The sequence below is a fragment of the Parambassis ranga genome, chromosome 10 (genome assembly GCF_900634625.1).
Source record: "Parambassis ranga chromosome 10, fParRan2.1, whole genome shotgun sequence".
NCBI lineage: Eukaryota > Metazoa > Chordata > Actinopteri > Ambassidae > Parambassis > Parambassis ranga.
Window position 1 is genome coordinate 6,760,412 of NC_041031.1, and position 288,358 is coordinate 7,048,769.

The following is a 288,358-nucleotide window of genomic DNA, read 5'->3' on the forward strand; positions in this document are numbered from 1 at the left end:
TATCAAACGTCACATTTCAGATCGCTTTTTTTGGAGCCCGCCAGTTTGTTTTTCTACATCACGGATATAAATACAAAATGTGCCTATAATAACCTGCCAGCGCCTTTGGTTTGTGTCACCATTTCTCATCAGCTCTATAATAACGATAAGATGGGACTGATGCTGTGTTTTGACTTTTCCACACACACGCTGTGCTTCTGTTTGTACTATGATCAGTGGCGTGAAACAAATAATATCACTTTTCTTAATTGATTTTGTTGCAGCACCAGAGGCCATTTTACAGTGCGGCTCACGCTTCCATCGGGCTTATACAATGCTTTAGCACTCAGCATATTTACATTCATTATTTTTGTAACATACACGTAGCAAACCTGACATTATTATGATTTGTTTTTTTTTTGCATATGCAAATATAGACCCTCATTCCAGTTGTAGAGCCACCAACAGCACTTGGAGGATTTTTTGTTTATTAAGTTCCTCCCACATGGCTTGTAGCCACACACACACACACACGCAGCTATTTATTAATCCATTTATTTGATTTCGATCATCTTCGACCATATAAACTGTGTGGACTCTGAAACAGAGCCGAGAATAGAAAGAGGGGTTGACGACGCTATACACCTGCCTATAATTTTAAATGTACGTCCAGTATCACAGATTTTATAATCTTAAATACTCCTGTTATTTGGTTTATTTCATAAGTATTTTTTCGAATATTGTACAGTTTTATATATTACCCTTTTGAAGTCATTAATTTAAACAAAAAATGCTCTTAGTTATTCATGCACTTAATTAGCAATGTTTGAGGAAAAAAAAGCAAACAAAAATATTTTCAGTAAGATTGAACTGTTTCGGCGGTTTTATTCCAAATTTCGATGACAGCTCAAGTAATTATTTATTTTCAGTATAAAGCTTGTATTATGTTTTGAAATAAACTATGTATGTTGTAATAAACAATTTCTTGCTACAACTGTTCACTGTCTAAAACAGAAGGAACCTGAAACCTAGAATCAAAATTATTATTATTATTATTATTATTATTATTATTATTATTATTATTATTATTATTATGTACAATATATAATAATTTTCAAATATTTTTCCTTATGCAATTTGCCAATTTAAATTTTTCACACAAGTTTAAGATTCATCTTAAGTCAGATTACCAATAATGCAACATCTACACGTTCATGTAGAAGTACAATATATTATTAATAATTTCCCCTAGGCTTCAATGTTAAATCAAAAGGCTACTTTTTTTGCAAAGTGTTCCATGTCACTTCTAACAGCTGTAAAATATCCTGTGGTTCAACAGGACCTTGGCTGCAGGTCTGCAGGCTCTTTATGGATCACAGCAAACTGAGACACTTTCTCTAGCAGTTCCACTGAAATGTTATTGTCCGGGCCCTCTGCCCTCCTCAATCAGACATGCGTGATTTATCGCCCGGGCCGCTGGGCCTGACAGCAAAACACAATGACACACACACACACACACTCAAGACACACACAATCAGAAGCAGATGAATCTCATTTCAAAGACTACAGCTGTGTATAATTGGCCAAGCAAGGACGAAATAGATCTGTATTCCTGTAAAAAATGCCTAAAAATAATTTAGTTTTTTGGAAATAAGTGAGCCTATAGATGCGGCTGTGCTTAAATGATTCAGAAATAGATCTAGAAAGGGAGAGTGAATGAAGGAAGGAGAGAGGAGGAGAGGAGAGGAGGAGAGGCGGAAGGGTGCTAGGCCTTGCCTTGAAATGGAGAGCCTGACTGGAATACTAATGTGTCTGAATTTATGCATCTCCTCAGTCTGCAGCCCTGAGAGAGGGGGGTGGGGGAGACACAGAGAGAGAGAGAGAGAGAGAGAGAGAGGGAGAGGGAGAGGGAGAGGGAGAGAAGGGTGTGAGGGTGGAGGTGAAAGGGGGCAGTTATGTAGAAGAAGAAAAAAGTAAAACCATGGCTGATTGATTCCATCCATCTATTTTAGTTCAAAATAATCCCTGATTTCTGGGGAGAAGAAAAAAAAATGACCCTGGAAGGAAGAAGAGCCAGAAGCCAAGCAAACAAGGAAAGCAAGCCAACGTCCAGAGCAGCTCTGCAGTATCCCTGAGTCTCTTCCACCTCACAGTCTGTGTCCAAAACAAAAACCTTCAAATCTGTCTTTAAAGAGTAACTGAAATAACTCACCAGTGGAAAAATGATTGACTTGGGGAAATGTGCAGAGGACAGTGTGAGAAACATAACAGGTGTGGGATGAAAGCGCACTTCAGAGGTATTAAATGATAAAGTTCACATAATTATTTTCCCAAAATGCTTCATGTTGGAGGACTGAGCAGATAATTGAGCCTCTGAATCAGATCCTTAGTGAGTGCAGCCTGATGATCAGACAGGACACTGACAATGGAGGAGCAGAAATAGTGACTGGTGTAGTGGCTGCAGTTTGGAGGATGAGCAGAGCTGTTTACTGGCAGGGAGATAATGGCAGCAGCTGACTCACACCTCTTTCTCAATTACATCTCATCCCAAACCTTCTGTCCTCTTTGAATCTATTCTGTTTGCTGGAAAATTGTTGCCAAATTCTCCAAAATAAATTGTTTTTCAAAGTTTTTCAAAGAACAAACTAAGGGTCAATAAGGTGAATCAAACATGGCTGGACTTTAAAAGCAGGGTGGCACAACATTTCTGAGAAGGCAGAAGGAAACGTCTCTGAGGCATTGATGTACTGTTTGCAGTAAAATGAGTGAGGTAGGGGGTCAAAGAAAGGACAATCAGCATCACATTTCTCTTTAATTAGACAGGGAGAAAGCACAGTCTATTTACTGAGAACACTGACGAGACGGAAACTGCATGAGAGGATGGGAATAATATGTGCTGCTAGTTGACCCAGTGCTGGTATATATATTCACTTAAAGTGGATCAAATGTTTCTGCCTCGCATGACTCCTTTATTTTTTTACCAACTCTTATCTTTGCTAAAGCAACAGACACGTCTTCTGACAAAGCTCTGTTTGATTATTTTTGTATAGATTCAGACTATTTTTGCCAACCACATGACACAAGTGGTACAAAATAATATTTTTTTTCTGACCTAATTTTTAGTAATTTTGAAATGGTTTGAAACACCTAAGGGGTCCTAGTCATTTGCAGAAATAACTACTCTTTACTATTGATACATTTGGAAGACTATTTTGATAAACATACAGACATATGACTGCATTATAAACCTTTGTGAGACATTAAAAGTATATAAAAAATACGATATTTACAAAAACATTTTTCTCTGCAGATTTCCAACCAAAGCTGTTTTAAAAAAGAGAACAAAAGTCATTTTTTAAATCCAGAGTTGCCATGTGGTGGAGGAACAAAATGTCATGTTCTGTGAGTAAACCTTGACTGTGCCTCAGAGGCCTCGGCTAAAACTGGAACAACAGCCCACTCTCTATAAACATGTCCTAAAATCAGAGCAAGGCAAAAAAAACCTCCAACTCGCTGTTAGAAACTGATTCAGAGCTGTTAAGAAACGGTTAAAACATGTTTCTCCACAAATTGCCAAAACATTTCACACTTGTTGCAGGCTGTTGTACCACACTTCAAACTGAATAAAAACCAAACCTGACGAGCCTTCACTGGATGACAGAGGAACACTTTAGGTATTGATAATATATTAGAGGACACTCGGCTCTGAATCAATTCCAACTGTAGCTGGAAACGAAAGCTATATGTGGAAAGGATAAGGGTGGGGAAGGTGGTGTCAAAGAAGAAGGAGAGAGAAAAAAAAATGTGCAATAGGATTAATCGTGTAACCTAAAATCAATTTCACATCCTCACTTCTGGCATCCACTGACTTGACAAGGCTGGGCAAGCTTTTAGACTGGTGGTGGTGGTGGTTGGGGGAGGTGGGGGCGCTGTGAGACATCCTTGAAAGCAGTATGAATCACCACAAAGAGAAAAAATGAAGAGCAATTCGTCATTGCTGCTGGCAAAAGAAGGCATATTGTTGTTTAAAATCTGAGCTTTCTTCTTCAGATGAGTGTTTTTTTTTATTATACATTGAAAAGAATTAATAGTAAAAATGGTGTCAGTGGAACAGCTGCCTCTGTGATCTCTGCTGTGTTAGAGGCTGTGGAAGTCATGTCTGCAATCACTGTGACAATTAAAGCTGTGCAGTTTGATAGCTCCATTAAGGGGCATACAAACACACTGACGTCTACAGTTTGTTGTTTTTGAGGCTGCACATCTTGAAATGTTGTGAGTTGGTCACACACAGCTGCACACCTGCAATGAAGAGGTCTCAAACCTAACTAGGAAATGGAGTTGTTCCCACTAACCTTGCCAGCGTGTTAAACCAACAAACACATGAAGGAGAGGTGCATGAGAGAGAAGAGAAGGAGGCCTGTTTATGGCACAGAGCGAGTAAATCACTGTGTCTGATATCTTCATTTGAGACAGAGGGCTGATCACTGCTCGTCCTGCTTGTTCCACATTAACTCATTATCACACACACACTCACTCCATTAATTCTCTTGCTTTTATTAGCAGCAAGAGGGGATGCACACGCACACACACACATATACACCGATGACAAGCACTGCCTCTACCTCATCTGACAGCTAATGGCTTCATTAGGAGCAGCGTGTTAATTGGCTGACTTTGGGGAGACGCTCGTTAATGAGGATAAATAGATTCACACCTGAGCGGGGTGCTACCCAACCACAGCAGCACTGTGGGAACTCTCAGTGACGAGCAAAATGTGGGCCTGCAACACTTTGTCATGGAGCAGAAGTCAACTGAGAAGTGCCCTGCCTCCTGTTCTTCTTCCTCCTCTTCCTCCCAGCCCAAACACAGTGTATTTTCTTTGCCAGGCAGACTTATTAGCTGAGTGGTTGATTAGCACCAGGAGGCCAAAACAAAGAGCAGTATGTCAAAGCAATTAGCCCCACTGTTTACCTCTCAGCTCTCAGGCTGACTGCAAAATGCATCTAATCCAGAGAGAGGGAGAGGAGTGCATGGAGTCTGCTCAGACAGTCGCAGGAAAAGGACAACAGCTGGTCCCTAGGCCAGAGTGTGTGTGTGTGTGTGTGCATTGATGGGAGCAGTTCTTGTGCCTCAATCCATCTGCTTTCCTGCCTAGATCTCCATCCTCTATACTGTCTGGTCATGACAGCTCTGACACACACAAACACACACACTTCTCCTTTACACACCACTGGTTTGAGGCGCTCATATTCTCATGGGAGGAGAGGGGGGGTTGGACAGACAAAATGGAAGCAGGCGAGACTGATCATTTACATAAGGGTAGGACACAGACCCTCTGTGGGACGCTGTGTGTTCAACACTTCCCAACAACTTACCCTGAACTGGACAGCAATGCCACCTAGTGGTGGCTAAGATCCATTGCATCTCATTTATGTTTATTCAATGAGGAAACAAAGGGAAAAGTGGGATGTTCATTTTAAAGGGTTATTACACCCAAACTGTAAACTATTAGCCATTACAGCCCACACAGCTGTGCAAAAATTGTCCCAACACCTCACAGCTCACCAACAATTAGCGGGAACATTTAGCCTGATCACTGTTAAAGGTGAACTAATTAAAATACATGTGCTTCAACATTTTGTTGAATTAGTCGTTATTGTTTGTTGTAACTGTAGCTAATACTGCACACTGTTTTGTTTTCAAATATTTGCATGTCTGCTGTCTTTAGCATGCTGCAGGAAGTTTTTGAATTTCATTTTGTAGTGGCGAGTTGAGACTCCTGCGTGGCTGCTTCTTTAATTTGCCATTATAAGAGCACAGGCAACAGTGGATGCATGTCAATAATGATCTTTAATGTCAATATATACATAACTTGAAAGAAAAATAGAATCTTAAAAATCAAATGAAATAAATACAGTATCATACAATTTCCACAATGTCTTTTTGAAGAGATATCCATGGAAATATATATATTTTTTTTTAAATTCAGCCTCTCTGGTTCGATGGGGTACGTCCCATCCCCCCCAGAGAAATCCCTACAGCTCCTCCACATGCTCTTCATCTTCATTTTATATATATATAATATATATATATTTATATATTTTTTGCAAATAAAAGTTTTTGTTATCGTTACCACATTGCTGTTACCCTTCTAGACTTTTGTCTGTCTGCAGCTTATTTAGCCTCTTTTGATACATTGTTAGCATCACAAAGTAACATGAGCCAGGGGGGGAAAAATTAATACAGGTTCTGTCCATACATGCATTTATGTAACCAAAAGTGCAGATAAATGATTTTGATCCTGAGGAACTTTTTTAATTTCCTCGGTCCTGCACTGTGCCTTAGTCAATGTCATCTACCCAGCACTCTTACACATAAACCATTACTTCACTTTGAAGGAAACAAGGTAAAGAGAGCAATGCAAACAAAGTAAGGAGAGAGAACTGAGGAGGAGAAGGATGGCAGAGTGAAGATGAAGAGCAGTGGGGGGGTGGGCACAGTTTACCAAAGCAGCTTAGATTTAGCCAATCACAGTGAAGGAGAACATCAGCTGGTGCGTTTCTTCCCCACATGTGGAAGAAAGAATGAAAGGCGAGGAGGGCAAGTGCATATGAAAGCTGTGGAAATAAATACAAGTCTGTCTCCCCAGCAGTAACAGATATGTGAGTTTCCCCTCCTCGGCCGACTTCTTCGCAATGCAACCTCGTCCAGTGTGTATGTGTGTATGTGTGGGGTGTGATTGCAGATATTGGTTGTGTTAAATAAATAGATAAAAAAGAGAGGGAGACAGTAGTTCTGACTGGCCAAGACTTGGGTCTGTGTGTGTGTGTGCGCACTTTGTGTTTGAGAGTCTGACAGACTGGAGGGGCGAGCTATGTGTGTGTGTTTCTACATGTCTGTTGAGGTGAGTTTCTTCATGCTGCGTCTCTGGGCCAGACTGGACGCTGCCACAGGCTCCAACACAGGCTGACTCGTTTTCTGGCTCAGTGCTGAATAGGTGGCAGCCATGGCTCCCTGAGAGACAAATGGATGTAACACAGTGTGACAACATTACATCATTGCTGTTGAACCCGTTCTGCAGGCTGCAAACCTCAAAGCAGAAGATTCAATTTCTTGTTTAAAAGCTTTGTGATACATAATGTGTCCCAGCTTAGCTTTCAGTCATTACTTTGTAATGCCTATTTGCCTACAGATTACACTGCTGATTAGGAGAGAAACAAAGGTTTGACTGTAATGCCCACACTCAACACAAAGAACCAAACAGCAGATCCATTAATTTGACAGCTTTGGAACAATTATTCTTCTTATTACTGAATAGTGCTTTTGTCTTTAAATGTCAGATTTCCCAGATCTGTCAAAACTTAGAGATGTATACTGAAATATATTGAGCATGGCCATTAAAGGCAAAAATCTAGGAACTGTCAGATGTTTGTCATTTACTTGTGTATCTAACCTAATAAATCAATTATTTAAATAGTGTCCGAGTTGTTTTCAGCAGGTTTGTCAGATTCTGGGCGAGCTGCCTTCACTTCCAACTCATTCAACACTGTAGCACACAAGGTTTGTTTATGCCTGAACCACCCACTTATCCAGATATGAATCAGAAGCAAGTCATGCACTAAACTAGACTTACTGCTGTGTGATTCTATGCCCACACCAACTGTTGCTGTTTATATTCAGATCTGCCCAGACTTTTATTAAAATATGTAGACAAGACTCTGTCCCTTACGTTAAAGCCAAACATTAGCAGGTCATACTGAAAATTAATGTAAAATGTTATTAAAAACAGTCGTCACAACTGAAGAGAAATACTATCAGGCTGATGCCTCGGCGCGAGTACAGAACACTGCAGATAACCAGGTCCCTCCATCAACAGTGATACTGTGCATTGGCTCTGTTGTGTCATTTCCCCTGTAACACTTTCAAATAGACTCACATTTTAAAAGTCATTCCCTTTGCAAGTGGAAGGATTCTGGTTTGATTCTGGTTGCTTATGGGTCAAACACTCACTGCTGCTTACAGTTGATGGTTGATGTTTAGTTCGATTTTTGATGCTTACCTCTATACTTAATGTGTGTGAGTAACTATTCGCTATTTCAGAAAAGCGAGAGGACAACATTCTCCTTTTGTTGTCAGTAACCTAGCAACAGTATTCAACACCCACCAAAATAAACTACACAACATGCAACAGATCTGAGTAAATGTCAAGATGAGAGATAAGAATGGACAGGAGCTAGTATTAGCAACAGATAATAGTACAAGTGCATGAGTCACCAAGGACCTCTTTTATTGTGAAGAAGCACAGAGAGTGCAGGAGTATGATGTCAGCAAGAACAGAGCATAACCTCTTAGTGTTGTGGCATGATGTAAACCTGCATTTTGCCAACAAATGCTAAGTTAAGGCCATTACCCGTAAGACCAGCATGTGCTAATAATGGGTTACTAACATAGTGTAGTGTATGTACTTACCTTGACGAGGTGTGGGGCATCATGGCGCGTCAGCTGGAAGTGTGGTAGCGTATCTCTGCATGTGATCCAGGAATGCTTTAGAACCTGTTCTGCTGTGTAACGCTGGTGAGGGTCTACATGTAGCATATGAGACAGAAGGTCCTGGAACACATACACACATGGTCACAGACATGTATGAGAAAACAACACAACCAGAATGAATTTATAGCATCACAACCGTACAATTCCCCTATTTTCATGTATATTAAACATTTAAATACATTGGCTGGTCAACTTTTGTTCAGTCATCTCCTATGATAAGTTATGTCTGATCACTAAAACAAGTCAAAACATTAAGTCTTTGAACCAGTGTCAGTGTGCATCTGTGTATACCTTTGAGCTGTCTGATACAGTGTCCCAGTTGCCACCTGTCAAAGAGAACTTTCCAGATCCTATCCGGAGAAGAATCTCCTCTGGTGTGTCATTTGGCCCATTAGCAAACGGCGTGTATCTAACAAAGAGAATACATAAAAAGGTAAAGAGAGGATGCAATTATCAATTTTACATGTAGAGACATAATCCAGGCTTCAAACTCGGTTTAAAGGCTACGCTAGTGACACAAGCATGGTTGTACTGCCATGTTTAATAGACTGCTTTATAAATGTGGATGCTCAGTTTATTATTAAACAACCCCTGCTGCTCCTTGAAGTTGTTCCTGAGAGCAGTCTTACCCTGCCAACATGGTATACAGTAGAACTCCAAGACTCCATATATCACAGGCTGCGTCATAACCTTGTCGCATTAGTACCTTGCAACACACACAAACAACAGGCGGCAGACTATTAGACACTTGTATTAACAATGTGAATAATAGATGACATTTTGTCTACCTCTTGTTTCTAACCCCTGTGTTTCAGGTTCTCCTTACCTCTGGTGCCACAAAGTTAGCGGTGTAACAGGGCGTTAGGAGCAGGCCGTTGCCCCCCCGAAGCTGCTTGGCGAATCCAAAGTCACAGATCCTGATGGAGTCAGGATTCCCAGAGTCATCCATGTACAGGATGTTGCTGGGTTTCAGGTCTCGGTGTACCACCTGGAGAAGAAGAGGGGGAGCAAATATTAACAGAATATAATTATGAATTGAAGTCTGGTGTGTGAGCAGCATTGTTCCCTCACCCCTTGGCAATGGAGGTAGTCAACAGTCTTGGTGATGGTGTAGAGCACAGCACTGGCCTCTCTCTCAGAGAAAAACTTCTGCCTGAGGATTTTATCCAGCAGCTCCCCTCCCTTCATCAGCTCCGTTACCAGGTATACATACCTGCCATCATCATACACCTGGAATAAGTACACACACAGACATTGACCTCATCAGTATAAACCCTCTAAAACTTCACCAGCGTTGGAGCTCTCACACATAAATGTTACCTACATCTTTTAGAGTGATGATGTTGGGGTGCTGTCCATATCGCATCAAAATTTCGATCTCTTCAGAGGGGTCCCTCTTACTTTTGTCTATAATCTGAAAACAGACAACAGTCGTTATAAAACAATTAGATGTTCAACAACAACAACACTGTAACAACATTTAGAGCACTTTAAACATAAACATAATGTTTAAACAGAAGTCTGTGAAGCTGTGCTGCCCTCTGCTGGGACTGCAGAGGGCAGCAACATCCAACATGACTGCTTCAGTTACAGCAGTTTCACACCTACTGCACTAAGTGTGCAATTTAAAAAATATGGTGCTTCCTGGGCTTATCACATGGTGTGTGTATATATGTAAGACAACAGGATATAAGCTCAGGTATTGATGCTTTAATAGAGGTTGTAGAGAAGTCACAAATTACCTTCACAGCATAGTCCATGGCAGAGACTCGGTGTACACAGCGTTTACAAATAGAGTAGGAGCCGACCCCTATGTCCTCCTGCAGCTCATACAGATCAGAGAACTTGGCTGAGCCCCCGTGCATCTGCAAAGGACAGAGATCATTACAATCGATTCTGTCAAATTAACTGTATAAACCAGTTTAATCAAAAAGCCTGTCACCTTCTCCTGCCAGAGTGGAACTAAAGCAGCCGTGTTGTAAACTACACATTCAGTCCAACTGTCTACAGATTTACTGGCATTTTTTTTAAAAATTTGGCTTCACATCCTGTGGCACAGCGACAAAACGCTGTCAAATTTACAGCTGAATGGTGTGAAAACACCTAAGCAGAGTAAATGTTTCCAGAGGACACTGTGTGTAGTAAAGTGTGTCAGTAAAACACTACAGCTGTTCCAGGATCATTCATAGTGGCCCTAAAACTTCGGCCATGATGCCAAACTTTTCAAATTGCAAAAAAAAAAAAAAAAATCACTTCAGTGTAAGCAATGGATCTGTGATCTTCACAACACTGCCAGAGCACTTCAGAAGGAGGAATTGTTTTCACACTAGTAGGAAAGCACTAAATGGATCATCACAAAGAGACTGTTGTGATAATTGTTCTTTCACATTTACAGATGTGTTAACTTGAAGTGTTGCCTACTTTTCAACTCTGCTTGAAATGTGTCTAAGCCTCTGTAGTAAAGTAGCTTCTAATTAACATCATGTTGCAAAATGACAAAACCTTCTCAGTGCACTGTTAGGGCCAAATACAATACATTACTTACTGTTCACTACTTCAATCAAGCTCCAAACGTGCAGAAACACATAGTTTGACCTCCGATACAGGCAAGACAGTACTATGATCAATAACGTTTATGTCGAGGTCACATACAAAGAGATAATGCATGTTCACCTGAACTATAGGAAGTATGCTGAGCAGCGGCGAGCTCTTGTTCTCGTCCATAGGTGTTGGAGCAACAAAACTGAAGCCTTTGAAGAGCTGGTGGGCGTTTGCACTGGGCGGGATACCTGGGGAGTCTATATATACAAAGGATAATTCATAATATTGACAGACTGTACGTACAAACACCTGCTCATTTTGAGTCATAGTTGTAGTCGGAGCTCAAATGCAGTTTCCATGGCTGCAGGAGTAAGCATGTGAGGAGAACACGTGATGTGTGTAGGTGTACCTTTAGGCGTTTTAGCGGTGAACTCTGGGTCGAAGCAGAATGTGTCATCTGGTTTACCTGCTGCAGGCTTGAATGGGGGCTGGAGCTCTCTCCTGAACAGTTTCTGAAGAAAGCGCAGGTACAATCAAGCGTGCACGTTAGAAATCAAACCCTACCACAGGCTGTTGGAAATGTGTGTGAACATATGTGCAAGAGAGGCCAAGACCCCTCCCAGATTAACCCCCTCCAAACCCTCCACAGTACAGTTCGGCCAATAGCATCCTGCAGGCTCTTAAACACTCATGCAGGGCTATTAGTGCACACACAGTGAGAACTGGACATCTGCCCAGACCCACACACACACAAACAGAGTTACTGTAGCCAAGACTGATGGCCAGTAGTCATCAAGCCAAACGTTTGTTAGGTGTGAATCCTCAACAGAAGCTGTGGCGTTACATATGTGTGCATGTGTGTGGGTATGTGAGAAATGAGAGGGAAGCGTGTGCGCGCTTACATTCCAGTCGATGGTGGAAAAGAAAGCGTGGCGTTTTATCTCCTCCACTCCATCGGGTCCAGCACCTACAGACACACAACACTTTGGTTCACTTAACCTGGCACATTTGTTTCAAATGTTTTCAGAGAATCACCACTTTCACATCTTTTCCTCTCTGTGGTTTTCACAGTGGGCGTTATAATGTTAGCTTTGCCTAAGTGGATGGCAGATGTGAGGATCATCTCCTTACCTAGTCTGTTAGCAGGGTTACGTTTAAACAGCATTCTCAGCAAACTCTGGGCTTCCAAACTCAGGAACTGGGGCATTCCCAATTTTGCTCTGTCAGAATGAAGCACAGCGCAAACAGGTGAAAATGAGCAACAAGAAAAATTAGGACTGATCATTATTTATATATCATAGCATGCTGTAATCATTCCATAATGACTCACTTAAGAATCATGTTCATGGTCTCATTGCGGTCTTTTCCTTGGAACGGTAATGTCCCAGTTAGCATCTCAAACTACAAACGCACAAAATGAAGAATAAAAAAAAAAAATCAGATAAATTATGTGAAAGAAATAAGTTGTCAAAACAGTGCGTGTATAAGTTTGTGTACCATAAGTACTCCTAGAGACCACCAGTCCGCACTCTGCGTATGTCCTCTCCTGTTGACCACCTCAGGGGCCATATACTCCACCGTACCACAGAAGGAATAAGCCTTCTTATCAGCATCTACTGACTCTTTACTCAAGCCAAAGTCTGTGCAACATCACAAAGTTAAATGTAAAAATGTCAATGTGGAAAAAAGGTGAATGCTGAATGAAATCTGTGGATAATTCAGGCATCAAATCAAAACCATACCTGTCAACTTTATGTGTCCAGCTTCATCAAGTAAGATGCTGAAAGACAAAAGCACACAAGTGAGATCATAGATTATACTGGCATAATTCCTTCCATGCCTTTATTTAAATGTCAAATTGATTGAAGATGAAAGACATCTTGACTGAAACGTTTTCTGCATGTCCTACAGCACAGAGTAACAGCCTTGACATTACATTTTCATACAAGGAGAAGACCCATATAAGCATCATGTAGATACAAAAATACCAAGTAAAAAAACATTAGTGGCTTGGTACTGCTGAGAACACTAGATGTTGTGTATGTGTTTTTGGTGTGGGGTCAGTGAGACTGTGACGTACTTCTCTGGCTTGAGATCTCTGTAAACTATGCCCAGGTTGTGCAGATGGTCGAGGGCCAGGGCCAGCTCTGCAAGGTAGAATTTCACATCTTCCTCTGTAAACATAACCTGATAAGAACTGGACAAATTTACTCTCTGAACTCTGAAAAGAAATTCAGCAGCAAAGAAAAAAAAACATACACACAACTTCAGTTCTAACAAGGAGAGAAAACAGAGTATTATTATTGTCACAATATCAACACATCAAAAAAAAAAAGGTTACACAACTCAGCAAGCTGTTGATTTGACATTGCTGGCAGCGATTGCTTTGGTGGTTCTGAGAGATGCTTTCAACACAAGGTCTATCTAGAGAACAATCACACATTGTCTGAGTACCCAGAAAGCATTTGAAACGCGCTGATCTGGGCCTCTAACTGACAAGCAACTGATGATGTAAAAAGCGATAACAATTCCAAGAAAGGCACCATTTCCACAAGGAATTCAAGTCATAATTTGAATAAAAAGACAAGAACAGGTTATGTTCTAAGAAAATAAACACTAAAACATCTGTTCAAAAACACGTTTAAAACACCTGATGTTAAAAACTCGTGACTGTAAATGACATGTTGTCATTTACAGAATAGGCATAAGCAGGCTTAAGGCAACAAAACGTCATCTTACCTCTTTGGATAAGCGAGTGAATACATCCCCTCCCCTGAGAAAGTCCAGTATTAAATACAGTTTCCCTTCTGTCTGAAAGGCTAGGGGAAAAAACAAATCATTTATCAACAGGGTAATAAGACTTATCACAACAGAGAAAACAAGCTTGTGTTAATGGTGTCTACATTCCACATTGAGGTCTTGCTGTAGTCCGGTTCACTGTCTTAACTTATTAGGACACTTAGAGGAACTGATCTGACAGAAATAATCAAGTGCAGCAGTAATCAAGTGTCAAGTCTTTTAGTTGAATAACTGTACTAACAATTAAAAATGAAAAAATAAACAACCATAACACATTTTATTGGACCTTGAAGATGCACATAAGCAGCTTGACTCATGCACAACCTTCAAAGGTGGAGTAAGCCTTTCCAAATGTTTTGTGAATCTCCTCACAATCTGCAAGCTGTTCGTGCTGTGTGTGAAGAGCAAGAAGAAAAGTGAGAGCAAAAATGAGAAAGAGGTTAGAAGAGAAGAAGAAAAAGGGAAGGTAAGCCTTGTTGAACCTAGCAAAGGATCAGACAGCAGCTAGGTGATGCTTTGACATCTGCAACATTTTCCTATGGGGGAGTTAAATACTGATGTGGAGGTTGTTTTTGCTCATGAGTTAAAAAAGGCTGTCTGTGTTACACAGAACCAAGATGCACTGTTGTTGTGATGTTTTCTGTAGTAGCAGGAGAAGTGTGAGTGGTTAGTCTTGCTGCCTTTGTGATAGATGTTCAGCACTTTAGGGAAGACGAGCAATGAAAGGAGAGGTTTGTTTGTTTGGCTACAGAGTTCAAATCTCTTTTTCAGGAATGGCTTATTCCACTCATTAAGTAGTAATCTCTGTTACAATCCTGTTTCTATTCATCTGTAAACATTCTATGTTTCTAAGTTTCTCTTACCGTAGTGCAATTTCACTATGAAGGGATGATTGACTTCCACTAAAATGTCTCTTTCCATTTTAGTGCGAACTCTGTCCCTGACTGCAGAGACAAAGCAGAAAGGGGCAGTGAGACACTGTGGACAGAACATTCTGAAGATTTTAGTGCTGAGCTAAATCAAACACAGCAGTGCACTACCTTTCAAAGATGCCTTTTTTAGAACTTTCATTGCATATAACTGACCAGCATCTGGACCCACTATCTTCCTGACAAGAAACACCTGAGAGAACAAGACAGCAAATTCAGACAAATGCCCACACAGAAGGAAGGTGTTATCGGTCTGCTTAGTGTCCTCACCTTGCCAAAAGAGCCCTGGCCGAGGACTTTGAGCAGTTCAAACTGAGATGGATCAGCTTTCTCACAGCCCTCTTTCACATGGTGGGTGATAGGAATTTCCTTATATGTCTCATCATCCTACACATACAGGGTCAGCATGAGACAGACACACGAGGCAGCTGGTATGTCATCCTACATGTGTACTCACACACACACACACGCACAAAGACCTAAGTATTACTTACACAGTGTGAGAAAGACTCCCCCTCCTCCATGGGCTCATCCATGATCTGATGTCCATTGACCTGCAGCCAAACAAACAAATTTTGATCAGAGGATTCATCAACAGTAAACACTTTCGCAAAGCTTGTTCATCCTCGTTTTCAGCTGAGCAGGACCATGACTGCAACTGCTGCACGCCCACATGTATGATGGAAGAATCAACAGATGAAGTCGATGAGTCACATGCAATAACACTGCGCTGTCACTTTTCCAAGTGAAGCTTTTATTTGTTGTCAAACAGTATGGAGTACATACTTTAAGCCTGTCCAGCTGTCCGGCTCTCATCCTGTCATTATAAAGCCCCTCATTATTAGTATTCTAGCTTAATCCCCAGCCAGAGCAAAAACAACATGTCTGACTAGCTCTGAGTCTGATGTTTGCTACAGCTATAGTCAGCATTCAGCCTCTTGAGGACAAAACATAGCCCGGTGGTGATGAGGGTTTTTTTTAAAGACTGCAGATAGACATGCCTCTTTATTTATTCAAGCAACCACAGACAATCATAATGCTGCAGAAAAGTAAAATTAGATATGTCAGCATCTGCAAGCAAATCATACAATAAACTGACCGCTGTATTATCCAGGTCTGAATATTTCAGTTCTGTGCTGAAGCTGAGCCTGCATTATGTATTCAGTCCAGTGTGTTTGTCTGTGTTGAATTCCATCAAGCCTCTGAAGAGGGGGGATGAGTCATAGCGCTACGCATGCCCACTCAGTGGGTGGAGCCACCAACATACACTCACGGACATCCACAGAACAGAGGCCAGCAAACCACTTTCCAATGTCTTAGTGATACTGAATCACACTAGCGGCATTAAACATTAAAAATCAGTCAAGATACACACTTCAAAGTGTCTGATTTAACACAGAATAAAGTCCAAAATGAAAGCCTGTATCTGTGAGCCAAGCCAGGGCAGTGCTTGTGTCATAATTCACACATACATTTTCACTCCCACCTTTGCTGTGGCTCATCATGGCTTGTAACAGCCTACACTTGCAGGACAACGAGGCAAGCCTTTTTCAGCCGTTTGAAAATATGTCTGACAGTCATACAGAGACATAAAGGGTTTGATCTTTAAACATCACCTTCAAAAAAAACAACAACAACAAAACAGATACAATGTGGATTAGACAGCCAGCATCCACACAAACCCAGTTTAGGAGGCTAAGCTGATGTTTACTTCTGTGCTCTCTGTAATCTTGGCAGCCTTCAACGGTGCAGTATTAGGTAAAACAGCAGATTAAAGTGTTTATTTGTAGCAACAGATGAAACAATTTTTGAAACTTAGTAATATTTCAATGCAGGACAGTTTAAAAGTGACTTTTCATTCTTTCTGTCTCAGCCAAATCAACTTCCAGATTCTTCAACAGACTAGTAGACAATTAAACAAACAATTTAATGGCAGAAATATCCTGGAAGAAGGTTTAGTTCATACAAAGGATGGACAAGTGGAAGTGGCAGTAACTTTTTGCTGCTCTTAAAACAGTCAGACAGACAGTTTGGACTGTAGGTGTGAAATACTGCAAAGAATCCCAGGGAAGGATCAGATCAGGATGTCAGGTCAACTTTAGCTGCACATGGAAAAAACCTCTGGCTGGTGTAAAAGTAAACGGGGCATTTTCACAGTTGTCACAAGACAGCATTTCAGGAGGTTGTCATTGGATTCACTTAAGGTCTGAGGATCACAGCTCAAGTAACTAATACCAGCTCATCCTGGTCAAATAACTTCGCAATCAATCTACAGACCTACGTGTAGCTTCAAACCATAATTTATACCGTAGGTTACTAATATAAGTTACGGCTATTGGCAGCATCACTGATTTACATTTAAGCTGACAAACCAGAACACAATTGTGTAGACATCTGACCCAAATTATCCCAGTTAGCTATAGTTTGAACAATTTTTAAACGTTACCGAAATGTGTCATTATCGTACTGTAGCCTAGTACAAACACTTTCACAGCTATTTATTACAAAGACGTTTAGGGTTGGATACAAACTTGTCTCTAACTTGTAATCCTGAAAGCTGTCAGTTTGCGAGGGCTAACTACATGCTAACGCTACATGTGCTAAGCTAGCTACGAGGTAAACTCCTCTTGAGAAGTGTAAATAACAACAAAAGCTAAGAGCAGGTCGTGTGTCAGTGGACAGAAAGTCTGACATCTCTGCCGGTTAATGGGTAGTGGCGAAAGCCCAAACATGCAGCTATTAAACTAATAAACTTGGGCAGTGCAACAAAAATAAACATCTTAACCAGCTGTTAGCATTAGCTAGCATGTTAGCATGCATCACGGTGCTCTGCAGGGTCGTGACGCGAATTTAAGCTGAACCCAGCCTCACAGATAAAGCTAACCTAACGGAACAGCTCACAGCAAAACAATGAAAGGCCGATTAATATGCACAACACGCATTTATCAACTCACCTCACTACTAACGCTGTTTACCTCCATCTTGTGCCAGGATTTCTCTCCAAGTCTAAGGCATCATAGTCCACCTAGACCCCCGCTCCACGTTGCATGCCTTCCCCTCTGTGGAAGTCCGGCTGTTCCGCTTTGATGTTCAGATGCAAGCTGTGTGGCTGCGGACCGCTATCGGGATGGGATCGGGGGGTCGGTGCGGGGAATACTTGATGTTGATGACTGGATCATACGCTCGCCGAGAGCACCGCTACCCTGCCATAGATGCGAATATGGCGGCTACCGTGGTACCTGACCGTCAGTGAATGAGTTTATTGACGTATTTATGACGCAATTCAGTTAAGGATTTCCCCCGTCCAAACCAAAGCAGCCGATCTAGATAGAGAGGAGGGAGAGTGGTCGTGGTGGCGTGGGGACTTTAATGTTGTGTGACACACAGTGTGTGACACACACGCATCCGGTTGAGGGGCCGTTTGCTTGAAATAGTCATTGTCACTGTGACAGCCGGGCAGTTTAACTTATTGTTGACGCAGGGTGGAATTAAAGAGTCAAACAGACTTTTTTTCTGTGGAGAACCACTGATCTGAGTCTCTGATGTTCAGGGTGTAAGTTGAATGTTTTTAAAGCCACTGTTTCATAAGCCTGTCCATCCACAGTTCAAGTGGAAATAAGAGGCTTAAAGCTCATCCACTTTCTCTCCCACACAAACATACAGTCTTTGTGTGGTGAGCCACTGTATGTGTACACTACATTTTTATTTAGGCATGCACATTTCTTACCTGCAATTTAATCAATTTTCTAGTGACATAACAAATACTGATTAATGCAAACTAGACTCTTATTGCATCTAACTAATCTAATGGTGCCAAAGTAGTATGCAAACTACAATAATCTCTTCACGTTTGGTGCTGTGATTATATGAAACCTTAGAAGTTCAGTAAAACATGAGAAAAACACACAGACAGATAAGTTAGAGGTCATTTATTGTTCTCTCTGGAATGGACCAGAGCAAGGCGAATGATATGCACTAAAAAGGCATCTGACAGCCCAACAGTCATAGTGAAGCATCAATCCACAGGCACTGGGCGTGGAGTACGAGTGTGTGCGTGTAAATGTCAGACCGAACAGTCTGTTGTGTGGAAACATCTTTATTATGAGAGTGTAAGTGTATCTGAGGTGATGTAAATGAGACAGTCACTCTCGTTCTGTTACTGCTTCCTGCAGTAGCTCCTCTGATGCAGAGGGCTCAATAACTTCGCTTGTTGTGTCGTCTTCGTTTATAGTAACCAGTGGGACTTCTTCGATTGCTTGGCCCAGTAGCGGTTGTATGCTGCTTTCGGGGTAGTCGTGGTTAGAGGATGCGTCTGCCTGGTCTCCTCTTTCCACAGTCATGTCCCAGTCCTGGTCTGAAGGCTGAGGTAGACGGGCCATGAGTTCCTGAACACAATTAGCACACTTCAGGTTAGACATCTACAAATGAACTCTTCCTACTTCAGGATGGCACTCAAACAGACCTTTGTTGTGGTATAAACGTGACTTTGAATATACCTGCTGTGTTTCCAGATCATTATTCCTCACAGCGATGAGCAGGCTCCTTGTAAAGTTTGCAAGCTCCTGGTATTTTTGTTTTTGGTTCTCTAGCTCATTCTCTAAGAACTGCACTTCTTCATGCTGCAACACAAAAATACAAAAAGTTAGTGGTTTTCATCATCGGCACCTCTGGCCAGCGTGGGTTTGGGTAATCTGTGTGTCATGTCTGACTGCCTTTACCTTGAATTCCAGCAGGTTCTGCATCTGTTCCAGGTCTGATGCCATTAATTCACCATCATCATCATCATCGTCATCATCAACACATTCTTCATCCTCATCAATTACTTCGATCTTCTGTTATAAACACATAGAATTTGTATGTGTAAGAATGTTCCTGTTTTGTGATTACACTTATTTACCATGTACATTTAATGAGCGACTGTTAATCAGAACAGGCTTGGAATAAATGACTAAAAGTGACTGGTTATAAATTTGGGAAGATTTTCAGTCATTCAGCTCAAGGTACGTCTGAAATGAAGGCCACTGTGTCCTAAGCCTGTTTCACTTGTCATCTGACAGGCATATTCAGTTCTAAGTGACTGACAGGTTGTTTAAGGTTTTATTTACAGCTGGGAATATAACCCACCTAACATTCACACAGGGTGTCTTCCATCCATCCGTCATCTATTAACCTGCCTTGTCCTGCAGTGCAGGGTCACAGGGGGCTGGAGCCTATCCCAGCTAACTTTGGGTGAGAGGCGGGGTACACCCTGGACAGGTCACACAGGCCGTCTTTAATGGCGCAAATGATTCCCAAGAATCAAGGTGTGCGTGGATGTGAGGCTTCAAGGTTTTTTCTTGTAAGGAAGAGGACCAAGGGCGGGTTTGCGCTGTACCGTACTGTCTAGTCCAGCTGTGAGGTACGACCCCTGCTCCTGCACTAATCCCACCTTCCCCTAGGGATAAAGTGCCCTTTTTTACTGCAGTGTAGACTAAAGGCCCTGAGGCAGATGTGAGAGACGGGAGATTCTGAGAGAGTGATACTAGCTTGGAGTGGACGGGTGTAGAGGTGGAGTTGTTTCTGCTCTGCAACACCTGGCTGATCACAGACAAGGATGTGTGTGCAGAGACCTCAGAGTCTGACTGAGATGAGGGGGCAGTAGGTCTTGGTCGGGAGCGAGGGACGGAGTTTAAAGAGTAGATGCCAGTCAGTATTACATCATTATTGTTGTTGTTGTTGTTGCTACCGCTGCTGAGAGGAGAGGAAGATGAGGGGGAGGAGGAGGTCGATGAGAAAGAAGGGAACGAGAATCAAGGTGTGCGTGGATGTGAGGCTTCAAGGTTTTAGTTTGTAGAGGTTTGAACAGTGCCACGTACTTAACTTTTTGACACCCCATTTCTGCTGTGGACAAAATGTCCCCAAATGTCTTTCATAATGTAGATGGACTGTAATACTTTGAACCTGAAGAGCTGGCTCTCCTGTGTTGTGCACTGTGTTTCTGAGGCAGCAGTTGTGGTTAAACAACTGGGGACAAACAGCAAAACAAAGCAGGGCTTTTGAATTTGATTCACCCCAGCTATAAATTTAACTATAGAATTTTATTATATTAGTCCGATGATGTGTTAAAATGTCAATGCTCATATTACATTTAAGTGCACTAGAATGCAGAAGAATGTTGAATGGGATTTTATACATTTCATTACATCTGAAAATGAACACTCACTAGTGTCCACTCCTAAGTGATTGAATTTAATAAGCTTTACTGTGATATTGGAGAAATAGGCAGTACCACATTGTTGGCCAGTGGAGCAGCAGTAGACACATCTGTTCCATCATCTCCATCTCTGTGTTGCGAATCAATGGTGCCATCTAGATTACAGAAGAGCGTTGTGAATGCTGACAGTTTGCACAGAGGGATGTGCTCATCCATTTACACAGTATCAACAGACTCACCCTCAGAGAGGCACACAGATCCCTCGTCATTTAAGTCATCTCCGAGGTCAGGGGTCCTGAGCCGCTGCTCGTCGGGACTGAGAGCCCCTGGAGATTCGTTTCCTGGGGATGAGGATGAGAATACAGCAGGCCCACCTTTAGGAGGTGGGATTTCAATACCCATCAGACGGTACTTCCTCCGTCTGTTACTGATCCACGTCTGCAAATCAAAAAACACAAGAAATATTGTTGGTAAAGTTTAAAATGCCAATTTTGTTGACTGTCAAACATGTATGCTTAAAACATGTATATGCAAACCTGCTGGTAGTAAATAATGCGGTGCTCCATCTTTTACCATCTTTATCCACTTAAACCCTCACACCACACCAGTGAGTGTGTAGGCAAAGACATTTTCTTCCTTGCAATAAATATCCTTGTAAGTGAGATGGCAGAGGGTCATATGTGTGTGCGTGTGTGCGTGTGTGTGTGTGTGTGTCAGGACTGGGCTACTATATTTAGTCCATCAACATTCCTACCCTGGCCCTGATATATAACTGCATGACTTTTACACAACTTTGTGTAAGATAGTTAGAAAACTTCTGTGACCTAGAAAAGTTCTTTCTCTGGTTTCTCACCACTCTCAAGAGTCCACACAAGTCAAACAGTTGTGCTTACAGTCAAATGCCATAAACAAGTAGCCTGACATAACGAGGCTCAAAGCTTTCTCAAGACATTTCTCTAGTTTGACTTGTTTCTCTAGTCAAATGCCAGGATGGACACCTGATTTAGACTAAACATATCCCCTATCCCTGTGGAGTAAGTTACCTTGACTATTTCAGTGTCTACATTGAGTTGGTTTGCCGCAGCAGTGATCTTCTCCCTGCACACTGAGCCCAGGCTGGTCATGCCTCGGTCCCAGTAGCGCTTCAGTTGGATGAGATCCCCATCACTGAACTGGGTCCGATCTTGAAGCTGTAAAGATAAACCTGTCTGAGTACACAGATAGAGTTCACCACATATCTAGCGTATACATGTTTATGTATACTGTGCTTCTGGATGTTTGTTCTTTCATTAAGTTGATAAAAAAGTACTTACTGTTCTCTTTCTGGAATTGCTGATAACCCAGGGGGCAGCTGATACGCCAACTGAAGTCTGCACACAAAGTATTTGAGTTACTTCTTTAAAATGACACTGAGAGACAATGTTACACACACTCAAACCTCCCCTACCTGTGGGCTGGATTCCCCTGTAAGTGAGGTCTGTGCTGTGAGGGAGTAGCTGCCCTGAAGTGTTTCGGTGTTGTGAAGCAATGTAGGTCTGGAGCTAGTCATTGGAGGTGTGTGGGTTCCTCTAACAACAGAAACTTCAGTCCCAGTTGGGCTGGTTAGCATCTGCTCTCTGTGGATGTGTGTTTGAGCCGCCATATTTGCCATTTCCTCCTCCCTTTGCCACTCGTTTTCTTCATCACCAGTTTCCATGGCAATTGAAAAGTTGTGACTGGTGTCCAGAGGGTGGGGCACTGGCCTTTGGGTCTCCTGGCTTTTCCGAAAAGATGCTGGACCAGGTCTAAGTCGGTCCTTATCACCCCTTTCTGACAGGGTGAAGACCTGCTGAATGCGAGGTGTTTGTTCAGAAGAGGGGCTGGAGTTATGGACTGGGAGGGAGGTCCGAGTTTTCTGTGGAGCAGGGGGTTGAGGTTCAGGATTGGAGTGAGGTCTGGGTTGAAGCTGAGTCTGGGATTGTAAGGAAGAGGACCAAGGGCGGGTTTGCGCTGTACCGTACTGTCTAGTCCAGCTGTGAGGTACGACCCCTGCTCCTGCACTAATCCCACCTTCCCCTAGGGATAAAGTGCCCTTTTTTACTGCAGTGTAGACTAAAGGCCCTGAGGCAGATGTGAGAGACGGGAGATTCTGAGAGAGTGATAGTAGCTTGGAGTGGACGGGTGTAGAGGTGGAGTTGTTTCTGCTCTGCAACACCTGGCTGATCACAGACAAGGATGTGTGTGCAGAGACCTCAGAGTCTGACTGAGATGAGGGGGCAGTAGGTCTTGGTTGGGAGCGAGGGACGGAGTTTAAAGAGTAGATGCCAGTCAGTATTACATCATTATTGTTGTTGTTGTTGTTGCTACCGCTGCTGAGAGGAGAGGAAGATGAGGGGGAGGAGGAGGTCGATGAGAAAGAAGGGAACGATGAGGATGGAGGAAGCAGGTGAACGCGATTCTGAATGTTTCGTGCTGCAGCCATATCAGCAGGAAGCAGTGCCCCTGCTGCTAGGCTATGATTGGACAGAGCACCTCCAGCTATTGTGTGATTGGAGAGTAGCCCTCCAGCTATTCCATGACTAGATAAGGAGTGAGACAAGCCTCCATTCTGGTCAACCTTGGAGGCAAGCTTGCGTCTTTTGTTGCCAACCCAAGTCTGTGGAGAGAAAAGCAATCAGCTCAGTAACATTACTTATAAAAACATTATGTGCAGCATTAGAGGAAGTAATTCGGCCAAGTGAGGATAATAATTTATGACTGCACTAGATGAATAACTCACAGGGTACAGACTACACTCGCTGCCTAAATTACATTTCCCAGTACTACATAAGCAGTCCTTATTAAATGGTGCAAAACAAATCATAGCAAACACTTCCGCTTCCTTCTCGCTCATTCACACTCACTCACACACACACACACATTTTATTGGCCTACCCGGACAACACTGAAGTCCAGTTTGGCCTCCTGAGCACATTGCAATATTAGCTGGAAGCAAGCCTTGCTCTGATTGGTCATCCCATTGTCATAGTAACGTTCCAGTATCCTCTGTTGTTCAGCCGTAAAAACAGACCTTAGGTTCATCTGAGAGATAATCATAAAGATTATTATTGTTATTACACAGTAATTCTTTACTAATTAGATTATAAAAGATCACTTTTTGCTGACAAATTTGGTCAAAAAAGTGGCCTAATTAAATAAAAAGTCCAGTACACCATTAAACAGTGCAGTGCAACTGTTAAATAATCATACAGATCCTTAGTTTATGGGACTGCCTTAACTTAGCAGCATCCATAGAAAAGCTGCTGAACACATACATCTACAGATATAAAGACTGCAGAAATACAGCCACCAGATAGCTACATGAATTTGTATCTATGATGACCTCTTCTGAGTGTTTCCTACTTTGCGGCCTGTCTCTCCTGTTTGGTTTGTCAGATCAGTGTAAAAGTGTAACAGAAAACAATTATTATCCACCTAATTGACTTCAATCTCAACACCGCACCACCACAAATCCTGCAAAGTGTAAAGATCAGCTGTCAAAAAAAGTGAGGAAGACACACATACACAGATGCCTTATTTTATATAGAGAGATACTCACAGTCTGCGGGCCACGCCTTTGTGGCCACGCATCCATTCTGCTGCTGGAAGGGAACGGGGATGCCATAGATCACAGCAAAAGCTCCATATTTCTAGGTTACAGGTGTTTTGATGGCACTCATCTTATCTCAGTGTACCTGACACATTGCTGGGTAATGTGACTGAGGAGAAAGCATAGGAGACAATACGTTTTTTACAAAATAATTAAAATCTCTCACTCAAAACTACAGATTACAACTGAGATTGAAAAAAAGATTCATCACGGTGTACACAACTAGTGAACATTTAGTCATATAATTTGTATGTATATGCACCAGGCACTGTAGAGCATTGTGGAGTTTAAATGTTATGCTTACCAAAACACTGAAGTGAAACATGTAAGGGCTATTTTATTTACCTAGGTGTAAAACTGACACACAACGCTGCCCTGAGTATTAAACTGACCCCTGGTCAAAAACAAAGCAACATAATGTATGCTGTAAAGAATCTCACAGTAAAATAACTCAATTGTTTAAAGACACAATTTAATCATTAACGACAACAAACACTGGCGATCAGGGCTAAAACCACTTGGTGTTTTTTGACATGTATTCTGTAAAACGTGATCTAATTCTTATTAGTTCCAGCATCAGAAACGGTAAAAAGAGGAAAAGGCAGCGGTGATAATCTGCCCCGGTTAAACACTTACTTACACACTTAGACACGCAGAGAACTGAAAAACAGCAGTGATACACTTTTAAATACAGCTGCTAAAGATTGTGATGAGCCGAAAGTCACAGACGGGAATTTTGTGCGACCAATAAGCAACCAGCAGGTTTATTTTGGCAGGCTGACTGCGCATGGCTACAGTCAATACGGAAACATTACGGGGAGAATTAGCAAACAAATAGTGGGCACGTCGGATTAGCACGCCGCCAAGGCAACGGCCAGCGGATTCAGAAACACAATTACCACACAGGAAGCACATGCCATAACTTTACGACCGACAGTCGTACCGTAAACAAGCCGGGTAAGAGCAGCGTTGCCACAGTGGCCATGCAGACAGCCTGCGTTAGCCTGCAGGCCCAAGCGGCCATATCCAAGCCAGCCAGCGTTAGCTAGCATTAGCATAGCTTTCCCAGTGGATAGCTGCAGCTAAACTTTTCCTTCAAATCTGTGATTTCCCGACCCTGCGGGATCCTTCTCACTGACCCTGGCTCCGAGCGGATACGAACAACACACATGATGAGATACCCCTATGCGAAAAGTGAAATCACTTTCCTACGTACCATTTTGATGTCAAAATCAGACGAACGTTCAAATTCAGCAGATTTCTTCACCAGTCCCCTTTGCTAGACAATGAAATCAGAACGTCCGATCATCAATTCTAATCATGATTGTGACGTGTATGGAGACAGGAGCCAATGAGAGCTCGAGATCATCGCTGTGACATTCGGAGAGGGCTGAAAACTGAGCACCGTGGACCCGCCCACCATTGACTTTGTTCAGTGGGTTGCAGGAGGGGGAGGTCACAAACATGGAAGCAGTCGGAACTTTGGGTGGGAAGTGGCTTTCATCCTCATCACCTTAACGTGCATATATTATGTTTAAGTGACATTAATTCAGTTTTCTCCTGAGCTGGATGCGGTTATGTACAAAGACATAGCTGTTGCAGATGTTTAATTAGACTCCACACTGTCTTATGACTTATATTCAAAACATGTTTTTATAAACATCCCAGGATCCTGACATTTGGGCCACTGAATAAACTGCAACTTAAGCCATTAAGACTGTTTTTTATATTGTATGGTAATTTCTGCTCTGTGTTGCTATACTATCCCCAAATCATTACTCAAATAGAAGTACCATTAGACAAATCATTAATTAAGGAGTCTTAAGACTTTTCATTGTTGCTGCAATATGATGGCCTTCACCGTTGTTTATATATTGCACTGTGTAAACTTTTTCGAAACAAATTAAAACATTTTTCATTACTCAGTCACTTCTTTGTTCCTACTATCTATCTATCTATCTATCTATCTATCTATCTATCTATCTATCTATCTATCTATCTATCTATCTATCTATCTATCTATCTATCTATCTATCTATCTATCTATCTCCTGTACTTCCCCCCTCTTCCTTCTTTAAAGTGGGCATTATTCAGGTCGTGGTGGTGGTGTGCATGTGGCGGGTGCTTCTTTAATCCATGACGTCACCTGTGTTCCAGGTGCGCAGCAGGGGGCGCTGTTCCTCACAGCTAGATCCATGCAGCGCCAGGAAGCAGCAGCGCCTGACAAGTGATGCTGAATCCCTCCATCCATAGATGGTGAACTTTAAAACAGAAAAAAACAGCTGACACCTCGCCGTGTGGTGTTGCATTGCCAACACGCACATATTCTGGTACAGGTACAGGATCAGACGAATGGAAATACAAAGGCTAATTAACAATAATCACATTTATCCATGGAGCGCATCTGGTATAAACAATAAACTGCAATATATATATAATTGATTGTGGTGTTGTTGCTGCAGCCCGTATGTATGAAAGTTATTTTGCATACTGCCCTCCTGTATGTAGGCTATATGCATATACGTGTAAGGCAGGGAGGGCGACTGAGAGAGATCCTCCCTGTATGGTGTGCGTTGCACCATTCCCTGGTCTGTATTATGAGTGGTGGCCCCAGTGATGCTGCAGCGAGGCGGGCGGGAGGAAAAGAGGAGAGGGGAGGGGTCGATCCATCCCCTCGCGCCCACAGAATCCTCTTCTCACAGCGCGCGGGCTGCTGGCGGGAAGGCACGAGAATAGGAGAGAGTGAGAAAGAGAGAGAGAGAGAGAGGGAACGACAGGAGGGAGGGAGAGAGAGGATAGAGCGTGTGTGTGCGTGTCTGTATGTGCGCGTGGATTGCACCACCGCATCCCGTTCACCGTTTCTGCAGGCGGCCATGCTCTGATGGAGAGAATAAACCTGTCAACCCTTTTTCTTTTTCCTCAGACTTGTCCACCGCTCTGTCATTCCAGATGTGACTGACAAGTCGTTTTATGTCGCCCGCATTGAGTCCCGTGCTGTTCATCTCGGAGAGACTGTGACACCATGGCTTTGGTTATGGAACCTATAAGTAAATGGACACCAAAGCAAGTGCTGGACTGGATGAAAGGTAACATTGGATTCTCTTGTTGCATCAGTCTCTAATTATATTTCCCCTGCTGCTTGTGGTTGGAATGACGATGGTGGTTGTGGTGGATGTGAGGGCCACGCTCTCTGCATGTGTGTTCTTTCTTTATCCAAACCTGCACACTGACGTGGGATTTTGGCTGATTCTACTGGGACTGATTAAAGTCGCCTAAAGTCATTTGAGCAGGTGCAGGGAAATGGATGTCCCCAAGAAGCAGAGGCTGGAGGCTCAGCATTCTGTCATCTCGCTTGCTTGAGAGCTCACCTCTCACAAGCCAAACCTATAGGCTGCTGCTGCTGTTGCTGCTGCTGATGGCAACAGCAGCAACAGCAGCAGAGAAGCAGTTCTCATCAATGAATGTACAAGATATGTCATCCTCACACACTGCCTCATGCCCTCGTTGCCCGTATCACCATTAGTTGTGTATGTGTGCGTGTGCCAGCGTGCGCGTGCATGCATGATTAATGTAGTTAGCTGCATGCACCCCACTCCAACACCAACCCCCCCCCCCTCGTCCTCGATGCCAGCCAGCCGTACAGTCAGTTTCAGCACCGTGGACAGCGCAGTGTGCCTTATAAGGCAAAGGCAGCGCTCACACTCGCTTTTTTGGTTGCTTGCTTTGCTGGCACGAGATACGTGTCCCTTTCAAAGAGACAGTGTGAATGAGTAATCATTAATCGTGTGTGTGTGTGTGTGTGTGTGTGTGTGTGTGTGTGTGTGGTAGGTGCTATTCTCACAAACTCTGGTTATCTACAGAGCTGTGAGAGAAACTGTGGTAGGCCTGGTGACAGACAATGGAAATGGGAAGGGAGGGTGTCCGCAATCCCTTACTTAAGAAGATGACTTAATTACTTGTTTGATGACTCAGACTATTACAGAAGTGTAATAGATATAGTCTACTGCATTATTCAATTCTGTATTTTCTGTATGAAATCTGCAGTACTGCATGTGTTCCAGGAGCATTGCTTCATTATGAAGCAATGACAGATCCACATGACGTTTTTTTTGTTGGGCTGCTTATCCTTAAGTGATTGCTATGATGTTCCAGGTTTTATAATTGCTCTCTTCTGCCATAGTATAAGCAGCCAGCAGAGTTAAGGCTTCACCTTCTGATCCGTGAAGTGCTCACTTGGAAAGCTTGACTCCTGCATCGGTTTTTTAAGTGAAGCCGAGCTGAAATTTGATCGGAGATAACACGAGTAACAGGCCAAATGTGGTTAGTGTGCAACATGGAAAAAAAACACATAACTATGATAGGTGACGTCCTTTTATGTCTTACACTAACAGACGGGGAAAGACAGCAAGTGAGACACCAGTGATTAAAAATCATAGATCACAAATAAAAGCTTAGGAGTGGAATATTGATCTTTAACGCATGTATCTTAGTGTACGAATTACACCAGATTATTTAAGCCAGATATTTTGCCTCTTCTTCTTCTCTTCCTCCTTAGCCTGACGTTGTTCACATTAAGGGCCAAGCCTATGACCATTTTCATAGATGTTCTCAAACATCTTGCTGCCTCACTTGTGTCCTTGTGAAGCTCCCTCTTTTTTCCAGTGGGACTTCAAACACAGGCCCTCAGTGGCAGGCCTATTCTCTGATCTTATTTTACTGTGAGTAAAGTAAAGGCAAGAAAAGGCTAGTATTAATCTGTGCACTTACACTGGCTTCACTTTGGCCTCTTTGCTGGAAGCGCTTCATCTCTCTCATGCTGATCCAAATAGTCCTGTACCATTTTTTTACAGAGAGATGACACTGAGACCTTCTTTAGTAGTACTTTGGTGGTTTCTCTTGCTCTCTTGTGGTTATGTAGTTGTTTTTAACTGATTATTTCACAGTGGTATATTTCCTATGTGCAGTTGTATTTTTTGTACAATTGTATTTTTTTATAGAATTACATCAGATTCATTGTTGCATTTTTCACAAGAGAGAAAATAAGGAAGAAACACACATTTCTCAAAATGTCATAAATTATATGTAAGATATTCAAACATCATGATAAAAAGATGTATGTTTGTTTATAAACTACGCAAAGCGGCCAGTAACTGTGCATATCATACCAAATAAATCATGCCAGTCTTTTGAGATCATCAGCTGGACTGATATCAGACAGACTAAAAGACTAAGACAGCCAGCTACTGGACATTCATCACAGGATTTACAGCTGCATTTTTCAGGAATCCATCCTTCACAGGCACAACACAAAAAATGGCAGAATCTCAAGCTCTGGTGGACAGCGGCTCCTTTTTCCTCGACAGCCCATTCTTGTCATGAAAGAATATAGAACAGAGATGTGATGCTCTGCAGTCCCATCCAGAAAACCTGACACAGCTATAGCTACCAGGCAGGCAAAGCAGACTATACCGTATCCCCCACTGCTTTAGAAGGGACTACTCTAGCAGCAGAACACCGGTGAGGCTCACAGAAAGATGACTCATCAGCATTTGTTTTGATTTTAACACCCACACTGGGGGAGTTTCCCCTATATATGTGTGTGTGTGAGAGAGCCAGAGTATGTATCTGTGAGGGTGTGAGCAGCAGACGCAATGGTGCGCGTGTTAAGAATCTATGCTTTAATGTGTGTGGCATCAAAGAAAAATGGACTTCACTCGGTGCTATACCTCATAAGATCAGCCTGCGCTCTCAGGCGCTCGCTATCGGCAGCCTGCTGATGCATACATTGACAGGAAAATGACTAAAGCAGTTCACTGTCTGCAGTAATCTCTCCTTGTTTTCATGTGTGCTAATGTATCGGAACAATCTAAAAATAATGGTGATATGTCACATTTCAGTCAGTGCAGGGGACTGTGAATGACAGAGCTTGCTTATATTCAGATGAAATTCTACTCCTTCGAAAAGTGGCTTCATATGGACTGTAAGAGAAGGAACCTCTGAAAGAAGACTTGTGTCATTTGGTTGTTTGAGATCCCTGACAGTCTTGAGGACCACATTTACTATTCCACACTGTGTCCCCTGATTTAGTCTCCTGCTGACATAGTATGGACATCTGTGGAAAACACAATTCCCCTGGCTCTGACTGTGTGCTTGTTGCAGTTTTGCTGCGTTAAAGAGTGTGCCTTTCTCATGGGGAAACACACATACAGACGCATAAAGGAACTCTGATTGTTCTCCATTTTTTTCCCTCATGCACAAAGGAAATACATGGCCACTACATGGCTACGTGCACTCAGAGGCACATGCTTACTGAAATATGTGGCATGTATGTACACTGACACACACATGCACAGACACAGAAACTCTGGAGCAGCAGCTTTAAGTGGGGCATTGGTAGTCATGGAAACCAGATCTGATCATGTTGGAGTCACAGCACATGTCATAAGATGGGGAAGCAGAAACACACACAGATGCCCAATGCACACAGAAACATTTAGACACATAGACGCACATATGCGCGCACACACACACACACACACACACGCTTAACAGCCTTCCCTCCTGTTTTATGGCCTTGAGCGGAGAAAGGGAGAGTGAAAGTGGAGAGCAGGGACATGGATTCAGGAATGGGGAGGTGCAAAGCAAAATGAAAGAAAGAAAGGCTGAAGAGCCTAAGATGGGGGAGGAAATGAGAGAGCATGCAAAAGGGAAGGGTGGGCATGACGAAGAAAGAAGGGGCAAGCACAGAGGCGAAGGCAGAGCAGTGCGGAGAATGGGAGATGCAGTGGGCATCATATCAAAGCACCCGCTCTATCCGGCTGCTCGGACAAAGGGGCCTGTGTGAGTGTGTGTGTATGTGTAGATGTTCACATGTGCTTTAATGGGTTGATTTTGCACCTGTTGTTCCGGGGCTGCAGTTTTACAACCACATATGTAAGGAGAAAACAAAGTTTCTCAAGGGATAAGGAACCCACTTAAAGTCTTAACATTGATGGACACTGGAGATCTGTATGTACAGAAAAATGATTATAACATCTTGTGATTATTTTGTAACTAAAATATTGCAACAATGCAAAGATGTTCTGAAAAAACTTGTATCCATTTATAGTACGGTGAGTTTATTTTAGCATAGATTTCAAGATTATGTCACTGCTATTATTTGCTTAAAAGTTGAGATGTTGTTTATAACAGTAGAAAGCATTGAGGCCCTCAGTGAATCTCAGTCAAGTAGTTGAGTCCTTAGCACACCAGCTTGGTGTGCCAATAGCAGAAGTCTTCCGCTATCACACATGGAAACTTTGCACGCTGAGTCTGTAAAAATATATTATTGTATTCCTTGTGAAAGTTCACAATACTAGAAAACATTGAGTTGTTAAGCAGCAAGCATGATTCTGTTGTGTTCTCACCTTTCCTCATATTTGTGCTCTGCACCAAATCTTTTATAGCTGTTAAACGCTCCAGTGTACTTCACCAGCTAATGACTTACTTTGTATGAGCTGCTGTGGGCATTTAGTGGTACATTTTGTGTTGCAACAAGGTAATGTGATAATGAACAAAATCTTCTTAAAGACAGCAGACATTGTGTAAAACTGAGAGGAACTGCATTTATTAGTTTGGTTGCCCAGCAACCAAACTATTGTTCTTCTATGTTTATTCTGTTGTTAAAAAAATGGAGCAAACATGCTAGAATACGGATAGAAAAGGCTTGTAAGGTAAAGCCAAAGTTCATGTTAACACATTATTATACTTCCAGTACGACTGTAGTCACGTTAGATTCATTCAAGTTGGTTGGATCCTCAGAGTTGCACTCTGAACTCTTTGCACTTCTCTGGGTGACCCTGATTTCCTTCCTCCTGTTCCTCGGATTGCCTCTTGACACCTCTCATGCTAACTGAATCTCAGAACGGAAGCCATGGTGCACTTGAAAGCTCATATACCGAGGAGCTAAAACACATTGGTACTAAGAATATTCTGTCATGATGTGATGAATATTTCACAGTAGGAATATTTTTAGTGTGAGTTGTGTCTTTTCCTGATGCACACTGAAGCACTTGCTCCAGCCGGAATCTGATCCAATGGGACAGAAGTCTTAGCTTAGGCTACACTCTGACCCAAATGAGAATGTAGCACTGATGCTAATAGTCCAAGAGCAAAGCACTTTCTCTTCAAGTTTTAGCCTTATTGAGTCTTTTTTTTGTGGCCCTCAGCAAGCTTCCAGTCAGTGTGTGGAAGACATACATAGGTATGTGTGTCTTTTACAGTGTGAATATGAGCTCCTTAGCCTAGCATCAGTGCAGGGTCCTCAGGGGCTGCAACTGCTGATCCTTCACTTCTGCTCCAAGGCCTTCTTCTCTAACTCTCTCTCTCTTTTTCTTTTTCTCTCCGGTTGCCTGGCAACCTCTGTGTTTCTGAAGGGGAGGGGTTTATTTTTGTCCAGGAAAGAGGAGAAGATCGGATGGAGTGGCATGAAATGTGGATGAAGCTGTCAACATGAGATGCTTGCTCAGAGCTTAGCACGCTGGGATTCAGTGATGGTCGGGTTGAAGAGATCCTTCAGTATTTACTTAGGTTGGGCTATGACAACCTTTTATTGAAGTCAAGCAACAAAATAATTGATTTAAAGAGTTTAAGGCAATACATAATCGATGCAATGCACTGACAGATATGTTTCAAAAGAAGCGACCAAATCTTGTTGAAATAAATTCACAGGAGAATCTCAGAATTTGTCAATACTTGATGTCATCTGATGCCATGCTGCAGGCAGTAGCCTACGAGATAGATATGTTACTACCAGCCAGTATCAGTATATCAAAACTGTCTGAGAAATCAGACTGTTGACAGCTGACACATTTGTGACACAAAGGCGCTTTGGAGTGCAGAAACATGAGAGATATGTGCAGCAAGCTGAAGCTCAGTCAACATACTGTACGGTTCAATAATAAGTTCCTGAATTGTAGCAGGAAAAACAATATTTACAGGAAATACACTAGAGTGGCCTGTCACACATGAGGGCAGCATTTTGCAGTGTCTGTTTCAAATGGTTACGCTATGATTAAATATCTCTTCCCCTTGTCTGTGTATATTTCCCAGAGGAAACTAAAATGACAGTGAGAGACATTTCTTAGACTATTCATGCAAAATTACTTTTTGTTTACCACACACATGCTGGGATGTGTTTGTTTACTTCTTACACTGCTCAGAAGAGTGAGGTCAGTCTTCATATTTCCTGCAGTCCCCTGCAGTTGTGAACACTGTAAACAGATTTTGGACCGATGCAGTCATCAATTCTGCTCAACTTGATAATATACAGTTTAACCGTGTGTTGAGGGAGTTGCAGTGCTGCAGGAACATGACCCTTATGTGTTATACAGTAGTTTGTGCATTCTTGTGTTCACCATGTGCTTTTTCCAGCTGTCACATGAACTCAGCAGATGAACCCACATCAGCTGTTTATTCTAGAGGAAGTGTTCTGACTCATCTGATTGGCTAGCAGCTGTGTGTCACACTGTGGGTGTGCATGTGTGGAACTGTGCTTGTGTATGTCTGCATTCCATTGCACATACACCTTGAGAAGAGAGAATGACCACTACATTACTACAGCCAATGCTGAATCCCTTTCATCCAATGTATGTTGCAGAAGTAGGACAGCTATAGAAGGCTTTCCCAGAGGAGGCAGTGGTAGTCGGCCCGAACCTCTTTCTTTTCATCCCTAACCCTTTGATATAGTATACAGTACTGTGCAAAATCAGAGCGAGGATGCGTACTAATGTCACAAATAGAAAAAGATAGAAAAACCAAATCTGTATTGAGCATGTGCACGCTTTGCCTTTTAAGCAGCATCTGTTTCTTCTGAGAATAGAGGCTGTCTACTCCTGTCTCTTCATGTAATCCCACACTCTCTCCATGGTGTTGAGACCACAGCCCTCTGGAGACCCTTCCAGCTGCAGGACATATAGTCCACCTCAGATAGTTAGATGGAGACTCTGGTTGCATGTTTGTGGTCGTTGGCGTGTTGCTGCAGAGGTCTCTCTCCATGGTTTGGTGTGATGGATACGTCTTAAGTGCCTTAAACCTTTCTAGACCATTTACAGAGAATCATGGCTGCTAAATGAAGGTATTATACTGTCATCATTTCTTAATATCATCAGATCATGATGCCATAATGGACCAGGGTGTATGGCATGGCTACTATTAAAAAAGTATTTCCATGCTCCACGAAAAGAAGCAGGGGTATAAATGGGGATGAAGGGGGTGTAAGAGCGAATGAGAAGGACCTATGGGTTTGGAACAAGATGTTCACCTCCCTTAAGTAAGGACATAACGACTTCCATCTGAGAAATAGCCATCTCATTTTTTCGACTTCTCCTGTCTCTCATAGTGAGGGTCAGGAGTCACATATTCAGACACCCTCGTTATTAGCTGCAGGGCTTTCTTTCTGCTCCGTCTCCATGTTCTCTGCTCCTATGGCCAGCTGAGGGAAGCTGCATGCTCGGTACACTTGTGCACTGCCAACACTGATAATTTATTAGAATACACTATGCTTCTTTACTAATGTACTAAACCTGTTATATAAAGAATAAAGCAGCTAATTTAAATACACTGTTAAAATGTTGCTGCACAGTTATTCTTACTGAAAAATCTGTCAATGATATTGTTTTTCCAAAGATCTATAACTATATTACAATTACATTTTTTACATATTGAAAATAAAAATTTGAGCAACTTAAATCCCAAAATTTATTTTTTATTTATAAAGTCTTTATATCATTGTCAGGCTATATGTAATATACAAAGAAATGTCAAAATATTTATTACTAAAACATTAAGAAAGTAAGTAAAAGGAAAAACATGCATTTGAAGTAAAAATGAATATAAAAGCAAATAAAACCTTGATGATTTCCCGTTAATTTAAAGTGGTGTCTTAAAAAAGCAGAAATTGAACGAGTGCCTTTGCATATTTATGCTATTAGCTTTATACTAACTGCTTCAATGCAGCCAGCAGCTTTACCTAAATTTGTACCAAATTACTGATGACGTGAAAAACCTTCACCTGTGCTGCCTTTATTTCCAGGTGTTACAAACTTCTATGGAAAAACTGGTGCACATTATACCAGCCTGCTATCAGCCTATTACTACATGTCTCATGAATGCCAATGTTTAGGACATAAAGGTTTTTTCCATAAGGAATTAAACAATTTCCACCCGTTGTTACTGTTCGGAGCCTCTTTCTGTGGTGTTAGATTTAAAATTGCCCTGCTGTGCTGTATGTAACAAGATTGTTCCTGCATGTCGCTCAGAGCAACAGTGGGTTTATATTTTATCTCTTATGTCCCATGGCATACCAAGAGCAAGATGCCTCCTGCTCTTGGTATGCTGATTGCTTGTAGTGAACGTGTGTGCGGGTGTGTGGTGACTGTGTTAAGGTGCTACCACACTGTCTGCTCTCTGTCAACGTTGCTTCCCTTGGGCATCAGTGTTTTCCTCACAGTTCCACTCGGCTTTAACAACATGCCTCTGCAGAGGCGTTAAGACCCCGACTAACAACAGCAGTTGTAATTGTATTTGTATGTGTGGTTGTGTTTGAAGTGCATGTTCATGGAGGGACAGAGTGCTGCTTGTGTTCCTATGTGGCTCTATGTGTGTGTGCATTTTTGCTCTGTATCCCATTTTCAAGCAGGCTTGTTCATTAGGTCTGTGGGGAGATGTGCTTTTTGCTGACTTTGTTTGGTTCAAAGCCAGAGGCCCTTACTGATCAATAATGTCCCAGACCCGCCAGGCCTATGCTGATTGCCTCACTGCATAGCAGGCGCCCATTGTAACAACCGAAAAATCACACGTCAATATATCACAATTTCCCTTATTATTACCCAATCTTAATACTGTACAAGATGCTCAGCACCAGATCCAGAAGACGTGCTTTCCTAGGTGATAGCCCTTGCTGCTGACATGGGGATGGAGGTTAGAGTTGGTCAGCCCTGATCTTACTGGCCACTATGCAGCTGATAGCTGGTCTATAACTCTGACGTCCAAATTCCAGACAATGGATGTAGTACATTGTCTCACTACAAGTGAAAGCAGCATCCTATGATGTAACATACTCTGTGAGTAGCAGCAGCGTGAGTCGGCTGTTAGCGGTGCACAGTTCACTGCCAGATGTCAGTCTGCCTCGTGGACAGCAGCAGCTGAGCCCAGCCTTGTGTCACATCAAAACAGGAGTGTGTGGAACTCAGAATGTTAAATGTACCAGTGCTATGCAGATCAGATCAGCAACGTTAACTCCATAAGAGTGAAACAAAGTACATCGGCATACTTTAGGTTGGTTCTTTAAAGTGGAATTGTATGAAGAACTTATCCACAGTCAGTCTTTTATCTAGAGTAGCTGGTGGTCAGCAGACTTGGCACGTACAACAGATTAGACAGCAACGCCAAAGAAATCTTTTAACCTTGCTGCCAGACAGCGTTTCATAGCTACCTGAGTCCATTGACAAAGTTGCTTGTCTCCTTTCATGTGACGTTGGTGCTTTAACATATTACTAATGTGGAAAAAGGTCACACAATAAACTAAAGAAATATGTTATAATCTGAAATGATTGTTTTGTGAACAGTCTGCTGGTCTTGATGATCAAGTAGCTTGTCCAGAATCTAATATGACTCCACCAGGCGCAATAATTCTGGGGGCACCTCTGTCGACAGTAAGTTGCAGTTACAGTAACAGTAAGTTGTTGTTAAAAAGGCTCTGGAGTTTTTCTTTAGTGTCTGTTTTGCAGAAATAGCACAGGTTGTGTGTTTCTGTGTGGGTGTGTGCGTGTGTGCGTGCATGATTGAATCCTGTGTCGCATCTCATGGACCACAATTCACTGTACGACAGGAGGCTGGAACTTCTGATTCTATTACAGTCAGTGATGATACTTCCTAATCGTGTTTTCTCCTTTGTCACTAGGCATAAAGCTTTCTAAAACACCAATTATGCCCATAACAATATTTTGTTACGGCCTCGCTCACAGTGATAGAAGTCAGATACATCAGCACATCCTAATCTGTATCTATCTGCTCTCTCCGTAGGTCTGGACGACTGTCTCCAGCAGTACGTGAAGAGTTTCGAGCGGGAGCAGATGGGGGGAGAGCAGCTGCTGCACATCACCCATCAGGAGCTGGAGGAGCTGGGTGTCACCAGAATAGGACATCAGGAGCTCATCCTGGAAGCTGTCGACCTCCTCTGTGCCCTGGTTAGCGTCCCTTACTGATTTTAACTCTTTCAGTGGATAATGCTTTGGAAGCAGTGATATTTATGGAGGTCCTGGATGTGTTTGTAAGCCTTTGTGTCGCTCAGATATAGAATAGTAATCACATATAATAGTACAAAAAACTTTAAGGCATATTTGTCCCGTGCTAGATAGTATGGTAAACATTAACTCGAAAATATAATAGTTCATTGATTAGCTTCACAGGTAGTCACTATGTCTTCCTGTTTAAGCAAAGATGGGTTTCACTGTGCTTACTGAAGAGTGGCCTTCAGTCTGGTGACAAGTAGATATGTGAAAGTCTGAAACTTTGTTTATATTTACAGGTGTACTTTTGTTATATATAGAATAGTTATAATAACTAACTAGCAATCGACTGGCCTAAAGGCTTCGCAAAGAGCATTGCTTGTGGGTTGCCAGATGGGAGCCAGGTTACAGTGACTGAAGAATTTAAATTATTTTAAATAACAGAAGGCCACTGAGGGATGGCCTTAATTACTACAGAGACCCTGGAATATATGCTTTTGGACAGTTTTCTTCAAGCACAATGTTTCACATCTTCTTCTTTAGACAACACATCATTTGACCATTTCTACTGGTATCTGTTTTGTATTATGAGAACAAAGCTTTCTTTGACACGTCAGTGCTGTTTTGGTATTTGTGACAAAAATATTATTTATAGCAACGTGTATCTAGATTTTGATTGTTGTTATTGACTTTGGTTTGAAAAATGTCAAGAGAAAAACCTTCAATTTTTTTGGCCCTGTATGCTTCCTCAGTCACTGTTGACTATATGTGCAGTGGCCCTGCTCAGGATTAGAGAATTAGTGGGAATTAGGTGCTACTCTCCCAGAGAGAGAAAGAGAGGGAGGGGAAGTAAGGGTGAGAGGGAAAGAGAGAGCGAGAGAGAGAGAGAGTATGTAGCAAGAGTATGCAGGATGCACCTTATCTCTCAGGCACACATGGCTGGATTAGTTAGGGCTGTTTGAGTGTGTGCGTGTGTGTGTGTGTGCATGTGCGCACGCGCGTGTGCATGCTAATCAGCACCTCTTCTCATTCAAATGTTCCAGCATGGGAATGAGTGTCCCAGAGTAACAATCACCATATGTCCTGGAACTGGACACACACATTCGTAAACACACACAAATTTAAGGATGCCAAGTAGACAATAGGAAGGCAAGAAAAACTAAAACTACTGCTGCGGCCATGTTTACTTTTATGTTCATTTGTGTAGTATCATTCCTATCAAATATGAATACTATACATACATGTATCTATAAGGGAAAAAATAGGCAGTCAGACAGGGTTAAATATTAACATCCAGGGCTAACTATGAAAATATTCCACCATTGGTGAATCACTGATGTGCTTCATTGTTTATCTTTGTGTGTACAGACAGATTAGCTGTAACATGTTGGATAAAGATAATCTGTTTAAACTGCTGGCTGGTCTACAAGTTGTCTCATCATGCCACTGCTCATTCCTTGTAGACTCTGTTATTGAGTCCATCACTTATCTTGGTGAATGCAATGCTATTGATAAACTGCATTGCCAACACCATAATAATAATAATAGTTTCAGAACCATGCAATAAACTCCTTAGGTAAAGGAGCTCTACAGTATCTGTCGAGTCTGAATATTGGGTTAGTAAAGGTGGAGTCGGTGTCCTCTGCATCACACAGGAACAGCTATATGCAAGATTTGAGCGTTGACTGAGTTTAGGGTCTTGCTATAAGTGTGAAAAAGACCCTTCTTTTTTGCCTAAAGCATTTGTGCTAAATAGGTTTCTTGTGCTTTTTCAGCCAGATGTGTCAAGAAATTAGGCCAAAGAACAAAATGAATGCTCGTGCCACAATCTAAACTGAAACACAAAGAGTGATTTTTGCAACAGAAAGTTACTTATTTTATTTTTTTCATGTTCAGAACAAAAGATCGTTCAGGGTGAACTTCAAGCCTCGATTTGTGGATTCGTTTTTTTTTATCTTTTAATTTATAATAAAATTTATAGGGAATCAAAGCACCAGGAAGAAAAGCAACACAACATGGATATTGACAAGTTTAACAACTCTGAAACCTTTAAATATCTTGGCATCATTTCTAATAATAATGATGTTGTGTTATCACACAGATGAGTCACTTGATGAACCAGTGTTGGTTCCTCGAGTCGTCAGTGCTACCCCGTGACTCCCAAATTGATTTTTCTTATCTTCTAAGTTACTTGAAAATAAATTCGCCATGATTTCTATTTCTTTTCATCACTCCCTTCTCTCCTCTGTCTTTGGTTAATGGTCTTTAAAATGTTATCTGTTTCAAGGTGGTTTGGAACACTCTAATAGAAGAAACCATTACAAACAAATCAAACCACACGCAGTTTTGTAAATCGTATTCTGTTTTTAAGCATAATTTCTGCCCCTGAGCTGTAAATGGATGTTTATAAATCAAAGAAAACAGCAGTGGTTTCAGTTCAGATCTGGCAGTAGAAAATGGAGGTACTTTGGATAAATAAGAAAAAAAACTGCAGTACACTTTTAAATGTAATCATTATACAAAACTCATCTGCCCATAATGAGCACTTGGATCATCCAAGCAGAAAGCAACATATATGCACAATCAATACTCTTCTGATTAATTGATGCTCAGCATTTTGTTATGAGTAATGTACAAAATAATTAGACAATGGAAGACACGTGTCATAAAGGATGCTTGTGTGTGTGTGTTGTGTGTGTGTGTGTGTGTGTGTGTGTGTGTGTGTGTGTGTGTGTGAACAATTGCAGAAATATCAGCAAAGAGGGGAGGCTACTCCACACATTGCTGCTATGGCAACCGCATTGATATCGGGGTGGGGGGATACTCTAATGGCATCACCCTCTTACTGTATTGATTTGACACACACAAGCACAATTATGCATGCACTGCTACAACGATACACACACACACAAATGTCATTCAGACAGTCGACATAGGGCTTCATTCCCCCACTACATCTCAGCGCTTTGTCCCCTGGAAGGAGCTGCACACTCCTTTAGTTCAAATCGTATGACAGTCTAATTACTGCTATGCAAATATGTGCACTCTAAGTACATGTATACATCTACATTCACACGGAAAACATAAGATTATGGAGAACACAGTGTATGCATGACCCAGTTTCAGTGAGATACATAGTCGGGTGCTCTCTCTCCCTCTCTCTCCCTCTCTCTCCCTCATGTCTTCTGCCTCTTTAGTTCCTCAGTTGCCTCATTTCTCCCTCTCTCTCTGCTGCCATTGTGAAACCCTCTCTCTCTCCTTTGTAGTCACAGTGGTCGTGACTGTGTAGAATAGATCTAGAGGCAGAGGAGGAATAGATACGTCTAGCTCAGCCTGTGCATCTGACTAGATGTGTGTGTGTGTCTCTGTGTGTAGCCTTTGTGTCAGCAGGAATCAGGCTCTGTCAGGCAGGACATGACTGGAGGTGCCTTGGGACGCTGAGCGCAATGTGGCTCAGTGGATCTGTATGTGTGTGTTTATTTTAAACAGTCACAGAGCTGTAATGGGCTAGTCTAACAGCACAGTTTTCTAATATGATGGGAAAAGTTAATGGTTATTCTCAGATCAGTTCAAATTAGTTCATGCCATTAATTTCTGTTTAAATCATAAGAAATAAGGTCTGTACTTTGGCGATAAAAGGAATGTATAATATAGGTAATTATTCCATATTCATATCATCTGGAAGTGGTTTTATTTGCTGACCGAATCACTGCACCTTATCCGATGTAATCGGTGATTCTACACAAAATATTGACTTGGCAAGCAACATGGTGGTATGAGAAATATGTATATCACACATAGGACATTTATAAATCCCTCTTTTTGTATTTTTGTTACAATAATAATAACTACCTTATGTCTCTGCATGGAGATGGCTCAACCCAAGTCTTTAGTGAGACTGTTATTGTTACTTTTTCATTAATGCCTGTTTGTTCAAATAATATCCTGTGGTTTGTTTAACATCGATAAACTATGGAGACAAACAAGTTAGCTCAGCCTATTCAGGGAGAAACGGCTTGCCATAAGTTAAACATGCAAAATACAACATATTTAAACACAATTCCAGTCTTTAGGGTGGTATCTAGTATTGTTTCCATATTGCTGAATTACAAGGGGATTTATACTGTTTATCCTCCTGTACATCTAGGCTGATTAGGCTCTTTTCCTGTTTGTCTTTCAGAACTACGGCCTAGAGACAGAGAACCTCCGGACTCTGTCCCACAAGCTAAACGCTTCAGCGAAAAACCTCCAGAACTTCATTCTGGGCCGGCGGAGGGGTGGACACTACGATGGACGAGCTTCTCGGAGGCTACCCAATGATTTCCTCACTTCAGTGGTGGATCTAATTGGTGCAGCCAAGAACCTGCTTGCCTGGCTCGACAGGTACAGCTGACACCTCAGAGAGAAATACAGTAGATATTAGAAATTTACTACCTAACCCCCTAAACATTTTTCCGTGCTTCATATCCATGCATGTACACATCCAGACTTCAGACACCTGGTGGAAACAGTGGGTTAAATATCTAAACAAAAGGACACATCAGTAGGAATAAGCCGCGTTTTGAATGGTCTTATTTCTTAACAGTTATCTTATAACTAGTGGACCAGTTGTGCTTGGACTATACATATATAATTAGACATTGCTTTTAGGTTTTTCAATTCTTTTCAAATTTGTACTTATCAGTATGAGAGGAAAAGGACCTTTCTTCCTCTTGTGTCGGTTTTAAGAACTTAAATAACCATTTTAAGTCAGACATGTACTTTTATATATTATTTAGTCACATCAAAATTGCAGATGTAGAGATACAGGATGATTTTTTTTATTTTTTTTTACGCATCTGAATCATTTAATCAGTTTAATCTTTCTTTTTAATGTTTCTCTTTTGTTCCAGGTCTCCATTTTCCAGTGTGACCGAGTATTCATTACTGAAGAACAACATTGTACAGCTCTGCTTAGAATTAACCACCATTGTACAACAGGTACTTTCATTCAAAAACACACACGATTGCACACATCATGCGTCCAGTTTCTGTATTCATTACACTAAAGGTCATGCTCTGAATTGAAAGGGTACATTTAAAGTGGGTTTTTGATTGAGTCAATCAATATGGATGTGGTGCTATTTCTGGCTAACAGCTCATTCCTATAGATTTGTGTGGAACATATGTCTGTTGCCACAGGCTGTTTGCAACGTTACTGATGGGATGAGTAGGTCTCACTATGACATGGAAGCGACATACTCATCAAACTCATTCCCAGCTTAACTTATCAGGCTCTGATGGAGATTCAAGGCCTTCCATCCCTTCATTCTCTGTCCTCCATATACACCACACTGCACACACATTAAAAGAAAAATAAAGCTGGAGTTGCATGCAGACACACGCTGATACTGTAGACATCTCATTGTTTGGACAGAAACTATGTCTGCTCTCTTGGACCTCATCCATGTCCTCCCAGTAAGAGCCTGCTTAGAGTGTGTGTGTGTGTGTGTGTGTGAGTGTTTGTACTTGTGCCCAGAGTGAGTCCTGGAGCTGAGGAGATAACACCTATCCCCTCTTGCAATGGCCAAAGGAGAGCAAAGAGAAAGGGGCCACCGTAGGTCCACAATGGGCCAAATGAACATGTGGCTGCCAGGGTGCAGTGAGACAGACAAAGGTGGCAGCACTGCCTGCACTAATGCATCAAACAGATGAATTAATTGCTACCATGCACATCTGGTGGATTGAGTGGGCTGCTTTCCCAGAAATAGATTAACTATCAGCTATCGTTAAATAACAATCTGTCATTTTCAAATAATGTCATTTCCAAATCCTGAGGAAGGCCGTGAAGTAGATTCAGAACTGGCCAATTCATTGCATTAGTCTGCCTACATTGTGAAGTAATGTGCATAATGCGGAAGGGTAGAAACAAAACAGCTGACTGCTCATGTTCTCCACAAGTCATCCATTTCTTCCTGCTGGACATCTCATTTCTCTCATTTCCTTTGTTCCTGGTTGTTATATTTGGAGGAGAGAGATATTCAAGCTACTGTGCGGATGTTTCCTCCATCTCATGTAGCCTTTTTCTCTCCTTCCCTTCCTTTACAGGACTGCACTGTGTATGAGACAGAAAACAAGATTCTTCACGTGGTAAGTTTTTGCTCTGCAAAAGAAAAAGATTGAACACGTACACCTCTATGAATAATGATGTTTTTAGGCTTGACAGATGAAAACAAATCTACAATTTTGAAGATCAGGAAGTTATAATGCTCACTTCTATCTGCATGTTTACATCACACTTGTGAAGGATGACATTCAGTTTATTTCATTATATTGGAAAATTGTTGCTTATTAATTTATATAGACAGTTTCACTTCTCCATAAGCTGCTGGCTCATTGCACAAATTACCTTTCCCTTTTTTACATATTTGTGTCAGTTGTCACACAAAATCTTTGTTAGTTAGTCCAAACTACTCTTCCAGCGGCTTGAAGAAAGGTTTCCCATCAGACATAGACTTTTGCAATTACAAAAAAGCATTTGGACAAACAGCATTAAATAAACATGTACATTTGAGTGCACTTCAGTGGAAATTGATTTTATGTGCTTCACTTTTTGGTGTGTGTGTGTGTGTGTGTCAGCCCATTGTGTATTTTTGTTGGAATTTGTGGCACAAATTTGTGCATGTTAAAGTGCGCCTGAGGCTTTTTGAGAGCTTCAGCATACCCAGTGTGTGTGTGTGTGTGTGTGTGTGTGCATGTACGGCAGAGAACTGTCTGCGTCCACGTGTGAAACCGAGTGAGCAGCTAGTGTCTGATCTGGGCTGACAGTTGGATAGGGACACTTCCTGCTGCCATTCAAGGTCAGGTGGAGGGAACCAAATAAAATGTTGGCAGGGGGATTCTTCTCAGAAAAAAATACTGAGAAGGAAATACTGCTGCTCACCTCCTGTCAATAAATGGTATTATGCAAGTAACGGTGCAACCACAAGGCTCTGTTTAAACTATGTATGTAGACACACACTCCCATCCAAAGCAGACACCCCTGAGCTTTTCGGTTGACGTATCATGGCTGTCATCTGACTCTGTTGTTAAAAGCTTGATAATAACACACGACAATGACATCAGGGAAATTCAAATCTTTAAATAGCTCCACATGTGTGCACACACACACACACAAACAACCCTCAGTGCCAGACTAAAAGCTGCACAAAGCTGCACATGACAAAGTCTGTTATGTGTGGGAGGTTTATGTGTGAAACAGCTAGATATAAAAAAAGGGGGGGGGGGGTCTTAGAGGCAGCCTTTTTGCTGATTGTATTTTTTTTTAACCAAATAATATATAGCTCAAGATGTGGAAAAGTGTGTTTAATTATTTAAATTATTGCATATTCTGAATGTGTATACTGTCAACACAGATGAATCATAAAACACATTTGCCTATATAATGTGATTATAGTAAAGCACTTCTACATGACACATGCTGTCAAAGTATGATGTCAGTGCCCTCTTAGCTTAGTGAACCAATGATGAAACTCCAACTACTAACAACTAGTGAATAAGTTTCAATTTTGGTTTAGTGCACGTGGAACGCTTGGGGGTCAGAAACAAAATTCAACAGGGAAATTTTGACCTCCAGTTGTATCTGGAATGCAGCATAAGGCAGCAGTCATTTAATGCGGGGTCCTTTCTTTGTTCTAGACTTGGCTGTCCAGTAAGTGGTCCAGAGCTTCCTGGAAAAATGACATCAATATCATGGTCAAAACAACAACTGAGCTTCTCCTTTATCTTGGGGAACAGGTAGCTGTGGAGCAGTGTGCCAAATCAGCTGAACAGGGCAGGTGTACTGGCTCGGAGTTTAAATTTGGACACCTCTTGCGTTGGCAAGGATCAATTACCTAATGTAGCGATATGCTGAGAGTGATGAGTGATGTCTGGCAAACTAACAGCTAAATGGCTACCAACAATCATCCTACTCATCCTTATTATTTTACAGACCTGCAGAGAAATATAGTTGTACAGCTCCTCAGCATCTGTTGTGATTTACTCCCACATTAAAATGCTGCTTACATGTTAATATTATGTTAATAATATGTTATCATGTTAATATAGAAAATACAAAGTAAATACTTTTGCTTTTGCTAAAATTCTAAATGCATGGATTTGATCCAGACAGACATTCAGTATGTAAGAGTCCCCAGTATCCATCCAGCATGGGGCACGGAGACTGTTTACTGTAGTGGTAGTTGTACGCTTCTTAGCTTCTGCTCAATAATGCAAAACTCACTGCTACTCCGCTCTCCTCTAGACAACGGCCTGCAGCAATCAGAAGGACAGGGGTAGTGTGTGTGTGTGTGTTAGAGAGAGAGAGGGAGATAAGATATGAGCATGTGTGAGTCTGTGTGTCTGATGGAGCGTGAAGTGTGTATGAGCGAGTGTTTTTATGTGCATGCATGCATAAGGATGAGAGGAATTACATAAGACTGTCCTAGTTGTGTGTTTTCCCTTTCCCTTGTTTTCTCCCCCTTTTCTCCCTGACTCTCCCTCCCGCCTAACTGCCTTTCTGTTCTTCTCTTCTGCTTTCTTTCTCCCCCCTTTCCATCTTCCCCTGTGCCTGCTGCAGCATGTGTGTGTGTGTGTGTGAGCATGCATGTGCATATGATGCATTATGCAACCCTGCATGTGTGTGTGTGTGTTAGCTGGTGAACAAGAGAGAAGGTTTGAGTCAATGAAGAAGAAAGTGCTTAAGAGAATGAGAATGAGGAAGGTGCTGGTGTTGGTGGTGAGGGGGGGGGCTTAATCCATTTAGCAGTGTACTATGTCTGCCTTTCTGTTTGACTGCTCTTAAATCTCACGCCAGCCAGCCAGCCACATAAGTTAACTTCCCTATAATCTGTGCTCTGATGCTCTGGAGGCGTGTCAGATCAAGGCCGGGTGTGTGTCAGAGCTGGAAGATTCTCCACACTGGTGACTGGCCTTTTGTCTCCCAGCCCCCGTGTTAATCCCAGGTCAACACTGTTAGTCCAATGATCAAAGGGGAGCACAAGCAGAGACACAATGTCGTCACACACTGTGGTATCCAGCAGATTTTATGGGCTATTTATAGCTTTATATACTTCCTTTTCTTTTTGTTATTATGTTTTTGTCTAGTATTGGTGTCTAACAGTTCTTTGTGTCATATTACATAATGAGCATGGCTTGACTGGCACGTTATAACTGTATAAACAGACAGTGTACAAATAAGTGACCCAGAAAGGTGTGTGTGTGTGTGTGTGTGTGTGTGTGAGCAGGAAACAGTGAGAGACATAGAATGAGTGAGAGCATCACATAGCCAGCTCACTGAAGATTCTCCACCTTTTCCCTCACACTGCATGAATCATAGACTCTGAGCTATGGTGTGTGTGTGTGTGTGTGTGTGTGCATTATATGTGTGTTATGGGTGTGTGATCTCCTGTGCTCATTTTGTTACTGTAATCCAGTAATTGCTCATTAGGATTGAGATCAGAAGATTATTTTATACAGGGTTCATCACTGTCATCCTGCTTGTGTGAAGATACTGTATGCCTGTTACATTTCAGCGTGCGTGTTTGTGTGTGTGTGTGCATGATATGACGCAGGATAACCAGATAACTATAAAAACCCCCTGCAATCAGTCAGCTAACATTAGAAGGCAGAGATGTCGCTGATAATAAATTAGCTGGCATGCGTGACCAAGCAGACAAATAGCCTGAAAAGCAGACGAGGTTTATTTAGAAGAAAGACAAGGTGAAGCCATGCTTTGTATTTGGCATATCTGCTCAGATGCACTCAGATGGGGTAATATGTATTAGGCGTATAGGTGCAGCATAAAGAAAAAAAATATCCACTCTACAATGTGTCTGGATTTATTAAGTTGATGCGGACAGAAAAAATGGCCTGTATCTTCCCCAACCAAAAATACAGATAACAACAAATAGAAACTGTACTCTGTAATTTAGATGTTAGAAAATGTCATCTGGGCTCCTCGGGCCTGGCTAGTATATCGCTGATGTGTTGTTCTGTCTGTGACAGAGTCTTGTGGGCATGCCTGCGGACAGACTGTGACAGGAAACAGTTTGTGTGCTGGAGTGATGGAAGTGGCGATGTGGAACAATCTGATGAAATGATGTCTGTTTCACCTCCTCCAGCTAGGTCACAGCATCCCTCGCGGACCTAAACCAATCTCAATAACTTTCTGTCTTTCTCTTTTTGTCTCTCTCTTTCTTTTTTCCCTCTCTTCCTTTCCTCATTTTTCTTCCTCTGCTCTATTTTCCTCCATCTCCAGTGTAAGACCTTAGCGGGGATATGTGACCACATCATCTCTCTGTCATCTGACTCTCTAGTCTCTCAGTCGGCCCACCTGGAGGTGGTCCATCTAACCAGCATCATGCCCAATGAAGGACTGGTAAGGACACACTAAAGGACTCACACCAACATTTAAACCAAGTTTCACTGCTCTATTTACAATTTAAAATGCTTGTTGTCACAAATCCCCACAGAAGTAGGTGCCAACACGTATTATTACCTTGGATCAACAGCGGGATTTAGCAGCTTTTACTCATGAATTTCTGACCCACATGCATTCTTCTTATTCAGTGAGAAGACACTTTCAGCACAAATGCTGTGGTTACCACGGTGCTTGAATGCTCTTTTTATTCTGAAATTAACAAGTATATGTTGTTATTTTCATTCAACATGTCGTTTTTTTAGACATATTGACAATGGAAAACATCACATCAGGCTAGAAGTGTTACATTGTGAAAAATAAATGAAAAAAAAAATCATCCCCTTAAATCCTGAGGTGTACTGGACAATGTTTAAGGGCTTGAAAAGAGATGGATGAAATGTGTGGTTGTTTTGATTGCACTGAAGATAAAAGCCAAAGTAGGTCTTAGTGGGCTTTTCAAAATGTGAACGGCGCTAAGTAAACAACAAATTATTTAGTAACTAAAGAGCAGGTATTTTTCTATCAGTGAGTACAGATATAAAAAATGAATGAGACTATAGAATCGTGTGCTTTGCAAGTTTGCTATTTAGCCATTCGAAGGTTAAATATGTCAGTGTCATTTCTATTAAAAAACTTTTCATATTAGTCCTTTAAATTGTCACCCACCTGTAACTTAAGTCAACCCTACGTCAGCTATTCACAAAACAGAAAATATCCCTATGTGTCCATGTGTTTCTATGTGTACTCTGTCTTTCACTGAATCCTGCCTCCCTGCCACGTGTGCTTGTGTTTCAGGGGATGTATATCAAATCAACATATGATGGACTCCACGTTATCACTGGGACCACAGAGAATGTGAGTTTTTGTTTTACTCAGCGAGAAACATGACACTCCACCCACTGCAATGTCGCAATTTATCATATTTCACTATTGCAATAAATCCTCAGTTTGTCCATTTTCTGTCCTCCAATCTCTGCCTGTGCAGTCTCCAGCAGACCAGTGTAAGAAGATCCATGCAGGAGATGAGGTGATCCAAGTCAACCACCAGACAGTGGTGAGTTAGAACGCTGCCAAACACAGCACTGTGGCTGTGCTTACACACTGCAGACTGTCTTTTGTTCTCCATTCTGTCTTTAAGTGGTGTCAGAGAACATGATGTCAGCCTCTACCACCACTGCCACTGCCACCTCTGCCTCTTTGGTGCTTCCTGTCCTGTGCCTGTGTCACTATCTAGGCTAATTAGGTTTGCAGCAGGAGCAGATTATAGGATGATTGTTACAAGACCTTTATTCAGTCCACAGTGATTGTCAGCCAACAATTTGTTCCCTTTGTTGTAGTTAAGCCCTGGAGGAGGCGTCTGGTTTGAAATGTGAACCCATGTTCCACTTTCTGACTTGAATACTTTTCGAATTTTCTGCCTTCAACTCATCACATCACAGGGAAGCAGAAAAATGGGCAGCTATTTTAAATGGAATGGTGCCTTGTGACAGCATGTGATGTGAGCTTGCTGTCTCTTGCCTGTGCTGTCGATTCTGGCACAAACAATTTGTTCCAGCGTTTATTTGAGATTTCTGAAGTGGGGGGAAAAAGGTTGTGTCTGTGTGTCTTCTGTGTGCTTTTTGTGTCAGTATTTCTTCGTACGTCTCGATAGGTGCTGCTCATGCGAAAGCATGCATGCAGAGCGCTGGGGAGCGGCGTTGATTGACACGTGAGGGAGGTGCGTGTTATCTCCCTCTCTCTCTCCTCGGGGTGACAGTGCAGATCGCACCCTGCCAGGCTCTCAGCTCCAACCCTTCATTACTCCCTCAGCTAGACCCTCACCACTCTGATCCCTCACTCTGGGGGAGGAGATAAGCAGAGGGGAACAGAGGTGTGTGTGTGTGTGTGAATGGTGGGGAAGTGGGCTGAAAGAGTCAGGGGATGCTGAAGCTGAGGCAGAGCTGGGAGAGTGGGGTAAAAAAAGGAGGAGGAGGATGTAAATCAGGACTTGGAGAAAAGAAGAAGCAGATAAAAATAAAAGAAGGGCGAGAGCGGCGGAGGGAAGTCTCTCGTCAACACAGCTCTGCGTTCAATCCTAAGTTGAGCTGTTAAGGAGGAACGATGGATAGCAGCAAACTCTCTGTCAACATCACTGCTGATAAGTTCATCTAGTCAGACTCTAATTTTAAAAAGTAAATTAGTGTGAACAAACAAATTCCATTACATTTTAGAATCATTATGTAGGCCTATCCCACACATTTAGCAACAGTGCTGCCTTCATGTCTATGCATGAGCTTTGTTTGAGACCCACTTCAAAACAGGAGTTGCAGTTTTTAGCTCGGCTTCTCCTCTGAGGTAAAATGTGGAATTTGCTCAAATAACAAACTGATTGTTTGAAGAGGCAACATAATTATGTGGAGGTAATCGCATCTGGGAAAATAATGAAGACCCCTGGGATTTGAAAAAAAAAAAAAAAAAAAAAAAAAAGCTCTCCAGCAGCAGTTCTATTATTATTTTTGGTAGGTCTCTTCCTGTTTCCCTTTGCTCTCTGTGTATTTGCATAACAGAACAGTTCTAAACTGGGCTGCTTAAGATTGACTTTGTGATAGTATACATTGTAAAGGTGACCACTGTTACTGTGCCATGAGTAACTCCACTGTTCTGGTGGATCTGAAAACACTGACTTTGATCAAGGCCAAGCTCAGGTCGCTTTTAGTTTATTTAAATCAGGATTCCCCTCTGTGGTTTCTGGCATGGAAACATGCTTATTCACTGTCTAATCAAGAGCTAGATAAAGAGATTGTCACCAGCTTTTTATCTGTCTGCTCAACCTGAAACTACAGCCAGGAGAGGATTAGCTTAGCTTAGCACAGAGATAGGACGTAGGGTGACAAAGCTTGTCTCAATAAACAAGATATGATGTATTAATTAGTGACTTTAGAGGGATTTTTAAAAAAATCTTTTAACTCTTTTCTTTCCAGTCTCAATTCCCTAGCTGTATTGTAGTGACTTTATGCTAAACTTGACAGTGGTGCAGACACCATGCATGTTGTTACTGTCAGTCCACCTGGAGCACATGCTACATAAAACCATAGTATCTACAGTCCACACTGATACACACTGTCTTTTTTTTACTGAAAGCCTTGGCAATTCACCTTAACATTTTTAAAGTTCACCATGTCCTAATATACCCTCTATCTGGTTTCAGTGGGCAGAGCAGAACAGCAGATACAGTAGAGACTTATTGGATTCAGACTCTTGTAGTAGATTGAACTCTGATTTAACTCTGAACTGGGCCAAAGAGAACAGAAACCGGGCCAGTGCAGGCCGACACAGGCTGGTCATCATTATGTCAGGAATAAGGTCAGCAGCTGTGTGTGTGTGTGTGTGGATGTATGTAAGTGTGTGAGCCTGTGTGTCTGTTTGTGGCCTCTGTGGACACTTCCAGTAGCTCAGACCAGTGTAGCCAATCAATGGCTTTGACGAGTACTTCAAGCTCTGGAGACAAGCTGGCCACAACCACCACGATGAAACACTGCAGTCAGCACTCCTGCTCTTTCACCATCTCCCTCCAGCTCAGAAATGACTGGGCCACTCTCTACTTTCATATGGCTCTATGTTAGACTACTGGTCTGTAGCCATTTTGCTGCACAGTCATTTTTTGACTGGTCTTTTTTTTGCATAGCTAGAGTGTTACCTGTTCCTAAATAGACTCTATGCAGCATTGGGTAGGTCTTTACTTTAATATCAAATAAATCATAGTACCAGAAATGTGTCAGAAAATGTATAGTATTTGGCACTTTACCTATAGAATGTTTTAGTCAAAATTGAAAATCCAGGCCTGTCTAATGTTATTGTAACAGGATAATTTCCTTTTGCTGGGGCATTTGTACATAAGAATATATATATATATATATATGTCCATGTTGTATAAGCCATGGAAAAGATTTTTCACTACTGCTGATTGCTTGTAATGGTAATTTATAGAGGTATCAGTCTGTATAGCTGTCATCTTTCTTCTTGACATGATGCCATATTTTAGATTGTTTCTTTCTCTTTATTATAACTCCTCCTCTTGTTGTCAAGGATTGAGAGATGGAGGACACAAATGCAGACTTAGCCAGAGGTGAAAACAAACTCAGTTCCTTTAATACTAGCCAGGGTTCGGTACACGGGTGATCAGTCAGCGTGGCAAAGGTACAAAGAACAAAAGGCAAAACCGTAGACAGGAATCCAAACAGGGTCAAAACACAAAGAATCCAAAACTCAGGGCTGAAAGCTGAAACATCAAATTACTCACAGAAACCAACTGGCTGAAGAAAGGCTGGAACACTAGGATTACTCCCAAAACGAACTGGCAACAAGAGGGAGGAAACACACAGACTTTATACACAGGAGGGCGGGAAGACAATAGGACACAGGTGAGGCACACTAGGGCGGAGCAGGTAATCACAGGAGGGGGGAGGGAGCACACATGAGGAACGGGAAGTCAACAGACCTGAAACACAAGGGAACTAGTGAAATACAAAATAAAACAGGAAGTGACTAGTAAAACTAGAACTAATGCAAACAGAAAATGAACTGCAAAATAAAAGACCTGGCTGAAACCATGACACTTGTTGCAGGTTTTCAGCACATTAGATGCATGAGTTTGAAAAGAGGGCATTTATGAAAGAGGTTGTTAGACTTAGAGTCATTCCAATGGATCTGTTCCCCATGTGGAACTTATAAAAACACAGCCTGAATGGCCGTTCTCTTTCCATGTGATCTATCAGTGCCTATATAAAACATATACATTGGTTTATGGTGGTTGCTTTGGTATAGCCCGGTGTTTGTGTGCTCCTCAGGTGGGCTGGCAGCTGAAGAACCTGGTGAATGCTTTGAGAGAGGACCCATGCGGAGTCATCCTCACGCTGAAGAAAAGGCCCCAGAACACCCTGAGCTCCACGCCAGCTCTGCTCAGGAACGTGCGCTGGAAGCCACTGGGCCTGCAGGTAAACACTAACATTACACAGCTATGAAATATGAGTGAGAGTGCAACTGTTGTACATTCTGCACAACAAATGTACTCACAGAGGTAGAAGAATTGAACACTACATGTAGTAAAGTGTGCAGCACCTCTATCCTTGACTCACTCTGTTTTTCCTGCCCACACTCTGCATTCTCCTGCTGCCGTTTTAAACAAATATTTTCAAAGGAAACATATCCACTGTTTGACCTTGCATCAATCCTCCTGTTGATCGTTCGACAAATCTGTTATTTTCACTGCCTGTCTTACTGCTGACACAGTTCAAAGCCATTCACAAATTTCATGGTACCAGAAGCAGATTTTTCATCATTCAAATGTTGATAGTGAAAGAGAGAAACAAGTTAATTAAATCTGTGCCTCAGTTTAGTTTTGTGTGAATGATTTAAATGGTGTATGGGCTGAACTTTTGCTCAAGAGCTGGTTGTATGGTGCAATACAAGGTCACCATCCGAGCTCCCACTCCCACATTCATATTTAGGTCCTCATTCATTCAATCTTCGCCCCAGAGAATATCTCCTTTTCAAAAGAGAGTAAATGTTTAATGCACTGTAAATCTAAAAGGTGGAATGCTTGTTCAGGGGCTTACTGCTCAAACATGTTTCACTTAGGGGCACATACTTCTGTCATTCATAACCCAGAAATATCACTCAACTAATTTTGGCAAACACAAAGGACAAGCTGTGCCGAGACATTCGAACGTCAGGGTTAGACGAGGCCGAGTCGGATGCTGGCTGAGCGCTTTGTGAAGCAGTGTGTGGCCGTCTTCTCAGGCTCCTGTGCTCCATAGCTGTTATTTTTAACTTCGCATCAGGCTAATTCATTTACATGTTACATGCATGCCTTGGTTTCTGTTCAGTGCTCAGCTGCTCTTTGCCTTTTTCTTGCTCTGTTTTTTTTTCCAGTCCATAATTCTGTTGTTTCTGCATGTGAGCATATAAGCAAACATGTATGTGTGCTCATGTGAGAGATTCAAACATCCAGATTGTTCAGATTTGGTTTCTATAATGTCATAGAAACCACTAAAAGGTTTATTTATATAGCACTATTCATACACAATTCAGAGTGCTTTACAGAGAACATTAAATCACAGAATAAAAGCAACATATTAAGACATTAAAATAGAACAGAAACAACAGAGAAATTCAAATCATTCAAGATTAAATGAGAAGAGTGCAGTTAAGACAGCCATGAATAAATAACTAAGATTGACATATAGGATATTAACAGACTGCTGCAGTAAACAATGTTTTCAGGCCTGACATAAATAAAGTGACTGAGCAGACCTCAGGTATACAGGTTCCACAGGTGAGGGGCAGAAAAACTGAATCCTGCTTCGCTTTGTTTGGTCCAGAGAGGTCTGGAGGCTTCATAAGGAACCAATAAGTCCATGATATATTTTGACTATTCAGCGCTTTGTAAACAAAGAGTAAAATGTTAGAATGTATGTTTTGACTCACAGGAGGCCAGAGCATCGAGTTGACTGCAACACCATCTTTAACAAGATACAGTAAACTGTTTTTGTTTCCTGGTTGTCTTCTTCTCATTGTCCAAAGTTGTTAACCAGATTGTATTGTTATATTTGTTATGTGCAACAGCAAAGGATTGTGGGAATTCTACCCTGATGGACTGCTATAAGACACAAACGTGCTGTGAGCACCCAGATCAGAGCACAGAGAAATCTGTGGGAGAAGAGAAGAAAGGAGTGTTTTAGTTTTGTTCTCGCTCAGAAAGACTGGAGCTCTTAATTATTCATAAGCAACTACAGGCAGCTCCACTGGCTCTGAAACAAGAGCTGCTACTCAGCAAATACTGGGGATAATTCACTGAATCCAAAATATCTTGCTAAACAGCCTGTTTGTGTGTGAGTGAGTGCAGTCAGGAGGGAGGGTTGGTCTGTGCGCACACAGCAACGCATGGCTGTATGCATGTATGCAGGCTGTTTGTCCACCTGTGTAGCAAGTGTGTGTTCTCTGTGCACACATTTATGTTTTCTGTTATCTTCCCCGTTGCTCCTTTGAGAGGTGAGAGGTGGAGGAACCGGGTCACTGCACACTGTAAGCTTGATTTTGGATACGTACTGTACGTGTACATTCCCAAAACAAACACATAGAAAACAAGTGAAGTTTAACTAAAACGTGGCAAACGTTCAGCTAAAATCCACAATGGAGACTCTCTTTAAATTATCATGTGATTCCAGCCCTCAAATCCTTCCATGGCAACCTTTTTCATTCTTCTAAGTAGTGTGACACATCTCTGTCTCTCAGCCTGTGTTTGCATGTGTGTGTTTTATTCATGGCAGGATAGAGTAAAAGCAATCCGATGATCCCCTGTAATTATAATGATGCTGACAATCTTTTTAACAAAGAAGACGAGATTACTGTGACAATGCATAATGCATGCAGACCTGCTGTGCTGAGATATTTCATGTGTTACTGAAGGCCACATCAGCATCAGGGGTCACACATGCTCCACACATTGTCTATGACCCCTGCTTTCATAAATGTATTATATGTTACACTTATAAATCATCACTCTAGGTAAATTCCTGCTATTTGTGGCAACATTTATCGCTGGGTCATGAATTATTGATAGGCCTTCTGAGGGGGTGGAGGCTAATGCCTTTTTGTTCTGTTTTTTACTGTAACAGCTCAAACAACTTTAAATATGAATGCACAACCATGTGTTCTTACTGTAATATCACATAAAATTATACCAAATGGCTCTATAACATAATAGCAAACATTGATTATGGACTGTGTTTGAAGCTAGAAATCTTGAAAGTGATGAGATAAGTGTTTTGACAACTGTGTAAACCATGCTGATGGAGATCATGTGACGTGATGAAAAGCTCCAGAGCAGCTTAACATGGAGGCAAAAGTCTGTAGACAGCAGGCTTCTGATGATTAACATGATGTGCATGTCAAGGGCATGTTGCATATTTTTAGCTCGGTGGAGTTTAAACATTAAACATACAAGATCAGATTTTAACCCTTTGATTTTTATGTTTTTTTTGAGCCAGCCTTTTTTGACATTTTGACATATCACAGTAGCACATGTGTGAATAATGGCTTCAGTTTCGGTGCTCAGGTACTGTACATGCAGTGACACTTGATCAGAGCAAAGTCACCACTACACACCTGTCATTTTCTGAATTTGACATGTCAAAATATCTGCAGAGAGAAAGAAGGCCAAAAATTAGCGTCATTGAACATATGGGTCAATAAATCATTTAATTCAGTTTTCCATTCAGCCTTATGGCAACCCTTTAATTTGTACAGTTTTTGAACTTTTAAAGCCCATTGTATGTGTGTGTGTTTCTGTGTGTGTGCTTAGTAAGGTAGTGGGTTGGGTACTACTGCTCTGAGGGTTTTAGAGCAGTGGATTTTTAGGTAGTTTGGAGTGGTCGCAGCAGGGGTCAAATGGTTTAAGTGCTGTTTTTGCAGACTGGAATTTCGCCCGCTGTGGTAGTCCCATCTCTCTTTACTTCCACCCCTAGTCCCCCCCTCCCTCCCCAACTCCTTTTCCATGCAGGGAGCAGTGGGCTGTAATCACTAAATTACTGTTTTCACTCTCAGCTCCAGTCACCACAGTGCACTGCTCCCCCACCCTGCTCTCCCTTTCTCTCTCTCTCTCCTGCACTCTTTCCCTCTGTCTGTCTTTCTCTCTCTCTCTCTTTGTCCTATTTCATTTACTCCCCTCCCTTATGTCGTTCCCTTTGCACCCTGCCTTCATTATTTATTGTGAAGCCTTCTTACTGTAAGCTGCCTTCATGTGAGGAAGACTGTGTGAGAGAGAGGAAGACAGAGACGGGGATAGAATGAAGTGAGGGAGGAGATGCAAAGTTTGGAATATGAAATGAATTGGATTAATGCACTGCTGATGAAATGATGAAACACTAGGCTTCCGTAATGAGAGAGCTGCCCGCCTTGCCACCGCTTGGGCTGTGTGTCTATTTATCCATTCTGTCCACACTCACATCTTCTGTTCGAAATAGAGCATTCTCCTCAGAAACAACAGTAACACCTTCAATTTTTCACACATCTGGAAACCTCTTCCTCATAGGTGAAATCAACAGCTAACTGTTTGTCACGCTAGAGAACAATTATAATTCATTTGTAATTTGGACTGAGTCGCTATGCCATCAGTGGCAAGGCATCCTGCCCTCACAGAGGACCTGATGACAAATGAAGCTACCCGTCCTTGAGTCGGCAGTGGTAGGAGGCCTTGCTCGCTTTTCTCCATCCTCTCGTTTTCTCGTAGCCTCTGAAGAATTGAGGGAGGGGTAAGAAGAGAAGAAGAGCGAGGAGAGCATGAGAGAGGAGGGGTTGTCATGGGAACAGACATGGAGAGCTCTGTGCGAGTGAAGAGGCTTGAGACAAAATGATAGAATAGTGAAGCGATTGAACGTAGGAGAAACTGCACAGTCAGACAGGTTTTTTTTTTTAAATAAAAGACAACATACACAACATGGCAGCGCTGTGGAAATAACTCTTTTGTTTGTGATTCTGTGTTGAAACGAATGCCGGCTACAGTACGAGCACAAATAAAAGGTTCCGTTCCCCTGTAACACCATAAACTGTGTGCTTGTTTGTTTTTCTGTGAGCCAGGAAAAGATCTAATGCTCACTTTCTGCAGGTTGTGCCCTCAGATCTTTCATCATCTTGCCGTCATAACTAAGTGACAAAAAACTCATTCTCTCCTTCAGCCAATTCCCACCAGCCCCACCAGCACCTCCCCTACACCTGGTGGAACTCTGGGAATGTCCAAAATGGACGCCCCCAGCATGCAGGACGTCTATATCCTCTCTCCTGTCTCCGGACTCTATAGCACCAGGTCAGACACACACAGATGTTTGATGATGATCATTACGTTGATTATTATGATCCCGCTGATGACAGTGATGATGGTGCTGATGACAGTTATGATGACAGCTCTGCTCTCCCCAGGGAGGAGATGGGTTTGATGTCATGTGACGACATCAGCCGCTACAGCTCTCAATCTGGCTCCAAAGGGTCAGAGGCAGTCAGCTACTATCTGGACCAGGACAGCGGTCAGTACTTCTCCTTGCTGGAAGGAGATGGGCCCCCAGGGCCCGACTACGACAGGGGCCGTAATACTGGGGTGCGCAGACGGGACAAGACACCAACACATGGTAAGAGGGAAAGCATAGCCAGGGGTTAGTGTGAGTGAATCAGGAATGGTTCTGGCCTGGCGTTTGTTTAGTAGAATGTTGTCTCACCTTTTCTTTTCACCATTTTCGGAGAAGTCTTCCTTATGTTTTTGTTCATTACTCACTTCATGGGTTCTGCTTCCTTGTGTCTTCACCTGCCATGCGCAATACACAATTACATAACAACTGGTCAGTCCAAACACACTGTCTCCAGCTCCCTGTCTGCCCCACCACCTGTGTCCCCCTGTGTCCCAGACAGCTTCAAAAGCATCTTGTAATGTACATATGAGTCAGTCAAGGGACTATCTACATGATGTGCAAGACAAGAGTCATGGAACTACTGTTCTTTAGCTATTAACAACATAAAGCAACCCTGACAGATATCAGAATGGTGGTTGTAGAAAAATCAGATGATTAAAAAGGAAATACAATGCTAGTTTAGCAACAAACTTAGAATAGGAAGTGTTGCAAGAATGAAATTATTGAATACATGTTGTATGGAGTTGACTGCAGTCTGAGACAGATATGACAACAAATCTTCACAGGAAGAAGTTATATCTCCTGCTCATGGCAGTGTGCTCGGCTGGGATAACATTTATTCATTTTGCTATGAAACACCTGAAGGTAATGTCAAGAAACAATGCAACAAAACAGTGACTTGGTTTGCATAAATGTCACTGCATTCAATGGTTGCTAAGACATTTCATCAATAGATTAAAAAAACAACCACCGCTGTCATTTCTATCCATGGATTCAAAATGCTATTATAAAAACGCTGAGTCAGTCAGCATTGATTGGTTGGAGCAGCCCAACATAACACAGAAGATTTTAGCGTGATGATTGGCAGCTGTTGAGTCATTTTTGGATTGATTAGATTCAGCCTATTGCATTTACTATCTCTCAACACTTGCCTTGCAACTCATAGTTGTCCTTCAAAAGTGTCCCTTACCCACACACACCTTCACTATCTCTTACCTGTCCAACCCTCCAGCTGTCTCCCACGCTGTCTCTACACCCCACCTCCCCCAGTCCCTCCCCTGTAGCCCTCTCTGACTGCTGATTGGTGCTTCCAGGTGACCTCAGACCTGTTTCCATGCCTCCGGAATATAACTGGATGGCCGAGCCCAAGGAACCCAGCATGGGCAAGAGGGGGAGCCGAGGTACACGCACACAAACACACACACAGACATGCACAGTACACACCTAATACACAGCTCCTTTAGACACTTGGGGCCAGACCGGTGCCATGCTTTGCTCCATATTCAGCTCAACACATTTCAGCTCATCTTCTGGTTATCCATGGTGGTGTGGATGTGTGAGGATACATACCCGCCAGGTATGTATCTGACATATAAACATAAATGCAAGGATTGCATTTATACAGCAGCTCTGGGAATAAGGATATTTCTATGTGACCACTTCTAACCAGCTTCACCATTTTGCAGCAAGACTCAATTTGTATTCAACTGAGGATCCTCCACTCTACCATCAGAAAGTCTATGAATAATATTAAAGCACAGTACTAATGTTGGGGGTCTGCCTTTTCTCCTCTCCTTTCTCTGTCACTTTTTCACATTTGAGTGTATGGATACTAAATAAATCAGGTGAGAAGCTTTATCTCTCTGGAAGTAAAGCCGAATAAAACTTTATGTGACCCCACAAGATTTAGCAGTGCTGCTTTCCACATCAACATAATCACTGCAAACAGATTAGCCGTACAGTATGTCCCTGGCTGTGGATCCATATCAGATACCACAGCTCTGAGGCACTTTTATCCCTTTCTATTGGGTTTTTATCTGTTAAGGTTTATTCAGCCTCATCTGTTCCTACTCCGGGGTTCTCCCTCCACAACGCTATCTCTCCCCTTTTCTGTCATCGGTTCTACAGAGCCTGTTCGTTTTCTAATGTCCATGTCCCTCCCTTCTCCCCCACAGACTCAGACAACTCCTTGCTGCGCTACCTTAGCGACGACAAAATCCTGGTGATTGAGGAAGAGCCAGAGGTTCCGGGAAGAGAAAGCAGACGGGATTCCACCAGACGCTCTCGGCGCAAGAGTCGTAATCCCAGCAGCCCTAGCTTTCCCATCAGCCCCTCCATGCTGTCCTCCACGCTACGCCTAGACCAGCCTCCAGAGGCATTGCCTGTATGTACACAGTCCAGCACTATTACCCTTCTTGTTCATAAGTACACTAAACGGTTCCACTAACATATTGACATACATGTAGGATTGAAAACATAGGCCACATTACAGAAGCGTCTGTGGTGGCTGTGATGACACAGTATGTCCTCTGTGACATGCTGAGGTTGGCAGGAGACAGTTGACTTAAGGTTGTCCCTCTCAATGTCATCATGAATGGAGAATTTATGAATTATGATTATTTCAGCACTGTTGCTGATTATTTAAGCATGAAGGTATCACTTTTGCCTCCCACATGACCGTTTGAGGAATGGCAGTTTGTAGCACTTTGCTGACACAAACTATTTCATACACTTTACTTGGTTCCAATAACAGTCAAGTATTGAAAACAAATGTTTTAAATGCACTAGTGTATGTTTTTTTTTTTGCCTACAGTATTTGTTCGCCACATAATTTGAAGACAGCTACAAAAAAAAATCTGAATTCTTTGATAGAAGATGATTAATTAATGTTCATGCACATCTTTGGCTGAGCATTTTTGTTGCATTATCAATATAAGACAACAGCCCACACACAGGTGGCAGCAACTACTAGCATTGAATTGATTAGTCAAGAAGATGGATCTTGTGCAATAAACAACAGCATGACCAGGGAAAAATGGAAAGACGGTTCAGAAAAGCACGAGAAAATAAACCACATACAAAAAAAAATGTCCATGAACACTCTCCGGAGTAGAAACGTTATATGACCTGTAAATATGAAAGTGACCGTCAGTTAAAGGGGATCACAAGAGGTTGTTTACTTTATTTTGAATGTTATGTTTGCCTTTAACACACTGTGGATGTTCGTAGGATAAGTCATGTTCACAGATTTGCACACACTCTTGGCTCTGTAATGTGAGTGTATGTCAGGTAGAGGAGACAAAGGAGAGTGAGAATGATAAGTGTTATTGCATGGCTGCCAGCATCACTGATGATGAGAAGGACAGCGACACTGAGACACGCCCCTCTGTAGCTTTAATGCTTTCTCACACGCACGCGCCTTTATACAGTATGTGCGCACACACACACACACACACACACTAACGTAAGCATAGTCAACACACACACACACTGGCACAGGAGTGCATTTGTATGCAGCGTTGCCATCTCACGGCTCTTCCTAACTCATCCTAATATCCCCATCTCCTCAGACACGCCTGAGTCTAAATAGGAGTTTATTCTGAACAAACACACACACATACTTGCATGTGCGCACACACTGACACAGACGCCCGTATCCCTGTGAGTAGGTGTATGACTCAGCATCAGCTAGACCAATTACAAGCGCGACTGACAGACTGTGCTTAAAAAAACGATGCACGCAAAGACACACACACACACACACATACGCAGTGTGTTAACAGCTTAGCTCACACCAGCCCTCTGTAACCCTCGCAGCTGCATGTTTTTCATGGTGGTGACTCATATCCATTGGGTAGCACATGAAGTATGTATTCTGCACTAACAATGACCTGTTTGTTTCCTCTTGCTCTGTATGATTCTTTCGCACCAACCAACAATTGTCAAAATATGTTACACCAACTTATCGATGGACATCTAGGAAATGTATGCATTGTAGGGCAGGTTAAGGCATATTAGTCCCTGCGTACACTACCTGAACTTCTCAGTGGGTTGCGATCCACTGATGTTGTCTATTTTATTTATTTATTTTAAACACACAACAACCAAATTCATCAAATTACACTGAGAGGATTCTATTAGCCTACTGCCCACTTATTCTACAACCGACACTGCCCACATTTTACTTAGGCCTAATGTTTTTTTTAAGCAGTATTAATAATGTCATGTTACTATTTTCAGGGTAACAACTTCATTTGGATTGACTGTAGCGTAAAGGACGCCTCCTTCCAGGCAGTCAAACTATTCACTGTTCTAAATCAATATACCAGCTCAGCTTGTATCTGAAGTGGGTAACCATAGCAACAGCGGCAGCAACCATTGCAAAGCCTCAGCAATTTATTACACTATAACGTCTAATTAGTGACTAAAATGAGTCACTTCATCATTTCTTGTAACCTATTTGGAGAATACGACAATTTTGATGACTGAGATGCAGCTGAAGAAAAAACAAGCAGTTAGCACCGGAAGAATTGAATCAAAGGGGAAGAAATGTGATTTACAACATTGTGCCTTATGCACATGAAGACTGCAACCTATGAGCAGAAAGAAGTGGGTTTGATAGTCTGTATCACCCAAGTGAGCGTCTCTCATCCCATTCAGGCTGCAGCCAGCAGTACACACAACATGATAGTCCAGAGGAGGCGAGCAGGTTATGCCTTCACATCACCCATTAATTCCTGATTATGAACAAATCGTCTTGCTTTATCCCTTACTTAAACTACTTTTACAGCTTTGTAGCTTCATGTTATTGATGTGTAGCAGTGTACAGTATATGACAAAAAAAAGGGTAATCCACACTTTAATCCTTGGATAGAGCATGAGACGTGTGTGATGTGTTTTAAATTACAAAAAGTGGTGTTTTACAGCTTGAAATACAGAATTATTTCCCTTGCTTTATGTCAGTTGTCAATGTTTTTTTAGTTCATACAGTCATGTAAATTTAAAAGAAACCAGAGCGAGCAGTAATGAATTAACAAAGTGCTTTTTTAATTGTGCTTATCAGAGAGGAGCGGACACACTGCGAGCAGACACAACAGACAGGTGAGTTTGTGTTTTTGGTGATTTCACTACACGCCTGGAGTTGTAAGACTTATGTGTGGTTTCACGTGTGATGCTGTCTGTCTTTCTGCAGGTATTCGGGCTCAGGAAGCTCGGGAGCGGCCTCCATGAGGAAGGTAGGAGAGTCAGGAGAGACAGTGCTGCTGGACTTACTGTGCTTTTACTAAGATGTTTATAAATCCATGCATAGTTTTTTATAGTGCTGCATTATTATTAGAGTGTAGCCTATTTTGATTCTGACTCCAACACCTGTATAATAAAGCAAAGCAGTTTCATCTCTTAGTAAACACAGCAGTTGGGAGAGGAAAAAGATGGATTCCTGAGATTAACTTTATTCACAACTGTAATAATTAAATAAAAGATAACAGTCAGAGGTTGAGCGTGAGGTAAATTGGTTTCTATATTTAGGTTACTGTCACACAGGAAGTTGTCTTTTAACCTTTAACCAAGTCAGTTGTAGCATAGTGCTACAGTGAGTCAGCTCAGTTGTAAACACACATTTATTTGGCTGAAAATAAACAGCCTGTAGTCTTGTTCTGCTGTGTTAGTGTTATTATTAACACCTGTAGTCACGGGGTTTACTCATTAGCCTCTTTCAGATGCTTAAGTTTTTTAGAAAGAAACACTACTTACACACATTAATATTAGGAAGTGTTTAGCTAGATTAGTGACTTGTAGCTAAAATGACAGGATTCGATGCTGCTAGATAATTTACAGATGACAAAAAATCGGAGTGGATTAATTCAATCAGAAATGAATGGAATGTTTTCAAATTAATAAATATTGTAAAAACATCCCCACATCCCTGTTGTCTAATCAGGAGTTCAGATCTCTGTCACAGGTTGTGGGGTCATTTCCGGACTGCAGTGGTTTAAGCATCATGAGTCCCCTGTGCCTGTAATCCTCTCTGCACTGAGTGCCTGATAAAATTAAAAATAATCCAGATACATAGAGAGGAAAGCTTGTTTCTCTGTGTGGAAATTCCCAACGGCTGACTGTGTCTTTTTAACAGTGAACCCTTTTCTAATGTCTTCCTTCTCTCCCCCTCCAGTCTTTCCATTACACCTCTCTAAGAACGAAAACCAAAAAGAGAAGTAAAGGTAGGCACTGCCGTGTAGTTCGTTCTTTTGTTTTGAGTCCTTAATGTTGACGGGTATGGCCCAGAGAGTGGATTTATATATTTACACAACTCCAAATGTACTTGATAGATAAAAGCAGCGTCAGCAGTTTGTTTCGCTAACACCTGCCAGCACTGTTTCCCTCTGTATACTCACTATAACTGATTGTTTACTTTTTTTGATGATCCTAATTTATCACTGTCTGTTCTGTTGTAGTGTGCTATTAATTACCAGTGCAAACCATACTGTATTTCTCTGTAATATAAATATATGAAATATGGCTTTAGCCTGTTGAAATCACTCACACATGTCCTCTGACCAGGTTCCCTTACGAGTGCCAGTCGCAGGAGAATCTCCTGTAAGGACCTCGGCCATGGTGACTGTGAAGGCTGGCTGTGGAAGAAGAAAGATGCTAAAGGGTACTTCACCCAAAAATGGAGGAAGTACTGGTTTGTCCTCAAAGAGTCCTGCCTCTACTGGTACACAAACCAAAATGTAAGGCATTATGCTTAATCTACGTTTTTCAGCTTTGCATCTTATTGCATTTTATTGCCATACAAATTTGGATAAAGGGAAATTTTTCATATTTTTCAAACTACAGTATAGTTTGTTGTTTGTTTTTCTAGCTACTACTGTCATCGCTCATCTATAATTTTATTTTTTTTTTATGTGATCTGACCTTATCCTAGTCAGCGTAAACAACATATGTTGTTTTCACATGCTGGAGTAGAGTATCACTATGCTGAATAAAATTGGTGTATCAGTATGCATGACATTTTGTTCTCCGTGTTGATGATGTACCACCACTCTCCATCTGTCTCTGCCTGCAGGATGAGAAGGCTGAGGGCTTCATCAGCCTCCCCGAGTTCAGAATAGACCGAGCAATAGAGTGCAGACGGAAATTGTGAGTGTCCCTCACATGTCGCCAAAATTATTAATCAGGCACATTTGCTCTCACCCACACAACATGAATGCACACAAACCCACCGTGCGTATGCAAAAACTGCTAATCAACCTCCTTCTCCCTGATTTACTGCAGTGCCTTCAAAGCCTGTCATCCAAAAATCAAGAGCTTCTTCTTCGCCACAGATTGTCTGGAGGAAATGAACAGGTGAGTGAGTGCAGTTGTCACTGTGTGTGTGTGTCTTAATGTGGACAATAGACAGAAACTGGGGACATCACGTGTCCTTTCATGAATATTTTAACTGAGCAAATCAAGTTTACACAGGCAACAGCCCACCAACGCAGCACTGTTCATGAATTAAGCATGAATCCAGGCCCGTGTTGTTAAATGTAGGACTGTGTATGTATGCATCACATGTGCACTTGAGATTGTAGTGATATTTGTAGGGGTGCTATCTGATGAGCTCTAATTATCCACACCTCTCATCAATGACATGGGGAGGTAATTGGGGGAGAGTAATTAACCAGCTATATTTGACTTCCATACTGCGTTAAGAGGTTAATGTGTGAAAACACATTTTCATGTGCATCATATGTGAAAAGGTGGGTGCAGTTATATTATTGCCATGCTTTTACAGTAGATCCGAGGTTGAATTTGAGAAAACAACCTATACTCAAAAGTGAATCTAGAGAATTTGTGTTCGTTTCTCTATTATCCCTGATGGTGCCACTTATTCCTGAGTATATTTTACCCATTGGAGATATAAAAACAGGTCACATAGGCTTCAGCTTTTAACGACTGCAATTAAAAAATATATTTATATATTCAATTTTGATGAATACATATTGACAACCTGTTATTATAATAAATGTGACACACCTACTTTATTTAACTGCATCAAAAATGTGTCAAATGTACGAATAGATAATGGGGGGGGGGGGGGGGGGTTATTTGTGCAAATGGAACGGGTTTCTCTAATGGCAGAGAGCTGGTTACATAGTAATACTTGTTGGCAGGAACAATTTTTTGAGTTCTTTTTATGGCCAGAATATGTGGCAAGAAAAATGTCATTTCCTGTAAGAGGCACTTCCTACGGTAGTATGATGAGTTTCCTGTTCTTCGTGTAAAGACAGGGCCTCTATTCTTAGCAGCAACCTTATTATGAGGTGTCTGCAGAGGGACACGGGACAAGCTGGGATCTGCCGTGGAGACAGACAGACAGGAGGAAGCTTGGATGCAGGAGTTTGGAGAGCTTTGTGATTTCTTTCTCACTGCATTCACCTCTCTAGTTAGTTCAACGCTTTTGCCTCCTCATCAGTGATGGAGCCACTTAGACAGATATCAACTGTTAAGAGAAACCCTGTAAATTATTTACAGTGAAAGTTGTTTTTACTCATCACCTACAATTTACCCAGCATAACCCTTCTTCTCCTCCTATCTGTTCTGTCTTTCTGCCCTTCTTTTTACATTATCTTTCATCTTTATTTGTTTCCTTTAGGTGGATGAACCGACTGGGGCTTGCTGCTATTGGCTACACACCGGATGATAAGGTGCCACGCCCCGATGAAGGTGAGACCGCCGTATCCACAAATATGTTAATCAATCAGTGTTTTTATGTGTAAATGACTAACATTTGTGTGTATGTATGTGTGTGTGTGTTTCATATTTATCTTCATATCAGACTACTGGAGTGAGAGTGATCAAGACGAGGTTGATGGCTCAATGACGCTCAAACAAGAGGGACCATCATCCCTCTGTGATACTTACCATCGCACACCATCAGTAAGTAACGCACACACACGTTCACTGAGCCGCACTAGACATTTTCTTTGCAGTGTTTCATTCTGATAGAATATTTTATTCTTAAAAGCCCCACAGTTTCCAGGGCTTCATAGACCAGAGCTCTCAGCATTAATAAAACATCAGAGTGTGAGACTATCCAGTTCTGTAAGCAGCCAAGACCATTGCTTCTCTGTGTTCTGATGCCAGAACTACACATTTTGTCCTCTAGGTGGCGACATTGCATTTCAGCTCCTACTTAGAAGAGTGCTATGATTATCCCAGCAGAGCCATACTACAGTCATGCCAGTCATCTCTGCAGTGACTCCTCTGCCATCTCATTGCTTTTTTCGCTCTCATCTTTTGGTGTTTTTTCTGCCCGTCACACTCCCCTGTCTTTCTTTCTTCTGTCCTCTCTCCACCTCCCCTTTCTCCTTGTTTTGCTGGTCACTTCCTCACATGTCACCTTTCTGTCACCTGCACACTCCTCTCTGCTGCCCATCACATTCCCCTTGGCCCCTTCAGTCTAGCCTCCTCCACAGTTATGACCAGTTACCCCGCTCAGTGAGCTCCATGAGCCTCATGCGCTCCACACCTTCCCCACTTCCCCCACCAATGAGTGCCTCCACTTCCCCTATCCCTCCACAGATGGTCTCTTCCACCTCCCCTCTCCCTCTCCAGGTTAATTCTTCTAGCCCTTTCCCGGAGCCCAAGCACGGTCGACACTTCTCCAGTGAGTCCACTCATTCCCACTCCTCTGCCGAGGACCAACGCGGAGATGGCATGGGCATGGGCACGGGCACAGGCAGCACCAGTACTCACTCATCAGGGTGCCGCTCCTCCCATCGCGAGCGTCGCTCCTGGCAGGACCTCATCGAGACCCCTCTGACCAGCGCAGGGCTGCACTTCCTCCAGACAGCACCAGGGGAGAGCGATTATGGCCTTATGGGGAGCATGGCTGGAGACATGGGTTTCTACGGAGGGCTGGGCAGACAAGGCATGTCCCCAGAGAGACGTAGACAGGCCACACTGCCTGTTCGGAGACACCATGCTGCAGAGAGGGACAGGGAACGGGACGGGCCCTTCCCTTTGGAGCGGGGGCCCCACACACACAGCCACACACACCGACACTCCCACAAGCAGCGGAGCCAGAGTCTGCCCAGGAACAGGGACCCGATGCCAGGAAAGTTGTTACACACGGCAGCTCACATGGAAGAGAGGAGTGAGGATGAGGAGGGAGAAGTGCAGGCTGCAGAAATGCTCGAGGCTGAGGAAGGTAAGTCAGTGACAGGAGGAAACATTTTGATGCAATGCAATGACAGGTATAACTACTGCATGTCCACTCCTGTTTTCATGTTAGAAAGCGCATGTCTCTAGTGGGACATAGAAAATGATGGAGAAGTTTCTCAAAAGGAGTTTTAGTGCCTAAACCTTACAAAACAGAGCTAGGAAAAAAATTAATGCAGTGATCTAGCTAATCTCTTTTTGTCAGCTTGTAGAGACCATAGAAACACTTAAGAGAAGAAGCTATTGTTAGCATCAACTTATTATATCATTTATGTGTGAGGATGTGTTGAAATAAAACACTGAGAATAAAACAGACCCTGAAAGCATCTCTACTCTTTGCACATGTCCCCAAAAGAGTCACAAAAATCTTCTGCTCTGTTATCATTCATTCAACATGCCATCACCATCAGTCTGAGTCTAATTTCTTGTTTCCCCAGACCTGCGGGAGTTGAGAGTGGAGAGCAGAGAAAGGAGGGTGTCGGAGGCGAGGGAGCGGCGAGTGTCAGACAGCCGAGAGGCCGAGTCTTTGGACGGGCTGGAGCAGCTGTATCGGGCCCTGGAGCAAGCCAACGTGACGGCCCTTGGAGACCCCAAACCTTGTAGCAGGCAAGAGCTGCGACGCTGCTTCACTCAGAGGGCCAGGGACCCCCTGCTGAACGACAGGCTGCACCGGGTTCGAGCGCTCCGCAGCACCTTGAAGGTACCACAAATGATTCTGTCATAGAGTCCAGGGACAGGATGTGAGATGATTTAATGTGGTAACTCCCATGTGTGTCTTTGCTCCCACAGGCCAAAGAGTCAGAGCTGGCAGTAATTTGTGCCCTCCTGGAGGACCCTGGCCTGTGCTCCCAGACCTTCAGGGAGTGGAAGCAGTGGCACAGCGAGCTCTACTCAGACATCTGCCAGCTCAGCCCTGGCACCAACGGTCAGGACGACCTCTCCCCGCTGGCTGCACCTCTCATGACCCACACACACTCATTCATTGAGACACATGTGTGAGAGAGATGAGAAGACTGAACTGTTGTACACAATCACACACACACACACACACCTCTGCACACACACACACACACACAGCTTTACATGAGGTAAACCTCTCTCCTGACTCTGAGCACGTACTCACACAAACACAAATACAGGAACACACATTGTACGATGTGTAAATATCATAGAGGGAACACTCTGAGACCTGCGTGTATGAACTTTTGATAATCCTGAGGACCCCACAGGGTGCCTATTGCATGCCTGAACAGAAAGCATTAATCTTCCTTTGTCTATGGAACTCAGCATAAACTCCACACGCTTGTCAAGAAAATACGGGAAAAAAGGAGACTTTTTAACATGTGGGTTCCTTTGTATCCTCTTGGTTTCGCCTTTTTTTTTTTATTTCAGGGGGCAGGGGGAGCTATGTAGCAGCAATACAGAGGAGAATCCTTTTCACCACAGCACTGTACTTTTGTACTGATGAACTTTGCACCCAGAGCCACCAGTTCTCCCCCTTTCTCTTTTTCTCTCCCTCTTTTTCTCTCACTGCATATCTTGATTTACAGGGACCTCACTGTTATTCCAGGCTGATGTCCAAAGGGACAGTGTGGGGAATGGGAAGGGCAGTCATTTTTGGTGTAAGACTGTGAGAGGTAGCCATCTATGCTGGGTTATCTGTATCTCTCGGGGAACCCACGGGAAAAATAAGTGTCACAAGCTTTGGGAACCCACTGTGCTGACCAGATGCACACTATTTCAAACTGTGAAGTTTAATCTGCAGAAGGAGGCTCCTCTGATAGAGTTCATCCTCTCTCCCACCTCTCCTTCTCCTCCTTTGCTTCATTTGTGTCCTCTCTCTCTCTCTCTCTCTGTCTCTCTTTTTTCTGTCTCTTTCTCTCCCTTCCTCAAAGACTTGTCTATATGTGTATACTGCTGTGTATACTGATGTAAATGTTTGCGTTCCACTACCACTGTGATATGCTTCTAGAGGTAGCGGAGGGAAGACAGAGAGTATGTATTTGTGTGTGGGTGCAAAACATTTTTTTTTTCTTTTGGGTTTTTTTTTTCCTTATACAGCGAATGCAAGAGCTTGGAGAGTTCTTTTCAAAGGAGTCACTCACTACAAAGAATGCACTTTCTATATCTCTATATCTCATTGGCTGCATCACAGGGTCTATGTCTCATCGGCCTCTTTACCATTGCTGTTCAAATATCAGGTAAAAGCATTTGCCGTTCTTATTTTCTAAAGATTTGTGTACAGTCTACAAATATATTTAAACATAGAAGAATATATAAAATCTATTTACGTTTTGTGTCATAGATATAATGTAAAGTATGATGTATTCTATGCCAAGGTTTTGCAGTGTCCCCCTCTTCACTCTGTAGATGCAGGGTGTTTAGCAGCTGAACAACTAGGAGGCAAACAACCACCACCACCACCACCACCATCACTGACAGCTGATTGACAGGTTTGACTGGTTTACATCATGGCTGAGCCTTCTCCTGGTGATGTGTTGCATGAGAAAAGGCCTGGGACTGATTTGAATGGACAGGGTAAAATACTGTGGATCATTTGTGTTCTCCTCGTTTTATTTATCTCATGATTGCAAGACTTGTAAAGCATGATACACGCAAAAGTGCTGTTGAGGAATGATCTTCTTTTATTTCTATGTTTATATTTTTTCATTAGATAGTGTTTGAAGACACACACTGTACGAGAACTGAGGGAGGATTTTGAACTAAAGCAGATCCTCCTTTTAGCATCCAAACAGGAGGTTTCTATTTGATGTTTAGGTATATGTAGAAAGACTCACACATGTCTGAAGGCTTAAAAAAAATTGAAAGAAATCAGGACAGCTACATCTAAAAGGAGAGATTTTTTTTCCCTCCAAGCATACGGTGGGCGGTCATAGGCCGCGACACTCAGTGGTCTGTAATGTCTGTGAAAATCGGATGAATCATTTCATCTGCAATATCAGGCCAAGGACTCAATGGTGCCCCCCAGTGTCAAGAGACATGCGTAGCACCTGCTGCACTCAACACTATCTGTACTTATTCTTCATATTTTTACCGTTGTTGTGTAGGTTCAGGTTTTTCATCAAGTCACACTATAGTGAAGTGTCAGACACACACACCCCATAAATATAGCTCATGTTTTTTGAATGGTTCATTGAAGACTACCACAAAGAAACTAAATGATGCAAGCACTTTCCCTGTGCCTCCAAACCCTCTCTTTGGCAACAAAAGACTCTACTGGTGTTCCTACACACACATCACAGCTGTAGAAGAGTTACAATACAGTTCAAGTCTGCAGACCTCTCTCTGTTTCTCATCTGTAATGTGTCTTCTTTCTCAACCGCTGCTCCACGCGGCAGGCAACATACTGTAGATTAAGGAGTTCTGAGAGTTTTAATTTGTAGGCACTGACTGTGTTATCCCTCCCAGATCTTTGCGTGTGTAGACCTGCAGAAACAGGCCGAAAAGGGAGATTCCACTGTGTGTTATTTCAGGGGTGTACACCTCATGGTACATTGCACAGGTGTGTAAGATGTAAGTTGCACTGCGACATTAAAAAAGGAACATATTGCTCTTTTTCAAGGATAATATTAGCTTACTGTTATTCTGTACATTAAACTGACTAAAGATGATATTAAAAAAGAAAGAAAATGACATTTATTCTTCCTAAAGTAGCCTTTTTTTGGTTTCATATATATGAATATATATTACAAAAAAATACAGATTGTAAACCTAAGTTGTTAAACTTTGACTTCAATAAACTGAATCCTCTGCACTATGAGCTATGTTTGTTCATGTGTACATTTTATCATATTTACCGTAAAAGTTCTGACTGATACAAATTTGTGAACTGGCATGCAAAAGTGAAGTCGGTTTAAATCTCCTTTATATACTGTATATCAAACCCTGCAAGCACACTGGACTGGCCCAGGCCAAACTGCAGTTCCCCCTTCAGTCCATTAGGTGGCAGCAGCTGATCGTGTTTTGAACCAGTCGAAGCTGCAGCCAGAGCTCAAGGAAACAGAAGAAGAAGCAGGAGGAGGAGGCGGAGAAGGAGGAGCGCTGTCATGGCGGCCAAGGTGAATGCTTGACATGTTGTTTACGGCAAAGTTTTAGGCTTTTGATCAGTATATTTTCAATGAATTCATACATTGTGTATTAACGCAAGCCGTTCCGGAGTCGTAAAGTTAAAGTTGAACTGACTGTCACCCTCCAGGCGTCCATGCTGCGTGGAAATAGCTTGCTAACTGCGTGAACTGTGTTAGCCTTGCTGAATGAGTCCAAGTGGACAGAGCTGTGCTGTGTTAGCTCATACCGTCCTACTAATATTAAACCTTTCCTAATGAGACCTTCAGCTATTGAACCTCTTCTGAGCGTGTGTAGCAGCTGTTAATGTATATATTTGATAGTGTTTATCGGAATGCACATTTTACAACAGTATGAACACAGCCCAACTAGTTCAAGGCACTTTTACTGTTCTTCATACGTGTACAGTAATAATGGAATGACTCGACACAGTTATGCATCATACATGTATCGTAATGAGAGTTAAATACACGATTAAAATACTTAGATAGCATTACACTGTGCAACATGCGACCACTGGAGACAAAAACAAGTGAACATATAAAATCCAACAATCCGTTATTAATAGTTACTAAATACAGATTAAAGATACTCTAACTCTGCTATGACGCTGCATACCTGTTAGTATCATTTAAAATACTTCATACTAAAATCCAATAAACTAATGAGAACTCTTGAATTGTACTATTAATTCTGTCCCAGGTGGTAATGGTGGCCGTCCCGGCGGTGCTGGGAATAGCCTCCATCCGTGTGTACACTGTAAATGAAGCCCCCACTGATGGGGTGGCCATTCGAGAAAGGGTAAGGCTGCACCTGCACCTGCACATCTGCTGTGTGAAACTGCCACTCATAATAATATGTCACCTCTGCTGCTTTGTCTCCAGCTAAACATCTACACACCACTGCACTCCAGTAAGGTTAAGTTTGTTGCAGAGAGTCCAGGGGTCATCGAGAGGGGCCTGACTACAGCAAGAGAGACTGTACTACCATTGGTCTATGCTGTAAAGGTATTTATGCTGCGTGCTTCTACAGAAATACAGCACAATACATTTCACCATGCAGAGCTGCTTGAAAGTTTGTGAACCCTGTAAAGTCTTTATTGCTGCATACATTTGTGATGTTTTGAGTCATATTTATTCCTGAAAGTAAAAAAGAGAACTCAGTCAAAAAAATGAAACTGAGATATTTCACTTCATCATTAATTTATTCAAGAAAATGATCCAATATTACATATATACATATACATTACATATACTTAACTATACTACATTACCATTTATGCTGCTGTGCAAATTTTGTACATAATTCCTTTACATTTACTGCACTATATCACATGACCATCTATGCTGGTGTGCAATGTTTGTAAATAATTCCTCTTATCTTTTATTATTTTTTTTTTACTGCACTATATTTTATTTTATTCTATTTAACTCTTGCTCTGACTGTTGGTGTTGTATTGCTGCTGGTACCCAAGTTTCCCCGAGGGACCTTCCCAAAGGGATTAATAAAGTATATTCTATTCTATTCTATTCTATTCTATTCTATTCTATTCTATATGTGAGTATGTCAACCTGAATGTGTAGCAGGGCATGAAGGCCAGATTAGAATGCAAACTCTAAAGACGTATACAATATGTGCTTTTAAGCAGCACTGCACATACGAAAATAAAGCATAGTGTCATATCCGCTGTTGATAAGTTGTGCCATAAAAGGGAACAACAGCTAAAATACATAGCAGATGTTCTTATCTCACACCAGCTGCAGCTTTACGTTTCAAACCCTGATTTTGTTCCTGCTATGTGCGGTTTCAGAGCGCAGTCCCACATACTGCAAGTGTTCTATGCAGGTATGGTTTTGCAGTTCAGGAGTGAGACAGGAAGCAGTGTTCATGCAGCTCTGCTGCAAGATGTGACAGTTTGATGCTGTGGAACGCAGGAAAGAAATGTAACACTGACTGTATCTGTTTCAGTATTGCCTGGATGGTTGTGTCCTTGATGGCCTTTTGTAGTGGTGACAGTTGTGTACTTTGTTGTCTGCAGGGTGCCTGTGTCTCTGTGAAAAGAGGAAGTGTTAATCTCTACCATGCAGGAGAGGGTGAGTTAACAGGGGGCACACACTTATAGCTAATATTCTGCCTTCAGTGTAGAAATTATAGATCTTAACTACTTAGACTACAAAGCACTGACACACCAAGTGAGTGAAAGTAGAATCCCTTCCTGATTAAAAAAGAAGTGTTTCGACAAACCCTTAAAGCAGTGAGTCCTACATACTGGTTTAAAAGTGAGAAAATTGAAATAATATTGCGGTTTTCCTGTTACCTGTTTCCCAGATGTGTACTATTACTTGAAAGACCCTCCTCTGGGCTTTCTACCCAGGCTGGGTACCATCACCATGGCGGGGCTGCTTGGCATGTTCTTGGCACGGAAAGGTAAAGAAATCCTCAGTCACTAATCACAAACATTTGTATCCTGCTGGGAGTATTGATTTATCATCTGTTAATCTGTCAAATGTTTTGTTATTAGTTTTGAAGTCCCTATGCCACATTAAACAGAACACTGACCCAATTCTGGCTGAGTACACCACAGCTACAGAAATGAAATGAATCAAGATGCAGTTGAAGTTCACACATCACTAAAAAAAAAAAAAGATTTCCTCTTTTGTGGTCTTCTGTAGGTGTCTTCTGTTGTTGTTGTTTTTTTTTTTTTCTTTTTTTCACCATGGGTCTTTCATTGAAAATCAGAAAACCATATTAAATCTTTTTTTAAGCCACAACCATCCATCACAGGATAATCTTTATAGATCAGAGTTCGAGACCACAGCCACCCAAGTTACATGTAGTGTATCACTACAGAGGTAGACCACAGGAGAAACAAGTGATGTTGAGTTTCTCTTTCATTATTCTCAGCATTCAGCGTAATAGATCATAGGTCATTCAAATTCCGGACAGTTGTTAAGAATCACTATGGGTTTAATCTGGCTCTGTGTTGGTCTGAATAAGCTAGAATAGCCCATGTGTACATGGCCTTTTGGAACACAGCAGCTCTGTGATTGCCCTCTCTGCCGGGTAATACTGATGCTGTCTTGTGATGTAAAACTTAAATTTCAGGCTCTCGTTTCAAGAGGCTAGCTGTTCCACTGGGCCTGATGAGTGCAGGAGCATCAGTGTGCTACCCGGCCCAAGCCGTGGCAGTGTTAAAGGTAACACTACTCATAACCCTGACATCTAACTGATATACACAGATATTATATTTCTAACTCTTCCATTGTTCTCAGGTGACAGGGAGGAAGGTGTACGCTGCAGGGCAGTGGAGCAGTGCAGCAGTGTCTTCACTGCTCACCTCTAAGGAGCCTGTTGCCAAAGAGATCGTTGCCTCACAACCGCAGGTTAGCAGTTACTTTGAGTAATTAAAAGGATTTATCATGAACAGCATGTATGGATTCACCCAGCTAGTACAATAAAGCTGTTTTGCAGTCTGTGACTAAAACCAAAACAGCAGTTCAACCCATTTAATGGCAACATCCCACTGATAATTTCCCCTTTGCATATTTTACTCACTCAGAAAATCCCTTCTGTCTCTTAATGCTTTGTATTCCATTTCCTTTCCCAGCACTTTGCCCTTTAACGGTCATCGTATGTTATTAGAATTTTCTCTGCATATGTAGCTGTTTGGAGGTTTTTATGATTTAGAAATGAAAGCTCATGGTACTGTTGAACTCATTGTAGTTTATTCTGATATGTCTGCTATATTTTAGTAATGTTAAACACAATGGTACATTTTGTTTTTTTCTTTTTTCTTTTTATATTTATATGTAATGTTTGTATGTATGTAATGTAATAAATACTATGTTTTATCTACATGTTGTTAGTCAGCTACAGTACCAAATTCAGAGGCTGCAGCAGCACCAGAACCTAGTTCCCCCACAGCCACTGCAGCCCAGAGCTCTACAATCTCAGAGACAGAGGTGGAATCAGCGGAGTCGGTTCCTGTCTCGGATGAGCCCATTGTTGCTGTCATAACAGATGAAAAGTCATCAGTAACACTCACAGACATTTCCCCCGAACAGGCCCCTACAGAGACCAGCTCAGGTACTATAAATATCGATCCCTGTCTTCTTGTTTCTGTCTTTTTATTGCGCACACAGTCAGACAAAGGTCCCCTCTGACGATGGTGGCGTTTCCTCTTTGTCCAGATACCTTTGCAAATTCTGTGCCAGTAGTGACCACGGCCCCGTCTGAGGAACTACCAGCTCCTGTTGAAAGCGATGATGGAAAACAAGCAGGACTTTCAGCCGAGGCCACAGCAAGCTCAGAGACCATAGAGGCTGATCCAGTCGAGTCTGTTGTACCTGAGACAGCCCCGGTTGAGTCTGTTGTACCTGAGACAGCCCCGGTCGATTCCGTTACAGCGGAGACAGCCCCGGTCGAGTCCGTTATAGCGGAGACAGCCCCAGTTGAGTCCGTTACAGCGGAGACAGCCCCAGTTGAGTCCGTTACAGCGGAGACAGCCCCGGTTGAGTCTGTTGTACCTGAGACAGCCCCGGTCGAGTCCGTTCCGGTGGACGCAGCCCAGGTCGAGTCTGTTGTACCTGAGACAGCCCCTGTCGTGTCTGTTGTACCTGAGACAGCCCCAGTTGAGTCTGTTGTACATGAGACAGCCCCGGTCGAGTCCGTTACAGCGGAGACAGCCCCGGTTGAGTCCGTTACAGCGGAGACAGCCCCGGTCGAGTCAGCCCCGGTCGAGTCCGTTACAGCGGAGACAGCCCAGGTCGAGTCCGTTACAGCGGAGACAGCCCTGGTCGAGTCAGCCCCGGTCGAGTCCGTTACAGCAGAGACAGCCCAGGTCGAGTCTGTTACAGCGGAGACAGCCCCGGTCGAGTCAGCCCCGGTCGAGTCCGTTACAGCGGAGACAGCCCAGGTCGAGTCCGTTACAGCGGCGACAGCCCCGCTCGAGTCTGTTACAGCGGCGACAGCCCCGGTCGAGTCCGTTACAGCGGAGACAGCCCCAGTCGAGTCTGCTCCAGCGGAGACAGCCCCGGTCGAGTCTGCTCCAGCAGACACAGCCCCAGACGATTCTGTTCCAGCCGAGACTGCCACAGTGGACACAGCCCCAGTCGAGTCTGTTTCAGCTGAGTCCATGCCAGTTGAGTCTGATCCAGTTAAGCCTGATCCAGTCGAGCCTGCAGAAGAAGGTGAGTCTGCTCTTTTCTGTACTAAAAGAAGAGCCTGCAGGTACCAAAAATGTTCTGTGTTGAAAAGCAGAAGTACTAATAATACAGCTTGATGTCGCTCACTCCTTGCTGTAACACATGCATTAGTTGCCATTTGCCTATGTAAAATGTATTAATTTTAGAATTTACTTGGAAGCACACATCAGTTTATGTCTGTGATTTTCTTATAGCACCTGTGGGTGAATCAGCTGAATTATCTGACCTGAGGAAGGACCTGGAGGAAACATCACTGCCAACAACAACAACAGCACCACCTCTAGAACATACCGCCACCAAAGGTACTGTGAACACCTGCTGTACATGCACACTACTCCAGTTTGGGAGTTGGCATCTGCTCATCAGAGACAGTGACACTGCTAACAGTGTTAGACATTGGCCTTCTGAGACACGTAGACAATCACATAGACATATTGTTGTTCTTATTTGTACGTAGGTGTTGAAGCAGACTTGCAAAGATAAGATCAGTTTCTAAATAAAGTACAGCACATTCAGTGATGGTAAATGGATGACGTATTTCTGCATTAAGACACTCCGACTGATGAGTGGTTGAGTTATTTTCTGTTTAACTTGAAAAAGAGAGGGGGACGGGGATCTGATAATGTTAGAGTTAACATGTGATAAAGTTTCGCACATAATTATAAGACACTTTACCATCACGGGATGCTGTGTTATTCAGTTGAGTCTCCTGCACCTTGTTGTGCGTTGCTTCTCTGAGTGTCTGCACTTGACAAGTTTGCACCCAAACAAACTCCTCCACATTTAATAGAGGTTCGTTTTGAACAGTTAACAACACCGTATCAGCAGCACCATGCTGGAAGATGTGTTAGATAAGACTTTCACAGCTATGTGTAGCCCACTGTTATTTCCAGCTTATGACATAGTGGATAAAAGTAACAAGCTATATATTATATCAGCAGTGTCTGAGCATCACTTTTACTTTGAGGATCAGAGCTTGTAATTGGAAGTCGCCATAAACTAATTCTCAGCATACAAAGAAGTGAACTTGGCCTAAACTGAATCAGATCAGGTGGGATTATATAACACAGAGACACATTTCCACGTGTTTCTTCTAACACAATATTAATAATCAGATTACTCTCTGGTTGTTTTTGTAATTTGATTATGAAGTTATTCAGTTGTGTTCTGTTTGTGTATGTTTACCAATTACTCATGTGTAATAGAGAATTTGTTGCTGTTCTCTTGCTGCCCTCCAGAGGGCTCTGGTTTCAAGCCAGATGCTTCTCTCATGGACTTTGGCCAGTCCAACCCTGAGGATGAAGACCTGTACAGCACGCGCAGCTGAGAGCCCAGAAGAAGCCCGAATCCTGTACCGCTGCCTCATCCAGACTCACTAACACTATACATCATTGTGCATTGTAAATAGCCTATTTACGAGCAAACCCAATTACAAAGACTTTAATCAACGTTTTCATTCTCATTTTGTCTCGCCCACATCAGTTCCATTTCCACAGGAAACATCCAAGTGCATTTGCATTACTGCAGCAATTCGGGTAATTCTGGTACACATTACATGGAAAAAAATACACCCACAACTATTTGCAATGTTTTTAGATCACACATGGCAGATTGTGCAATTTTCTCTGTTTGTGTCAGTTAACAATTACTGTGCTGCAGCACTCACAGCCATGAATCCATGGTGCTTTTATTTATTGTAATTCAGCATACTGCATTTGGAATTTAAAGATAAGAAGCACATGCTGGTAATAATTACAAGATGGACTAGTGCTGTTCCATTGTGTTCGATCAGAAGCGGTCTTCACTTGTTGATTAAGAAACTCCAAATAAATCTATATTTTTCAGGACTTCATGTCGGGTCTCATCAATACAATGCAGCACAAACACAACAAAAATAATGAACATATACAAAAACGTTTCACCTCGCTAAGCCCTGTCCCAGTAGAATATCTTTTTAGTGGGAGCTACTGTTCAGACATATTCACAGTTTTGTTCAAAACGTTTCACATTTATGGCTCGCATGTATTATTTATTGATCCCATATCGCCACAGATGGTCAAAACTGGTGTAAACTTAGAAACTCCCAGAAATGATTGAATCGCTCCTCTGTGAGCTGTGTTGAAATTTATAATCCTCTTTGGTGTTATATTGCTCAGTCTGTTGAATTACATTATTATGCCATAAACCTGGATTTCAACCTGAATACTAATAACCACAAAGCATCATTTAGATGTAGTTGTGCTAGCAATATGACTATAAATACACTGTGGGTCTCCTGGCCTCTCTTGTAGCTCCATCAGGTTGTTTATCACATTTGTTGTGACCAAAGAAAAAATAACTTGTCAGGTTTCTTAGTCGAATGATTAGTTGTATTCACACGTCATTGTTTTACATGATGTAGACTAAAATGATCCTCATTTTAAAGTGGTCCCTCACTTTAAAAATGACTTAACATACATGGGAAAGTGTTGCCTTCACTGAAGACGTATGCAGTCTTGCACAGAGGTGGATAAATAGGCCAAACAAAACAAAACAGGAAAACCATAATCAGATGTGTAACATGGTGAAAAACAACTGTTATAAAGGTTCATATTCATATGTCTGTTAGTAAGGTTTAGCAGTAGTGGTCAAATAAACAGCAGCATGCAGGCAACCATATTAACACTGTAGACATGTTAGAGGCATGGTGTTATATATATATATATATATATATATAAATATATGTTATATATATGTATTTTAGTTAAACCAGTTAGACACTAACTCATAATAAATTCTGGGAAAACTGCTTTCTTGATCGGTAGTGAGTGTAGTAATCCTCACTGTGTTCTTTAGAAACAGATCTGGGATATTAAAAGAAAGAGAACACTGTATGACTGTGTGTACTGTACGCTGATGAATATATGTCAGAAATGATCACGTTGGGACACAGTTTGAGTAACTAATGTACTAATCCCAGGAATTCCCCCTTTTTAAAGCATTTTCGGTGCCACATGTTTTTGCTTATCTCTGTGCGCACACAGTCTGTACTAAAGGTCCAGGGTATCTGTTAACATCTTTATAGCCTCTTTACTGCTCCTCAGAGGAACCAGAGCTGGACCCCGATGGACCTCATAAACTCTGCATGAGTCTGTGCAGAGTCATGACCCCTGGGAAACCATGTGTGCATGTTTTTTGAATAGAGGAAGAAAATGAATTTGAATCAATGCTTTCTCATCCTAGTTCCTGTGAAATAGTACAATGAGAAAAACACACACATATGGCCACCAGGCTTCCTCGTGCATCAGAGCCATAGTTTGTGCTGCTGGTTTGAGTCAAGAGGGGCAAGGGACTTGTGGGCTGGTGTGACTTTGCAGTTTTTTTAGACACTGCCAAATGTTGATTATCCACAAGCATCCTTCATAATGGCACATGGAACATATTGTCTCAGATCAAAATAGAAATAAGCAGTGAGAGCAGGAATCCTTGGAAACCTGCGATATCTTTTTTTCTCACAGCTTGTTAGGAGGGACGGACATCTTGCTATAAGCTGTGGGCCAATGTGGAAGGATCCTGCCCCCCCCCCCCCCAACGCACAAGATGTGCTGCTAATTATAGCATTATCTCACCTCTCTCAAGGGTCCCCTCCACATATGGGGCCCCCTTTACTATCCCACACAAGCAGCAGCTTTAACTTATGTCAAAACTCTTAAAGTCAACTCCGATATCTTTTTTTCCTTGACCAGCAGAGAGGAAATGGGGGGGGGGGGGGGGGGCAATCCTGACCTCCCGCCTTTCACCCCCCATGAGCCTGATTTTCCACAGGACAGGACTAGAAGGATTCGGTCCCCAAAGGGAGACCCTCACCATCAAATAAACACATAGCACATTTATCAGCAACAAGAGTAAACACAGCAGTTATGGAAGGGTGTTTGTATATTGTATATGTTTACTTATGTACATCTTCCTCCTCTGTTTGTGCGGGTCACTGTGTGCACACATTACGTGCTGTTTTTCCCATGATAAAATCTGATGCCTGTTTACCAGAAACATGCTGCAACTTGAAAAGTCAACCATCAGTTCTGCAGACTGTTGATGCTTTAGCTGTATAATTACTGCAACAACCAGAGTTATATAATAATTATATTTTGTTTAATTAGTGCAAAGGGAAAGGAAAAGTGACCTTTGACAAACTATGGCAGCAAAAATAGTAATACAATAAGTCATGCTTTTAATCCAGAAAAAAATAATTAACTGAAAAAAATAATTAGGTGTGGGGGGGGGGGGGGGGGGGGTGATGTCCAGTAAGGGTTGAGGTTTGATGCTCTCTGCTCTGTTGCTCTGCTTATCTGCTGCCTGTTCAGGCACTGCCTGTAACTAAATCCCTGTGTTTGGATGGTCAGACAAGCACACTCTCCCACACATGCTCAAACTGTTAATCACCCAGAACCCTCAATATGTGATTTTTGATTTGGTTGCAAAATTAACTCTTAAAGTGTTTCACTGTACATGTCTAAAAGTAAAACTGTCCATAATGACATAAAAAAGTTATTTAAACCCTAAATTTAATTGAAAGCTGGAACAGAAACGCTGGGATAGGAGGAAAAGTTATGTAAGGTTACAAAATACTTGGAATATCTCATGACTAATGAGGTTCATTTGCATCAGGTCAATGACATTTTTGGTCCACTCCTGTTTCCGAGCACCAACCAATATTGTGAAAGACGCAATGATAGTGTTTCTCAATTTCAAAGAATCTGGGGTGAAATGATCAGGAGGGAGACTTTTAAATGGCTGTGATTATCATGTGAGAAAAAAACAAACAGACATGATTCTGTCATCAGAATCGAATCAGTTCATAACTGCATCCATACAAAAACAAAGGTACATGACATTCTTTGAGAAAATGATGGACTCCAGGCTAGAGAGGAGAGGGACCATCTTTTGATAATCTGCCCCAATATTTGGATTACATTAAACTTCTTAATCTTATGTCAACATGCACTACAAGTCAGTTTTATTGATTGTCCGTAGAGTAAAGGGACATTCCAGATGATGACAAATGTCAAAGGAGCAAACAATAAAATAAAACTGCTACATGTAGGCAGATCTATGAGTATGTGTTCGGCTCATTGTGTGTTTATATAAAAGGCTTGTCTTCATATAAATGTTTCCACCAGTGAGAAACTGCACTGAGGCTCAGACATAGTTCTGTTTTTCTCTCTGTCAACTTCTATTTCTGTTGGCCAGCATGACACCACAAAGTTTTGTTTTTAGTTGTTGCGTGTCATGACTGAGAGGCTTTGGCTTCTGTCTGTCTCTGTCTGTTTTTGATTTTTTTTTGTGTCTAAAGTTTGGGACAGATCCTTCAGACTGTCTGGATCGTGTTAGAACAGATGAAAGTTAGAGCAAGGAATTTAATGGTGGTTGTTGCAAAAAAAAAAAAATGAGTCCTCACATATGTGATGTGTGTGTGTGTGTGTGTGTGTGGGTGTGTGAAAACAACTGTGCATACCCTACATGCCAGTAGAAGAACATGGCATTATGAAGTTTCCGTTTTGGAAAGTATAACTATCCCATTTTTACAGTTGTGCACCCTACAGCACATTCCCGATTTCTCCTGTCCTCCAAGAATGCAACAGCAGGCCTCTTCACTCGCAGCCTTCCAATTCTGCTGCTCTCCGTCTCACCTTCGTCCTTCACCCTCACTGTCAGCTTTCCCACGACTATTAGAACATGTCACATCCTGATAGATGCTCAGTGGAGCAGAGTGCGCACACATGTAAACAGATGCGAACATGTTGAATGCACAAATGTCCAGATTACGGGCATCCAGTTGCACAAGTAGGTGCAGTCGTGCTCGAACAGATGCCCGTACACGTGGACTGACGCACGCGAGTAGCTGTGATGTAATCACTGAGGGCTTTTGCACGCACCCCTCATTAACTTTCACCAGAGGCTTTAATGAAAAACCACTGGAGGGGATCTCCACTTTCTCTCCTTCTTCCCTTCTCATCTTCTCGTTCACTCCCTGCAGTATCTCCTCATCCTCCTCCTCATTCATCTTCCATACTGTGCCTCCCTCCTCCTCCTCCTCCTCCTCCTCCTCTCCCGCTACCCCAGTGGTTGGCTTGGCTTCCGCAGAGACAGAGTAAATATTTCCCATGGCTTATCTGACCGCTGGCAGAATGAATATGACACAAAGTGCGAGGCTCTCCTAATTAACACACAGCCTCCGTTCCTCGGGTCAGAGGCCCCGGTGGGGACAGTTAGTATTTTAAGTCTGACACCTCAAATGCACCAGTGTCCCATTCATTATGCTCAGGTATGACACATGGTTTTGTGCAGTCACTGGATACACAGCTAATACTCTTAAAACACCTCTTCTTTTTTGGGGGGCTCTATCTGGTAGAGGTTCAGTGAGGTCAGGATTCATTGAAAAACAAAGAGAGGAACTTTCTCTCTCTCTCTCTTTCTCAGCCTGGCTTGTGTCCAGGTGCAGTCCAGCCCCTTGGTAATGATGAAGGTGTGACGTGCAGCAACTTCCCTGTTGTGCAATCAGGCTCTTGGGGGCTATAAGACCCCCAACCTCATCTGGTTTCTCAGAGCCTCCAGTCTGTTCCTTCCTCACACACACATATACACACAGACGCACTGACACAGAGGCATGATCTGGGGTCCGAGGTGCTCAGCTGTGCACATTTGTGTTAGAGGGGCAGAGGAGCGGCTCCTGGGACATGGACTTTAGCCAAAAGACGCATTGAAAAGTGCTGGACTGTTTGGACTGGAAGCTCAGTCATTTCAGGTAAAATGAATTTTTAAATTTCTGTCAGTGAGAACCAGAGTGTGTCTTCATGCTTCTATCACGACTTCAACTGCCTCAACACAAGTTTTACATAATTTCCTATGTGTTTCTGATTGCACGCTTTAAAACTTTCAGTTTTATAGGATGAATTTCTATGTATGTTTTTAAAATTTAATCTAAAACTACATTGACTTTTTTTCATCCAAACAATGTTTCTTTAAATACAATAGATATTAACTGTGCCAGATGATTCCAGTTCATTTGTATGTGTTACATTACTGCTCAGCTGTGGCGTCATGCATTTTTGCAGTGATTAGTTATCAAGTACGACAGCTAATAAACGCCGGAGCCAACGAAAGATTACTGTGCAGAGAAAAGTGGTCTTGGTCCATAAAAGGCAGCTGAATTCTTAATGCACCCCTGCTTTGTTTTGTTTGCAGCTGAACTTGGAAAACTGAAAAGGAAGGGAAGTCAAAACTTGTGACGCAAGGGTACATCCAGTTCCATAATGGCGATCCCAAATGACCTCTCCCTTTTCAACTCCACCTCCTCCCCCTCTCCGGCCACAGAGGTCTATGTGAACACCTCCCTGATCCCCTCTGCTCCCCCCTGCACAGACTGGACTCCTGTGCCCATGACCACAGTCATTCCAGCCGTCTACAGTGTCATCTGTGTACTGGGAACCATAGCCAATGCCTTGGCAGTGTGTGTGTTGGCCCATGGCAGCGCCTCAAGGAGAACTGTGGCTAACACCTTCATGCTGAACCTGTGTGTTTCTGATCTGCTGTTCCTGCTGTCTCTCCCACTGTGGGCCATTTACTACTCCCAGGGCTACAGCTGGTCATTTGGCGAGGTGGCCTGCAAAATCTGTGGAGCTCTTCTGAACCTCAACCTGTACGCGTCCATCTTCTTTATCACATGCATGAGCATGGACCGCTACCTGGCCATTGTGCATCCTCTCCGCTCCCAGAGTGCACGAGACCCCAAACGTGCGCGCCTCACGTGCATCCTGGTGTGGGTCCTGGCCTGTGCTTGCTCTGCCCCAACCTTGGCTCTAAGGAAAACTTACCACCTTGAGGCGCTCGGTGTGGAGGCCTGTGTGATTTTGTATCCAGATCATAACTGGTACCTGACCCTGGCCTGGATGAAGATTGTTCTGGCCTTCCTGCTGCCACTGCTGGTCATATCATGCTGCTACTGTGCTATTGGTAGACATTTGCTGGTTGATACAGGGCTGAGAATGCAGAAACCATCACATCCTCACAACAAACCCTCTTTTAAATCATTGGAGTCCCATGAGAGCGGCGGTAAACCCGACAGACCCCCAACTCCCTGTGTGAGCCCCGGCTCTAGCGGGAGTCGCCCACTGGAGGGCAGGGGGCTGGAGAGAGTGTTGTGGACAGTAGCTGCGGTGGTCTTGGCATTCTTCCTCTGCTGGTTCCCTTTTCACTGTGTGACCTTCTTGGATGTACTGAGGAACGAGGGCTGGTTAGACAACTGCTGGGTGAACTGGACCATCCAAAACCTCACTCCTCTAACCCTCTGCTTGGGCTTTTCCAACTCGGCCATCAACCCTGTACTTTACTGCTTCATAGGGAATCATTTCCGGGGCCGGCTCGGGGGCCTCTGCAAGGGTCTGTGTGCTTGTTTGAAGGCCAGTGGGGAAGAACACAGCCAGAAGAGGGGCTCCTTCAGCACCAGGCTGAGCTCCTTCTCTCGAAAACTCAGTGACCTCAAAGACCTAGCAATAGTGGAGCCCTCTGGTCCTGGTCCTGCGTAGCAGCCACCCCTTCCTCTCTCTCTACTGGATTCACACCCCAAAGAATGATTCTGCTGAACTCAAATAAGCAGGGATGTGTGAAATGTTAGTATAGCTAAGAGAAATTTCAGCATAGCTCCACTCTGCTGTTCAAAGACAGAAGATATGGAGCTGAGAAACAAAGGGTTTCAAGCCAAAAGGAAAGTTTTGTAAACGTCTTTTCAAACTGATTATTTCACACACTTGGCTCGGACAATCTTAAACAACCTTAAACAACATCATAACTACTGCAGTTGTTATGATTCACTCACGCAGTGTTATTTCTGACCACAGCAGGCAGTTCTATTAAGTGACAAAACTCATTGTACACAACCTGCACAGCAAGGACCCAGCTGACAGCCGCAGTTAGCATCTAGCCAGTGGATGTAATGGAGCATTTAGCAGCTAAAGCTATAAACACAGCAGACAGAGAATGAATAGTGGACTTACTTTTACCAGAAGGAAACAAACATGAGTCCAAATGAAGGATAGTGTTGCTTCATAGCTGCTGCACGTGTCAATCAGTCGAATAGTGATTATTTTATTTTATTAACAATGTGTTTTTGCTCACATGAGTAAATTATATTTAAAAAACTAAAGTCTGTTCACAGCCTGTTGTGTGCAAGGGAGAGCATTACAGGACTGTCAGTGCGGTGTATGGTTTTTTCCTTTCTTACCATTGGTTTGAATGAACTCAATATGGAATAATAAACCACATTAGCTGCTAAGATGCTGAATAATCCAAATAGCTTTACTGCAGTAGGCTAACAGCTGCCCAGTTTCACTATAAGGCTGTTTCACCTTTAACATAATAGCATGTTTTCTTTTTAGATTTGTTCAATAGTTTTACAAATGTTACATCCTATGTTATGTAAAAACTAATATTAACAAGTCCTACCATGCTACTTTACTGTTCTTTGCGGGGACCAAAATAATACATGTGTAATCCATTTGTAACTTTTGTATTGTATTATTCTGTAACGTCAGTTTGACTGTATAAGAAATAAAGAGAACAGATATTTCCCTAAACATGTATATTTTTCCTTCATTCTACAAAATGTATTCCTCCTCTGCTCAAGCTCCTGTGTCTAATTTTAGTCCGCTTCCACACATTCTTCTGATTTTGAGAAGCCCGATCCTTTTACAATTTTTAATGTTCCCTTTTCCTCAGTCTCACCCTCTAACAGCTGTGACTGAGAGCTTCTCCCACCTGGGAATGAGAGTGCTGAGATTACTGTCAGCCTGGCAGATGGACATTCAGTCTCCCCGATTATCTTCCCTCTCCCATAATGCCTCACACAGACACCGTACATATCAAGGCCAGATATCATAATCTCATACAAATGTCCTTATGATGCATTCCAGTCCAGTCACTTGTGTTGGTTGAGGGAGCCGCCAGCTAATCAATGATGTATCTCTGTCTGCTGTGTATGTGCCGTATAGATCTGCTGCATTCTGCATTGACCCCCCTCTCTCTCTCTGTGAGCTGCGAGCCGATGCAGCATGGCGTCATTTTGTTTTGAACTGACAAGAAAGCTGAGCAGATAATCCTGGAAAGATTTTTAGAATGGCCGACTCTGCTTCATAAAACAGCTGTTTTTCAGAGTAATGTTACACCAAAATATACGTTTTTTCATTTCTATATTTGGCCACTGGGTGGCGCTAAAATGCTATGAAAGCAGTGAATGTAAATGCAGTGGCTGCTTCCCCACTCTGAAGGCCCAAAGTCCCACCGCTCATGATCTTTCTGAGCTGAGGGAGAAATGGCTCTGACACAGACTGATGACTCACATATAGGCTACAGTTCTGAATGTATAAAAACAGACATCCTCAACAAAATGCTGCATCAAAGGGAGGACAATGCACTGAATCACGGGGTCAACCTCATAGCAGAAGCTCTTGAGGGGGCTCAAGGCAGTAATGACCATTATAAAATCCATGTGTAAGTAATAAGACGGTGCATCTCAAAGTGACAGATGAGTCAACAGTAACAGGTGTTGAGGATGGCACTGCAATACAACATTGAATATTTTACTCACCAGATCATTAGTTTGACACAACAGAGCCTTCCGACTGATGGGACAGATTGCAGGATGAGGTTGTCCTTCGCTCCACAGAATGTGTGTGCACACTGCAGCTTCATTAGCTGATTCCTTTCCGTTGTACAAAGCTGCTGCTTGACACACGTTTAACAGAAGACAGACCACTGACACGTGGCTACAAACATGTGCTACGATGTGTACGTGTGATGAGAATTACACACTGGAAGTGTGTGAACTCCTAAACAGCAGGTGGACTGATTTTTTTCTGGTCTGCAATAAAAAAAAAAAAAAAACTGTCTTCCTCAGTAATTTATTTCAGCAATCTGACTGTGTGAACGTTTTTATGTTTATTTTCTTTCTGCATTTTTTATAAAGCATTGATGATGCTGTATTTTGCCTATTATGGTATGTAAGTACATAAACAAAGGCTTCAATCAATCTGTCAGTGTATTAGGCTGTCTTTAAATCCAATATTGTAAAATAATTATTATATATTATAAAAGCAGCTTGAAAATAAAGACATTTTTTATACTTATTATATGCTTTATATTATTACTTATTATGTCTTAATATGTCTTGCCTATGCAGTAGTTTCAGGACAACAAAAACCAAATCGTAGGTATACTTAATATTTTATAATTTCTCTAGAAAACATTTAAAAAAGATGTCTGATCCTGCTTAATCTAGAGCCGACTGACTGTCCTAATGAGGAAAAAACACATCTGACATGAAATGTATAAGCACTTAGACATTTATAATCCCAGTGCTTCATACACTGTCCTATATGTTACCAATAAAAGCACATTATTTAGAAATGAAATGGAACTGCATGACTGTCACAGCCGTAGCTCTACAACTCCAAAAGCATCACAAGCACCTATTGTTTTGTCTAAAGTTCCATACTGAAACGGCATCAGTGTATTAAATGTCACTTTGTGTATAAACTTATGTTAAAAATGTGGTGGAAACAGTCTTCATAGGAATTGAGGTCATTGCATAAGCAGTATGTGTCTTCCTGTGTGACAATAGGCAGGTTGCTATTTTTTTCTATATCCCTCTCTTTGTGCTTTCTATTGTTGTGGAAATATTCAGTTAGAATCTTTGAAGTTATTTCCTGTTGAAAAATACAATCATTTCCTGCGAACATACGCCAACACACACGTTTAGGTGTGCGTCTTGTAGAAAAAGAGGAAGACTGCGAGCAACAAGTCAGAAAGGTTAGAGGTTAGACAGAGAGAGAGAGAGCTGCTGTCAGTGAGAGGAAGAAAAAGGGAAATCATAAAGCCTGCTTGCAAAACCTCAAGGCTGACTGAACAGACATTTGAAACAGCAAGCAGCAGGTATCAAATGAGAGGCTGGACAGCTGCCTTACCTGTGGTCCCAGTGTAGAGAAGATACAGTGAAGACAAAAAGACTTTGCCTGCAGTAAAAAAACAGTTGAAAGGGAGAAAGAGAGAGAAAGAGGAGACGAGTGGAGAGGAGAGGAGGCACTCAGGAGCAGAAAAGAAAAGCATATCTGGAGAAAAGCTGTGATGGAAAACCTGCCAGTCTACCACGGACCCATCGGCAAAGAAGAAGGGGAGCGGCGGCTGGGCCAGGACGGGCGGAATGGGTGCTACCTGGTCCGTAACAGTGACTCTGTGTCGGGCGTCTACTGCCTGTGTGTGCTGTGAGTATTAACACAAATTGAGTCATATCTGTCTTTGTTCTTCTTCTTTAGGCTGTCACTGAGACCTCATAATCACATCAACACATACGTAATCCTATTTTCTACTGTTAAGAGATTATTGATCCCCTTATGTTTAAGAAAAAAAATGCACAAAGGCTTAAATGGAGAAGCTGAGTATTAAGAGAAACCAGCAGTTTGTTATTAAGTGTGAAATGATGGTGACAGTAGGGACAAATATGAGATGAACTCAGGGTCACAGGTCTTTGTGTGTGTGTGTGTGTGTGCAGGTTCAACGGATACGTCTACACATACAGGATCCACCAGGATGATGCAGGCTCCTGGGCTGCAGATGTGAGACATTTCTTTCTTTTTTGCCTTCAATTTGTGCTGAATCTTTCCACACACCCAACAAAAAAAAACAGCTGCCATGCATTTGGTTGCTGTTTGTTGGTTTCGATGTTGTGCTGGTGCCAGGGTAATTCAACAAGCTGTGACTTTGTGGCAAACACTTCACTTTTTTACTTCTTCTCCTGTAGAGAAACACTTAGAAATTTAGATTTTTTTTCCATTTCTGCAATTCCACCCTGTTGGACAGTCCCAATCAAATCAGCTTTATTTGTCCCCTGGGGAGCAATTCACCAGCACAACCTTAAAATTCAAGACGCCACAGCATCAGCATATACTCCTGAGATGGGAAAATGTAGAATTGCGTTTGACAGCATTTCTGATGGGATATGCTATTGAGCACAGAGACGGGAACGTATGGAGACATCCGAGGGCCGCGTCTCCTCTCTGACGACTGAGTTAAGACGCTGTTATAACAACATTTTACCCTCGCTCATTTTCACTGACAGCATCAAGTGAAAACACTGGAGGGAGAGAGGGCTTGAATTACAGGGATTTCACTACAAGCTCAATAACAGTTTACATTATTCATGTGCAATATCAATCACTGTAATGAAATCTTGTGTGGAAACACAGGTACGACTTGTGGCCTGAGACAGGAACATCCAAAGTGCTGCTCTCGGCATTAGATTAAAGGATTTTTAAAATGCATTCACCGTATGATTGATAGCATGGAATGAAATGAAGTCCTTACTTGACAAAATGATTATTGTTTGGAAACAGAAATAATATAAAGCTCCCCTCAAAAATAAGTAATGTTTTTTTTGTTGACTAATAAACTGAGGTTACTGAATTTAGCTTTTAATTCCCATGAGTATGATTATTTATTGTTTCAAAGACTGGCTCATTATGAATCAGTGGACCAGGAATACAAAAATATAATTGACAATTCATCCCTTCACGTCTGTATTTCTTCCACTACTTTCAGCACATCTGATATCTTTTTGTAAGGTGAATCTGTGCGAGCTCATTTCAAAAGAAACCCTGTCCCGTCCTCTTCATTTCCCCTGTGGGGTTTTGATGTGGAGACACTCTGATTCCTTTTTTTTCCCTCTCTCTCTCCTGTGTTTCAGACCACTCCCGGCGTGCAGAAACGATATTTCAGGCAAATCAAGAACTTGATTTTAGCTTTCCAGAAACCCGGACAAGGAATCGCCACGCCTTTGCAGTACCCCATCACTGCTCAGAGACGGGCACATACAGACACAGGGGCACAGACGCCAGGTAATAGTCTGTCTCCGACACACAGCAGCCCCAACTCTTACCTCCGGCAGCACACACCACATGCCGCACAAGGACAGAAAAACAGGAACAAGAAGGAGGTGGGGCAGGCTTTTGGTTAGAGGCAAGCCCTAGAGCTAACCTAATTATAAACAAAAATACAATCTTTGCATAAATCCTACTGTTGCATTTTGCATGCTGTGTTTGAAGTAAATGTCTGTTTTTTTTTCTCTGTGACTCAAATCTCAGTATCCTTTTTTTTCTTTAGCACAGAACACAGCCTCATAACTTTCAAGGATGTGATGTAAAATATTCAAGTGCTGAAACATTAATATCCATTACTGCATACATAAACTGACAACAAATATTGTGCTGTTTACTTAATGCAATAGAGCTGTTTGAATGGAGAAGAAAATAAATGATATTGGCTGAAATAAACTCTTAAATAAGGTCACTTTCTCACACACACACTCCCACACAAGCCTCCATCTGACATATAATGTGAGAAAAAAAATTCAATTTGACATATTGAAGTAGTGATTTCCATGGAGAGAATGCATGACTGCAAGGGGGGGGGGCATTCAAATGATTGACATTACTGGCGCCTCATAAAAAAATGAGAGAGAGAGAAACAGAGAAACAGAAGGAGAGAGAGAGAGAGAGCATCCATTCAGCCCAGGCAATTCTTCAGTGCAGCGGTCGCCTAGCAACCGGACCCTACATCTTTTCACCACAGAGATGAGCTTGGACAGTATCTAGCAGCGCATATGGTTTAGAAGGTACGGAGCATCAGCCGATCTGCAAAGTGCTAGTCAGGAATGTATATCACCTGCTCGCAGTCAGAACATATGCATTGTGTGTCTCTGTCATCCGCAGCCCAGGAGAGAAACACAAACAATTAATGGTGGGCAGATGGTGGAGTGACGGTGGGAGGGAGGGAGGCGAGTGGGGGAAAAACAGACGGATGGGGAGGTGGATTAGTGTTAGCAAGATTTAAAAAAGAAAAACAAACTTCTTCACTTTCTTCTTTAACTTTTTTTTTTTGTTGGTTGGGGAGAGGCTTGGAAGTAGTTCACATGTAGTCTGATTGGCATTTCCTAATGAGAGGAGACAAGCTGTAGAGAACAGCACAGCCAACTCCAGGTCCTGCCCCTTCTGCACTCACCACCCACTCGCTGAGCCTCAGCTGTCACATTCCCTTTTCCCTTTTCCTCTGTGCTTTTCTTCCCTCTCTCTCCTCCTCCTCCTCCTTTTTCTTCTTCTTCTTCCTTTTCCTCTGACAGACACAGGTTTCTTATGCATATCTCAGTTTGAGCCATAATGATGGGTGATAATGACACACAGATTTGAAAGTTACAAACCCCCAGAAACAAGAACAAAGAGAGCACAACAAATGTGTGGAGGGAATGAAGGCGCAGAGACACATAGAGACGTGAGAGAGAGAAAGAGCAGAAATCAGAAATAACACTGCCTATAAAGTCCCAGGGAGCAGTCTGGTAATTCACACATAATAACTTTAATCAGCATTGTAACCCAATAAAGTCAGATTTTCAGCGAGAATATTTACTATAGCCATGTATAATTCTTTGCAAAAATGTAACTGTTTTTCTATTGATTAACAATACTGACACTTATGAACAACAGAATTTCCAGTTGAGCACTTTTTTTTTCAGTGTGAAAGCACTGGCTATGTACATTCTTGATTTAAGTATACACACTCATACAAACTACTGTTGGAGCACACCAGAGGCAGAAACTCACAGGAGGTTTCCTTCTCTAAAGGGGGGAGTGTCAGAGTCGACAAGGCCTCTCTTACACAATATGTAAACGATAGTATATCTGAGGTAAACCATGTAGGAACTCAAATGGCAACCGGAGAGCTCTTGATTTTGAGTCATGAAGAGGATTATTCACTGGCAATCCTAAAATCTTCATCTCTACAGTTCAGTGATATTGAACAGAGACCAAAAATGATGAACAGTGTTGGAACAGCACGTCAGTCAGTCAGTCAGTCCATCGGTCTGTCAGTGAGTCGGTCAGTCGGTCGGTCAGGATACAAAAAGCAAAGCCACAGCCAAACCACACTGCGTGTGCCACTGTTAGAAATCGGAGAAACTGGACGATAATAATAAAATACCATCATTTTGTCACAATTAAAGGCATTTGGAAGGTTTTTTTCCCCCAATCTCTCTTCTTGTTCTTCTTTGTCGTCATCTTCTTTTTTTTTGTTACAGTATAGAAACAGTAGAACAAATCAGAGTAGAGTAGAAACAGGCAGTCTTTGGTGGGGTGGGGGGCTGCTCGTGTGTCTCTGTTACCTGCCCCCCACCTCGCTCAGTGTCATAAAGTGGATGTTGGAGGTGCAGTCGGACAGCTCCGGCTGCTGCTCTATAGGCAAGGAGTAGTAGCCGTCATAACCCTGAACGCGTCCTTCGGACAGCAGCTGCTGCTTCTCCACCTCGCTCCACGCCCTGCTCCCTGTATCTCCTGATTCCACCCTCTTCTTCTCCTTCTCCCACGCTCCCTCCACCGCTCTCTTCCTCGCCTCCTCCCTCACCCTTGCTCTCTCCTCCTCCTCGTTCCCGCCGTAACGAACGCACAGGCACAGCGCCCCCTGCTGTAGGGTGATATCGGCGAATCGTCGAGTCCTGCCATTCACCGTGGCGCTCATCTGAGACACGCTCACGTTCACTCCGTTCTCCAGAACGCGACCCCCGACGCCTAACCCCAGGGCTAGGTCTTCCTCGATTGGTCGGGACTGGAGGAAGTGGTGGGTGTCACAGCCGTGCACAGTAAAGCTCAGCCCGCTGAGATAGACGGCGCCATTCAAGATGGCTGCCACACGTCGACTGTCTTCACTGGCCACTCCGATGATTTCTGCGCTCACTCGGCCGTGAGAAACTGCAAAGCGGATGCTGGGACCCAGGATGGAGGGTCGTGAGCCAAAGGGAGGGGGGCGTGTCGGTCTGTGGCAAGTTGAGCCGACAGGCTCTGAGACCAGAGGTAACCTCTCCAGAGAGATGAAACTTCGCAGCTGTCTCCGCAGCTCACACTGGATCCCCAAAACCACCTGAAAAACAGGGTGGCCCATTTACTGCAGTCATTCAGGAAACATTCTTACACAGCAGCAGAAAATACAGCAACACACAGAAAGCACGCTGTCAGGGTGGCAGTTGCTCAATACCCAATAGTTTACCACAAAGGCCTCAAACACAGTTGATGAGCAGCCATATTTATGACCACACAGTCCCCAAAACAACTTCAAAGATAAGTTTTAAAAAAGGTCCATTAAGCTGAGCAGTAATCAAGTATTATAAAATGACCCCTATAACATGAAATCTGGTTTTATAAACAGTATTTAGTTTAAAGGGCTACTGTACTTTTCTATATTTGTAACTGTGATGATGTCCATGTACTAGGCAAACACTCATAGTTGTAACGTGTTTAATCTGCTGTTTAGGGTGCCGTCCTGCAGTCCTGCTTTTTCTGTGTGGGCAGTGAAGTAAGCTCAGGGAGGAAAAAAAAAAAAAGAATTCTGGCTTTTCCACACTGACATTAATTAACACTTACAATGGAATTGTGACAAATAATCCACAGCAACACACATTTCTCCGCATTGGATGCCTGTCTTTTATGTGTGTGTTTTTTTTCCTCGAGCTGTGACTTGGTTAGTTCCAACCTTACAAATGAGATGCTAATGACTGCTGCCAAGATGTAATAGTAGGAAAGAGAGGAAAAAAAACACTTTTTTACATATTTACCAACAAAACAATAATCACACAGTTAGAACCCTGAAAGAGTTTTGTACTGCGGGCAGTGTGAGTGGAAGGCTTACCTTGCTGGAGTCCCAGTCTTGTGTCTTGGTCTGCGTCTTCATCAGTTCATATGTTTGTTCCATTCTGCTCACCTCCGGCTTTGGGAAACCAGGGACAACATTATGAAGCTGGAACCCAAACAGCTGCAGCCAGCTACTGATGTCTGGACACACACATGTACACAGAGAGGAGGGGGTGGGGGAAATTGAATGGAAGGATAAAGTCAGAATATGATGTGTATACAGTGAAGCAAACAAAAAGTCATAAGGCCAGGGAAAGAACACCTCGTACAGGAAACAACACAATATATGAACATAATCTTCAGCAGAAACACGTCGCTGTCGCAAATAACTTCTGCAATAAACAATCCTGCTGCAGGAAAACGTGAGAGGCCAAATGAATGTTCCATTAACCAAAAGGACACACACTCCCACCGACATCCTGTATTCATCTTCTACTCTCCTATTCCATCTTCCCCTCGCATGAGTTTTCTATTTTGTCTCTCGGGGAAACAGTATGTTCTTGACAGACAGAGGGAACAAAACACAATAGCTTGTGTTGAAAAAAAAAAAAAAAAACAATGTGATCAGAAGCATGCCCGTCCTTCCTGTTGCCAGCATATTCTATCTGTCACATCTTTCTCTCTCTCTCTCTCTGACACACAGCTCACCTGTGGTTAGCTGTGTGCCCCATTCACTCACTCTTTATGGCAGATGTTTCCCGTGTAGATGTGCGTGAGGGAGTAGGTGTCGCTCCGTGAAATATCACTGTATCTCTAAGTATCTGTCAGACAGTCACTGATTCAGTGCGTGTGTGTGAAGCTCACCTGTAGTAAACTGCGTCACCTCCTCCACTCTCCCAATCGGGCAGTTATTCTTGAACGCATACAGGTTAACAGGCTTGGGCTCCTTGCTCAGCTCCCCCCACAGTTCATGATTCGGTGAAGTCCACCGGCCGGCTAATGTGTCGTAGTCCCGCCTGCCCAGATGGACCAGTCGCGTGAAAGGGTCGTACAAGCCTCCGTGGAAGCCAATGACAAGCTGGAAGTCAGGGTTGGTGTCCTGATAAATCTCTCCATAGGGGGTGTAGAGGATCTCTTTGACCAGTCGGCCCTTGCTAGAGAAAACTGCCCTTGGACTGCCCACGCTGTCACAGGCAACATAGAACTCCTCTCCGCTGCTCAGCTCCATGGCGATGAGATGGCCCTGAAGGTCGTAGTACAGCGACGTGATCAGATTGCTGCTGTGGTTGTACAAGTGACTGACCCTGGTGGGGTGTGACAGATCAGCATAAAAGAACTGCAGCTGCTCGCCCTGGCTGTTCTTGGTGGCCACGCGCCGACCCAGTCCATCATAGCGGTACCACACCGTGCTCTCAGTTACACGGTTGAAGACGCGGGTCAGCAGGCCGTTGGAATTGTATTCGAAGAGGTCATTGGCTCGCTGGCGGAGGAAGCCATCATCATCCACGCTGTACTGTAGCTCCCCAAGGTGTGTTATGCGGTCTCTTTGGTCGTAGCGCAGTGGCGTTAGCCTGGAAGTAGATTCACCAATTGAGTTAGCATAGCAAACCATAGCTCAGGCAAAAAAGTTTGGACATGGTTCTAGATGAAACGTTACTACAAGTCTAGTAAATTTCACCATCCGATGGTTCACCACCTGTTACTGTTAATTCTTCAGGGCCAATTTATTCTTCAGTTGCTATTTCGTTGTGAAATTTTAATATCTCATCAAAGGATTGATTGACTGCCAACAGATGGACGCTGCCATCCCCAGAGCTATGCACCGCTAAAAATAAAGTAATGAATATTCAGTGCACTTGTTTTGAATTAGCAAATGCACATTACCTACAGTAAAATCTGCAGACACTGTCTTACCTTGCACTGGTCCCATGGCTGAGCAGGTTAATGTTCCCATTCAGGTCATAGCTGTAACGCCACTGAGGCCGCTCATTGACTGAGGCACTTTGCAGCTGGCTGTCTGCATCATACTCATAGGTGTAGCGGGTCACGTTGTTGTCCACGCCCACCCTGATGTCACAGGTGGTCGTACGTCCCGACGAGTCGTACTGAACGGTCATCCAATAGGCGATGGATTTAAGGATCTCGTATTGGACCTCTACCACCTGGCCATAGGAGTTAAACACCTTGGTGTGCTTCATTAGATGGGTGGTGATCACCTAGACACACAAAAAAAAAGAGACCATGCAGCATGAAACCTGAATGTTACAGTTAGTAATGACAGAAGCTGCTGTAAAATCGCTGATTCTTGGGCCGGATTTAACAGACCACTTTAGTGAAAATAGCTGCCTCTGCTGGAAACAAAGTTGACTGAAACATTGAGGCTGAACCAAAAAGATGTGGACCATAAAAACAAAAAACAATGAGCTGAAAGGTGATAAAATGCTCCACTAACAGGAGTGAGGAATTAATTATCTGCTTTGACATTAAACTTGCATTGTAATGTAAAAATATTGATCGGTGCAGCTTCAGGACAACATTAAAGCTCTTACTGGGTCATAAGTCATTATAATCTAGTTGAAAGTTTCTTACCTGGTTGAGGTCATAGAAGATGACACTAAACTTCCCAAACTGCTCCACTCGTCCTGATACGTCAACATAGCGGTACAGGTCAATGGGCAGAGGGGTCTCATTGATGACTGCCTGCATGCTAGTGACTCTGAAGTTATTATAGCTGTAGTCAAATCTGGCATTGACCAAACCCTCTTCGCTGAAGCGGAAGATTTGCCGACTTGTCAGAGGACCTACGGGGGAGTGGATTTATGTTACAAATACACTTATAAGCCGATTATTTCTAAAACATTCAGATGTGCATGAACTACAAACATGCCACACACACATTTGCACATCCAGCTTTTTTTCAAAATTGGCCATCACAACGCCCATGTGAGCCTGCCTAATCAATTCAAATCAGAACTAATTCAACATCATTAACACCGACACACATAGTGCAATCCATTCAATTTAACTATCCCCACACCACTATGGCATTTCCAATGGTGACCTTTAATATGGAGACATAATGAAATCTAAAGACAATAGCCATGATGGGCCAGTGTGCCCCTTAATGTCAGGACATCAACTTTAACAACACTATTCATCACCTCAGCTGCTAGCTACTACTGCTCATCCTCCATTTAGCAAAAGGGCCTGCTAATGAAACACCATTATGCTGCTATCTGAGATGACTCTGATTGCAGTTAAAATGACTAAGTGTCTAGCTTTGGAGACCGTAGAGCTGGATCAGCATTACATCCTCTATTTTTATTTCCTGTGGAATGTTGATTCTAAACCTGCGCTAATGGGAAAATGGTGGAAGCACTAAGAGTGAGGTGGAGGCTTTTCTACAGCCCTGGGGAACTTACAGTCTGTTCGTCTCGCTTCTCTAGCTGCCACTTTCCCAAGCTGTCATCTTTCCCTTTTTCTTTTCTGTTCCTTTTCACCCTCGCCTCTCTCTCTCTCTTTCTATATCACCCGTCTCTCTTTTTGGAACCCTACTTTTACTTGTCTCCTCTCAAGGGACAATTACCACTATCTCTCCTCTCTCCAAGGCTCCGTTTGTTCTGCTGAAATGAGATCAGTTAAAGGAAGGTGAGAGTCTATTCACAGCGAGGGCAAAGCGATAAACACACACACATACACACAGCTGTGCCTCGTAGATTAGTGACACCTGATCAAGGTGAGCCAATCACAAAGCCATGGGAAGTGAACCGGCAGCAGAGAGGAGCGTGCTCTCAGTGAACCTGGACACTTGGCAACTTAAGGGAATCGCTGAACTGTATAAACAGTGGTTCTATCCTTACATACTGTATCTGTCACAGCTTAAGGATCCCGCTGATGGTGAGTGCCATTAGCCATTAGTGCAAGCCTTTGTTTCAAATGTTCCATATCAGAAGTGAAACTTTAGTTTTACAGCCTCTGCTAAGATTTCATGATTTCCTGTCTCACACAGACACAGGAGAACTGTTGACATGCTGGCATTCAATGCAAATGTAGCGTATCCACACCTAAACCAAGACGAGTGAGCTCATATTCATGTACTTACTTTACTTTGATCACACAGACTGGTTGCAGAGGTGGGGAAGAGACAGAGCGGCTAAACGTGCGGGGGGGTGGTCTCATATTCATAGCTGTGGTAGACCACAATCTCTTCCATTTGAACAAGCTCGGCTGTATACACACCTCTAACTGTGGCTGCGCCAGTCTCAGATGAAATAGCACTATGTGTGACTCAAAGCCTAAACGCTCAGTTTGATATCACTCATGAAATCTGGCTCCTCTGTCACAGAGCAGATGCTTTGAGTTCCGTGCTCTCATGAGGATTTACAACCAGAGACCCCCCCGCCCCTTTTAAATAATCCACTTTAAAATGACACTTTGCTCTTTGTAAATATATAAAGAGCTTGTATTTGCTGTGAGTGTGTGTACCTGTCTGCCTGTATCGTATGGAGCTTATGAAGCCATTATGGGTGAGATGAATGGTCTTGACAGTGCCAGAGGACTCGTCGTAAGTGAAGGTCACCAGGGTGGAGTCATAAACCACCTCAGAGAGCCGTGCTGCTGGGGTATACCTACAACCAAAAAATAAGTAAAAAAAAAAAAAGTAGTTTAATTATAGAACAGATGGTGAAGTCAAAACACAACTGTGGGAAAAAAACACAATAAAAATAAAATCAGAGTACATTTGATAAGCTTAATAAAAGTAAACATGCTATACTGTAGCACATGAATAATACAGAGATCCCCTGGGCCACTAAGAAATGAGTTGCATCATCCTTCAATATTTCATCAAAATCACACCAGCTGCTGCGGCAGTTATGGCCTTTCAAATCTTTAAAATGGGACAATTTATTACAGTATCCTCATTCAGCCTACGAGTATTAAAAATGTTAAATGCCAGAACTCCAACTTTCATCAAAACCAGATCAGTGGTGTCAGACAAAGTGTGATGATAAAAATGTGACCTTTAATCAGTCTCCCTCTATTAGTCTAATCAGTATAATTTGTAAGGACAGATGGATGCGTGTGGCATGTTTACTGTGAGCTACACTTGGTGTAATAGGGTTCTTAAATTTTAAGATATGCCTTTCATTCTAGCACCCTTAATAAGCCAACTCTGTTGTTATATAGCTGACTGTGGTGCCAAGACTCATTATGCCTCCCAGTTTTGTGCGAATCAGTGTCAGTACATCCGCCAACAGCCTGTCTGTGATCTGTGTCATACCTGTGGTCTCACCAGATGTAGATTACCACACAGGCTTTACAGGCTTCAGATCTGGATCATGCAGTAAGAAAGGGCCACTCTGTGTTTGTAGATCTACAAGAATATGTTTACATTTGCTGTCTAACACAGGTGTCCTTGCATGATTCATTTTCTGACAACCAGCATCATTCACAGTTGATTTTCAAACCTATTCACTTTGGAAGCAGCATGCACCTGTGACACTATACTTGACCAATGTGCCCATCTGTTCCACTTCACACAAGCTTTTCTCATATCAGTTTAATACACTTCTAAAAAAAAAACACACACACACACATACAGCTGGTCTGTGGCTGCAGCATCTAGGGCCACCACTGCTGCATCATAGATTTAAAATACTGTATGAAAGCCCACATTGTTCCTCCTGTTTGGGGGGGGCAGCCATAGATCTGTCTGTGTGAGACTAACCTATAGATAATGCTACGTCCTGTTCCCAGGTACTGAGTTCGTATCAGCTGCCCGTCGAGGCTGTAGTCCTGCATGAAGGAAGCCTGGCTGTCAGGAGGAGTGTAGATATTCCTGTAGTAGCCAACAGACAGCAGCGACTGCAGAGTGTGTTTCACCATGCTGGGCATCGTCACGGCAATCAGTCGGTCTGTTTGGTCATATTCAAAGACGTAGCGCCGCTGGCTATGAAGGAGCAGCATGATGGACTGCAAAAAACAACGACAGACACACAAAGAGTTAAAACAGTGCATCGCAGCGCTTCTGTGGGTTTTCCTGTCAATATCTGGCAGATTATTTTTAAAACTGCTATGTAATTCTAAAACATCCACGCATGTCGATAAACAAAATGAAAGAAAACAAAACAGAACAACTGCACAACTGGATCTCTGGGATTTCAGACAGCAAAACTTTTCTGAGAAGCTTTAAAACTCTGCGTGTTCACAGCTATCTGAAGTGTTTCAACTGCATTAAAACAATGTTCCATCTAACTGTAAGGTACAATGATATTAATGCATTAATAATACATTCAGGTGTTATTAATTTCTAGATGGTTCTGTAATATAAGCTCATTTACACTCTAATTTCGTCTTAGACCAAAGCCTTGACACTAAATATATTTCAGGCTGAATATCATTTCATTAAATATTACAATTAATTTCAAGGACGGAAATTATGCCGTCTGGGAGCTTTCAGCTTGGTCACACACAATGTTTCAGTTCATTTTACAAAAAATTACAGTGCAGACACTGTGCATTACGTCTAATCATTTTTCCTTGAAAACACTGAGAGTGTTTACTGTAAAACCCACTTACAGGAAATGGCTGTTTTCTTTTCATTACTCAATAAAAATCAAGCCTCACTGCCAACTTGCTTGGGTTACGCAACCCATCACAAAGAGAACAACTGCTGCAAAGATGTATTGATGTCATGCAGAAACTGGTGCACACGCATGTTAAAATCTGACGCGTTCATTCTGCAAGTTCTGATGCAATCTATTAAAAAAATAGAAAAGAAGTGTGGTTTCTGTAAAGAACAAAGAGAAAGCAGTGAAGCCTTTAAGCAAATCTCAGCATGAGACACATCCCCCCTTGAACATGTTTTCAAAACCGGTCTTTTTTCTTACCCTGTCTGCGTATGTGTAACTCCATATCTTGCCGTTGACCCAGGCTCTGGACACCACCCTGTCGTTTTCATACTCCAGCCGCTCAGACCATTCTCCGCGGTGAATGGCTGACAACAGTCCTCCACCAGAATAGCTGATGTTCACTTCAGTGTATTTGCTACTGGGAGACCACACAATGGGTCTGCCCAGCGGGTCATACTGGATGTGCAGAGTAAATTTCCTGTGGTCATCATAGATCTTCCCTACTCTGGTGCTCTGATCAAAGTCGATGGACAGCAGGTTCCTGTTATGCGCCTGAAAAGAAAATCAGTAACATGTCGGCATAATTGAGAAAGAAGAAGAAAAAAACAACATTTTTTTCAATTTCGCTGCTCTATAATTATCATAAATTCTGAATGAAGGCACAGACGAGCAAATATAAATGAAGTGGCATGTCTGAGACAAGCTGAGATTTCATTAGTTTAGATAAATTAATTGTGACATTTAGAACAAACTGGGCCTGCATAATAACAATAAATTGGCTTGTGAACAAGTAGAGAACTGAGTCCTGGGGACTGCTAATTAATTAGTGCACATCAGATAAAATGTTTATTTTTTTTTAAAAACCTCTGTTTGTGCCCTCTGAGCCAAGGCAAATGAGGAGAGGAGGTGTCGCAGTTGGCGTATGAAGTGTGGAAAGTACAGCTAACAGGTTCCGAGTCATTTGACCTATTGGCTCACTCCCAGTGATGTCATTAAAATGCTCAAGATGTCCAACATGTTGTGTAACACTTACTCGGAGGACTGTTCATACAGCTATACAGTTTCATTGTTTCACTGAACAGTGCACTTAAAAGTGACATTTCTTGTCACTGCATATAAAGGTCAGATTGCACAACCTAACTCAGCACTCTCCATAGTTATGACTGAGGTGAGTATTTGATCTAATTCACACAGGATGTCATGATGCCTGGCTACTGCTGGGACGTTAACAGTTCTTCTGTTGCTGCGTACTGTACAATGTCAGTATGCATATTTTCTGCATTATCAGAGGTGATTAGGTTAGCTTTACCCTGAGCCTGCGTTCATAAGTGCTGTAGTTAGTCTTGCTCTGCTCCTTCCTCTGCCTCCACTCTATCAGGCTGGGGGCATGGTCTCCAGGCAGGCTGATGTTGCAGCGGCTGGCCGTGGGGCTGACTCCTCCACCGACGCCTCCTGGGAGGAGGGGCTCGGTACTTAGCGACAGCTCCATCCCACTCGCCAGCGTCACAAGGAAGGACCCGTCAGCGCTGACTCTGTATGAACTTTGAGCGTGGTCTGGAGGGGAGTTGATCATTTGTCATGAGAAAAATACAAACACCCAAGAAAGCCACAGATGCACTTTGCAAATATGCAGCAACAGATTGAAAAAAAGTGTGAAAAAACATCAGTCACTGTTTTTCAAATAGCAGCTTTGAGAAAAATCAATGAGGTACAGCAGCAGGCTACATGAAAGCAACGTCTGGCTTTTTGTATATGTGTTTAGTCTAAATTAATTGCACTGCACTGGTTAAATGTTCGCTCTGCAGCATCAGTGCTAGAGTGTGTCAGCTATTATGTCGATAGAAAAACATAAGACTATAGAAACAGGGTGCAGGAGAGATAGGAAACAAACAGATAAGTAGATAATGAACGAAAGAGGAAGAGAGTGAAAAGACGTGCTGGGCCATGGCAGTTTTTCACACATTGTTGAGGTTTCTCAGAAGCTGTTCTTGCAGGTCTGTATGGCTCTGAGTAATGCTTGAAACGGAATTCACACATGCCAAAAATCGGTATGTCTCATCTATCTACCAACACAGTGAATAAAAAAAATTCTAAAACTATATTTTAACAATAAAACTTAACAACACTAATAAACTGGATAATAACATCTATTCCCAGCAGCACTATAAAACCTCTCTGTATATACTGTATGGTTATTGTTGCCTCAGAAGCAGGCGAAGACAGAATTTGTGGAAGGAAAGGGCCACACTGAAATAGTGGGTCATTTTTACTTTTTGCCCTGGCAGCTCTGTCACACTGCAGCACTGCAAACATGCCTCTATGTTACGCAAGTGCGTGTGTGTGTGTTGGAGCCTCTCTTTTCCTCCCTGCAGTCCTGTCATTGTGACAACCGCTAGAAAGCAATTAAAGGGATGACATGAGAAGAAACTGCTCCCAAGAGTGGCTTCTCCACTCCACTCTCATTTTCTCCTCTTCTCATCTCCGTCCTCTTTTCCCATTTTTCCCCACAGTTGTTAAGACATTTCACAAGTCAGTCGCGCCAGAAATAAATAAATAGCTCCTTTTTATACTGCCCATTAGTCTGCCTATGTAAAGAGGTCACATCAGATCCATATGTGAATTATTAATAGAAGAGGATAAATCCTTTTTCAATGCTGTGAATCTCCAGTGTGTACAAGCAGTGCAGCCAACGAAGAAGGAAAATAAGAAAAACGCAGGTCAGAATGTCTGACCCGACCAGAATAAGAACCACGTTATTGCAGTTTTGCCCGTCATAAATGTTTAAACGTGACTATGTGACTATAAACCTTTGTTCTGTGCTAATTATACACCTGTGTATAGAGACTATTGGTTTAGTGCACTCCCAGATGACTTATAAACAGCCCTGCGGTATACATGTGGTCAGCTTGATGGGTGGAGATGCATGGTGGTTAAGCTTTAATGCACGTGCAGACAAAGAAAACATGTCCTCCTACACTTTAGAAATGTCTTTGACACAAATCTAACACACACACAGGCTCTGATGCTGTACCTTGTCTGAAAGTGTAGATGGTATCACTGGCAGATAGGTTAGTGCTGGTAACAAAGTTCTGACGGTTGGATGCCTCAACCTCTACACGAGACCAGCGTTCCAAGTTGCCATGGAAACCGCTCACCACACCCGTAGGTAAAGTGATGTTGGTCACTCGGCCCTCGTTGTTGTACCTTGGAGAACAAACACAAGGATGTATGCGGGCACTCAGATATCTGTCGCTCTCAGATAAATGAACAGTAACCCATAGACACAAACACACACACACACACAGCAGCCCTTTGTTTTCCTGTTTCATACACTAACACTAGCACAGCCTAAGTGTCAACTATGATTTATATGTGTAATTATCCAGCTGTGGAATTTGAGACAGCGACTGGGTTGGCAGTGGTGAGTAATTCAGACAGATGTGTTCTTGTGTGTGCACTATATGTACAATACTAAACTATGTATGTGATCAAAGTGTTGCAGAGGCGTCTTCAGCTAATCAGTCACATAAGCAATGACTTAAAACACACACACAGAGAAAAAGAAATCTCCCCTAAATAGCCTCCTACAGCATCGATAATGCAGAAGCCACCAGCAGATGGCACTCACACACTTCACACTGGTGACGTAAGCTCGGTTATATTAACACACATGCACATTCATGCAATATCCGCACAAACATTCAGAGTCAGGTAGCAAATCTTAAATAAAAGAAAAGTGAGAGAAAAACAGAGAAAAGGACAAAAAAAAAAGAATCAGAGCACACAATGTGCAGCTGCAGGTAACAATATGCAAACTTACTCATAAACAGTAGTCCAACTATTCTCATCACTCTTGGTTGCTAGGAGACCCATGTTGCCATGGTAAGTGATGTGGGCGATGTCGTGGCCTTGGGCAGACACCTTCCTCAGAGTTCCGCTGTTGCTAAGGGATAGCCAGTACACCTGTCCGCCAGGTAGCGCCAACCAGAGAGGCACTCCGTGAGCATCCCGCCTCACCTGAAGCCCATGCCCGTCACGACTGATCAACCCAGAGAGCTGGCCGTCTGTGCCGTAAGAGAAGTTGTACAGGTAGTGTCCGGTGATTAGGTGCTTAGTGTACATGTGGGAGCCATTCTGTCCGGGAAAGGAGGAGACAGAGAGTGTTTAAGGATTTAACTCCTTTGTGTGTGACCGCTGTTTAAAGACAAGCAATGTACTAACTTGGAATGAACACAATACTCTTGATCCTGCAGAACATGGCTTAACCTCATTTAATTTAGTCACATGCAAATCTAACTTTTCTAATAACCTTTTGTTTGACCTTAAAAACAGCCTGCGGTCACATTATTGTAACTTCATATCAAGGTATGACCCTAAACCGAGCTGTAGTGCAATGGTATTCTGGCATCTTACAAGCAAATATTGACATTTTGTAGACAGAGCTTAGTCATGGTGTACCTGACTAAAGAGATAGAGCTCCTGGTCCAGTGGGGAGCTGATCTCCACCAGTCCAGCAGGGCTAGGCTGAGGCTGGTTAGGGCTGACAGCTCTGATCCGGATGTTGCCCAGATCAGCAATATACAGAGTTCCATTGGGGGCCACTGCCAGAGAGGATGGCGCTTTGAGACGAGCGTCACGGGCATAGCCTCCATCTCCTGATAAGGAAAACAAAAATGCATTTTTGTTAGTGAAGTCTTTATCAACAAAATAGCAAAGCCGCCCTCTGTTCTAAACACATTGACACATACATATCATTATTTAGCCGAAGTGACAAGTCTGATACACATGGTCTGCAAAATATGAGGATCCCATGGTGCCGCCTAAGCAGTTATCTGCTCAGCTCAGGTCTCGGACTTGTTAGGATACCGTGGCTTCCCAATTGAGTGGATATGACCACCTTGATAGTGACCTCAGCCTTATCAGACGGTGGTAGTAGGTGACTGAATGCATCCAGATGTCTTTGGTAGCCCAGCAGGATAATAGCTAGGTGAGGCCCTTTAGATGCTGTCAGCAGTAGGCCCAAGGCCTCTGATGGCTCTGTACAGACAGCAGGGTGGCAGTTTATCTCTTGACAGCATGTGCATTATGTGTGTTTGTGTGTGTTTTTTTGTATGAGTGCAAGTGTTCATGTCCGCTTGTATATGCGGCTGTGTGCTCACACATGTGCATGTTCAAAGACACTGCGTGAGTGTTTACGGGGAAGGGATGGAAACGGAAAAGCGTCTGAAGAGAGTAATCATCTGTTAACAGCAAGACATGATTGAAAATATGCAAAGTACAACCCAAGAAATAGGGATGGTTACAGCCCATTGGCTTGTGGCATGGGAGAGACACTTCCCTCCATTTTGAATAGAAAAGAGAGTGATTTTTATGAGCAGAATTAAATGATAAAATCACATCCTCTGACACTTACAATGAAAGCATGGCCTAACTGTCAAAGGAACATCTGCTTATTTGTTTTGTCCTCTCCCTTTTCCCTTCATTATATTTCAGGTGCCCTCCCAAGACACACCAACCAAGTTAAAACATTTGGTGGCTAGAAGTGAGCTTTTTCTTCTACCAGCTGTAATTTGAATGGATTTAAAAGGTTTCTCTTGAGCTGGGTTCTACTGAAATGTAGCTGGAGGTTTTTGCAAAGAAGGCGCCTCACTATGAATATAAATACACTGCCCCACACACACACACACACACACACACACACACACAATCTTTCTGTACACAAAATCAAATTACATTCACTTACTTATTATGGATGGTCTTTTCTTTACTGCATATTATCATCACTTACATTACTGTCATTTTCATTATTTTTTTTGTTAAAGCAGCCCTTCTTAGGCATTACGATTTCATCTCAGTGACAGAAAAAAATCAGAAGACAGACAAGAGAAGGAAAGTTATTGTCGAGCTCTACTAACAAATTTATTGGGCAGCAGGGACACATGAGCGGAGAGATTTACTCAGTATCAAGACAGACTGAGTGTATCAAATCATGTAAGCTTCTAAAATGCTTCAGTTTATGCTTCCTCCAAGTACACTTCTGAATCAGGCCAAGTATGATATGATCAGAAATAAATTTGAAACTCTGTGTTCAGTACAATAATCCTATTAGACACAATTGTATACTCTCACATTACTTAATCCAGCACTAAAATAACAAGTGTGTGTCTGTGTGTGATGACCCACCAGAGAAGCAGTCACAGTTGGGGTCTATCTTGCAATCACAGTCCGTGGGGGCTCCGGAGATAACCGATATCTCGCCGTTGGTTGACACCTGTGGAGTTTGGAAAAAGAAGAAGAAAAAAACCACGTCACACGCGGTTGCAAAGAACTGCGGGAGATCAATGTTGGAACAGAAGATACTCTTCAACAATAGACTTTGTTATTCTCATCTCTCTGACAAACAAGATAATGATGGAATCTCACAAAAGCCTACAGATTAATGATATTAAAATGAAATTAGAGGAAGAAAACGCTGCATTTGGCTGCTGTTTGTTGTTAACAGATGATATCTTACTGCATAAAAGGAGAAGAATAAAACATTATTTCAATAACCATATGAGAATATTCTATATATATTTGGATTAAGTATATCTTTGTTGACTGACAGACGAATCTATTAAAGCAAACACATTAAACTGATTGTCCTGATGGGGAAGGCTATAAATGAAGGTGAAACCTGCTACACCGACAGTTTGATTTTAATAACCTTTGGAGGTTAGTACCTTTTAAGTGGCCCAAGAGGTGCATGTGTGCTAATTAGGGAAGATGATATGTTTGATTTAGATTTTTTTTTTAACTTTATTATCCCACAGGGAGAGTTCAGAGGAATCTTCTTTTATAAAGCTGTGTATTCCCAAATTGAGAAGACTCTTGTGTTCATGGTGTATCTGAAGCTAGTTTTATGGTACCTGTTTATCTGTTTAAGAGAGAGCGAGGTAGCTGCTTCTGGTGCTAAGCTATCCAGCTGCTAGCTGTAGCTACATAATTATTGTTTTTCTTCTCATTGGGGAGAGAGAGAACAAAATAGGTTCCCGACAATGTTCCGGGATGGATATGAAATCATAAAGAAAGAGAGGACAGTTGTGACAGGTGTCATACGTCCCCAGGTGACTGTTAAAACCTGCACTTGTTAATAAAGATTTGTTTTTTAAATCTGTTTTTTGATCTCAGAGTGTAACATCCTGCACATAAAGTTTGAATTTTAAGTTGCTTCATCACCCTAACCTGGGGAAATACTCATGTATCTTTGAGGATTCTCCTGTAGAGCGTGTGTGTCTCTAAACACTAAAGCCTTTGATTTAAAATAATCACAACGCTATAAGTGCTCCACATATAAAAATATTTTTGCTTTACTTGCGTTTTGCTTTTATTTGAAGAAAAAAAAAAATTCACAGCAGAACTAATTTAGGATGTAATAACTCTGATTCTGATGCATCGCATAACTGCAACAACATGCATATCTAATGAGTTCAATGCCTTTATACTGGAATAAAATAATAATCCTACACATGTTGGTTATGCATGTGTGGTCCTTGATGTTTTGGCCAAATGTTTCTGGTCCATGTGATGGATGGACGTGCCTGGACCGAGAGAGCGGACCACAGACTGTGCCAAAGCTTTGCCTAAATACTTACTGCAGCCAAGGCACGTTCACATTTAATAAGGCTTATTATACTGAAAAAAAGAGAGACTTGCTGGCTAAACTGTTCAAGATGCAGCTGGTGTGAGCCATTTGTGATTAAATGTAGCACTCAATCTGGGCATTAGTTTTTATGTGTTCAAAATATAGTGTGAGATAAAAATGTGTGTGTCAAGTTTGTCTTAATATTCTTTATTTGGTTTAGTTTATCCTGTATCACTTCAAATTTGCACCAGCCTCACTGGTTTTTATGTGTTGACAGCACATCTGAAACTAGTGAGAACATTTCAACACATCATCATTACACATCTCGGAACACATCATTTATTTGATTTTACGCTTCAGTGTTGTTAAACAGTTTAATTCACTCTCAAACTTGGGACAACAGGAACGTTCGTTTTTCTTCAGTTTGACTTTCTGTCTGAGTGACCCTGAGATGGGTGATAAATAATGATATAGAAATAGTGACCGTAAGATAGGTGTGACGAATACAGTACAAAAGACGGCCCTTTTATTGCTCTATGCAACGCGGCTAGCCACTTCCCATTAAAAAAGCATTTTATGTTCCCGTGCGTCTCCACATGGACCCAGCATGGTGCTGCACACCACAAAGGGACTATTGATTGAGTCCAGCAGGCAGTATCTTTGTGGTGTCGCTGGCAAAATTCTGCAGTCCTGTTACAGCATGCTGATAGCTAATGGAGCTAATGGACAAAAACTTTTTCTTTTAGCTAAAATGAAAACACCCTTGGAGCATTTTTTTCATTCATTTTTTGTAGGCTGAGAAAGAAAGAAATTCTTAACATGACTGTATTGAACATGATTACAAATACGATACAAGTGGGAAATTACACTATTTTTTACAATAAAATTAGAGGGTGTGGAGGTTATTTAAACATGATTACACCCACTAAACTGCCTACTCAGCCACAGACTCCTCTAGGCTTCATATCACACATCATTGATTAAGCAAAAACTGAAGGAAAAGACATGACATGAAGAGTAAACCACTAAGACCACTATACTACTTCTGTTTACTAGTTTTTGTGATCCATAGATGTATATTTTGAGATTGAATCTATGTTTACACCCACGCTTAAATAGGCCTATTATTTTAATTGTAAAAGGTTATTAGAATGGTTACTAGTTTAGTGTCAGAAGACCAACCCGACCAAGCTGTGGATTACAGAAGATGGGGCATTTGTGGCATGTGATATAAAAACACACTAAGTCAATCCAGTGTCCCTTTTTGTAACAGAGATAAAATACCATGTGAAACAGGTATTCGCTGACCTGTTGGATGCGGTTGATCCGCCTCTCGTCAGTCTCAGCGATGAACAGCGTTCCCATGTGGGACAGGGCGATGGCTTTTGCTGCCTCCAGGGTGGCACGCACTGCTGCCCGGCTCACCAAGTGATGGTCAATACCTGGAACCTGGCAGTGGATGGGACGCCCTGCCACAATACGCACCTGAAGACTTTCTGACACCTAAAGAAACACAGCATCATTTCTCTATTCAGAACATAAAGAGTTACATCACCTAAAAACAAAAGACAATAACAAAGCTTTTATTGATCCTGTCCATCAGGCATCGCCTAGTCTAAGCCTGCTTCATCCACTGACTCATTAGGTTTTTACAAGATGCATGCTCCAACAGGCAATTCATTAATTTTGGTGATCAAGTTGAGTGGCATTTTCTTAAAAACAACTCCTGCAGAGCCCAGTGATAGCATGTTATTTTTTTTAACAAGGTGCTCTTTGGCTTTCTTTTATGTTCGCAGCCTCACTCACTCTAAATACACCTGAAGTGACAGCACTGCAATTTGTGAGAAATATTTTATTATGCTTTCTTCCACTGCTATGTATAGTGCTGCAGAGTCTCTTAAGAGAAGCACATTACTGAGTGAAAAAAACAATCTTAATTTATTCCCTGTTGATGTTATCTCTGAGTTTTGTGTGTTTGTATGTATTATTCACCTGTAGGACGATGTTGTTGTCCAGGATGTAGAGCGAGTTGTCCAGTGGGTTAACGGCTAGGTCTGTTGGCCACTCCAGACGCACCTGTAGGATTGACACACATAACTTACTGTATTTCCCATAAAAGTGACCACAATAGAAAAAGGAAGCCATGGTGGCGAGTGGCTACACCAGCGAGTTACTGTGATACAAATAATATCCCCTTAATAACATAGTATTAGGCCTCCTGACCCTCCCTACTCATGCAAAGGTCAGCGGCAGGCAGGGAGCCTTCCTGTGTTTATTCAAGACTCACACCGGCTCACTTCTGCACTGTTCCAAATGTCATCCAATAACCATGATCGCCGTCTGCTCAAATAGCATACCCTGTCCGCTAACACCACGGGGGTCAAAGCCAGACAAACCTACGCTAGCAGCGCAGCCACCCACATCACTGTCCATCTGACAAACACACAGACGCTCAAACTGCAAGCTGCGTGTGCCGCTGAGACGAGGCTAACAGAGCGTCTGAGGGATCAGGTGATTGATGACTCTGAGGATAGATTGGTAAATAAATGGATCATGTTAAATTGCCACTGACATGTCCAATTATAGGCTCTGTCAAATGAGAGGGAGAAGAGGGTTCACTCTAAAATCCCATTTTAAGAGGTGGAGAGATTCATCAAGCAGGACTCACCATGAGCCTAGCCAAAGAAGACATGCATCAAATCTCTGCTGCTCATGATATTGAACTTTGCTGTGATGACAGGCAATCACTTCTAGAAGTTAAGTTGACCTGTACACAGAGCTGGGCCTGCTAAAATAAAGGAGACCTGAGCTGTGTGGTTAGTATATACTTTTTGATTAACAAAGAGTGAAATTAATATTGCATTTTATTAATACTTTTTTACAGTGATAGCACTCCTGTGTCGCCAGGAATCCAGATCTGTTGGCTAAGATGAGTATTGGTAATTTGAGAAGTGCAATGTCTGTGTGGGTGGCATTCAGATTATTTCCTGGAATGCCACAATAGAGAAATAATCATGTATTATGAGTTAATCTTGCACTCAGAATTCTGCTTTAATAAAGAAATATCAAACAATAGAGTTTTAGTTCTTTCTTTGTCAGGCTGCAGTGTGGAAGACTATGGTTCCAGGAGTGCTGCTATTGCTGTGAGTCTTATTGTTTCTCATCACCACATTTGTTTTCATATAAATAAAAAAACAAGCAAACACTAGCTAGCTGCCCTGTGCAGCTGTGTGTAAGCAGCAGACAAGCATTCTGCACATCAATACTGAAATATCGTTATACATGAACTGTGGCTCCATAAAGGCATGAGCTGCTCTGAAGAAGAAGAAAGGTGCTGCAGGGGCACAGCAGACTTCTCTCACTCAAATCTTTGGCAATAGCAGACAATATACACAGAGGGAGAGCCAGCATAGTTACAGCATGCCGATGTTTATCAGTGACTGTAGGGAAGTAAATTACATCTGTCTAGGCCAACAGGTCCTCATTGTTATTGGGATTGTTGTTTATTTTTAAATACATAGCTGAGCATATACTGTTGAGAAAAGAGCTCAACAAGAATAACTTGAAGCCATCCGCCAGTGTGCTTCCAGTGGACTACCAGATGTGACATGATGGTCAGAGGGGGAGGAAGTGAAGAGACGGGACCCTAGATGTTTGAGTACAATGCTGTCATAATAAATATGTTAATTCATGAGAAATGTATTTTCTAAGGTTACAAGCACCTTTGACAATCAACATTTGGATTCATGCTGCATACTACAAGCCCGAATAAATCCCTCACAGAAGGGATGCACATATTTGAAAGGTCACCCCTCAACCCTCACATAATCAACTCCTCTAGGTCGATGGCTGATGCCAGTACCAACACATTCCCCTACTTCTCCAACCTAATTGCAGAGAACCTCAAGCACTGCCCAATTAAACTTAAGTAGTGTTGAAAGAATCCCAATGCTGAGCTGCCATGCAGATACCAACCATGACACACTACAGGTTCCTTCTGTATGCTCACTCACATAATGATGTCATGCATCTACCTCAAAGTATTCATGAGAAACTATAGGGATGGAACGCATATGCACAGAGGTGCGGACGATCCAAAAACACAATTAACCCTGTGTATTTGTATTGTACACTATCAAGATGTCTGGGAAATGAAATTGAAAAAGACCATTTTTAATTTCTGCGTTCTGAAAACACATTAAGCTTTTGTACACAACAAGTATCAGTAAGGGCATCAGCGGTTTTACTTTGTGTTGGATTGTCACGACTGCAGGTGACTCAGCAGGTACTGAATTACATTAACAGCAGAAATCGGTCCCAGTGTTAAGAAGCTAAGTTTGCACAGACTAAACAAATGCATAGCCTGCTTGCTAACCTCTACTTTCTGGATATAATGTATGTGGACACATTTCTAGCTCGCTGTTAAAATATATAAATCCTGTATCAGAGTGTAACACAGTAAAATCTAGTTTATAATTTCTTATAAAAGTGAATGGATTATTAGAGAAGTTTATTAAAGCAGTGCACTAAAAAAATAGGCCAACACTGCGCTGTTCATTTAAAATACAGTACATATCTTCAGAAATGTTTGTCTAGTCTAGAGCTACAGAAGTTTCCATCAATACTGACGGCACATTGAGGTCACAGTGTTTTATAAGAACAAACACAGACGGAGGATGAATGGCACTGAATGTGATCAGACCAACACAGGAGCCATAAGGCAGCAGCAGGGCCCTTTAAAGACACATAATAGCACCTCTGGGAGCTGACCTGGCCTCAACACGCATATTCACACACACATACACAGGCACTTGCATCCATATGTGTGGACAAAGATCCCTCAATAGAGCCAGTATCTCATCTATAATTCATCCTCTGCTCTAATAGGCCTGATATAAGTTAGCGGTGTGATCTGAAGGCTGCCTGATCAAACCTGTGCAGTAGCTGTCTTTGTTTTTTCTCTGTCAAACTCACACACACATAAGCTTTTGTAGAAGAATCTGGCTGTATGCAAAAACAATTACTGACTGTAAATGAACAGCAAACAAATACATTGTGATTTGCCACTTTGATATAAAGATCTGAGTTTGTCAACACATTAGTCCTGCAGAAGGGAGCTTTATTTACCTACATTGTTTAAACTACAGGAGAATATCTCTCATAGCAAAACATGGCTTCTGCTTTATTCTAGTCAATAAAGTCTGCAGCATTATTAGCTTACCTGGCTGATGTCCATGCGTGAATCACAGCTTAGCGGCTGCGTCGACATCAGTCCGTTTGAGCCAATCACAGTGGAGAGCAAACCCCTCTCATTAATCTTCTGAATGGTGGTGCCATCAACAAAGTAGACAACACCTCTTTTATCCACTGCAATACCTGGGTGAGGGAGAGAGAGAGAGAGAGAGAGAGAGAGAGGCAGAATGAGCTTTTGGAGATGACAGAGAGGGCGACTTGGGGGATAGAAGCAAAAAGAGAACAGGAGAAAACATAAAAGAGGGAGTGAGAGAGAGGAAGGAAGAGCGGAGATGGAGAGGAGTGAGGAAGGCAGAGAAGTGCAGAGAGGAGAGGGCTTCGGAGAGGCATCCAACTCAGTTAGACATTCAGCTCAGCGAGCGGCTGTCTTATCAAAGGCACTGCACCACAGAAATGTAATTATATTTCCATTCCGGAGCCCACTAAAGGGATTAGAACAATGCAACTGGAGGAAGAAGTTATTTGTCACATTAGATGTGAGCTGGGTGCCGCAGTGAACTTTTGACATTTGAGGCTTGTGCAAATGTGAATTATAAATGCACCCACACCTCTAACACGCGAGCGAAGGCCTGTGCATGTATGATCACCTGTATATGCACAGCGCAAAGGGTCACAAGCTTTGCGAGTGTATTTCTGCTATAAGCAGCATATACTTGAACTCTCCTTGCAGTAGAGCCGTGCAGCAGACATGGAGCAAAAAAGGAGAGAGAGAGAAGGTCCAGGTAGTAAAGGTCAGGGCAGACTATGAATCATCTGTTATGGATGAGGAGCGACCTTCATCCTTTTCTCATCTCCATACAGAGAATAGCCCTTTGACTCAAGTCTTCTGCAATAATATTCCACAACTCATGCCTCTCATACCACATGCCACCGATTCCCGCTGATTGCTTTCACTTAGCATCTGTGACAATAAGCCATATTTTAGTATTCCTCCCTGTCATCTCCTGTGCATATGCCTCACTGTTGTGTCATTTACAAATACATTTAGTTTATGGTTTATCATTAAGTCGTGTCAGGTTTATGTACATATATCCCTTTATCTTAAGCACGTCTCTGAGGACTTTATGGTGACAGAGCCGGCTTATATTTAAGAAGTCACAATCAATCACAAACCTAAATGGTTGGAATCAACAGCTGAGTATTAGAGGAGACAAAGATCATAAAAAGCTCATCACACACAGAAGCTGGGAGGAAACATTCATATAAACGTCTGTTGCAAATCATTTTTTATCAAATAGATCTTAATTTTTTAGTCAATTTGAAATTGACTGGATATTTTACTCAATCCATCATAAAAAAAAAACCAAAAAAACACTGTCAACACTGAGTAAAAAAACAAACATTTCCACTCTGTTTCTTGGAATAAAAAGTTATATAAATCCATCCATGAATGATATATGAGCAAACACCTCTGTGGAACCTTCAGAACACAGATGGAAATAACACTGGAAAATCTTTGTATGCAAGTGGAGATTTGGAGTAGAGTACTGTATAAAAAATCTTTTTGAGAAATCTGCATTCTAAGCCTGCTTTTGGACAAGTTTGATTTTTTTGGTCTGAATATGCAAATGATCTAAACTACTACAAGCATGTGTTGATTCTGTAACGAGCATGAGCAAGCCCTTGTGTCATAAGGCTACAGACAGACACCATACAGCCAACCACCTGTCACTCTAACATGCATAGATCACACATTTCCAACAGTCTATTTGCACCACAGATGTTATTTAAGTAAAAATATCAACATTAACCGGTAAATGAGCAAACAATGTTTTTGGGTAATGGCTTAATTTGGATAAACAGGGCTACAATATATTTACATGTCAAAGACTATAGCTGAGTGATGCTTTAGGAAGACATTATGAGTCATAATTGTGGTCTCTTGATGGCTGTTATCTAAAGTGTTTACTTTCTATTTAGCTGTTGCTCTTATGGGAAATAGCTGACTTTTTTGCCACTAAATGCCCCCTGCAAGTAGATGAGTCAAATCCTCTGTAGGGAGATCCCTTTAAGTGGTGTGAGTTTCTTTAAGTCAAGGTAGTATACAATGGGAGTTTTTTTTTTATTTTGCCTGCTACTGCAGGTCAGCACTGATGAGAGGGGTCAGTGTGAAGAAAACCATTAAAGCTGAAGGTCATAAACCCAAAACCAGATAAATGGAAGAGTCGAAAACACTTCTTAGTGTAGTGCTAAGAGCAACTGTGGAGTCAGGTGTGGGCTCATTACTGCAAGTGAGTCCTTTTACAAGTACACACAGTCATTTAAGACATTGTATATATATATATATATATATATATATATATATATATAAATATTGATCAGTGCAGCTTTAAAATGTTAGAACATAGCAGGTAAAGCCCATAACAATCTCCCAGAGCACAGGGTAATGTCTTCAAATTACGGTTTTGTTTTCTTTCTGCACATAATGTGTTTACTGTGCCATTAAGCTGTTTAACATCTCATGCAGGATATCATAATAAAGTGGACAATGGAGTGACACCATCAGTATGCACCACAGCACATTGCTCATTCAATCATCCTGTCTCATTTGTGCCTGGTTTTTTGTTTGTTTCCTGGTTGTGTCAGTGTTTCTTCTCTGTCATACAGGATTATGTGGGGATGTGCTTGAGTTTACACTCTGAGCCAAAGATAGAAATAACCACTGCCCTTTTCCCCAGGTAGCACTAATGTCTCATCCTTTTGACATACAATAGCTTTCTTTACATGTGATTTTGCCCAACATGTGCATATACACACACACACATAGCGCTGCATTGCCACGACTAGACTCACAAATGTCCTCAGGCTGAGCAACCCTGGACCGACCCGTTGAGTCATAAATCGTGCAGGTGGAGTGGCGGTGGAGCAGGGGGGTGGGCAGGGGGGAGGGCCAGGGTCAGTGTGTTTCCTCCAGAGGCCAGAAGGTGAACTGCAGAGCTCTCCCTCCTGGCCCTTTCATCATCCCTCTGACACAGACATATTACACCACCCACACAGCCTCACCTCCCCCCAACAACACCTTTCCTCTCCTCTTTTAGCTTCTGCATGCTCTCCGTCATCTCTAACTTGATCTTCTTCTGCTCTCTTTTTGCTCCCTCTTCCCCTCTTCTTTTTTCCCCTCTTGTCCTTTGCTTTCTTTTTGTTGTTGTGCAGCAGGTTTCTTGCCCTGTATCTTGCAAGTGCTAATCAAATCAGTGACCTTTGACCCTTCAGTAATGTCTGGACTTCTGTTTTCCCCTGTTCAGCCCTTTTTTCATCCTTCCTTCCGTTCCTCATGTCCTTGCTATTTCTCCACCTGTCACCTGGCATTATGCAGGAGGGACGTCTCAACCCACAGTGCAGGCTGAACCTACTTAGGCCTGAAATTCACTACTTTCTCTCCGCTTCATCGCCAGCCTCTTATTCTTCCTACTTTCCTTTCACTTTCCCATCTATTCCTGCTCCCAGCTCTTCTACCCTAAACCTGTCCCTGATCTTAGAGCTCATAAATCCTGCACAAGGACATGACGAGTCAGCCAGGACTCTCTCTCAATACTGATTTCTCTTCTCTGCGTCTGTCGCTGGATATTACTCTTTCTTTGTGCCCACTTTGGTGCCACTGACTTCCATCCTAAATTTCCTCCATCCCCACTTCCTCTTCTTTTTTTCCTTTATAACATCCTCAGTATGCATGCTCATGAGCATGTCTTACGTTCACATGAAGCAGCTTCTAAATAGCTTTCAGTCTATCATTAACAATAAACAGAAGGCAGGATTGACTTATTCATCCTCATACAAACTTGCTGTTGTAGCTCGGTGAAAGAATTTATACTGGTGTATGTGTTGTTTAAGAGTATATTGCCATGTTTATTGAAAGAGCAGTAGATTAGTCCACATTCTCCTTGTCAGAGACTGGATTTCCTGCTGTTGTGGATAAAGCTGTGCACTGCATTAGGGGAATTTACAGCCCCTCCGTATAGCCAATTGATACTCAGAAGACATCAAAAGATTTACCGTTTCTCCCTGGGTGAACCTGGCCCTCTGATTCGCATGTTTAGAAGTTGGCAGGCACTCCGGTGCAGAAGTAAATGAGATAAATCTCAACTCAAGCGAGAGACGGACATTTGGCTAAAGTTGGGACTGGATTTTATCATCAGAGAAAAGCGCATTAGACTGAGTTGCGTTGACCTTGGAAAAAACAGAGGGAGAGTAGAAGAGTGGAGGAGAGGATGATACAGTGACGCAATTCACGTTCAGCCCAGATTTAAGGAGAAAATGCAGCCATAGAGAAAAAGACAAAAGCCAAAAGAAAGACAAAGGGCACAATGAGGAATTACTACAATTAACCATTACAGGCCCAATCACTCTAAATCAGACATTCTCTTTGTTTGCTGTTGTCAACAGAATATCAGTTATAACAGCCCCCCTGTGGCACTGCAATACAATACAATCTGATTAATGCCTTGAACAAGAGTCTGAGAGAACATCAGTGTTGATTACAGCTATCTGAAGAGGGGAGGTCAGCAGTGATCTTTCTAGGCAGAGACTGAGGGAACAGTGAGTAAATGTGTAAAAAAACAATAATGATATGAGGTGAGACAAACTAATTATAACATAAGTTGTAGATCTTTTTTAGCAGCAACAGTAGACAGCTCTGTTAGCGTACAGTAGGATCAGGATGTGGTGTGTGTTTACATGTGTGTGAAGTAGGGGTGTGAGTGTGTGTGGTGTAAACTGACTGCTAACACCTAAGTCCTCTAAAGCGCAGGAAGTGAGCCTGCTGGTACTGTTCAAGTTTCCTTTCTACAATACTTTCACCTCTCGAATGTTGACAGAAAAGCTGCAAAAAAAAGGCTGCTGCTATGGATGAAAGCATGAAGAATGGTAAAATTCTATCAGAAACACACACACAAACACATTATTGACAGCTTTGGTTTGCACTGGAGTGTAAAATAAGAATATATTCTGCAAAAAGAAGCATATTTAAATGTGTGTATTTGTATTTGTATGAATGTTCCATTTATACCTGAAAACTTCCATACACCTCCACACACATGCATGCACACACACGCACACACACACACACACAGCCAGCATCCTGAGGTGTAAGTCATTCAATCAGCCCTCCCATAACCCCAGGCCCAGTGGGTGTTAATGATATGAACTGACATATTATTACAGCGTCTAAATGATGCTAGGTGTAGCTGATTGTGGCCCGTGGCATTTCAGTACAACGTAACTGTATGTGACTGACAAGTGAATGTAGACAGATGGACTGTTTCACCTGCACAACTGGCCCCACTGAGCCAGACCAGCCATAAATAAAGTCAACTATATTAGCTGGGGAAAAGCCTGCAGGGTTCACTAACTGCTACAGTCCAATTGTAAGTGAAACTGAATAACACACTCTTTCGGACTTCTTAGCTGTGGATGTGTGGTTTACTGTTCACTTTTATCATATCTGCCTGTGAATGCACATTGATGTTTGAGAGGTGAACATGTGAATATATGTGAAGGTGTGCACATGTCGGCTAGTGCAACGCTGTGGGTGTCTGCGCATTTGTGTATGCGATGAAGTAGCTAGGCGTAAAGATAAGGCACGGCAGTTAATCACGTTGCGCGCATATATGCAAATATAGAGCGGATAAATCAGAGTGTCTGCAGACGAGGAATTCACACTCCCACACACATACACACACACACAACTTTCACGAACACACTGAGGTTGCCCATGTGCACTAAAGAGAGGAAAATAAACCTACTTGCTCAATCTCAGCAGCACTGCGAGTACTCAGTACGCAACATAAGTACTTCATATTTTATTTTCCGTGAGTTCAAGCATTTGGATTCCACCCCTGTGACAACATTTTTTTTTTAAAATGCCATTCTATATACATTTTGTTCATGCTGCAGCCACATGCTGGTTTTCTGTGACTTATATAATCTGTACTGCAGTATGAGTGCTATTTCCAAATGCTCTTATTTTCTACAATTAAAACACTTATCATCAATCAATACGAAAGAGCACAGGCGTGTTATTTGTGGTAGATCTTTGGTAAGCAGAAATAATTCATGCTTCTTGTAATTAATTATTCATTAAAGCCCCAAAGAACAGACAGTGGCTTAGTAATTAAGTCTGAATCAGACACTGTGGCTCATCTAATTATCAGCCACTATAAGTTTGTTAACATATTAACCCGCATTAATTAATTATTGATAGCTGCTTTTTTGTTCTAGTATGGCGGCCATTAACACATGTATGGCGAGGCGAGACGTTCCCGACATGCAGAGGGAGATTTAGCAATAGTTGCATGCTAATTTTTGTACGAATAAACATTTTTTTCTTTCTCAGAAAATATGCGATTTGGAAGTAATTGCCTTGTTTGATAGCAAAAGAGAGATCCAAAGCAATCACAGAGGCAGCAGACAAACTCAATTATAAAAGCAATTGAAATGCTTTGGACTAGAAAGCTCCATGAAAGGCTGAGGGGTTTGGATCAGTGCGAAGCGTCTGCAGATTATGTCGCACTGTTTAGAACATCAAACAAACACAAGGAGGTCTATCAATAGAGGCTCTTTTACCAAACACACCATCATAACAACAAACCAGTGAGGCGCTGCAATAGGGGGTAAAAAAAGAAGAATGGGGATCAGATGGGAGGAAACAAATGTTTTTATGACTAGAGTGGCAGAGAACTACTATGGATTGGAAATCTGTGCAGCTTCCACCCAAACAAAGTTTCTGACATACAAAGACATCACAGTGACTGAGCCGGAGGCAGCTCCACTACAGTGTTTATCACAGATCGTTGGCTGTGCAGCCATTTCAAATATTGCTTCCACATTTTCCAAAAGAACTGTGTGAGCGCTCCTTTGGATGGAGATCTGGCAAATGGACTCTTGGAGAGCTGCAGGTGATAATGGTGCCCAGGTGTAAACATTTACTGGCTCTGTTTGTGCACCCCTCCAACAGCGGCTGACCCCCACTCTCACACAGGGAGGTTCAACTGCTATACCGAACTCCGCCTGCCACCATCACTCGACTTATTCATCTTTCTGTCAGTGTGTTTAAAGAATCAAGGCAGAAACAACCTGCATGGGCACAAGTTCACTATCTCTTCCCTCATCAGAGCTCCCTCCACCCCCGTGGCCGAGACAAATGCTTCCGTCAGTGTGTGTGCATGTGTGTGTTGGGCATTCACCTCCAGTAAATGCAATTTATTCCTCCACAGTGGCATAGCTCCACTGCTCCTGTCAGCTTGCCAGCCTCCCAGTGGAGGTTGACAGGCCCGCTGCCAGCAGTGGCCATCCCGACCAGTTAAAGGGACATGCGTGTCACATTTCCCATGATCACGCTGACGTTGTCAACCTGACATACCTTTAACAAGGCACCCATAACTAACTGTCTGTCTCTTCATGGTGGGAAGCAGAGTAGGTCCAGGGACCTGCAGGGTGTCAATCAAAAACAAGCATGCACAAGCACACTGACTTGCACAAACGGTGCACCTCTGACGCACAGGCTCAGCCTTTGGCCTTGAGCCTGCATGTCTTATTCACTCAGGGCTTCATTACACACACAGTGAGTTTCAGTAATCTCTCTGAAGCTACTCTACACACTCTGACTACAAACAAGGTAGCTGTCAGTCTGTATAGTGTTCTAACTAATACATTACTTGAATAGCAGACATTTTACAGGTAGAACCTTGTTTTAAGTCAGCATAAATTTGCCTCTACTAAGTCTACTGACTATGTTTTGCTTTGGTCGTCAGCATATTTTGACATTGGACTGAGAGCTCCTCTAAACCATGACCACCAAAATGTTGACTGGATACTTTCTGAAATGGAGCCCTGTTCTTTAAAGTAGCTTTAAATATGTCTCGTCCATTGAAAGGTGAAGATTAGAAACTACAGGAAAGTGGGCAGTGATCTATCAGTTATATCAATAAAATAAAACAGCAAAAAATCAATTGATAACATAAATAATGAATATATCAAATAAATCAGAGGTGGTAAAACAGAGTTAGCTGTATACTTTCCAAAGACAGACCAGAAAACAACACAGAGGGACATTTTTCCAGCTGTAGTGAATAGCTATGCCCTGAAAGCTCTGCAATCAAAGAAATAATGAGAAGTTCTGAAATATTAAAAAAGGAACATTAAACCATTAAGAAACATACAGTGACCTTTAGTATGAAATACTATAGTACTGCATGTAAAGCACATGTTCACATCCACATGCAGGACATTGGGTCAGCTGGGAATTTTTAGTGGAAAATTTGTACTCTGTGAGAATGCATGCATTATTAATCAAAGGTTACCTTCTGATGTGTTACAGTGCAGTCCAGTTTAATAGGCCTGTCAGACAACATAGCCGACTCAACTAAGAGAATTTAAAGCAGTTTCTACATTTTTGAACAACACGCTAAAGATGCTGTGCTTGTGATGTGCTTGTGATGGATGTGCACTTTGTGTTACTTTGCTCAGGTTTTTTTCCTGGCAAGACAGATCTTGATTTAATTGAAACAAAGGATTAATTACATTTAAAAAAAAATAAAAAAAATAAAAAGCCAATTTGAGATGGTCTGTATTTCTGTAAATATTTTCTCCAGTCCAACGCTTGATTTCCTAGACACTCTTTTTTGCCTGTCCCTCTGGATTTGCCACTGGCAGCTACATTCTTAGCATTAATTTCAGGAGAAATGTGTCTCTGGCAGAACTCCATATTCTGGCTGCTCAGCAATGCATGTCTGTTGCACAAACCATTGCAGTTCTTCTAATTATCATGGATGCTGCGGTGAGGAAACAAGCCGTGGTAGAAATAGCATGACCCAATGGCGTCACTCTGTTTTGCATTATCATAGAGTATGCTGCTGTTTGCCTTGCCGTGTGATTAATTCATGTGTGTATCATTAATGCAGGAATGTCCAGGGGCAAAGACAAAAGCTCGGTCAATGTGAAATGAAACACAGGAGCAGGCTGGTAAAAACTGCACACATATGCACAAGCTCACACACGGACAGAATCTTGGAGCTAAAAACACTGTGTGACTTATCAGATGCCCTTGTTTTGCGAAGTAGTGCTCTGTTTAAACCAACAGAAACAATGATAGTTGACCCTCTGAGAGGGAAGGCAGCCACAGGGCCGGTTTAATATGTAGATGAGGTGTGGGACTGCTGCATGCTGTAGGATTTAGACGCAAAACACTTCTCTCTCTCTCTCTCTTTATCTATTAAATTCACTCTGTTTTTCTCCTTTTCTCTTTATTTTCTATTTTTCTGTATTAATGTGTTTTTTTTGTTTGTTTTTTTTTTACTGTGGGCTGCACTCACTTCCTCATTCTCTTTCTCGCTTAGTCCTGAGCTCCCTCCTTTTCTCTATCAATTTAATCCGCTCTCCTTCTCTGCCTCTCTCTCTCTCTCTCTCTCTCTCTCTCTCTCTCTCTCTAGTTGGGGAGACACTGCAATCACTCTGTGCTAAATGCTATGGGAGCCAGAGGTAGAATAACAATGGCATATTCATTCAAGTTATAACACACAACAGTAGGAATAGGGGCTACACAGCCCTGGGATATCTTAGAACCTGACTGCTGCAGCTAGAAAATACAGTTTTGGGAAGTGGCAGATTTGGGTAAAAGTGAAATGCAAGCTACAGTGATTAGAGCATTGGAGTTAAAGGACACTAACACTTATAAGACTCCACCGGCTGAGTAGAGGCAGGGGACCGGTGTGTTTGCTGAGTTAATGGTTTGAGTATGGGCATGCTGACAGTGAGCAATGCTTGATTCACACTGATGAAATAAACTGGGAAACGCTCCTATGCACATTTCCATGTTTCCTGCCATCTCTGTAAATGAGACCAGCACCCAGTGTGTGAAGATATTCATTCACCTAAGCTGCTTATGTGTTAACCAGTAGCCAAGACAGATACTGAACAGCATGAATCCTGGCTGTCCTGGTCTGAGGATGATGGCTGAGCAGAGATGTGCCATGTGCAGTGTATTTACCTCTGGCTGTGGCTCTTTTAAAAAAAAAACACCCTGGCTGCTCTACATGCTAATAACCGCAACTGGTTTAAACCCCACTGCTTCATTCGGCTGCCCAGCACTGCTATCTTTACACCGATGGCGAGCCTTGTGGCTGAAGGGAGCTGATGAACAAATGTGTTGTGTCTGTCTATGTGGGGAGTAGGAGAGACACAGAAGCTGAAAGAATGCAGAGGAGAAGAAAGAAGAAGAGAGGAGAGAGAGAGAGAGAGAGAGAGGCCGACGGGACAAGAGGGAGGAAATGTGGTGGCAGCATGTCAGCTTCTGATAAGGGCATTAGTCTGCCCCCTGTGGGTCAGAGTGAGAGACTGACACTGCAAGCGTTCACCCCACCATGCACGCACACAGACAAGTGCACATACCTCTCTTTGTGGATGTCAGCTTTGCTGTCTGGGACTAGTCACCAAATAAGAGATAAGGCCTGCACATGGCAACCACCAACAACTAAACTCTCAATCACCGAGCTCACTCTGAGCTCCTCTGTCCAAATCAGCACATGAAACAGGCAGTGTTGACATTTTTTCTTTGCCTTTACATACACATACATGCAACTATTTTCAACAAATATGTAAAAAAAAAATAGTCAAGCTGTGAACAGACGGAGTCTGGAGATGTGAGCCAAGGATGTTGGGTCCTGTGGGATCGACGCCTCTTTCATGTTAGACATGGAATCCATCCTAAATGGAGCAAGGTCTTTTATTTACTGAGCTAATTGACTGCAGAAGCACATGTGGAGCCAACTCTAAACAATGCCCCAGATCTTGTATTCATAAGTGTGCGCTTGAAGGACACAAGCTAATTCCCAGCAGCTTACACCGAGGGGAGACTTGGGCAGCAGCAGAGTGTTCAATAGTGCTGTAACACTGCTAGTTAAAATACAAATTATGGATTATTCTTGCCGTGTTGTAAGAATATTATGTGTCGCAGCAAGCTATATCAACATCATGGCACAAGGGTGATTCATCGGTGAGATGGGGGAGGGGTGACAAAAAGATGGAAGAAGAAGTAGAGAAAGAAAAGGAAGGTTCTAATTTGGAGCTCACCAGAGGACACTAGACAAGATCAATGCTGGAGAATCACAGAGGCGCAACATCAAAAAAGAAATGGACAGATATTTCTCTGTGAAGTCTACCACTCATTACCATTGGTAAGAGGGCGCGGGGAGGAGGAAGAGTGTGGGCTGTGGCAGACAGATGACAGGGAACTGGGGGGCTCCAGGCAGAAATCTCCAGAGCCTTTATAAGAGCTGGTTAGTCAGAGCACAATAGCCACGGAAGAAAGTCTGTGAACTGTAACAAGTCAAAGACTATAAAATACCTTACCGTGAGTGAACAGGAGGAGTCTTGGGACAGAATATTCTATTACTGCATAAAGGCAAAGATACAGCTTGTTCTAAAGGCATAAGGGGCACATACACTGAGAATAATAGTCTTCAGATCATCTGTCAAATTGTATCAGAAATCAGCTCCAATCTTTTCTCTTATCTTCTTCTAGGCTCCTTTTCATCCTCTTTTCCCTCTTCTACATCTGAATGAACTCTGGGAGATAGAGGAAATTAAAATCAAACGTCTGCTCTGTGTAGAACCAGTGACATTTGAAAAAGGGGAACACTCTTACACTACATTTGTTTATTGTCCTCCATATCGACAGGCTGTCTGCCTCCAACATCAGACAGCCTGCAGGGGGCAGCTGAGTGTGACTGACAGGACACACCATGTATAGGACTGTGAGGTGAGCATGAGTGGCAAGCCTTTGGCTAGATCTCCTGTGCAACCTGGGGTTGGCCAGGTGAGTAGGCGGGATTGGTGAGCACAGTAGATGAAATATGTCTGCTTCCTGGCAGCACATGCTTTTGTGAATATGCAACTCCCACAAGCTTAATATGGCCTCACAGACTGCAGTGTATAATGCCTCTACGTACTGTACAAGCTGTTCAAGCAGCCTCTCCATATTACAATGTAAAAAGGTTTCAGGATGTGTTTAGTGTCACTGACCAAGGCACAATAAATTACAGCCCTACACTTTGTGAATTTTCATCCAGTGTAGTGTAGAAAAAATGATTAGAGGGAAGGACTCATATTTCCGTGTCCTCTTCTTCACACCCACGCACATTTCCTGGCTTGTGTTTTGCTTCAAACATGCACTACTCCGTGGGTAATGTGTGGACGCTGTGATGAAGTTGATGAATGATGATTAATGATGTTCCCACTTTCTCAACATCATTTTCAATTACTCAGGCCTATTCTTTTGTCCATATTCTTTACTGCTGTGAATTCTGTATTGATATTGTATAAAGAGGAGTCGTTTATATTTTACAGATGCACCTCAATAGCAGTGATGACCTCATCACCACTGTCAAAATGTCAGCCATTGAGCTCCTTCTTGATATTGGGAAAGAGTTAGTAGGATAAGGGAGGACATCAGTTAATTAAAGCTGGTGCTGAATGAATAGGACTCTACATTCTTGGATACATTCTCAGACAGTTTTTGACCATGAAGGTTCAGCATAATTCTACTTTTACATTAGGCCACATTACATTATGAGTTTTTCAAGGTTGGCAGGAACGTTGTTTCAGGTTTCTTAGAAAATTATTTCTCTACAGATTTAGGTTGCCTCAGCTGCTTCTGTCTCCATGATGTTGAGCAGGGCTCTGTGGAGACCGAACCATCTGTTCTTCTTGTTGCTCTTGTTTCTTTAAGAATGTTTAAAAACTACATGCATACAGTGCAATAAATAAGTTAATAGAACACAGTTAAATATGTTATCTCTGATCATTAGGGCCAAGATGACTTGATACATAAGAGAAAAAATCCCTAACCCCAGACTTCCTGTGTGTAGTGATGCCTTATTGATGAGGGAAATCAGTAAAGAGCAGTAAGACTTGCTTCAGCTAACAGGCGAGGCAGAAGAAAGGGAATACAAATGTAGCGCCACAGCAGAGAGGACACAGAGCTGGAATCCACTCATGTCACATAATAAGTGAGTGTAGAACGATTAACCATTTCAAATCAACACTCCAGGCTTAATGTCTGAATTATATGTGCATTACCTCAAATAGCTCGGGCTAAAGCTAGGAGGGACTTTTCTACATTAGAAAAGCTTTAATATGACAGGCGTATTCTGGTTTGAGTTTAAAGTCTACAAGTGCCATTTTCCCCTGTAAGCCAGGGGAAGCCATGCTTACCCTATTAGTCGAGCTATTATTGTCATTTTAATACAAAGATCTCATTTCTCTCATCATAAGTACAAGATAAAAAATGATCTCGGCCTTGTGGCTATGCTATTAGCCACATTTACTGACAATTTCATCAAATTACAGAAACAGAATCCCTTTGATGTAAAGTGGGTAATTGTTGGTCAGTTTGTGGTGAAGGAGTGTGCTGAGCTGCTGCACTAAGGGAATTTATGGTACAAGTACAGAGGATAAAAGACTAAAATGGTTTTCTTACTGGAGAGCTAAGGGACGCACAAACACCTGCATGTTCATCTTCATCAAAAAAAAAATGACAAAATTATAAATTAGTCAGAGCTAGCATCTGTAAAAACAGGGCTGAATTTTAAAACTAATGGTCCAATAGTCCTTGAATGCTTTATGTGTGTGTTAAAAAAATGTATTCAAAGCCTAAAAATGTGATTCTACACATTTTAATTAAAAGTTCACCAAACCATTCGCTATAACAAGATTTCATGAAATACTAAATGATTTTGCAAACCTTCAGGCAAACAAGAAGCCATGAATGACTCACTTTTAAGTGGCAGTCACTTGACAAACATTTTTTTTAAGTTTGTTGCTGATCTGCAGGCATTATACAGTTGATGTGCAGACTAGGCCTGTATAACTGTGTCACACTACACAAAAAGACATATCCATCTCCTTGTAGCCACAATTGTGCTGCTTCCATAGTTGTGCACGACTTTATAATTGGGGATCACAGGGTTAATACGTTTCCAAAGTTACTGGGACTGGTTGTGGTGTTGTCTGGGTGAGAGAGGATTGACAACATGGTGGTGGCATTTAAAATTTACAACATGAAAATCCATGTTTGTGCATAAGTAGTTCTATGCAATAATTAAAAAATATAGTATGTAGAAAAAAACATAAAATGACAATGTGACATGAGAAGCATGAGCTGAGGTCTGTTCAGTCAGAAGAAGTGAACATCTGGGTGCATGCATAATATGGCACTGTGTTACTGTGAGGACTGAAAATCATGTACTTTTGATACATTTTTGTAATAATTTAGGTAATTTAGGCTTTGAGGAGAATTCAGTAGCACAGAATAGACTGTTCCATTTCTAGAACTTTGATGTGTTATGGGCCCCAGCACAAAAGGCTGTTTTTTCCCACAGAGACATTTTGACTTGTTATAGCAAGAAAAGCACAGGTGCAAAAAAACAAAAAACAAAAAAAAAAACATTAATGGTGGCCTTATTCCATTGAAGTGCACACCCCGACAGTGAGTCTGCATACATAATACCACATGGGGACCTGAAACTGGAACACCCTGAATGGACTGCAGCCATCATTACTGGTTTTATTAGTCACACCTGTGCTCTTCCTGCTGTGGCATGGCTGTGGAAAAGACCTTGCAGCACTTTGGCAAAAAAATTGTGAAAACAGGTATTTTTTAAAGTTAATTGCACAGGGTAAATTAAGTTAAAGTCACAAACAATAATCATCATAATGGAATAAAATAATGGTGCCTGGTTAAATTAATCTATAATTTCAAATTGCTGATGGCAGGGTAGGAGAAAAAGGCACAGCCAGCATGCATCCATCAATCTGTCCATGCTAGATAGGCTGCTGGTGGGAATATGATGGGGTGACAGCACACAGTTGGATCCTTGATACAATTATGCATTACTGAAACAAAGCTTTAAGTGATTGTTTCTTTTGTCAAAACATAACGTAGGAATCAGCCGATGCTAAGTAATACTGGGTGGCGAGTACACTTCAGAAAATGTATTTACATATTTATAAAAGAAAGTCAGTAGTTTTGGTGTAATAGAGCTGTACCATAATTATCAACATTATGTGTCTAATATCCAATAATGAATATTTTAACATAACTGAAATGAAAGAAGGAAAGAATGTGTCTGAACACAGGCAAGAGTAGAGTCACTTATTGACTTATAAAATCACCCACGGATGGAGATGATGCTCAGGAGATTTATGGTGCACATATACATGATCTATGTTTGTCATATGCCGTTTTAAGCGACCCAGACTGAAGCATGTGGTAATGATACCATGATAAAGTGTCTTCGTTGAGCTGATCACAGTATTGGCATTTGAAAACGATTCTATTAGCCTCCCACGTGGATCACCACCATTTTTCAAATACTACACTTCTACATAAAGATGTTCAAAGCACACTGTGTCTCACACAGATAGTTCTGGGGTTATCAAAGTGCCTTTTATCAGAATATGATAGTAGTTTCTCTGTGTCCCATGATGATCTCCATGCTGATGTCTGCCAATAATAAAATGGTGAAATAGTGAGAAATACTTGCAGACTGCTTTACTTACTGAGCTGTTTTAACACTACAGTATTCACTGGCTTAGTCAAAGCCTCATTCTTCAAGTATAACCAAAATTGCTGAATGCTGATGTTTGAGTATTGGCAGCCTACAAACATGTAATAGCGGCATTTGTTTGAATGTAAGACTTAAAAGCTGGTAAATTATGAAATGGTGGTTTTCTTTGGACTAATGCCTGTGCAGGACTCAAGCCTCTGGCAACCAGAAAAGGGGAGGATTTAGTGTTTAACATTGTGAAGGAAATTATTCATGACCAAGTATTTTTGTTCATTAGACAACAGAAGAAAGAACATTGTTAACGATAGAGCTTTAGGGTTATCGAAGTCTCTATGATGGCACTCACACATACTGTAATCTGCCTATAATAAAACTAGGCTCTGCTAATAGTACCTGATATTGCAAAATGCCAATCTGTGACTACTGATCACAAATCCATATTAGCCTGTATTTCATGCCTACAGCAGCGGCAGTAAACCTGACGGAGAAAGTCAGCTCTTCACATGCACAGGTTATCCTACCTCGAGGGTTATTGAGTGGAGCTTCAGTGGCCTTCCTGCCCTCTCCGCAGTGACTCTGGTCAAAAGGCAGACACTGCTCTCCCGTTCCAGCTACCACCTCAAGGTTACGAGATGGATCTTTTGGCTGCCCAAGGTTCCTCACACGGTAAACTCGGCGACTGCTGGTGTCAGACACGTAAAGAACCTCCCCCATCGGGTCCATGGCCAGATAATACTTGTGTGCAGGGCTGGTGCTAATAAAAAAAAACAAGAAAGAAAGAAAGATCATTTACAGTTAAGGTAACACAGGTTTGATGTTATTCTATATTACACTGACAGAGAGACTAGCCTAGTTTTGGAGTTAATATTCCTCATTATTTAACAAGACAACACCATCAGTTGAAGAAAAGGTATTTAGAGGCAATCGGGTCATCCCTCTGAATATCATTAGAATGAGAGGCTCCAGGAGTAAACTTGTTCTGTTGCTGAAAAGAGATTAACGTCTTCTAATTTGCATAGTACATATGGCCACAGCCACCTCAACTGAATCATAGTCTTAAATGATAATCTCGTTTTTACCATTGTAGACATTATAGTAATGTAGTTATGAATGCAAATTCAATGACACATACATTCCTTTATAAATGTTTTTTTCTCATCTTAATTGGACCATTAACACTATATAATTATAATAAAATACAAAAATATAACATATATATTTATTAGTAAGTAAGTAAAACATTTATAGTGTTCTACTGTGTCAGGCAAATTTGGGTCCCATTTGGTATAAATTAGTTCATTATTAAAGATTTTGTACTGCAGCCAAATAAAACAATCCAATCCAACATGCATGGGCATGGCATCAACCAATGTTGATAAAACAGACAGCTGTTTTTTTGGCATAACATCTATTTTATCTCAGACATTAAATAGTAATGGTTTTTTGAGAGTTGCATTGTAGCCGAGTCTTTTATTGCAATTAGTGCAATCTACAAACTACACAGCTGGTAGTTTATCCCACTGCTCTTTGTTTTTCAGTTTCATAGGTGTTGTCTCACAATTTCTAAGGTCTTTCTTTCCTTTGGCAGAATTTAAAACTAGACTAACAACAAGCCCAAAATAGTCCCATAACACTGGGCAGTCTGTCTCCCACTGAATGTCTACTGATCTGTCTGTGCCCTGTACAAACTCAAGGCCAGATGCAGAGCCATAACATAACAGGGCTGTCCTTTATGTATCACATAAAGACTACATAAAGCATGGCTTTGAAAGCATTTTTCCTCTGTGAACAAAGGTCTGATTTTATAAAAAAAAAAGCAAAATCTGTTTAATCTGTCCAGATATTTTCCCAGAAGCATCGTGACTCGTCTGTACTTTATCAAACAGCCGTCAGGCGATATTACGTGATCCCCAGTAGCAGCTTCTACTAGCTGAAGCAAACATGCCATGTTGTACCTCTGTCTTTGAGGTCACATTGCATCTGTGTTCCAGGCTTTATAGTTTCTTTTAACACCATTTCAACAATCCTTTCAGTTTGAAGTCATTTTATTCTTTTGTGGCTGTTTTCCTGTGGACCAAGCACCTAATAATATCAGCAGCTGTGGTCACAGAAGCATCGAGCTCATCTCAGCAAACACTGGCTCAGTGAGGACACTTCCCTCCATTTAAACAGGCTGTAAGATTATCAGAGTAAAGACAGGGCACCAAATAAATCTGCTTAGATTAACATTAGATTCCACTTCTTCTGCCTTTTAGAGCTGCCTTTCCAAAGGCATGCAGATTTGTCTATGGTAATTGAATGACGCTTTGATAAAGGTATACACTTTAACTCAAACTGACTTTATACGATAAGATAATAAAGGAGAGGTGATGCCTGTGGCTCTCAGCCTATTTACTCTTGCACACCTGTATAATGCTCAGCGTGAAAACAGCAGAGACCTACAATCCCTCTTTAAACAATGCACACACGTCATGCAGTGATAAGAACCTTTACGTATAGATGTGTGTGCAGACAGGATAAGCCAGAGAAGGATATAAATCCATGCATGTGGTACTAAAAGCTGCATCCTTACAGAATATTTCTGAGATACACGCATGTTGCATTTTGACATGATGCCATGATCAGCATTGTATATTCAATGTTTTTGATTCATCATCTTTCCGTGGAGACTTGCAACTAACTGCAACAGGAAAAAGTGGGGGTGGGGATATCATGCAACAAAGGTTCAAGACCAAAATTAAATCCAGACAATCCACGTGGCTAAATTTAGCCTAAGCTGAATGAGTCATGTGGACACATCATTGTCTATTGTTCCGAGTTTTATAAAAAGGCAGACTAAACGCTGTGTGTGATCACCCAGAAGGCTCTGATATGTACTACATTTTGAATCATGCACTTTATTTATATGAAGCTGTCTTCAGTGTTCAGTATGAGCTTAATTTATCACACTGTGAAAATTGACTTCATTCAGCCTTCATAATGACTGAGCCACGTGCTGTACTTTGTGTAGGTTGAATGCCTACACCGCAGACGTACAGAGACATTATATATAGTCTGCAGTTCATTTGCATAAATTGCATTTATATGTGTATATTTGATATATATATACATAATAAAATATACATTGTCAGCAGAGTCTGGTCTGAGGCTTCCTGTCAGTTACACGTCAAGGCACACACTGTTAAAGGTGGGTAAATAATGTCTTGCAAACAAAATTACAATGTCAAGCAAAATATTTCTATTGTTATATGGTTTCATTTTTACTATATGAAAAAAGTATTTTTGAGTTTGTTTGCTTTGGACAACACAAGGACGCTGCGAGACTATTCTTCCCTCACTAACCCTTCTCTTGAAAGAGAAAACTTCCTTTTGATTTAAGCCCGAACCTTCCCACAACCCAGAAGAAAAGCAACACAGGCAAGGGTGCTGTCAGTCATCTAGTCCATTAAGTGCATAACTGTTTACAGAGCTCAGCACTGAACTGCACATACATAATTTAAACTTGATCCTAAGAGAGTTATTCACTGAGTTTCAAAATGTGCCACTGCTCAGCACAGCATATCATATTTGTTGGACCTCTTGAAGCAACCACAAGCACTGCATGGTAAATATAACTTATTACAAATCACTTCACCTGTCTTTTTTTTCTCAATTAGAGGCTCACAGCTCTGAATGTATTTATCCAGCGGAAGGGAAATGAACAACAATAACAGTCAGAGCACAAACAATCCCATCTAGCTTCCCCTGTTCCCTCCACACATAACAAAACAATGATCAGAGCTGATAGACACAGCGATCTGGCTGTTCCTGGCTGTCTCTCTGAATCGACCGTCTGGGCTCTTAGATAATATTGTGGAGGACTTCCTCCCCTATTTGCCTTACTCCTCACTCAAACTCTTGAAGAGAAAGAATAGAGCGTGGTTTCACGTTGAGTACTTCCCATATTGTCTCCCCTTAGAGAGCACCTTGTTTTTGAAGCCCTGTTGGCTGACAGGCACTTTGCTGGGAGGAATGCATAGTGAAAAGCTTTGAAAGCTGAATCTGGATGAATAATTAATGCATTTGACTTAGGAGAACAATAGTATAGAATAAAAGAGAAACACTAACATGCTGCTAACAGTAAAAAGCTGCTGTGGAGAAAAAAAAAAGGAAGCAGGAACTAAAGGAGAAACCTCCAGGGTAAGGAAAGCGCCTTCACAAGAATCCAGCTCATACAGTGTAGTGTGGGCTTAGTAGAGCAGCTCTTTCCAAGCTCTGTTCCTCATGTACCACCACACACCTGCCTGATTAATTTAACTACTACTTTAATGACACCACCCGCCATCTTGCAAACATGTTGGATCAGATGCTGCTGATGTAAATATAAGGTTTAAATTGCAGAAATAAGTAGCTATAATTGCATAGAACTTATCTGTCATTGGGCATGTGTAAAATCAGGTTTTACCCACTTATAACTAAGTCAATATGTCTCCACACCTAATGGTCAAATAAAGGTCAACTGCCAGTGAAATCCCACAACATCGAGTATATTTGGCTGATATAGTTTGCTGAAAAGACCAAAAACATATATAAACAGAGGCTGGGGTACATCTCCACTGTTGGACCTACTTCATATCTGGATTTTCCACTATTATAACTGAAAAGGTGAAGAAAGTGGAAAAAAGGCTCATAAAATGCTGCAACCACTGGGGGCTGGCTCCAAAAATGAGTAATTTCCCATAGACTCCCATGTTAAAATGGACGAATTCACAGCAGGAATGAACATGTTTACAGCCTGTTACAAAAAAACCATCTGGTATCAAATGATAGGTTCCCTTCTAGTGTCAATTGTATGGGGGGGAATTTTTTTACAACTCACTCGTTTTAATTGTATTCAGACTTAAAATTACGCATAATTATGGGCGTTGCTGCTTGAGTGACAGACAGTTGACGTATCACAGCACGAGTTTCCTGCTTTCACAATCGCCTGCCTCCAAAAACTCCACTCGTGCCCCCCCTCTTTGTCCATATTTGGAGTTTTGGTGGACGTGACGCTGCCAACGTGACGCTGCCAACATGGCGGCGGTCGGAGCGTCCCGGAGCCTCCCACCGAGCCTCAGAACAGCTCTTCAGAATCAAACGGGTGACGTCACGGAGACTCTGTCCATAGTTTTTACTGTCAATGGTCTTAACCTAAACCTTGAACTTGTCCTCTTACTGACCAAGTAAGCTTTAATGTTTAAACTTAACTTTACATAAAAGCAAAAATGAAGAATCATTTTTAAATGTCATGAAGCACTTAAATGGTGGACATGGCACAGAAATGAATGGTGGACATGGCCTGATAACATTAGCCACATGGCCAGATGAGTTGTTCTATCCTCTGGCAATAATGTTGTTGATATCAATGTTGTTGATAATGTGTGGAGGAGAAAATCAACCGACTGGGTCAGGATGTGTGATAAAAACACTGATTATTTCAAACTCTTTAGTTCAACTGTCATTTTTCTGGTGAGGACAAGCTGCGCTTAATGGCTGATACGGATAATTATCCATCCATTTATCCATTTTAGGCATTTAATGGTTTACTTTAATCTAATTTATTATCTTTTTAGGGAGCCATTTATCAAGTTGTTTTAATTTTTCTGCTCACTTGCCAATAATGTCTCACATGCAGGTGGGTCTCAGGTGTTCTAGCTAAATCTTTCAAAATCAAATCATTATTGCTGATTGTTCAAATCATTTCAGCTACTCTACAATCTTCCCACTTATCCCCCGGCGACTGCCTAAGTACCCCGCTGAGGTACAAGCACTCCCAGTTGGGAAACACTGGCTTAGGCTTTACAGTTGAGTTTTACCGCAGTGTGCATGTTTTCAAAGCAAAATTCACCCACACATAACCATAAACACTATTTGCATGGCCAGAAACTTTGGCATGGTAGAGATATGGTATCTTGGAAAATCCTGTGTGTTTTCAAATCCGATAAACCCACTCTTTCTGTCTCACGGAACACACAATCGGCTCAATATAACCTAGGTCAAGCTCACACAAACATCAACACACGCACACACAAACCCTATAACATCTGTCTAATCTTCTGTCAAACATGGTGTATGGAGCTCACACATCCAGGCCCAGGGCCAGGGATGCCGGTGAGGCCATTCCCAGCCTTGGGCTTTCAGTCCGGCTTAGAAAGTGAGTGAACCAATGCATTCTCCAAACAGACTTTCAGTAATCCTTTCAAAAAAATGAAATCCTTGACATTTTGGCTGATTTCCAATTTACAAATGTAATATCGCCTAGTGAAATTTAAATGAGGATTTAATAGATCCGACTGCACTCTGACTATGTGCAGATTTTGTGCCTGTGTGTTTGTGGGGAAGTCAGGTCAAAGCAATTTGCAGCAAACAAACTGAGCTAAAGTGCTGTGAGGCATAATGCAACATGTCTTTTCTCTGGACACATGCTTTTTTGTGCAGGTATACAAAGAAGGTGTTAATCACCAGTTCTCACCTGTGTCTGGTGTCCCGGTTCCTGATAATAAGCCAAAAAAGGAGTGTTTGGGGAAAAAGAGAAAAGAAAGTAAAAATAGTTAATCATCATGCTAACGAGAGTCACTCCGTTTCATAGGATGAAATGAGACAATTTTCACCCAATAAAGTGAGATTAGGGTTGATTTAGATTACTGTATTGTTTCACATTAAATATTAACCTAAACAGGAAGCTTTTTTGGCATTTCCTCCCGGAGGACAGGGAAGTATCAAATACAGACAGTGTGAAACCTCCGTCTGAACCAGAAATATTAGTCAGAGATACAATACTAATAGCAAATGAGAGAGTAAAGTTACATAAGGAGAACACTTTACAGGACAAATGACTGTGCAATCCCATCGAGATTCTACGCTTGAGAAAATACAGAAATAGAGAATGTAGTGCCTGCAGCACAGTAGGAGATATCATCGTCATAATCCACAGAAAAAAAGTATCTTTGTTTCACAGCAAAGTCTTTCAGCTTCCCTCACATCCTAAAGAGGTAGATTAGAGTCTGTGATGTCTGAACCTCACACACACTGCCTCTGCGAGAAGACAAACTTCAGAAAGTATTCTGCTGAGATCAAACAGATCACAGCCACAGATGCGAACCAGAGCTAATGCCATACTAACCCATATCATCCGAGCTAATTTTGTTTTCATTGTACTCAAGTCAGTTCAACACACAAAATCCCACTGCTTCCCAATGTGGGAGATCCCAACTGAGAGTATTCTAGTCTTATCACAAGAATAAGATCATGACTCACTTGAGCTCCAGTATGGTTCTGGTGTATCCATCAGGGTGGACCCTGCGAATGAAGTTAAAGTCTCCCACGTACAGAGAGCCGTCAGGGCCGCTGGCCAGTGCCACGGGGGCGAACAGCATCATGTCACGAGCTGCACCACTGCAGCTTGGACCGCAGGGGACACTTCGGTAGAAACCATTCCCCATCACCGTGCTGATGACAGGGGGCTGCTGTGACAGGAAGACATTCTCTCCATTTCCTTTGTGAAGGATTCCTGGGCAAAGAGGGGGGGGGGTGCATAAATACCTTAAAGGACCTGAAATCACATTTCCTCAGTCAGCACATTGCCACAGGAGATGTAATCCTATATGAACACAACATTTATTTAAATTCGAACACATCAGGTTACTTCATGTGACAAGAGGTGCCATATTTTTTTCCCGTCTGGACTCATCATATCGGATTAAAGGGGAAAGAAGAAGCTACATGCACCAACTGTGGGCTGTATGACATAGCTGAGCTACCTAAACACCTTCGATTAATAGCAATGAGTTACTTTTTTCCTTCTTAAAATTGTAAAACTTTAAATTTAAACAGACAACCATTTAACACATAGGATAAGATAGGACCACTTTTCCTAGTTCATGAACTGCAGCGGACATAGATTTTAAGTTTTCTTAGTTTGGTAGCCAGCCATGAAACACACACCACTGAAGCAGTGTGTGGTACTCACCACTTTGTATGTTAAGGGCATGGTGTTTATCCAGAGACCACCCTCCAAGATTTGAGGGAACCAGTTCAAACCCCTGCATCAAAGCCGTCCTCAGTTCCCAGTGTATCACACTGGGGCATGACTCATACTCATAGCCGACCGATACTGAAATAAAAATACAAACATAAAGTCAGAGGGCAGCTATGGAAAACGTATAATAACCACATGCTGTGTTTAACACCCCGGCACTTTACACACAAGTGCACATACTTTCCCCCCCATCCCTCTACATTGTATTGAGTGGTGAGATAGATGAAAGCCCTGTAGCGAGACCTCATCAGTGTGTGTGTTTGAGAGAGATCAGTGAGGAGTGGAGGCGTAATCAGGAGGAGCCCGTCTTCATGAAGAAGCCCTAGAATTAGCTGCTTGGCCTCTTAGTTGTAATGATACACTGAACAGCTTCCCACTAGAGCTAACAGCAGCTTTTTTTTCTTTTTTTTTGGGGTTGTTTCGCAGGATTAAATATGTTTCATCAGTATTTTACCACCACTTGAAATATGTGCAAAGGCAGCAGGTGACAAAGTGGTAACAGCTCCTTAGCATCTAAACACGCAAACATACTTACACATACTGCATGTCACTTGACAACATGTGACAACACAGCAGAAGTCAACCATTTTCAGCTGTGAAAAACAGTCATTCATTAAACTTGAACTATTAATATGCATTGTACACGTCTAGATGTGGCCCTTTAATACAGCACTTACAACTGAATACATCCACCTTTTATGCATACGGTTCTTTATTTTACTTTTTCTACATTCTATTCTATATTTATTCGATAGCTACTTACTGACAGATTCTACACCAACATAATATTTGCTTATTAAAGATGTCACATTACACAATAGAAATGCTCAACCAGATACTGTTATAATGTTTCTATAGTTGCATTTTTGTTAAATTTTACTGGAATACTACATCAAAAAAGCTCATTTTGTTGGTGAGTAAACTAAAGGAATGATGATCTAGAACAGGTTTAGTGTTCAGTGTTTATTCAGGTTGTGTGACACCTTTAAAGTACACTCAGTCATTTTAGTTTATTATTTGTATAAAAAATTAATTAGCGAAGCTTTAATAACGTATCTTATGATAATATATGCACAGAGTGTAAAGCAATTACATTAGCTTTAAGAATTGTATCCATTTTTCCCATCTAAGTACAGTACCTATGTACTTGAGATAATAATAATATCAGTGGATGATTGCTGTCCTATAATATACCCCAATGTACGTAGCAGTAGGCTGACGTTGACTAATAATCACGCCTGAAAAATCAGCACAGAAGAAAAAGCAATCTCTCGTTTTAAGTGTAATTACCCATTTTAAGGAGGGAGCTAAAATTCTCTGCTATTAGTTGGAAAAACAATATCTGCATTCTACATTAAATGACTTAGAAAATATTAGCAAAGTTTATGGCCTTGTATCCAGTCTTGTGAATACTTAAAGCTGTACTAATTCAAGACAGCTGCATTTTACTGTTTCTGTAGAACAGTATGATGTCACCTTGACAATGACCTTTGAACTTCTGGATGTAAAATATTCTCTATTAGATGTTAATGTGAAACTTGGTCAAATTATAGTAACTTCTTGAGTTACGGCCACTAAAATCAAATTAGTTCCCTCTTAAGCCTGAATGAACATCCCAGTCCCTCAGACCAGGTCGGACAGAAGGACAACCCACAAACACAATGCCTCCGGCCATGGCTGTCGCTGCATAATGAAGATAATGCTTTTCTTTGGAGAGAGGACAGTTTGACACATCTGACACAAAAGCTGTAGAAGAACAGTTGTCGCTGTCAATCAGTGTTGGCACTGATCTCTCTTAACTTGCCTCACTGTAGGCTAACATGCCAGCGAACTGATGGGTGCTCAGGGGAAAGTGGGGAGCAAAGTCAGCATAAATCCAGTGGAGATGGTGGAATACATAAGTGGGAGGTGGGGGGTGCGTTATGCATAAACTCAGGAGATTCCCTTTAACTCAGGAGACTTCCTTTAACACAGAGAGAAACTCTCAACAGACACACAGCAGACTTTCAACTCAGTGGGTACAATCAATAAGGTGATTGGGGGAGGGAGAATAATAGGTAATTTAGGACACTGGGGATTGGGACAGAGAAAAAGAGCCTCCATAAGACAGGACACAATTTCATTTTTTCACCAAGGAACTATCTTTCATTGAAAAAGTCTTTGTTTTAATTTGTGTTTGTAGGTTTGTTATCTTGTGTTTTTGAAGGACAGAATCTGAGTGCACAGTTAAATTTACAAAGAAGTAATGCTCGGCTAAACAGATTTACAAAAAAATAATATAAAATACCTCTTTAAATGGAACAAATAACTACTGTGCAATTTCTGACCCTTCAAGTGACATTGCATCCCCCTTGAAGAACCTTTTCTTTGACCTGGAAACCAGTCCATTCTTATAAAAACCAATCAAAAGTTACCATAAATACATTGACGTCAATGGGGACATTGTCCTGTTCCGTTTAAAATAAATTCTACAATGAATCACATTTTATTTGAGACACAAGGCTTTTCCGGGACAAAACGGGCAAAGCAATCTCAAAGGGAAAGTGTCAGTGTTTTCAGAACTGCTTCACAACCGTATATTACTGTAGCTATATCACACATATACACACTGTCTCATAAACAATACCTATGCACACTATGGTCCATAAATGCACACTCAATATCTCACAGGTGAAAGCTTTCATTCCCCACTGCTGAAGCCCCAGGCAATGTGTTCACCCCAGCAAACAGAGCATGATCTCCCCTTCTCTTGCTTTGCCTAGATATGTGTGAGCACAGGGGTGTGTATGCATGCATACACGTGTCAGTGTATATTTGTGTGTGTGTGAGACTGTGCTCGCCTGTGTCGTTGTGCCAACAAAGCACAAGGAACTATAGAGAGAGGGGAGGATCAGGGGAAAACATGGGTAGAGAAGAGAGAACAACGGAGGGCAGAGGAAAACAGGAGTGAGGTAACAGGGGAGATCAGAGAGAATGGAGGAAATAACGAGCAGGGGAGAGAAGAAAAGGGAGCATCAGGACAGGGCAGGAACACAGGAAACACTATGAGGGGAGAGGTAGAAAGGAGGTGAGGGAACAGGGTAAGGAGGGCAAGGTGGTTTAGGAAAGCAGGGTAAATAAAAAAACAGGATCATTTGAGTTGTGAAAAGGTGAAAGATCATATGAGAGCTGGAGCAGATGAAATGCAGCTCTAACAGATAAGAGGAGATGGATCAGGAGGGGAGAAAAGGCCTAGGGATGGAAAGATGCAATCTCTGTACCAGACCCTACACTCGAGTGGACAAAGCTTCTGGTAAGCCTGATCTTAGTGCTTATGGAAAGCTCTTTCTTGCAGCTGCACTGTTTGTCCACAATCTTCCACAAAAAAAAAAGAAAAAGACAGCAGACACAGATAGTGGAAGCATTGCAACACAAATTAGCCATAGAGAGTTCACAAGTTTAAGCCTTAATGGTGTCTTCTAATGGTTGTTTGTGCCATAATGAACCAAAAGTGCAATAACAGTCACTGTCCCTTTATATCTTTTATTTTTTAGCACAAGTGGAGGAGGGAACTGGGGAACATTTATAAAAACTGTCTTTGCACAAATTTGTACTTAGCGTATGCTCAGATTACTCCACAGTATATTTATAGAGCCTTCCCTCACTCTGTTTTTCTTAATTCTTATCATCTGTGCTGTCGGTGTTATTGGTTTTGGAGAGGCAGCACAGCATCTAATCTGCTTCCTGTTTTTGAATGATTCACTCCCAACTGCAATTTTACATTTTTTGAATGTCCTAATGCTATTTTAGTTATAGAGAACACTTCCGTGACTTCTTGTAAATCAGCAGTTGTCAAACTACTAATAAAAGGAACTAAACCAAACCTGAAATAACTGTTTTTATTAGCAATATGTTCCATTGCTTCAAAAGAGACTGTCCATTGACAACTGGTCAGGAATAATAATGAAATTTCTGCTTGGGTTCTGTCGAGTGGATCAAAGGGGTTATTTAGCTGGTAGGCAATTTGGTCTTATGGGTAAACATTTCCCTGCAGGATACATTACTACACCAGTGAGAAATCTAAAAAAAAACTCTTTAAGGAGTCCCAAAAATATTATTGTAGTTATGCTTTTTCTTTTTATTTCCTCTCCTGTCTGCCCACTGCCTGCAACTGGAGCAAGGGCAACACTGAAAGCAGTACACAACTTCATCTGATAACACTAAAGCTCATTAATTAGCAACATAGCCGTGGTTATGCAGTAAATTCTGTTTTGTAATTCTTGGTCATGGCTTAGAGCCTCAGCTGGTTGCCTGGCAACCTCACAGCAATAGTCAAGTAATACTTTCAGCACAATCAGTGTTATAGCACAAACTCTAATACTAATCTAATGATGTGCATTTATTTTAGGAATTTTTAATTCTGGGAGGGGAAAATTAGGTCAAGTAAGCAATGAAGGGATGCAGACTGTTTCTCTTTTCTGGAAAGAGTCATTACAGAGTATGTATCTCAGTTCTGGGGGCACTCGTGGCCTTCCAATTGTGCCTCTTTTATTAAGTAAAATATCTTGCGGCTTCATGGATAGAATAATGTTTATTTGTGTGCTTGCTTGCTTGCTTGCAGTTTTGATGTTACAAAATACTGCCCTTTTTCCTTCATTGGAAAAAATGGAACTGGATAGGGGGTGGATCTTAAAACACGTTGGGATCCATCACTACCATCCATCACTACCATCTGACACAGCTATGATGCTGTGAAGTTACATGCATCTCATCTCAAGGTAAAAAAGAAAATACTGAGCTGTTTGTTTCTGTCACATGTTCACCAACATTATTGATTCCTTGCCGTAATATTGGCAGCAACGTAAACTTAAATCACAGAAGCAAGAGGCGTTCTTGTTGCAAACATTCATCATACACAGATGCACACTGAATTGATAGTATCATTCTCTCTGCTTTGCCAGAGGGCTATCATAAAATTATCATTTATTTTGTCCTTGTGTTACCATAGATAGGTGGCTTGCCATTTGTAATTTATGTGACATCCAACCACATTTATGAAGCAGGGTTTATGATGGATTTATGTTCTACCTACCAGTTGCATGAGTGAGGCCCCAGACCTCCTGGCCATAGACATCAGTCTTGTTCCAGACCAACCTGTGGACCAGACCAGGCCCCGCAGGATACCACCGCTGGTATAACCTTCCTTGGACAGATGCCCGGACATGAACCTTGGACAGACCCCCAAGTGGGGAGACAGGGGATGACGGGGAAGGAGGTGTGAGGAGGATTCGCAGCAGAGAGAGGTAGCCGGCAGCACGGGTGCTCAAGTAGTTCAGTTTCACAAAGGCTCCAGGGATGGAAATTTCTTCCTGCACCGCCTGCGGAGAACAAGATGGAAGGCAGAGGGAGAAATACAGGTGCCAGAAAGAGAATAAATGAAAAATGAAAAAAGAGAGTGAGAGAGAGAGAGAGAGAGAGGGAGAGAGAGAGGTCTTATGATTACTTTGTATTTGTATAATAAGTTATAAGGTAATAAGTGCGACTGGCAGGTACAAAAAAAGCGGTGCAGTACAGTCAGGTGCAGAACACTAAGTAAATGTCAGCCAAGTTTTCTTTTTTAATACACGGAATGAGGGCTGCACTCTCTGTATAATTAGACTTTATTTTGTGAAAAAACAACAAAAAACACTCAAAATCTATTAATATATCAAGGTCATGATAAAAAGTGAAAGCCACATGTTGATTCAGTGATCACCTTTCTAAGATCAATATCTCTAATATATTTTCTTTAGAAGTTAAATGGTTTGACTCAGTGTCACAGGTAAGCACATCGGTGTTGCTAAGCTGACTGTGAATACAAAGCACTGGTCTTTTCATTTATTCGCTTGCTGCCTGGTGTTTTTCATCACGAGGATAAAATGTCTCTTCATTCATTTTGATGATCTGTTCATACAATCTGCTTTGATTCTGCAAAATAAACTCTGCAGATAATATATTTGTGGATGTGACTGATAACATTTTTAATTAAAAACATCTCTTTCCTCCACCACAAAAGAATAATGTGATAATGGAACATAATGGATGTGACATTTTCTTTTTTTAATGTGATTAAATAGTGGAGAGTTTTTATTGCCAGCAAAAAAAATCTTGTAAGTATAACTATACCTTCATCACCAGTCTGACCTTCACATCTGACTTTCAGACACCTGATTTGCTTTTGTGGTGGGGAAGTATCTGGCTGTAGCACCAATTTGCATTTAGCTCATTTCCTATTTGCATGATGCAAATAGGAAATGAGCTAAATTTGCAAAATCCTGAGAGAGCAGGAGCTGTTTCAAATTGCATGCACGCTTTATTTTTACAGTCATCTGTGCACACTGTACATTTGTATTTTTTTCTACAGATTGTAGACATGCTAGTGTTTCTCAGCAGCTGATGGATAAACATACATTTATAGTATCACTGGCAATTATTATTTCAGATCTAAAGAGTTACCATGAATATTATGAAACTATTACTACACATAATGCTGTGAAGTGTTCCCTCAGAGTATGAATTGTAAACATTTTAGGACCACAGTGTGTTTTGAGTTTGACATATATTAAATATTATTGAATGCATTGATATGAAAATATATTGAGAATGTAATGTAATCATTATTTTCCATTTATTTCTGACAGATTTAACAGCTAATTATCTTTCCAATTAATTAGGTAATTGCTAAACCTAATCTCAGTTTCTGTAAGTCTGATGTCCAACATCGTGTCAATAATCAGTCTAAGCACCCAAGGACATTCAATTTACTGTGAAATAAAGCAGAGAAAAGCAACAAATGCTCTTAATTGAGGAGCATAAACTTTTTTTTGTCTCCAAAATGATCATTGAAATAATCACCACAGTGATTATTTATTCTTTTGAGAGACAAATCAGAATACTTGAATGTTTCTATTCATCAGCCTGCTGTTCAATGCCCTTGAACAAACTGTAGAATGTTGTAGTGTACCTGTAACTCGGGCACAGGCGGCCCCTTCTCTGCACAGGCTCCTGTGTATCTAGGCAGTGGGTAGGGGAGCACCAGTGGGTAGGGACTCAGAACACTCCTGATGTCACATTTGGGGGACTGAGGTTCCTCTCTAGACATGGTCACCTGATCCAGAACCAGGAAGTTGTTGTTTGGGGTCCAAATGGTGCGTGTTTGTGGGAGGAAAGGTGGACGCTGGAACATCAGGGTAACAGACATCGCTCCCATGGTCACCAGGTCGAAACTAGGAGTGAATGAGGAGTGAGACAAAGTGGGTTTGGAAGAAAGGTGGTAATAACACGACACATCGTCTGGGTGCTTGCTTTGCGATTGGGTCTCTACCTTCCATCCTGCCTACTGATAGTGTAACCATACTCAGGATGCTGTGGGAAGGTAATGTTGACTCCAACTAGAGGGGAGCCATCTTGCAGCACGACGCTACCTCGAATCACTGCTACCCGGCTGCCAAAACAAAGACGGAAATTGGAGAGAGACAAAAAGGAAAGGAGATAAACAAAGAGGGGGAGAGATGACAAGTTTACAATGATAGAGAACATAATTATTGTTTGATGAGAGTGGCACATTGTGACGCAGAAGCGAAATGACCTTGTGCGTGATGACAAAGCAGCTGCATTTATTCTGCTAAGAACATTTCACTATCTTACAAAAAAAAACTGCCAAAGACTGCCACGATACAGGGACCATAAATATAGCTTCCCCCACAGTGAAACATTTCAACACCTTGTCATGTAAAAACACAAACCTTCTACATCATGTTTATATTACACTGACAGTCACACCTGCAGCAAAGGAGGTTCTTTGAATAGGCCTTAAACTATCACAGACATCTATGCACTTTGGAAATATTAATCCTGATTTTGCAGGTAAAGTGTGAAATACACTGCTTAAATCTGGGAAAAAATGCTGCACTGGTCAAATGAAGACAGATTTAGACAGGGATATGTGCTTCACAGACACACACACATACACACACATACATACACACATTCAATGATGGAGTCTACTCCGGGAAAAGGATAAATGAAGGATGGTAAGTGTTCTCCGGGTGACTGCATAGCCCCGTTTGTTACTCCTGTCCTGTGAAAGCTGCCATTGATTTCTCCACTGAAAAAACTGCCACATAATTAATTTATTTGTTTATTCATCAAGTGAACCAAAAAAAATGCTCTGTGCCATTTTTCCAGCGCATCTGCTCTTGTTATCCAAAACCAAACTTTGTAGGTCATCATAATGCTGGTGAGGTGTATTTCCGCTATTAGCTGGCAGTGAGAGGAGTATTGAAAAATTTATGGTGACACTTTTATGACTGGTGTAACTGAATGAGACATTAAGCATTAATATGTACCAAACAAACACTCTGTAGTTGTAGTCTGACACTGATACCAGAGGATGGGACAATGCAGTGAGTCTCCAGGGTAACACAGATCAGAGGTGTATGCACAGGCATGGGGACACATTAAAAGCCTCATTCACACAAACACACACACACATATTAAATAAATAATGGGCAATGGGCATTATAATTCATTAATACAGATGTATTTGCTCCATTACCTTCTAACCATGTCTTTCAATATACTCTACAGCAGGAGAACTCAAGGACGCAGGCACACAGAACAAACAGCTGAAGGTTTCTGCATGCACTCACACAGTCAGCCGCACAAAGAGTAAATAAGCACACACCTGGTATCAAAGGGCACGTCTCCGGGGAGGGTGTGTGTGGCTGCTTTGCCAAGGAGGAAGCGTATGCGGCGGTAGAAGCTGCGAGTGTGTATGCTGACGGGTGAGGGGGGTGCGATGGGTGGCAGCGGGCTCTGCTGCAACAGGGCCAGCGGGTCGGCGGAGCCGTGACACAGGGGGTCAGAGCCACAGCTCAGCTGCTCACAGCAGTCGGGATCGACACAGTCCATCAGGCCATCTGAAACGGACAGCAGGACAAGAATTTGCAAAACACTAGACAACAAAAATTCACACACAAGCAGTGTCACGGATGAGTTGGTATTTGAATTTATTCGGTTAATATTGTACTGCAGAACAGTGAGAAACTCTGCTGGAGCAATGTTAGAATGAACTGCACACGCTTCATTATTATCACAAGTATCAATCAAATGAAATTTCTTAGGGGACATCAGCGCACAATTAAAGCATTTATGGCTGTAAATGAGACTTGAATCCCGAGCATTATTAGACTGCGATCCATAAAAGTCCAGCGTAAACAATGAGCTACTGATACAAACCATGGCGGCAGGTAATAGGAGCCAGGCTGGCATTTGTGTTTCCTATTTCAAGCCTGTTTCTGAAAAGGCAGGAAACATTGCTGACATTTAAATGCATCTGACCACAGAGCAGAGAGCTAAAGGCCAACAATATTCTATTATAACCTACTCCTACAAAGGAAGCATAGTACAATGGTTGATTTCCATAAGATTCACTATGAACTTGAAAGCCACACTTATTAATTGAATTTCAAATCATTGTCATTAAAATGGACACACAAGTTTGTAGCTAGTTATGCAGACGTGGTTGTTAAACATTAAGCAAAAAAGAAGCACAGCAAAAAAAAAGTGGAGCGTCATAAATATGTATGTGCATGAGATTTTACTGCTTATATGTGTGGAGTAAATGCTGTTTTTTTCCAAAGGGAAGCACAATGCTTTTTTTTTCTTTCCTCCCATCCAGGCGGAATAATTGAAACTCTCTCTTCAAAGTTCCTCTTTATTCTCTGATTACTTGTGATAGCATCTTTCCATCTCTGTCTATCTTCAGAGACAAAAAGATTGCTGTGAGAGAAGGCTATGAGAGCCTACCGTATATCTGCCAATTAAGGGAGATGGCTGAATTGTGCACTAGAAAATTATGGTATTTGAAATGCTGTGCAGAGAGGTGGAAGCACAGAAAGATAAGAGAAGTCTAAATGGTCTTCATACAGTTTTTGTCAGGGGGTCTTTCAAAAGAATAATTATAACTAAGCCAAACGATTTGATCTCTGCAGTACAAAAATTTGGTTAATCAATATTCATGCATGTTTTAGTACATTATAATATAATGCAGTGTGTGTGTCACACTTATTTTTTCCTGCTTATATTGCCATATTAATATTTAAAGCCTGTTGTTTAGCTTCTATCAGCATCTCAACCCCCACCTCAACTCCCTCATTTATAAACACAGAGTATATTCAGGATCATATTCAAAGCTGTAGCGTGTGTGGTATGTTGTCATCATATAGTCCCAATAGGGTGCAAGCTATGCAAACACAGGATCCTACACTTTCCATGATGCAAATCAGTAGCTCTTCAGTATACAGTCAGACATCATCCACCGGCTTATATCTGTGCTTTCTTGCTGAGATTAATGTGAGAAAAGTCATATTTGTCTATTCAGGTTACCACATAGCTCAGGCTGCATTCAATGTATGAAGAAAATTAAAATTATATGGCTGCTCCTTTTTTGCCCAGCACATTGACTTATATAGTGACAATATATCTCCTTATATCCAACAAGCTGTATCCTTTTCCCATTTGATCCTCTAAAAAATAATTTTACTTAATAGTGAATCAAAAGAAAACGAAAAAAGAGGCAATAAAACTGTCACAATTCTTCATTGTATGACTGAATTAACAGTTCATGCTACTCATAAACAACAAGTTATGTATTACTGTGATGGTTTTTTATTCCTTAAAGATGAAAACACATATTAATAACGAAATTATTCACAATAATAGTTCCACATAATCCATTAATTTGATACAGAACATTGTTTCCTACACTGTTGGCATGGCACAGTCCTGCTATGACTCGTCTCCACTATTCATCCCTCATTTTACAGTCCACAGGGCATTTTTATTTGCACGGCTCTAAGGTTTTAATCCAGAATAAGGACCTGTCATCTATGTTTTGAGCAGCAATCAACACTGACCCTCTGAAGTCAGTCATGCAGCTTTGCTCAACAATGTGCAGAGGTGGAAAAAAGCTATCAGAAGCTCACACCAGTGAAAAACCGATACTACACAAAATACGTACGTGTCTCAGGTTTCCTGCTGCTGTGTGCACTGATTCAACGCTACTTCATCACAAAACGTGGAACCACAAAAACAAGCTTTTCCACCAAACAAAAGCAACGCTACCTTGTTTGCACTGATGGATTACAGCGGCGGCTTAACGGTCAAGTCCATAATGGATATTTGATGGAGTTTCAAAGTGAATGGGCAGAGTTGAGAGCAATGTAATATTGTACTGTTTTCTTACAAGTTGCATGCTGGAGAAGCCGTTGTGGATAGGGCTGAAATGACGAGGAAAAGATTGTAATAAGTGGAACTCCAGCTACTGTTGAAATGTTCTGGAGAATGAAAAACAGGCCACACGGCTGAGAGACACGCACCTCTCACCTGTCACAAACACATGATAGCCAAGAAGTAGAAATGTATTCTGCACGGTTTGCTGTATTTAGACTTGTGAAAATTTCTCTGAGTGCCTTTTATCCTAGCAGGTGGTATGCATATTAGACATTTAGCTGTGATAAGAGGAAAAGCAGACACACACACTTGCACAAATGAAGACACACACACACACACATACACCCACAGAGAAATACATATTCAATATAATAATGACCAGCAGGACTCTACAGGAGTCCCAGCAGGACTGGGGCAGCACGGAGCGATGAAGGGGGAGGAACAATGAGGAAGATTTTTCTAGCAGGAGAAGCAGGACGGGAAGTAATGGAATGGAATGGACAATCTGCCAGAAAGACAGAAATGAAAGAGGCAAGAAAGAGAAAAAGCGATAGAAAATGATAGATGATGTTAGAATGTCACCTCCGTCGTTGTCTGTTCCATCACTGCAGTCAGTTTCCATGACAACGCTGCATCCAGGCCCACTCCATCCAGCCTGGCAGACACAACGCCAGCCGCTCTGCTCCAGGGTACAGCGTCCATGCCCGTTGCACAACCCCGGGCAGCCATCTGAAAAGGTGTGTCCCACGTGCATGTGTTCACACACACACACAAACAAACACACACATTTTTGGCACTGGTGAGCATGTTGGAGGAGAAAAATCTAAAATCGAAATTCTAAATAAAAAACAAATTACCTTTCACTACAACATCCAAATCATGAGTGACTGTGGAGGAAGTGAGAACTGTGTAAGAGAAAGCAATTGTAAATTAAAATTATCCGAACAAAAACACCTTTTAAAAAATAAATAAAGAAATACATGAATCTAACTAATCAAATTGTTACAAGACACAACTGAACACTCCCACTGCGCACCGATGTTACAGTGCTCTCCTTCCCAGCCAGGCTGGCAGATGCAGGTCCCGTCGTGGCACTGGCCATGCTCTTCACAGCGAGGATGGCACGCTCGCTGGTCGCACGCAGCGCCAATCCAACCCTCCTCACACTGGCATTGGCCCTCTGAGCAAACGCCATGGCTGCCACATGGCACCGGGCACAGCTCTGCCGAACAGGTGGGTGGAGATATGCGTGAGAAAAAAAAAAAATGTGTGTAAGAGTGAGAAGAAGGGAGAATGAGAGGGAGGAGAACAGATGGAGGAATTGAATGTTGGAAGAAAAAAAAAGGGTAAAAGAGGCACAGGGGACACAGAGAGCAGAAAAAAGTTTAAGAAATCTGAATTGGGGGTGAGCCATCGGATAAAGGTAAGAAAAAAAAACAAGCGTTAGAAGAGGATAACCTTAGAGACTAAAAAGTCTACTTTCTCACAATACACAATCTTCCCACCTCTAATAGCTGAGCTCCCTGAAGGAGGAGAAGAGTGAATAGACTCATAATAACATCCAAATGATTCGTATTTGCACCGCATATTTAAACTACTGGGACTCCAATTCAGCTCTATTATTCTTTTTCTGACATTTTGATCAGATTTGGTGGGTGTGTTAATACCCCTCTTTTTCCACATCTCTCCATCTTTGTCTCTATCATCTTTCTCTTTTCCGTATCTCTTCCTCTTCCCTGCTTTTGCAACATCCCTTTAAAATCCCCCCCACCCTCCTTTTTTTGTCTTCTTCCTCTCTTTTGCTCTTCTCACCATCTAACTCTCACTCTCTCTGCAAAAGCAAAGCCTCATCCATCAGTAAAGAGAGCAAAGTGCTGGAGGCACACAAAGACTACTTATCCAGCTGCAGTAAAAAGTTATTTCAATTTAAATATACATAGCATGGAGAGGGAGGAAAAAGTGGATTAAAGTTGGAGAGTTTTTCAGCTCTCTATTAGAATTACATTAACTTAGCTATGCCTCAACAAGACCAGGACATAGAATTGCTTGGTCCTTTTGATTAAAAGCCCGGCAGGTAGAGGGAGGGCGCTCATATCTCAGATATTCAGCCACGGTCTATCATTATCATGGGCTATATCACTATAATAAGGCATGCATACATCTGAGAGCAGGCGCTAATGCCAATTGCCTGCAAATCATTGGTGTGCACAGGAAAGGGGATCCTTCCCAACACCAGCATTAGGTTAGTGTGGTGGAAACAGAAAAAAAGCTGGTCTTATAATGGCCATTTTCCTCTGTCAGCTCACGCTGCAAGGACAAGGACACTTTCTCACTGTGTACTGCACCACACTGCATTCTATATATTAGACACCACAGTGCACATGCTTAGTCTGCTATCGCTATAGCTTTTTCCTTTGATTCAGTGCAGAACTGTTGTTTTTTTTAAGCAGGCTAAATTTGAAGTTATATATATATAATCCTTTTTATAACCACTCACAGGCTAATATGTTCAGGTAAAAGGGGAACGCAATATACATCAGCAAGCTTTTAAATGCCAAACTGAATGTTTCTCAGAGCTGCAGTTTGCAGCAGAGAAAAGGGAGTTCTTTTTTTCTTGCTGGTATTGTTTTTTCCCTCATTTAGCCAAAGGAAACATGTGTGTCCACATGTCTGTGTGTGTGTATATGTGTAAATGCACAGCAAAGTGAGGGCTAGTGCACTGGTGTGCTGCAGTCATGAGGGGAAATCTCATTTATGACTAGCATGAAGAGTGGTTGCAAAAACTGTCCATGTAAACACACACACACACACACAAACACATTTCAGAGTGGCTCCAATCCATATTTCTCTCTCATGTCTATCAAATCCCCAGAAAATGGTATTTGGCGAGACCATGCGTGCTACAAGAACACTGGCAAACTAGTGATGTGCAGTTTCAGTTTGCAGTGTTTTTTTCTGAATGTGAACAATAATCCTCAGGTCTTACCAGTGTAGCAGTCTGGTCCCGTCCAGTTGGGTTGGCAGGCGCAGGTGTCTGACTCAGGGAGATAGGTGCCATGTCCTGAACACTGCTCCTGACAGGCTGGCAGTGGGTCATCACAGCTCACTCCCGCCCAGCCTGCAGAGCAAACGCACTCCCCACGCACACACACGCCGTGCCCGCCGCACTGAGGGTCTATACAGTCCACTGCAGATAAGAGGGGGGGTGAGAGGAGAGGCAAAAGTAAGTCAGAGGGGAGAAGAGGGAGTGAAAGGGTGGGTAATGGGGGTGGTAGAAAGTGGGGGGGGGGGTCTGTCTCATTATAATCATCAGCTCACCGAGTATGAAAGCAGTGTTCTTTGCATCCCATCCAGGAGTTAACCACCCTAGCTACAATCCCTGTATCTGTTCCACAACATTACACTTCATAGGACACTTAGAACTGAGGCTTTGATAGGGGGTGAAATGTGTGTGTGTGTGTGTCACGGTGGTCTAAGCTACGCTGTGTTAGTGTGTGTAATTACAGCCCTGAGCGCCGAGCCAAAGCTCAGCACAGTTCGGCTCAACTCAGCTGAGCTCACCTCCGCCGCTCAAGGTCAAATACCTGAATCCGTCTCCACAGGCCAACACACTCAATGCAACAGCAGGGGGGTCTTTAGGACAGCCACGTCATCCGTTTATGATCAAGTGCAACATCATAATTGTTTTAATTACCATGGCTTTGTTTGTTGTGGTTAATTTATAGGGTGGTTTTTACATAGAGAGATGGAAGAGGATGCGACAGAGCCTGTTTTCCTGCTGCCTGCTCACTGAGACAAGAATCATTTTAATTGTCATATGAACCATTAATGCATTTTACTCACTTGACTTACAGACTCAAGTCTTACACGGAGAATAATTTATAGAGTAAATTGTATAGTACAGTCTAACGTGCTGAAGAATCTATAAACAGTGCACTTTATTAGGAGTACAGAAGTTTTAAAAAATTAAAGGAAGCCTGACAACAAAGCATTACAAGGACTGTGACTCATCTTTCTTTGCATTGAATAATGTTCAAATAAACCATTCAGTAAACCAACTTTACATAGTACAAGGTCACTGAATCTCACTGATTTTGCACGAAGCACAGATAGTTAATATACTCATTCCCTAGTTTTTTTTTTTTTTTTTTTATACCATGAATAAAAAACTTGAGTCAAATCAACCCCCTGGCCTGATTTGGTCACAGACAAGTGTCTGTAAGTCCAGGGCCAGGCAACTAGTGATCCCATCATGCTTTAGATAATGTAAGCAGAATGTATAATCGGTGGCTCTGTGAAACCTGTCAGCTCTGTGGGCTTGCCACCATGAGGGACTGCTGTCAAATTACATGCAGTCATTTGATCCTTTGTCTGTATGAAATATTGATCAGTGTTGTGTTAAATTAGATGCTTACCTTTGTTAAAAAGGGCAAAGTCATTCCCTAGAATGTGAGTAAGGCGTCAGTGCAAATGCTGTTATGAGGTGTGTGAATGATTCTGAAACTTCTCACCTTGTTCACAGTTGACCCCCTTGTAGGCTGGGCTGCATATGCAGATACCCTGGATGCAGGAGCCATGGTTGGAGCAGGTGGGATCAATGCACTGACCTTCCTCCACATTACACTCGGCACCTTTCCATCCTGCCAGGCACACACACCTTCCCTTCTCATACACACCGTTACCGCTGCACAACACCGGGCATGAATCTGCAACAAGACAAACACAGATTTCACTCACATACTCAGTATTACACCCATGCAAACACATACACACACACACACACAGGGCCGCAGTATATTAGCTGGGAGACCGCCGTAACCTACAGTGAGTGGAGCCACGCTCTCTTATCTCAGCTAGTGCGCGGATTCAGCAAATCCTCAAGCAGCCTCTGTCTCCCTGTCTTTCTCACATGCACATACACACTCATGCGCACGCATACACATGCACACACACACTCCAGCTTATCCCTCACGCTGTTTCAATTTACTCAAGCACCACCTGAGCCTGGCTACCACGGCAACCCAGGAATTGTAGAAAATCCTACCAACGTCACCTCACTCGCTCTGAACAGGCCGTGAAAACAATCGTGAAAACGGAAGATTAGGAAAAGAGAGCATTAGGGGTTTATAGAATGAGAGTGGAAAGCAGAGCTATCTCCATGCAGAGATGGAGAGTCGTGCAGCTAATGTAATGACAGCCAGGTAGAATAAAGTCAGTGAGCGTCTGATGACACACTGGCAGTTGCAGCTCGGGACTTCAAATGTATTAGAAAGATGAAGCAGAACCATCGTCTTTTTTCCGGGATAATTTGCAACGAAGGCCCTGAGCATTGATGCATGCGGACACGTGTTAGGTGTTTGTTTGATCCCTTGTTAAATCTAACACTCTGTACCCCCACAGTAATATATTCACACTTCGCTTTCTACAACTCTTCCTAAAACTTGCTGTCTAACTTTTCAAACAGAGAATATTATAGCACAGGCAAATGAGCAAAGATGAGAGGAACGCATGAATAAATGATGAGCGTAAATAAATCATAGGATGTGATATCATATCACCTGTTTCTACACAAAGAGACAGATGCAACTACAGTTGTACAATACTTTTACAAAAAAAATGACTCTCTCAGGGAAAGAGAGAGGGAATAAGAAAGGGCTGAGAGAGAAAATAGTGTCAGGTCTGAGAGAAACAGAAGCAGGAATGAATGAATGACAGAAGATAAAAAATACTGATTTGTGACTGGTAATGGATTCAATGAACTAAGGTTGTGTAAACATAATCCTTTCACTGATGTGACTGATCCACATACTATGAATTCTCTCATAACAGGGCACACATAATGGCTGGTTGGTAAGAAAGGCTGGGTAACAAAAGTTACAAGAAGTAGTAATAAGACAGCAGTTCAGCTGGTACACAATGCTTGGGAGCCATTGTTGCACCTTTATCTGCTTCTGAAAATCAATAACTCGCTAACTGCTTACATGACAATGCATATTTGAATGCATAGATTTCCTGTTTGTAACATAACACTGCAACACATCTGACTGCAATCTGCATCAGTCTTTTAAAAAAATTATAGTCCACACTATGTAAGAGGTAGATAATAGCAGAATACCGCAAACAACACCTTTCCTAATTAGGCCTACAATGCACAAATCTTTTGTCATGATGGCTTGAGGCTGAGTGTCACAGACACCCCCCACACACACACACCACATTTTTGAGCTTATTTTTTCCCCTGAGATTTGTTCTCAATAATAAAAAATAACACAAAATAGCACCAGCATAAGGTAACAAAATGAGATATTTTTACCTTTGGCACAGTCAGGACCCAAGAATCCAGCGAAGCAGTGGCAATGTCCAGCCACACACTCTCCATTCCCATTACAGTCTGTGGAACATCCGTCCATTGAGTCTGCAAAAACCACACACACACACACACACACACACAAATAAACACAATCACAAAAAGGCAGAGGAAATAAAACAGAACTTGAAAATATTCCACATGTAACTCCATAAACTGGCATAGCTCTCTGTTATTGAATGAGAGATCTGATAAGCAATGGATGGCTCCCCAGACACAGGGGCTATATTAGATTAGTCTGATCCAGCTGCTATCACTCTCTGGGGAACGGCCAAGCACTCACTTACATTCAGTAGCACTAAGCACATTATACTGCATTACAGGTTGGAAACACACTGCACGCAAATTTACAAACATCAAGGCTTAATCAACAAACTGTTTACAAGGGTGCAGTTTGGAACGAGATTGAACAACATAAAGTCTGACATCATGAGTGCACAAGTAAGTGGGGGAATGGGTAATGCTGCGTCGCCACTGTGGATACACTGTGGGCATGGTGAAGATCAATGTGATGCCTGTTCCTACTAGAGCTTTGTCTCATCTGAACGTGTGTTTCATCATATCCGTCTGTAGGCTATATGCGTTTCATCATATCCCTCAATCGGACTTCAATTAGCTCCCTTCCTTTTACTGTTCTCCTTTTCTCCCACTGATATGTCCATCATGTCAGAACTCATTCTACGGGTACAGTCAGCGTGGCAAAGACAGATAAAGAGGGAGAGCACTTTTATGCGTTTAGAGCATTATATAAGCCTGGTGAGCTCTGTCAGCTCTGCTTGAGGTGGAAGATTCTGGTAAAGATCAGGCTGGCAGAGTTGGAGATTTCAACTGTGCTGCCGGTTGTCTTGTGCCAGACGAGCTCTATCTAAGCTAGATAGAGTAATTAAAATGGGTGTCAAGAATGTCATCCTTTATTTGACCCTGTGTCGTCCTGCTTGCCTCCTCTGAACGGGTATCGACTCCAGAGTCAAACCACTGCAGTCCCCTGGCTCGCTCTGTTCAGGGAGCATGGATGACAAATCCTTCAGTGGCATAGCTCGCACACACGCGCGCGCACACACTTTTACAAACACATGCACGCAAAGTTATTATGTGACACTCGCCTTGAGGCGCGTGTGACACATGCTAATGAGACAGGCTCTGCCAGTAGCCAGCAGCACAGCGTTATCCTCCACAGCAGCGCATCACTACAGAAACCAAAGTCATTTTCACCTCCATCACCTGTCATCGTCATGCTGATGGAGAGAAGGAGTGGCAGTCATCTTTTCTCCCACACAGTCAGGAGGACTCACAAACCTTTCTCCACATATGTCTCTTTCTTTCTCTTAAAAAAAGCCTCATATATACAAATTCCAATATTGCATCTGGCACCTGACACATGCAATGAACAAAAACTCATCTGCAAGGTCAGCAAGTTCTTTTTAATCCAGTGGAGGTGTGTGATCTGTCAGTGTGCTGAAAGATGCAGGGTTATAAGAGGGCTAAAAGCCCTGTATCTCCCAGGTCAATATCTCACCCATAAAAATCTCCAGGCAATTAACACGTAATATATGTCTCTATATGTTACTCTGTGTGTGTGTGTGAACACATGTATGAGACACCCACTCTGTTCTTTCCAATGACTAAACCCGCTCCTGTTAGAAATCACTCATGCCATAAGTTATTGAAGTTAAATGCTATTATAAAATGGGTGCTTCCAGCCAAGTGATCTGATTGGTCAAATAAGCATTCCAATTGTACTTTATGAGCCAGTAAAGTTCCAGCCATGCTTTATGACCCTTGGGCTTTATTAAGAGAGAGAGAGAGAGAGAAAAGAAAGAAATGGCTGCTCAGCTGACTAGAAGTATCCAGCCTCCAGCTAACCACCATTATTGTTTATCATCAATTTTGTTTCGGATATCTGTCGAAAAGCTTTCATCATATTTTGTGTCACTATAGTGCCAAAAATATAATATTCACAGGGATGTGCAAAGGCAGGTGAAGTACAGCAATTATGCATTAATTAAAGCACCACTCTGTGCCTGAGCTGATTTAAAGAAGGTGGTGTAGGAGTGGTGGAGGTAAAATGATAAAAACATTAAGCAAAATCTGTTGTGGGTTACATGTAAATGTCCATAAGACTGTGGAGGAAGAAAGATAGGGCTTTATCTCCATCTACGAGTGCAAAATATGCAAGAAAATGCAACATGTCAGGCATCACTGTCATTCCTATATTATGTTTACTTAGCACCTTACATCTCCATATTGTATCCATGTATCATATATTGTGCTCATACCGTGTACTGTACTCTTTTTGGATTATAGTGACACTTATACTCTGTACTTAACTGCATTTAATGTAACTTAATACCTCTGGCACAAGAATTTCCTTCGGGATTAATAAAGTTTTATCTTATCTTATCTTATCTTATCTTATAATGATATCTTTTTTTAAAAATCAGCAGATAGTCCCTGAAATCTTTTGTCAACATTTATGTGTGCCCCATTTTGAGAATGACTGTATACCATACACACACATCAGCATATATTACAGTAGCTATATCAGCATTTATTCTGATAATATTCTGTCCTGGTCAGCAGCCCCAAGTAGGATGTAACTTAATTCTGTGTGTGAATGGATGACAGAACAATATTATATCTTGCGACTGATAAAGGTGAGTTCATCTGATCAGATACATGTGGTTTATAATGTTCTGCTTCATTCCAGCTCTTCTTCTTCTTTTTTTTACCTTTATCAGGATGATTATTGTGATCATCAATGACAACTTTTGTCCATCACACAGAACCACCAAGACTAGGTATTACAGACAGTGTGTCTATGCACATAAGCATATGTTCCATTTACTGCAATCAGCATCATTTCAGGTCCGTTGTGTTCTCATATTTTCCTCCTTGTGGTACTCTACATTGTATTGATTTCATTTTATTTATTTATTTTGATGACAGTCTTTTGCTTTTCTCTTATTTATACTCTCTGTTGCGTTGTATCCAGTTACTATTTGCTGCGGAAAAGCTCAATTTCCCGACAGACATCATCTCATTTCTCCATAAAATGCCACTCTCCTTAGCATAGTGTGTCTCTTATTAGAATTTACTGTACTGTGGCTCCATTGTTTTGATTTTCTGTCTCCCAAACAGTGCATTACCTGTTCATAAAGGTGTAAATGTGCAGTGAAATGAACTTTGACACGAGTCCATTAATATCATTTTCCTCTTTCAGGCTAAATCATTTGCTTAATTATTTTATATTATTTTATTATAGCTTACTGCTATTCTGAGGCCATCTGCTGTGTCTATATTTATTCTGATTATTGAAGAGTGGCAATGAAAAAAAAAGATCCTCTGCTTCCTGTTTAGCTCAAAATATGTGATTCAAAAAAGGTCTGGTCTATTCCAGACTTTACAGACAGCACATGTGTCAACAAATGTTTGACAGCTCTGAAATAAAATCTGTGTTTAGCTGTCGCATGCTGTCAGTCATTGTAAAAAGGACTCTTGTCAATATGAAGATGAAAGATGTCTTCAGTGCAATGTTTCAGCTCTGTGGGGCTGTTTACTGAATTGGCTAGAAACCTGGGCTTTTAAGAACCTGGTGATACACATATTTAGCTTAAAAGCAGCACAACAGCTTTGTGCAGTGCCTCTGATTACGACCTGAATAACAGCAAAACTACAAAACTACTGCTTGTGTAACTGCACTACCTGTCACATAAATTTAACCCATGATTTTACTGCGATAATAAATTTCTCAACACTTCTTTTGGTGATTTAAACACTGTATTTTCGTACGGAGGACTACTGGACAAAGTGGGAGTGAAGAAACTGCCCTGGTAATTATCCACTTGTCTATATTCAGCCACGTACTCTTGCATTATTCACATCCTTCAATTTATACTGCCATCCGTGTGTGTCATAGCAATGAGCTGCAGTTAGCAAGCCCTGTCATTACTACAGGAGCTGTCCTCCCCTTTCTAACAGCTGTCTTTTGCCATGCCAAACTCACTCTTGTAATAGGAAAAGTTCGCTTCAAATGTCAATGAGTTTCTAACCGCTCTTAGCCATGTTCTTACAATTTCAACAGATGAGGTAATGACAGAAGACTGAACGTGTAATATCATTTTAAACTATAAAAGGTCTATGAAATCAAAGTACCTGTGTCAATCCTCTTACCAATAGGGGTGCTGTGGAGTAACACTTGCTCTAGGTTGCGTCCATCATTGTAGAGAGCAAGGTGCCAGGTGCCGGGGTCCATGTACTCAATGAAGCCTGTTTCCTGAAGGCCGCTGAGCAGCAGCCCTTTAGGTGCTTTGGCAGTGGAGACTGGATCAGTCAAGGACCTGGGCAGGGCCTTCCCATCCAGCAGTTTCACAAAGTCGAACTGAAAACAACACAGCAGCATAGTCAGTCAGCAGCTTTCATCAATTTAGAATGAGCAAGACTGGACTGCAAAACACAAAACAGCATGTGGATGGAGTGTGAAAATGATTGGATCGAGAGTAACTCCCTACAATGTGTTAGGAAAGTGCCAAAAGATGTTCATATCAAATAAATAAGAGAAGGACATCTATATCACCTCAGTCCTCTATGTGACATGTTCTACGGCAGATGGCTCAACAACTTGACATGCTGCTAATAGCATGGGCAGACTTTGCCACCCAGGTTTTAATGGAATAGACTATTATTCCTTCTGTCTAAACCTTTCTGTGATTCTTTTGCACACTCTCTTTAACTTTCCCCACCACTCTCCTCTCTCCCGCCCCTCCTATCCATCCTCAAACCTCCTTGAACTAGCAAGCTCTCGCTGAGTCTTATTCCCCCTGAGGGCTGTGTGTCACACTAGTGTCAAAAACAGCTAATTAGACCTCTTCATGCAGGCAAGAGCAGGGGCGCACTGATGTTAAAAAGCAGATGACTCAGTGTGTGTTGTATTTTTTTCTGTAGCTGAGCTTCTTGCATGACATATTGCTGTTCAACACTGTGTACACCATGTGCGTGTGTGTGTATTGTTTCTGGGGAGTCAGCCTAAGAGAGAAAATCATTGTTTGTTTGCAAAAAAGAAGACATTTTTGAGTGATCTCTGTCCATACGGCGAGAACCTTGTTCCTCCTAGTTGCATCGTAATTTCTCTGCTGAGTCTAAGCAGGTAAAAACTCTGTTTTCCAACAACACTTTTGTGTTTTAAGACAAGAAAAGTCATAAGTTAATCGGTCTTATTTGCATATATTCTGCTGTCAGATGATGTTTAAAACAGTGATTTGTTCACAGCTCATAAATGCTACCTGTTAAACCAGCAGTATGCTCCACTGCACTGAGACATCGATCAAATTCTTTTTTTTGTTTTCACAAATTTGACTTACAAAACATGCATAAATTCAGTTTATGGACACAACAAATCCATATTTGAACCCCACTACACAAAATAATTTTAATCAATCTAATCTTCTAAACTTCCACCTCTGTAGTACAAGAAATCTATAGGCAGACACTACAAGACAAATAATCTGCTGTGCAACTTTTAGGCTGGCTGAAACGGGTGGCTTACAACTGGCTGACTGAGCATGCATGGAAAGTGGAGCGCAGAAAGATGCTCAGAAAGGGAAAAAGAACATGTTCAGACATACACTTATATTATTCTTAGTACCATAACAGTTTCTGCTTCTAGAGTCTGCTACAGAAAAAAATATTAAAACAACTTTAATTACATGTTAATATTATAATAATAAGATTTTTTTTTTATTTAATGAAAATATCTAGTGCCATAAAAAAGTACAATTTCCAAGTAACCATAGTTGTTATTGCATGTGTTACGGCTCTAAAACACTGCATAAAGAAGACCCAGGTTTACCTTCAAAAGGATAAATACAAAAAAAAACAAAAAGCAAAAGTGATAAAATCCTCATCATCCTAAACTTTGCACAAATAACACTACTAGTCACAATTTGTGTCCACATTTGGGGAAGCTCTACTTGGCAAAACCTTTATAGGAATAGTCACTGGGCCAAAACAAGCAGGGGCTTGTTGTTTACATTCTGTGTGAGCTCCACATGGCGGCTGGTCGATTGACCCATACAGTGAGAGGAGGCAGTTTCCTTGCTGCAGGAAGGCTGATTAAAATTCATACTCAATGTGGAGTGTGAGTTGCTCCTGTGTGCCATTTGCACTAGCCATGGTGTGACTGACTCAGTCTGTCAGCTTGAGCTTAGCACATAAAGGCGCGTTGCTATCTCTCTACCAGCCTACAGCTTGGTGTTTCAGAGCGGCGCTTGTGTATTTACCCAATATATCCATCAATCTCTGTATCACGTACTGTATACATGTAACTCTGTACTGCTCAGATACAGTTTATATAGTTTGCATGAATATTTAACCTTATCTTCTGGATGAACGTACAAATCCAATACCATGCAATATCACTAAATACAAGGCCAGCAGCCTATCAAAACACCCTGTGTGTATGAAAGGACAAAACAGGGAGAAGAAGGTGCATTAGTGGCTTTGATCTGTGGTAGTTGAAGCAAACAAGCCCATCTGGGTGAACAGCATGCTACAACAAGAGCTTTCTTTACCTGAGTGTGTGTAGGCGGTATGTTCCTGCGTCCGTAGACCCCCAGCAGTGCATTGTGTGAGAGGGAGAGATTGAACTTGATGTAGGTCGGATGGTGCACAGTCATATGAAACCTCCAGAAAAGTCCCGACGGGATTGCCTGGCTCTGCTGAGTTCCAATGTCGACCTCGCCACGGTCAATGGCCCGGCCTCTCACCCACTTCTCTACAGGCAAAAACCACAGACAGGTGATATTGTTAAGTCATATACTGCAGATTTATCAAGGTGGACAGGGAGTCCTATTCAGTATCAGAGGGAGCAATTAATAACCAACCTGATGTCCTCAAACATCAGCCTGATCAGTGGCTGCACTAATGAAGTGAGACTGAATAGACATCAGGAGTGACTGAGCGCTAGTGAAAATCCTGCTTTTCAAGAGAGCATGCTTTGGCAGTCCTTTGGATAGGCTCTGCATAAAGATGAACTGCTTAGAAAGGAAGTGTTTTGTCTGAGAGCTGTCTACTGGGGCTTTGTCGTGTGTTATATTAGCATCTTCTAACAAGAAAGAAAAAGCGTGTGCATGTGTGAAAGGACGGAGAGCCCGCTGGACGAGGAAAAGTGAGGAGGGCAGGGACACACACACATGTACACATGCATTCACAAACAGCGTCCCCGCACACAGATAGTGTCTTGAGTGAGAGCATGTCTTTGTGTGTGGAGAGAATAGGTCTTTTCCACACAGTCCCCTGGCCATCAGCTCCTCTCCTCTCCATAAGCCTTTATCAACCACCAGGCCTCATTCTTTTGTGTAGGGAAGCCGGCGAGCCTCTCCAGCCCTCTTTGTGTCCGCCTTTATGGAGAGATATATCTCTGCTTCTAAACTAAGATGGAGGAAATACGGTGACAGAGGGGAGCCAGCCGATCGTTACGGCCACAAAGGCAGAAGAACAGTTAGGGGCAGATTCATGGATGAGTCTGCTCGTTCTCAATCTATAATGCCTGCAGTTTTACCACTCCATTATAGCGACACCATGCACACCCACTGGCTGGCCAGCATATATCACATGTACTGTGACACACAGAGAGAGGGCAGCGGAGAGTGCATTCTTGCCAGGTATTAGCAGTGCTAGCAATAGTGTAAGGAATGACAACGCCATTATGTCGTTAACATGTCCTATACACATTCATTAAACATTTAGTTTTGCCTTTGCAACACTATGACATTGACATTTTGTGTTTTCTCATCAGCTTTTTTTCTATTAACTCAGTGCACACTTCTTAACATGTGTATGCTCTGCTAATGATTATATATAGCGTGATTTTCATCAGTTTGAAAGATACAGCTTAGAAGTCACAGTTGTCGCCTTTCTGAACTCACACAATCCTAATTTGATTTAACACACAGTAGCCTGCCTCATATGTGCAATATAGGTGCAACTTACTAGGCTAAAATAATAACACCTGAAGCAGGGTTTTTCTAACAATAGACTAAAATGTCAAATATACTAATAAAAACTAAAGCACTGGACTTTTCATTTTGACTCCAGTCCCATTATCTTATTTCTCCTTTAAGGGTAATAAGATCAAAAAAAGTAAATTGATTAATTTGGTAATAGATAGAACTAGATTGAGCTGTGGCAGCGGTGCAGGGTGGAAGAAGAAGAAAACTGTGAGGGAGAGATGAGACTGGGATGAGAACAAAAAGAGTTCAAACAGGTCTGTAATGAAAGAGTTTTTTTTTCAACATGAAACATCATTTGTTCCTGTGCTAAAATCACTACCAAACCGAATAAGAGCAGCTTGGCAGAACTAAGGTATGCATTCATGCATTCCTGCTGATTCTACCTCAGCAGTCTACTTCTTTTAATGCTAATCCTCACTCCTGTGCTTCGCCACAAAAATATAAAGGCCAGCGGAGGGATGGATGTCCCGAGGAAAGCAGTCTTTTATTCAACACTAGATGAATAGGACATGAATAGGGCATGGCAGTTGGCAGAACACTGGCAGGCAGACAGGCGCACAGGCGGCCCGGCAAGCAGGCTGACTGGCAGGCTGGCGGGCAGATGAGCATGCAAGTCCTTCTGATGCTAATTACTGTACAGAGCTTCTCTGAGTCTGATGCAACATGGGGACAGAGAACGGCACTCAGGTCAGCCGCAAGGATGGGTGGTGGGGAGGTAGACAGTGTGGTGGTGGTGGTGGTGGTGGGGGGGGGGACGGGTCGGAGAAGAAGATGGTGTGGGGATGGGAGAGAAGAGACGAGGGGACCATGCCCATAGAGGAGGTAGCAGTGTCAAGTTACAGCTGCTGATGCAAGAAAGAAGAAAAAGCCTTCTTGCATCTCTGTCTCCTTCTGTCTCAGCAGACCAGAATAACTTCGCAGCTCTGGTAAAAAGAGGGGAGGATCGAGGCGTTTTTGGGAGTCCCATAGAACCCAGACAGTTCACATTGGTGACTAGGCCCCCTCCAGGCCTCCCGAGCTGCTCAGATTACTCCTGTCAATCACTGTGTTTCACCCGTGTATTTGCGCGCAAAACCTGAGACCATCCTTTGAAAATATCTTTCAAAACAGTAAATCTCTGTTTATTCCCACGTGGCAGGCAAAAGCAATATGAGCTTAAACAAGACAATATGTGAACAGAGAGGTAAGATTCCTTCACACCTTGCTATCTCGTGTCTTCAATAAGGAAAAAGCAGCTTGAAATTCACACTCGCCATCAGTTACTTGGAATACAAAATAAAAATAAACAGCATCGCATAACTGTCCTCTTGGGCTTTTCATCATTAGTTGGCAGCATGAGTAAACTGTAAGCAAAAAAAAAAAAGATTTATTTTAAAAGAGGCGATGAAAGTGTTGCTTAGCTTATTCATATCTACCATCAAGCACAATGTGGCCTTGATGGAATGATAAATCGTTAGTGGGCAGGTCTGTTATAACCAACATACAGTGCTTTATAGTAATCATGCTGCCTCAGCCAATTATCTTGATAGTCCAGTGGCATAAACTCATGCCTTCTACTCACTCACAATATACAAACATGTGCCGTTGCAATATTTGAAAAGTTCCCAGGCCACAGGACATCTGGATCTGCAGGATTTTATATCAGAACTCTTTACCTCTACCATTGTTTTCTTCCACCATCCTCTATGTCCATGAAAAAATTCCATCACGTTACCACGTGTACTGTAATCAAGGGTCGATGTCATTATGTGATTGTATTGTTTGTATGTACCGCAATCTGCAAATTTGTTTTCGAGAGCCAAAAGGGTGCCTTGAACGGTCGCCCTGGTGCTTTTAGTGCACTCTTGCACTAGACACTATTAGACATATTCCTAGTAATGTGTTTCTCACTTACATGGCAATAAACTCGATTCTGATTCTGATTCTGATTCCTAATAGCTACATAACATCTCCTCATGTTGTCATCGTTCCAATTACAAAGCATGTGTTTCTAAAGTCGGTGTGAGTTCGCCTGCCCATCTGTCTGTCTAGAGTGAATATGTGAGTGTGTGGGCCAACAAAGGAGAGGAACTACATTAGGACCTGGGACACAATGTCTAATTAATTTCTCTTGCCTACGGGTTATTCAGGTAAAACAATTACACCTGTAATCTATTTTTCAAAGGAACTAAACTGTCTTTGCAAGTAATGTTATTATCCCTCAGATTTTAATGAAGCAGAGAAGAGACTTAAAGTCAGCCAGGGTCTTGGTGACGGGACATGTCTGAGGGGACCAGTACCATTGTGTGTGTGTGTGTGTCGATCCTGAAGCGCTGGCCTGTGTGTGTGTGAATCTCACACATATTGGTGCAGACAACATTAATAGTGTTCCAAATGCAAGAGAGATTGAGTTTGCCGCAGGATGAATAAAAATATCACAATGGGCAAGGTCTCTATAATTACTTGGATTCAATTAAGGGCCTTTTGAGCAGGTGGCTTAATAAGCTTTCAGTCGCCTCTCTCCACTGTGCAGCCTAATGAGTGTCAGTCAGAGTCAGGAGAAGATAATGCTCTTGGCCTTAGGGCCTTCCATTACTCTCTTGTCCTCACCTTCTACCATCAGGCCTCGGGCTATGTCTGTGACAGATATGTCTGCCTGTTCACAAACTCATTCACTCTGTGACACTTACATTGTTACACATGTAATATGTGTTGTCTAACTTGTCATATAAATAAAGTACCTGCAGGTTTTTTTATGGAGCTGTCCTAAAGCGTGTGCTGACGTAGTCTCACAGGCCATGAAGCAGAGAAGCAGGGATCAGCGAATCACAGCCTCAAAAAAAGACGATAAGGATGATGAATGGTGATAAGTTTAACATAACTTAAATTTCCCACTTAGGTTGTTTTTATTTAACAAGATTTTTTAGCCAGAAAAATGCACAAAATAAGACAGAAAGAGAAGTGTAGGATTTAGTTTTAGGCATGTGACATTGTTACTGGTCATGCCTAGTACATGTGGAATCCTTTGATTGAGGAGTCATTTGTATCATTTCCCATGTGTATTCTGAATAGTAGTTTTTAGGTGTGGTAGATTCAGCCATCACCATTCTGTCAGTGCCTGACTCCCTCCAACTCCTGGCCTAACCAGGAGTGTGAGTGAAGCTAAGTGGGGCCAGCAGGCACTTAGACAAACAGCTAGCAATCTGCAACTGCATTTATGCAGATACTCGAGATTATTTAAATGGGTCAGTTAAATAAAAGTGTACTCCGTGTGCAGCTGTCATGCTCTGTAGAGACCAAACCATTGCTTGTACAGTGCTGTAAACATGTTTATGCTGTATTCTTGGCATTTCAACATCACAGTCTATGGGGATTGACTGTTTGAAGTGGCCATTGGAGAGGCAGCAGTTTTGGGATTTCTATATTGGCTTCATTTACCCTTTGGCCAACATTTTTTTGTTTGTCAAAATAGAAACTCTATTTTGTTTGATAAGATAAAATTTCCTGTTTTTCGACCTAAGACATCAATTTATTAGGCTACTTTGAATGTCAAGAGTAAGAATTACAGAGCCTTCTGCTCTTGATGTGTCGTCTGCAGTGTAAATACTGACTTGAAATCATGTTTAATTTCATCACTTGGATGAGATGTTATGAATGCAGGCTGAGTAACACTCAGACATGTTGCTGCTGTTAGGCTTTCTCAACTTGAAGCGCTCAAGCAGGGGGCTCACTAAATGATCTATACTCTCCCTCTGCCTGTGTATGTGAGTGTGTGTGTGCATGTGTTACATCCTGAGACTGTATCCCAGCGTGAGAAAATCAATGAGACCAGTGTAACAGGGACCAGTCCGTCGGTATTGGCACACATGCGTATGCAACACACTCATCTGTCTCTCTCCCCCACACCCTCTCTCTCTCTCTCTCTCTCTCCTAATCACACATACATGTCTGCTTTTCCCACAAATATACACAAAACATTTTCTTACTCTCCTGCACACACACACACTGCTCAGCCCTCCACTCTCTCGGCACGCAGTCTAGAATATTGATGTGCTCTTTAAGAGCCCTCCTCTCTGTCTGTGTCACATTCCATCCATCCGCACACCATTTCCAACCACACCATCAGATAGAGTGAAAACAATTCAGCACTAACTCTCCTTTCATATGGTGGTTTATACAATCATCACATAGTCTCAGATGGCATTCCACAAGCTCTGCATTTCATCATCTTCACGTTTATAATGAGGCAATATGCTGCTCTACTGTATGTCAGTTTGTATCACTTCATATCATTAATATATCCGGTGTTCCATGTGGAGTGAAATATTATTCTGAAACTCTCTTGTACTTCATTAAGGCAGGGAATACACTGACAGAGAACCTTCTTTGCTGGGCACTTATGCTTTCATCTGCACCAGAGGAATTTCTTTAGATGTGTGTGTGTGTGTGTCCGTGTCTCCATGCTCTTCTCCATGGATGTCAGATACAGAAGAAGAGAGAGTGTTAGTATGTGCGGATTCACGCACGCACATCAGCCCGCGGTTGATTATCATGGGGTGAGTGGCAATTAATGTAGCACTAATTAGAGAAGCTTTTATGTGTTGAGGACCAAGAAGGGCTGCTGGTAATCTCGGGAAACTGCAGGAGAGATAGCAGGAGGAACATAAAACACAGCAAGAATGGTTTGACAAGACAGTAGCCATACGCAGATGACACAACATGTCAATTAGTATCTAGCACAATAGTGCGAGCTGCTTTGTAAGGTTAGATTAGAAAGCCTGGTTTTGGCGCAGAGTCAATAAATCAAATGGAGAGCCTATGTTTGAGAGAGCCTATCTTTACAGCGTTATGGTTGACATGAAAAAACAACACATAAAAATTCATGTACAAGAAGAGGATTACTACCTTCCAATCATTCTGCCAAGCGTGTTTCATCTCTCCCCACTGTGTCATCAGCTTATATCAAAACAAGCACTAACTGATAACTATCCTTCAATCAGTTTCTAATGTGCTCCCACTGTTATGTTGTCACTTGTGTTCAGAAAGCAGAAATAAAATAAACATTTTACATTTCTTGCAAAAACAAATCCAATAACATAATTACTACAAAATGTTAAATTGCATTTCTTTCTTGTGTATCCATCATTTTGTTCTCTCCTCCCATCTCCCCCCCCCCCACATGTTTTTATCCTTTCCATTCCCTGCAGCCTCCACTCACCATCCTTCGCGGTGTAATCTAGGGGATTGTGTGGTCTCTTGGTGTGAGAGGTGATGGTACAGCAGGATGAGCGTGATAATCTGCCACACTGGATTACAGCCTAATCTCTAATCTCTCTGGCCCTCCTCTGCCCGGGGACCACCTCCACCGTGCCAATTTTATTAATCTGAGCCCCCTGCATCAACGGCTTAGCTTTGCCCATTTTGATTTCCCAGCTTTCATCAAGCATAAAAAAGCAATAGGAGTTGAAACAATAGATTGTTGTGACGCAACACTCGGAAGTGAATTCTATGACCCCTACATGCTCTATTGGAGGATTTAGCTACTGATGAGAGCGTTAATCCTCAGAATGTGAGGATTCATCAAGAATAGTTGCTTTAGGGATGTCCCAGGTTGCCTAAATTGCAGCGGGTTGCAGTTTGGCTCGCACATTCTCAGTATAAGTGCTGAACATGGGCTCCAACAGCTTTCAATGTAATATCCATCAGAGTCAAACCAAGCATGAAGGTTGCTGCGTCCTGTCTGACTCTATGACCTGAAACACTCACAATTAATGTCCCATATCATGGGGTTAAATTGGTGTTAGTAATTCCTCTGGCTAGTTGAGAGACAGCAGAGAGTAGTAGATGTATTCCAGTCACGTACTGGCTAAGAGGGAACATGATTAACCAATCGCCTAGCTTTTCTAATAAATGACTAATCAGTTCAAGGATAATCTTTGGACTGATGCCTCTCTATTGTACTGAATCACTCATTGAGCCGAGTGTGTTATATATGCAGTTCCTAATGCACTATACAAACCGAATGGAAATATATGTAGTCATGCTCACCATGAAGTTTCAATGCCATCTTATTGTGCTTATAACAAGTCTAGATCAGGACAAAGTGTGCAGAGAGAGAGAAACATATACAGCTTCATGAATAGTGAAAGAAGTGTTTAGAAACCATAAGTATGCGTCTTGCCCTCACCTGTGTACATCCATTCAATCTGAACTATAAATGTTTGTATAGTTGTTTTCCACATTTGTTGCTTAGACACTTGTAATTTGAAAAGTATTCATGGCTGTCACATTAAAATTCTCAGCTTTAATGTGTGTTTAACATATATTAACAAAAGTGAGAGCAAGGCATTTTTACCACATACACATTTACTGTGCTTCCACGTTAATTAGACTCTTGGCTACTGAATGGTTTGTAGGCAGGTGTGCATCATTTTAGCATTAATTCATGCACAGAAAACCTCATATAGCTGAGATTTGACTGGAAATTGTCAATTATGTTGTTAATTTGCAGAATGAAGTGGAGACCTTTGATGACTGCACAGAGAAAAGATTTTGCGACCATAATTTTGACATTTCCTTCAATACATTCTTCCGTCTTTCCTCTCTTGCCTCTAATATATCAATATTATCCACACAGCAGTGAAGATCTGGGTGTATTACATGAGTAGCGACTAATACAGCCTTGAGCTGGCAGCCCGAAGAGGAGATGAGTGAGCGAAAAAAACTTTCTAACCCCACGTGTCCTGACTTTGTGTCTTACAAAGTTATGGTCTTTAGCAACAGCCAGTGCTCACTCAAGTGGTATCACATTAAGTAAACATGTACACTCTTTAATGTTTAGTACAGAAAAAAAACATGATATCGGATTTTAATGAAAGAGTCATGTTCTCAGATGGGCAGCGGGCTTTGACATGCAGTTGGGCCGGAAAACTAATTTAACCAAGGCAGTCTTGGGATTTGGTTTCCGTGGCAACTTAGGTCAGACTTCTTTCAACTTAATTTATTAACGAGATCGTCCTTAAAACTGCACACTAGGTTGATTAATTCTAAAACGTCAATACAAAACACAATCAGCCGAGCGCAGTTAAAGGAAAATGAAGTGAAACACTCTAAACCATCATCGCTCATGTGTTCATCCAATACACCATAAATTTACTGAATTCCCAAGCTTTTGTATTACATTTGTTTTGCTCTTACTCATGGGCTAATATTGTCAATAGTTAAACACACATCATCTGTTATTATGATGTATTCTGTGTGTGTGTGTGCTTAGCTCACCTCTGTCACCAGCATGTGTGTTTTCAGGGTTGAATGTGTCCAGCAGGTGGATGGAGCTGGTAGGTCTGGTTTTACTGCGGTCGTCTTGTTGATGGTCTGCTGAGCTCAGGCCGTTCTCATACAGCTGGCTCTCACCATGTCGCAGATGCCAGGTCAGACCTAACAGGTGGACGGCTACACACAAAGACACGCAGACACACACACACACATACGGCCAAAAGAAAAGAGAAAGAAGGAAAAGAGATAGATCATTATTCAAGGCATGCAGAGGGGTGTGTCTGAATCTTCTTTAATGTCCATCTGAGAGCACTCACTCTATGTGCTTATTAGCGACAGTGCACAATTAGCAAATACACACAGACTACAAACTCTCCCATATATAGACATGTGGTATGTGCATGTGTACGTGCACATGCGCAGATGAGCATTGAATGTGGTAGAGGCGGGCAATTAAGGCAGATCTTCAGAGTCGGAGCCCAGGGTTGGTATTAAAGCGCTAACACTGTCTTTTATGCATGACTAATGATGCTTTGAAAGCTGCTGCCGATTCACAATCCATATGGGCCTTTTAAACAACAAAGGCTGTGGGAGGATGCTGAATTCCCCCTCCCACACATAAAATTGTTTACTGGGACAACAATCCAACATGCTGTTAAATAAAAACAACTAACACCTGCCCATTAAGGAAATTAATTAGTGTCTTGCAAGGTTGTCAATAAAGTCTTCAGTAAAATGTTCACCTTGCCCTGTCCAATCATGAGGTTGCATTTGAGAATATACTTGAACACTGCTTTAGTTTTTCCACTTTAAAAGAATCCAGTGTGGCTCTGCTGACAGGGGGAAGAAAGCAAATGAAATAAATCATTGCAGTTTTTTTCCTCCACTGACACATTTGGAACATCAAACAAAAGCAAAGACTCAAATCACAAAGTTACTATGTGCTGGTGGCAGTTAGAGGATGGCTGCTGCATGCAGATCAAGGTAAAGAACTTCTAACGACTTCAAACATCTTCACTGTCTGTCCTCTGTCTGCTGATTGCCGACACCCAGAAAAAGCACTTGACACAAGCTTGCTAACGCTTGCACAAAATGGCTGCTTAGAAAACCAAATCCACAATTATGCAGCGCGGTCAACACAATCACACAGGTACAGCACGCACATGTAAGTGCATTAAAGGTACCTGCTATTTTCTGGTATGCATGCATGCACACACAGAGACACACCCACACTCAATCTCCACGCTCACCCACACTCATTCCCCAGCTGATGAGGAATACCTAATTAAAACTCCAGTTAGTTCAAAGCCATTTGCAGCTACTTTCTGTTAGAGGCAGAAGAGAAAAAAAGGACCATTTTCTCAGAAAATACAGCAAATGTGTGATGAGCTTTGAGAGTTGAAGCCGATGTGGTCCCATGCTCCATGCAGGCATCTGTGGGGATCAGCAAATCATACATTTCAACATTTCAACTTCTGACTAGCCCGCCTAGCCACTGTTGGTTTAGCTATCTACCCATGCACAATATGAACTCTTCAAAGCAGAACACTGACGATTACTAGGGCCATGAGGGAGACGTCATGCATCATTTAGTTCAGACTAATTGAACTGTCAGTCTGTGACGAGACCAGACATGGACACGCACAGATTCTTCACATCACGGAGTACGAGTCACTCATTTTAAAAAATCTTATTTTTTTTTTCTTTTCTTATTTTCATTTAAAAAGATGCAGTGTGGGGGATTTTCTCATTAACACACTGCTGTGAAATTAGTTGTGATGACTCATTTTGATGCCGAAAAAAAAAGAAATATGACAGTAACCTAAATCATCTGCCTTGTACATTCAATTTCACGGGATTAATTTCCAGCAAAGACCCTTCTAGTTGTCAGGTACTGTACTGACAGGTGAGAAACAAAACAGGCAGACAGAAATAATAAAAAAACATATAGGTTATTGCCAAAAAAAGATAAATTTAGAGACATTTCTGCAGCGTTTTTCTTTAAACTACAGCCCATTATCAACACTCTTCTACTGGGATTAAACATGAAATTTAGTATTGTGCCAACAAATGTAGGTTTGCATTCATCATCACTGTTTGTACTGCATTATATTTCGCAGTGGAGTGGAACAACCTATCGTAGTTTCATAAATTAGTCTGTAAGAGTGCTCAGTGAGGGATGACGAGTTATTCCCAAACCAATGCATTTAGCATTTCCACCCTTCAATCCCGCATACTCCATTCTCTCCTCACTTCCTCTCATCTGAATTGCTTTTCTTCATCTCCTTGTTCTCTAGTGCCAACCCCCAACCCCCCCCCCCCCCTACCAAACATATATATATATATATATATACACACATATATATACACACACACATTCACACCTATATAAGCCAAGTATTACCCACTCCTGTTATGACTCTGCCGTGACAGTCCTCATTGGCTCTCCTATCTTCTCCTCTTCACCACTCCATCGCTCCTCAAAAGACCCTCAGACCCTACTTCTCCCGCTCCTTCTCATCAGCCTCTCTCGCCAACTCTCTCACTCTCTTGTTTTATGGCTCTTGACCTTTTGCTTAGAACACTTAGCATCTAGAGTCACAGAGCACGCACACACACACACATACATGGACACACTGAAGCAAGGAGTGAACAAGGACCTGGGAATGTAATGAGGAGAGGATGCTGGTGAAGACTGAGAGTTTATACTTCTGAGGATGTGTTGTCCATGCAGAAATATTAAAACAAGTAAGGACATGATTGTTGTTTTTCACTTGACCCTGTTAATTGTGGGTATTCAATTCAGGTTTATGATTGCAGATACAGTTTTTGTGTCCAGTGACTTCATTTGGAGCATTTCCATGGCTGCGAAGAGCTTTAAACTTGCAAACTGGAATTAGTAAAAAAAAAAGTAACTGTTGATCATGAAGGTTTAATCTTAACCTCAAAGTTTTATTATTTTGACAAAACAATCATGATCCAAGGTTAACTTACTTACATCTCCAGATGCACAAACTCGGTTGTCACAGAGAAATATTGTTGTTTTATTGTCATCCCTATTCTATTATATTCCCTATAGTCTATTGTCCAAGAAGGCACTTCTGAGAAGAGCTTGTTTTGATGTCAAATGAGCATTTTTGTTGGAATCTTAAAAAAAGTGAAATGTGTCTACTGATTCTAAAATGGAAAGGATAGACATTATACCAAAGTTAAGTATGTACTAAAGTTTTATTGCTGACATCTGAGCATGTCCCTCTCCTGCCTGTCACTTGGAAGACATTGCACCAAGCCAAGTCAGGTCAACCATGGGTTGGGTGCAGTGATGTGGACCTTAGTGGTGCAGAGACACCCCTAATGACCAAAAGAACAAGACTGCAATAGAGTTGGCTGAAAAAGGTTTTTTCACTCTTCCAGCATATGAAGTTTGGAAATTTAAGAGAACTTCTGAGTAGCTACTCCTGCACATTGATAGGAGCTAGTTTGGGTAAAGATATCATTATTAGAGGCCTGCCATGCATGACCAGTAAGGCACAGGCCCTGGGTCCTACTTAGGACTGGAGCGATTGTGTCGCCCAGCTGGCTAGGGAGTGGCTGGGGATCCCCAAGGAGGAGCTGAAACAAGCAGCTGGAGACGGGTACTGTGAAGCGCCAGTCAGCATAAACACTGGACATAAGCATTTAGCCTCACCTCGTGCCAGCACCTCTAAACTGAGGTGAAAGTGGTTCCAGTTTGAAAAAAACACATGTATTCATTCATTCATAAAACAAAAATGATTTCATCTGTTGACCATATGAGCTGACGATGTTGCATCAGTTTGTTGTTTGTTTATGTCTTAACAATTTGGCTGCAGGATGCCCTGTGGTTCTTAGAACGCATATGACATCTTCGAAATGGAAATAATTTGCTTAAATGTATCTGCTCACATGAAAAGATACATGTTTGACTCTCGGTGTGGACATGTGAAATTCATACACACTGATACAGAAACACACTTAGACACAGCAAGCAGTCAGTTCCGCGAGCAGCATGTGCTCAGCATGAACCTTCACTCTCACTCTCTTTTTCTCCTGCCTGTCTATCCATCTCTCGCTCAGCGTCCATCTTTCACTCTTGAGCTCTAGTGGAAACGCACATAACCGTCACATGTTAGAGAGAGACTCAGAGTGAGTCCAGTCATTAGAACCAGAGATGGAGCAGCAGAATAGCGGTGACAATGAGCAGCAGTGCGGCGAGCTAAGAGGCCGAGGCCTTCGCACACATGAATCATTGATCAGTGTGACAGCGAGATGACTGCCAGAGGTAATAGGACGGCACTGCTGCGAGGGGGTTCTGTACTGTACCCTCACTGTCGGCTACCCCGCCGAGTGCTGAGGATGAAGCAGGCTGAAGAGAAGAGCGCGGGGTGCAGGCAGAGACAGAAACTGAGCTCTATTAAGAGACAGAAGTGCTTCATGGGGTTTTTAAGGTTTACTTAAACTACCATGGTGGGAAATGACTGAACACAAGAATCCAAGCTGGAGAGAAACATGTGAATAAAGTTAGCTGCTGAGATCGCAGTCACTCCATTAGCACTTTTGTACACGAACAGCTGTGAAGCAAACACATGAATGGCATATCTTTATCATGAGTGCATTTAATGGCAACTCAGAACCACTAAATTCCTTTTACTATTCTGCCCAGATAACCAGGGTTTAGAAGCAGACTATGAGCTGGTAGATGCAGCGATAATGCTAGCTGGGTGTTGCTGCTGCAGTTGTTGCTATTGTTGTTGTCAGGCATGTGTGTTTCTCCAGATTAGATAGAAATGGTTGTGGGCTTCAGTGATGATTAGATTTCACACTTGTGCTGGGAGAAAGAGCAGAAGATAGTGAAAGAAAATTGTCTGTGTGTGCGTGTGTGTCTGTGTGTGTGTGTGTACGTTGCTTTTTAATGCCTGGGTTACACTGCATGTAGTTATCTAGTATTTGTAACAGTCCTGGTATGGACTGCAGGGCACAATAGGTGAGATTGACTGTGAATATACTGTCCTATCGATAAGCATTACAGCCAACGTAGCACTGCAGTCAGTTAAAAATGATTTATCAATATGCTCACACAAGTGGAAGCACACCCAAGCCTGATTGCCAAGTTCTTTTCACTCATACACATAGCTAACCGCCAACCATATTCTGTCTGACAACCTAAGACTGCAGCTGGCTTTGCCTAGCAGCAAACGCTTTCAAGAGCATCAGTCATTCCATTTAGTGTGTAGTTTAGCATGTACAGTAAAGGCAATTGCTCATCCAAGTCCTGCATGGCTATGTCAGCCTCTAGCTAAGCCAAAACTTCTGAGGGATGGGAGAAACAGAGGCAGAAAGAGAGAGAATGGCAGAGACAGATAAAAGACAGAGAGAGGGGAGTAAGAAAGAAGAGAGAGACAAATGGGGAAAACAAGTGTGAAGGAGACTGAAGGAGAGTGAGGGAGAGGGACTTCAGAGCCAATAAAACAAATCTTTGTCTAAGTCAACGTAAGAGTAGAGACTGAGAGCCTGGGCGTCCGCCTGCCCTCCTGCCTTTTCGCCTGTCGACCATTGCTTGTCTCTAACAGACAAGAGGTGTGAAAGTGTTTTTCTTACTCTCCTCCACCAACTCCTTGAAAGCTACTAATACCACTGTCATGACTGTTTAAGAGTGTATGTGTGTGCATGAGTGTGTGTCTGCTGACATTTTCTTGTGTGTGTGTGTGTGTGTGAGAGAGAGAGAGGGCGCAGGAACAGAGCCTCGTGCTGCAGTCTCCTGACTGTTATAAAGCCCAGGACTCATCATCACCGCTTTGACCTTGCTAATCTGGAATGGAAAGTCTTGTTTGGATAAAGGGATAAAATGACGGAAAGGGGGGATAATGGATGAGCGGAGGTGGTGACACACGTCTCATGTCTTGAATGATGAGATTTGCCGTATATCCTGATGTTTATTTACCAGTAAAACTAACTGTCACGGTTATCTAGTTGGTCCAACAGACTGCAGCTTCCATTCCATTTCTCTGTTGTTCTTTCATTTCTAATCACGCCTCCTCTTTCGTTCTGTCATAGTCCTCCTCCTCCTCTGTCTGTCTTCTACTAGCTGTCTTACTGATCTGGTCCCTCTCTGAAAGCTGAGTCATGTTACAACGGACAGAAGAGTGTTAAATGAGCTGCAGATCGGCACCATGTTACATAGCCCTCCGGCAGCCACCATCTAATACCAACAAGAGATGAAACACTGCAGACATACTCACAACTGCCGGTCACATACAGCTCAATTCTTGCACATGAGGGTGTAACAGAGAGGATGACAAAGAAAAAGAGTGGCTGGGTGTGAGTTGGTGTGCACTTTCGTATGCACGTGTGCGAGCTTGTACATGTCTGGTGAACTATTGAGGCTATTTTATTGCAGTCTCTCTGACCTTTTACCAAAGGGCTCTCTCACCATTCAGAGCTTTCTGACCAGAGCCTGTCTATCCATTTAAAGCAATTTTACCAAAGGCTTCTGTAGCTGTTAGGGCAGTTTTAGCAAAGGCCAGCGGGTTTCTAAGAGCTGCATCAGACGACCAAAATAGAAGACTGAAAACAAAGAGAAACTGGACCAATCAATACAAACCCCAATGAGGCATGAAGCAGCTGGCTGAAAGAAGCAGGGGTGAAGAACGCGCGCTGGTACACACAGGCATGCACACACACACACCCACAAAGGCACCGTCACATTCATTCACACTCAGAAGTGTATGTTTATAAGGTTCATTGCAGAACATCAAACACCAGTTTGTATCAGGCAGCATAGAAACTGCTTGTGCTGCCAGTTACGCACGTTTACGCATTTGCTAAAGTATATTAGTGAAAAAATAATAATAGGGATTTGTATTAATTGAAAATCTGGTGTAACCATCATTAAACTAGAAAACATCTCTTTCTTAAAACACAGACGCTAAAAGAACATGTGTCCTAAACCAGCAACGCAGACATAAATAATGACTTGGAGGTGATAGTCTTCTATTTTTGCAACAGATTAAAAACATCTGTTGAAAACAAAGAGAATAAAGCCAGCAGCTAACACAGAACACCGCAGCATTGCTGTACTGTAATGGAGTCGCTGTGTGTGACAGCGTTTTGTGTCCAACTGAACTGTGCTGAGCCAGAACACTCCTAATAGAAAGGATTCTAGTTTCCAGACCCTACTGGAAACAAGCTGTAGCAGCCAATCTTACCCACTCAGCATTGCTGAGCAGATAATTGGTTGCCAGTTGCCCTCCTTGACAGAGCCGCACAATGAAGAGGACGGCCGCAGATACTAGACAAACAGGCGACCACCTGTTCAAAAACGTTCCTATGGGAAGTAGGTAACACTTAATTAGGGCTACGCTAACTCAGCACCTCAACAGTGTCATCCCGATAGCCATCGCCGGATTCAACTGACCCTCTGACATCACCACTGTACACAATCTCCGGCCCTGCCTACTCGAGAGACTGCAATCCCCTTTCATGCAGACTGTTCACCCCATAGCTGCTGCCACATGCTAATGATCATGCTACAGATCATCATATAAGTACAGTATATCATTAGTTTCATTTTTATCGCCTACCCATAGCTTCAGGAGCTGATATCAGTGAGGTTCAAAACATTAACAAACCTTCTTCCTTCTCAAAATACAGCACTGTGAAATGGATTTCACATTACTCTGGAGCTCAGATGGCAGATCTTAAGCTGAGCGAATCAGCATATTTCAGGTTTTCCTATTAAAACTTTGCTAATTACCCAGAATACAACACCAAGTTACTTAGCTATGCACGCAGTCCGTCTTTAGTGCAGGTGAGTACTCAACTATTTGCATGTTACTAAACACTGTACAACAAAAAAAAGCTTTCAGTGCCTGTGCTCTTTTATCTGAAGCCACACATCTGAAATGATGTCGCTCCTGTCACACATGTTTAGTCGTAAAAAAAAGATATCCCTTAATGATCTCTCCAAGTCGTTTTCTATCACATCAAACATGTTAAATATTATCATAAATCTTTTGTCTTCCTCACGACGTGCTTAATGATCAAAGACTTGATTTATAATCCATCACTGTCAATAGCCAGTAGGTGCACTTTGTTTGGCTCACATCAGCTCAGCAATAGCGACAGCAGGCTACAGTGGCACTGCTAGTGTTAACACCCTCAGTGATTCTCTGAATGTGACAACAGATGCAGCGGCTGAAAGATTCTCGTCGTGTGACGTGCCATCTGTGGGTACACACTTTGACTCTCGGAATTCACCTTGGTGTTTTAGTGTTTTTGTGGTTAATAGATTACCCACATTCATCTGTGTATCAGTCTTCCTGTTTTTGTATGAATATCAGTTCCAAGTCTGAGTCTTGAGGACTTCATGACTGAACTAATGTACACAGTTATAGTTTCCCAACTCCACAGCCATGGTGGTCAACAACACAGGAGAGGACGAGCACTTAATTCATGATAAGCCGTAATCAGCTTGGTGCTTTGAGACAGACAACTAGGACATTTAGAGAAGAAATCCAGATCAGAATGGGCTGACTTAAGAGCTCTGATTCTGTTTTAGCACATAATTTACAATAAAATGCATGTAGAAAAATTTCACCCAACAACAGATCACATATTTGAATATTAAAAAAAATAATAATATATAAAAAGACATTGCAGATTCCTATAAATAATATCAGTTCATTAGTGTAAACTTAAATTAATTACAGTGCACAAAGATCTGACTCGATTATAAAATTAATTGGTATACAAAAAGTAAATGCATCTCTTTGGAAAATTGATTAATCATAGTGACTATTCAAGCATAATACCAAACATTTTCTGGTCCTGGCTTCAAAGATGGTGTGATATATTTCTGTAATCCTTGTAAAGAGAATATGTTTGTGCTGTCAGTTTGCCAAAACAAGCCATTGGAAGGTGTCACCTCAGGCTCAGAAAATCCAAATTAAGGAAATATTCTTCAGATTTATCCTAATGGAAATAGCTATTAGCTTTAATAACACATTTTCTTTCTTGTGAGCCCAGTTAGAGACTGTACTGTGTCTGACCTCTGTGATGAATATGTGACTTTTAAGGCAGATGCCTAGAATTGCCATCAAACTGTGAAAGTAGATTTACTAAAAGAGAAACCATGAGAATAATAAACTTAAAGCCTCTAACGAGTCATTTGGATCTTTATGGCGGCACCAGGTCCCCCGAAGCAACACGGAAGAGTTTTGCTTAAAGTGTGCATTGTCTGTATCGTTTGTGTGCAAGTGACTGAAATGAGATTTGGAGGTGATTATTTGATTGCAGGGCGCTGCTGACTTTCTCATTTTACTTGCGTCAGAAGCTTCTCCCTGTTGCCATAGAGATGATTATCATTCATAAGTGAAACATCCCACCCTCTCTCCTCATATTTGATTGAACAACTGAGGATTGCAACCGTTTTAAACAGCAAGACGTTCATTAATGCAGAAAATATTCTAATTGCTTTTTTATGTGATAGAGCAATGGTAGTTAGATTTTCATGAAGGAATAACATAAATGGAGCTTTAAATAGAAAAAAAAATATGAGTTACTGGTACTGTTGTCGTGGCAACATTGCTCAAGATTACAGATGCAATCTTAATCTGTCCTCTATCTCCCCTTAAATGCCCCGTTCGCTATCATAATGCCTGATCCTCATATCTGATGGCCGTGTTGTGCTTAATAACAAGCTACGACTGCAGGAAGGAGGGGTACGTTGGGGGATAAACAAATTAACAAAGCTATTCACAGCCCCTGCAACACCAGGGGGTATGGGAGGAGAGGAAAGAGGCCAGTAACGAAAAGAGAGGAGCGCTGCTTTAGCTAATCACAACAGGGTGCATACGCTGCAATCACTTAGGCACAGCATTATCTCTGCAATCATGCATCGTCCCATTGTTGTGCTAATTGGAAACCTTAATTTGAGACATAATATTATTGCCTCATTATTTGCTAGGTTACTTTACTCTGAATTAATATACAAGTCACATAACTTATACAAAGAGCATTAAGGGCTTTAAATATTTGGAGGCGGGTGTTAAGAGCATATTTTAAATGGGGAAATAAAAACATCAGTTTGGTTATACTGACTTAATAAGAGCAACATCAAATGCTCAGGGTCTGCACCACTGATCAGGCTGTGTCTTCGCAAAGCATGTAAGATCAGTTATAAGCTCTGTTACATGCTGGACCCACGGTGCAGTGTAAAGTTTGGCATATTGTCACAAAAAAAGATTCAGCCAAACGCAACAGCTCTGTTAAGATGATTTTCACCCAAGGAGGGAGCATCTCCAAGAAATGTTTGCCTCTAGTTTGGCACTGCTGCAAAGGAATATGTCATAATGCTGAAAATGTCTTGATTCAGTAAGCAGTATCTGCAGTACAGCCCTGCCAGACAATACCCACTCCTTTCACCATCCGTCCTTACTTAAGTCTACAGCTGTGCCTCAGTGGAGGGGGCTGCATCTTTCAACTGAGCATTTTTATTTAGGAACAATTGAAGGACTTCCTGCTTGTTTCATCAGCTAACATAAAGCATCATATCGGTCACCTTGCAACCTTGACAGCTGGAGTTAATGTTTACATTAGCTAAATAGCTGTAATGTAATGTAATGCTCGTCCACCAACACTCTTTCTGTATGGGTGCACAACGAATCTTGGGATGGGATCCACATGGTGGATCTTGAGGCTATATTGCTGTGACACATCTTGTCAGCAGCGTTAAAAGGATCCTGAAAAAAGTTGTAGCTTTTCATTTTTCTTCTTCTATTTTATGAATATATTTCACTCACAATCACATACAACATAAAAAGCTGCAAATCCTCACATTTGAGATGCTGGAATAATGGTTTGCTTTGTTTGATTTACAATTAAAAGATGATTCAGTTTTTAAAAATGGCTTCCATTTACTGAAAAAAAGTAAATGGAAAAAAACATAAAAAAGTCCCCTTGTAACTAGATAGAATATTCAATGGCAGCTGATGATATTTGAAATAAAGGAAAAAACATTATCATATTTTAAAAGGAGAATAAATTAATTTAGTTTTGTATTACATTATGGTAATAATATGAATCTTCAATAAGAACTTGATTTAATGAGAGCCTGACTCGAAATCAATAAATACAGCAAAAGTCAGCTTGGTGATTTTTTGATGAAGATGAGAATACTACTGGGGACGGGTTTTTCTTCTCTCTCTGTGTCAGAGGCTGTTAATTAATTCATTAAAATTACTGAATCATTATGTAATGAGGGAACCTAATCATCTGGTGGCCTGTGTCTCAACCTCTCCCCCTAGACAAAGACATTAAGTCCATGACCACTTTAATCTTGCAATTTGAATATCTTTGATTTACAGGCTAACATATCATTGATGCTAACATCCCATACATCTTGGTCTGGTTGCCATGGTGACGTCAACATAGAGATCAATCATTGCCAAACAGGAGTGGAGCATGACACCAATTAAAAGGTGATGTCGTCTTCAAGTCATCACTCACACTCCTCACTAATGCACTAATTACCGGGGCTGGGACATTAATGGAATAGCATGGTTCAGCCTGGGGATTAATCTGCATGGATTCGCCTCTGTGTGTGTGATGTCTGTCTGTGATGTGTGTGTGTGCGTGTGTGTATGTATGATTAATGCAAACACCCGCTGCTCCAGCGTGACCTTGAGCACCACCACAGGAGGGAAATGAACTGGCAGGGTGGAGGGTTGGGATATCTGCACTTGGGGGAGAGAGGAGGAGACGATCTGCTGTGGTGGAGGGCCCAGCCAAGGTTGGCGATGAAATGTTGCAATTGGAGGGGATCAATGAAGTAAATCAGTACTTGACTTTGACAAACTCTGCTGATCATCTTCCAGGCTACAGAACGTCTCTAGAAACTTTATTGTTTTAAGGATGCTAATTATTCTTAACTTTTAATCAGTCATTGAAGCTCAACCAGTTAATCTGCATTCACAGTTACAGTGCATTTACGCACTGTACTGTTGCAGCATTCAAAAACTTAACCCCATTAAAGTTTTAAAAAAAATTGACTACATTCAGGTGCAAAAAAACTATTCTCAATCTAAGCTCATTAGTATTCATTTAACTCAGCTACTGATCTAATGTAATATTTAGCTGAATATTGATTAAATAACAGTTGTAACCTTCGTTGGCATACATTATTTTTCATAAGATATTTGATCCAATTTCTCCAGGGGCTGGTTTAAAACTATTACACAAACAAGATATGAATATGATTAATAAAATCCCCAAAACTGATGCAAATAATGCATTCAGCTGTGAAGGTTTGTCTCGCTTTGTTTGAGCCGTTTCTTCATTTTACTTCCCGTTAACTTGCAGCACTTAAGAAAAACAGTGCAATAACACATCCCGACTGTAGGCAGACAATGAAAAATATAATACCAACCAAAAGGATCCTATTTTGGATTTTGGATATTTAGGATTTCATCCTAATTTAAAGCTTTAGTTTTCCAATATGTTTTGTCTAAAACATGTCTGGGTTGATTTTTAATGTGTAACTCTCTTGCTGCTAAATAATTTGACATCATATTTAATAGATAGTTTCTTCTTTTTTGTATAAATCCCAATGTAACGCTGTGCAATAATACTTCAAAAAACATAAATGCAGATAAAAACTCAAGCTGCAATATGCCTCTTTAAATTAAGAAATATAATTCTGATAGTTCTAGTTTGTTATGGTTCATTAGCTTAAACAAAAAAGACAAAACAATAGGGTATAATAGATAATCTATAGTAATGCAAAGTTGTAAATAATACAATTATATTTATATATAATAATATATATAATAAATATTACATTAGTAATAAGACATAGTATGTGCATATGTGTGTGTGCTTGAGAGAAAGAGACAAAGGAGTTACATTCTATGTGTCTCCATCACAGAGTAATTACCAGTTATTTGTGCTTTGGTCCAAGACAGCTAATTTACAATTTAGAGTTTACTACAGAGGGGTCAGTTCAGGAATACAACGCTGCTTTCCTCTCCTTTTCTTTTTGTTCCTGTGTTTTGTTACACTTTGATACCTGCAACATTGCCCACATTGACAGCTCCCTGTTAGAGTTTGTTTCTGTATTTTTTATTGACTCTTTTTTGAATTAATTAGGCCGTTTTTTTTTTGACAAGCCTCCCAATTTCCCACCCAGTTTTGAACATGTAGTTGTTTGCAAGAGACTAAAGCAGTAAAACTTTATGCACATCCACACAGCAAATTATGCATGCTCGATATGTGTGGTAACTCACCGATGACATAAGTGAGCAATAGGGCCAATGTGAGAGTGAGAAGAGATGCAGACAGCGCTGTACACTTCCAGTTGCAGCAGCGGTGAGGCTTGTTGAAGGTAAACAGTGGTCTGGTCACGCTGCTGCGAGGGAGAGGCCGGGGTGGAGGTGAGTACACTGTCCCAGATGTAAGCGGGTATCCTTGCCCCGCCCCTGATAGGAGAGCTGACGACCCAGACCCCTGTTTGAACAGGAAGTGTCTGCGGGAGAGGCACAGAAAAGAAACGTGTTATTAACTCTTTCTAAAGCCTTGTCCTCCTTAGCGACGGCTGCCAGGCCTGACAACCTGTCATGTGGCTAATGAGAAGTTTACAGTAAAAGCCTGAATAATATCATGTAACAGCATATGAGCATAGTACAGGGTTAAACAATACATGAAAAGTGTTGTCAAGCAGGTACTGTTCACAGATATTTGTATATTAATCATCATTTCTGGATCTTTCAGTATCAATAAAACATGTTTGCCATTGATTTAATCACATGACATGACAACTATTGTTAGAAAAATGTATTGGAATTAAGCAGCATTAATGCTGGGAGCTGGATGAAGCATTAACTTGGTAAAGAGCTTCTTAAATATGCATGTAATGGCCACAGTCAGCATCATCATCAGCCCATAAATCATAAAAAGGCCTGTAAATCAAGCATCTTTCTGTTGTTCATACTATAGGGGTATAGGTGGGAAATAATATTTCAACTAACTGTATATCTTAACTGCCTATTTAGAAATCATAGAATGAAGGTATGGCAATTGTTTAGAAAGCAAATTATTATAAAACTGTAAGTGATATGATATCTTTATTTACAGCCTATGGTGAGTAACAATTTATTATTATTATAGGTATGACGATGGAAGCTTAATGCAACTCAAATAAAACCCATTCCTTTTATTTTTTTCTCCTTTGCTTGAAAAGTCTAAAGACACCCACCATTTTGGAAAGTCCTACACGGCCACCCTCCACTTGTTTAGTTGTCTAACAAACTGTCAAATAATTGCTGTCCTAATGTTATGAGGAGCCGTTCCGCATTCTGTGTTCCACAAACTACCTGCCACATCTGGGACCACAGGCTGTGGCTTTAGTTTAGTCTAGTATATAGTTGGAAACAATCACAGTTACAGTGCAGACCTATCTGGGACAGTGGTTCAATGCACCGCCAATTAGCTTAGCACAGCACGACACGTCATCTTTTCTGTGGTATCTTATTCTGATTCTATTTATGCAAATCTGAACTCAGTGGAATTCAGCCCCACTCTGAAGTATGTCTCAGTGAAACTCATTTAAAGGGCCCCCAAGGTGGGAGATTTTAGAGGAGACCCCTCTTCTGCTGGTATTTTTTACAGCCAGGCTTAGTTTCGGATATCACAGATAGGACAGACTGTTCCAGTTTGTAACTGCAGCCAGTCCCACTATTTCACCTGTGCAAAAAAAACCTTTAGTACTCTGCAAGTGCACAGCTCTGTTAAACTGTTAATATCCTACATGTTTGGCTGCATTTGTGTGCTTTTAATCTAAGTGGTCCCTTAAACTTTGCAAGTAATGCATCATCAAAAATTAATTCAGGAAGCTAAAATCAAGGGAGAAAGCAGTCTAAGAAAGTCCCTAAGCGCCAGGATTCCACTTGCAATTTATATTACGTCCTACCATAAATTTGTGTGACAACTGCAAAACACAGACATTATTCAAAGTTAGTGCAATATAACCAGTTAAACAATAGCAAATGGCCTTAATGCAAGCTAGCAACAACAGACACTATGGATATAGTACAAGTCACAGAATATTAAACTGTTATTTTCCAATATGACACAGGTCTTTTATCATAAAAAAGGCCCAGATTTGACCAAAGGCCTTTCTGGTGCAATATTATGAGCTGCTACTGTCGTGTGGAATGTCACTGATATGAAAGAGAATGAAACAGCCCTGCAAGCTAAGGATCAATGACATACCTATTCCTTTTTGACTCATCAAAGTGACTACTTAAGTTATACGGGTGTATTAGTTAAACGAAGATGAGGTTCATTTTCATTATGAGAAAGAGCGTCTTAGATGGCAGATGATGATAAGAAACTAAGCTGAGGGGCAATTAATCTAGGTAGCGTTTCATCTATATTGTGTTTGGATAATGGAGGCCGAAGGTTGGAGGGTGGCAGATGAGGAAGGAGAAGTATGGAGGCTGGGAAAATTATGCAATTTGGAAAAGTGGAACAGGGCAGGCAATTATCAGCAGTTCCAGCTTCTGTTCTGGCCACACTGACTTCCATCAAAAAAAAAAAAATGAACAAAGACAGGTTTGCTGGTGGAAAACAAAGGATAGCCATACTGGAGACAACTTCAGAAGGACAAAACAGGTATGACTCATTATTTTACTCTCCGCAGTGTGTCTGTGTGTGTCTGTGTTTTCCTAACAAACAAAAATCTCACAGCTCCTAGATTTCACAGACAGCATGATTGCCCCAGGTTACACAGTGTTCTCCCCAGGGCTTAATACTGGCTGTGAGTGCAGTATGTTGGAGCGTACGTGCAGCTCAGCGGAGTGTTATTCTGTCTGTGCAGAGAAAGGTGTGAGGTCACAGGCTGCTGGTAGGACACTGAAGTCTCTGAAGAGCTATCGGCGGACAGGCCATTAAAGTACGGATAGACAGCAGACAGAAATCACTGGACACCAGACTGGTCATGCTTCATGCCTCGTTTACCATTTGTCCTCATACATGGCAAAAAATAGCTGTAACTTCTGACACTCCTTTCACACTAATATCTGACCTGCACACACTAGTCACTTCCCTAAAGTAATATCTTTTAAAAAAAAGGAGAAGCATACCACAAAATGAACACAGCTGAGAAATAGGACAGGGAACTGTTTCAGTCTAAAAAAACTCACCCCAATAGAAGATTTTTTTAATTTAATTTTCTTTTGTAATACTCAATAATAGACTTAATTAGGGTTGAAATTGATATTTTTTTGCAGCTGAACTGTGTTTTTATTTCTATTCACTTACATTTTTTTTATTCATCTTACCAGCCATCTTTAGCTAGATTCTTTTTTTGTGTGTGTTACCCTGTGTGTGTCTATAATGTGGCCCCGTGGCTGGGACATGTGACGTTCATCCTTCACTGTCTGCCTCCCCTCTTTTCTCCATCTACCCATTCCATGTCAGCTGAGGGTTGTAAGCCAACAGGGAACACAGGAGGCTGCACATGAAGAAATCGCGCATACAAGGGTCAGTGACAGTTCAACTCTAAATGGCCAGAGATAAACTCAGAAAGCATGCACATACAAACACATACACACACACAGAGACACTGCTGCTGCTGTGCTCAAAGAACCCTGCACAAAAAGACAAACAAAAACAAAAAGATGTCAAATACAGCCTTTGCACAGTTTTGAGGCCAGTACACAGGTCGGATCTGCCGTGGTGCTTTTATTGCTCTGCTGAAGGTGGATTAGAGCAAAAGAGATCAAAATCCAGCTGAAGAAATTGCAATTTGTCAACGCATGTGGAACTCTGTTCTTCTTGTGTAGTGCTTTTAAAAAATGCATCTCTGTTCTTCCTGGCTGCCTGCCTTTGATCTTCTCAGACAATATCTAGGGGCAACGCCCAGGAAGCTCTGAATTCATATCAGAGGGCAGATTTCCCTGGAGACAGGAAGAAAATGAGAGTTCCCGCTCTCTAGGAGGTCGAAGTCTGGGCCCAGGGGCTGCGTCTACCTGGATAAGTGCGAATGGCTGTGTGTGTGTGTGGGTGGATGAAGGCCTTTGTTCACAGGTACATGCAGATGTACAGTGCATGTCAGCGCAGAAGCTGATTTCATTGTGTGGGTGCACAGTGCACAATCCAAGTAGTCTCACTCCTCAGCAGCGATAAGAGGCAGGGCTTCAGTCAATCCATTACAGTCCAACATTTGTTATGCCTCTTAACACACCCAGTGTGAGACCTAGTCAGATATATTGAATATCCATATTTGCATCCCTTCACCTACAAGAGCTGGTCTCTCAAGAAACATAACGGATGTGCTGCTGAAAAGGAAATCTATCCGCACTTCAAACAATCTTAATCTCTGCAGACGCAACATCAATACATTTCAATACTGATTCATCAAACGCACATTGAGTAAAGTGGAAGTGTTCTTGACAACAACAGATATTTTCCTTTTTCTTGCCATTTTTATTAAGGTCACAGCATCACTTATGATTCTGTGGGCATACCCCTCCCATGTCAAGTTTGTAAATACTTGATGAATCTTTAATCTCACGCCTGAGATGGAACTGATAGCAGTGGCAGGGTAAGAGCAAAAATATGAAATCATTAGATTACCAGTGTATCTGAGAATGTGAAATGTGAGGAGAGAGGGGCTTTGAATATTAAAACCAAAAACAGTAAAGCAGTGAAGACTTGGGTCTATTATTTTTTCTCTCCTCCCCCACCACCTCGAAAGCAAGATAGAAAGGAGCCAATAATATCTGAATTATGTCATGAAGGGACACTCTTCTATTGACTATGAATATGATTACATTTTATGGTTCAGAACTAATAGCACACTATCGAATTAAACTTATTTGACTATAAAGTCCCAAATGCAAAAATGTATTACTACAGAAAAGTGCCATCCAATATACTAAGCCACTGCAGAAATTGTGTTTTATAATCCACATCTCTCTTTGGTAGAATGTTCTTTTTGCTCAGCAAATGTTGTTCGAACGATTTGAAACATGAATTTTGTTTATGGTGAATTTCCATTTTATGTGCAGTCGCCTGCACACGGATAAGTAATGTAATTACAATACAATCCTGACAAGTCTTCTGCATTGATACTCATGTCTAGCCCATGATTAATTTAAATTGTCACTGAATCTAATTTTATTCTTCCTTTCCTTTAAATGGGGTAAGATCTAATTATGGCCTAATGCATAACTTATTAAAACCTCTTCTTCTGGCGTGGCAGCCTGCCAATCTCATCCTCATAATACCAGAATCCAGATACTGCACCAAGTCCTCATTAAACATGCAAACATATTCTTTTGCACCTTGCTGCTGCTTCTCCAAATCGGCCTCACAAATGAGGATCTCCTAAATAATTCTCTGATCAATTATTACTTATGCAGCAAGCAAATGCTTAATTCTGTTTGATGGGACCAAACTCCAGCGGCTCGTCTCCGAGCATTTGAAAAAAAAAAAAAAAATCTTGAGTACTAAATTTGAAAGTGAATCACAATGTGTTCCTGAAAAGAGGATTTTTGACAACAAGAACTGAACTTTTATTTTGAAAAGTTTAAACTGAGAAGCCCATCCTCTAGTGAGTAGAAGGGGGTAAGATAATGACATGATTTCAAAAAGATTCATTGTGACTTTGATGGTGTGCAAAGTCCTGTAATAATACCCCAGAGGACTGCATGGTGTTCCACTTACTTATAAACACATGCAAAACATGTCCATCCTAACAAATCCTTTAGTTCAACATTCATTCTTAATCATTCTACTCTGGTTTGTCTAAGAAATTGTGAATGTCTGCCAAGTAAAAGTCGTGATGAAGGAATTTTCTTTAATCTAATGATCCTCATTTGTAAGATTAAAGAAATGTCTTTAATCAAGTGACATTATGCTGAAGGAGGATGGTTTGCCTTGAAGATATTTTCATTTACAGAATGTTGCAAAATCTCATTACCCCTTCTGGACTGAAAGTTTTTTGGAGCAAAGCTCTCCAATCCCCTTTTTGCTCTTTAATATAATAAACACTGCTATAAATAATGTTGAAGGACGTGTTCATCTGTTGCATTCTCTTACCTGGTCTCTAGGGGGATGTTGCTGTTGAGTACCCAGCTGTTGTGAAGCTGTGCCTGGTCTGTGCTTGAGCTGGTGTCTGCCCCCTGGCTGCCCTGACTGGTCTGGCACCGTGTTGGCATGGTCTTTCTCTGCAGGCTGACTTGGGTGTAGGGTGCCGGTCGGGCACAAGTGCAGGCGTGCGGAGGCGGTGGAGGTGGGGGCAGCGGGCGAAATGTGAACTGGCCACCTGGACTGCTGGGCAGCTCTGCACAGAGACACAGAGAAAAGCAGGAGAGGAGGAGGAGGAGGAGGAGGAGGGAGAGACAGGGGAGAAATAAACATAGGTTTATTAGGAGCGCAGTACCATAAATTACAAATAAAAGTGGCGTGTTAGTTGACAGTTTATTGTTATTACACTGATTGAGGGACATAAATCAGCTTGAAAACTGTCCCTGTCCAGCGCCTTCCCTACCTACCTGCTTTGATACACTACCAGCCATCCTATAAATAGGTTCTTGGCTGGCTGCAACATTGAGCAGTCTTTAAAGAGCTAACAGCTCTGGCTTAATCTGCACCCGCCAGCCCAAACTACCCATGTGATGTTTATTATGAGATCTGTAGCTTGACGGAATGAGCTAGCCAGCTGTAACTCCCTCACACTGGTAACCTCAGGGTCTAGCTGGAGCTCTCTCAATCCATCATTTATCATTCTCTTTCACTATAACCCTTCCTCTCCCTGCCTCTTCCTCCCTGCTGCTTTCTTTCGCTTTTCAGTCTTCGGAAATTCACCATAGACTAATTACAGTTTTGCCAAATGCAGTGTGTATGGATTATGTTTGTGTGTGCACGGCTGCAGATGAAACTGGTATGCATGCTTTTCCGTGCCTGCAAGCACCTGCATGTGTCATGACAGTGCATCAACAGGGAGGTGAGTGTTGAGGTGGGACAGCTCATGCCATATGCTTGCAGCATGGTTCCACGAACAGGACAAATCCCACGTCCCTGAAGACCAGCTCTGTCCAGCTGTATTGACAATAAATGTAACATTAGCCTCAAACCAGAGGGTAAAGAGTCTGTTTACCAGAATCTGGTAGACAGACATTCTTGGCTCTCTATTGTATTTGCTGCCAAAATGTCAGCAGTAATTTAGGATGTGAATTCATCTAGGAGATCACCACAGTCTTCTCCCATTTTAGGGTGAGTATCACACAGATAACACCAAAAGAACAGACTTTATGACTCTTGCCAGATAAAAACTAAAGCAAAAAAAAATAAATTATTTTCTTTTAGCTTCAATTGCCAGCATAAAGAAACATGCTTCTGGATTTGTAGTGCTGCTGCTACTTCATCCAGAAATGAGGCAACACCTCTTCCAAATATTGCAGAAAAACTATAATGGGATACTTTGTCATCAACATTTCCACTACACCAAATTACATTGTTTCTTTGATCTCTCCTTAAAATGATTGTTGCCTTTTGCACAGATATAGATATGGTCATATCAACCAGTGTTCACTGACACGCCACACAACACATCAGGTTTTATGGCTTACAGTTGTTAAAACTTCACATTTAGGAGATATATATTGCAGCAGATATGTAAGAATGCTGTGGCAGGACAGGAACCGTTCTGCAAATGGTCTATAAACATTTTCTCATAATATTTCTACAACACCTTCTGTCCATCTGAAAAAAACATTTTAAGAATCGTTCTAGTAGTTGCTGGTGTTTTCTCTGCTTGTGTACAGCATGTGTTTTTATCCGCATAACTGACATTAGTATTTACAAAATAATTGTGTGAATGCTGTCAAAAAGCTGTTTGAAGATATGACAGAGTTTTTTTTCTAATCCTCTAAGACACATTGCCGGTTATTGATCTTCCAACATGGCTGAATTGTTTTTTCGTCACATTCCTAAAGCATGTAATTACATTTTTTTTCTCCTTTTCTTTGCATACTGATACAATGAAACCTCCCAGATTCACTGAAACACGCAGGGGATTTCAGATTAACATTCTTGTTGTTTATTGCATGCAAATTTTATACTCGCACATGATTTTTTTATGTTTTTATATAACATGTTTGCATTAAAAATGACAGCTGAGGCTGTGTGTCATCTTGTGCAGCATTTGAACGATATTAAACATAATTCTACCCTGACTGCTGTATGCTGTGTGAGCCTTAAGAAGTGACTCTTTTCACCTAAGCAGTGTATATATAGCATACACAACCAGCTTGTTATTGCCACTGTAAATCCCTTGATGACACTAACAGCTAATCAGGCACAAACCATCACTATAAGGCCTAGTAAAATGACAGGAAATGTATTTGTGTCATCACCTAGAGGTGCTGTTTAGTCTAAACTAATGGAAGTGGAATGAAATGAAGGTTATTTTTGTATGAACCACCTCTGAGTATTAAAAAAAAATACACGCTTTGGGAAAACTGAACATTTTTAGAGCACTACTGCATAGTGTTCCATTGTGATGCACCAGGAGCTTTAAAGAGGTGCTTCAGTTTTTAGCTTTCTTATCTGATTCATCAGTAGCTGGGAGTCCTCAGAGTCCAGAAATCCCTTGTCTTTACCTATTTTTTTGTATACTGGATAGTTCTAGCATTTTTCAAATAAGTTTTCAGGCAGTATCCCCAAAGGTGCGCTCAAGCTGGCAGCTCAAGTTGGGCATGACGCCACATTATTCTGATGATGGTAGGAGCTTGAGGACAAATGCAAGCATTCACAAATCATTATCATTTCTACCAATGCTAACCTGTAAATCCCATACACATCATAATGTGTAACTGCTAGTCAAAGGTGATACTGAGCCCAACAGTGCTGTTGATTCATGTCAAGTACAATTATATTCAAAATGCTAGCTGTGGTAAAAAAAAAAAAAAAAATGAAATCTATTCTTCTGGCATATTCCAAGTCAAATCCTTCAATGGCCAGGCTAGCATGACATGTCATTGGTAAATGTTAGCATATTTAAAACATATAAGACTGTTATTTACGTGTGTGCAGAAAGTATACGTTACTTCCCACCTCTTTATGTGAGCTAAAGTTACGGGCTTTCTGCAAATATGATGCAAATATTACAGCGGAAAAATATGTTTTTAATTTTTTTCCACTGTATATTATAGATATACAGGAAAAAATGTTTTTGCAAGTCAGGCTTCATACATTTTGGCACTGGGGACACGTTCCAAATGTTTCTTTCAATAAGAGGAGTAAATGAGAAATTATTTTCAGCCCAAATGGCTCACAATTACATTGAAACCAAAATAATGAATTCAAATTATTTCGGCCTATTAAGTCTCAAATTACTTCCAGTTATTAATTTTTTTAGAAATCCGGACTTACGGCTCAGGTTGTCACAACGTCTTCTGCTTCAATTGTGTTTGCTAGAGAGGGGAAAAGGTTAAAAAGTATACAGTGGACAGGAAGAGAGGGGACAGGGATATAGGGCCAGGGAGATGTAATCTTAGTGAGTAGGGTGACACAGGGACCTCGGCTGCCAGATGGTGCTTTAGAAGGCTTAGCTAAGGCAGCTTTGGGTCTGTGGTCCCAAAGATCCACAAACTGACTCAATTCCTCTCTTCTTGCACAAATGGCAGCAAAACACTTCCTTCACTCTCACTCACATTAAAAACGCAAGCTGTGATGTTGTGTTAAGTTGTAAATGTAACCTAAATAGGCAGTGGAAATGTAGGGCAGGGGCCGTGCAAGATTTGGTGGGCATGCCCAGAAGTTCAAAAAACATCAAATCAAGTCTGTGGGGAGTAGATAGAGGCCAGGGGAGGGGTTGTTACAGCTCTAGATGACAGTGGTGGCAGTGTAGAACACACTCTGCCCTGGGGTTCCTCTGGGACTTAGCCCTCCAGAAAAGGCACTTTTTTTTAAAAAGGGGCTTATGAGATATTTTCCTGGAATCATCAGCTTTTGGTTACATAAGTGAGATATAAGGGAAAGTGGAAGAGAGATCTGGAGGGATTAACTGGGAAATGTAACAGGTAACAGGTATTTGGGCCAGGTATTAAAAATGCATTACTGTAGCAGAGATGGACCCAAAATAGCACAAAAATTAAGTATTTATGATAATTCAGGCATTTAAAGCCAAGCCTTATTAATGAAACGCAAAGAAAGAAAATGACTCAGGTATATGCGCACACAGACTAATGACTGCAACGTGTAATGAGTTGGCCGTCATGATGTTGCAATGCTGTTTAGAAGGGATATTAACAGGTAGGTATAAAACTGTTTGAGTGAAAAATGAATAACGTGTACAAAATCATCTTGATCATGGAGGCTCATCAGGCTCATTAAAATCTTTTGCTTTCTGTCTGACAGATGTTAAGTGCTCCCTGTACACACAGACAGAGAAAAATTAAAAATATACAGAACAACATTCAGCACAGGATGAAAAGGAAGGGAGGGAGGTCTTTTGGAAGGGCTGTGTTTTTTGATCTTTTGTAATTGCAGCTACATATTTTACATTTATCATATCTACATATAAATAACCAAAATATTGCTTTTCTGCAACAATCTCCTTTGAGTATAAGCCTTAAAAATCCACTAGTTTAAATATTAATTAAAATGTTTATTTCTTTAGAGGACAAGTGCAGTCCTGTTTCAGAGCTTTAAATTCAGCATACTCTTATGCTCACTTTGGCTCTTGCTGCTGTTTTAACTGTTCTATTTAATAGCAGCACTTTTTAAAATTAAAGAGCGGCTGTATTTTTCTCTGCTTTGTTATATTTGCTGTAAGTGTATTGCTTCGAGACATTTACAGAAACATGTTCCCATTTTATTTTTCAAGTCAGTGTGGAGGGTTAACCAAAAAATAATTAATAATGTATAGTTTCTTTGATCAGAAAAGACCACCACATTTGATGTGAAGCAGACCATAAAAACATGAGCCACAATAATATGAAAGCCTAATATTTCAGCAGGTTTTCTCTTTCTTCTCGTTCTCTCTCTGTGTGTGTGTTTGTTTCCACATCCCTTTCTCTTTTTTCAACAGCTTCTTCATTATTGTGCCTTGCACTAGAGTTAATTTCAACTATTACAGTGAAGCTGTATAAAATCCATAGAGCCTGACCTCAACATTATCTAACCTGCCTGACTAACAGAGGATTGTGATCATTTTACAGAACATTTATCACTACTGTTGGACCAGGCCCAACAAAAACCACATCATCCACCCTACTCTAAAAATAAAAAGACTAATAATTTCCCCCAGGATAGCTTTTCATCTATCTCGCTTCTTAATTGACTTGCATTAAATTGCCACAAAGTTTATTCCACTGCTGTGCTTCGATGAAATAAATAATTAACCCCATAAAAAAGGTCAGACAACTGAAATTAGAACTGACTGGTTTTTGTTCTTTTCTGTGGTAATGAGATGGGATCCTGCCCTAGCTGACCATTTGGCTCTCTGTAATAATTTGTCTTTGTCTTAATGCAGTTAGATAACACATTATCTCATCAGACATTATAAGTTCCAATATGACTCCCTTCATTGGTCGGCTACTGATGAAGGATGGTATTATCGATAACAGCAGCAGCCCACATATGACAACGGGGACTAATATTGCTAATGATCACCACGACGATGATGATGTTGAAAAAGATGATGTTGCTGATAGTGCCGGGCTGCCGGTGATGGCAATAACAAAGATAATGAAGATAACATCAGTAATAACAGTGATAACAATGATGATGAAAACGGCAGTGATGGTGGCAGAAACACTGATAATTACACTGATGACAGTGGGCTCTGAGACAGCAATTAGAATAAAAACAGCCATTGATTCATCTTTGCAGACACAGGGATAAACGGTGGGATTTCCATTTAACAAAGTGACACAATCATGTTGTCCAATTAAAGCAAGAAAATACAAATGAAGAAACCGAGTGCTCTAAGAGCGGCTCCCTCTCGTTCGGAGCCCAGTCGATTTTCATATAGAGCCTGATAATTAGCAACCATGCATCATCTGGCTTCTGCATATCAGAGGACTCACTCGATGTGCTGATGTTTGCGTGCCTATATGGATGTGGAGGTGTATATCTATGTGCGCATTTGTGTAATTGCTTGTTTGTACCACCATCTCCAAAAACAACTTCAGAGCAACCACACAATCATGTTTAGGCTGCAGGTGATTCTGAAAGTAGCATCTCCCTGGAGAGGTCATGAATCCTCCTGAGTCTAGCTCCTCAGCTCTACAGCAAGAGGCTTACCATCACTCAAACACTTCACTGCAGGGGCCCATGCTCGAATTACATTTTCAGGAGAGCTCGCTTCTCTAGTTCTGTGCTATAAATGATCTTTTAAAAACTTAAAAATAATTAATCAGCTGATGTTTCACTGACAAGAGCTGCCCCAGCTTTTTGATCTTAATGAATTGTGGCTGTTTTGCAGAAAGAAGGTAAAAAGAGGCCAGTGCAGGTTTGCCTGAATGGAGCCTATAAAGGCAAAGCAGCAAGCTGAGCTCAGCTCATCTCTCCTGAGAGCACAGCAGCATCCTGATCCTTCCTGACCTTGTCACTGCTGCAGGGTGCCCGGTCATTACCACCACTGCCATGGAGTTGTGCAGGTGTTTGTGTGCAAGCGTTTGTGGTGCATGTCATACGTGTGTAGGTGTGCACGCAGACATGCATACGCACAGAGCATGCTCAGAAGTGGCGCAATATCATGTGTTATTGAAAATTTGCATCACCAGGATGTGGGATGCAACAAGGTGTTTAAGACTCAGGTACAACAATGGCTATTCCAGTGATTAGTGAGCACATTCATCTTTTACAAGTCTCAGGACTCATGGCTCATTTCTTCTTCCAACACACACACTGACTGCAGTTCCCCAAACCCAAACACAATCACAACAAAGCATACAGAGAACATGGAAGAGGAGTTGTGCTTGCTTAACACACATGCATACACTGCATATCCTCCGACTCTGACGTTAAAACAGGAGAAAGTGCCTGGACTCGACAGCAAACAAACCAACATGAAGAGATTCCTGGCTGGGTAAAGAGAGACTGCTATCAAAGCTACAGGAATGCACCACTAGCAGCCCATTTTTTCTCTGAGAGAGAGAGAGGGGGAGAGAGAGGGAGAGAGCAGGAGAGTATGCGCAGTGTTGTAGCAGACCTGAGCTGCTGGTAATTAGAATGGGTTCTGAGGAGAGACAGGCAGTGGAATGAATGCAAATGAATTCACTGGCTCCAGCACTGGGCTCCACAACCTCACTTTTCATATAGCATGCCTTACAAACATGAGGCTACTGGCACAAACAGAGCTAGGCTACACAGTAAACACTGAGTGACATGACTGCAGACATGCACGTGCCAACATGTCCACACACGAAAAACACAGACACGCACCAGTGTGCAAATAAAATGTGAATCCGCAAGCCTGAAACAAATATGAATCCCACTGTGCAAGAGGAGGTGCAACACTGACACACACACACACACAGACACACACACACACGTTATACTAATCCCTGCAAATGCCACAGTGTTGCTTGTGAAAAGAGAAAGGGGTGAAAATGTGTGTTCCAGGCGAATCTCCACAGCATGTCCCACAGCGGAATAAACAAACCCTTCTTAATTGGTGTCGATTTGGAATGGAGTGATGATTCATCATGCAGAACTCCCCAGTAGAGTATTGGAAACCCAATCATTTCTAATCCATATGACCTTGACGGAGGGCCAGAGTTAGACTGTGACTCCTTCCGCACACATTGTCCGACAGACAAAGTCAACGCATTGTAACTGACTTTACAACGCGTTGGAACTGTAATGCACCAAAGTCAGATCACTTCGCTGATTACTCCATCTCAGCCAGCGGCAAATCTTTATGAAGCACTCAATTCTCCACAGCAGTCATAAATCAGGGTACTATAAGCTTTCCGTCTCAGTGATGGCACACCAGAGACACTATTTCCATACCACGCTGCTCCCGTCAATAATTCCTATTCCCAATACATCTACTCTTGGCTTAAAGAAGTCCACTGGTACTACCTTAGCTCACCTCCAAGATCCCCAGAGGTTTGCGAAGCGAAACTTTGATCAGTAACTCTGTGGCTTTTCTCAAGGAGAAGCAGGTCATCTGAAAAGGGGTCTTGCTCTTTACTAGCTAGTGCTGTAAATGAGTCTAATTAACACATCTCCCTTCCTATCTTAACCATGCATCCAGGGCCAACTAAAGTCTTATTATAGAGTAGATTATGCATGTAATGTCCCCACTGAGATTATAATATGGAAGGCATTTTAAAGACACAGTGCACAAGAGGACAGCACTCTGTGAATAAAAGAAGACAGGGGGATAGGAAAAAGAATGAGGTGCTGTTTGGTATTCCGATTTGGTACATATAAGAGATGGTAGAGAGAGATATAGATACACAGAGAGTGCCAAAGAGAGAGACAGAGAGTAAGAGAAAAAGAGATGTGTCTTCAGCACCACCTGCAGATTTGACTGGTGGCCATCTTACGGGTCAATGGGGTGAACGCAGCCACCGCCCCGGGTCAGCATTAACACCAACCAATGACAAGTCGGCACTTGCCCTCTATTGCAACAACATCTTGCCGTTCCACTCCACTGACCGCACCTATCGCACTGATCACAGCGCACACACATGCATATGCTTTTACACTCTTCTACCACTGTCTGCCTCTCTCTCTCTCTCTCTTAAAATCACACACATACACACACACACATCAGGAAAAACCTAACAAATGTGGGAACAGATGCCCCACATCAGACTGCAGTTGCCCTCTGCTCCCTGTTTCCCTCCAGAGAGACAGAGGAATACCGTTAACGAAGATAAGACACTGCAGTCCTGTGCTGTCTCAACAAATGCCTGTGGTGAACACACACACATTTTTGAATCATTTGTTTATGCCCATTTTACTATAAAGCTAAAGCAATGAAACATCAATATCACACCTGCTTCACAACTTTACATCTCCTCTCTCTGTTTCTTTATTCTGCCTTTTGGGGACATGATTTCCCTTCATCCAGACTGCCATTGCCCTTCGCTGGCTTATTGAACTCAAGCTGCTTCTTTGATAGGTGAAGAGGAAAACAAGATCTTTAGTGACCCTCCCTCTCTCTCGCTCTCTCTTTTGCATATCTCTCATGTTCAGACAGTTTGTACATAACAAAAAAAAGCTACAAATCTTTTTGTACCAATAAATAGGTATATATAAGTATTTAACATGATATAAATATTATTTGGTTCAAGTGTTCACAATTATATCAGATGAGCATCTGGAGAAAGTTTCTCTGCCATTTTCTTGACTGAGATGGTGAGGACACATAACATGGCCACCAGCCATTTCCATCAGTAAACATTTCTCTGGTGATAAGGGACTTTCCAAAGAGGATATATTGACTCTTGACTGGGTGTTGTTTACCTCAGTTTCCAGATCAGTGTTCTGCATCTAAATTGGTATTTTTGAAAGCAGCTCATGTCTTCAGTTGTTGCCTTCAATCAGGGGGAGTTATGGACATTATACATTGGAAGGAGAGTAAGCAGTTTCATAAGTGGTCCAATTCTCAGGTCAGCTCCAGTACTACTGCAGTGTGAAGTCAGGGCTGCCATATGTCAAATAAGTTAACCGACTGCAAATGCAATGCAATCATTTAACACAACTTTGTCCACTTATTGTCTTTTATTGTGGGCTTGTGTTTGATAGTCACAAAGCATGGTTTTAAAAGTCCACTGCATTTGGGCATCTGCTATATATAGTCTGCTCTCTATTAAGGAACACTGGGCAGGGTCAGCCTGGAGATCAGACTAAATAAACATCAGCAAAAGAGAGAGAGAGAAGCAATAAAAAAGTAGTGGCTCATGAGGTTGATGTTTTGGCTACCAATTAAGTAGCAGCTTTTCTTTTGATCCTCGGTGGATGACACATGTAATCACTTAGCTCTCCAGACACACAGCAGATGAGGGACTGGGGATATGTGCATGGATCAAGGGTGTGTGGTTGACTTTCAGTGACTGACATCAATCTATCATCCCGTATGGTACTTATACCAGACTCTCAGGCTGACATGGCCTGGATATCGAGCTTGGTTTCCAGAATTAAGTGATTAATCTGTCAGCAAATATAAAATTTGAACCCTTGGAGAAGAAAGGATGGCAGCAGCCCGCTGACCACTGGCCCTATGACCATGGTATCATCTGAAAATATCTCAGCAAACCAGTGGAGACAAATACCTGGCTCTGCAAAGTTGTCAAGAACATGCAGACGTTTCACAATGTAGTATGCAAATGAAAGATGAAACCATGCATAGCAATTTGAAAATTAAGAGATAGGTCAATACACTATTACCGAGACAGCCAAGTATGCACTTCAACATAGCCAGATAGAAGGATGTTTAGATAGCCATTAGCTAACAACACTTTATGACTATTCAGAAGGCACTTACAGGACAGACACTTGCAGACACTTCTAGCTATTAGCAGCCATTATACACATTTGTGTATAATTATGTGAAATGGTGTGCAAGGGAGCCTCATATGCAGCAGACAAAGTAAGCAAAGAGAAATTTAAAATCCATCTGTAAGATGATGACAGCTCTGTTGCACAGTGGTGCAGTACAGGCAGGTGTTTATACAACACCAATACATTACTGGCATACATACATCCACACATTGTCACAAAAGCCATAACAATGGAGGGAAAAACACAAAAAGGCTACATATATCCATCAACCTCCTGTGATCAAACCAACTAGCAGCAGTGCAGATATGACAGCGGTGCCCCTCGCCACATTCATCTGTTTTTCCATCTACAACTGTGACTAAAAGGGCCACTAACCTATGACACAATAAAATAAAAAAGACACAACAACACAAAAAGACTGTCAGTGACCCTTTCTAAAAGGGTCAGCTGCTCCAAGGCTATAAAATCTTAAAAAGGCAAAAGATAATATTCTGCCTTAGCTATGACCGCAGAGACAGCGACGAATGGAGAGCGAGGGGGAGCGCAAGCAGGACCCCGGCCTTAATGTAGTTTGTAATTGTAAGTGTTGGTCTTTAATAAAAGCCCAGAGTATTTGGTCAGGCTAATAGACTGGGCTCTCTAAATCCTGCCTGCCATGCATTATTCAACAGCCATTAGCTATCGCCTCATCTGGGAGGCTGTATGAGTCCCATCATCGGCTGGAACCCAGGCTAGGCACACCAGTGTGTGAGGAGGTGTGTGTGTGTGTGTGGGGGGCTTATCTATGGAGAAAAGGAAAGAAAGGAGGAGATGCAAATACAGGTATGGGAGAGAAAGAGAGAGATGGGTTAAAGAGGATTCACACAGGCAAAGACTCAAAGAGGAAAGCTGACAAAAGATGGGCGTGATGTGGCATAGGTGAGGGTCTGTGATATGGAAATGACTACAGAGAGATGAAGAAATGCCTGGATGAAAGCCAGAGGTCATATGGTAGACATATGAAAATGGGAGGAGGTTGATGCAGGAATATGAGAGGGAAGTGACCGATGTAAGATAGCATGAACTGAGTGGGATATATGGGGGCAGGTGAGGTTGGCGAGCCTCGGGTCAGAGTGAGGCTAGAGAGAGCAACAGAGAATGAAAGAGGGATGCCAGCCTGAAGTGGCATTTTCTGTTGGCTAGGAACATAAATGTCAGATGCTTCCTTCTACTCACCTCTCAACCTTTTCTTCTTTCAATTCCCCTCACCTCCTTCTCAACCTCCCCCTGCTCCTTCCACTCCACCTCCAGCCGCCCTTCTCAATCTGCCCACCTCTCTCCATATCCCCAGAGTAGTGCCAGTGGTAATTTTGCTTTCAGAGGCAAGAGAAGGCCATGGAACACATGGAGATGCAGGCTGCTCAGTTACCATGGTATCACTGGCCAACAGGAATGGCGCCAAGACCAGGATGCGTATGTGCGTTTGTGAGTACATTGGTGTGTACGGGCGTGAACACAAGCGTGCGCTCTTGAGTGCATCTACACGTCTGGGTAATGGGTGTTTAGCAGGCCTGCCAGACTTGTCCCAGTCACTGCTCTCCCAGACTACCAGGTTCTCCTGACCCTCTGCGGCAGCCCAAGGACACACTCCTGTCTCTCTAATTAAAACACAACCCTGACACACATCGCGTGAACACACACACACACACACACACACACACCCTGCAGGTCTGCAGCTTAAAATAACCTTAAAAGGAACAAGCAGAGCCATCATCCCCTGCACTCAACACCTCTTCAAAATCCACTCAGCGTTTTCTCACCAGGCAGCTCCCAGGCAGACTCTGTCTCAATCTGCAGGAAGATTCGCAACAACATCCAGCATCTTCAGATGCAGCACTTATTTATTAGAAGTCATCAAAGGGGCTGCATTCATTACTATACGGCCTTCGTGGAACTGTAGCATTGTTACACTGTCACTGCACACTTGAAAATAATTGACTGCAGAAAAGCCACAAAACCGCAAAGAGAAAACAAGTTTTCTGAAAAACCTCAAAGTGGTTGAAGAAACAGGGAGTTTTTAGTGTGTACATTCACAAGTGGTATAACACACCTCACCACACCTCAAGAATAAGCACACTGACCACAATTAAGTCTCACAAATGTACCGTTTTGCACAGCCCACTTCTCTCTGTGGCAGCATCTAACATTACTGATTGTGTATTGTCATAAACTGATGATTTCTATACATGGAGCACGTGTATGGACATCACAGTCATAGGTGACTCTTCACTTCATCTCCAACAGACAATTTAGCATGTTTACTTCCTTGTTAACCGCATGAGAGACCCTGATGGAGGAATCCCAGAGAGGCAACGGCGTCCTGTCACTGCAGGTTACCACTGCAGCATGATTTAATGGAACTGTCTGTCAGAAGACTCAACAGAAGTCTGTCAAACACCAAGTAGAGGTAACATACACACACAAGCACTCAAAAACACATGTGCACAATCAAAAAAAAAAAAAACACGATGAAGACAGACTGTCAAAAACTCCTTTCTCTTGTTTACTCTGTCGCTCTTTCTCACACACACATACACATGCAAACGCACACACAGGCACACCAAATCAAAAAGCAAAATGTCCAAAAAGGTTCTGGCAAGAGCTAAGACAGGCGGAGATGAACAGAGAAATGCTCACAGCACATTCAGAGAAATCAGCAGTTAGAAAAACACACATCACCGGCAGCCCCCCTACCATGAGAGGAGATGAGTGCCAGAAATACACTCGCTGCATCAAGCGGCACAGGTGTTATCAGAGCGACTCGCAGGAGATCCCACCAAACAAAGTACCACTGTCATCTCTACAGAAGTAGCAGCGTGGAAATAAACCCAAACAAGTGTAATGAATGGTTCACAAAGTATTTAGCAGATTAGGCGGAAAAACTATGCATGATGGGGGCCCAAATCCAAAGCTCATTACATGTGGCACTGCATTAGGAGCTCACAGAAGCCAGTATACCGCTCTATCCCACAGCTCAAGTCTGATTTCTATCCCCTGCTTCTCACCGAATGAGGCAGAGAGCAATCACATCAGCCAGGCATCGGGCATCCTCTGTAAAAGCCTTTCTTTATTGTATATTTCCACCATCATCCCAAACTGGCAGGACAGAGAGCTCTGATTAGCATCAAAGCCTTTGATTGCCCCACTCAACAATCAGTGCTGCTCTCCTGTATGATGCCTGCTGTGATGCATAACAGAGAGAGAGAATGTGATTGAATGTGTGTGACTATTAAAACATGGAGAAATCATGCTGGTGCATCAGAATGACTCCTTCCTATAGAAGAACATATGTGTATGTGCTTGCGTAAGCTGCTGCACTTTAGGCCCTGCTTTAAGATGAACCTTAAATGGTCTTCTAATGTGCAGGCCTGGAAGCCCACCTTTTGATGCTCCACACTGTAGCACCATGGTCTGGTCTGGACAGTTCACTCTGGCTCAGAAAACAGGCTGCTTCTTTAACGATACCTCGCTCAGTGGCTAAATATGATTAGCTGCAGAGGACATTGTAGCTCTCTCCACAGCTAATACATTTAGTATGGATTGTCTGAGGGGTAAGGATACAGCTTGCAGAGAGATCAATATTCTAAGTCAGAGTCTGTCTGGAGAAGAGGAACCATGCTGAGAGATGGTTAACTGTTCTAAAGCAGCAAATGCTGTCTGGAAGCACCGAATGCCAGGAATCCCACAATATTGAACACTTCTTCAAAAGGTAATGCTTAATGCTCAAGCTGGGTGATGAGTTCTGCTGAGTGCCTGAATCAAGCAAGGAGCTTGTTGAAGATTTGTTGTGGATATCTCCAAGGATGAGAGATTATATAAGGCAAATCAGGATGATTCTTTATAGTCTATAGTGAACCACTTAAGACCAAAGCCCCATAGGGCCTTGCCTCCATAGGGCTGATGTCAAAGTGGTGCTCTAAATAGAGAATAGGGTGTCCTTTGAGATACATGGGGAAAAGGACCCAGATTTAAGTGGCTTCATTTGCATACGTGAATCCCTCACTTAAACCCATTTGAATCGCACACACGAGCAGCCACAGACACAAATGGACATGCGCACACCCTCACACAGATTCCCAGGCACACTCACTTAGCATAGACACATTCTTCCCCCTTTTCCTAGAGTCAGAGGACATTAGCACTGCATCTATTTCTGGAGGCCCATTAAGGCCGTAAAACATTTAAGATCCAACACAGAGTGATTCCTACTGTCAGAATGACCTGTTCTTTCCCCATTTCTCCTGCTCATGTAAAAAAGCTGACAAGAAGCTTGTGACAGAAACATGTATTGGGTGCCGTTCTGGATTTGGCTGAGTGGGCTGGCATGCCTGCTGGAAGGGTGGGGCAGGGTGGGAGGAAGTGGGGGTTGAAACGAGTTAGGTGGAGCGAGATGGGGGGCTTGGGGGGGGTGCAGTTGTTCGCCCGCCAAATGGGCCTATTTTGCTGAAATGTGAAGCCTGCACTTTCCTGACACGCTATAATAAATCTATCAATTGTGTGTGTGTGTGTGTGTGTGCACCATGCATGAAGAGAAAATTTGGTGGCATCTAAACAGGAAATATCCCCGTCCCTTTTCCTCTATAGATGTGACAGTCACAGTAACAGCTAACCGCTCCACTCACCATAACACAGGATGGCATATGCCTCATAATGGATATGCATTGTACCACGAAAGGAACAACCATACATACAATGGCACATGTGTATTCTAATGTGCACACACAGAGATACACACATGTATAGAGAAGCTAATGTAGGATGAGTAGGCTGCCTTGTCTGGCTCCCATCTTAAACCTATACATAAATATATCATTTGGTGTCCAGTGTGGACTAAGTCCATGAAAGTAGCAATGTTAAGCTACTTTAATGTGAAATGACAGGCTTCTGGGCAGCTCTTAGAGGACTAACAAGCCTGAATAGTCACTATTTCCAGAGGATAGAGTTTATTATTTCCCACAGCTTGTGATTCACCCCCCTTCCCATCCAATTGCACATGCAGAACCAGTCAGAAATTATGTGTCCTTTGCCAAGCATGCACTTGTTGATTTGCTCACTGTACATTTACAGCACATAGGTTTGACCTTGGAGCCATGCAAGGTAGTTTTCTAAACACAATTTACACATTTGTACAACATAACAGAAAATTATTCAGTGAAATCACACATACTGTAAACTTTGATAGCTGTCTATGTGTGTAATTAAATTGTTCCCTATGCACTTTAATTGGAAGGCGTAATGGTTTCATATTCTAACACACATCTATTTAAAATAGCATCAACAATGCATTAATTCTTTTTTTCATTTGCACAGAGATGTGCAACTATTTCTGCACCTCAATACATCCATACAACCATAGATAACAATTTTAATAGCTTTACAAATAAACCCACTATTCACAAAGTCTTGCCACACTGAACAGTTTGCATTTGATGTCTGTGCTGATCTAATTTATGCAGCATCAGTATCATCATCATCATATGCGTGGAGATAACACACGTCTGCATCCAGGCAGAGCTATGCCCTGTTCCTGACATCCTTCAGTGGTGAACACTTCGGAGTGGAATATCGGCTTTTAACGCTTAAGCCAGAGAGCTCCTGCATTCATTTTCAGATTTATGGTGGCATTAAGAATTAAATAATTAAGACAATGAAGCTTTTTGTTAATGCTTAATTTAGCTGAACTTTAGATGCCCTTTCTGTGATTTTCCTCATTCTGTCCAGCACTTTTATTCACACTCCAGTTTAATTCATACCTCAAGATAGGCTAGGTAGAACTAAGCATTCTTTACCAAGTGACATAAATAAAGTTAGTTCCTCACAGTATATCAAATATAATGCACATACTTTTGATTATTACTAATATAACATATATTTTTGCCTACACATTATATATAACCTTTTGTTCTTTTTATAGAGGCTTTCCACACTCAAGAAAGTGGTGGACAAGGACTAGTTGTAATGTTGTACCAATATTTGTTCCCTTTAAAGTACAAAAATGTGATTAAAATGACCTTTAAAACATGTTAGATAGGAAACATTAGTTTCACATCAGTGAAGTCTTTTTTAATAGATACTTCCCATATTAAGAAACCTTTATTAGTCCCACAATAGGGAAATTGCTTAAGGCAAAGAGCGCCATACACCAGTGAGTACACTGGAGGCTATGCGGGTAAAGTGCCTTGCCCAAGGACACACAACAGTGACTAGGGAGGAGTTGGGATTGAACCACCAACCTTCCAGTTATTGGACAACCCTGCTATACCACTGAGCCACTGCTGCCCACATACATCTCTCGGCTGACCTTGAGAGGACGCAGATAAACTCTTTGCTTTTCACTCACTGGTCTACCATTCCTCTACCTTTAGACCCCTCTGACACTACTGGCCCCATGAGCTAGTTGGAGTCACAGACAAGAACATGATCCCACGCTGCCTTCCCACTGACAAACACTGTCAAGCTGTGCTCAATAGTATGTTCAACCAAGCCTGAAGCACTGTTGCAATGTCTATCATCCAATGTTGCATCCCTCTGTGTCACCTGTAGTCCCTGAACCAGTCAGTTCAGGAACCACAGGTGACACAGTTAAATTTCTGATTATATGTGGTTAAAGTTGGCCAGCAAGGTCAGCAGCAAGGTCTGCAGCTAACCAACAACAGCACTGTTAAAGCTCTTGTATCAGATTACCCAGTATGAAAGTATGAAAGTATATTTGGTTAGTTTATGTGTTTACAGTTTATAGTGGATCTGTGCATCAGACCTGTGTCACTACACTCAACAAAACCACTTTAAAAAAAATAATTTGAGGGAGAAACTACACTAGAGCCAAAAAAGTGAAAAAGTAAAACACCCAAAAAATAATACAAACATATTTATCTAACAGCGTAAATTATTTGTCTTTTACTTTTTGTTTACAGTTCCCTCTGATTCCTCTTACTGATCAGACTTCTGGCTTCACTGCCAGCTTTGTGGTTATGCTGCCAGCTCTTGTTTGTGGTGCCTTTTTGTTTACAGTTCTGACACAACCTTCATGCATGGATTTATTTTTTGTTTTGAGTGCGTCTACATTGGCTGATTCTTTTTAGGGGTGTGCTGAGATCTCTTTTAGTGGTGTAGCGAGAGACAAAAAGGAGAAATACAGTCAGTCCGAGTGTATATTTTACATGAAAGTAAAGGTATAAGCAAAGTCATTGTCTTTAAGGGGACATTGTGTCTCTAAAATCAGAATTCTAGCATCTGTAGTAGCTGCTGGTTAACAAGTTGTTAAAAAGTCACATTTCATTCTAAATCTGTGTAACAACAGCAAAAGAAAAATATCTATAAATTAGATTAGAAATGAGGTTTTTCAGGAAATAAAGCTGGGAAAAAATATAGCATGTTGCTATAGCTCGGAGAGTAGGAGGGAAGCAAACAAATGATGACAACTGACACTGGGCGGAATTCAAATTCAAAACTGTCACTAAAACCTTAGCCAATGGGGACATACTCCTACCCAAAGGCGGCACAGAGACAACAGTGAGGACAAAACCCAGATCAATCTTTGTAAAGCAAAGAAGTGAAATAAAGTAATTTACACTAATACAATACATTCTTTGAAGTTATACTTCAGAGATAATATTTATTTTTCTCTTCTGTAAATTTTATTCTCTCAGACTTTATTTCGTTGACATTTAAAAAGTTCCCTTTGATTATTACAAACCTGATTCTGTAGATCAGAGGGTATGTATGAAGGGCTCAGGAGGGTTCTTTCTGCTACATATGTAAAAAAAAAATGTGTTTCAGCACAGAGGTGAACAACACCTCCCTGTATAGCTCCATTTCAGTGTGTTTATTGACTGTGAAAATGAATTTGCTTTCAGATTATCTGTCCACTTTGCTGAGATGCAGGCTTGTACTGCTCTGGTCAATAATTTTCTTGTAGATGTGTTTTCTGAATGCACCTAACGCAGCACAGGGGGTCGATATTCCACAATGCACCTCTGACCTGTGGGCAAACCTGCCTTATACTTCCTTTCAACTTCCGATAGACATTGATTTTCAGGCTACTCCCACGCACATATAAATGTTGGGATTAAGAAGTGAACAGGAGTATATTTTAAGTTCAGACCAGGTACATCCGAAAATGCAGGAAAATGTTTTCTTAGATGCAGCAAACAGCCAGCCACAGAAACAGCATTGTAGGATCCTACAGAAAACCAAAAAAGAAGAATCTGTTGCTGATGTTATTGTTCTTCTGATCGCAAAGTACAGTGTGTAAGTGCGAACAGTGTAACACCATGGATGTATGATATGTGAGGTGCTATTCTAGGGTGAAAATGTGTGTGTGCCTGTATGTGTGTATTAGTGAACGAAGGCGGAATCTGGGTCTGTGTGATGAATCTGTTTCTGTGGCAAGCAAGGTGCTGCTAGCAGCATGCCGTCTGTTAATTCACATTCGCCGCGGGTGGTTAGAGTCTGTGGCTGATGATACTGGGAGGTGTCGAGAAACGGAGGGAAAGAAGAGACAGAGACATGACAAATGAACAAAAGCTATGTGCAAGATGATCCCCAATGTCAACTGTTGGCAAAACAAAAATATATAAACATATAGTATAACTGGCACTGCCTGGTAAGTCGACCCCAGCAAGTAAATGCACTAAAAAAAAATATAAATGCTTCACAATTGTAATGTGTACACTGCAGTGTGAAAGCAGTGGCTTTACAAAAGAGATATTTCAGCTCTGAGCACTGGAGTGTAAATGCACCCTCTGCTTGTATAAGTAAAATTAGCAGAAATCTCAGCTGGAAAGGTTTTGATCTTTGAGCCATCATGTGTTCATTAAAGTATTAACCGATGATTGCAGCACCACCAACCAGCCGTGTATATTTCAGCAGCAATTATAGCCCGTGTTATATCCATGCACTCGCAACCTTCATCTGTGATAAACCTTCCATACAGAGTTGCCTCTCATGGCCGTGTAACGGTCAGGAAAACATTAATCCACAGATTTCTCTCTCTCTCTCTCTCTCTCTCTCTCTGTTTTCCCCCTCTGCCTCTGGCCAAACATTAGCAGTGATCGTGCATCACCCGACATTCATTCTGCTAATGTACCATAGAACTGCAGATACATTTGATACATTGCACGTCACACCCATTTGCCTCCCTCGCCCTTCTTTACCTCCCCCTGCCTTAGAAATCAGGGGAAATCCATTCAGCTAAGACAGTCCAGATGTAAAAAAACTCTTGCATAAGCCCTGGCCTCTCAAGATCACACCAGGAGAAGAAGCAGCAGTCCTCTGGGCAATGTAGTTAGTCCAAAACAAAAGATGTTTATATTTAGTTTTTTTTTTTTTTTTTATTACAGTGTGTTACACAGGTACAGATATAAAACTGGGTACTTCACCTTTCCTCCTGCCTTGTAAGGGAGAAAGAAAAGATACTGATTCATCGCCCACATCACATAAATCAAGCATGAAAGCATAATTTGACTGAGGGCAACCAGGGGCAAAGATAGACGTATGAGATATTACTCTCATTCATTCTTCCTCCCTCTGTTTCCTCCTCTCCGTCTGTGTGCTGCTGACCCAACTCTGGTGCTGACCCAAAAAACCTAGAAAGAGGAACAGCATCCAGCCATTGTCAACCGCATACACCCTATTATCTCTCGCTCACTCTGCAGCAACAGTGGGGCTCGGTTCATACTTCCCCGAGGTGATCATCTCTCAACACATCTCACAGGCCAGACTCATTTCTGCTCGTTCCCACATCGTGCAGGGTCTTCCACACATGGGCTGCACTCATTCCCTTTATTCCTTCACAGATGGAAAAACAATAGATGAATGTACCTTGACTATAACACCAGGCGCTCCGGGGAGGAAAAGAGACCTTAAGAGGAGCATATCCACAGATCTGTAGTTCGTAGATTATGATACCCCCTCAGGTTACAGATGGACAAGGAGGGAATTGGCTTATGGTGTCAGCCACTGTTGCTCACCTTCATGCTCCATTGTGTATCCTGCTCATTATTTTTCTCACAGTTAATAAATTAAATCAATCACCTCCTAGAGACAGCAATTGCCCATTCTTAATTCAGGAACCATAACAAGGCAAAGCAAGTGGTTAAAGCTTTGGATTTCTTTACATGCTGAAGCCGAGTATTTAAAGAGATTGTGGGAAATTTAATTTTTAATCTTTACGAGCATACGTGTAAAGTGAAAGGATTAAACATTGTGGGTCAGCCCTTAACCGTGCCTCAAACACATGTCTGGGTAGCTCACAGCTTACTGCAGTACAGCAACTCTGGCTGGATTCTCCTGAAGACAAGATAATGTTCATAATTACTCTGTGTAACAAATCATGTTAAAATATGTATATTTAAATATTTACCTATGGTGATTCGTACAGTTGTGTGGATAAAAGATTCACATTCACTCAGTGTTTGTTTACAAGTATGTAAACCCAAAGGCTAATGGTATCGATAAAATATATTCGGAGCCAGGAATGTGGCACCCAATCAATAAACTTGCCATTCACAAGAAGAACCTGCTGATGGGAGCGATGCCTCTCCAAAAAAACAAGTTCTCCGAGAGATGTGAATTGTTAACATAAAGCTGGAAAGGGTTACTTGGTAGCATAATCTCTGAGAGTTTAGATATTGATCAGTCTACAGTTCTCACTAGAAGTGAGGACAAGACTCTAAAAGCAGAATGCTCAAAGAGGTGAAAAATAAAATATAAAACACAGAGTAAAAGCTTAAGGCTTAGAAAAATAGACCCTTTCCACAGCAGAGGTTTTTTTCACTTGAAACAGTAGGGTAGTAGAAAGCACAGGTGGAATTAATTATGTCTCAGTTCCATTAATGTGTCCCAGTAAGCACTGATAGTGAAACAGCATGCACAAATGAAGGACCTCCTCTGGTGGAATGCAGCCTTCATTAAAACAAACTGTGCTTTCCCTGCCGTGACCAGTCAAAACGTATGCCTCTGGAAAATTCTACAATTCAGAAATCATGGAGGATGTTTGCCTGGTCCAGGAAGTTCAACCATGCAACATGAAAGATGCAGTGAGCCTGTTAGTCAAAGAGCACCTTGACACTGCACAATACTACTGGGAAAATGTTAAGTGGTCTGATGCAACACTATGTAGAAGTAAAAAAAAGGGCACTGCATTACCACATGAAAGAATCGTCCCTGTAAAGTACAGTGGAGGGAGCGTCGTGATTTGGGGTTGCTTAGGTAACCTGGGGGCCAGCTTGCCTTCATAGTGGGGGGACATTAAGCTGTGTTCAGGGATGTTAACATCTATTGCAGCTGATCCTGGGTGATGCTTTTAGGATTTTATCATAATGATATTTTTATCAGCATGTTATCTGACCCTAGGCTAGTTTCAGGACTGCTCTTTATTAGATTCCAAAAACTTTATAATCCAGCAAATTACAGCATGGTAAAATGAGCTCTAGTTATCATTCTTAAAATATGAGGAATACCAAACACCAAAAAACCCTCTCTGATCAGCTGGTAGGGGACATCAGATTGGCTATATTGTCTGAAATCAAGAAGCCTTTTCTACAATGGCTATACATTTTGAAAGTAACAAATTATAAACTGTTATGTTTCATGCCTGAATGAAAAGCTTGATATAATATTACAATATTACCTAAGGGTTAGGGTGGAGCTTTTCCACTCTGAAGCGCAGCATTAACAAGCTCACATTAAAACAAGGGCTATTACAAAGGCTACAGTACATAAACGCAGGCCCCACTGAGTAAAATTAAGTCCATCCATTCATGATATACCTCACAACCACTTCTACCACCTCCTCATTTTCTTGAATTTGATTATACTCTTTTGCTTCCTGCCTTGCCTTCCTTAATGATTGTTTGCAGAGGTGTAGTGATGCGTACACACAGGTACATGGCATATACCCTCTTCTTGGTATAGGGATTTGGAGCAGACTTTTGACTCTTCTGCTGTCAACATGTAGTGGTTTGCATTACAATTCCGATTACTTAATAAGCATCAAATCCAAATCAATTGCATTCCCTATTTTATTATTATATTATTACTTTGAAGTGGGGTAAAACTGCTCCCAATTTGTTGTGTTCAGTAAGCTACTTCCTATCAGTATGATTGATGTTGAGTCAATGTACTGTTCTGCACTTAGTCAGCTACAGTATAAAACATTAGAGTATGTTTAATGTTACATTTTCCTTGCATGTGCTCTTTTTTTCCATCTCATCTCTTCAGTGTTATGGGTATGTGTGTAGTTTTGGCCGCAGCATTCAGTGAATATTATCCACCTTGGCCAGACTCGCTGTACCGGCTGGTGTTGATCTGATTCTGCTAGTACACACATATTGGAAAAAAAACATCTGTTCGGAGCAAAACACGCTTGCACACAGACACTAATACAAAGTGCACATTTACTTGGAACCACATGGACACACACACACACCCCCACAACACTTGTGCACACATAAACACTATCTGGAAATGGCATTGAGCATCTGTTTGGACAGCACTAGCACATTCAGCTTTTGTGAAACACTGGCAAGAGCCCTGCATTGGCCATGGGTAGCTTTTCTACTGCAGCAGGGTGACCAGGGTGACCAAGCAGCCATCCAATTGTCTGCCTGCTTGCTTCACACACAGATATATAACTACATATATGCACAGACACATTTTCACTTTTTCACCTGCAGACACTGCAATGCAAATGAGGTTCCATCCCCTCCCCTGACACCACCACCACCACCACCACCACTCCCCTTTCCCCCGCTAAGTCACCCATAAAATGCTCATGCTTTTAGCAGAATTCTGGAAAATTTTAAGAAGCTATTTATTTAACAGCATGATTATTATCTATCTGGTGTTATAGTGATCTATCAAGTAAAGTGTTTGGGTGCCGCTATTAACACCCTCTCCTCTAGCACAGGTGGCAGCTGTTCAGAGGACAAGTAGAAGGAAAAAGAAGAAAGAAAAAAATGGCTATGCTATTTGATGTATTTGTGTTACTTCTTGAATGTACACACATGCAATCTTTGTCACAGCATGATGGTAGATAAATGAACAGCCAGCACAAGGCAACATTGGTCAATCAAACATTCTATTATGATTGCACACATCAACAAGACTCCCAGTTTCAAATGCTAAAAATAAACAGTGAATTTTGGGAGTCCTTGTCCTTTGTAAATATGAAGGTGATGTCTTGTGTCAATCTGTCATGTCTCATCTTAACAAATGTGTCTCCTTAGGGACCACCAGTTTAGCATTTAGCATACATCACATCAATGCTGCTTGGCAAAAATGCCCCATTTGTGTCACTGACAGCTTGGATGGGGCTCAAGGTGTGTGTCTAGGCTGTGTTTGCATGCATGCACGGCATGAGCGGAGATGAATAGAGACAGAGTCAGCAACAAAAAAAAGGAAAACAACTCACAAAAAAGAGTAGGGGGCTCCAAGCCAGAGATAGTCACACTAGGGCCTGGAGGAGTTTTCAGTTATTTACATATGCAGATTCTGGTCACCCCAGATCCCTTCCCTCATCAAGAGAAACCAATTAAAAATCTCTTCATTTAATGTTTACCTTAATTAACCGCAACAATTAATAGCTTTCCGAAGTCCTATTGTGGCTTTTTCAATTAAAGCCGCCTGTGACAAAGGTTGCAATCCAGTTGTATAAATGATAGGGATAATTCTCCAGCGAGCAAGTGAATGGATAAAATAGCCCCAAACAAGCATTGTATGTCTGTGTTGCCATGCGCACATGCACACGTGAAAGTTTGCGTGCATTGGTGTTCATCCATCCAACCAGCAGCAGTCATACTGGTCAGCAGATTGTTGGGTGAGACCCAGCAGACCATTAGCTGTCCGTAGTTGCCAGAGCTGAGCGCTGATAATGACAGGTGGTGTACACACCCTGGAGGTCTGACAGGCTCAGGGCATCGTGCCATGTAACAACAGCCTTTACTACTGGCACTGCGGCTGTGATGGCAGCCCTTAACACTGGCACTGACTCAGCTATGGCAGAAGTATCCCCGGCAATAACACGATGTCTGCCATTACTACAAGCAGTTAAACTAAAATTGCAGCAATTGTCAATGGCGGGTAGGGGGAACCCCTATGCAGTCATTACTATCACTGACATCTTCTTGGAAAATGCTTTCAAATCCTGCACACTCAGATGACAATTCCGATTATCCGACCTACAGTGGACCTGCAGGTTCATTATTCAGACGAGCTTTCTCCCCCCGCAGAAGCTTGCTTAGCGACAGGTTCGATACATCCACACACTGAGGCTGGCATTGTGCAGTATATAAAGGTCCTGATTTGTTTACTTTTCTTTCCTTTTGCCATTATTGTTCACTTTCTAGTTGCCCATTCATGGAAGCCAGTGTCTTTTCTCGACACCCACTTAGAGACAGTTTCGATTTTAACTTCCGCCTCCCCTCCATGGTAACCGTTCTCTTGTCAGTCCAGCTGTGTAGTGGCTGCATTTTCTATTAGCCCTACAAAATACATACTCCATTGACCCCATCACACAAACAGAACACAAAGAGCATGTGTGGGCATCTGAGTGTGTGTGTGTGTGTGTCCCTGCACGCACCTTTGTGTCCTCCACCCCCTCTCAGCCTCTCTTACCCAGTGCAGAACACTCTGATTTGCGCTAATCTCTCTGTACACTCTCAGGGCTATTGTTCCTTTCTGCTGTGAGCTTATTCATGTGCCACTCACCATGCTCTCCTTTTATTTTAATACTCCAACAGTGCTGGAAGCTAAAAACAGTTTTAAGCCTGCTTATTTGACTGTTTATTAAAAAAATATCAGCTCGCCTCTCACCTCCTTTGCTGTGTAGGTGATCGAGGGATTGTGCAGGATGCGACCGCTTATTAAAATGGCAAGTAGCGGCTAGAGTCTGTGATGTTTCCATCACACAGTTTGTGTATACAGACAGCCTGTAGGCAGCCAGTGGACAGCATGAGATGAAAGCTACGGCTGATGTTCTGATTTGATGACTGTTGCCATGGCAGCAAGATGAGAATGGAGGAGGAGCATCAGCATTTACAGAGAGACAGAACAGACAATTATCTTTCTTACTCTTTCTCACCATCTCTCTCTCTCTCTCAGTCACACACACAAATATGCACCCACGCACAGAGAACACATACATCCCTCACCTTCCTATCAACCAGTAGTACAGTCCAGTAGGTCCTCCTTTGGATCAGTGAGCTGTAAAGGTTCATCATTAGGACAACAGGGTGGGGTCCTGACAGCTTGTCAAGAACAGAGGCCTGCATGGCTAACTGTGTGATGAGACTGCTATTAAAGAGGAGGAAAACCACACAACTGCACCGCTGCTACAATAAGGCACCTGGTGGATTCATGGTAGCTCTTCAGCCTCTCCTGGATGGCTGAACGGGTGGTTCAATAAAAACGGTTTCTGGCTCCAGCGGACATGTTTATAGTGTTTCCTCTGGCCAAGCGTAGCACCAGGGTTAAGTTGATCATCTCTCACTCTGGTAAAATAGCCAGGGGAGTCCATGTACCACTAGATCAACTCTACAACTTAAAGACCCTAAACGTTACAGCTCAGATGATCGATATGGCACTGAGCAATGTTCTTTACGAGCTAATAGACAAATCCATTCCTGCAAAACCCCTTGGGCCTTGGGAAGGCAAGAAGGGAGTTAGAGTACGAGGCTGTTTGCCTGATGTGGCCACTTAGACCTGAGCTTGCACACACACACAAACACACCAGGGAGGTTAGCAGGAGACAGTCACATGCAGCCTGTGTGTCTGAGCATCTTCGTATGTGTGGTTGCACCGGCACATCTACAGATGTCTCTATCTCTGAGGGTATTGTAGAGTCCTGATTCCACTGAGGTTACCACGGCTGCAGAGCTGCCAAAAGGAGATTTGTGGTCTTCCAACATCAGAAGGAGGAAAAACACATAAAATCCATTTCATTAACATTGCTTAAATGCTCTTATCTGACACTTCTGGATAAGAGAGCTTACATGAAACATTAGTAATTCCCTCACTATCTAATTAAAAGTCCAGATTGCCTAATAAATGTCAGCATTGCATCATAAAGTAGGAGCAATCCTCCAAATCTGATTCCCATCAGAAATCTAATTCTGCGTAACACCTGTTGCTATTTCACTTGGTTCCATCACTACAACTAAATGGTGTTTCAAACATAGCTTGCCATGTATCAAAAGACCGCTGGCTAGAATTAAAAGTAAAACTCTGCAGTATTTTCTAATGATGGCTCTCTAATATCCTGTGCAATGTCTTTACTTGGCAGTGAGCCTCTCCGTCTCCCTCTCTGCCATACCGCTCATTAAACCGTGTGGTCAGTTTTTCACTTTACTCTCCCAACCTTTGTCTCCGTGCCCTTTCTAACCTTCTGCAATTCTTACTTGAACACAGCTTGGCCAAACTTGACTGAAAACTTTGGCACATCATTATAAAAATAATGGACCGTGTTTATAAAGGATATGAGGGCCCTCTATGACATTGTGCAGTCCCCTAGGCCCTCCAACAACCTAGTTTATAGGCAGTATGTAACATTTTTATGTTTAAGGTAACATTCATGCTTCTCTTATTTCAAAGGCAAGGACAACAGCCACAGTGTGAAAAAATATTGTACATGACTTTATTTGAAGGTAATAGCAGCAGACTATTTTGAGGCAATATGCCTCTTTTAGTTACAATGCTAAGTAGACCTAGCAGCATGAACTCCGTTACAGAGTAACTTTCACACCCAGGGCAGAGAACATTAATTTTGCTTATCCTTAATACTTACTCGACAAGCAAATTAAGAGAAAACTGAAATAAATGAGGATAGATGGGGCAAATGGCCTTGTGGCTCCTTTCTCCACTAATTATAATAGATTTGAAAATAACTGTTAGTGTTTAATCTAGATGGAAAATATTTCTGAGGTCTAAAAAAAAACCAAGGCCATGAATGTGACATGAATGCTATCAATTCCCTGAGCCTACTGGGGTTTTTTTTCAAAGGTCTAAACTGAACTGAAGGTTTTCAATTTACAAAGAAATACAACGGCACAAAAACCAGCAAATTCTAATATTTAGAAGCAAAAACTATTAACTGTTGGCAGTTTTGCATCCATCTTGGACAGATCTTCTGCTGAAGATTCCATGTTGCACGAATGAAAGAAACAATACTTGGAAGAAATTCTGAAAAATGAAGAGTCCTCAAATTGAATTCAAGTGTCACAAGCTGTCAAGTGTAAATAAATTCATGCCTGATGAACATTAACAAGGAACAATTCTGTTCAAATGACTTTGTGCAATGGCAGGCATTGGATCACATGATCATAGGGTTTTAATATTCATGTAGTGTCTCCCTCCCTTGGAAAAACCATGCAGCCTGCTAAGAGAATAATAGAGACAAAACCAACGTATTTATTACTAATAATTAATTATATCTGTCATATGACATATGACATGTTTTCATGTCACTGTTCTTGTTTGTTTAGTGTCCAACCAACAGATGCAGGTTAACTTGTCTCTACACAAGGCAATTACATCCATACCACTGCTTTCAGAAGGCCTGATTGCTAATTCGGGGACTATAAATGTTACAGGCAATTTGAAAACCCATTTTCTTCAAACTATTATCTGCAGTGTATGGTGGAAATGGAACACTCAAACCTTTCTAGTGTATTAATTTAGAGCTGTGTTAACAACAGTTATAACAGTTATAAGGGGTTGTCAGGTTTTTTAAAAAATAATGGACGTCCCACGGACAATCAGGATCAAGTGCTTAATCAGTGTATGGCAATTACACAGATATTTGCATTTTAGCGCATAAAGTTATCTAGAGTAATGAGTGACAGAGCCTTTGACTGGACTGCTGTTTGCAGTTGCCTTAGAACCCTTTCTGCTTGGAGGACGATGTATAAAAGGGAGTGATGTAAAACCAGGAGACTGTCTGATGACTGTCTGACATGCCATTGTGTCAACCTCAGCAGTGGAGGCAAAAAAAGATAAGCTAAGAGAAGAGAGAGAAGACAACAACCGAATAAACTAGTGACAAAGTGGTCACCTAATTAGCATCTCATTATAGGACAGCATTGTCCCATAATGCATTTTTTTATATATTCCACACTGCAGTAAATCAGAAGTCTGACACCTAACCTAGCTGCTCTCTCTCTCTCTTTCAGCATTCATTACAGTACTCCCACTCAGTGACTGAGCACCAGGGACAATGACCAACACCTCTAAAGCTGTTTACTTAATCCATGCACAAACAGCAATGCAATAACTGACAGGTACACTGACTTTCTGAAGCCGTGCCATTACAGTGAGCTTGCCAAACAGCAGAGATGTGAGTACTGGGAGTGTGGAGTGTAGAGACTTAAACCTATTGTTTATTGATGAATGATAATAATAATAACACTTTGAAAATGGTCATTTTTACATTTGTGCACAAAGTAGGTAAACAACATAGAATTCAAATCAGCTATTGCCGATGCATTTTTGCACACACACTTACCCTCCTGTGGCACATCTGTGCACTGAGTTAAAAATCAGTGCAATGGATAGCCTAAATGATAAAAGGTTGTGGATATATAAATAACATAGGTGCACAACATTACTGTTATAGTGTAGCTGATAGACAGGCTTTTCAACAGACCAATGGATCGAAAGATAGGTAAACTTTTAATGTTTAACTTTGTGACAGTGTCTCTTAAACCATGTTCAAATACATTTGGTGCCTAGACAAACACCATTTTGTGTATGACAATTAACTACATAGGAATCAGTCGTGCATGCTTGTTTTCTTGTTTTATTTATGGCAAAAATGTGTGAAGAATAACCCCACATGGTGTGACAACTTACTCACGGATGGGACCACATGTCACATATACACAGTCCCTATTTTAATGCTGATAAGTCGAACACAGAAAAGAGATATCAAAATGAAATCGATGCAAAATACATGGCCAGGACTTTCTTTCACTTGGTGTGCAAATTTGTACAAACCGATGTATTAATTTTAAGATATATAAAAGAGTGTACAAAGTGTGACAACATGCCTGAGTCTCCCCTACTAGAAAACCAAATTAGACATTGACTTTAAAGAGAGGCTGTGTGAAGAGGACCATACTTTCTTTCTTTAAAAATTCTCATAGAACACTTTGCAAAAAGAAAAAAAGGACGTGCTGGGATAAATGTCAATCTTGTGAATGTATCTTTCCTCCAAGAGGTGCCTAGATGGACTTGAATATAACAACAAGTGAGCATCACTGATGTCTAAAGCTGTCCACAAGAGAATATAATACTGTTTTTGCCAGTGAAATGACCTTAAATATCAATTCAGAAGGCAATGGCACCAACTAATATGTTGGTTATGCTTGAGGACACGTTGGTGTCGCTCACAGATTCTCTCACTTTTCAGACAGCAACATCAACATCAACAGCAATATTCATCACAACCACGACATTTACAGAAAGATATGATATGACATAGATCTTTGTGATGACTCTACAATTTAAATTACACATTGAAATGCCCATTACAATGTGTAATTTAAATTACACATTGAAATGCCCAGGAGGGTGGGTTTTTCAACCCACCCTCTGCAAGAAAGCAGCTAGCACTTTTAATTGTCGGCAATAAAAAAAAACAGACTGAGCCACAGTGTAAATGATATGACCATGAACCATGCACTGTCTCACGCTGTGCAAATCCATCTCCAGACCTCATCCCCATGCAACATGTTGTGAAATGAACGGCGACAGTGAACGCAGCCTAGGCCTTTTAATAAAGCCTCACTAATACTCTTAAGACTAAATGAGAGAAGCCCTGCAGTACATCATATGATAAATAAAGGCACCTGGTGTCCATATACTGTATTTCTGGGCATATAGTGTATGTGTGTGTGTCTGCTATAAACTCAAGCTGAACTACATTTTGTCTTTCTACTGCCAATCTCCTCTGTTCTTATGCTGCACTGTGTCAATTCAGGATGTTGATGTTTTCCTGAGTTTGTCAGCAGGTCTGACTGGTGCTCTCAAATTCCTACACTCCTTCTCAAGGGAGGTGTCACAGTTGGACATGCAACCCCCTCCACTACTTTACCACACACACGTGCATACACATAAAAGAGAGACAAACATCTGTACAGATGCTGCCTCACACGCAAGCTGACTCTCTTTTTTCCTTTATGCTTTCTTAATCCGTCGTGCCCCGTCTCTTTATTTTTCTCACACCTTCACACACACACACACACACACAAACATTCACATAGTGACTAAATTGACTTGTCAGCTTCAATCAGACCAGGAACAAAAGGATTCCTGCCAGTCTGAAGCTGACATCATTAATAGGTTTGGGAGGGGGCGCGCTCTGAAGACAAAGGGAGTGCAAGGTCGGGCCGACTTAAAATGCACTTTCATTTTGGCAGGGACGTTAGCTTTTTTGATTTCAGCCCCTTTATGCCAACATCTTTTTGCGAGTGGCTCTAACTTTCATTATCACTGGGAACAGAGGGGCGTGTGAGACTTTGTTGTGCTGATGGAGAGAAATGTGACATCCATAATGCATTTCCTATTAGAGGATGCCACGCATGGACACACCTGGCCATGTGTCAGAGAGAGATGGACAGGAAGAGGATGAGAATAAATGGGCTGCAGGAAGAAGAGAGGGGGAAAAGGTTGCCAAGTAAAGGATACTAAGGCAGCAGAAATCATGGAAGAAAAGAGTGAGTGAATGGAAGAGCATGCACTTGAGAGTGTGTCAAAGTTTGGAAAGGCATAGGACATACAGCAATAATCACGTGACATATGAAATCCACATATAAACCAGCTTTCCTGGAGCATTGTAGCAGTAAATCCGAACGCTTTGAACATTTAAATCCTCCCCTCTCAGTTCTATGACTTCATCTTCTGTTTCCTCTGCTCATATTCCCATCTGCCTCTCCCCATTTTGCAGCTTTAATTCTGACCCTGGATAAAGATGGAGTCCCTCATCTCAAATGGTAATAACTTTGGTCCATATGCACACAGCCATCACAAATTGATTACTGTGTAATGCTGCAAGCACTCCCACTCTCACTCTCCTCTCTCTCTCTCTCTCTCTCTCTCTCTAACTCCCACTCTGCCTCACTCTCCTCCTCCTCCATCCTGTGATTTTCTTAAAGGCTGCCTCCACGTCCAGGCTGCCTGTCATTAAACAGCACCCTGGGTGCGCTCCATACACAAACATCCAAAACTCTCTCCTCTGTCTTCATGTTCTGCAATCATCTTTGTCTAACGCTGGCTTGGAACAGCTTCTCCTTCACCTGTTTTACCCTCAACCACTCATTCTCTTTTATTCTCATTCTAATTATACCATTACATTACCATTTCTATTCTCTCATTAGCATTTTTTGCTCCCTCTGTCTCTTATTCTTCCGCCTCTAATTCTCTTTCCCCCCCGTCTCTCTCCATCTCTATCACCCTTCCTTTTTTTCTGCCACCTTTTTTGCAGCACATAAACAGACAGTGCCCTTGGGGATGGGTTGGAGAGCTCTGTCTTTGTTTGTGTGCACCTCTAACTAACTCTCCATCTGCAGGGAGCCCAGCCAAGCCCAGCAGTGCAAGACAGATAACTGGCACCATCCCAGACTCTTCTTGAGTTGGCCCCATATCTTCACCCCTGCCTCACAACTTCTTCTTTCCAGGCTAGAATCTTCCCACAGAGGTGGTTGTCAGCTGCCCTCAGGCAGCCAGTCAGAGGTGCGATCCCTACAATTTCTTTTCCTCCAAGTCTTAAACCAAAATCTGCTCCAATGTCTCATTGATAATCAATCCTTTCTCCAAGTCATATGATGTGGATGTTCATCACTGGACTTTCCACAAGCCCCATTATCCCCAGTTAGCCCTGGGTTCACCTCCAATATAGCATAAGCCCGCTTCAGAAACTAAATAACCAATAGCACATTTTCTGTATTTAGTCACATCAAAGAGCCTTCAAAGAACCTAAGCATTAGCATTAGTTCAAAAACTGAGAGTTTCAATCACATAATTGCCCAAGGCTGCAACTTAAAGCTTGAAAGAGTTATATGTTGTTTGCTGCATGCATTTGCTGGTGTGAAATTTCTTCTTATTATAATGAGACCTTACGGATATACAGGGATGTACTGTCAAAAACTTACATGCACAAAATACAGTAAACCATCAAAGAGTTTGCTACTGAATTATCTGCAAAGCTGATCTCCCCTTTTCATTTTACAGACTGATGGACAATCTCCTTGAAGGGGTTTTTCACTCACCATTGTCAGGCTCAGACTTTCTGTCATGCTCGGTGTCGGTGAGAGACAGGGCGGAGTTGGCACGGCTCGTGAGGCAGGAGCTCTGCTCAGACTTGAGGCCACGCATCCACATGTGTTGCAGGCCGTGAGCAGGGGAGGGGTCCACCTCCGGCTCCGTGTCCACATCTGAACCAACACCGAGGGAGTAGCCACGACTGTGGACATGAGCTGCTGGTCCAGAGCACAACGCTTCCTCCTCCTCCTCCTGCTGCTGCTGCTGCTGCTGCTGTTGTTGGTGGATGTGGTAGTCAGGGCTCCTCATCTGCCCAGCCTTACAGAAGTCTAAATCTTTAGGAGGAGAACAGACATGCAGATAGAGATCACATAATGTCTCTAATACCAGCATGTGCTTTTATTTGCTTCTGCATCTAAGCTTGACCAGGTGTTTGTTAGAGGCAGGCATTTACAAGCCAAATGCCGAACACCTTCTAAATTATGTCAAGAGACAGGCTGTTATTTGAGCAAGCATTTATTAAAAGTTTTGCAGCACAAGTCCAAATCAAAATGCCACCCTCAATTTTTCTTAACCATTTGCAGTGAGGCTATATCCTGTTCAGGCTGCCTGATGTGTGTTATTGAGCTTGAGATGTATTGAACTGCTGCTCAAACAGAGCACTGATCTCATCTATATTCTCCTTGGTGGGGTGAAGAGATCAGATAAAGATCAAACCTTATTAATATTGACTCAGACTGAGGGAAAAATTGAGCCTTATATGCTTTCAGGTATTAGAACGCCCTCCAATCCTAAGCATCAACCTGTTATCTGAGAACATCAGATATACTGTGTTAGTCCTCTGGTTACACTTCAATTCAATTCAATTCAATTGAGCTCTGCTTTTTTTTTTCCTGTGGAGGCAGTTGAGTAAATTTTCTTTCACACCACCTGAGTTTTCTGTTTGGACTGTATGAGTGGAAGTGAAGGAACTGATGTAATTGTAAAGAAATGAAGGCAGAAATTGAAATCTATACAGATGGTACCATATAGGCTAAGAACTCATGAGAGAAGCACTTCCTCTCTTTCTCACTTAGAGCAGTTAATATGTGTGTAAGGTCTGGGCCTCTGAACACGAACCACAGTGTTGCCGCAGTCCTGTTGACCACTCCATTGACCAGCAATGTGTCCTGCTGTGCCTGTTTGATGGGGTCAAGACCAACTGTGGCTCACACACTGTTCTGCTGGAATTAAACTGGCCCTAAGATTGGTCACCACCGCACACTACTGTTTAGCTCAAATTGGCTGCAAGAGGGCAATTCACGAGCAAATAGGCTATTTCCCAGTAGCAACAAAACATGGATTGACTGCAAACTGAAAAGTCATCTCACCATTTTGTTTTGAAGCATATTTATAACACAACAAGAGATATTAGGTGGTGATTAGAGGGAAGGTAATTTCCTGCCATTACAGTCAGCCGCTGCCGGCGGCCCACTTCCACGAAATATTGACTATTTATATTACAGCATTTTTTTTGTGCTTGTCATAAGGCAGAGTCAAACAGGCCAGTCCAGGTTATAATTTCCCTGTAACGCATGCATGCACAATGTACTGAATTAGAATGCTGGTTTACTATGCTATTTTTTTAGTTTTATGAGGACTAGTCATGAAATAAAATATATTCTAATTGCAGATACAGTTTAATTTAATGGTAAAAAATAATACACTGCACTTAAGTAATTCTTATGTGTGACTTATAATGTACCACGTGAAGGAATGTGAAACCTGCTGTTATTAGATAATGCATTTTATATGTGAATGATATACTTTTAAATGAACAGGACTTCTGTTATATAAATATATTATATAATTTCAGTGGCATCAACGATCCTTAGAAGAACAACAGGCTGTTTCATGCTGTGATCGTGCTGCTGAAAGTCCGCTGCTTGCATTTACTGTGAACTAACAGCAAAAAAATGTGTCTTTAACAAGAGTACAGAGGGTTTTATGGATGAGGATAATTTTTACACAGTGGCAGCCAATCAGCCAAATACCCAAAGTTGAGAGCTGAAGATGCCAGATCAGAGAAAGGCTTTAGATTCTAGGAAAAAGTCATAATGCCTTCAGTAAAACTGCACCCAGCTGCACTCATATGAAGACAGAGTATGTGTTATGGTACATCTATACTATTTAGTATACAACAGCATGTCCCTATAACATCATAGATGTCAGGTGTAGTAGGCCTATGTCAAGTGTGCTGTTCTCCAACATCCAGTCACATGTTATATTATGCCAGCTATGTGAAGTAAGCACATCAGACAATATTATAGAACAACAGCTCTGTGAGCTCAGCACATGTAATGTTGTTGTATTTCAGATGTTGTACACATTTGGTTTATATTTACATTTCGTGAGGGTTAAATTTGAAGACGCCATGTTGTGACGTTGTAGCATGTGCCAAGCATACACACACACCGTCCCCGCTGGTACTCTGTGCTGTTTTTGGTATAGTATAAGTATAAGTATGGACAATGAAAGGAGCCAGAATCAGTGTGGACTCTTGTTGTTATACTGGCGCTAAGCTAACCAGAGGAGGACGCTACAGGACGTTTACTTTACGTGCAGTCCTGGAAGGCCTGGATTTTCACGCGGAGGTGTGCTGGACACATTCCTCAACATCCCAAGAAGGATAAACTGGAACAGATATCTGAGGCCAGCACGGTCCAGAGGACAGACTGGGTGACTGACGTTTTCCTTTAGTTTTTTGCTAACGTTTGACCAACAAATTATCTTCTTCAGCGACACATTGCAACGCGGCCCTTTTCCCAAAGCGTTTGCACGACTTGATATATTCTAGTCCTCCACTAACACTTCTCTGTATCTATGTGTCTTCAGTTTAGTATTTTATTTGTTGTTCCGGTCAAACATTGTAACGCTGTTGCACTTGCTTACCGTTCCCGCACAAGGCATCATGGTACATGTAGTTACTACCATAACAGATGGGCATTCAGCGCGCACAGAAAACAAGTGTACCTAAATTGAATAAAATCAGCATTTATTCTGACTAGACACCCACATAAACAGCGGCATGAGTTCCTTTCAACCCGCCATGTAATACATTAGACAAACTTTGCTCTATATAATTTAAAAAACTTATTATTAGTTTGATTATCAATTTGAAGCCTCTTCAAATGACCAGCTGGCAGAATATAGATGATAAAAACTATATTTGTAAACTTAATGAACTGTATGTGATTGCTGGGACCATACATAGCATGAGCCAGCTGCACCTAATTATGATGTTGGCACAAGTTCAGTATTGATATTTGTGTATTATTTATGGAGAAATCACACATAAACGGTCTTTTTTTTTAATTACAAGTTATTATTGAAACATTTTGCACATCTCAATTAGATTGATTGGTGAAAGGTCCGTACTCAAATGACCATATTCTTGCAATGCTGTTACTTCTGAATAATTCAAAATTATGCTAGAATGCATTACTGGCCTTGTAAACAAAAATGTTGGAAAGCTTGAACTAATTAATTTGAGTTACTTGATAGGCAGGCTACAGCTAATTATTTGATGAGGTCTCTTATTTGCTGTAAAATAATAATGAAGCTTGCTGTCTATCTGTCCATCTTTCAACTGCATCTTCTCTGACTTAAACAGACTTGACAGAGAAGGAGGGACATACAGAGGTGGTGCGGGAGTGAATGAAGAGAGAGGGAGGAATTTGTAATAGGGCAAATAAACAGCTGGGGGAAAAGAAGGAAGGGAAGGGAGGAGAGGGCAAGATGTGATGACTTAAAAGATGAGGGGAAAATATGAAGAACATGGGTGGGGAATTAGAAGAGAGATGAATTGGCTGATCTTTGTCAGGAGCACTGTAATCCATTAAAAATGTCACTGGAGGCAACGTCCCCCCTTAACAGTTGGTTACTTAGGTAGGGTATACTATATATAACTCTGTTGCCCAAAGATGAACAGATGTGCTTTGCAGAACCGGCTGCCATTGACATTTCAAAGGCTGCTTTGGGGGTCCTCTGCACCGTACCATATGACACTAATGGCAGAAGATGTTGTTTGTTATGGAAACAGAACGGCTGACTAACTGCTGAAAAAAAGGCACTATAGTGTTGTAGAAGATATCGAAGAACATCATGATGACTAATGGCCATTGATGGGATGCTGTATGGCAAACAGTATGACAAAATCCATTCAAACCACCAAATCCCCGGAGCGACCTGCTTGTCAGAACTTGTAACTGTTTTGAATAGGTAATTTTGCTTGTTAGCATGGTGGGTAGGTCCTGCAGGAGTAGCAGGAGGTTGAGGTGGTGGAAAGAGTATCTATTGATCACTATGAACCCTGCACAGCAGCATGCTCCTGATGAGGTGGCGGCTTCTCTCTTAACACCACACATGACCTGCATAAAGGCCATCTATCACAGCACGAGCTGGCCCATTTCTCCTCCTGTCACCGGCAGGGAAGAATTTTTCGGTGTGTCAACGTGTGTGTGTGTGTGTGCCTCTGTCCGTCCGTGTCTGTATCTCTGTGAGTGTGTGTAATGAAGGGTGGTGTTCCACCCCAGGTGAGGCCAGAGAGGTTTGGGGTTGACCTAGTTTAGCTGTGGGAGAGAAATATCACCTCCGTGGAGAAGAGGTAATTGGCTGCCTCTGACTGTCCTTCTGGCTCATTGTGGACTGTAATAGGTAATTCACACAGGTCCTTTTAAAGACCTCTGTGTGTGTGCGTCTGCGTATATGTGTGACTTTTGGTGCCAGTATCCATTTGAGTCCATATGCAATATCTGTGCAATCGTGGATGTTCATTTTATAGTAACTATATTCAGGCTAAGCAAGCCCTGATGGCAAGATAAGCATGGCATGGTACCTGGTTGGGGTTGGCTGTAGTTGCTCTGTCTCTCCCGGTGTGAACCAAGGGTGAGGCGTAATTCATGTGTGTAGTCAGGCAGGGTTTCACGGGAGGTGTAGGAGCGGTGATGGGTGCGTCCGTCCTCGCTCTCATCAGATGAACTGGTGTAGGACATCTCCATTTCATGACGCCCCTTAGACAACGGCTGGTAGGGTTTACTGTCCATCTCCTCCATGGCTCGTAGGGCTCCACTTAGTCACTCAGCACAGCCACAGCACAGAGCACAGAGTCTGGAAACGGGAGGTGAGAGAGATGGAGCGGATAAACACAGTGAGTGAGGAAGAAGGATGGGCAGGAGAAGGAAAATGAAATGAAAAGGGGGATTAAACAGACAGGGTGGAGGAGAAAAATAGCACATGTGTGTTATTGAACACAGTGGAACAATAATGCAACATCTGCTCATTCCAATTACAGTGAACATTCATAAGCAGCATTTGGCTTCTTTCATATTTCACACCAAAGGTTAGTCCCAAATCAATACGCTCCAAAGGGCCTGTGATGGTAGCCCATTATGTCCACATGTGTTTGAAGAGAAATTGTCCAGAATTAGGCACAATTTAGTGTTCTGTCAGTTGTGGTTTTCCTCTGGCTACTGTAAGCTCATTCTCTCTTTTACAGACAACATTTGACAAGTTACAGATAAATCAACAAATTTGTAGCTGAGTCCCATGACTGTCACTCTCATTAAATGCTGTGACTCACTGAGTTTCTGCAGTAATGATGAAATGCTGTTAGACACCAGTCTTTGCAGTGCCATTGCCCTTCCAAATGGAGGAATGATAAATCAGCTCTTTTAGCTCCATTCAGCTCAAATTCCCTTGTTCTCCTTTCAACCACATCACAATGTTCCTCTGATAACGTCCAGCGTTATATACTTTTGCCGCCATAACTAATGATTGATTGGGACAACGATTAGAGCTTAGAAGAAGTGATTAGAAAATACTTCATTCATATTAGTTCGCTTTCACCATGCCCTGCTCGAGGCCTTTCCAGCCTATTTCCTGCAGTTATAAAGCTTCTAAATGGAGCTTGAGAGGGTCATTGCTCATAGAGACAAAGTGCTATGGTATTGACCTCTTCAGGGAGTCCTGTAGTCCATATATCAAAGCCATTAGAGCGTGCCTGCTCAATACCTCAGAGATCTGCAGCACAGGGTGATCACCACTAGTCTGATACAAGTTTACAGCTGACCTTTCTAGCACTGCAGTAATGCTTTTATTCCACCTGAAAGACTCCTTCCTCTGGCCTTGTGCTCACCCTCCTAGTTCCCTATGTGCATGCACACACACAGACCGCCCACTGACCCCTGACAGAAAACAGTCAAAAAATGGGCCATGTTGCTCGCACATTCGTCCCACACACACACACTTGCTCACCTACCCCCCGCAGACATTATCATAGCACAGATGATCTGTCAAAGCTCTGGACTCGTCTTTCTTCCCTTCCTGTTTTTCTTTTTAATGATAAGCACAAAGCACGGCAGCATCTTTATAATACATAACCACTTTTTGCATCCAATTATCCTAGCCATACTGTAGTGTACAGAACACTCTTTTTACGACACACACGCACACACACTTGCGGTTCTCTCCAATCATGATGCCTTTCATTTTGATTGGCAGGAGTTATTGCAAGGAATCAAAGCCTGTTATTATCTCAGCTGCCCTGTCAGAATGGGATTGACTGGTGTCACCTTCTCTCTGGTACGGCGAGGAGCGAGTATACATTACCCTGTGAGCTCAGAGCTTGCTGCAGGCACTGACTGCTGTCTGTCTCTACAGAGGCTCTCTGTCCCGTTTCATGTCTGTCACACGCTTACACGCAAGAATGAAAGCATGCTATCCTGCAAAAAGTGTGCACCATCTTGTTTCCCCATTATGTATGTGTGCGCATAGACAGTGTGGAGAACGTTTTGTGTAGTAGCCCTAGACATGTACAATTTGTAATTCTGTCTTCAAAACACACCTCTCCTGGTAAATCCAATCCCCTCTTTTGCCATCCCGCTCCCTCATCTTTGCTCTTCCACGTACCTTGCATGCTTTCCGCCCTACCTCTCGTCCTTGGAGGCCCCTGCATTTAGAGGAGTAAGCCTGCTAGCGGGGGTTATTCCTGCTAATTCTAGCCCACAGTAGGGTGCCCATTAGGGGGGTTGATTCTTGGTTTTGATGTCAAAACCTGGAGGTTGTTTCCAAGAGCCAAGCTCACTTCAAACAAGTCACATGGGCGTTAGGACAAGTCAGCATGTACCACCTGAGCACAACGCCTCGATTTGCAATTGAGTAAGAACCACATTTGGCATAGATTGTATATATGGCTTACTGTTCAGCATAAAAATAAAAAACAAGAAGTGTTTGAGGATGCTGAAAGAATTAGTGCCGTGCTATGAGTAAATTTTTAATACGGAAATCTTCTTCAAAACCTTCCCTGCAAGATTTGTATCATCTCATTATTTTTTTATGGCATGGTGTAGAGCAGGGGACTACATGGTGCACTACATTGTATCATTGCACTGCCCCTTACTACAGATGATTTTAATCATTTAGATTAAAAAAAAAATAAGACTTGAAAGATTTAACCTACTATATTAATCGTACTGTGTGTACTGACTGTAATAGTAATTTATTGATGGATTGCAGTCACAAAATAAACCAAAAATGTTTCATTTCTGCTACAGATGGATTACCGGTGAGTGGCTGTAAGCAGTGACAATGTATGTACACATTAATCTGTGATTTTATTTCTAATTTAATACTAATCTATAATTCATCAGTGTGTAATGAACTCTTCACCACTCAGTTTAAATTTAATACAAAGTGACAACACTGAGTGAAACACATGCATCACATTACGTAGTATCCCCCCTTCTCTCCTCAACCACTTCTCGCCCTGTTCCTTCTTTCTCTTATCAATCCCTCTTTCACACATACAACCACACGGGAGTGATAATCCATAGCTCCACAGATGCAATAATATCTAATGGGACTCTCCCCCCATTTGATCCCTCACCCCCTCCTTTCCATCTATTTATTCAACAGTGGACTAGTGCAGTTTTTTTTTTTTTTTTGCAAATCTGCTTAGAGAAGTAATAGAGGCTCACATGCACAGTTGCTTTTAAATAGGATTTATGCTCCAAGTCATCTCCAGTGGGATGGGGTCTCTCAGATGTCCAACAGCAACAATGATAACACAAACAGGACGGCAGAGATTGTCATGTGTAAAGGCAAGGACCATGAGGACAAGTCAAAACCGATTTACACTTTCCAATCTCAAATGAATGTGTTGAAATCATGACAAACAAGAAGGGAGAGCATGCAAAATGGAAAAGAAAAAGAGCAAGGCAGAGAGAGGATTGGGGCCAAACGGAGGCAGAGAAAATGACTTTCACGTTGGTAAATAAACAAGTGGGATGAGGAGAGCAGAGTGTCATCCATCAATATTAGCTCCTCAGATTATTGATACAGTATAGTATCAGGATTACAAATACATTTTCACCATGCAGAGAGAGTCTTATTTTCATAACAGCCTGGAGACCCCGGTGGGTAGGAGCTACTTTATTTGTTAGCTCTGGCCTTTACGCACTTCCTAGAAGCCTGTTTGCACAGAGACCAGCTAATTCTGCTTACTAAACAGGCCTCACAAGCTGCAGGAATGACGATGAGAAGCCTTGAGAAAATGCATCCGTGCCACGGCATTAAACGTATCGCCACAGATGTTCCTAAGTGAAGCCATGACAATCCCGTCGTTGTTTTCAGGTATTCATTTTGTCTGCCATTACAATGACTTAATCATCAGAAGAAATCGAGGCACCGTCTGTAGCTGCAAATGTAGATCCAGGCTACAGGTCCTGCGGGAGTAAACAGTGAGCTGTCAAAGAGAGATGCCTCTCCTGGAGTGAGGGTGTGTGTGGGTGTGTGTGTGAGTATTTGTGTACACGGTGTGATGCGGGGGTTGGGTTTAAAAAGCTATCTCTCCCATTCGTTAGCACTGCCATGGCTCCTCAGGCATATGACAGGGACAGCTCTGACGAGCAGCCCTCAAGTACCCACAGGACCCTGTTATACCTAGACCACCCCAAACAATAACAAAACAGTACACTGCCCACTGGGAAGCCTTGGTGTGTGCCGAGAGAAAGGGAAGGATGAATGGTGAACAAGAATAAAGAGAGTGATGGATAGATAATGAGATGGTGAGATTTCACAGTGAAAATGGGGGTAACTGAGGGATAGAGAGATTGCCAAATGAGACATGGAGTGATAGAGGGTTTTAATTAGTGGATAAGGGCTCGCTATCTGTGGGCAGCGGCAGCACTCTCATCACGTAGTTGTGCTTTCATAGCTGACCAAGCCTGAAATCTCTTGCTACTAATACCGAGTTTACCAGCAGAACACATACTGTAGATGCATACAGGATCCCTGCTAGGTTTCAAAGATGAAACACGTACTGACAATCACACAGACCAACACACACTTAGTGCCCTTGCGCCTACACATACTTATAGCATTTCACACTAGCTGACAAACAACACACTTGAACACCCACACACCATAGAGAAGCAACTCCGTCTTTACAGGCCTTTTCAGTGAAGACAGTGTTGCATGAACCCCGGCTTTCTCTTTCTATGTACCATTGCAGCGGCTTTACCATTCAGCTTCCAGTACAATACATACCTTCATTATTCCACACAGAGCTACATCCAAGGTTAATGCATCTATGTACGAAGCATGGCATAACTATAGGAGACACTGCAGACTGCATTGTGTTCCTGCTCATGTCAGAATGAGAGCGTGACAAAGAAGCAGGAACTAAAGTCTGTGTGTCCACTCGTAGAGCAGATCGGTTAGTGTCAGGAGCTGTCAGGAGCTAAGAAACCATCCTGGACCATTTGACTATTTATAGTGGACATGGCTCAAATCCCACATCAGCTCTGCATGCCTGAGCAGTGTGGAGAAATCCATAAGGTCTTACACTATTCATGCCCTCTGAATGTGGCCAAGAGTGAGGGGGTAGCAAAGCTTTGACTTTTCAAAAGCTGTTTTTATACCTTGACTACAGTTAGAACTTTTTTTTCTTTTACATCTTTCCCACTGGCTCCTACCAGACTTCCATTCTCTATTCATGGTATCCACGTTGTCTCCTCTCTGATCTTAAGCCCTCTGCTGATTCCCCAGAAGGCTGAGGAGCAAACAAAAAAAAACACAAAAAATGACAGGAATATGGAACAGCATGTAGGCCTTTGTATTCACTTTCACATCCACTCAGTTTCAGGGGCACACAAGCATTTGACCACAAATACACAGACACACACACAGAGCAAGAGACACCACCCAAAACCACTTAATCAATATTCCTGACAAGGCAAAGCCTTATTCAACACATTTGATATTCCTCCTCTCTCGCAAGATAAATACATGTCACTGTCCTCCAAGCAGGACTAAAAGGCTGTTCACACTAACTCGCTTTGCAAATAAAGCTTTACATCATGACTGACAGCCTCCTAAGCTCTCTGCATCAGCCACTGCTTGGTAAAAAGCCTCTTTCAATAATGCATTTGACCGCTAAACCCTCCAACACCCAAAGCAAAGCAAAGTGGCAGTATTACAGATGCAAAATTAATTGATAAATCAATGCCATTGATTCCAAAAATTGGATTTGGTGATTAGCGAGTTAGACAGTATTTCCTGTGCATCCTCCTTTATGAAGTTGTTGATTACAGAGAAATGAGTGTGTAAAGAGCATTAGTCCTGGATAGGAGAAGCTGAAAAGATCTACTCGTAGCTGTTGCAGATTGATTTCTGACTGCTAAGTGGGCTAATCTTCCATCTGCACTGTTGCAGTGTGAGGCTTGTCATCCTTCAATAAAACCTGGAGCACGCAGTGTGGGTAGGGGTACTCTTTAAAAGCATTTCATTTCAGATCACAGAAAGAGTCGACGCTGTGATGATAAAACACGATTAAACCAAAAATTAAGAATAAAAAGAACTTTTTGTTTTCTTTTTATTGCCTTGCAACTAATCCAAAACAGCATGAAATGGGTGAAAAGGAACGAGTAACAATAATGGAACAAAAGACATACTGTGAATGTTGTACATTGACTTTAGCCAGACCTGCTTACTAAGCTTGCTAGGCTTCTGTGCTGACAATGCAAGTTAATCCGCCATCGGCTAGGCAGCTTACCAGGTAGCAATTTGACCACTATGTTTAAATAAAGTGAAGAAAGCTCCATGCTAGTTCCAAAAGAACTGAACTGGCTTTATAGCTGTGACTAGTGATTTTAACCTTTTATACTTTTTTCCCTCACTTCTAATCTAACATCAAATGTGGCATGTTGAAGGACATGTTGTGGTGTTGGTGTAGAGAAAACTCCACAGTCCAGATGCCTCACTTTAAACTTCTGAGTGACACATTATGTGTGGAGCTCACTAAGCTGTGTAACAAATCTTACTGGTAGCCTCGCACCATATATGCAGTTCATGGTACAGTTCAAAGAGGATTGCAGTGGACCTCTCTTAAAAGTGTATTCCTTTACTCCCCAATACTCGATGGCAGGAGGCTTCCCCATTCCAAAGCCCAGAGTGCTCCTTGTGTTCTCCTGCTCAGGTCTATTCTCACCTTCTAACCAAATCTCCTGGCAGCTTGGGGTTCAAGGACAACACCAAGACCACAAGACTGAGTCATAACAACACCGGTGGTGCTGATAGAGTTCTTTTTTGTGCCTTTTGATACTGAGATGTGTACAGGCTGAATATGTTCTATCCATTTGCTTGCTTGGTTAACAGGATGTAGAGATATGCTGTATAAATGGGCCTCAAGGTAATGACTTACAAATTGTTTAACTATGCTGTCAGGTGTGTTTAGGAAATGAAAGGTTTCACCAAGAATAAACGCAGACTGGAAATCTACGTGATGTTTTCAGCCCTGAAGCTACATGTGTGATATGTGTCATGTAATCAATAGTGCATACTGCAAAATGTATTTGCGGTTAGTAAATAGCAGGGGCTCATTTACGCACTTTTTCTATTCAGTAGCATATACTGCACTTTGTTTTTCATTTATTTTCAATCTTATGCTCTGCCGTTGCCTTTATTCCTTTCCTTCTAAAAATTTGCTAGTTAAAACTGTGGTGAGCACGCTCCTCAGAAAATTTGCATTTCTCATTTTGTTGCTTGTCAGAGGAATCATTGTGTCTTCTGAGCACATTACAGAGAACAAAATTTGAATTTTCCCAAACAATCCCTTTCTGTAGCACATTGGGTCAGGATGACATGCAAGTACGCACTGTAAAATGTGGGATTTCAAGATTGTTACATCTGCAGACATCATGTATTAGGTCTGCTTTATGTGGAAAAAAATGGCTGCACAGTGCTGCCATGATTTTCTTGGAGCAGATATTGTTTTTTTCCCCCCTTTTTAACATCACTTTTCTTTGTGCTGTTTGGCTTGGCATCTTGGCTGGAAATCAGCTGAGAATACACATCTCAGTAAGAAGTCAATCTGGGCGATGATGCACATACTTGAAATACATCCCGGAGTTCATGGTGGATCAAGAATTCTAAAATTAAACCTGAACAACAAAAACAACTCCAATGCATGCTGGTGAAAAACTTATCCAACTCCACTGTACTGTACTGTACTGTACTGTACTGTATTGTATGAAGCAGACTTCCAGCAGAGATGCATCAAGCACCATTTTGGAGCGATTCATCTTTTCTAAGAGTTAATAATTCATGATCATGTAGAAAGTAGAGCTATGAATATTACTGATGATACACATGAGGCTATTTACTAGTCAGCAGGATATAGATGAACTCGTTTAGTGGGGAGATCTACAGTATAACATCACTGTGTTTTATGTTGCTAAATAAATCATTTTATAGACATGCAACAAAGCTGCAGATGCAACGTATTCATATTGGGACATTAATCATGTTGTTGATGTGCAAATGTAGGTTTTGTTGATGTTTTATTGTGTGCTAAGCAGCACATGTGTAGTCAACTCACACTCTGATCAGTGACTTTAATATCAGACGTCTTCATCCAGTTTTTCCTGAATATTTGATTGGAAGGATTTAAAGTGAATCCTTCATGATTTATATGTATTGATTTAGACTGCAGGTGAAATGCAGCAGTGTACCGTGTCAGGGCAAAATTTGGCCAGCTATAGTGCCCATTCCCTTTTGTCCTTTGTGTCAACAAAAGCAGGATACAACATAATGGACTTTAATGTAATTATTTTGACACTAATGCTAAGATGTGCACTTTAAAGTGAAGGACAATTTGTGTGGTAATACATTGAAAGACAAACACGCATTGATTTTGTTTTCTTCACTTCTAAAGTTGTCCAATGACTCAGTTAATACACATTTCACAGGGAGAGATGTGCCCATAGATCTGCATTCTGTGTGTGTGCTCAGAGAGCTACAGTTTATTTATAATATGAATTTATATTGCATGCAAAATAAAACTGCACTATTAAGATGAGTCAACAAGTGATTGACAGTAAAGTGAATCTTCAGTCTTCAGGGGGTGATAAAGTCAATATAACTGGGAACATTATGTTCTCAATTTGATGGAGAAAGTAGAATAATCAATGATGAAAATAACTGTTAAATGTAGCCCTATGCATAATATAACACAAATTATGTCCTCCAAAATTAAATCAACATTATTTCTGTAGCCGTTCTATCCTGGCCCTCTACCTAGGTGTGTTTCATCAGCACTCCACTTCACACACGCTCTCCTCTTGACAAATTAATCTCATATTTTAAAGAGGGGTAGAGTGGGCTTGACCAGTAAGCCTCTCATGGTTCTGATCCTTCTGTCTTCTAGACTAGAATTTGAAAGGAAAGTGGGGCAGTTTGAAGATGGAGGAGTTTGAAGGGAGGCTATGATCGCATTTTTCACTATATAAATCTCACATAACACCCCGCTGGTTGTTTCACTGTATAAAGTTCCTGACTCTTGCCCATAGCCCAATGGAAAAAGACAAGAGAGAATAGAAGGGTGTGGATGCCAGTTGAGACATAGCCGAATACTTTAAAGAAGAATGCCTCCGGCATGTACCAGAGTGTGTGTGTGTGTTGGTGTGTGTTTTCAGCATTGGCAGCAGAAGGTGATTTTTTTTTTGGATACTATTTTTGTCCCTTTCTTTGTTGCTGTTAGTATCAACAAAAATAAACATTGTTGTATTTGGATTGTTTATCATAAGGACAAAAAGGACAGGTGAGAGTAGTTTTCAAAAATAAAAAAAAAACTGTTTTTCATCATTAAGTGTTTAAAAGATTATAAATAATCATATTTTATCACACAACATAGTGTGTTACTTTTCAGTGGTGCACGTGATACTGACTGATGATATATTACTGAAACAGACAATTAAAGCCTACACAGTCTCATTTACAGTTCACTGTTTTGAAAATATTCATATTTTTATAATTGGCTGTCACTTCATAAGAATAATGACCAGATGTTGGACCAAAGCTTCACCACATATTATCAGTAAACTCTTTTTATTGCCAAGTGCATGAATAGTAAACACAACTGTAAACACTTGGCTAATACCGCCATATATGATTTTTATAGGGTAATTTGATTATATTATATTGCTTTTGTATTTCCCTTTTTTAAAAAAATCAGTGGCATTTTTTTTACTGCAGAGGCCAGCCACAGCCTATGAATACAGGAAACGTTAATTAACACTGCAGGATTTGTTAAACTATTCCTCTTGAGGATGGAGCAGCATTGCAGCAAGAAGGTAAATATTTGAAGTTGTATAGTGGTTACATTTCTAAGTGTCTGCGTGTGTGTCTGCAAGTCCAGCAGTTCGGCAGTATGATTACCCGACTGGCACAAGCTCTTTTACTTTGAAATTATCAGCAGGGTGGCAAAACACCCCGACACAATTTATGCTTTTACAGCAATTACGCTCTTACCATATGACGGACATGCAGAAAGAGAGAGAGAGGAGGATAGGGTAAAAACTCCCACTGTGCCTCATATTGCCTGTGAGCTTAAACTCTGACTGCAGCACTAAGTGTTGTACTCTATATTATAAACAACCTCTGCTGCATTTCACATTGTCCTCTCACTAATTTATGACCCCAATTTTTTAAGGAAATTTAGTTTTGCGGGGAACTTGTGGGTCAGAAGGGAAGTGTGTGAGTGATTCCATGGGAGAAGGGAGCATTACTGTGCCAGGGGCTACTGCATTCCTGGAATGAAAATTCATAAATAATGCAGGGCTGGATAACAAAAAGAACTCCCCCGCTGTCTCACACAGCACTGCACTATGCAAAGGCCATGCAATATCACTCAAATCTCAGAAAAACACAAATTATTAGACGTAAGTGACGATTTTTGTTTGTTTGTTTGTGGTTTCTTGAGTCGGGACAATGAGATCTGCTGACAGCCGAGGCAACATGCCAGTATCCTAACAATCGGCACTCTGTGCCTAAACCATCAGGAAGTTGTATTAAAATAATGATGTGACTCCAAGCCAAGGAGCTGAGCTACTTTGGATTTCCAAAAACGCCATATGCACAACCCGCTTAACAACAACTCAGAAAATTAAAAATGGAGTGTGCAACAACTGGAAGAGATAATTACAGCACAACTGCTGACCACTAACTGCTGCTGAGGGGGGCCTGTGTTGGCTCAAGTTAAAACGTGAAACCCTGAAAATGTGACTGATTGATTGGTCACATACTCAGTTGGAAGGCCTTATCAGTGGCATGTGTGCAACATATAATTGGCAAAGTGACATTTCAATTCAAAGTCCTCTAATTGTTAAGGCGTTGTCATAATGGGTGTGCCATTTAAATCCTGCCCTTAATCACTGTTCATCACCACCTTTAGTGCAGCAACCCTGCAGGGTCCACACACACACACACTTCACCTCTATAAAATGTGAAGCCCCCTCACTATCATACATTAACGTGAGAGAAATAAATGTAATGCTACTGTACCATCATCAACCGTACCAACGTCACATACATCTGTATCATGACGCTCCTCAGTGTGCTGTTTGCATAGAGAAGCAGAGAGAGAGAGAGAGAGAGAGAAAGTGTGTGTGTGTGTGTGTGTGTGTGTATTATCTAACCTCCTGCACAGATGCACTCTATTAATCACAAAGAGCTAAGACAGACTGCCTGATTTTTATCATGATAATCAATAACTTGCGAGACGAGGGAGAATTAAACACAGTCCCGTGTCATTCTGAACCACGTCAGGTAGACACACACACACACACACACACACTGCTACACTGACAGAACACACCGTGATCAGGCCTTTTAATTATAGCTGAGGTGTTTTGTGTTTTTTATTTTTTGAATTTATTTGATAAGATCCTAAAATAAAATGGAAAAAGTGTAGATATGGCTGATGGGTCAAACAATCCAAACATCAATACGCTTCTCTGAAAGATGTGTACAGTGGCTTGAGGAGTAGTGCATTGGATCCATGTATTAGAGATACAGACAGTAGTGTAGTTTCTAATTACAGTGCATTTGCATTTTCAAATGCCCCACCCCCCCCCCCACTTTCCCATTTTTCGTAGTCATTTCATCGTTAATGGAGAAATATGTATTGTGAGAATTCATCAGAAATATTGATTATTTATTAATTAATTAATTTATTTGTTTTCCTCACTTAATTATTTATTTTATCGGAAATGTGATTGACTCCAAGCAATTATTCATAATCTACCGTGAAGCAGAGAAGTGAGGAGGTCTAATTTAAATCTATCAGAGCATATCCATCCTGCTGCAATTTGCTGCTGCCTTCACAATAATTATGATTTATCAAAATGCATTTTGCTGCTCTTAATTATTTACCCTCACACATTTTAAAATGTAAACATATATATCAGAGAGTTCAATAATTAAGTAGAGAGTGGCAGATATTAGGATGTAAAAATAGATGGAATACAGTGGGTCAGAGTGCTGTGTCCTGACGTGCCTGTTGGACCTGTTCTCTGGTGGTGGTGGTGGTGGTGGTGATGGTGGTGGTGTGTATAGCTCAGGCCCAGTAGGCTAGCATTGATGTTGGAAGACAGAAGGCACGCGTCAGAGAGATCTATACCCCGTGGATCTTAGTGCTGATGGAGATGAAGTGGACGAGCCAGAACTGGAGCAAAACAACTCAAGGCTGCAAGCGCTGCTGAAGCAAAACGACTACGACACTTGCACGCATAAGGCAGACAGCCAGCTGCTCTGTACTGTACCTGAATGGTTATTATCGAAACGGGTTGTCACACACCGGGCTTGTATGCACAAACTCCGCATCCACACACTTCAAAGGAGGCGCACTGATTTTCATAAAAACCGCACCAAAGACACACACACACACACGCGCGCTCTCTCCCTCTCTCCCTCTTTCCCTCTCTGTCTGTCACACACACACACACATGCACACACATGGGTCATAGCGCCACACAGCTCACAGAACAGCTGATAATAACCATTTCCTGTGAACTCACGTTGTCACGTTTAGCCAAGCAACATTGCAGCTGATCTCCCCACCAACCAGCCCATCAAGGCCAGAACTGAACGTGCCGCTTACCTTCCCGACGTAAAGCCATTCCTTTAGTCCGATTCCATGCTCCAAGCAGCCTGCAAATGCTGAAGACTGAGCAATCCCCCGGTAGATATTCTGACTCGAGACGCAGAGCTCCTGTTAAAACGTGGATGAGACACCTCTCTCTGTGGTCTGGTTTCGAGGCGGCGGTGCTGATGCTGATGATGCTCGCTCTCAAATGCCGATAGAGGACGACGAAACGATTTGTGCGGAGAGGAAGGGATCTCCTTGCAGGGGCTGTACGGGAGCCAGCTCCGCTGTGCAGTGTGTTTGTGTGCGTGTGTGTGTGTGTATATGTGACAGGGGAGCCCGGCGCGGTGCGTTTAGCCGCAGTTGAACCCGATGAGGCTGACGGGTGATGTTGTTTCTGGTGAGACTCGGTGCTGCTATAACAGTATCCCTGGATCATACCACCGCACCGAGGAGAAGGGGGTGTGGCACAGACCGGCCACAGACACAAACACGCACACGGCGTCAGGAGGTCGTCTGCATGGATCACTAGTTAGACTCATTCAGGTGATGCCGTACGGCTGCAACGTGTTCCTGTGCTGACTCATTAATATGAAAAAAGTTATACATCAATAACGTTTTCTAACAAAAAATAAAATAAAATGTAATGAGCAACAGGCCTGATAGCTGCTGAGGTCCAATTATATCACAAAAAATATTTCATCCATCAAAATAAACAGAAATTGAAGCAGCTCCAAAATAAACAAAAATGTTATTTCTACTAGTGTATTATAAATAAAATGGAATTTGACAGTAATTTATAGCGGCAGTAGGCCTCCTTTGTCATCGCACCTGCACATCATCTCATAAAACCTGTTTCTCTCTCTTTGCTAAATTAGCCACCTAATGATTCTGACCTGTGCTCTGTGTGTGATGCATTGGTGTGGGTATTTACAGCCAGTCGGGTACAAACAACGTGTGAATGACAGGGGTTCTAATGATGCAGTTTATTATTTCCCCAAAGCACCGTACGCGTGGGGCTACAAACAACCATTCTGACAGCTGCTTCAGTCTATCTGCCTTTCAGCCTGTCTTGCAATATCCCCCCAACACAACACAGCAGTATGCATCTTTTATCAACAATAGGTTTTGGCACTTTCCATCAGTTTCTTCACTGGTTCTCTCTAAATGGATGCCACACGTCCAGCAGTGCACCATGCAGAGGGGGAGGAAGTGATCTAAGGGAGTACAGTGAGAGAAAGAGACTTTGGGTCAAAGTTTTTTCCTGATGTAGAGTTTGTCATCAGCTGCTTCCTACAGAAGATTGCAATGGATTTTGATCGAGAATCTAAAGACACGTTGAGTTTTCCTGTGTGCCTTCGCGTTTGCCAGCAGAATCCTAATGGCAGGCACATTATACCTCCAGTAGCTGCATTTTTTTTTAAAGAACACTTCCTCTTTTGCCCGGCACTTCTCACTGAGACATCTCCTTGACAGCCAATTCAATGCAGAGATTTCAAATGTCACAGTGTTTTACTGTGACTTTTTTCATCATCATAGTCCGTAGAGGAGAGATAATAGATGTGGAGAGTGGATGAGGACCGGCCTTGCTGTACTTATTATTTCATAAAACATAGCAAATATGTAGATATTGAAAATGTTCTAGCATGGGATTTTGATTTGGTAAGGGGGCTGTTAAATATCTGTTATTTTCTAGTGCAACCCAGCTACCATTAGCTTTTTATGCTATAAGGAAAGTTTGTGGAGTAAACCCAGTCGACATTTTATTTGATAATAAGCCTCATTAGAGGCACAGCTGCTCTATGGTGCTGGTTAGAGTGCATTTCAGACATAATGTCTGTTGCATTATATCTGATTATAGTGTAAATTGCATCAAAATGATATAACCTAATCAAACAGTATCTCATCAGGCAAAAAAAAATGTCAGTGAAACAAAAATGAAAGGCCCATCTCCATAAGACTGTGTTTGCAGATCCAATTACTCCTGCCCTATTTGGACAACATGGAAGCACAGCTGAGCGTACAGGGAGGGATAGGGAGCACAGAGGTGGATTTAGAGCTGCTACTCCATAAAAGTGATGTGAGAGTGAAAGCTGCTGTTGTGAATGCTAAGATGGAGTCTAGTGAGAATAAGTTTGAGGGAAAGTCGTCCTGCCATCCCTGCCTGTTTGCCTATGGTATGCGTATTCCTTATGACACATCTATTAAAAGCTGGGATATATTGCACTTCATATACTGTCATGAAACAAGAGATAGCTTGGTAATGTATCTCAGCCTTAATGCTACTTCAAGCCTTAGCAGTGATATCGGATTTTAAGTATCCCCGCACTACTTCACTTCACAGCTGGAGGCAGTTTCCGTGAGCATTACTTAGTCTCGAACATGCAAACTGCAAAGCCGACACAGTTTTTCCTCTTTGGAACGCTGTGTTCCTCGTAGGCTGTGATCGATTGGCTGCTGATCAATCCTTCCACTATAGAACACAAGATGGTTGTTGCATCCTGTAACTAGAAGCTAACCAAACAAAACCTCTTTACTAATTATCTCCTATACTGTTTATTTCCTCGTCTGTCCGTTCCTCCGTCTTCCTTGTCTTCCTCTAAAAGATTCTCTCCATCTTCTCCCATTTCTCTACCCTTTCCTCTTCATTTCCTTTCCCCCCTGTCTCCTTTTCTCTCTAAATCCCCCTGCCTAGCTCCATCCCTCTCCAGGGTGACGTTGCTGAAGGGGTTTCTCTCATTCCATAATGAGGGATCTTGGATCAATGCTGTCAACAATGCTCACCAGCTGCACCACAGATACAGTATTATTCTGCCCTTGCTGTGGATGCCTGATCTCCAGGGGTGTTAAGAGTTAACTAGGGTATTCTATCTCCGGAAGGGTGTTAGGGATGTGCTCCATCACTCTCTCCCTCTGTTCTCCACCACTGCGCCAGCTTCACCCATTCAGCCATACCGTTGTGTCTCACAGGAGACAGAGCCAACCATTTATTGAAATCTTTTTTTTTTTTTTTTTTAAATGACAGAGCTTTGACCTTTCCCGGTGCATACGCTTCACAACCATAAATTCTTGCAGATTTCATTTTACATTTCCTCCAAGCATTCACAACCAAATTACACCTCCACAGCCTTCAACCCACAGGCAGGGATCCAGTATTTTCATCTTCAATTATTAGTTTTTTACTTTGAGATAGTATTTTAGCAGCTTTGGTGTCAGATAAGTGTTGTGGAAGTTCTAAAAAAGGGTGGTGTAATCTGTCCTAAAAAACACACACATTTTGACAGCTGTTTCAAAGGCAGTCCTTTTCTAAGCCTGTCATCAATTTCCCATCTGGGGAAAAAAAAGGAAAGGGGAGAAAAGAAGCAAGCATGGAGAGGTATCTATTGATTAATCACCAACAGTAAGAGCCCTAATGCGTGAGCAATGTGAACCAGTTTCAAAGTGTTGACAGATGAAACAGCTATATAACTTCACCTTGGTGACATATTCTCCTTCAAGCCTTTCTCTCATAATTAGTCACATTCCTGAAAGGGCATGACATTAATAAATTCTACATTAAACCCACATGTATAAACTGAGGAGGATTTGAAAGAAAGCAATATTTTTAACCAGCGCTGCTCTGACATTCAATAGCTAGTGAAGAGCGGGTGGAGATTGCACTACAGAGGACACAGAACGATACAGGGGGAGGACATGACTGCACCAAAGACAGGCACCGAGCACGTGACACAGGAATTATTGATTTATAAGGCATATCTTTATCCTTACAGTATGCATGAAAGTGAAGAGAACATCAAGAGCATCTTTCAATCACCTTGAGCAATGGAATCGTGTCTTTGTTCTGGGCTTAAACAAAGCATCAACACACTCTCTTTGGTCCCAAAACCTGGGCTAAAAAAATGCTTTTTACTTTGGTCCCCTAAAATCTAAGGATTGTTCCCATAACGATCAAAGTGTGTGTGTGTATGTTTCAGGGGGCTTTTGTATTTAAGTGTGTGTAGTGTTGAGTGCTTTCCTCAGACTGTGCAAAAAGCCCTCAGATACCGAATGCCACCCCAAAGCACGGGCACTTCTCCTCTTCTCCTTTTATCACCGTACACTTCTTGCTCTCGCTACCCTGCTTACCTGTGACAGGAGCTCCTTTCAAAAGCACCTCATTGCATTTCAAACGCCAGTGACTCCCACTCCCGTTTCTAAGGCTCCCACACAGACGTACACGCACGCAGCTGTCAGCTGCCCAAATACTGTATATCCCCTGGCCTTCTCTCCCACCCCTTCCTGAACTAACTCCTCCACAACCTCGAGTTGTTGAGAAAATAATATTTTATGCATGCCACAGCAGCCCACACGCAGATACAGCTTATGAAAGACATACCAAATCGACTTTCCTGCCAACATTTTTGTGTCATGCACGTCCCTGTCGGTGCTCACGTAGATTTGTGTGCAGCTTGTTTTTATATGCTAAATTAAAATATACTTAAGTAATGTTCTTGTATTTTAATGCAAGATTACATAGTGCAGAGCTTGTTTTTGCAGAGTCTTAGGGATCAATGTGCGTTATGTAAATACTCCTTCTATAAAAGTTGGAGGTGCAAAAGGCCATAAGAGTCTACTTTTGGCATAGGCATCCTGTTCTCGAGAGAATTAATCACAGCAACAGAATCAGATGGAGTCTGCCTACATACCTAAGCATTTGTCAGAGCAGGAGAGGACATAGAACAATGAATTTGCATCTGTTTGAAGTGGTATTATTAATTCATGCCAATGAGACTTTGCAGAAGGGAGACTGGGTAAAATTTGAAAGGAGGGGGAAAGTCCCAGTAAGCAAAGGGACTGTTTGATGTCTTCTTGTTATTATGCTGCTTGTGGAGAATATATTGTTGTCCAAGCATCATTGCAGTATAGGTGTTCCATATTGGCCGAGTCCCTTGGGGAACAACAGGCTGTCATGCATGCAGGCCTTATCTTATTTAATCAGCATGCGTTCAGCTAAATGACGAGCTATTATCACCAGCCACCCATCGACTACAGCCCAGCTTTTCAAACAGCCCAAGCAAAAGGTCAAACACTGATAATGAGTAGACTGAAAGAGCTTTTCCTAATTAGATATGAATGTAAAATTTCGAATGTGCAATTAGGCACAAGCACAAGCATAAGGTGCAGCACATCCAAGTGGCTGTTTATTCCAGCTGCGTTTTTTTGGACATACATTCATATTTCATAAGATGCACTTGTTGATCTACCTGCTTGTGTACATGGTTGTAAGCACGTGATATCCTGCATGTGCATGTGTGGTACCAGTGCCCGTGGTTATCCTGCGTATACGCTGGCAAAGCTATTTTCCCTTGGAGCTGGGGAAAGGGGAGGGTGACAAATATACTGGTGGCACATTATCAGCAGCAATACAAACACAGGCTGGCAGCATCCCAGCTGTTAAAAGGGGTCTTTATTTTTGTATGTGTGTGACTCTGTGTGCTTGAATTAAGGCAAGAGAAGCACAGAAAGGGTAGTGCCAAGTAGGGAGGTTTTGCCCCAAGGGAGAAGGGTAATTACATGAGAGTGCACTGAAGATAAAAAATATTAATGGTATTACTGGTCAGTGGGGCGCTGTCCTTGGGGTGTCCTGGAGACACATATCAAGCATGCATTGGTAATGCGCTTGATTTAACAATCTAACAAACACCGTAATTCCACACCCCATTTTCTCCGTTTCGACGTGATGCAATAAAGTCATCACATCGAGCCATATTTTAACCCGGAGGGTCTAAGCTCAAGCCCCAGTGACAGGAAGCATTTACTCTGCTTAAGTGTCTTTCAGTGGCTCTAGGGGCACTGTTGTGGTGCCAACACGTGCACTGCACAGCCAAAGAGGAGCGTGATTTGACCCTTCAGCACCCAGAAGCTCGTCAGTAACGGCTCTGTCCATGGTGCTGAAATACAGCAGCAAAAATCAAAAGCCACGCTGCAGCCACATAGTTTACTACATGGTAATTGTGAGCAATTTTCTGTATACAGAGCATTCATTCATGCTGAAAAGCATCCTCAAAGTTAACAGTATGCATGCTAAATTCACTTGTATTGGAGTGTGCTGTTGATGGACACTATTATCCCACAATCCAACAGAAGAGATGTTCACGGTGGAAAGAACTGAAGCATGCTGTAGTGGTGGCTGTTTCAGGAACATCCCCAAAAACTCTCAAAATGAAAAAATGAACTGAAAAATATTGAATATTTCTGGAGTATTCCTTGAATATTGTGGAGATGCTTCATTTACCAGCCTGTTTTTTAGGAAAACACTTTTTTTGCTAGGAGATTATAGAGACCATTCTTTTGTGAGGACTGTAAAGATGAAACAGCAGCAACTGGATAGCATAGCAAACACAAATTGCATACCTTAATACCTGCAAGTTCTGAAATGCATGCTGTTTCATGCATGGGATTGGGCCATAAGTCTTACATGTCTCATTTTTGCTGCTCGCACCAGTTTTGAACAGCGCTGACAAAATGTACTACTTTTCTTATCTTGAGATCAAGAAAATTCTTTCCACTAATCTCAACATAGTCTTTTGTGTTGTTTTCTGTGTGGGTTGCAGATCAGACATTCATATTGCATACATCATGTGGGCCAGAATACTGGCTTGTAAACTTCAGAATGTTAACATTGCATACTTAATAGTGTAGTAATATTGGTGCTTGATTGCACCCTAAATAGCCAGGCTTTCTTGTTTTGCCTCAAATCAAAGTGTAAACTGATAATGTACTTTACAATGTGATATATACACAACAATATAATAAAAGTCTTGGATCATTTCCTACTAATTCAAAACATATTTAAGAAAGCCTATTTTCACTGATGCCCATGTGTACATGCAATAAATGCAAATACAGTTAAACACTAAGGCCACCAACAGAAGACAGAACGTATAAATGTATGTATTGCAGTGTAGCATAAAGCATGAGAATGGTGCACATCTTACCAATAGTAGTCATTCCTTTATTACTATTTTTTTAAAGATTGTCCATTTCCATTTTCAGATAAAAACAAGTGAGCATGAGCTTACATGGCTGTTACTGTAGATAACAGTGGTGGTAAAGAATCTAATCTTATCAAGGCTTAACACCAACACATAATAAATCATGTTTATGTTTACTGAGCCCTGCAGACCCTCAGTCTTTAAATGCATTCTACATTAGTAGTCGATTTTTTAGGGAAGTGAATTTTAAAGAAAGAAATGTTTTTATATTTTGAAAGTACTGAGCCGGTGCCCATGACATATTGCCTGATCTGATATATATTACATATATGTGACAGCTATATAGCTGATAAAGAGGAATATATTAAGATACAAAAAATGTCAAGAAGAGCTGATAGTGAAGGTGAGGTTACTGCCCAGCTAAAGTTTAGGGCTGCCAATTTTGAGTGAAAGGGATTTTCACTGTTATCAGATGAATCACCGAGCCTCCACTGAAGGTCTGCAAATCAAACCTAAGTTTGCTCAAAGACCTTTCTGAGGGATCAAAATTATTTAAGCAGATTAATAATGCATCACCAAAAAAGTCACATTTCATGTAGTTTTAAAATATTCTAGCTGTTCTGTGGGCTCAGGGCCTGAAACCCACAAATATCACCAGACTCCTGATAAGCTCTTTTTTTTTTGCACCCGTTTTGATTTTCGGTGTATCACAATGAGAATTCAGCTGTGACTGCCCTTGGCACCAAATTACTCTGAGGCAGTCTGCAGTACGTGGATGGGTTAGAGAACAACAATAGTGTGACTTATCAATTCCAGCTTTGAATGATCATGTTCCTCCCCCTCACAAAGCTTCATAACTGAGAATGTTTTCTTTCTCTTTCTTTTTAAATGACTTTCTGCCATTATATTACAGATAGAATGACATGGATTCATTTAAATGTTTTCATCTCTTTGACAAAGGCAGCTATGAGTCAAAGTGGTTACCTAACCTAAAGGCACTGGAAACTTTTTTTGTTGGGGCCTGTAAGCCAAAACTAAAGCAGATATAAGTCATAGTCAAACAGCCAACCAAAAATAGGCAGCACTGAATTAAGAATAAATAAATGGTAAACATTATTCACAGAGTGTTGATGAAGATTCTCAGTCATCCAGGTCACAATACGTAGAGAAGATTGAAGCAAGGCATCTGGACTGGAGTTTTTTTCTTTTCTATAAGAAAAAAACTCTACCAATCAGCAATGGGTAGACCAAAGAAACAGATCATCAGCACAGATCAGGGCAAGACTGTTCTTACATGTATGTAAAATTCACAGCAACATTTATATTAGAACATACAGGAAGAAGAAACTAGAAAGTAATCAAATGTCAAACAAATTAAGAAATAAATCTAAAAGGTAAAACAAATATTCCATCATATATAATAATCCAGAATTGGTGACCCAGAATATCAGGAATTAACCCAAAATATTGTATCTCAGTATAATATTGATGACACCAAAAATATAGAGTCAGAGTGGATTTCTGGACAGCCACGAACATATACAGTAAACGTCAACGTTTGACCCAGTCATTAGAATATTTAACACAGACCAGCTCATGCAGGTGTGAAAAATGAAAGTTCTGATGATTGTTTTGCATAATCTCACTTACTTACACTAGAAATCAATAACTTTACACATGGTCTGTTCTTCAGAAATAACGGACCGCAAGTTCCTGTGACTAACCAATCAGAATCAAGTATTCAGTAAATGTATTTTCAATTTGCATTTCATTTGTTTAATAGTGTGAGTGCTTGTTTAGTATAGTAAAGAACTAAAGGATTTAGTCCATGATAAGGGTTTTTATTGTGAGCAATGTCATGCATATTTTTTTTTTTTTTATTTTAGATACTTTATTAATCCCAGAGGGAAATTCTTTACAGCTGCTGCTGACTAGCAAGGCGTCCAGTAACCTTCCGGTTACTGGACAACCCTGCTATACCACTGCGCCTCTGCTGTCCCCAACTACTTACTTTGTGTAGCAAGTATGTTTTCTGTGTTTTCGGTGCTATTTTCGGTCACTTTGCTTACAGCCGAATGTGATCCAACTATCTATCATTTTATTAACTGATGAGGATGGGTGTCCATTGTAATTCTTACTCTGCTTTAGAGAACTGCTGAGCTAGATTTTGAGAGTGACGTGAGTTCACTTGAAAACAACCTAACCTTGTAAAAGGTAAAATGAGTCACATTACTTTATATTATCATTATTATTATTAGTAGTAGCAGTAGTAAAACATTCTGTATTCTCCCAACCCAAACATGAGTAGAGTATAAGTACCCTGCAGCCTTGTGCAGTTTGATGAGAACAAGAACTGAAGGAGAAAGTCCAGCTGTCAGGTTTTGGGGGTATCGGGTTGCATTTGGATAAAGTGTGTGTGTGGATGGTAAACGGAGCTTTAACACACATCTGTATTTGAATGTAGAAGGATCCATATGGCATCAATGATTTCGGAGGAATGAGAGCGTATAGCGCTGTTCATCCGTGATGGGGCATCAGTTGGCAAGGTGTTAAACACTTCACCATTAACACTTTCACACACAGCTTGTCAGTGTAATAAAAGCCTCCAGCCCCTGGTACACACACACACACACACCTAGAGAGATATTCTGTAAACTCTTCCATCACTTTGATTTAACCTTGTTAAACTGTTTCACAGATATTTTTCTGAGTGGAGACGGATTTTTCTGCCTGACATGTGATAGGTGAGTTAATTAAGACGGTGACATTATTAAAGCCAAGAGTGACTGCAGCGTGTTTTTATTAATTCACTATCTGACCTTTACTCTGGATTCAAGCTAACACCTGATACCACCACAATTACTGTATCACAGTCTGAAAAAATTCACAGAGATAAGAATGAGAGTGCATTGTTAAAAAATCTCAAACAAAAGCAGTGTCGAGTTTTCAGTTTTCTTTCTGTGTCCTTTAAGTCTTACTGAGCAGTGTTTTTTTTAAGAAGAATGATGAAGGGAAATTTAAAGTCTGTGCGCACACACACAGACAGAGAGATATTTTTTAGTGTATGGTGTGCGAAAGGACGGTAATAATGCAATTGTGCAAGATATAAAAACGGCATTTTGTTTGAATATTACTTCTCAGAAAAGGTCGGAACTTTAAATAGGAGAAATCTGACATTTACATAAATACAAAAAAAAAGTCATTTCCAAAAACCAATTTCCCACATGTACAGCTCAGCTTGAAGAGCTTGCAGCCTGTAATATTAGGCCAATGAAATTATTCATTGATTAGAAAAAAAAAAAGCCTCACAATACAAGGCCTGGAGCAATAAACTTATGAACCAATGAGACTCAAAGGGCACTGATGATAAACAATGCTGCTGGGATCCCACTCTCTAGTCAATCTCATGACTTTGCCTTGAGCCAAAAGTCATGAAATTACAGTTTGTTATCAGGTGTGGTTGAGCCAACATAGAGACAGCTTATCCCATGAGCCGAAACATTACTATTTTTATCTAACTCGCTATTTGTTCAATCCCACAGAATTAGTCATCTTTGACTGCAGGTAGAAGCTTAAAATTGGTGTGTTTTAAAATTAAAGTGCTAGAATATGAAAGCCTTAAAGCTCCAGTGAACTTTCTGCAATCTCCATAATTAAGTATAAAATCAGATTCTTAACCATTAACTACACTGAGATTCAATATTAGCCCACAGTGCAATCGTTAGACTGAAGACACACACCAAATGTCAATGCCTGTATACAGGTGAATGACACACACAGAGTGCTAAACTTTTCCTCACACTTTACATTTTGTAAGATCATTTGCTACATGCAAACTCTCGGGCTGCTTTCATTTCTCTGTTTTGTGCCACTCTGCTCCAACATGCCTGTGACATGGAAATCAATCTTAGTGTGTCATCTAGAAGGAAGTGATAGTTCATACGTGTGTTCACACTTGGCGTGTTCGAATCAATTCAAAAGAAACCTGACTATGACTGCTCCTTTAGTGGAGTTCAGTTAAACACATAAGAACACCTCATAATGCAGTACAGATCTAATAAAATGAACACAGCGCTGACTAAGGACATTTAAATTCAAATGTGACCCTAATAATCATGTGACAAGAAGGAGTGCACTGTATCCTAACAACGCAGAGTGCAAACATGGACGCAACATACCTTAGTAATAGTATTATTTCTTGTAGAGTGACACAAATCGTTTTTGTTACAGCGAGCACGACAACCTATTCCTCACCCTGTTTTTTAACAGCTAACCTTATCCAGTTTTGTTCTAATGTCTGGCCCTAACCTAAAGAGAAAAGGAAATGGAAGGTAATAAATCACTACTATGAAGAACGGTGTCAGTGGGGGAAGGGTTCTGGGTGAAAGTCAGGTGTGGGTATTTGCCATTCTCCATCCCTCCAACCTCTTAATGCTGATTTCTGCAGACGTACCTTAGGAGAAAAAAATTGTTTGTGTTCATGAAATAATGCCAACATGTCACATAATGGGATGAGACTGTGTTGTGTATCTTGAGAATGAAAGGCAAATCCAACAGGTGCATTTAGCCTAGCATGCAGCTCAGTTCAGTTAGATCATACTGTCAGCTGTGTCAATGGCTATGTGCATTCTGTTTGGTGCACCATTGGGTACTAGGATAATTGAAAATGCTTGCACACTTACAATCACTTACTTTAATTTTAAAACTTTTACTTCTTCTGTCTGCATAAGAAAAAATGTATTATAAATATTGTTTTTCTATAGCTGCTATAGTTAAATAGTTCTTCATCTGAGTTGTACAGTAGTCGTGGTTTGACATGGCACCATTTGTCAGTGAAGTGTGCTGTCTCACCACTCTAATTAACATTTGTTTTGATCAGCATAAGGCAGCTGCTAAGCGAAAACAGCTCAAAATCCTAATTTACTCTGCATGCCTCGCATTAAATGACAAAGTTAGCAGCTAGTTGGTGGACATGGTGAATGAAGCAGCTAAAATGTTATAGCTTGTTTCTGAAGGAAGCAATTATAAGACACATATACAGTAATTCTTTTCAGTTAATGTCTTCCAAAGGTCACTGGACATTACAGTTTTATTATACTGCAGCATGTGGAAAGTCTTGGTCTTAGATGACACTAGTATCTGGCAGATGTAAGTTAGCGGTTAGTTGAACTTGTTTGTCGTGCCTTCACCCCCTTGGTGACAAGCTGACAGGCAAGTCTGAGGATTTGTTGTTATTTTAGAGCAAGGCAACAATTTTAAAGCTGGCAAAGAGTCTTATCCTTGTTCCTAGTTTTTTTATTTGGTTCTGCTGATTGTAGCTGTCACACCTTTTTCTGTCCACACTCACTGCGTCAGTTTTCCAAGTGTCCTCCATTTTTTACTTGTTCACTGACATCTCAGTAGAGGCATGCCATATTTCGAACCAAGTGAATATCCTCACCTCACCTCCTCTCTCCTCTCTGACTCTCTCTTATACTCAGAACAATGCAGATAACAGAAACATGCAGATTCATTGGTTCAGGTGATTATACACTAATAAAAACATCATTATAAACTATAACTTACTAACAGAAGTAAAGGTACTTCAAGAAGTCGGTTGTGCTGATGTAAAAATGTAGTTAGTATAAATATGTATTATTGTTTTTCAATATTAAAGTGAAAGTTTGAATTTTATATAAAAACTCACAGCCCCAATAAACTTAAATGCAAACGACCCCCTTGTGAGCACACTAATAGCATACTAATAGGGCTAGGAGTATTGATTAATGCATTAACATAAAAGCTGCATTTTAACATAGGAGCTGGTTAAGATGGACTTTATTTCAGCTAAAGAAATAAATGGATTGTTTCATTTATAGGCTGACCCTTCTGCTAAAAGCTGCAGCTGTCAAATATGTAAATGTTATAGAGTGCTGGAGTAGATTGAACGGTCACCATCAGAGGTTCAGAGACTTGGAGAATCTAAAACAAAGACAATTGATTGGTGGCCCAACAGCCGACCGAGACACTCAAAGTGGTTTTACCTTCACTTTGTCACACATTTGCATTTCATTAGTGATGTTTGGGACAATAGCTGAATAGATGAACAGTCCAAAGAGAGATGCACAGATCGTGTTGTGGATTTTTAGATATTTTTTTTTACCAGCTGGTGTCAACAGTGCCTCAACATTACATTATTTGTGTCTGAAGCTACATTCAAAATAACAGGTTATGAAACACTCTGAATCACTTGGCAAAGCCATAAAAATAGCACAGCATGACTGTTTGACATGACTATTTTTTCCACTGTTGTTTCTGTAGACATGAAGAGAAAAGGGATAAAGGTAGGAGAACAGTCTCATGCAGATTCATGGCAGCTTTAGCCATTCTATCCTGGATATTCTGTGATACAGTTTTACCAAACAGGGTTGTTTATTTTGCGATTGCTGGTATGTTGGGAGAAGAAAAAAGAAGTCCATGATTAAATTGTACAGCTATGCAGAAAGATGCAACCAATACATACAGTATAATTTCAGCATATCTGAATGTTGAGCTGCACATTTCTGGAGAAACAGAGATGAACAAACATATCCTGCAGGGTTCTCATATGAGATGCGGCAGTACAGTCAATTCCATCTGGAAGGTCTGCCCTGATGATATGATGATATGTAGCAGTAAAACTCATGGAGCACAGAGCACCAGAGGTCCCCGAACCCCAGAGACTGCTTTGTAGGCAACCAAAGGCATATCTGCAGGCAGCTACATCACACGCTAGTATCTGTCTGGAGCTGGTGTACATCATCATGAGCTTTGTAACACTGGGTACTGAAACATCCAAACGCTGGGATTCCCAGCGGAGCGCCGCTTTCTCTTCTACAATGCTTCAACATATTACATTACAGTAGTGGGAATATGAAACAGTAGTGTATCTGTTGGAGGTTTGCGCTGTGCCTCAAAGGTAAGATGAATAAGCTGAACTTTGCCAAGTGTAGTAGATGGTGGTCTTTTGGTTGTTTGAGCTCTGAGGTTATCTTTGTCACAGTGCACCCTGGAAGCAGAGGAGTGGGGAAAAATCTGTAAACAGTGTTAATCACCAGAACAGAATAATGTGATTTGCTCATAATGAGAAAGGGCGTAGCACATCACACTTAGAGCTGTGATTACTGACATCTCACTGAGTACCAATGTAGCAGAACTAATTCACACATACAAATGTATGTCTAAAAAACATGAATTCACTTCAGGCTAATTAATAATCAAACACACCAATGAGCAGTGAAACACGCAGATCATGCATTGAGTCCGACTACGGTAGGTGTCTTAAGATCATAATACGCCGCCGTCAATATAGCCAGCAGCTGTGTTGTCTTCATCTGTAGAGCGCTGCATTTGATAATCTTTTAACATTCACAACAGGCTGCGGCAAAGTCAGAAATTCATCATGTCCTGGAGGGATGCAAACATTTGTAAGAAAGAAAGGCAAGGAAAAGATTAGATGCTCGAGCAGGATCTTTATCCCTGTTCAAACGGGCCCATCAAAAATGCTTTTAACGTGATGTTCTCTGTTTCCTTTGGTAATGACATTTGCAAACGTGGCAAGTGAGGTCAAACCTTGTGAGACGTTTCACATCCCATGTTGATTTTATGCAAAGGCCTTGAAGAGAGAAGAAGCTTAAACTTAATTTACCTATGGACAAACCATGTTGACTTAAATTAATGAAACTCTTTAAAACATTCACAGTTGAGGCACGTTTGCAACAAGAGCAAGTGACTATTAGTGTAAGCCCATTGTAAGCTTAAATTCCTTCACTGTAAATACTGCAGATGACTAAGCATGTGAGAAGGGCAAAGGTCAAAGCACAGACAATAGACGCGGTGCAATAGCTGTATCTGCAGTCCAAGATGTGGCTCTAATAGAGAAGTGCTTTCAAAGCACTTCTGTGTTAGCGCTAAAGAAACAAAGAGGGGGAATTAGGGCAGTGCATCGTTGTCACAGTTTACAATATAACCCAACAATTAGCAGTCCTACTAGCTATCCCCGGTGTCCACGGTGTTAATAGTCTTGGGCAGGTTCCAGTATTCCATTACTGAATAATTGGACAGCATAGTGGGCCGTCACTGAGCCCCTTGCTCTTGCCAAGAGAGAGGTGAAAGCCTTATTGATCCTGTGTCTGAATCTCTGATCAATCACCCCAAATCAGCCCCCAGGGATGTGAGGGGGGGAGGAAACAGGTGACAAAGGATATCTCTATGACTATGTCTATATGACTCACAACAGCAAGGAGGCAAAGATTCAGCCAGAATTAAAGGCAGCATGTGGCTCCAGTTTTCTTACTGAATCCTAAAGTGAAAAGGGAAAGTAACATCAGACCACCGTGTGAGGCCGGTTTGGTCAGCTGCTCGGTAAAGCCGTCCCGACTCTCCAGGTGACAGAAGCTGCAGAGGAGCCTGCTGTGGCTTCCTGTAATTGAGTTAAATAAATGATTGCGTTTCCAGTGGTGGTTTCGGCGGCCTTCAACTTTATGCCTGGCTAGAGCCACAGCCGATTTAATTAATTTTTAATTAGGAGGGAAAATTGCAGGCCTATTCCACCGGGACCTTTAAGACATCTGTGCATTAGAGATAACACTCTTAAATACCCTGAGCCTCCCAACAGCGGAATCTTTGAGGGCAGCGCAGCGCCCACAGTCCACGGCTGCAGGAGGTAGGTAAAAGTTTTCTGAGTGCATGCCGGTTGCACTCTGCGTGATTGGGGTTTGTTGGTCATTAGTGTGAATGTCACCAAGCACTACTGAGCTTCAAGCCTCAGAGTTGAGACGCTTCACTCCGACCATCCGTCAAATAGATGCGTGTCACTGTCACATGCAGCTTTAATTGAGTGATTGATGGGACTTTCCCTCCTCCTGTCACACACAAACACTTACATGTGCAGCGGCATACCATTAATTTGTGCACAGACACCCACGCAGACCCACTCTCCCCTGATAAATATGTAGCACTGTCCCATTTTGCTTCTTGCCATGTAATCCCTCACACACTTAGCCTTTGCATGCTGTGGCTGAGGCTTGATGTATGGCAGTCACCGTGTGTAAGAATGTAGCAGGCTGATGTTCAACAGCCTGTTGGAAGATGTTTTACAGCCCTGGCAAGCAGTATGTTGTCACAATGTGTTCAATATCACAACGCATCAAAATTTACTGCGGGCTACCAGCACTTTCCATTCATTGTACTTTATCGCTATGGCGACACACATTGATCTCGGCAAATAATACTTTTTATTATTGAACATTATCCCACGCACTCTATAATCAGATTTATTTCCTGTCCAGGATGTCTCCGCCGAGGCATATGAGCAGATATCAGAGCAGATACAGAGAATTCTGCCCTAAACTTGACGTGATAATATCCATGAAGAACACTCTATCTGGGAAGGTGATGGTATCTTTGTTTGTTGTGCCTGAGAAAAACACCTGACCTTTTCTGGGTGATACAGACTGACAAGTTCTTACAGAAATATGGGAAATGATAGCACAAAAAACCCTTCTGTTTGATCCTGCAGGGTGTTACCTTCCACCTGATGATGATTCACTTACTTCTTGTGTAGAAGATGGGAAAAAAAGGGGATAATGATTGGTTAAATGATGATTAACAATTTCATTAAAACTGCAAAATCAATGTGCGAATAATGAATTTTAGAATTAACTGGACAATTTTCAGAAATCTCTAGCAGTGTTAAATTTCGCTATATTAATAAATGTGTTGTTGGAGGGAGCATTCTGTTGGAAGAGCTGATGGCAGAGCATGGAAGTGCCTAATTAGGCTGCTGTCCAGGAGGCTGTAGTGTGTGTGAGAAACGCCCCATCTCTGGCATTTAATCTAAGCCTGTCACATCCACTTTGCCTCTCCCTCAGCCCCTAGAATCGCTCTGAACGCATGGCTGAGGGGACACCTGAATGCATCGCTGTAATTTTCTTTTTGCGGGATTCTCGCTGATATGCCTCTCACATGACACTAGCTGATGGTGCTCTGGGCTGAACCCGGCTCTGCTCATGAAATAATAAATGAAGTGCCGCAGTGTGTTGGAAGCCGTGCATCGGGGTGTGTTCATACGTGTGCATGTAGAGAAGATGAAAGAGGAATACTATGACAGGTGGAGAATCAGCTATAATTGGACAAACCAAAACAATGACTGTGAGCCAATAATTATTTTTTTTGCTCAGTTTTGCTTCGCCATAAGTGACAGAATTGTAGATTGAACTGTCTTCTATTGATCATAACATATCAATGACAACAACACAAAACTGCAAAGACAAACAGTGTGTCAAACGGGGGGTGTGGCTGACAAGCAGATGAGATAAAAGAAATGTTTGAGACTCAATATTTGTCAAGTCATCTTCATGTAATTGTTTGTTTTTCAGACACTGTGAGCACCAGAAAGAGCTTTGCTGCAATTTAGAAGATGCAGGTGTAGTCAACAACTTGTTTTCACATAAGTCTATGCATGCCCATTAAATCTTACGATAACATTCATTGATCCATGGTGTGTTTGTAAAATATTTTGTCTGGTTACCGCAATTACGCTGAAAAATCTGAGTTGATGAGTTCCTGTCTCTGATTCTGCTCTTAGATTTGTTATAAACGTTCAGGTGGTTAGTCTTCAGGATTAGGACTCTATCCATAAGGTAATTCATGTCCTGGTTTGAACCCAAATGGCTGCAGTCCATATATCATCCACAATGAAAAACACCAAGGCTGTATGAAAGAATCATTTCACTTTATTTAGCCTGGTTGTCCCATATGTGTATAAGTTGAGCTGGCAGCTTGCCATGGATGGAGACCCTTGAGACCCGAGGCGTTCCCAGGCCAGCCGAGAGACATAGTCTCTCCACTGCGTCCTGGGTCTTCCCTGGGGCCTCTTCCTGGTGGGACATGCCTGGAACACCTCACCCGGGAGGCGTCCAAGAGGCATCCGAAACAGATGCCCGAGCCACCTCAGCTGACTCCTCTCGATGTGGAGGAGCAGCGGCTCTACTCCGAGCTCCTCTCGGGTGACTGAGCTCCTCACACTATCTCTAAGGAAGCGCCCAGCCACCCTTCAAAGAAAGGCCGCTTGTATTCGCGATCTTGTTCTTTCAGTCATTACCAGGAGCTCCTGACCATAGGTGAGGGTTGGAACGTAGATTGACCGGTAAATCAAGAGCCTCGCCTTGCGGCTCAGCTCCTTCTTCCCCACAACGAATCAGTACAGCGACCGCATTACTGCGGAAGCTGCACCAAACCGCCTGTCAATCTCCCGCACCATTTTTCCCTCACTTGTGAACAAGACCCCGAGATACACAAACTCCTCCACTTGGGGCAGGAGCTCTCCTCCCATTCGGTCAAGAACCATAACCTCAGACTTGGAGGTGCTGATTCTCATCCCAGCCACTTTACACTCGGCTGCAAACCATCCCAGCGCACACTGGAGGTCCCGGTTCGCTGAAGCCAACAGGACAACGTCATCGGCAAAGAGGGAAATCCTGTGGTTCCCAAACCAGCCCCCCTCCGGCCCCTTGCTGCACCTAGAAATTCTGTCCATAAAAATTATGAACAGAACCGGTGACAAAGGGCAGCCTTGCCAGAGTCTAACATGCACCGGGAAAAGGTCTAACTTACTGCCGGCAATGCAAACCAAACTCCTGCTCCGGTCATACAGGGACCGGACCGCCCTTAACAGAGGGCTCCATACCCCATACTCTCAGAGCACCCCCCACAAAATTTTACAAGAGACACCGTCGAACACCTTCTCCAAATCCACAAAACACATGTGGACTGGTTTGGCGAACTCCCATGAACCCTCCAGCACTCTGTGGAGGGTGTAGAGCTGGTCCAGTGTTCCCTATGTGTACATGATTATTCATTTCACTTTGCATTATCCACAGGCCACTGGATCTAATTTCAAATGTTGGATTAGTGAACTGTATTTGACCCAGATCAACAAAAATATTAATAAAATATGTATTCTTGACCTATGTATTTGAAACCAGTCTCTATAAAAAACATCCTGTGTTGTTGATTCTTTTAATATTTAAATGCAAAACATAGATTATACCATTCATCATATTCGGCATGTTTTTGCTATTGGCCACCAAATATCAACTCACCATTGGAAAGCTGTACTAAAATACACAGCAGCCCCCATGACCCACCCACTGACTAAAGATAAAAACTGTTTTCAGGCTGAAAACAAGAAAACAATGCATTCATGTCAGACTGCATTATTTGTATTCCATCAAAACAGATGCTCAAGGCCTCTAATGGGGACATGTTATGCAAAAGACACATTTTCATTGTTTTTGAATATAATTACCAGTCTCTAAATCAGGCGCCAACCTCCGGGGCTGAGATATGAAGCCAACACCGAAGTACCAAAAACTGCAGTTACTCAAGTGGCCGCTGCCTCCAAGCGAGTCAGTCCCCATAGACCTCCTTGTTAAAATGTCTAACTTTACAGCAGATCCAAGTCTGTAAACAACCTAGTAAACAAAAACAGTTTGGGTCTTTTTAATATATTTCACTCTGTTTCAATTAGGATGGAGTTAGGCAGAATTATCTGCTGGCAAGCAAACAACTGGAGCCTCTCAAACAGAGATTACTCAGAAAATCCATAGGTGACCTAACGATACATCCTTATTTACTGCCTGTACAGATACAAGACTAGATACAAGGCAAGAGACTTCACTGTGGCTTTCATTTCTCCATGGAGTTCAGGGTTCTAGTCATTCGACCTTACAGTCTCCCTAACAACATCACAAGGAGATAAGCTCCACCCCCTGCTGAATCAAATGTTGAAGAGTTCCATCCTGGTGTTTTCATTGCCAGTCGTACCACCTCACAGAACTATATGGGGTACCTATTACACATTGTTCTGTTCATCTGTATAGTTTCTGAATTTATATACATCAATTTAAAGCCTCATTTAGTTTAGTCATTTTTACTCATTTTATTTCATCTTACCCCACACATGCTTCTTATAATTACATTATTATATGTTACTTGTTTTATGTCTTATGTATGCACCAAAGCACTAAGGCAAATTCCTAGTAATGTGAAACCTCTTGGCAATAAATAAAAGTCTGATTCTGATGCTGTCAATTGGAAATGGACATGGCCTTCAGCAGTTGATTTGCATTTAAAGCCACAGACAATGGAACAGCCTGTTTGCATATGGGCCTAAATGATCCATATATAGCTATGGTAATATGCAGTGTAGTTGCATTAACCTTTTAAAAAGAGTTATATGGAAGTTTGACATTAATGTTTGGCGCAAAGCAAGACAAATGTTAGCACACACTTATTGTTGTGTCACTTCTTGACCTCCTTTAAAGTGAAAGAAGTGTCCCAGTTTTTTTGTTTTATTGGCAAAGTAGCACTTTAGTATGCCAAATGTCTAATCTGAAAGTATTTGTATGCGACCGGAGTTTCTTTCTCCCTGATCAGAGCAGTTAAAGTCTGTATTTATACATTCCAGCCTCATCATCTGCTCTCCCCCTGTTCGAGTCCTGGGAGATTGCTGCAAACATAAAGTGAAACACGCAGCAGTGTCAGTGCAGGTTTCCATGTGTTTCCCTAAAGGGATCCCGCCGGTGTCTCTCATGCTTGCTCCATGGTTGCTGACCACATTAACACTTGCAGGTGTAACCTATAGCGAGCCCTATTAAGCTCGTCAGCCAGCTGCCTCTGCTCTGAATGCTGTCTCTGTGGTGCTAGGTTTTAATAGATGATAATCACAGCAGGACGTAGGAGGCCAGGCCAACAGGATTTTAATAGCTTCAGATGGATGTGTCTGTCTGTACAGCAGGACGAGGAAAAGAGACAGCGACATCAGCACCTACTCACACCGACTCTGGGGTGACCTTCTCCGTAGAGACAGGGAAATGTCATCTCAATTAGGCCAATCACATGCTCTGTTTCTGTCACGGCTGGCCCAAGGGACGCTCTGAGGAGTTTTGACAGCTGGATGCTAAGAGCTCAAATTGCTCCATTAGAAACATTTTGATTTGGTATCTAAATAAATCCAATGCTGATTCATACCGTCACTGGTTAAATCACTGGCTGAATAAGTGTCTGGCAGCAGTGTACTCCCATTCATCCCCTTTGTTATCACCAACATTTGTTTGTGTTCGCAAAGAGAGTTTAAATTAGATAACTACAAATAAGTTCTTACATTATATACATTCACACAGTGAACAAAGACAAAGACTGCTTTGTTAATCTCAAGAGGGACTTGAGACAGGTACCCTGTCATGTTATTTCTAATTTTAGTTTTAATCACTGAGCTGATATATCTGCATTGTTGAATCAGAAACCTCATATACCTGTTTAGCTGGATCGTTAATCAACCGCTAACCATTCCAATTTTCATATTGTCTCCCCACCATAAAAGGCCTTACACATACTTAGATATGTATACATGAGCACACACATGCATGCGCACACACACACTCCTGTCTGCGTCAGATTTGCATTCTCAAACTGACACACTTGTTGAGGTTGGAGCTTTTGCACCCTCGCATGCCTATTAAACAACAGAAATTGGTGACCTTGGTTTCACACGGAATATGAAATAAGCGGGCCATTATTCTGTTAATGCAGAGTACGTGCAGCCCTTCAAGCACTTTAGTTTCTGCCTCTACATTTAACTATTCTTTATTGCTTGCTGACTAGGCTCAAGACAGCAAGGTCAATTACCAAGGGTTCCCCTCAGAAGGTGCTTTACCTAGCTCATCGCTTTGCATAAAGTCTTCAAAAGTAACCATAATGACCCTTGTAAACGGCCGCCATAGAGATTAGAGACAGCTCCTTTTTTGTTGTGATACACTTCTGTTTTGTGATTTTTAGCCGATGCTGGGGAATAAAATAGAGAAGGGAGAGCGCCGTAAAAAGCTTTGAGATCATATTAAAATATTCAGAATGCTGGTTTGAACAGAGGGTCACTACATGAAAAATGTTATTCAAATAATTGAAGGCTTTGGGAGAGGAATAGCTGCTTCCCTCAGGCTACATCTGGGGCAGAATATGAGGTACTTGCACTACACTTTAAGCACAGAGGATCGTGAACAACAACCATAAAATTATTTGAATAGGGCCCGTGTTAATAACATCAGGTAACACAAGACTAATCCACCTTCTATCCCCACCCCATACAAAGTCTATGTGAATCTGTCTTATAAATATATGCATGTCCACACAAAATTATATGCACATATACAACGTTGGCTCATAAATTTTTAACCTTGCACCATCTAAAGTAATCACACAGGCCATGCATGAAGAGATCTACCTCCCCAACCGACAAAACCTTAATCAAAGGTCACACCTGAGAAAAAAAAGTGCACCATTGGTAATTGTTACATGCCTAATTTAGTAGAACATTGCATGAGCTTTGGGCTGTTGTCTGTCATTGATTTATGTTATTGCAGCCCTATTGACTTTCATAACAGTAATCAGTGAGCTATTTCCCTCTAATGTTTGCTACACTGGATATGCCTATTACATCGTATACAATAAATGTACTGTACCTACATGATAGGAGCTGTTGCTGCTTATTGCCAAGGATACGAATGTTTAGTCTCACAGGAAGCAGAGCTGCCCCCCATGCCCTAGCAGCTGTAATGAAACATTTTTAAAGAAGGAATGATATTAGAGGAATTTTTCATCTGTTGTCCTCTGACGATGACATCTGGCTCCCCCTCAAAGGCATTTGCTACATGCATTTGAAAAGCCGACTCAGCTGACAGTTTTTCCTCCTCTTATTTGTGGACACCCATGCGCACTGCAAACTAATTAACTGGACATTTAGATCTGTCAAAAGCCTGCTACTAAAAAGCCTAAAGTTCAGCTTCTCACAGCTCAGAAAGAAATCATTCTTAAGCTGCCGTTAACAAAACTGTCATTCAGGAAAAGGAAGGGTTTAATATGCGTTTCTGCTCAACATTCACCGCTCACTACAGCTTAATGGACTTTGGACAGTCTCAGGAGAAAGCGCCATACAATCCTTGAATTTTGAATGTTTATTTTCAGATTTGAATCTTTGATTTATAAATAAATTCAACGCTAATGACACCAGAAAAAGATGAAGGTGAGGATGAATGATGCAGAATATTGACTAAGATAAAACTTCCAGAGTAAAAATGCAGCATTATTGATTTGCTATTCAAGTTTCCCATCGAACTCAATGCTTCCTACCTTGACGCTAAACAGGTGATGAAAATAGATGGGAATCCACTCAGGCTGAAGTCTGCCTGGTGGAAGTGTTATTGAATTCAGCATCTCAAACACAAATAGACGCTTTTTAAACATAACCCTGTCATGTTCAACATCCTATTGACAAACATCCCTGGAGTCAGGCTTGTTGGTCCTGCTGCTGTTCTCAGTGTGTTTGACCACAGTGTTAGCACAGTCGCTTCAAAATGATTGGGTCTTCTCCTCCCTTTGGCTGTTTTTTATACTGACACATGCATATATGCATGTTTTTAAACATGCTTTTTTTAAACTATGTGTCATGTTTGTTGTCATGAATGAGTCTTTTACTGTAGTTTTCTAACTGAGGCGCATCAACTGACTGCAGGGTCATTGTGAGTCAGGAATCGATGACAACTTTAACAATTTCCACTGCAGACACAAACACACAATATGTCAGCGGGTTGTGTTATGTACTTGTTGGTGAACAAGCAAGAACCCACCACTCTGTTGTGTCAGTGCAGACGATAGGAGAGATGCTGCCTACAAGGCCACAAAAACAAAACAACTGTTGGCTTTAAAGTAAGAGCCTCTCCTGTACGGTACACCTCTGACAGAAAGACAATACAGCATCCAGGAAGTGTCATTGTGGATCATACTCTATCCTATCATGTATAGACCTCAAGCATTTAAGGCATCCACAGTTCTCCGGGTACACGGCATTGCAGAAGCATTCCTCACATACTTCCTGCTACATTTGAATGACAAACAAATACTGTTTTGAAATACCTTAACATGAATTGTAGCAGCAGAGCAACAGCGGATCTGCAGAATTAAGTCTCATCTGTGGTAATTTGCCTCGGGCTCCATGTGGCTTCAGTCATTGTCAATCATTTGGTTTAATGCACTTCAGAAGACGGGAGGACCTGTGTCACTGCTCAGAGCTGCACAACCTCCTACCTTTGCTCTGCAGAGGAAGACAAAAACAACAAACATGCACTCTAAAAAGGCTCCTCTGAATATAATTACTATTCTCCGGGTAATTCCTTACCCCCCCCTTCCTTTTTTCCCCCTCTGCCTTCGCTCTCTTTAGATGTGCTCATTTGAATAGGAAGCAAAAATCATGTTCCTTTAATATATGATGTGTTTTCTTTTTTTGGACATTATTATGGAGCCCTTACAGAATAGTTGTAGGAATAAAAACGTCATTGAACATAACGCCCCAATATACTGTAGGGCTGCAGACACTGACTATGCTAATGAATGCTCCACGCAGCCTCATTATGAGTCGTGGAGAGAGGTCGTTTTTCTTGGCTATTTTCCCGAATAAAGTATTGCTCGAGGTGGAGAACTGGGTTGAGGCCCATGGTGGAACGATTGTATAAAAGAGAAGAAAAACTAAATGAAGAGCTATGATTACTTCATTTGATTTATATATACTAAAGTCCTTAGTGTGGGCTTCCTGCAGGGTATATGTGTTCACTTTTTCAGTTTACCAGTTGCTGACAAATGAACAGCAAATTAGTTTAAGATTAAAAATCTGTGGCCATTTTGTGGACATAATTATGGCTTGAGTTTCCCTGCCACTCTAGAGACCTTGTGTGGTTTTTGAACATAATTCCCATCCAGTGCAGAAGGGGAAAAAAGACATCCAGTTCTTTCTTTTTTTTAATGTGATCCACATGGCCAGGAAATTAGATGAGTGAGTACACCAACTATAATTTTATGCGCAAGTTACTCATATTTTTATGCAATAAGCTCAGGGTCCTGAGACAGAAACTGAACAAGCCAATTAAGACTCTCACTCCCAATCTTCTCCCTTTCTCCCTCTCGTCGTCTTTCTGCTTTCTACAGGCTGCTCTCCTCTCCTGATTATTTTTGATGCTGCAATTTCCCAGTCCTACCAACCCCCCCCCCCCCCCCGTTCCCTGTCAGCATCTCAACCTCGTAATTAGCCAGCATTAATTAGATGCACTGGCATAATTGTTAATCATTGGTTACGCTGGAAACATCTTGGAGAATGCACAGAATGCCAAGCAAGGCGCGGGGAGAACAACAGCAGAGAGAGAAAGGAGATTGTGTGTAGATGTGAAAGTCTGAGAGAAAATGAAATACAATGTGACTAATTCCCCAAGACCTCGGTTTTTCAGCTCTGCCCATGAAGGCGACACAGCACTGAGATCAGGCTGGCAGGTAATTTATTAATGACTCTGAGTCCTCTCTCATCAGCTGATATTATTACTGCATGCATCCCTGAGGACGATTCTGAGTTAAAACAAAGTCTGAAACACAGACTGGTTTTGGATCATATAGTTTGGATTATAAATACACTTTACGACTACCACGATGAATGGCATCAAATGGGGAAGTCATGCCGATGGTTTGCTTATGTAGTCCTATCGGCTTGCAGACACTGACTGCACCGCTGCCTGTCTATCTCCGATTACTGTCTAATCGAATTCAGCCTCATGTCTGGCTGCTCCCGTGGGTCTGCTCTGGCGGTCGACTCCTGTGATAAAACATAAAAACAAGACACCGCCATTTCATTGTGGAACGAGTCAAAGGGGACATCAAAGACCTGCATCTCCTCTCTTTAGCTATCACTCGCTTTCGCTATCTTTCTTTGCTTCTGCTTATTCACTCATTTGCATTTTCTCTCTCTCTTTCTGGCAACATCCCTCAGCATGTTGATGATGAGAGCTGTTGCTGGAAGTAGTTGACTGAGCGTTGGTTGTGTCATCTAGAATCAGGCGGCATCTTGCAGAGGTTACACAGCTCATTCTTTATTCTCTGTGTCAACTGCCCGTAAATGTTTATAGCTTTGTGGTAAGACCTCGGCTATTCAAATTATCTTGTCACAATGCATCCCTGAGCAGGAATAAAGCCTTCCTTTATGGGAAACTGTAAACAGTCGCTGTGTGCTTCATGGGGAACAATACCCATTTATAAGAGTCCAGCAGAGGCCAGGTCCAAAGGCGACAGTAAACTTTTCTCTCTATGTTTTTTTTCCCCTTGCCTTCCCCCACCACCCCTTTCTGTTTTTTCTTGCCTTTTTCACCCTCCTTTCCCAGGGCTTGGCTGAGATCAGGCCTGGTTTTAATGAGAGCTGCAGCCTCAGTCTGAGCCCTCCTCTCTATGCAGCTCCATGAGCCTCGTAATCCGCCATCGATCCTTCCATGAGTTGTTGCTGTCAGCTTTCTGAAATAACAGAAAGAAAAACAAAGAGCCATTCCAATTAGTCCAGGTTATAATTGGGTATTATTACAGTGCCGGAGCAGGACTTGGCAGAGCATGACGCATGTCATCGTTCCCCTCACAGCACAGCCCCTCTGAGAGGTCGGGAGTGACACGGTGCCCTTCTTGCCAACCCACATCCTGCCCTTCTTGCCAGCTCATATCCACAAGCTGAAAGCTCTCACTGCCACAGCTCGCAACACAGAGCCAAGTAAGCACTCCATTTGAATGTGACTATAATCCTAATTACATATGGACAACCATTTGGTAAGAGCTTGCCTCCGTGAACGTATATCTCTAAAGGAATAGACGTTTCTCTGCGAAATGTCTGCTGACTTGCTTGAAAAGCTCAAGGACAGGAGAGGGAGATAACCTTTCCGAGGAGCAGCAGCACGACAATATGTCTTTCAAAGTCTTTGTCCCATCAGTCTGTCTCACCTTTGAGTAATTTACTGGACAACTTTTGAATCTTTGCTCTACCTTCATGGTGCTGAGGTTGTACAATGGGACTAATTTGAATAACAAAAAGAGTCATTTAAAGAATGAACCACACATTTCATTTTCTATGACTAAGAGCCACACAGCCTGATACAGTAGAAATCACAGCATTTATTATTCTTTTTAATAAAACTCTAAATATTCTTAAACGTGCATTTTGAGAACTATACACATTGTGAATTAGATTATCTGAACTAATATGAGCATACAGGTAAATGACAGAACAGGTGGACTGATAATGGTTCCTAAAGTGACATTTATTAGCTGTTTAAAGGAAAAAGACACATAAAAAAGGAGGATACCATTAAACTCCATATTTTTATATGGGGTCTTTGTCTCCAGGTGTTATACTATTGCATTTTCAATTGACCTTTATTAGAGCCCGAGCACGAAACGTGCGAGAGCCCTATTGAAATGCAAACATTTATTATACTGGATTATTCTTCTGCCCACGGTATCGCAAATTTGACCCCCTGGACATGCTCAAAATCTCACTAAATTTGGCACAAATTTGTCCCCCGAGGAAAATCACCATTGCCAGGCGTGGCCTCATGGCTCTGCAGCGTCCCCTAAAATATTCACTGCAACTGCTACAGACTTGACACTTGGTACACTGATGTATCACCTCGTGACAAGAAAAGAAGCCTCTTGGACGAAAATTCCACGATGTACAGGAAGTCCACCATTTTAAAAAACCTCGCCATGTTCCAATTTGCACTCCCAGCACTTTTGCGAACTCCTTGAATTGGATCAGGCTGAAAATTGGTGTGCTTGCCCTTAAGGGGTTAGGGACCAAAAGTTATCAAAAACTCAGCACTTTGTCATATGGTATGGCTGTGGCAACTGTACAGTCATGCTGGACATCTGACTTTGCATGCATTGATATGCTGACATACTATAGTCACTGTGCCCCCTATTGGCCGAAGGACCTGTTTTTTGTATATGTGTGTTTTGGTGTGCTCTTATGCCCTGCAGACCACAGCTCGTATCGGGGGAGAAAGATCGTGAGACCAAAGGGTAGGCGGCGGCTGCGAGTCCCACGGACCGCAAGGAGTGCAAGGGCCCGTCATCGCTGCTTGCAGCTTTAATTTTTAGTTACTGTTTTGTGAGGCCTAGGCATCCAATATGCTTAGTTTTGTGTTAAAACCTTCGCAATGTAATACACATGGTTATATTGTGTCTCAGTCATTCACACAGGGATGTGAATAATCCATCAGTTATCTGAAATATTCAACCACTGCTGTCATTTTACTGCCAAGGACAGGCTGATGCACACCGTTTAAAGGATATTATTGTAACAGTAGCCTCTTTGAGTGAAATTGTTACAAGAAAAAAAGTATTTTTCCAAAGTTTACAACGAAATGATTTTGCATTCTTTTTTTCACCCCCACCTCTTATTCCAAGAAAAATAATCTTCAGAATATTTGGATTTCTGGGCAAAGGCAGAAACACAATTGTAAGACGTCCAGGATCCAAAGCCAGTGAAAATAAGTAACATTTGGTACAAAAACTTACAAGTGTTAGGGAGGCTTAAATGAGTCTTCACACTCCTCCTCTCTGAAGTGTATTCAGAGAATTGAATTACACCCCTCTGGAGAGAGACAGAGGGGAGAGAACAGAGTGAAAAAAGAGACACAGAGACTGAGAAAAACAGAGGCAGAGAGACAGAGAGAAAATGGAGTTTGCTCTGTCTTGTGTGGCTAGCATTGTGGAAATACAGTTTTCTGGCACTGCGAAAAGCAAACATCAGGAGTATTGAGTCAGATGGAGCCGAGGCTGGCAGTGTTACTGTACCGTATGTTTCCATGGCAACTACTAAACCAACTGATGATGTGAGGTAGCCTGATTGTCACAAACACGGTCACCGGGACCTGGCTGTCAAGCTGCTTGGGGAAAAGCACTCAGAGCACTTACAGACCTGTTCTCTTTCCTCGGTTTACTGTACCCTTATCCGTCCAACTGCCAAACTCAGCTCCATAAAGGACAGGCAAGTACTCCATACTTTTATGCCCCGTTTGAAGCAACTTTTGTAAATCTGAGTGGGATGTTTGAAGCGGCTCTGATTTGTACCATCAAGCCTTTGATGACAGAGAAAGAAAAAGCAAGTGCTCTTCTATTAAAAATAGTTTTCTAGACTTTTATGTGCTGATTAGCTATTCTGTGTGAAATGCCTTTCTGTTTTCATGTTGTTATCTATAGAGCTACAGACCATGAAGGTGTTTAATAAAAAAGTGCGCAGCGACTGATGATCTTTGTCTCTGCAGCCCCAAGGGAGTAGGACGATGGGCAGCAGCCACCTGCTACTGGGAGCACTGCACTTTACTGGTGCCATGAAAAGACAGAGGCAGCTCTCCACAGGCCAATCAAAGTATACCAACAGCTGGCTGGCTGCCCTCCTCAGCCTTGCTCTCTCTCCATCTCTGTCACTCTGTCCCTCGATCTGTGCATCTTTCTTTCAAACACACAACCTCCAAACGTTCAGTCCTTTCACATCATCTGGTGGCACGATAGCCCCTCAGAGAACGTCTCCGTCACCTTACTCCCTCTCCAGCGACAAATATTTACTGTGCTGCCCTGATTTATTCTGGGTTAATTAGTGAAAGTTAAATAGCTATCATAGGCATGATTCTAAAAAAAAATAAATAAACACACAAATGCACACACATACAAACACACACACACACACACGCTGACAACTGGCTGTCTCACACAAACTCAATGCCAGCTCCTGACCTGCCCTCTAGCCCCAAAGGCATAATGTGGTTTATTATAGACATGTGAAGACTTAATTAGATGTGTATAATGCATGCTGTCCAGGGACTGCTTGCTGTACTGTTGTATAAAACCAGGCCGAGTATAAAACTGGCTGTGTTAACAGCCTGCATTAGTAAATCTCTTTGTGTTACGGTAGCGATGAGAGGCAGCTTGGTGGTAAAGCACTGCTCTCTCCTCATTATGACAGGTATACGTCGCATTGCTAGCCAAGAGAGGGAGAATACAAGGAGTGGAAGATTTCACACACACACACACACACACACACACACACACACACACCTTCCTGAGTTTCTTTGAGTAATTGGCTCACTGTATGGTTGAGGAAAACGGAACAGTGTGAGAAGTTATAAGTAATGAGCATCATCATTAAACAAATACAACCTGACACACCTTTTGGCTCCCCATTTAACAACTCCAGTAGTGACAGCTGACACATCTAAATACGTGTCGAATCTTTTTCCTTCAATCTCAGCTCGCACAGAACTTCTAAGGCTCGGAGAATTTCTACATCTTCGGCAAATAATTCAGCTAGGCTCAGTGCCCTGCCCTGGAGGAAGCCATAAAGATTAGCAGTTAGATTACAATCTTTACTACAAACAGTCTTTCCGAGAGTGGGCGGGTGAAAGAGCAGGCCAAAGCTGTGCGATGAGGGAGATTAGCCCCGGCCGAAACAAGAGGGACAAAACAAATCCACTCAAAGGAGGAGGCTGGTCACACAAAAGGAAGAGATGGTGTGTAAAAAATGGAGGGATGTTGTTGACTCTAGAGAATATTTATGACTTGCAGTGGGCATAAATGTGAGTCTGAGCTTTTGTGAAGCCAACAGAAAGAAAAAGAGAAGAAATCGATAAATCCATACAGGTTCACAGTAACAGCAGATTCTCTGACATTTGTCACATGCATTATTGGGCTGTTGGACAGGACTGTGACCCCGTGTGACCTTGCTGACCCTGTGTTCATCTCTGTCGTCAGAAATGTGCAGAGCCCACACAAAGAACCCAAAAAAAGAAGGTAGTGTTTTCATTAGGTGTTCTTTCTGGCTTTATGCTTTATAGGATGTCAACAAATCCCATGAAACAACCAAAGCAAACAGTGGCTGCAGTTACAGTTCTGTTACTGTGAGTGAAACATTTCAGGTCAGCTGCTTTTACATGAGGTTTAATACAACCTATGCTTACATGCACAGGTGCACTTAAAAGCGCAATATGTAATAAATCTAGCTTATAAAAATCTAATCTCGTAAAAGTTAAAAAAAAAAGTAAACTAACCTTACCCACAGCATGAAGTAACAGCTGTATTATTGTGCCTCAGACCTCTATGTATTGTAGTATAGACATGCTAGCACAGAGATGCTAACTAGCCACAGCTCATACACTCGTTGTGTGTCTCAATGTAGCATAGTCTGCCCTCAAGAAACGAACCGGCCATGTTCATGTACAGTCAGGAAATTATCAAACAACAAGCTGTATGATGATCTGCTGGCTGAGCTACATCATCGCTGCTTGCTGCAGGGAACAGGGCTCTATCAGTGCTTGATGAAGAGGAAAACCAGTCCCATTGTTACACAAGTGATTCTGCAACTAACAATACTGTTAGTCTCAGACTTTTTGGCAGCAAAACATCCAGCTGTTCTTACTAAAAAAAAAATCGTGTAAACAGGGCCAATACTTTACTTTAAGTTCAAGAATGGAGTAAATAGTGCATTTTGGAAAGTATTTCCAACAGAGATTGTATAATGTAATAAATAGTTACAGCATAGTGTGAATAGACTCAAAATACAGAGCACACATTGTAACAAAGCCTGAAACACTGATGTGCTTTTGACAGGTTTTGGAAACATGGGGGAAAAAAATGAAAACCTTCCTTTACGTCTTCATGTAGAAACCAAGCTGAAATCAAAGTTAGGCAAGTTAAAGTAATGTTTGTATGTCACATGTAAATAAAGTTGGGATGCACAGCCATGCGTCTGATATGTATACATGACATGTCGTACAACTCATATTTCATGTTGCAAATACTGAAAAGCCCGATGCGAACGCCTCCGTAACTCATGTCAATATTATGTATTCCTTTCCAGCATGAATGCTATCAAACCTACAGGTATTCCTGAATCCTAATCTTATCTGCTCTGTATAGTATTTATTTTTCATACAGCGTTGCTTCTGAAATCAATACATTTATTCGTTATTTATTTTCTTCCCTCAGTTTTCCGTCTTGTCTTATGCCATCTTTTCCTACAGCCTCTGTGATGTGCATGCAGGGTTTTGTTTGAAATGTCTCGTATTGTTTTTAATGTGACTGGAAGGCTGCTGTAGGATGATTAGCTACACTTCAAGCAAAAACCACCTGAGCAATTATTTCTTTAAGTTTAAAAGACTCTGCTTTCTGATGCAATTTTTTTTTTAAAGAAAGAAATCCTTAAATTCAGGTGTCATGAAACTAATTTCTGAGTAAAATGATTAATTCACAAAACAAACTATTTAATTAGATAAAAACTAAACACAGTTGCAGTTGAGTTAGAGCAAACAAATCCCGATGGACTAAATGTCTCACAACAACGAATTAACATTTAATTTGTTGTCATTTTGTAATTTAATTCCAGACACTGAAAGCGAATCCAAAATTCGTCTCCCTGTATTCGCCGCTCTCAAACATGTTTACATACACTTTCTATCATCACAACAATAGTGGTTAAATGAGACAAACATGAACCCTGTGAGCACAAACAGATCAACTATCATCATTACTTTCACAGGTGTGTGTCTGTGATTACAGGCATATGTGTGTGCCATATTTGTTTGAGAGTGTGCTGGCTATTTCTGTGTGTGTGTGTGTGTGTGTGTGAAAGCGAGAGCTGCACCCATTCATTACCCAGTAAATACAGCCTGAGCCAGATCCATTATTTAGTTGTGGGATAAAACAGTCAGAGCAGCTGGTGAATTTAGGGATTTTACCAAACAGTAGAGAGAGTTGACAGAAAGTTAGTGTTTTATAATAAATGACTATGAAAACAAAATGCATGTGGAAAACAAACAACAAAACAGAGGCAGATTCTAGGTTTGTCAGTAAATACAGAATATCCTGTTGCCCTCTGATAACCAAGCGAACACATTCTCATTTCTGTCTGTAGAAAACTCTCCTTTGACACATCCTCATAGTGGACTATCACTTTGAGTCCAGTCCCAAGTCTCTGTGGAGGCTACTTTATGTAGTTCAGGCTCATTAGTGACATCCCCCTATGTTAGCAAAGGGTATAGAACGAGCACGGTCTTTGGACATGCTCGTGTTTTTGGTGGTGTGAGCTTAAGTTTTTAACCATTAGCAGTGAAAGAAGGTTAACCCGAGCTCAGACTCCTACACAGTTAATGCAACTGGCAGCTCAGGCAAGGCGGCTAATCGGCACTGCTGAAAGCAGTTCACATGAATATTTAAAGGTCTTTCCTATGTACAAATCAGAACAGATTCACACTTAATGCAAATTGTGCCCGCTGGGTCTGAAAAAAGAAATAAGTAAGAACGTCAGCCAAACAAGAAAATAAATTGAACAAACACAAATAGAATGTCAGTGAATGATGACCACAAAAAAATCATTAATGAAGAGTAAGAGCCAACAGCATGTGCTTTAAAAATAATGTGATGCAGCAATTCATTTAGTTTGAGAAGTGGTGTGATTAGGGCCGCTCGGGATTAGGAGGAGGAGAAGCTCATTAAAGAAATTCCAAATTTTGAATTATGAAAGTGAACTGATTTTAATCTGTGTGAGGTGCAGATTGCAGCTGACCCTCATACTGTTCCATCCATCTCTGCTTTGTGGTGCATTCACATGTTTGGGATTTTCTTCATTTTTCAGATGTGAATGGTCCATTTTCAGGTGTTGCTTGGCATCAAAAACTACTAAGATCACACCCACAGATTTCTCAGCGACAGTGCTGAGTTCGGCTTGACTCCAGTAGGAAATGCACACAGATGCACGGCTTGCTTCCAACATTAAGTACTCTACTGTTTATCCAGTACTATGGATTGAGACGTGTATTTTTTGCAGCCAACTTTTTTAAAATATTGTCTTTGAACATCACTCTCAACGGATAGAGAAGCCATATTCTTTCATCTCAAACAGGAGTTGATCCATGAACATTCCTAACATTTAAACCTGCATGGGAAAGTTATTGAATGAGTCTTTTTGAAGAAAACAGCGTCTCTGTTGTTGTTCTGGAACTGTGAAAGATTTTCTGTCATGGCAAATTGAATGTGTTGGGCTGTTATTTGAGGATGTCAAATTTGGGCGATTGTGACATTGCAGAACTCAAACATTGTTCACTTTTATAAACTACTTGGTTTGTAACTGTAATGCTTATGAAATGTTTGTTCTGCTTTTCAGTACCTTCAGAAACAGACTAAAAGTTTCCCAGCTCATTAGGGGAAGATGCATATTTATCATGTATGGTATTTATCCAGTTAAAACTACACAGAGGTGACAGTGCTGCATTGTTTCTTCTGATCGTGAATAAAAGCTGATGAATATTGACAGCATTTAACTTCAGGAACATGTAGACTTTTAAAATGCCTTCATTAGTTAGTTTAGATTGTAATTGTGTGAGGAAGTCATCCTGAAAAAACATTTCTTTAACGGACCAGACTGTCATTGTCTGTTTAGGTTTCTCTGCCTGGCTGTGATGGCCGTCTCTGAGGAGCACTGAATGAGCTGTTGATTAGATTAATAAGGCAACAGCCTGAATGCGGTGATGTGTTTGGTTTACAGGTCACTCCCACAGCCCCTCTGCCTCTCCCTCTGTGGTTGCTATATGGGACCACTCAGTAAAGCCATTTGTTGCCACTGCAGATGCTGATAGGTCCCCCGGGAGACGGCACGGTTGGCTTGCTGCTCCAACAGGCAGGCGGTCATGTTACAATGAGATTTGTCCTCTGGTTTCTTTTTCTCCTTTTCCACTTGCGACGCGTGTCTCACTTCAGCGTCTTATTAAGTCTGCACAAAACATGTCAAACCGTCTGGGACAGTGTCTGAATGCAGCTGGTTTCTATAATGTTGAGTGCAAAAACTTTTAACATGGATTTCTAATATCCTGGTGTTGATATTGCTTCGCTGGTATCAAGGTCCACCGAGGCTGTGCAAAACATTATTCTATGAGATAATGGAATAATGTCTCACAGTCGCCTCCGTTCCTCATTTCTTTTTCCTGTATAATCACTGATGTGACATGATATAATGTGACAAATGAAAAATATCACATTTCAAAGCAGCACACACCACACATTTATCATCGTTTTCAGGAAATGCCCAAAGGGTGAACCCGCAGTGCTTACCTGCAACTGTAGCCTATTGATCTCAGCTGGCAACGCTAACTGCGCTCTATTCATCCAGTTTTTGCCGCGCTCTCACACAAACAGAGCCGTCAGTCACCGTCTCAAAGTAGCACCGGCACCACCCTTGACATTAAGCTAACAATATCATTTGTCTCCTAAGTCACTTCTCAAGCAGAATTATAGGGGCATCCGGGAGGGGAATCCTCTTTCATTTGGCCTCTAAAGATGCTGAATTAAATTTAAAGTTTAATTAAGTCGTAATGAAATTTAAAGTGGAAGCAGTATAACCCTCCTTAAGCTCTGGTTTTGCTCACAGCAGCCATTTAAAGGATTCCGACCTGCATTATCATATGAAAACCACATCGACTTCATGTAAGAAAAATGAGGATCCAAACAGGCAGCCTGCTGCCTTCTGTGTCCCGTGTAAACATGGCTTCCTGGTGATACAGTATCTGGCGGCTGAAAGGCATCAATGAATATGTATTGACACATGCTGGGTTAAGTATTTGGCTCAAGGTCAGAGCAACAGTGTCACCATGTCAGGAATCCTGATCAGGGCTTCTCTATACACGGAGCAATATCAGGAAATAATATTGACACCTTAAACAACTGATGAATTCATTGGGAGCTCAAGAAAAAAAAAATCCATCTCAAATGATTTCCCCATCAGTAAAAAACAGAATGTGGGCATTAATAATTCATCCAGATTCTCAGAGAATTGATCCTCACAGAGACTTTGGAAAAATGGAAGAATTCCTGCAGATGCGAATGTGTTTTGTTGATAGGGTATGTTTTTAAAACGTATTTTACAGTAGATTACAAATAAATGATGCATTCTGTTACATTTACATTTTTAGTATATATTATATTATGTATTATTATTATTACACAATGAATTCATTTGTTCAGCAGCGGTTTAAAGCACTTCCAGAGTGAATATTGATTTAAACGTAATTCGCACAGGGCTAGTACTACCTGGGGACCTCCAGGATTTACAGAGGTTGTCTGTAATCTTAATCCCATGCCAATCTGTCATGTCAGTTATGTAAAATATTCCAGTCCACATTGCCTTCCATATTTTGCCACATGTAGAGGTGCTGTGATAACATTAGTCTACATTAGGGGTGGAACGGTTCAATAAATCCACGGTTCGGTTCGTATCACGGTTCTGAGGTCACGGTTTTCGGTTCGGTTCGGTTTACATTGTTGAGAATTTTTCTACTTTTAACAAATAAATGGAAAAAATGGAAATACTATAGATGAGCATAAAATACACAGCCTATTTATCCAACATTCACCATATTTAAGAATCAGTTCAGTGTTTCCCCGTCATTATATCAGGTCAAGTCAGGTCAAGTACAGGTCTTCACCTTGTTCTTTTATTAAACAAACTAAACAGCTCATGTTATTTGGCTTATTTGCACGGCAGCATGACATTTCTGTCTGCATAGTTGTGTGTTTACAATTCAGCTCTGCTGTCTGCGCACAGAGGCACGATGCACGTACACACACATGCGCAGACAAACACAAACACAGAGACACACGTGCACACATACTCCCACCGTCTGACAGAGAACGACATGCTAGTTGGATAGCCTGAACCCTATGACTACACTAGGCTAAGCTAACGGTGCTGATGTCCGTGGTTTTATTTTTATTTTTGCCATTGAAATATGCTATTTACTAGGGATGTCCCGATCCGATCACATGATCGGAAATCGGGCCCTGCTGCTATCGGATCGGGACTCGGTATCGGCAGATACTCAAAATCAAATGACTCAGACTCGGACTCGAGGGCAAAAAACCTGATCGGGACATCCCTACTATTTACATCCCGCTCTGTAAGCATTGACGGGACCAGCGGCAGCTTTGCGCACGGTTGGACGCAGAGTGCTGTGGGTCTCTCTGCTCTGCCTGCAGCTGAACCTGCTGCATGAAGCTACAGTGAGAGTGAATGCGTTGAGGCGGGGGAGGAGCTCACGGCCGCTGCTTGTCGAGGACAGTAGCCTGACTGCAGAATGATTTCACGTCAGACTCCAAACGTCACCAGAGAGAGTCACAAGTTGCAACACTCGTCTATATGCTGTGGTAAGAATGCCTCCCTGTATTACTTGATGCGCATGTCCAGAACCGAACAGAACACACGCTCTATTTTTTTCCTGAACCGTCCCACTCCTAATGCTATTTGACTTCTACTCTACATATCTCCTCTTTGGCCTTACGCTTACTCTTTACTTTAGTATAGTCACTGCACAACGATGACTATCTGCACTGTTTACTTCCATCTTGCACTACTTTGCACACTAGTACCACATCACCGATCCATGTGGTACCTGTAACACTCTGTTCATCAGGGTCTATGTTTGCCATTACAACCACCACTCATGTTCTGCTCTGTTCATTGTATGTCTGTAATGTCATGTCAATTTATAGCCTTACTTTTAGATTACATTATTTACCTTGTTTACTTGACCTTATTTTTATTTCATGTTAATTATTATACGTTTTATGTATGCACCAATCACTAAGGCAAATTCCTACTAATGTGAATCCTCTTCACTTACATGGCAATAAACATGATTCTCTTCACCTCTTGCCTGGCCTGACAAATATAACCACTCTATATATCCCTTCTATACACATTCTAACCTATCCCAATTTGGCTCCCCCACTTTGTCCCAGAAACATGTTTTTATAGGTTTAAAACATTTTCTGTTTTGATGCACGCCTTTGTTTTTTTGTTTTTTCACCAAAGAGTCTGTGGTGTAAATGAACCCATCAATCATGTCTTGAAGGTGTAGATTAGATGGATGATATGCATGGAGCATTCTGCTGCTAAGTGTGTAGCACTCTTTTAGTAGTAGCCTAATGCAAGTAGTATTAATGCAAAACACATGAGGCCACCTGATTATAGGTAACCTATGCTAATAGAACATTAGATTAAGTAACCGCAGCTACATGCTGTATATTAAATATGTTGGTGTGGAAAAAATGGTCAATGATAATAGTGGAAACATGATGTGTATGGCTTCCTGCACAGTTGTTTAAGGATAAACAGCGCACTCATTCCTGTTAGGATAGGTTGCATTTTTAAAAGAAGATGATGGTTTATAAGAGATATCAGGCTAGCATTCAGACTTCCTTCTGGAATGTATTCAGCAGTGGCCCATTTCTTGCTGTAGTTAAATGGTGCCTCACTGTCTTGGTATCCGTGAGCTTTTGCTTTGAATTGAGTTTATCCAATTATCTTGCAGGTGTGACATCACTGAAGCTGAAGAAAGCCTAGGAGGCAGAGAAAGTGCTGGCGGCTGAATGAGAGATAAGCAAATGAAAAAGATGCAAATGGAGAAAAGTTATTTTGAAAAAAAAAAATTGAATGTCTAAGCTAATTGGTCGCTAGAGAGAAGATGCTGATGCAGAGGTTTTTCTGCAAAGCCACCCACTCTACAACTCACACAAAAAGCTCAGAGGCGAGTGTGTGTACATACAATACACACAAACATTCAAATGCACCAGCCACTGCTCCTATAACACCCTACCTACCTCGCTCTGCTCTTTTAACAATACTCTCTGTTCTGCCTCAGTTCACGATCAGGCACAGTGGACATCAGGTTTTTTTTTCCTCATCTTCTGTATTATTTCTCTCAGCCATCTTTTGTTGGGTATGTGTTAAAAGCTGACATTAGCACAGCGGCGTGTCCTGCTTTTGTCCTTTTCATGAAGCATTTCAATCTCTCACCTGCCATTAGCCAACACGGTCTGTCTGCGGTGCCTGAGTCGCATTTTACACAGGGAAGACAGTATCTGCACACCCCATTAGCGACTAGGATATAACCGACATATGCACACTGCACTCTCACACTGAAGCACACAAAAGCACACATTGTACGCAGTTATTCACCAAGCAAGCGTGCTGTTCTTTTAGAATAGTCACTGTTTGGTTGATAAAGATGCAATAAAACAAACTAAAACAAAATGAGCAGAGTTATAATGAGCTGCAGAGGGAGTGGACGACACCTGTTTGTTTATACAATCTTTCACAAATACAGTGCTGTTAATCACCTGAGGTGCCGCTGGGGTGACGCTTATCTACATCACAATGGAGGGGTCGGCCTGCATTAAACACAGAGGACAGATGCCCTTCCATTTTGCTATGGCTTTTCAGTTTTAATGCCTGCTTTTTTCCACCGAGACACAGATGCAGATGTTGTGTATTGTGCTGCACCTGCACATCCAGCTACCGCTTGCCAACCATCAAAAAACAGCCAGACTGCATGTACTCACAATGAGCCGGGTAAAAAAGCTCCCCCATCAAAGATGGGAAGGAAAGACATCAAAAACGATTTCAATCTCACCTCAATTTTCTCTCAATAGTTGTCTGTAAAGCAGTTCTCCTCCATCAGGAATAAAGAGAATCCTATTACATATTTCTTACTTTTACTAGCTCTGTTGCTTCTGACGGCCTTTCAACAGCTGTAGTTACCACTTTATTTGCTGCCTCCATAAAGGTGAATTATAAGCTGTTATCACAAGGCCAGCAAGAAATGTCAATACAAGATTAAAAGGTGTGAGCCGAGAAAGGGACAGACTTCATTAAAGTTGATGTAGAGCTACAAACACCTATTGATATGTGAGAGACAAGCAGGGTAGTTGAGAGGTTCAATTGAGTTTTGGCCCCTCATTGACACCTATTGACTCATTGATTGGTCAGGTGTTGGCGGTTGATGGGAAAATCTTCGGTTCAACATTAATTTTCAGACAATGGCGCAACATTGGCGATGCTTTTAAAGGGCTGAGAAGAAAGTCTGGGAGAATTGGTCACTTACTGAGATCACTTATGTGAGATCATAAGTGCGTGAAAACCGGACACATTTGTTTTTGTCCTCTCCAACATACATACTTAGTCCAGCGATCATGGTTCCTACAGAAAGTGACACAGCTGGAGACCACTGAGCTCCTTCTTCATCCTGAGGAAACAGGAAGTAGGTGAACACCTAGGAGTCGACAGTACCATAAACTGAAAGTATAGACAGACCATGACATCACCCATAGTTTTCATGTTAGGACGCTTAGACCCCGTTTCCGCATACATGGGTATCTGTTAACAAGAAGACTTTTCCCTTCAGTGGTGCCTCGGAATATGATTCTTTCTAAAAACTCTGGCAAAAGTGGAATTTAGGAAAACCAAAATTTGCCTTTGAATGTGAACACATCGAAAGTGCGACCTCAGTACAGCTGTCTAGTAATGGAAGCATTCCAGGTTTGCATTTCTGTTGGTGTAAGCACTTTTTATGTGTTTGCATTTGCAAATACAGCTCCTCCTCTTACTGTGTAGAGGAGCAAAGACATGTTAGGTCTCCAGGTTCAGCAATTTTGGAACAACTTCTGACAAAAAGAACCAGATGTCGATGAGGCTTCTGATTGGCTTGCACGGCTTTCTCCTTCTACCTACACTGCTCCCCACAGGCTTGGCGTAGGCTATTGGGAGCATATTTATGCAGGTTAATGTAAACTGAAAACTTTTTTGAAAACTATGATGTGTGCACGATGTTATTTTGGAAAACAGAGGAAAGGAAACATTTGTTTTCCAAAATACCCAGCTATGTGTAAACCTAACCTTAGACCATTGCCATATTTGCAGTTCAGTCGAGTCACTCAGAGTGGTCACATCCTCAACTATGCATTCATTTAATTCATAACAGGTTTTAAACAGGTACGTAAAGACTGAACCTGGCTGTAAATGTGTAATTTTTGTTGTTAATATAGTGGTGTGTGGGGACGGACTAAGCCTCAAGTGGCTACCTAACCTTGAACACCTATTGTGTTTGAATACAAACAATCCAGTCCTACAAGGACGCATTATTTTGTATATCTTTTGTTAGTTCGCCTGAAACATTTTTTGACACATTTTTTCCAGTCTTCAAACATTCAGAACAGAAATGCCACGCAACTACATGTACATGAAAAGTATGATTATTGTCACTTTTGCCTGCCTTCACTCAGCAACAACAATACAGAAATATCAAGCTCACGAAAAAAAAATGTATAGAGGTGAAGCAATGTGACACTGTTGGTAATGTCTATTATTTTACATTAGAAAAACAGACATTCTAAAAACGACCTTTAACACCTACCGTCAGTGGATCGGAACCCTGAGATGCAGTGAAGTTAATTACTTTGACACAACACCTACATGTGTTGTTGTCTAGAAGGAGACTAAAAGCACATAAATTAACCATCACACTAACACGCCATGACAGTGGCTGGAAGAGTTTCTCAGCACATGTATAATTTAGCTCCATTTGTATAACATTTGCTAACAGCGAAACTGAACTTAGATGAGGAAAAGCAACAATACAGAGATCAACAAATGTGTTGTTGGATATATTTTTTTCTAAAAGTAAAAAATAAAAAAATACATAAAAGTTTCCATGGAGAGAAAGATCATGGTCATAGTTAAAGTTGTAGAAACATCTCCTTTGTGAAGAAAAAAAAACAAAACATTGTTGACTTTTGGTATGAAAACACATTTTCCTGTGTTACAGTTACACACATTGTGCCCACAGAAAAACACTTGCATGACCTCCCTCTGAAGAGGTTTTGTAGTTTCAAAACAATATCAGGCTATTCCTGCTTTTGCTGCTCTGAGAGGACAATCATTATTCACAAAACAGTGAGAGGCAGCTAGTCAGAAAAACATAAACAGAGGTCATTTCAATTGTTTGAACAAGCTATTCTATTGTTTTTCAGCTGGGGATGGTTGCAGTAAGAAATAAAAAAAAAACATATTGCATCTTTTTTTCCTGTGGTTTACAACATGTGACAGAAATACTTCAGAGAAAAATAGAGCGGCTGATCCTTCCTCTGTGGCTGATTACTCACTTTATGCGGTTTCATACAACATCATGCTGTTCCAGTCTGATTTGGCCCTCAGCTCTTCACAAACGGAGCGAAGGCTGGAGCAGGTGAAAGAGTTCATTAGTGGAGCGAGCTGGGGTCCGCAACAAGCAGCCTCTTCACATGGAATAGCAGAGCTTAGCCTCCAGCTGCGACCTCTCCCATTCAACATGCAGAGATAATACAGCGCCGCAGAAACTCAAGGCAAAACAGCGCTCACGCAGAGATGCATGCACACGGAGGTGGCGAGTTTATCGCGCCGCAGCCTTATGCCTCCAGGAGAACTCGCCCCGAAAACCTACTTCAACCCAAACTCCCTCATAGCAGTCCCTGCTGTTTGGAGGGGGGGTTTATGAATATTTACAAAGGTCAAAGCTTCAAAAGTTTGGAAATTGTTGAAAGAAATGTAAAGAGTTAAGGTCAAGGTTAGAAGTGTAATGAAGGCAGAAAACAAAAATCTTGGCACACATGTACACACTGTGTGCATGCTGATGATTTCTGCCCTCCGCTAACCCTTCAAACCGAACATGTGCTCCGTCTCTCCTTCATATGGACACTGACAATACACTGCTTGCGTAACAGTTGAACCTCATTGCCAAAAATCATGCAGTGTAAAGTATTTATCAGAGACACTGAATCAGCACAGATGTATAACCAGCTATTAAAAATTAACCTAAACTGATACATGTGCTGATGTAACCTCCGAACAGCCTCCTGGCTGCCATCTGCTCTGGATAACTTACATCATTTATGTATTGTTTGACGTTTTGCCAGAAGAGAGAATTGAATCAGATATAAACATTATTCTTTCATCTTCTAGAGAAGCTGAATTAAGTTTTGTCTAATTGGGCTTCATACTCTGTGCAGAGAGAAGCTCTGTAAGGCTGAAAAAGTTCAGCACAAATTTCAAATTTTCAAATCTTTTTCCTGCAACAGATGTTCCTGGCAGCATCACATGTGCACAATGTTTTCTCTCCACACAATCATCTGATAGCACCTGAACCTCTAATGAACTTTTACAATTTACTTTCTGCTGTGAAAGGAGTGTTATTGCCTCCCAAAGTTTCTATTTGTACAGCATTTTGTTTCTAAAATGCACTAACAGCATCTTGGGTTCTGGTGAAGAAAAGAAACAACAAATCAACACAATCTTAAGAGCATGTCCTCCGAGCTGGGAGGGTCAACTTGTATAGTCAACAAGCATACAGCTTTTGGATTTTGTGTAGTGCAGTGATAAAGCAAAAATGTGTATCCCACTGGTGCACTCAAAATGTTTGCATTCATATTGACATTTTAGGGGAAGTGTGTATTAAATGAAACATTCGTTAGCTTTCCTGTCAGATGATGTGTCTTTCCGACTAATAACGCAGCATGTTTTAACTCTGCAAAAGCCTTGGGGGAGTCTGACTCACTCTAGCCTCCTGTCCTTATACTTCTCTGTTTTCACCAAATGGGTAATGGTTTTCAGTGAAATAGCAGCCAAGAAAAAGCAGTCAACCACAGACAAGAGTCAAAGCAGTTAAAGTATGAGAAGAAAAAAGTATATAGAAATTGTTGTTAATTGTATGTACACCTTCGTCTTGCACATTATTTGAAGAGATGACATATATTTTCACTCTTGCTTTTGTTCTCACGCTGTGTTAAATCTATGTGATTACTGCCGTACATAAGGTTTGTGAGCACAAAATGTAATTGTGGTTCACACATATGGTCAGGAAAATGAAGGATCATCATCATCAGCCATTTCATATGCAAAGGTATCACTGTTACTACCCTATTAGCACAGCTGCAGCTAGCATAATCTGTTTTTATAAAAACATAATTGCCACTCAGAAAGAGACTTACTGAATATATTCTTCAACACAACAGGTTGTTTCTTAACTTTAGTTAAGTTACTGAGTCATTTTAACTCTCACAGAGAAAATAACGTTGACTCCAGTCTATGAAGCAACCACTTTAACTTAATGCCAGTGTTTTTTTTTTTATGTTTTTCACAAAAAAGGCGTAATACATGAGTTTTATCCAGCCGACTCAAATATTTCCAGACAAGCTTTTGGCAGTGGTACACAAATTGAAAGAGCTGTCTGCCCTTGCTCAGAAGGTGAGTGCTCATAAAGGCAATGCAAGGTCTTTGAGTGTGTTACACACATATCGGCCATGAGACATGCTTTGTAATCCCACACCTGAAAATCCTCATATTGCCATCGCCTTTATTCAAGAGTATTATTAGTCAGTGGTTTTCAGGGTGAAGAGGTAAGCGCCTCATTTACTGTCTCTCCAACAAGAGAAGAAATGTATATCTTTTCGGCAACAGGGTATACAGACTCCTCTTTATTTGCTGTCACGAGAAGGGCATATGTCAGTATTTCTGCAATCATGCACTGATAAAAACCTGCGAGGTCACATTTGAAAAGACTCTGTGGAAGTTGCGATGACTTTTCAGCAGAAGCTGAAAGTCTGACAACTATGGCCAGGCCTACTCTCAGAAACTGATCTGTCCTTAGATGACAGAAAAGTAACAGAAAAGTTTGCAGTTCAAAGCAGCTCCATTCAAGCGATTTGAGTCAGCTATTACTAAGCACACAATGAAATGTTAGATCTGACTTGTGAAAGCTGCAGCTGAGTTATACATGTCTTTACGAAAGAAGTTCAGTTGTTTGCAGCATTTTTCAATGAGAAAGTTGTGCACAATTACACACACGGCACTTTTTAGGTCTTCTGGGAGTGCAACTAACGGTGTGTGTTGGCAGAGGATAGACATTTCTATGCTGTTTATGTATGAAACATTGAGTAGGAAGTAGTAAAAAAAAAGCAGTTGTAATATTGTCAACAGCTATATTCATGGTGTCCATAGCCTGTGCCTGCAGGTAAATGTGACATATTAGTGCTTGGACTCATTTGTAAAGGCTTTATTTGGTTTATTATACACCTGCCATGACTATGTTTCTACTAACAACACATATGGAGCTATTTTCGGACATACATTATTTTACGTTTGCATTAACAAAGCATTTGATCGTGTTAGCCAGCGTCATCTTATCATGAGACTGATAAAGCCACAAAAGTCCTAGTACAGGTTTCCAAAGTGGAGGACCTTCACTAAGGAGGTCTAGGATCAAATCCTCATTTTTTTTGTTTTAACCAGGTGGTGGTTAAGGTTAGGCATTGAAATCAGGGTAAGGGGTTGATAAACAGGCCGATTCTAAACACATTTTATACAAGTTCACCATGCACACGTAGAGATGTAGACGAGGACATACGCACACAGGTGGAAATATCGACCTCCTGCTATGTTTTTCTGGTGAGCACAGACTGACTAATTTCAATGCGTCTGATGGAAACTGAATCAGTTTTGAAGGCCATAAATCAAATTTGACATGTTGATAACATGCTGATAAATTAAAGTATGTATCTTCTGGGTGCCATATATGAGTCCTGTGGCTAAAGATATACGTATCCTACAACAATGTAGCGGTGATGGTGTCCTGACATTACAGGACAAAGCCAATCACCTTCGAGTGAACGGGTCACTTTATCCAGTGAGCTATATAATGGGGTAATAGAGTGCTAAAAAATAATTGCTTTGCATTACACATGTAATGCAAAGTATAGGCTATATATAGAGGCCATTTAATATGTCACACATGCAGCCTGCCTGAGCTGTTGACAGCAAAATATGGATGGTTTAACATTAAAGTGAACATACATCATAAGGAGGCGCATTTCATCTCACAACACTTGCCTCTGCCCCTCTAAGCCATTATTACTTGCTTCTTGAAACTACATTCATGTGCGATGATAATCTTGCCGGTTATCATTAAAAGCAGTAAAGGTAGTCATGTGTTACAATACCACAGGAACAGTTGTAGGTCTTGCTCAACAGCCCTTCTCTTCATTAAAAGTTAGTTAATTGACGGTGAACAGGATCTACTTGTGAAGGAGTAATGAGCTGGGAGGGAAGGTCAGGTTCACTGAATCAGTACTGATCTCACTCATTAATATAAAGATAAATCCAGAACATTCCAGTCAACATGTAGCCTGTAAGGAATGCCTCCAATAATGTGTGTTTATCTTTGGAGAATATTCTTAAGAAATTATCCTCTAATCCAATTCAAAGTGATCGTGCAAGGTTCTTTTTAAGGTTAAAATATGTTGAGTCGCATTGAGCATAGGCCTCCTCCATCCTCTCATCCTCTGTCCATTTGACTGATCATGTGCATACACATGCCCGCCTGTCCCTCCACCCTGCAGGGAACGTGTTAGCCTGTTAAAGTGAACACTTTATCATCCTCTCCTCTGTCAGCGTCTGCTCTGCTACTCCCTTTGTTTCCCCACGTCTATGCTCTGCCGTTTTCATCTTCCATTTTCTTTTTCATGTGCTGGCAGGTCTCCCTACTTCTGTTCTGCATCTCTTTCTCTTCTCCCCCCCCTCTCCCCTATCTCTGCTTTATCTCCTCCATCTCTCCAGCTGTCCCTCTCGTTCCTCTCTCCCTGCCCTCCCATCTGCTGATCATGCCCTGATTACGCTGCAGAGGGAGGCTTTTCCCCATCACACTGTCCTTCTCTCCTGATGTTCCCCACTCTGTCCCCTATCTATCAGACTTCCTCCAGACACAATCACTCTATATCTCTATCCTCCACTACCTCTCTTTACAGTAATTCCTTTCCTTCAACCTCACTTCCATTCTTTCATTCATCTTCTGCTTCCTCGCACCATATATTCATAAACTTTCATCATTCATATCCATCCAGCAATTCATCTGGCCAACTACTCTCCTCCTGTTCCTCCCAACCAGTCCATACCCTACAGCAGTGGGATCAAAACGTCGGAGAGACAGAGCATGAGCTGAGATAAGCTCTCCCTGCAGGTCACTGTCTATGTACCAGCTGATAAGAATCAATCTGCACCCCAGGATACTACTCCTTTTGTTGTGTTTTTCCTCTCAGTTACAGGCCCCGTTGTTTTATTTTTCCTTTTACTTTAATCCTCCCCATTTTTTCAGATGCTGTCCCAAAAATCATTACAGTGCAACACCTTGATCCTTTCTTTTTGCTCACTGTCATTACAGCATTTGAATTGTATTTTGTTCTGCTACATTCCATTTACTTCATAGCACAGAATCCTCTGTGAAGACGCTCACCACAGAGCTTCTGTAACTCACTGTAATCTCTCAGAGGTTTTTTTCATCATTTGAGTCGTGTTCCTATGGTTTACTGTCTGAGATAAATGACTATTGGTTCCTTAGTTTGGTAGATGGAGGGATCAGTGGTTGATGTCGTGTCATGGGTGAACTTTGTCCCCCATCGGTTGGTAAAAGCAATGCTGGAATCACTGCTTTTTTTGTGTAGCACGTATAGGCCATGATCACTGGAAAATGAACACAACACAGCTGAGATAGTTATATACCCATCAATTTACTCCTTAGTCGCCTCATGTCCAATCACTCTGTGTGAAGAAAATGGCACAGAAACTTGTTGCAGAGGAAAGATACATTTTTCACATTTCTTTGACTGAAACTGCAGTTGTGTTCCAGCCTGCAGGCAAAAAGTGTGGATATGGATTAGTACCACCATCTGCTTCTCTGTATAGCACCTCAGCTACATTTCTATATATTGTTTTTTAGCCAGAGATTGCAGGGAAAACCATGTTAACAGTTTTTACTTCCATAATGCCAAATTCTGTAATACATT

General features: G+C 41.7%; 8 protein-coding genes across 21 annotated transcripts in view; 5 read left to right on the forward strand and 3 right to left on the reverse strand.

The window, feature by feature from the left end:
• Positions 1–176, forward strand: part of LOC114442700 (POU domain, class 3, transcription factor 4-like) — a 1,477-nt gene extending 1,301 nt beyond the window's left edge. Inside the window, exon 1 of the mRNA XM_028416472.1 lies at positions 1–176. This exon is cut by the window's left edge and continues 1,301 nt beyond it. The gene's annotated coding sequence lies outside the window, so the exon portion shown is untranslated.
• Positions 177–6,833: 6,657 nt separating this feature from the next.
• Positions 6,834–18,165, reverse strand: rps6kal (ribosomal protein S6 kinase a, like). The gene is made up of 22 exons (XM_028416210.1): positions 17,753–18,165; positions 15,293–15,352; positions 15,069–15,185; positions 14,910–14,991; positions 14,733–14,813; positions 13,810–13,889; positions 13,151–13,257; positions 12,813–12,850; positions 12,568–12,710; positions 12,401–12,471; positions 12,202–12,290; positions 11,973–12,037; positions 11,480–11,582; positions 11,203–11,327; positions 10,272–10,394; positions 9,854–9,943; positions 9,601–9,759; positions 9,356–9,517; positions 9,159–9,235; positions 8,821–8,938; positions 8,449–8,589; positions 6,834–6,993 (listed from the first exon to the last, which is right to left on the reverse strand). The coding sequence occupies exons 1-22, from the start codon at positions 17,777–17,779 to the stop codon at positions 6,868–6,870; spliced, it is 2,184 nt and encodes a 727-aa protein (XP_028272011.1). The 5' UTR covers positions 17,780–18,165; the 3' UTR covers positions 6,834–6,867.
• A 547-nt stretch (positions 18,166–18,712) lies between these two features.
• Positions 18,713–26,040, reverse strand: hdx (highly divergent homeobox). 2 transcript variants are annotated; one of them, XM_028416937.1, is made up of 11 exons: positions 25,836–26,039; positions 24,569–24,728; positions 23,905–24,051; positions 22,439–23,626; positions 22,305–22,361; positions 22,035–22,181; positions 21,231–21,429; positions 21,067–21,146; positions 19,517–19,630; positions 19,295–19,417; positions 18,713–19,183 (listed from the first exon to the last, which is right to left on the reverse strand). In XM_028416937.1, the coding sequence occupies exons 2-11, from the start codon at positions 24,632–24,634 to the stop codon at positions 18,941–18,943; spliced, it is 2,364 nt and encodes a 787-aa protein (XP_028272738.1). In that variant the 5' UTR covers positions 24,635–24,728; positions 25,836–26,039; the 3' UTR covers positions 18,713–18,940. The 2 variants fall into 2 exon arrangements, with proteins under 2 accessions (XP_028272738.1, XP_028272739.1); XM_028416938.1 differs by lacking the exon at positions 23,905–24,051 and having other exon boundaries at positions 25,836–26,040.
• Positions 26,041–27,464: 1,424 nt separating this feature from the next.
• LOC114442435 (connector enhancer of kinase suppressor of ras 2) lies at positions 27,465–70,373 on the forward strand. 3 transcript variants are annotated; one of them, XM_028415973.1, is made up of 24 exons: positions 27,465–27,705; positions 37,682–37,845; positions 42,068–42,270; positions 42,780–42,867; positions 43,975–44,016; positions 48,167–48,286; positions 49,124–49,183; positions 49,314–49,382; positions 53,155–53,301; positions 58,042–58,169; positions 58,283–58,488; positions 59,580–59,666; positions 60,441–60,649; positions 63,329–63,366; positions 63,458–63,500; positions 64,436–64,484; positions 64,825–64,997; positions 65,333–65,406; positions 65,542–65,613; positions 66,905–66,975; positions 67,088–67,188; positions 67,711–68,461; positions 68,910–69,172; positions 69,262–70,373. In XM_028415973.1, the coding sequence occupies exons 1-24, from the start codon at positions 27,642–27,644 to the stop codon at positions 69,469–69,471; spliced, it is 3,432 nt and encodes a 1,143-aa protein (XP_028271774.1). In that variant the 5' UTR covers positions 27,465–27,641; the 3' UTR covers positions 69,472–70,373. The 3 variants fall into 3 exon arrangements, with proteins under 3 accessions (XP_028271774.1, XP_028271771.1, XP_028271773.1); XM_028415970.1 differs by lacking the exons at positions 27,465–27,705; positions 37,682–37,845; positions 42,068–42,270; positions 42,780–42,867 and having other exon boundaries at positions 43,909–44,016; positions 67,834–68,461; XM_028415972.1 differs by lacking the exons at positions 27,465–27,705; positions 37,682–37,845; positions 42,068–42,270; positions 42,780–42,867 and having other exon boundaries at positions 43,909–44,016; positions 67,867–68,461.
• Positions 70,374–72,475: 2,102 nt separating this feature from the next.
• Positions 72,476–79,609, forward strand: apool (apolipoprotein O-like). 10 transcript variants are annotated; one of them, XM_028416669.1, is made up of 13 exons: positions 72,476–72,551; positions 73,261–73,359; positions 73,443–73,565; positions 74,597–74,651; positions 74,887–74,985; positions 75,664–75,755; positions 75,831–75,941; positions 76,425–76,644; positions 76,749–77,278; positions 77,324–77,353; positions 77,399–77,747; positions 77,957–78,064; positions 79,001–79,609. In XM_028416669.1, exons 1-13 carry the CDS (start codon positions 72,540–72,542, stop codon positions 79,087–79,089), a joined length of 1,917 nt encoding a protein of 638 aa, XP_028272470.1. In that variant the 5' UTR covers positions 72,476–72,539; the 3' UTR covers positions 79,090–79,609. The 10 variants fall into 10 exon arrangements, with proteins under 10 accessions (XP_028272470.1, XP_028272475.1, XP_028272468.1 ...); XM_028416674.1 differs by having other exon boundaries at positions 76,749–77,119; positions 77,210–77,278; positions 77,324–77,747; XM_028416667.1 differs by having other exon boundaries at positions 76,749–77,353.
• A 4,748-nt stretch (positions 79,610–84,357) lies between these two features.
• On the forward strand, positions 84,358–87,373 carry agtr2 (angiotensin II receptor, type 2). Its single transcript, XM_028416262.1, has 2 exons — positions 84,358–84,546; positions 84,987–87,373. Exon 2 carries the CDS (start codon positions 85,055–85,057, stop codon positions 86,324–86,326), a length of 1,272 nt encoding a protein of 423 aa, XP_028272063.1. The 5' UTR covers positions 84,358–84,546; positions 84,987–85,054; the 3' UTR covers positions 86,327–87,373.
• A 2,181-nt stretch (positions 87,374–89,554) lies between these two features.
• Positions 89,555–92,131, forward strand: LOC114442588 (SH2 domain-containing protein 1A-like). 2 transcript variants are annotated; one of them, XM_028416290.1, is made up of 4 exons: positions 89,555–89,880; positions 89,911–90,055; positions 90,343–90,406; positions 91,534–92,131. In XM_028416290.1, the coding sequence occupies exons 2-4, from the start codon at positions 89,919–89,921 to the stop codon at positions 91,801–91,803; spliced, it is 471 nt and encodes a 156-aa protein (XP_028272091.1). In that variant the 5' UTR covers positions 89,555–89,880; positions 89,911–89,918; the 3' UTR covers positions 91,804–92,131. The 2 variants fall into 2 exon arrangements, with proteins under 2 accessions (XP_028272091.1, XP_028272090.1); XM_028416289.1 differs by having other exon boundaries at positions 89,556–90,055; positions 91,534–92,130.
• Positions 92,132–93,404: 1,273 nt separating this feature from the next.
• On the reverse strand, positions 93,405–228,399 carry tenm1 (teneurin transmembrane protein 1). The gene is made up of 37 exons (XM_028415599.1): positions 228,183–228,399; positions 223,625–223,641; positions 223,315–223,552; positions 190,583–190,826; positions 184,765–185,003; positions 171,470–171,643; positions 162,773–162,975; positions 160,377–160,584; positions 156,153–156,254; positions 154,351–154,545; positions 152,826–153,026; positions 150,876–151,061; positions 150,422–150,568; positions 147,291–147,525; positions 145,929–146,048; positions 145,569–145,830; positions 143,658–143,943; positions 138,518–138,661; positions 137,806–138,058; positions 137,021–137,041; positions 131,049–131,281; positions 114,936–115,090; positions 111,707–111,790; positions 111,023–111,217; positions 108,274–108,361; positions 106,549–106,745; positions 105,911–106,224; positions 105,122–105,294; positions 103,400–103,644; positions 102,349–102,642; positions 101,187–101,431; positions 99,944–100,086; positions 98,048–98,259; positions 97,373–97,674; positions 96,323–97,029; positions 95,517–95,659; positions 93,405–94,751 (listed from the first exon to the last, which is right to left on the reverse strand). The coding sequence occupies exons 1-37, from the start codon at positions 228,397–228,399 to the stop codon at positions 93,996–93,998; spliced, it is 8,178 nt and encodes a 2,725-aa protein (XP_028271400.1). The 3' UTR covers positions 93,405–93,995.
• Positions 228,400–288,358: the final 59,959 nt, after the last annotated feature.

Bases quoted from the DNA above. Each gene is read 5' to 3' on its own strand.
- LOC114442435 (XM_028415973.1), top strand. From the start codon at position 27,642: ATGGCTTTGGTTATGGAACCTATAAGTAAATGGACACCAAAGCAAGTG. The intron at 49,184-49,313 runs GTGAGTTTTTGT...CTGCCTGTGCAG, and splicing joins TCACTGGGACCACAGAGAAT to TCTCCAGCAGACCAGTGTAA. The intron at 64,485-64,824 runs GTAGGCACTGCC...TCCTCTGACCAG, and splicing joins AACCAAAAAGAGAAGTAAAG to GTTCCCTTACGAGTGCCAGT.
- agtr2 (XM_028416262.1), top strand. From the start codon at position 85,055: ATGGCGATCCCAAATGACCTCTCCCTTTTCAACTCCACCTCCTCCCCC.
- apool (XM_028416665.1), top strand. The intron at 73,566-74,596 runs GTATTTATGCTG...TGTTGTCTGCAG, and splicing joins CATTGGTCTATGCTGTAAAG to GGTGCCTGTGTCTCTGTGAA. The intron at 75,756-75,830 runs GTAACACTACTC...CATTGTTCTCAG, and splicing joins AAGCCGTGGCAGTGTTAAAG to GTGACAGGGAGGAAGGTGTA.
- tenm1 (XM_028415599.1), bottom strand. From the start codon at position 228,399: ATGGAGGAGATGGACAGTAAACCCTACCAGCCGTTGTCTAAGGGGCGT. The intron at 190,827-223,314 runs GTGAGTGAAAAA...GTCTCTGTGCAG, and splicing joins AAAGTCTGAGCCTGACAATG to AGCTGCCCAGCAGTCCAGGT. The intron at 151,062-152,825 runs GTAAGACCTGAG...CCTGTTCGGCAG, and splicing joins GGGACCAGACTGCTACACTG to AGCTGTGCCCGGTGCCATGT.
- LOC114442588 (XM_028416290.1), top strand. From the start codon at position 89,919: ATGGAAAACCTGCCAGTCTACCACGGACCCATCGGCAAAGAAGAAGGG. The intron at 90,056-90,342 runs GTGAGTATTAAC...GTGTGTGTGCAG, and splicing joins GTCTACTGCCTGTGTGTGCT to GTTCAACGGATACGTCTACA. The intron at 90,407-91,533 runs GTGAGACATTTC...CCTGTGTTTCAG, and splicing joins CAGGCTCCTGGGCTGCAGAT to ACCACTCCCGGCGTGCAGAA.
- hdx (XM_028416937.1), bottom strand. From the start codon at position 24,634: ATGGCATCCCCGTTCCCTTCCAGCAGCAGAATGGATGCGTGGCCACAA. The intron at 19,631-21,066 runs GTACTGCCTATT...TGTTTATAACAG, and splicing joins CTCCACTGGCCAACAATGTG to AAGATCGAAGTAATTGATGA. The intron at 19,184-19,294 runs GTATATTCAAAG...AATTGTGTTCAG, and splicing joins ATGATCTGGAAACACAGCAG to GAACTCATGGCCCGTCTACC.
- rps6kal (XM_028416210.1), bottom strand. From the start codon at position 17,779: ATGGAGGTAAACAGCGTTAGTAGTGAG. The intron at 12,472-12,567 runs GTACACAAACTT...GTGCGTTTGTAG, and splicing joins GGTCTCTAGGAGTACTTATG to TTTGAGATGCTAACTGGGAC. The intron at 6,994-8,448 runs GTAAGTACATAC...TTTGTCTCTCAG, and splicing joins ATGCCCCACACCTCGTCAAG to GGAGCCATGGCTGCCACCTA.